This window comes from Copadichromis virginalis, linkage group LG5 (genome assembly GCF_057382275.1).
Source record: "Copadichromis virginalis isolate Kocher_CV1m ecotype Utaka linkage group LG5, C_Virginalis_male_GT1.1, whole genome shotgun sequence".
Taxonomy (NCBI): domain Eukaryota; kingdom Metazoa; phylum Chordata; class Actinopteri; order Cichliformes; family Cichlidae; genus Copadichromis; species Copadichromis virginalis.
In genome coordinates, this window is record NC_140622.1 from 34,370,185 (window position 1) to 34,658,542 (window position 288,358).

General features: G+C 38.9%; 15 protein-coding genes across 31 annotated transcripts; 5 read left to right on the forward strand and 10 right to left on the reverse strand.

Annotated features, from left to right (window-relative positions):
• Positions 1–485: 485 nt before the first annotated feature.
• Positions 486–52,567, reverse strand: nav1b (neuron navigator 1b). Of its 5 annotated transcripts, none has more exons than XM_085457483.1 (30): positions 51,767–52,567; positions 51,368–51,456; positions 36,990–37,092; positions 34,918–35,277; positions 21,367–21,517; positions 19,690–19,990; positions 17,661–18,420; positions 15,629–16,039; positions 14,905–14,946; positions 14,659–14,819; positions 13,994–14,167; positions 13,365–13,417; positions 12,968–12,991; positions 12,359–12,436; positions 10,545–10,628; positions 9,999–10,110; positions 9,783–9,904; positions 8,585–8,763; positions 8,224–8,380; positions 7,813–8,011; positions 7,202–7,299; positions 7,007–7,102; positions 5,477–5,645; positions 3,976–4,211; positions 3,695–3,846; positions 3,538–3,609; positions 2,984–3,180; positions 2,764–2,882; positions 2,351–2,548; positions 486–2,250 (listed from the first exon to the last, which is right to left on the reverse strand). In XM_085457483.1, the coding sequence occupies exons 1-30, from the start codon at positions 52,546–52,548 to the stop codon at positions 2,167–2,169; spliced, it is 5,763 nt and encodes a 1,920-aa protein (XP_085313609.1). In that variant the 5' UTR covers positions 52,549–52,567; the 3' UTR covers positions 486–2,166. The 5 variants fall into 5 exon arrangements, with proteins under 5 accessions (XP_085313609.1, XP_085313607.1, XP_085313610.1 ...); XM_085457481.1 differs by having other exon boundaries at positions 7,202–7,302; XM_085457484.1 differs by lacking the exon at positions 14,905–14,946 and having other exon boundaries at positions 7,202–7,302.
• Positions 52,568–70,753: 18,186 nt separating this feature from the next.
• csrp1b (cysteine and glycine-rich protein 1b) lies at positions 70,754–75,416 on the forward strand. Its single transcript, XM_085457488.1, has 6 exons — positions 70,754–70,838; positions 71,697–71,806; positions 72,258–72,426; positions 72,700–72,829; positions 72,923–73,016; positions 73,846–75,416. The coding sequence occupies exons 2-6, from the start codon at positions 71,698–71,700 to the stop codon at positions 73,920–73,922; spliced, it is 579 nt and encodes a 192-aa protein (XP_085313614.1). The 5' UTR covers positions 70,754–70,838; position 71,697; the 3' UTR covers positions 73,923–75,416.
• A 4,126-nt stretch (positions 75,417–79,542) lies between these two features.
• tnni1b (troponin I type 1b (skeletal, slow)) lies at positions 79,543–81,042 on the forward strand. Its single transcript, XM_085458100.1, has 5 exons — positions 79,543–79,798; positions 79,889–80,020; positions 80,152–80,241; positions 80,409–80,585; positions 80,795–81,042. The coding sequence occupies exons 1-5, from the start codon at positions 79,790–79,792 to the stop codon at positions 80,897–80,899; spliced, it is 513 nt and encodes a 170-aa protein (XP_085314226.1). The 5' UTR covers positions 79,543–79,789; the 3' UTR covers positions 80,900–81,042.
• A 9,088-nt stretch (positions 81,043–90,130) lies between these two features.
• On the forward strand, positions 90,131–96,927 carry LOC146710174 (troponin T, cardiac muscle isoforms-like). The gene is made up of 10 exons (XM_085457489.1): positions 90,131–90,178; positions 90,303–90,324; positions 90,421–90,484; positions 90,586–90,702; positions 90,790–90,867; positions 91,046–91,147; positions 91,232–91,341; positions 91,474–91,564; positions 94,161–94,201; positions 96,535–96,927. The coding sequence occupies exons 4-10, from the start codon at positions 90,604–90,606 to the stop codon at positions 96,572–96,574; spliced, it is 561 nt and encodes a 186-aa protein (XP_085313615.1). The 5' UTR covers positions 90,131–90,178; positions 90,303–90,324; positions 90,421–90,484; positions 90,586–90,603; the 3' UTR covers positions 96,575–96,927.
• Positions 96,928–97,160: 233 nt separating this feature from the next.
• Positions 97,161–111,075, reverse strand: LOC146710175 (plakophilin-1-like). The gene is made up of 13 exons (XM_085457490.1): positions 110,598–111,075; positions 108,627–108,718; positions 107,344–107,759; positions 107,085–107,232; positions 106,031–106,238; positions 104,411–104,579; positions 102,634–102,751; positions 102,051–102,227; positions 100,645–100,815; positions 100,352–100,505; positions 99,949–100,135; positions 99,691–99,775; positions 97,161–99,339 (listed from the first exon to the last, which is right to left on the reverse strand). The coding sequence occupies exons 1-13, from the start codon at positions 110,968–110,970 to the stop codon at positions 99,265–99,267; spliced, it is 2,373 nt and encodes a 790-aa protein (XP_085313616.1). The 5' UTR covers positions 110,971–111,075; the 3' UTR covers positions 97,161–99,264.
• Positions 111,076–112,359: 1,284 nt separating this feature from the next.
• Positions 112,360–121,319, reverse strand: smpd2b (sphingomyelin phosphodiesterase 2b). Of its 2 annotated transcripts, none has more exons than XM_085457492.1 (11): positions 121,138–121,319; positions 118,327–118,440; positions 118,138–118,234; positions 116,924–117,000; positions 116,292–116,385; positions 115,598–115,687; positions 115,424–115,506; positions 115,139–115,271; positions 114,596–114,700; positions 114,335–114,512; positions 112,360–113,860 (listed from the first exon to the last, which is right to left on the reverse strand). In XM_085457492.1, the coding sequence occupies exons 2-11, from the start codon at positions 118,374–118,376 to the stop codon at positions 113,436–113,438; spliced, it is 1,332 nt and encodes a 443-aa protein (XP_085313618.1). In that variant the 5' UTR covers positions 118,377–118,440; positions 121,138–121,319; the 3' UTR covers positions 112,360–113,435. The 2 variants fall into 2 exon arrangements, with proteins under 2 accessions (XP_085313618.1, XP_085313617.1); XM_085457491.1 differs by lacking the exon at positions 121,138–121,319 and adding an exon at positions 120,715–120,962.
• Positions 121,320–126,584: 5,265 nt separating this feature from the next.
• On the reverse strand, positions 126,585–157,892 carry tead3b (TEA domain family member 3 b). 11 transcript variants are annotated; one of them, XM_085457493.1, is made up of 16 exons: positions 157,733–157,892; positions 157,238–157,383; positions 145,114–145,368; positions 134,938–135,002; positions 134,331–134,393; positions 134,134–134,196; positions 132,104–132,115; positions 131,103–131,228; positions 130,957–131,000; positions 130,715–130,771; positions 130,236–130,300; positions 130,003–130,139; positions 129,588–129,761; positions 129,146–129,289; positions 128,896–129,048; positions 126,585–128,728 (listed from the first exon to the last, which is right to left on the reverse strand). In XM_085457493.1, the coding sequence occupies exons 3-16, from the start codon at positions 145,235–145,237 to the stop codon at positions 128,615–128,617; spliced, it is 1,341 nt and encodes a 446-aa protein (XP_085313619.1). In that variant the 5' UTR covers positions 145,238–145,368; positions 157,238–157,383; positions 157,733–157,892; the 3' UTR covers positions 126,585–128,614. The 11 variants fall into 11 exon arrangements, with proteins under 11 accessions (XP_085313619.1, XP_085313624.1, XP_085313623.1 ...); XM_085457498.1 differs by lacking the exon at positions 134,331–134,393; XM_085457497.1 differs by lacking the exon at positions 134,134–134,196.
• A 2,252-nt stretch (positions 157,893–160,144) lies between these two features.
• LOC146710178 (tubby-related protein 3-like) lies at positions 160,145–171,489 on the reverse strand. The gene is made up of 13 exons (XM_085457984.1): positions 171,475–171,489; positions 168,815–168,947; positions 168,607–168,711; positions 168,345–168,473; positions 165,790–165,909; positions 165,514–165,648; positions 165,358–165,440; positions 165,074–165,238; positions 164,786–164,898; positions 164,574–164,682; positions 164,382–164,480; positions 162,557–162,728; positions 160,145–161,518 (listed from the first exon to the last, which is right to left on the reverse strand). The coding sequence occupies exons 1-13, from the start codon at positions 171,487–171,489 to the stop codon at positions 161,385–161,387; spliced, it is 1,512 nt and encodes a 503-aa protein (XP_085314110.1). The 3' UTR covers positions 160,145–161,384.
• Positions 171,490–185,104: 13,615 nt separating this feature from the next.
• LOC146710179 (adenosine receptor A1-like) lies at positions 185,105–187,045 on the reverse strand. Its single transcript, XM_085457505.1, has 2 exons — positions 186,701–187,045; positions 185,105–186,570 (listed from the first exon to the last, which is right to left on the reverse strand). Exons 1-2 carry the CDS (start codon positions 187,027–187,029, stop codon positions 185,940–185,942), a joined length of 960 nt encoding a protein of 319 aa, XP_085313631.1. The 5' UTR covers positions 187,030–187,045; the 3' UTR covers positions 185,105–185,939.
• Positions 187,046–193,945: 6,900 nt separating this feature from the next.
• Positions 193,946–200,272, forward strand: LOC146710180 (adenosine receptor A1-like). Its single transcript, XM_085457506.1, has 2 exons — positions 193,946–196,652; positions 197,440–200,272. The coding sequence occupies exons 1-2, from the start codon at positions 196,300–196,302 to the stop codon at positions 198,047–198,049; spliced, it is 963 nt and encodes a 320-aa protein (XP_085313632.1). The 5' UTR covers positions 193,946–196,299; the 3' UTR covers positions 198,050–200,272.
• Positions 200,273–201,247: 975 nt separating this feature from the next.
• Positions 201,248–203,179, forward strand: rplp2a (ribosomal protein, large P2a). Its single transcript, XM_085457509.1, has 5 exons — positions 201,248–201,332; positions 202,450–202,573; positions 202,643–202,691; positions 202,783–202,878; positions 203,047–203,179. Exons 2-5 carry the CDS (start codon positions 202,451–202,453, stop codon positions 203,121–203,123), a joined length of 345 nt encoding a protein of 114 aa, XP_085313635.1. The 5' UTR covers positions 201,248–201,332; position 202,450; the 3' UTR covers positions 203,124–203,179.
• A 1,957-nt stretch (positions 203,180–205,136) lies between these two features.
• On the reverse strand, positions 205,137–209,579 carry LOC146710182 (uncharacterized). 2 transcript variants are annotated; one of them, XM_085457508.1, is made up of 6 exons: positions 208,972–209,573; positions 207,824–208,420; positions 207,588–207,698; positions 207,279–207,340; positions 206,048–206,308; positions 205,137–205,786 (listed from the first exon to the last, which is right to left on the reverse strand). In XM_085457508.1, exons 2-6 carry the CDS (start codon positions 208,410–208,412, stop codon positions 205,748–205,750), a joined length of 1,062 nt encoding a protein of 353 aa, XP_085313634.1. In that variant the 5' UTR covers positions 208,413–208,420; positions 208,972–209,573; the 3' UTR covers positions 205,137–205,747. The 2 variants fall into 2 exon arrangements, with proteins under 2 accessions (XP_085313634.1, XP_085313633.1); XM_085457507.1 differs by having other exon boundaries at positions 207,824–209,579.
• Positions 209,580–215,685: 6,106 nt separating this feature from the next.
• Positions 215,686–219,480, reverse strand: LOC146710183 (potassium voltage-gated channel subfamily A member 10). The gene has a single exon (XM_085457510.1). It carries the CDS (start codon positions 219,203–219,205, stop codon positions 217,514–217,516), a length of 1,692 nt encoding a protein of 563 aa, XP_085313636.1. The 5' UTR covers positions 219,206–219,480; the 3' UTR covers positions 215,686–217,513.
• A 23,278-nt stretch (positions 219,481–242,758) lies between these two features.
• LOC146710184 (potassium voltage-gated channel subfamily A member 2) lies at positions 242,759–248,696 on the reverse strand. The gene is made up of 2 exons (XM_085457512.1): positions 247,933–248,696; positions 242,759–246,969 (listed from the first exon to the last, which is right to left on the reverse strand). The coding sequence occupies exon 2, from the start codon at positions 246,830–246,832 to the stop codon at positions 245,336–245,338; it is 1,497 nt and encodes a 498-aa protein (XP_085313638.1). The 5' UTR covers positions 246,833–246,969; positions 247,933–248,696; the 3' UTR covers positions 242,759–245,335.
• An 11,003-nt stretch (positions 248,697–259,699) lies between these two features.
• Positions 259,700–262,318, reverse strand: kcna3a (potassium voltage-gated channel, shaker-related subfamily, member 3a). Its single transcript, XM_085457511.1, has one exon. The coding sequence runs from the start codon at positions 261,952–261,954 to the stop codon at positions 260,404–260,406; it is 1,551 nt and encodes a 516-aa protein (XP_085313637.1). The 5' UTR covers positions 261,955–262,318; the 3' UTR covers positions 259,700–260,403.
• Between the last annotated feature and the right edge of the window lie 26,040 nt (positions 262,319–288,358).

Sequence of the window (288,358 nt, forward strand, 5' to 3'; positions counted from 1 at the left end):
CTTGTGACCAGTAAGAGCTGCAGATTAGCTTGAAGATTTAAAACCAGCCTTATACAAACAGTGCAATAAAGCAAATAAGCATGAAGCATCTCAGACATAAGTTTTTAGACTTTCTTATTGAGCTGTCTTTAAGTGGTCCAACATTCATTTACAGGTTTTACTTCAGGTGAAGTTTAGTCTGAGCACCAAAATGTTGGGGATAAAGAATTATTTCAACACCACTTGCACAACAATCTGTCATTTACTCCATAGGGGGCGTGTTTACACACATCTACACCAAATTCTTCATAAAGCATTTTAAATCTTTTTAACTCTTGCCTTAGAATAAGCACTCTACTACTTGATTCTGCATCTTAATTTCGTTGTTCTCATGACAATGACAATAAAGTTTCTGATTCTGATTCTCTGATGTGCCCAAAATCCTCTCAAACATAAATACTGCAGGACATCAACTCGGGTATATACCGTATAAGATCTCACATGACTTCAGCCACTACAGAATGTCTTTAATAACATCTCCTATGAACTGTCACACATTTTCTTCCAAATATATTTCATATTTCTTTTGTGGTTGACAGAAATTACAGACAACTTTTTGCTAACCTACCCAGAACATCTACACAGCTTTTATCCAACACTAAAACAGTTTGGGACATTTTTAAGGAGCACCATGAGTACCGTACCTAAATGAAATTAAACATGAGTGGGGAGAAAATGTTCTTTTTGTTTGTGAAGCGTGTAAAAAATGAAACAGAAACAGGCAGCTCTAAAGCCACCCTGCTCAGCCATTAATAAAAGTGTTTAGCAGTAGAACTTTGATAAGGCTTACTTTAAAAGCACCTCCTACATGACTGTTATACGGCTGCTGTATAGGTATTTTCTATACATTCATAGTTGAACTTAAAACCCTAACTTGACAGTCAATATGCATGATTAAAGTACAGTATTTGGTTCAGTATATTCGATATTTGCACCAACTAATGTAGATAAAGTAACTGCAATGCAATCTGACTGTATTTACAGAATATACACAGTAACTAGTCTGAATGTTTGGGGAAAGACTTGAAAGAGATGTGCCTTTTCCTACATAAATGTTCTAGAGAAACAATCTTGAATTGGATTTAAATAACATTTACTCGTTATGTCTTCATTAGAGGTTGTTTGTTAAGTTATATCATCCCTGTGTAGTAAGTATCTAATACCTGATACATATGGCGACATTGGTGGCACTACTTAAGTAGCGACTAAAACAAAATTAAGTGTGCAGCGACAAAGTGATGAACTTACATCACTGATAAATAAGTTCTGTTTTATGCAAAAGAGTATGACAGCAGATTTAACTCATAAACTATGAAAATGATAAAGAAGATGGGAAAAAGTAAAAATATATTTTGAAAATTCCACTTGGAGTGTTCAGACTTTTTTTTTTTTTGCTGTGAAACGTAACCATGATGAACTGTAATATATAATATAGAAAGCTGAAGAAACAGCTTAGGATGCGGCTGTCTTAGGATGTTATTGGTAAAAGCACCAGTATATTCTGCTTAAGTTGAGGTGACATTGATGTCTTTGTCTTAAGGCATATCATAAGTTTCACCTGCTCGGGCTGTAGAGTTCAGGATTGCATATATGTAAGATTTGGCCTTCAAAGACTGATACAGTAGATATGTGCCAAAGAACCTTGCAAGAAAGACTGGTATCTGTGATGCTGTCATACTCTTTTCCAATGGCTCTTTTTGACAAACACTTCAAGGTGCCCTTGAGCATAAAACAGGATTGACCGTGTGTTTTGTTGCAGAAGTCCCCTGAAGCTGAAGTGCTGAGCTGATGGACTTCTTAACAATCCACTAGCACCAATCTAAAAGTACTGAGGGCTACCATACTGGTAAAGATATCTGATTTATGTGAAGTGATTCTTAAATATATAATTAAGTAAGAGAACATAGCTTTTCATTTAACAGTTTTTTGAAAATACTGAATGGGTTAAATGATTTGGATTTAATAAGTCATATTTTCAAACTTCTCCTGCAGGAATGATGGTTTTTAATAGCCCCACAACCATTTCTGAGGGTCCATTTGTTCCTGAATATGCACTGCATACACTGCAGTACAGTAAGCAAAAACAAAAAAATTGGAGAGCTAAGTGTTTAGGTGTGAGCTTTGTATTCAAAGTTTAGGCAGGCTAGGGTCTTCTTTGTCTGGTGATTCAATGAAATTGGCAGCCTCTTGAAGTTTCAAAAGCATTGCCATCTATAAAAAAACAAAAGAGAGATTTGGGAAATTAGAACTTCTCTGGTTTGCAGATCAGTTTAAGAAATAATAGAAAGTATTGGGACACTGTCTCTATTACCAGAGGATCATTTTCCATGGAGCTGGGCGGAGTCTCTTTGTGAGGCCTCTCCTCACTTGGCTGGCAGGGGCTGCTGGAGCCGATGCTGGGAGGAGGTAGGTGGAACAATTTTGCCTGGTCCTGCTGGGCAGATGGCCAAGGCAGGGTGCCCCTCACCCACTCCACTGGGTCCTCCCATACTGCCTTTTGGCCATGGACCTGAGGAGTCACAACATAGCACCAAAGTAAAATTAGACTACAGCATTTCCTGTGAAAGGAAATACAATGGTGCTTTCAGAGAATAATCAAACTGCAAATTAATCTTGACCAAGTTTTATTTCAACAAGAATTACTTATTTTATTTGCTGTTATGGCTGCCCTAATCAATAAAAGCTGATTAAAAGTTTTCACTTTAAATGATTAAAGTGGTTCACCTTGATGCCATCCTTGGCCCCTTCTTGCAGGTATGGTATGATAGAGTGGTTCCAAAGATCAATGAACCATGATCGAAACTCATCCACTGTGACTGGACAGGATAAGAAAAAGCAAGGGCCTAAAGAGAAAAAAGCAGAAAGAAGAGTGAGAATGCAGCAACAACTATCACATCGAAACTAAACCTGTTTCTTCATTCCTAAAGTCTCAAGTGCTTCATACCTATGAGGAAATCCGATGTGCTGTGCTTCTCTAGGAAGGTGTGCAAATGATACCACAGTTTGGGAACCCAGTCTAACACCCTGATTAGATCCTCATTGGTCAAGTTCCTCTCATCTTCGGACTCCATCAACTTCCTGTGCAAGTATCGCACAAGGAAGCCATTGGCTGGCTCCACATTATTGGAGAAGGTCACCATCCTGAGACAATGAGAAGCATTGCATGTCACAACGCTAGACTTAATAGTTTGTTAACAACATATTTCATTATTTAAGAAGGTTTACCTTTAAGCTACACCAACATTAGATACATTGTAGTTTATAGTTAATGTTAAAATGATAGAAATGAGCTATTCTTTATAAACTACTATTAATGTTAATATTTATAAAGACGTCTTTTTATTTTGGTCTTTTGGCTTTTAGAAGCCTATCATTATCCTCTTACTTATAGTACTGGGACAGCATTATTGAATGAAGCATGCAAAAATTCTTCAACCAGCATTAATAGTTTCAACAGGTTATTGCTATATATTAGTTACATAGTCATTTATAACCAACCTGAAGCTGAGATGCAGGCCATGGTTTGCAATCATCTTCACTGGCTGATTGCTTGTTCCAACAATGTAAGGGCTAAACAATATTGCACAGTTAAGGCCACATTCAGCACCTACATAACTATGGTTTATCAAGTTGTATTCATGGAGACGAAGTTTACCATTTGTGATATTTGCAGGTTAGAGCACCATTGACAAGTTCACTGATGGAAGCAGGATCATGAATATCATCCAGAATAACCACCAATGGTATTTCCGTTGCGCTTTCCCGGTCTATTTGATTCGCTAAATTAGAAAGATAAAGCTGCAGATCCTACAAAGAAAGAGACAGAGATTGCAATACAAAATGATAAAAGTAAAATCATACAGGTGCAGACTGGACAAACTCAGTCTGTGGAAGAAGAATTGTGGGGATCTTTAAGGGCACATCAGTTTCTGTTACCTTGCATGACTGGCGGTGCATGTTGAAAGTGACCACAATGCCATCTGTGACTTCGCGAGCACTGCGGTCCACCAGGTACTCAGCCAGCCGGGAAGCGAGGTACGTCTTCCCAGTGCCACTCGGCCCAGACAAGATCAGACGACGATGTTTGAGTAGAAGACTTATGTAGTGCTGCATCATGGGTTTGGGAATGAGAGTTTCAAATACCAGGCTGTCCACACACTTCTCCTTCAAACCTGAGCATAGTGAAGGAAAGAAAGAATGACTTGCATGATCAACTGCTCTAATAAACAAAGTTGATGACTATCTGCTAATTACATTGGATGTATCAGCGATGGTGATAAAGTGCAGTTTGATACATAATATTTAAATGCTTGATTGGAATTCTGTTAATATCTATACCAGAAAAAATACACATTGCAAACTGGACTGGCTTCAGTCAGAAGATGTTGTGAAAACAGATTTATATTACTTTGCATGTCCTTCATAATCAGCACAGAGCTCAAGCATTTCACTCTAAAAATAGTTCTGCATCAAGTGTAGGAAGTCTTTGCACCCCCATCCCCCAGCCTGCAGAAGTGCAATCTTCCTTAACATCTATGGGGCCCATGTGTCTGACGCTGGTCAACCAGCTGGGCCTGACTGCCCTGAGATCATGTTACTCAGAGCCCTGTCTGGGCTGCCGCTGCTTTCCCAGCTCTCCGAGCACTTGGCTCCTCGCATTCCTGCATGCGAAGGTGGAGCGGGGTCAACCACCAAACCAGAACCATGACTGTTCCCACCAATCATCACTCTGGTTTAGAATCACTGATGGGCTCAACATGTGTGCAACTCAACAAAACAAAACAGTGCCAAAGGGTAAATGCTTATACCTCAAATATATAATCCTAGTGATAACGCTAAGTGAGCCTCTGACAGCAGGTCACGTTGTTGTTTACATCTATATCTGTTTAGACATGACCTTTGACCTTCTAGATATAAATCACATAATTTTATTGTATTGATATTTGTTGAACTTTGTTATAATATACATAGGAATGCATTTGAATTCTTGCATCAAGGCCAAAAATCATTTTTGTGGGGTAAAACAAACAAACACTTTTGACCATTAAATTCTAATTAGTTCTTCCTTAAATATAATTCAGTGTTTGAATCGGACAGACATATGGATAACATGAAGTGTAGTGTTTCAGGTCACAACTGTCAAAAATAATTATTTTAATAAAATAGCGTTTGGGGAGAAATAATGACCTCATCAGCTGCTTTGACCGAGGATCAGAACAGTGCAGTTCATTGGTTTTGACCACAAATGATTGTAGAGAAGTCGGCTCAAGCTAAAAAAAAAAAAGCCTCATACAAAAATCATTGTGAATTAGGAAATTTGAATGTTGAATTCCAAACTTTACGTTTCAATACTAATCTGAATGAATTTACTTCTAATTCTGTGAATAAAACATCTTAAATTTAGTAGCACTTTAGAAGTTATACATTTTCTGCAAACCTTTCAGTGCCACTGTGATGCTACTGGGGCCTCGTGACATGCAGCGAGAGGGTTGTGTCTCAGGAGCTTCTCCTCCCAGCACTCTCTTAATGTGGCCCATACTGTAACTGTAGATGGAATCTGTAGACAGTCCCAGACTGGAGGTAGGGTCCACCTTGGCTATATATACCTGGAAGAAAAAGTAAAGAAAAGCAGAACTGAGTAAAACTAAGTAAAGAAAACTCCTTACAAGAAGAAAAAGAAAAATATGTACAGTATAACAAAAAAATAGTTTTAGAGCTATTCCTCCACACAACACATTTGGTTTTATTACCACCACACAAATAAAATGAATGATCTTTCAAGCCCATTACCCTCGTAACAAAATCAGAAAGTTATTTTAAGTTTACAGATGCAGCTCAAAAACTAGAATTATGAAAAAGTTTGTAATTTCCATTTAGTTTATCATATATTAAATTTTCAATATTCGTTTTGATAGTTAAACCCTAAAGTTCCTTCCATAAAAAAATAACTCAAAATATTCGAATATTTCAATTTAAGTTTAAGTAAAGTACTATTAAAATGGTATGAATACTGTGTACCTGTCAGTTCAGTATATGCAATCACAATCATGCAGAAGACTACCGACTTGACAGTTGTCCAGACGATGATCACTGACATTTCCCACAAGGAGAGTAACCTAGCGAAAGTTATTGCTAAAAGGCTGACTGTCTTCAGAGGCTGTACTGAAGCATACTAATGGAAAGTTGACTGGAAGGGAAAAGGGTGGTAGGAAAGGGTGTGCAACCATCAAGGATGTCCTCAGTCTTGAGAGGACTGTTGAAAAAGTCAATTCAAGAACTTGGAAGAGATTCACAAGGAGTGAAGTGAGGTTAGTTTAAGATACAGATATCTTCAGCAAAGTGCTAGAACTACAGCTGGACCTGACTGTTGCTCAATGGTACAAAGTCTCATTTTTTTAGATGACTGTAAACTTTACATTTCAAAGATTTACTGTCTACTGTTTACATTTTAAAAATCAAGTCCCAAGAGACTGCAGGAAGAGTAGAGAGGTAGAGAATCCAAGAAGTTTGAAGTCCAGTTCGAAATTTCCACAGTCTATAATGATTAGGGGTGCCATATCATCTGCTGGTTTTAATGGTGGTTGCTGGTCCATGATGAGGATACTACAGATGTTGAACGTTTCTCTACTATAAACTCTTTTTGATTGATCTTGGGAAAATCATAATAACTTAAGACACTGGATTTCTAATTTTAATGAGCTCTAAGCCAGAGTCATCAAAATTAAAAGAGAAATGGCTTTAAATATTTCACTTTATGTGAATGTAGAAGATATGAGTTTTTGAATTAAATACCATTTTCAGAAGCACTGGTATGTATGTTTTCTGTGTCTTACTTTACACCTCTGAACAGCGCTCCTGATGCTCCTCTTGATGCTAAAGTTAATGTGACAGCTGAATTGTAATTGTAAGCATGCTTCAAATTTGCATTCAGCTTTTTAACAGGTTGCAGTGAGTGAGGATTTCTCACCTTAAAAGCCTGGCTGACAGCTGAGTCAAGCATCACCCAATCCATCCTGCCATTCACTCTGACAGTGCCGACAAAGAAATCCTGCTGTTTAACCTCCTGTTGACACAAAGTGAAGTTAATAGGTGATTCACAGGTGGCAGAGGCAATTTAAGAGGAAAGGAAGGATTTAGAAAAAGCAAATTTACGAAAACATACATCTTTAAAGACACGTAGATCCGCAACACAAACCACGACCCTGACACGATGGTCATCTCTCTGTGAGGAAAGGCTGAGAGAATCTGCAGTGTGGATGTCTGCTAAGCAGTAAATCAAAGAGTGTATAAACAGAAAAAAGAAAGCTAATGAGGCACAAGTTGAAAGTTGAAAACAAGCAGTGTTAATTGTGCATTATATTCTGTATCTACTGAACTGTAATTTTAAAAGATCATATTTTATAGACTTCAGAACAAAAGCATGGATTTTTACATCACCATGTATTAAATGACCAAGGAAACAAGTAATGGATTTTGACTTCCTTGAGACTGTAACTTTAATTTTTATTGTTATCAGACATTAAATCTCTGGGCATATAGATTCTAAATAATGGCATGAGGCAATTATAGGGATTCTAGAAAATCCAATGATTTCAGTGATACTGAATTACATTAAATTATTTTTTCTTCAAATAAATTCGGTTGAGAAGTTCTTTTTATCATTCAGATAAACATGCTTATTTTCACTGTTCTGTTTTGTTTTTTTACCCAGTTATGGGACTCATTGTTGCATTCTTACTCCTATAAATATAAATGTCAAAGACGGAGCTGTACCTGAGCTGCTCCCCTCACTCAGCCCTCTGCTGTAGCTTTTAGGCACGTGCATGGCTACTGACTGTCGGGGTGATGAGCTTCCCAGAGCAGTGAGACCTGAGGACTGGGAAACAGAGCTGGAGGGTCCAGGAGATGGACAGGGAGACAAAGTACCTGTCTTCAGATGGTCGTTCTCAGCCTTCAGGTTTTCGATTGTCCTCTATTTAAAAATAAATAAATAAATAAAAAATTACCGATCACTGCACTGTTTACCAATTGCAAAATACAAAACACTAAAGGGTAAGATTTTTACAAAAGCAAATCAACTGGTCTAGACAAAAATCTTCATAAAATAAACATCCGGCTGGAAAATGAAATGCACTTTGAGGCCAACCTTTTTATGAAACAAACAAAAGACAAAATTATATATACCTGCATGTTGTTCATGGCCTCCTGCAGGTGCTCCAGCTGATGGGCTGAACTCAGAGCCTCGAGGCGGATGTCTGTCAGTTTACGCTCCTTCTCCCACAGTTCTGTGCGCAGGTCTGTTACAACCTTATCATCACCTGCCTCACTCCCTTCAGAGAGTCTGGTGACAATGAAATTATGGGAAAATTATCATTATGGTACTGTAGCAGGGATCAGAGGAATGACAGGAAAATAACAATTTTACATAGTTCTGTGATATTCTGTTTTCACATCTACGAGAAGTTTGTATTTATTTATATTGTGATTCAATTCCTTATTTGATATGCATATAAATAGAACAATGATAAAGATCCTTGTATGGTACCTTGAAGATGATGCTGAGGCTGAGGATTTCATTGACACCGGAGGGTTATCTCCATCATGGTGGATTTTGGGGGAGGAAGGTGCTGAGGATTCTGGGGTGGCAATCTCTTCAATGTCAGCATATGGCCCAGTTGGCTTTGAGCCCTTCTTACTAAAAGCCTTGTTGAATGAGCTGCGTAACTGTTGGGAGAATACATGAAATTGAGATGTAATAAATAACAAGCCTGGGAAAAAAACAAGAATAAAAGCAAAAGACAGCTGAAAAGAAATTCTTAAAAAGTGATTGTGATGACCTGAGAGTTCACAGAATGTGGCTTTTTTTAAACAAAAAGTAGGCAAATATAAATTTCCAAACAAAAAAAGTTGGTGAAATGTTAGATTTACAGCAAACTAGTTTAATAAAACTCATTTAGTATGTTGGGGTTTTCAGTTCCTGAAAATTGTAACAGCAGTTTGAAGTCCACAAGACAATAAATTTAATAATAAACATTTAATAATAAAGCATGATTAAATCATACAGTAACTGTGTATGTTTGAAAAACAGACAAACAAAAAAAGGGATGACAGAACATTTCCCAACATTTAGGAAGTATGACTCAAAGCACATGCAGGCTGGAGTGGAAAAGGTTTGAGTTTTATTTACTGTAGCAACATCACTCACCTCAAAGACCTAAAATAAAAAAGCGGGGCAGCATGAGGGAGAGACCAGAGTCATATTTAATACGAAAGATGGAACAAGACAGGAGGCGAATCACACACACACAAGCAGGAGCGTAAAGTAGGACAACAACTGACTTTTTCAAGACACAACAAGAAAAGGAAGCAAGACATGTTCATTCATTTAAAATATTCATCCATTTAACCATTGAGCTGTATTGTTATAATCACAATTAAAAGCAATTATAATTCTATAGCTCCACCATACATTTCAGATGTTATATGTAAGACAAAAAGAACAAAACGACCCAGTTTTATCAACACAGTCACTGAATGTGGTCAGTCTGATCAATTTGGAATCACTAAATTGATACCAATATTGTTACTTTCATCTCGTTTCCTGATGATTTGTATGAAACGATGAAATGTATTTGTTTTTCCTGCCATATATTGTCCTGCACAGATGCCATACAGGATGGTACATTAAGACTCCTGGTGAACTTCTTAGGCACAAATTTAGTCAGTGACCAGTGTTTCCTCACCCAGCTCTTCTTCTTCTTCTTCTTGGCCTCCTGCTCCTTGAGGCTGCCCATGCTCGAGTGGCTGGTGGTGCTGGTAAGACTGGAGAGGCTTTCTGAGGAGTTCTGGCGGTTGATCTGCAGCTCTGAATACCCAAAAGAAAATAGAAGAGTTGAACAAGGAGACAGAAGTATATGACAGTCAAAATCCTACTGTATATCATAAAGCGCAGTCTGTACCTTTGGGTGTGACATCAGGATTACTGAGGGCCCCCTGAATGATTTCCTGGGCTTCAGTATTTTTGGCCTTCAGAATGTCAATGGTGTCCTTCAATTCAGTAAGCTCAGAGTCCTTAAGGAAACATCAGTATGTAGTCATGTTAGTTGATGGGTTAGTAACTGAGCCAAGATTTTTCTGTACCGACGACTGTGGAATGCCTCTTCACTTTCACTAAGGATGTCAGGTTGTGTTGAGTGACAACATCGAAATCCTATCATGACTCGCATCTCATTTTCATGACAACTATGCAACTTGGTCTCTTTTTCACTCACAAAACTAACCTAATGAGCAGAGTGCATAGTTTATGATTAACATCACTGGAATTTATTTGCTGATTATGTAGTAATTTCTGTCTGCTTTTAGCTGTCATGTAAGAGATTGTTTATGGCGTGTTTCTAGTGTTACCTACTTTTCTCATCAAATTTCCTCATGTAAATAAATGGAGACTGGCACAGACTTTGCTACCGTTATAGTATTCAATCATCGATGTAATATCGCCAAAATACCTTTTGATCTGAGGAGACAGACAGTGTCTGCAGGCGTGCTGTCATCAGGGCCAGACTTTGTTCAAATGCTGCGACCAGATTAGCCTATGAGAGAAAGACACAGAGTTAAAAGGCTACAAAGAGAGAGTGTGTGTCTGTGTGTGAAGGATGGTGAGGCAGCAGACAGGTATGAGTCACCAGCTGAAACAAATCGATTTGCAGCCTCACACACTCACACCACGTCGAACAAATAGCTTTCTTCATCTGCTGGGAGAGGATAGAAGGGATGGAAGAGTCAACAGCTGCGGATGATGTCAGAGGTAAAAAAGGACATTATGGTAATGGTGGTAATGTTCAAGGGGATGTTGCACTATGGGACAAAGGTTGTTAACCTCAAAAGCCATGGATAACAAAATCACATTTAATTAGTTAACAGGTACATGTGAGTTTTTCTTTGTTTTACAATAAATAGTTTCTACAAGGATCTTTTTGCAGACTTATTTTTTCAGTTGTTTTAGAATATCTTCCATGTCCAAAAGTCCACTTGTTACTACCCTCTGGTATACATTTAGAGCTACCTAAAATACATTTTTTGTCTCATACTGCTTGACTCATCATTAGGTTTGCTGCTGACCTCCTCAGAAGCTTTTAAAGCTATCCTAACCACCTAAATAAAGAGCAGTCAGCTACTGAATTGTCACTAAGAGCAGCAGACCTTCAGCAAACCTAATATGTTACACTACCGGAAAGACGTTCCAGTAAAACTCATGTCAGCCACAAAACTAAAACCTAAAAGTAAAAAATAAGTCAAAGTTAAACTATACAAAGAGACGCCTCAGAAAACTGTGCTGCAACATTTTTTTAGATCAGCTGTTTTATATTAAATAATGAATGTAACTGTTAGTCGTAGCTCTATTTAAAATGAAAATTAGCATTCAAATCGGAAGGCTTACGCCACACCACAACACAATTCCACCATGTCAGATGTCACAAGAGAGTGAGACAGGGTGCTCTGAAAGTAACTAACAAACCTGGCCTAGCTGCTACACACAGCATCCAGAGGTACAGGACAGTGGGAGGCAGGCAGAGGGCAGCAGTGAGTCCAGCAGTCAATGCAGCCCAGGTTGTAAAAAAGAGGGATAATGGTGTTAGGAGAGCGAAAACCTCTTACAAAAACATACGGACAGACCAACAAACACACTTAGTTCCCCATACATACATCAAAACATCCAGATTAGTCAACAGCAAAGCCTGTTAGTGCATGTGCAAAAGAAGAATGTTGTCTACTGCATCAGAAACTGCAGATTAAAGGGTCACAAGCTGTACAATAAGATAATTAAAAGTAGCTGGGATGGGAAAGCTGGTAGAAACAAAGTTACAAGCGAGTAGCCGGGTGTAGGGTTACATGATTTTGTTTAAGAGGATACAGATTTTAATAAATGCGGGGGGAAAGTAGTTATAGAGAGAGAAGACGTAATTCGGCCTAAGTGCAATTAGAGGGGTAAATCTTAGGTTCTGTGTCCAGCATGCTGTTTAAGTAGATGCCAGGGTTACAGTTAGACTACATTAAAGTTAACTAATGTAGTTTTTTTTATTTTCTTAGATTAGCAAAGATTTACACACCCAGATAAGCCTCACAAAACTGCGGGTACACCTGCTTTTAGTTGGTTATGGGACAAAAGTTCAATGACTTAAATCAAGTGGAATTTACATTTGTGGTTGAGCACTTTGAGAGAATACCTGTTATGTAGCCAAGTTATTATCAGATTAACTTTGGAAAACAGACAGAAGACGAGGGTGGAGAGATACAGGAGGTAGGGGTAAGGCTTACGTACATTGGCAGAAAGCTGCACGGTTAAGTTGGCAACCTTTTCCTGGGAGGATTCCAGCTCCCGTCTCAACTTGCGGATTTGCTGTAGACAAATAGTAAATCAAGTTTGAACAGTATGACCACAGCACCATACACAATACCTCAGACATAAAACCAGAGCTGATGAAAATGTTAACACAAACTTTGATAATGATAATGCAGTAATGGAATGTGTTAAATGCATAGCTTTGTTTGGTTAAATCAAAGAATGTATAAACAATGTAACATGAAGGTTAATGCTCCACCACAGCAATCAAAATAATCCAGAAATATACTCTAAACCAACAGAAATTGGATGAAAGTCTCTTTTCAACTTATTTCTCATGCACTCAGAATTTAATGAGAACTGGCTGTCTTTATGAAATGTTAGAATGTATTGTTAAAGAACACAAAATATTAAAGATAAAACTAAATGAACTGAATGAACTGAGTTATGAGCTTCTGAGATATAATCTCAGACTTTCTGAAGCACCAGTGACACCATCTGATGACAGAACCCATTTCAACAGGAAATGACAGACGGCGAGTACAAATGCAAAATGGGATCTGAAGACGTATGGCATGTTTGCCTTACCTCCCCTTGTATCCTCTCCTCATTCTTAAGAAAGCATGGCGAAAGTAAGAGGGATAGTGTAGAGGATTCAGTTCACGGGCAGTCATTAAAACTAGTCATCAAAACAAATATAACTCAGAATAGTTATCACTACCCCGATACAAGCTCATGAAGAGGCTTAGGAATCAGCTGGACGGTTTCATAAATGCATACAAGAACTTTCCCATGTCAAACCAGTTGATAACTTGTAGTTATGGAAGCTGGTCTCCTAATGAGAAATTCATCCTTATCCTACACAGGAAATACTTTTAAAAAACAGCCTCCTGGATGATTTGTAGACATAAAGAGGAAGTACAATGCTACAAGATTAAAAGTAAAACATTTCCTATGCTACAAAAAAGAGACTGTAAATACTCACTGAGGAATGGTTGGATGAAGCATTAGATGCCAAAGACAGCACAGAGCCATGCACTGAAAACACAAGGTAGAGTTGTAAGCTTAATATTAAAATTTAGTTTCACAGAAGGCAGCTTTAATTTGCAAAGTAACAAAGAAATGTTGAAATAATCATAGACCAAAATGATAAATAAATGACTAAAGAATCTAGAAATTAAATATTTTTTAATATACCAAAGGCTCCCTCAAATCCTATTCAATATTCTATAACATTATAAAACAGTATGTGACTTAGCTGACTTCATACAGTTAAAAATAAAGCATATCCTGTTTAAAATTCATTCAGATTTCTGTAATTAAAAAAATACTTAAATGTGTAAAAACAAACCAATTCATTAAGAAACTGAAGTTAGGGGTATCCTAATGTTGGACTCTGTATTAAAATGTCTGTAAATTATCAAAGAGTTGTAGCAGGATTAAAATGTTGCTGTTTTGTATATATTTTCACCACAGATTATGCCCTTAAACGAGTCTAACATTCTGCTTAGATTGCAGATAGACAGATTGTGTGCAGTATGAGTAGACAGCTTTGTTTCATTTGAGGTCATATTGGAAAGCTCCCCTGCAGGGAAGTGAGTCAAACAGACTCACCATCCTCTCCTGGTTCACGGAAAGACCCAGACCGCATCATGCTTTTTGGACGGTCAACCAGGGACATACTGCTGCCCAGAGGGGAGGATCCATAGAGATCGCAGGCAGAATCACTTGGGGGGCCTATGCTGTTGGACCGCGATATCCTTGGGGTGCCACTGGAAATTGGGGCAACTATCATAACAGATAGTTGGTATGGTTCAGTGCTCCACACAGATACATATATGCATACAAAACACTCCTACACCTTGGTACAGTATAGCACTCTCATTCTGATGACTAAGTGTAAAGCAACACTGACACAACAGCAATATATATAGCCTCACTCGACCCCTGTTGCATTCATCTCCAGCATATTTTGAACCTAAACTCAAGTTTAAGTAGTTGTTCATATGGCATAATTCAATTCAGATTTTCAAAAAATCTATTTTAAAACATCTGGCCAATACTTTTTCACTCACAATACAGAATGCATTACTGACAACTTGTGCAAACCCTGCTCAACTGTAAAAGTTTTTCTCTCAGCACGAGCTCCATAGCCCTGTCCTCTCAAAGCTCAACAAAAAGAAGCATCGCTAATCAAAGATTAGCCCTTAATGTTAAAGCTCAAAAAGTGAGGGCTTTTAAAACTTGTTAGCCAGCCAAAATGGAACACATAAACTCACCCACATTGGTGAGAGGAATCTTATTGGATAATGGGTGCAGGGTGCGGGTAGGAGAAGGCCACTGAGGGGGGCTATCACTCTCTGTCATGCTGACTATGTTGTGGGAGTGCCGTCTTCCTGGCTTACTTTCTTCACTCTCTGATAGGTTTGAGCCATAGCGTCTGCAAAAGAAAGGTTATTTACTTGAAGATGCAGCATAGTGCATGATTTTAAATAGACAATTTGACAATAAGTGTTTTGACATACTCTAAGCCTTTCTTTGGCAAGGTATTCCGATCTGTTTGCAAGCTGTAAAGAAAAGAGTAAAAACACAATTTTCAGAAAACATGGCCTGGGTCTGCCTAAACATACATTCCTTTGGCAGGAAAGTATCTGGACTATCTCCATCTCAATAAAGAGAAATTTTGTGATAGATGCAGCTCTTCATCTTCAAAATGAGACCGTGGACTCTCCTTTCCCAGAAAAAGGCACATATAATATGAGTGAAATGAGTGTCAGCTGCCCAGAAATGTATAGCCAAACCATCACACAGAAACTTCATCTTAGCTGGGCTTCATCCTTAGCTGCTCGTAGGATAAATGCAAAGTCTTGTGATTGTTCTAATGAAAAGACATGTGGACATTTTTATGACTGAATTCTTGTGCAATGAGCATTTCTTGTATTGCCAATTGAATTAGGAATCCCTGAATGATAGCAAAATGAAAAATAAAAAAGTTTTTTGGTCCAAGGTTTTGCTTCAATTTTTTGAGGGTTTGTTTTTTAAACTTTGATGCTTTTTCAAATTAGTTGCAGAAGTATTAAGGATTTTTTTTCTCCTCTAAGGAGACAAAACCAATTGTCTGTTCAGAGTTACTCTTTAGCAGAAACTCTCTAACAACATACACTGATGACATTAAAACTGCATAACCCCTTTTTTCCCCCAAACATATCAGTTTTGACACAGTTTACATTACATATTTCAGACACTTGCCTGTCTGAGAGGGTGAGGGACGTCCTACTCCCAGCCCCCCAGGTTCCTGTACTCCTCTCTTCTTTATCACGGGTGTTTGTTGTAACAAACCTTGCACTTGCAGGAACACTCATCTGGAGGGGCAGGGACTCCAAGCTGCGGTGCATGCCTGACAGTTTGGGGTAGAGTATCGGCGATCCACTCAGGCTTTCACTTGCGTAAGGGCTGGGTGAATCAATATGAAGGACTGGCGCTGGGCTAGGGGTTAGGCGGGTGGCCGTGTGGGAACTAGCCAAGTCTTGGAGCTTGGAGTATGGGGGCACTTTGGGTGGAAGGTCCTGTATTGTCACACAGGAGTCAAGACTGTTTGAGTTGACCTTGTCCAGGTGAGCCAAGCTAGGAGGACGACCTAGAGACTTAGTGTTCAGCATCCTAGGATTGAAGCATGAAAGACATGATGATGAAAAAGGAAACTGAACATTTTAAAACCTGTTAAGTATTGAATGCAGTTTATTTTAAAGCCTTTTGCCCAAATTTTTTTTTTTTAAATTCAATGTTGCCTTTTTTTTCCCTAGCTCTATTCACTCCCCCTTCCATGTGCTTGTCCTGCTAGACCTCAGTGCAGATTTTGATACTACTGACCATAAACATTTTATTACAGCAATTAGAGCATGCTGTAGGTATTAAAGGTAGTGGGATGAAGTGGTCTGAATTGTATCTACCTAACAGACTCCAATTTGTTCATGTAAATAGAGAGTTTTATTCACAAACTAAGGCTAATTATGGACTTAGCATACATTTTCACTACTATGCAGACGACACACAACTTTATCTATCCATGAACCCAGATAACACACACCAATTAGTTAAACTGCAGGGATGTCTTAAAGACATAAATTCAGATAAAACTGAGGTTATTGTACTTGGCCCTAAAAGTCTTAGAAATCTGATTTCTAGCCAGATGCTTACTCTAGATGCCATTACCCTGGCCTCCAGTAACACTGTGAGGAATCTCTGAGTCATTTTTGACCAGGATATGTCCTTCGATGCACATATTAAACTAATATTTAGGGCTGTTTTCTTCCACTTGCGTAATATCTCTAATATTAGAAACATTCTTTCACAGAGTGATGCTGAAAAACTAGTTCATGCATTTATTACTTCGAGGCTGGACTACTCCAATTAGTTATTACCAGGATGTTGAAAAAACTCCCTGTAAAGCCTTCAGCAGATCCAAAATGCTGCAGTAAGAATACTGACAGGGACTAGAAAGAGAGAGCAGATTTCTCCTGTATTGGCTTCCCTTCATTGGCTCCCTGTTAAATCCAGAATTGAATTCAAAATCCTGCTCCTCACATACAAGGTCTTGAATAATCAGCTCCCATCTTATCTTAATGACTTTGTAGTACCATATCACCCTATTAGAGCACTTCACTCTCAGAGTGCAGGCTTACTTGTTCCTAGAGTATTTAAAAGTAGAATGGGAGGCAGAGTATTCAGCCTTCGGGCCCCTCTTCTGTGGAACCAGCTTACAGTTTGGGTTGGCGCGACAGACACCCTTCTCTACTTTTAAGATTAGATTTGAAATTTTCCTTTTTGATAAAGCATATTGTTAGAGCTGGACCAGGTGACACTGAAGCCCCCCTTAGTTACCCTGCAATAGTTGTAGGCTGCTGGGGGATTCCCTTGATGCACTGAGTATTTCTTCTTCAGTCACCTTTTTCGCTCATGTGTTTATACACCTCTCTGCATTGAATTATTCGTTATTATTAATCGTTGGCTCTCTTCTACTGCATGTCTCTGTATGGTTCTGCTGGAGGTTTCTTCCTGTGAAAAGGGAGTTTCACCTTCCACTGTCACCACAGTTCTTGCTCACTGGGTGTTATATGATTGTTGGGGTTTTCTCAGTTTTCTTTGTATTTCTGTAGGGTCTTTACCTTACGGTATAAAGTGCATTGAAGCATCTGTTGTTGCGATTTGCCACTATATAAATAAAACTGAATTGAACTAAAATGAAAATAAAAACCCTCAGAACATCAATAAAATGACAAACCTTGGTATGGTGGGTGATGACAGTTCGGGGTATTTGCTGCTGCTAGTTCGTCTCAGGCCATGCAGTTTCACGGAAGACTCTCCTGTTGATTCGGATGGTGCGTGTTCTCCTTTTAGCGAAGCACAGTCGATGTCTGCAACCACAGCCTTAGCTTTGGCCCTTTCCTTTTCTTTCTCTCGGTCTGTCTGGTTTACTGGGCCAGTACTTGTTCGATTAGTTATTTTAATGCTGGAGCTACTTGGTTCTTTAACCCTGGGGCCTGAAGAAGTTATGGGTACAGGTTTCAAGGACAGCAGACTAGAGTCAATTGTACTGCTGACAGGGCGAGTTGTGGGGCGCCCAATCACACTAAGTGTGCTTGATTTGGCCGGTCGGGGCAGGCTGCGGTACTGAATGCTGTTTCGGGCGTTTGGCCCCAGGAAGCTCTGCTCACTGCTGGCATCAAAACTGTTCTTTCTACCCGAGGGTATTCCTCCTCCTACAGGTTTCACAGGGATGCCAGATGACTTGGGGGTTTTTCCCACAGTAGCAGAGCCACTAGAGATGGTGGCACCCCCTGCTGTCATGACAGTTGCTGTACCAGTTGCTGTTGGTGGTTTCTTGTAGCCAAAGGAGGTTCCAGCAGTGGGTTTAACTAGACCTGAAGGGGGCTTGCGGTGCTCTCCATGATGATCTCTGCCAGCATCTGAACGGGAACGCTGCAGACCAGCAGTTCTGATGGAAATCTTGGATTTGTCCAGTGGCTTCTCACTTTTTGGTGCTAGTTAGACAGACAGAAAGAAAAAAACATATTACATTGACATTAAAAACTTAAATAACTTAAATACTTATAAAAGCAGCAGGAATTTGGGGGAATGTGATTAGTTCTATTTATCTTTCAGCCACAGTGACCATAGCCTTCCTCTTAATATAATCACACCCTGTCAGAAGAAAGTATTCAAATAAATAAATGGGTGGTTATTTGTTGAGGGATATTTATGGGCTAGCAAACCACATGAGAGTAGAAATGCATGCCATTTTTGCTATTACTGATGAGATAAAACAAAACACATCTGTCTGCACTAAAAGAACCTTTATGTGTTCCTTGATGTTTAGAGTGACTCACAAAAAAACTTTTATTTAAAACGACGGAAAGTAAAGTTTTAACAATATTTTAAAGCCTATAGTAGTGAATTAACCAACTAAATTTATTTGTTCATCTAAGACAAATGGAAGTAAATCATTTTTAAGAGGGTATATTGGACAAAAAAAGAGTCAAACCCCGATATTTTTTTCTACTTACTTTTTTTTTTTTTTTAACTTTAGCTACTTTAGCATTAAAGTAGCTAAAGTTCAGGTTACAGTACATTCATGAAAGCAGATAGAAAAACAGCTAACTTATGGAGTCAGTGTCAAATATAGTATACGGTTTAAAATACAACAGCCAAGAGAACTTTTTTCCACCTTCAACCTGCAGCCAAATTACACAGAACTGGATATAATTTTAACGACTTACTATTTTTAAAGCTAAAATTAGGTTGAGGAAATTAAAATGAAAAGCAGGCCAGCCAAATGTTCTTACTGGAACTCAAATCTAAGCTATTATTTAATCATGGCTTGTTTTGTTAGGGATTAGAGGACACTTAAAAAGCTGCTGCAGACGGAAGGCAGTGCCTCTGCAGACATGTAGAGTAACACACTTTGCTTTAAGATAATAGAAGGTCTGGAACTGAAACTGCAATACTTTCTTTATTTAAGTGAAATGAATTTAAACGTATGTATGAATCATAGCCTAGCTTACATTTAGGAGTAAACTTCTGTATTTATTTTGTTACCAAACTCACATCAACTGTTCTATAAACTGCTATGGACTGCTGGACTCCACATAAAAGTGAGATAATAGACTGTATAAGTGTTAAAGCTATAAACATTTAAGAACATTGGCCACACACCAAGTTACTACATGAGACGAGCAGAAGAAATAATGGTTAGGGATAAAATACACGCAGATGCAAAGTAAAAAAAAAAGTTTTTAAAAAGAAAATGTCACCTGCGACTTTGAGCATACTCTGGGAGGTATGGGTGATGGGGGAGGTCACACCCACAGGAGGATTTCTGCTTTTCTTGAAACTTCCTGGTTGACCCAAACTTTGAGGCTTCTTCAGTTCCCCTTTACCGCCAAAATCTTCACTAAGACTTGGAGGCTTCTTTCTCCACTTGCTTGGTGCCTCTGTCTTGAGACTTCCTGAGTCAAAGCTGGAGCTACCAAGCTTATGGGTGCTTTTGCCATCCTCACTGTACCAAGAAAGTCCACTTTCCACCAGAGAGCGCTTCTCTGCATCAGTGCGGAGCTGTAGAGAGAGGAAGGACACAATGTGGGCAACCATCAGACATGGTTTGTGTTATCTATGGAATTGACTGTTCTCTGTAATCTTTATCCCATCTGAGCTGCATTCCAGTGGGAAGGAGGGAGAGATAAACTGATACGTCCCAAGGGGATAAAAAAAAAAAAAAAAACCCACAGAGACAAAAGAAAGAACAAAAACATGTCCAAGGATTTAACACTTTAAGAGTTAGATCAACACATTAAACAGTAAAAAAGAAAATATTACAGCAGAGGACAGCTAGAGCATTATTTTTGTAATTTAGGGCTATATAGTAGATAAAAAACTGCTACACAACAATAGAAAAATCATGTGGTGCACCGAGGAGGTAGCACGGAGGGCAAAATTGGGCATGCTGTTTTTTGGCACCATATTATCCTGTTATAGAGCGACAGATGGCACATTGAGTAGCTCTAGTGTTTATTTCTTCCAAGAGACCAATTTCTAAGTAAGTAAAAGCACAACATTTACCTATGAAAAAGGTAGAATGTGCGGCCACTTAACCAAATCAAATTTGATGCTCATTTCTTTTCAAATTTAACAGAACATATTTTAGGAATGGAATACTTACATGGCACCTAATAGGTTTTTCTTCACAAACATCAATAAAAGAGCTGATAAAAATTTCATAACTTAATATTTTGCATTCATTTTGCACAGTGTTATGTGGAGAGACAACTATCTCCCAGGCCTTCAGATATGAAGGCAAGTATACAAGTAAATAAGCAGTCCTGGACTAACTACAGGTTGCTCTTTGGCAGGGCATAGGATCAACACAGCCGCCTTCCTTTGGGAAAAGCATTATAAGTAAAGCCTTGGGAAGCAGTAAGGTGGAAGTGCAGTAATAGTGGAAGAACTGGAATTCCTTCGATGGTGACAGTCACAATTACACTAGGTACTCAAATTCTGGTTCTTCAGCCAGGGTCACCTAATTCAGCTAGTGAACTTCTGCTGTGTGATAGATGCAGTGAATCCTTAACTAGACGCATTTGAAAACTCTAGCAACTCTGCAAGATGATGATGATGATGATGATTGCACAGTGAAGCCCCAAAATATTCATGAGTGGAGGAACGCTCCCGCCACATGCATTTTTTCTGACTAGCAGGAGAGAGCTGTGTGTACCGTGACAAGGTAAGCTCTGTAGTGGCTTTTGTGGCCTCTGCCAAAGCAAAGGATTGCCTTTAACACACAACAAACTAAATCACATGGTGTGGCTTTGGAAATGGTTTCAGTAAAGAACTAAGCTGCAATCTTTAGCAATCTTTTGCTACAAACAAAATAAGCTGTGGGAAAGAACACATGCCACATGCTGTATTACAGGCCGGTACAGTATTTCACTAACCATAACAGAGGAGTTGCGCCTTGATCCCAAGGGTGTGTTTGGGAGGGAGTTGAGAGACGAGCTGGCATTGAATTCCTCTGAACTGAGATTCTCCGAGCCATCGCCATCACCATCGCTGAGTCCACTGCTAATGGAGCTGCTCTCGTCCCAACTGAAACCAGACAGAGTAACCACTTAGCAAAAATGTGCCACTGAAAGTGTGAATGTAAAGCACGAAAAGCTGCAGAACTCTGTGTTTGAGGAGAAGATAAGTCTTGCAGCAACATTAATTTGTCCATCTGCCTTCAGCAGGCTGTCTCTGGAAGAGGCCACATGCTTAAACAAACAGGTAATTCCAACTTGGCTATTTTGCTTTGACTTAACAAACACATCAGAGCTCAAGACCATATGGTGAACAACTCGTCAGGCGTATATCCAGAAGATTTCTTTACTTTATGGTATACATACATCAACACTGTCTTTCGGAACTTCAGAAATAAGATTTAAAGCCATACCTACTTGTTAAGTCCCATATATTTTAATAAAAGTGCAAATTACAATTTATTCATTTTAACAAATCCAGAATCTGTGGCAGTTCAAATTTATCAAACGAGCTGTGTATCATAACACTGTGTTTTACCACAAAGTGCCAAATTATAAGACGAGACGTCATCAAATAGTTGTTTCCCTGGGTTTCTTGACTTCATAAAATTTATGCCCGTTTGAAACTTTCATCAATCCACAAACCCCACCATTCACAATCTTCACAGCAGCTAATAAACCTTTTTAAACACACTGCACCACAACTCATGTGGGGAAACTCCAGTCTAGCAATCATAATAAAATGGTCAGCTTGGGCAGTAAATTTTAAGTCAGAAAAATGTAATAAATCGTAATGACAGCACAGCTAGGACAGCACTCTTTGTAGTTTTTCAGCACAGCTTCAAAACATGCTGATGAATCGTGGTAAATAAAAAGTACTGCGACTGATAGTTCAGTGTTTAGAAAACAGTCTGTTATGCTCAAAAGAAGCAGGATGACAGAAATCAGAGTGACAGGCTCCTGAACCTTGCATGACCCTTCCCAACAGCCTTCAATGAAGTCCTGTCTCGCCTTGAAACAGATGCTGCCACATTGGCCCTTCTCCTGAGGCCAGAAGGGACGGGCAGTCCCTGCACACCCCAGAGAAACTGGTCACTGGGCATCAGGTCTCTGGGTGCATTCATATTTGAAAATACAGTTCAAGAAAAAGCTTCTCAGTCAACCAAAACATCACAGGATAAAACAGTTCAATCTGAGTGGGAAGTTTAAAAGAAGTGCTTTAGAAGAGCAATGATGCCATGGTGAACTTAAAAATGGTATCTCCAGAGAGCTAAATGCAAGTCCAGCTCATATTTGGTATAATTATGTTCCCCATCATTACCACTGGCAGCCACAGGTGGTAATCAAATTTGTGTTGGCGCTCAAAAATGTTGCACAGTGGAAAAGGTAAATTAATATGCCTCTTAAAAGCAGAGTAACTGCTTGAGCTGAATCAGTTCTTTTCCCTTTCTTTGGTTTCCCTACTGAGCTCAAAATGCTCTTTGTGGGTCTGCAGTCTGCAATTAGCAGAGCCATGGAACATGGAATTGCACAGGAAAATAGAGGGAGACAAAAATGGCTTATACACACATTCAGAATGGATTTAAACACATGGCATGAGTTGAGTTATAGATACAGCTGTAAAACAGGGAAGAAGCTTTTCTTGACACTGTGTGCTGGTTTTAAGGCTTTTTGATGTATAAAAGCAGCGTTTTAGTAAAGTGATTTGTGGCCACAGATATGTGACCTCTTGACAACAAGAGTGTAACATAAAATAAATGTTGGATTTTAGAAAAAGTTCTTACATACCAGTAAGAATAACAGTGAGAAAAGTTTCATGATTTACATTAGGCACAGATGTTAGTGGTATGTTTGAACAATACCTCCTCTGTCAGGGGCGACAGAGGGGCCATGAATAACCCCACAGGGATGTCAGCCTAGGAAGAGGCAGGAGGGCCTGTGGGCTGTTGATATTACAAGTCAAGCTGTCTGCTCTCAGAGGTAAAATCCAGACAGGGAGAGGGTGGGAGTAGGCTAGGGTAGTGCATACTTCATACATTGGGTGGCAATTAACATTTTGTTTTCTCTGGCACAACTCCTACGCATATCTGATTTGAGCCCATTTGTGATTTGTGAGCTGCAATAGTGTGAATATTTCTTCTGTTTTAATAAGATTGAGAGGTGGTTGGTGGGGCAGAGCACGATGTGGACATTAGTCACTGTCTGGAGCTGGAAGTAGATTTAACAACCTATGGTGGATTGGATGAACAAGAAAAACAAAAAATACATCAATTTTTTTAGGATTAAAAAGCTATCCAGGCTTCTCAGGGACCGTCCTTTGATAATATTGTAAATATCATATCAGATTAAATAGCACACGGGAGGGAGGAAGCATCTTGTAGGTCAATTTGGCAATGTGTCTGCAAAGTTTCGGCTTAAAAAAAGAATAATGATGTGGCTCCTGGGAGCGCATGACTGTAGCTGAATGAGTGGTGAAGACATCCTTCATTATACAGATAGCTGTGGTAGCAGCGCTCCCGTGTCCTCCAAGAATAAAACTGTTTTTCCACAGATGCTATAACTTCAACTGCAAAAACAATGTCTGATCGTGACATTTAACTTCATGGCGCAAAATGTTACAGGTGAACGGCACGGCAAAGTCAAATAATTAAAAATAATATATTAATTAGATTTCATCGATTACACTGTTATGATATTACACTGATGATCGAAAATAAAGTCATATTTAGAAGAATTTAAATCCATTGAAGAGCTTCATTTCTTCGCGAAGAAACAGAATATTAGCGTTGGGGGCAAATAAAGGCAGATAATGTGCCAACGGCGATTAAATATTAATGATACATTACCTTGGAGTTAAAAGGAAAGTCCTCCTTGCTCGTGTCGCCGGCTGCAGCGGTGGCACTTTACCGACCAAAACACGCCCGCTCATTTGTGACTTGTACGGCTTTAGAGTGAGCGCAGAGTCACTCCGCAAGCAAAGACCCCTGTTCCCTCATTCAGCGAGAGGAAAAGTAGTGTGTCTCTCAGCATTCAAGCAACACCCCCTCCCATAAAGGCAAAAAAAAGAAAACGAACGAGGAGATCATAGAGACCCCGATAGCTGCTCAGTCCTCAGCTAGACAACGACCAATTGCCGTGGAGCGGAGTGGTAGTCATGGCAACTCCAATTACTCCCTGTGGTGTAATCCTTTACTTCGCCCCATGTAATCCGAATACTTTGATTTATGTTTCTGCTTCACCTGAAGCGCTAATTACCATAAAAAAAAGATTATCCCAATGAGTCTAAGTACCGTTATCATTTTTTTCTTCTAAACTATGAATTTTAGTTTTCATGTCTATAATAAAGAACATCTTAAAAGTCAGGTATGCATAGCAAAACCTGAGAGGGTTTATAGAAGATGGAAACAGCTGCAAGGTCTGAAGAGTGGAGCCCAGTTCACGATTGCTTTGAACTTTAATAACCAGCAGGGGCGACGCTTCTGGTTGTAAAAAATCCGATTTTACAAGTCTGTGGGAAAACCACCACCAATGTCCATTGACCTATGGCCTCTCTAAACCCTTCACTGATGTGCAGATGAGTTTATGTTAGTTTCAAACATAATGAATATATCAATATGTTCATTTTGTTAGTTAGGATCCCCATTAGAGTCATAAAGGCAGATAATGCAGGCTATACTTAAGCAGAGCCTACTGTGAGCATTTTTGTTTGGTTGGTTGTTTGGTTTTGTTTTTTAATAAACGCTGGATGGATGCACGGGTTCTTTTTAAAAACAGTTTTCACTTTGTTGTATCATTATCAGAAGCAGTGAATGTGTTAATAATAGCAATAATAATAATAGCAATATTGATTTTCACCAATTGTACAACAACTAAATACCAGACTCAAAACATTTCTTGTCTTTTGCATAAGCCAAAAAAGTATGTTTTTTTAAAATACATTAAATATGCATGAATCCCAACTGCATAGAGTAATAAATGATTCACCTTTTTTGCATTCCATTGTGCTCCCCCCTTCCAAATGCAGTAAAATGAATAGACACCAACTATAATTGGCAGTAAGGCTGAGAGCAGACTTTCTTAATTCTCTGATGGATGCCATGAACCTTACCCATTATGGCAGCATAAACAATATCGCGTAGCATTAATACTAATGAGCTTAGCTACATATTATAGATACACTGCCACTAGGCCTACAACAAGAAGGGAGATTTGAGAGGTTGCTTTTAGCAACATGGGGTGCTGTAAATAATGCAATAGTGTAAGCTCCTTGTATAATTTTGATTGATTGCGTCGAAAAAAAATTGGTTTAATTTACAAGGACGTGTTCCAATGGAAATTTTCCACTTTAGTCATGAGATCAGGGTGATCTTGATGTATATTAAGTGTGTCTTGGTGTAAATTTGTTTTGGAGTCCCTCTTTTCTCTAGTATCCAACAACTGCTGAATGGTGCTTATTGTTCATATAAAACTTCAGAATCACTCATATCCACTGACTTCAGTGCTAACAAAGTCAATCGTAGAGCTGAAATAAATCTTTTAAACATGCTTACAAAAGGACTAAGAATTTAAAAAGACTATGTAAACAGATATTTCTATACTTTGACTTCTTTTTACATTAAGGAGAAGATTATCATGATGAATTTCCTTAAAGATGTTTAACTTCTAAGGCCTAGTTGGAAAAAAGTCATTCCAAGGTAAGGCTTGAATCACTGTGAGTGCAACCGCAAGCCCACAATGACACAAGGACCTCCACTGAGGCATGGGTAGCCTTGAAAAGCCTCCCTCCCCCTTTCATTGGCAGAGGTGATGATCTCACCAGATCTCAGCTCTGTAAACCTCTCCAGGAGGTAACAGTTCTATAGACCAAGAAAGCCCCACACACCCTGTCCACATCATCAGTTACAAATCAGTTCAGTGTGTGCCTAACAAAAATCATTTACATTTGAAATGCAGTAGCAATACACTTTATATGCAACATGGCAATAAATCATTGCTAATTTCAAAAAGTGGAAAAAACAAATATACAGGACATGCAGAAAAAAAAAGATTTTCCACATTGGGGAATATTTCAGAGCCAGCTTGAATGGGATTTTAAAGGACAGTGGGGGTTTTTTTTGTGAAAAATAAACAGCTATACTGATGTCAGCCTGACTCCCAGACATAAAGGCATCCCTTAAAATATCTTTAGCAGAATGAGATTCAAACCTGAGAAAATCTTGTCTTGTCTGTCTCCTTCTTTTCATATCCGTGACTCTATCTACTGAAAAGAAGCTTTTCAGTAGATAGAGAAGCTTCTCAGACTGTGGCCCTTTGCGTTTTGCTTACAAACAACATGAAACATTTTGTTTAAATACCTGTTGGTTACTTCTAAACTTTCCTTTCAAATAGCTAAACACTGATGATTATTTTGTTGCTTAAAATAGTGAAATGATCTGAACTGTTTACGGTGCAAGAAAGACGTGTGTTACTCACATCTCCTGTTTATCTCAGCCAGGCCACAGTGGTAATAAACAAGATGACATCCAAAAAGCCTTGAAGTCATGTTTGTGCTGTAGAGTAACAGCTGTCCGGCACTGATAACCACATGGCATGTGTAAGAAACATCCTTTGTACATTTGCTTACATGGAAAGTTATTGAGTAATTATGCCACCATAAGTATTTACAGACTCATAAAGTGCAGATTAAACCCATCTGAGAGAAACGCAGCACCTTGTTTTTTTACTGAGGCAGAAAACCATTTTCAGGATTCGACCTCTACTGTTGTGATATTTGATCTAAATCATTTGTTCCATATTTCTCTGGTGCAGTAAAGTGTGTTGCATTGTGCAAGACTAAAAACTGATGAGAAATGAACAGGTTCTATCTCTGTCAGTGGCGAGAGGTCTCTTCAGTTTGAATTCATCAGTAAAGACTGGCATCCAAATTAGTAGCAAACTGAATAATGTGGATGTCATAATAAGAGTTCATGTAAGTATTTTCCCCCTGAGGGAAAAGAATATGTAATAAACCATCAGCAGCATAAAGTATGCGGACAGGTAAACAACTGACAATTTAAATCTATAACAGATCCAAAGTCTTTTCGAAGGGTTCTCATTCTCAACTAGTTTGGTCCCATTCAGTCAAAACAACATTACTAATGCCAAAGTTTGTTTGCTCTTGGCCACAAAGCCATTTCGAAGTCAGCATTATGGTAGCTTTTCATTATAAGTCTGCACTGTATCCAAGTAGGTGAACTCAGTAATGGTCAAAGAGACTGATAGAAATAGAGCTGAATGAAAGCTGTGAGTCCAGCAATGTGGTGCAATGACATTTGATTTCCAGCAGGAGGCACAATGATTTCAAGCTGTGCCTGCTATGGCTACAGTTTAATGTACATGCTCTGCAGCTGTGTTTTAAAATGAGGCACCACTTGGCATTTAGAAAAAAGCAGGACTTTGATTTTGAGACCTTTGATGGCGAGAAAGAGCCGACATTCCTCTGTTGTGTGCGTTCAGCTCAGAAGTACAATGTGGGAAACTGCTTTAGAAAGACAGCTCTGTGTTCAGTGATTTATGTCTGCTTAAATATCATTAATTCAGAGAGACTGCAGATGAAAAAGCTATGCATCTCAGATCTTCACAGCCCCCAATTCTGATCTGTATTGAGGTTGACCATAACTACGCAAATAGGACTGGGCAGCCTTCGGCACAGAGCAGTGGCACATCAGTAAAGCAAATGGGCCTGGGATGCATCACTGACCGTCTCAGAGACTGCAGCTGACCTATCTCTTCAGATCCCCAGAAAATGTATTTGTCATCGGATTATTGGACTGGAAAATTAATGTACCATTTCCATCGACCTCATAGGAGACTTCCACCTCAAAGACACGGCAAACAATATAGACGCCACACCTAATTCTGAGGTTTTCAGTCCTCTTGGTGCCACATTTACAGCCTGATAGTGTGGAAATCTGTGCTGTGCTGGTATTATGACATTGTATTGTTTCATTGTGTTGTCCTGCACTCTGTTTTTAGTTTCTTATTAATATGGCACTTAACTCTGATCTTGAACTGCTTACTGTCTGAGTAATGCAACTTGTGTACCAGGAGAGTTGAACTCTTCAACAGTCATATTCAAAAGCGGATAATCTGACAACTCCCACTCTGAAAAAATATATATAGTGGGGAATCACAGATTAACAAATGCCATAAGATTCCCGTTTTTAAACATACCGTTGTGGGGGGAAAAACGTTGATGTATCACATTTTCCACTTGGGGCTGAGTTTAAACACCGTCTGAATCCAAACTGTGCACCCAGACGACCACACGCAGACATGATACACGGATGAGTCATTGTCCCCGGGTGTTGCAATAATCGTCCATTATTCACATGGCTGAGGACGATGGTGAAGGTGGAAGTACACTGGTGTTGGGGGAGTCAGTATGTTAGTGACCAAACGAGCTCCATATTGACCCCAGATGCGTTCGAGCTGCTGACTTTGGAAGAATGAGTGCACTATTTATCTGTCCTACTCATCAGTAACACAAAAGACAGTATAATGGAGATTGCTTTTTTCCATTATTGCCTCCCTGTTAACCATTTTGAAACAAATTCAAATTAACTTAGCTTAAAAATGTGTGTAGTAGACAGAATCAAGAAAATCAAATCCCTTTTTATTGAGCTCTAGCCCATAAATGACAAACTCCAAGTGCTAGCTCACTAAACTGTAATACCAGCAATGCCTGTGGGGAACCAGAATAGAAAAGCCAAAGACCAACTCTTGAGCAAATGTGTTTAAGTGGGTTTTAAAAAACGTGTTAGGCCTCAACTGTCGAGGAAGCACTTGGTGACAATAGAAAGGTCCAGCCCAGTCGGGAAAGTGAAATTGAATGCAGACTAGCATGGGCATCTATCCAGGATCAGAGGACTGCAGCAAACCCTGTGCGCATTAGAGAATGTACTTGCCGACACACATAGTTTCCATAAAGCCGTGAAATGTTTTAAAAATTAGAAAACTGGACTCACTTTCACACACGCCAAGCCTTTAACCATGGAAATGGTGTTTTTATCCCACAATATATAGCAAGGCAAAGATAGCAATGACATATATTCAGTATTTAAAAGGGCCCAAAGGTCCGAAAGAGGGGGGAAAAAAGCTAAAAATATTGTTCCCCACATTTATTTTCATAGTAAATCACGGTTATCATCCAATAATGCAAACAGAAATACAAACAATGCCCTTTCATACAAGCACCTGTCCCCCAAAAACGCCAGATATAAAACAATCTGGTGGTTACATCAGCTTCTCGTTGCCTATCGATTATTCTCTCATTTTTTCTTTGCATATTTCGTTCACCCTTTCTTGCCATATCTCAAACAAACCAGCACAGAATGCACATACACATCCTCCACACATACATCAAATCAGCAGCTATCACACTGACACACAAGGCAGTCCCATCACTGGGTCAGTGGAAGACGGTTGCCATGGCAGCACATCCAGAGCCATGTTGCCGCATGATCAGAAGGGTGATGCTGCTGAACCAGCCCCCTTTCTCTGCTCTGCTCCAGCAGTAATAAAGAAAGACATTATCACAGGACAACGGAAAGAGATAAACTATTATGTTACTCTTGTTTTCAGGACGCCGTATATGAAGCAACTCTAATGATATTGTGTTATTTATGAGGTTACAACATTCGATAGATTTGCCCATTTGCTAATAAAACCATTTATGTACTATTTATTCAAGTCTTATGATAATGTTAACAGCAATGGCTTAAAGCAGGGAAAATAAATTAATCACAGAAATAACAGTGTCCTGAGTCTGTTACAGCTTTAAAGCATTGAATACTCAAGAGCTTAAAGCAGTTACTAAACCAAAGCAGTAAGTGAAAAGGCTTTGATAAATTAACTGTACATGCCCAGCATCAAGCAGCAGACAGATCAAAATGAATCTGGTTGACTGAGTTATGATTCCAAATGATGGCTGTGTCTGCTGGATGATGTATTTTCCGCATTGCATTTGATGTATTGATTTTATTTTAATGTGTTTACAGCCTCCTTATCTATTCCTGAAAAAAACAAAGCTAATATAGAAAACTGTATGTGTAAGAGCAACAAATAACAACTGGCACTTAATATTTTTTTTTCAAAAGTTCAAAATGAGTCTCCTGTTATGTTATGGTTATGTTTTATTAGAGGTGAGGTATCTCACATTTTCTATTTCTTATATTAAGAGACTGAGGAAAGGCATAAAAAGCTTTCCTTGTCAAGAAAAAAAAAAAGACAGAAAAAAGAAAACTGACCTCAGATTCTTGTGGTTATCAGTAGCTCATTATTGAATTTAAGTGCCCTTTGCTCTACTGTAAGAAAAAAAATAATTTGAAAGCAGTCGAAAGGTTAAAACCTATTTGCTTTTCTCCTCTTCCAGTTTAAGGTTTTCAAACTGTTTATCTTCTGACAAAATACAAAAATGAGGCTTTATTTATCCCATTACGTAATTTCTTTAATGAGCATCTGTATTCGACATGAAAAGCTTGCTTACATGAATGCTTACATACACTACAGCTGAATGTCTGTAAAACATCAACCATAACTAACTCAACACCACTAAAAATCAGACTGAATGCTGAACAGGAGTCATAATGTAAATACCAGATACGGAAACAACCGCCATCAATATAATGTGATTACTGGTCCACTCATAAACCAGCCTCTCAAAATATGGCTTTTAACGGGATGATAGCATATAAGTGATGGTTAAAAACTGGCAATATGGTGTGAAGAAGGCAGCCGCAGGAAACATTTATGATTCCTGACGTGGTCAAGCCTAAATAAGAAGCCAGCTCAACACACTAATGTAAGCTGAAACACAGCAACTCACTTCCTGAGTAGTGCTAGTGAAATGAGAAAAACTCTTGTTAGCTTCACTGCCAGCCAACATTTTAAGCAGACATGGAGTCTACTGAGGACAAAATGGAAAATGATGTACAATTTTGTTATTACACTGTATGTAATTATGGCAATTTTAGTTGTAACTGAATGTAAACATCCTTTTAGGAGAGAACAGTCAAGAAGAAAACTTGCAGAAATGGGAAATGGACTGGTACTTCTTTACCTCTACTAAATTTTGAGCACTCAAAAGTCTCATTTGCGCAATCACACACACATTCATACAGTGCTTTTATCTATACCTAATGGAGAAGAGGAGGTGAAGACAAGATCTAAGTGCTTTCAGGATTGCCATCTTGGTGTTCTGAAACCAGATGCGTCGAGTGAGGGTGGATTTGGCTAAGAAACACAGAGAGCATGCGTGTCCATATGGTAGTAACTTCAAAATCACAAGGTAGGGCCTCTTTAAAGCTCAGCCTGCTTGATCATTCTTTTTGACCGCAATTTATAAAATTACCTCATGTTTTAAACAGCACCTGAAACTATTAACTGAGATGACAAAGCAAGGAAGCTGAGGATGATTAGAAGATATGCTTCACTTTTCCAGGATACTCTGAGTGTCTCTTCTTCACTCACATTTTTTCAAGTGTTTATACACCATTCTGCATTTAATCATTAGTTATTATTAGTTTCTTGCTCTCTTCTTCTACTGTCTTTTTTTTCCTGTCTTCATGGCAGGTGGGTGCCCCTCCCTGAGCATGGTTTTGCTGGAGGTTTCTTCCTGTTAAAAGGGAGTTTTTCTTTCCCACTGTCACCAACTGCTAGGGAGTCATCTGACTGTTTGTATTTTCCTCTGTATTCGTTTAGGGTCTTTAAGTTACAGTAAAAAGAACTTTGAGGTGAATGTTGTTGCAATTTGGTGTTATTTAAATTAATTAAATTGAAGTAAACTGGATTGCTGAGCTAGAGATGCTAGACTTCATTGTTCCTATAGGGCTCAGAAATCCAATAATGCCATTCCATCTCCTTTGTATTAGTGATTTGACAAAAACGATGGATTAGATCACAGCAAAGTCTGCCAGATTGTCTTTGTTCCACAGAGTGTAAAATATCAGTGTACAAACATTGATTATGAAGTGTTAAGTCATTAATATTTCATTAACTGTAGGTGAACACTGCACTGTTGGATGGCTTAAGATTAGAATGGTGACAAATAGAAGCAGCAGAACTGTACCTGTATATCCCCAGATCGTCTTGTTTGTCTTTAGAGAGGGTATGTATCCTTTCTTTGTAATTAAATTAGGACAAACCAGCTTATGATTAGGTTACATGTTGCAGCTTTCTCTCAGACTTCTCCTGTCTGAAGAAGGCTGGAGCTGATGAGGAGACTGACTTATGTATCAGGTTATTGATGATGAAGACACACCGTAGCAGTGATAACGGTCTTTGTGAACATCTTATGTAAGCAGTGCTCCCTGGTGTCGATTAATCAATATCCATTACACCTTGACCAATGTGCTGCAGTACCATTAGACTAGTTAGTCTTAACAACATGCCTTTTGTTTTATAATTTTTACAGTTGACTCAGTTTTCCATTTCTAGCCCATTTCTCTTGAGCCTTCAGGATTTTCTTTACATGATCTAAGTATTACATACTACAACTGCATTAGTGATTTGACATTCTCAATGTGCCATTCATATTTAGCTGATTATATGGGTGCTCATTTCAGATCAATACGTTTTATGAAAATGTAAAACTGGGGCCTTACTGAAAGGGGAGCAGAAATGGCACCTCTCCTTACAGTCGATTTTCAGTGGGTTTCCATGGTTACGCGGGAGGAGCCTGATCTATTTTCAAGAGCTGGTAGCTTCTCAATGAGCTGAACTGTAAGTGTGTGACAGGGGATGTGGAGTAAATGCAAATGCATCACAGAATACTGTAAAAAAAATAAATAAATAAATAAATTAGAGCATGTGCTGCAGCGCCTGCTTCAGAAACTGGATTAGCTTGTTATCTACACCAAAGGGTGTTGGTATGTTTATGTGGCACAATTCATTCTTGGTATAGAGCACTAGCACCCTATTATTTCTGCAGTCACGTCCAAGCCAACAAACCAGAAGGATTTCAACCTTCCAACTACAGTATAAGCACGAAAGTTAGTCACGTTAGAGAGAAAACAGCGCAAAATATTTCTGTTTCCTGGTATGTTTTGTAGACTGAGTGACCTGTTATTACACATAACAGGAGGCATATCCATAGCATGCTTTGGGTATAAATGGTAAAAATGCTCTATGGGGACCCGTTTTTCCCATCAAGAGTTCTTCCAGTCACCTTGAAAGCATGTCTAGGGATTGCTGACTTTGGTGGCCTAAAACAGAGAGCATGATGAGGCATTCTAAAACTAGTGTTACATAAAATGATTAGCATCTTTGCTGCCTGCGGTGTCAAAAAGCAGAGGTGACGCTCTCCGCTCACCTCTCTAATGAATTTGAAACACCCCAGCAGAGCTACTGCAGCGAGAAACAAGGAGAAATACAGGGCAGATTTAAATGGACTTTTTAGTGCATGGATGTTACTGTGAGGAATGGACCCATTTGACATAATCCCCGTTTAATCTTGGCCTTATCAACTTTATGCTGTTTGATCATTTTTCACCTCTCTCCTTCAAATTAACCATCTATCTTTACTTGTGAAGCCAGTTCTCCATGTTAATTTCATTTAGCCCTGTTCTAGTTTGCATTTTCTTCTTCTATGCTCCAATTTCTACTCATCTAAACTGTGCCTCACTTCCTCTCGTCTCCTTAGTGCACATAGTAAGAACGTGACCTGGCATGCAGGGCCTTTGGAGTGCTCCAGAGAGCTTAAGTCCCACTGCATGTGCAACCGTGATAAAGCTGCTACACTGGAGAAGTGTCCTGGATTCTTCCCCTCTCTCTCACGCTCACTGTCAGCTGTCAAGTTGTGAGTGGGAATTAGATAAAGAATGTAAGATGAGGGAATCACGGAAGATGGAAAGTGAGTGAGAAGATGAGCAAAAAAACTGCACAGGTGCAGCTTTCTACATATGTCATCGGAGCTATTTAGTGCACTTGTTTATACTGTTTACACAGAAATGAGGGAGTGTTTACTGTGTGACTGAGAAAGCCCCAGATAACTTCTCTCCTCAGTGATAAAGTTAAAAGAAGCTTTCCACACGGTCAGCAAAAACAGGCTCAGACAATGTCTCGGGCAGTTTGAGAAGTCCTTAAAGTGCAAGAAATACCAAACATGTCTATAGAGATTGCTGATGAAAGCTCTCTGATAAGCCTGCCAAGCAACATCAGGCTCCAGCAACAAAGAGAAATTCATGATGTCGACGTGAAAAGTTTCCTTCATGAAGGTTTTTTTTTTTTTTTGACCAGCAAAATATGCACACATTTGCAAATGAGGACTGATAGTATCAGGTAATGTCCAGCATTTCAAGAAGAGTGCCTACTTATTAAAATGCAGCTGAGCTTCTCATTGACCTTCCTTAAGTCAAAAGATGGAGGACAAACCAGTATGCACCATTTGCAGCAAACTATTGCTTCATGTTCTCATTTTTTAAGTGCTCTTACCCGTTAGCCAGGTTGTCATCATCATCATCTGGCAGGCTCTTCCCTAGAAGGTCAGTGTCACTCAGGTAACCAGACTTGAGATCGGGATCATCAACATCAAGGCTTTCTATGAGCTCAATACGAGACGTGCTGTTGAGTCGACTGGAGCAGCGAGCAGGCATTGTATGGGCTGTGTACTGGGAACCACTCTTACTTCCCTGGTATCCGCCACCTGTGGAGGATGGGGCATCGCCAGCTTGAAGACGAGGGCTGGCCTGGCCGTGGCGCCAGGAAAGAGGTGATGAGCGGTTGGATAGGCTGGATATGCTGCGAGCATTGGTTTCATCGCTGTCATAGCCCACATTACTGCTGTCCAGACAGCTAGAGGGACACACAGGGAGAGGGTCAGGGTGGTTTACAAACATGTTCAAAGCAATTGGTTAAGAGTCTTGTCCCGAAAGAAACATAAAAGAAAGACTCCAGATGTGCACAGCACACCCAGAAAACTTCTCTCTTTTTTCTTCTGAGTTTCTCTTCAAAGAAACCAACAGTGGCATTCAGTCGCTCTTGACCTAGATACACCAGTTGTGTTGTATCAAGTTCAGGGAGTAAAACTAGAAAAGATGCTGCTTAGGAGAAGACTAAAAGACGGATAAATTGCTATCTCTGTGTTGCATTGCATATAGCATTTCTCTCTCTTCTCTCTGTTTCTTCAATATACTGCTTTTGTGTACCAGGAAGTATTCCAGGATAGCAAGGACTCTGCTTTTCAGGACCACACACAGGAAATATTAATAAAATTTTTCTCTGTTGTAAGTGGGTCAGAATTAGAAACGTCCTCCAAATGGCTAGGAGCGTCTACTGTGTCTGTCGATTACATAACGAGATGAACCGAGTCACCCAAATAAATATTGCAGTGCCCACGACCATGCAAGTATTTTTATCCATTCTTCGTGGATAATTCATCAACCTGAAGGCTGAGAATTTCTGCATTTGTCAGTGACTTTAAAATACTATGATGATGAAAATTACAGGACAGTCCTGCAAGCAGCCATTAAGTCTCAGGTCAGTCATTGATTAACTGAAGCCCTTTTGATAGCTGCCTAAGAAAAATTTAGCGTGCAATCGCACAAATGATTATTTACTATAATCACAACTCTTTGTTTAACAATATGTTTCAAAGAGGTTGAGCAGAGTAATTACATTAAAACTAAAAAGCTTTAAAGCAGCACTTCTCAACTTTCTGGTATAATAACAGCCATCACTAAACAAGATTAAGTTTATGAGCCAAACAGCCTCTTTAAACATCTAAGACAGAATAGTATCGCCCTGTGATAGTTGGGATAGACTCTGGATGGATAGAACTGAAAGCATTAGTGCTAAACTTTTCCATATCTGATCAGATGCTTTCCAGATGATATTGGATCAAAATCTGGTATTTTATAAGACCAACACCTTTGGGTGAAATGCAGCACTAAACCATGACACAAATGCAATTATCTGTACAGTTATCTGTAGACACTGACTGTTTTATTTCTCCCCTGACCTCCTCCGTACATACTGACAATGATTTGATTGTCATCAAATTGCCATTTGTTTTCATCACTCAATGTGACCTGTTGCCACTGATTTTCAGTCTAGTATTTGTGTAATTTGTTATCCCTCAGCCCTTTCTCATTGTTTCCCTTGCTGAAAAATAACTTGAGAAGATTTTTGGTAACACTTTAGCAAACACTCGCTGGATCAACTGAAGGTCAGTCTAATCTCTCTAAATCTTATCTCAGGTTTTTTTTTTTTGTTTTTCTGCTGTAGATAGTTTTTTAGGCCTGCCACTTCTTCTTTTGTCCTCAAAACTGCACACCATGCAGATATATGCCACCAAGGATAACCTTCTTGGTGCAATAAACCAATTTTCTGTTATCTTGTTACCAAGTGGCAACACTGTAAGCAGCCACAATACAACTGCTTACACGTGATTATGTTATGTATCAATCCAGCAGGGTCTAAGTGTGTTTTTTTCACTTTAAACTGACTTTAATAAATGGATTTATCTCATAATTTTATCAATACATGTATATATATACTTTACTTACCTATGGCTCATCTGGGAGCCCCGCAGACTTGTCATTGTATCTTCTAAATTCTGGCGTAGGTCAAGGACATTCTGCACAGTCCGCTTCCTCTGGGACTCGGGGTCTGTGGGTGAATGATGCAGAAGCAAAGGTTATAAAACATTTAGACGATCACAATAAAAACCAGACACACGGTGTTCTGAGCTTAGTTTTTAATGTTGAGTCATCTCTATATGCATGTTCTTCCTTTTATTATTTGTATTTGGACTACTGTGACCTGCATCCTCTGTGTAAGAACATCTCCCATGCTTGTTCGCATCATTAAGCAGACAAATGTTACTCCATAGGCAGCTTCACCATGGCAACCCCTGCTCTACCCCCCACTGAACTGATGTGGTACAGCCTAAAAATGCACCATTGGAAGGCTGCCATTGACTTCGACCTGCCGCCAGGGGGATTCATGCCACACCAGGATCGCTTTTACTTTCTTTCTAGAGATTTTCTGATCTGCTGAGCATTACCTCAGAGTCACTCGGTTCAAGTAATACAGCTAACTATAAGCTGAACTGCAGCCAGAACAGTTTCAGTGAAGGTCAGCTTATTTGGACTATACTCTGTGCACTGCAAAATATAGAGTCAGTGGGTTGTGACCGTGTCAAATCAATATTACAGTACAATTAGGAGCGCTGTTGTGGTAGCTGTAACAAACGAGAGAAACCCCCTGTCACACAAATGCAGGAAGTTGGGATTTTCCCCAGCAATGTTGAGGCAAAAACCCTCAGGCAGAAAGAAATTAATATTCACTGTATTAGCTGCAAAAGCTGAAGCAGTGTAAAAGTGTGTAAAGTGTGCGTGCTAGTCCCCATAGGGAAATAGTTCCTCTGCATTTAACCCATTCACCCAGTGAAGCAGTGGGCAGCCGCCAGTGCAGCGCCCGGGGAGCAGTGTGTAGGGACGGTACCTTGCTCAGGGGTACCTCAGGGTAGCGGTTCAGTGGAGTCGAACCCCCGACCTTCCGATCATGGGGCCACCACTCTACCTACTGAGCTATCCCTGCCCCTCGCAGAGGCGAGGATGTCAGGGGACCAAAAGACAAATCATATGCTCGTCTCATAAGTAGATATTGAACTAAATCAGCAGAGCACACAGAGAGTGAATTCTAAGCCTTAATTTGAGTTTACAAATTGAAATGCACTATTGTGATTTTTGCAAGTCAAACTAAAGCCTTGTTTACTTTGCCACTCTGAAAAAACACTGAGCTTTCTGAATGGTGTGTTCTTCGGGGTTCTATAATATACAGTAGCTACATATGTTATCTGCAAAAAAGGACAACAACTAATTTATAAGCACACAAGAGCTGGTCCAGAATGTCCAGAATGAAATATTGATTTCATCTTTAGTGCTATTCTGACAGAAAACTGTCTGGCTCTGGTAGCATTTTTTGAGTAAAGATTGCAGTGCAGCTGGAATGCTACAGTACAAACTGCAGCTAAAGTCAGCCAAGAATTCACTCCATTGTTCCCCATATAAAAGATACTCAGCAGTTCTTGCTATTGCCAAAAGAAAATAAAAACATTTTGGACACTTTTGAACACTCATTATTTTTCATTTTATTACATACATGTAATCATCTTCTTGCACAATTGCTAATCATTGAGTGTTTATAATCTAAAACATTGCTTTGAGAGATTCCTAGCAGATTAGACATGGATTTCAAATAAAAATGCTATATAGTCAACATGCTGTTCTTTATCTGTTTGTAGTCTAGTGGCCTTCTTCTAAACACTATACTCTGGGAAAAGCATAGGTTTCACGTGACCCCAAATAGTTTTAATATATTTGATATTATCAGAAAGAAGATTAATATCTTGAAATTGCAATGCTAACACAAATATGTCCTTAATATGAGATCAGCAGAGGTGTCCACTGAGCAATGAATCTTTTTGTCATATTGCATTCTTATTCAATCTTCTCATTTCCTTTGCGATTAATTCTGGGGGAAACACTTCAGCAGGAATGCTAGACACAAAGTGCCCATGTGAATCACATCTGCTGTGAGTATTAGATTTATGTGTTGTGTTCTTGTTTAGTAGTGGTGTGGTACCCTGCATTGCAGTTGGATGGAAAAAGGGAAACTCAGACAGAATACTGAAGCAGATCTGAAATGGGAAAGTCCTATGAATGATGCAACATCTCAGGAGATACTCCATATACTCACAATGTAGGAAAAGATAAAAGTTTGGAAAGACTCATTCTAAAATAGCTAGAGGTCCTCAGTAATTAACCTTACAAACACTGGTAGATTAACAATAAAGGAACCGCATGTTGCACCAAGTCACCAAGAAATACAACAGCAGGGTCTTGCAGTCTTCTTCAACCTCCACATTTCACTTTTATGCCTGTTCAGGGGGTTAAATTTCACATGGAAATATAAGAACTGGACAGAAAGAGGAAAAAAAGGTTTTTGCTTTAGGGCAAAAAGGAAGGGCAGAATCTTTTTGCAGCTCACATGAACCTTCTTATTTCAAAGGCAGATGTAGTAGATGACAACTGGAAAATATTTATCTTTCTAAGAAAACATGAACTGTGACTAATGGTGCAAAAAAAAAAAAAAAAAAGGTTACCAGTCATTGTTAAACAATCTATCTTTGTGGAGTGGTGAAAATACATATAACCATTTAATCTCTAGTTCCTACCTTTTCAAAATATTGTGTAAGAGGAAAAGTGCCTTTGCTTCTTCATTTAAAAAAAATTAAAAATGTATAAAACACAGGTATGTGCAACAGAATATTGGGGCTACATTAAGAAAAAAATGTTAATCTTTTTGAGATTAAAGTAGAAGTTTTGAGAAAAGTCCAAAGTCAAAAATATATTTTGAGAAAAAAGTCTAAATCCTATTTTGTGAAAGTCAAAATTTTGAGATTACAGTTGTTGTTTCAAGACAAAGTCCCACGGCTCCTACACCCTCTACATGCCTTGTGTAGAGTTTGTGAAATCGTACTTCAGAATCAGTTTTAGTGGTGGTGATAAGTATAAGGGCACTGATAATATGGTGCAGAAAGCTGCATCTGGTCAGATGGAGAAACCACACAAACATGAAGAGTTGGCAGTTTGGTACAAAATGAAATAGCTGGCAATGGACAGATGCAAGGATACCAACACTTACACCCTCATGCAATAAATAGGATGGACGTTGTATCACATGACAGCTGATCAATTTGTCTACACACAGCATTTTTTAGAGGCTATAGCAGCCGTGGCATTTTGTCTTGAAACAGCAACTTTGATCTCAAAATTTCTACTTTATTCTCAAAATGATCAATACAATTTTTGTTTTTCTTACTGTGGCCCTAATACTCCTTTCTAAGTATGAGATAACAAGTGTTTCCCACTATTACACTAGAAATACCACCTTAAAAGAAGTAAAATGAGAATGATAATGTGGCCTTTAAAAAGTTACCCTCATGATAACCTGTGTAAAAGTGAACTTCTCTGACACTTGCGTGCCTCTGTAGCTTCAACAAAAAAGGCAAACATAACCATAATCTCTAGATCCGCTGTGATAGATATAGACCACTGCTTCATTTCTGAAGATCTGGCATGACAGATTCCAATTATGACAAAATGAGATTTGTTCATCCCCATGTTGTCTAGGGTAGATGGGTTTTATCAGATGTATTTCTGTCTGTACTACTCTACTATTTTGTGGACTTCTTGTATGTGCTTTACTTTGAAAATAATGTAATGCAACTGATTTTTTAATTTATTCCTGCTCTATTCCAAATTCTGCTGCTCTGTGAAGCTATTCTAGATCTGAGGAGGGAGTTTTTTATGTATCCATGTGCATGAAACCTTGCCTTGTGATGAGGAAGTGGTATGTACAGTAATGCTCCAGTGTCCTGCACAAACATAAATGGTTAAATTAATAAATTACCCTATTAACTAAGATGACCATTCTTGCCCTATTGGAAAACAAAGAGACCCACTATACTCATAAATAAATGCATCCTTTCAAGGAGCTCATAACGAGAGATGCTGCTGATGCAGAGCACATTAACCAGGCCTTGAATGTACTGCAGACATGAAAAGAAATATTTTTAGTAACAGGCATGTTCACTGTAAAAGTTCTGTAAACTGGTAAAACATAACATTCTGTTATAACTCTGACACTGCTGTCTTCAACCCAAAACAATGACATTACTACTGTAACATGAAAATATTTTTTCTCAGTTTCTTGCTTATTAATTCTTCTTCGATGCTAAAACTTAAATGTCTTTCCGTGTTTCCATGTATCCTTTTTCTGGAAGGCTATTTTTCTTTTCACAGTTCATTACAATGATAAAACAACTTTTTCAAAAATGCCTTCCATTTGAGCCAGAGGAATACAGAAATATCAGCCTCAAGCACTGAGCTGCAAATTTAAGCTAATAAAGCAGATATGGGTGTGGTGCCGAACCTCCAGAACTCTTAGCAATTTTGGTTGTGGCTCCACAGTTAATTACACAAAAGGGATTCAAGCAGCTGACATGTATAATATCCAGCACAGTATAAAGTTCCCACTGGTCTCTGCAGTATGTAAGTGTAACCAGTATGAATGATAAATGTCCACATACTAATGAAGCATGGATAACAGATCGAATCATTACAGATGTGTTCATTAAGACGCAACAGCAAACATGATGATGCTGAGTTGAATGGAAGAAGACATTCTTGCTTGTCTGTCAATGTATATAAGAGCAAAGATTAGCAGTTGTGAAATACACACACTCCAACATGCCATTTTATACATCTCACGATTAGATTTGGTGTTCAGTGCATCCAAATTAGATTATAATTAGATACACAACACACCTGCAATTAAATACAAAGCTATCTATTTAGAAAATAAACAAATACAACATCTAATCAGCAGAATTATAATCACCGCTATATTATAATCAACACCTGTATTAATCATAAAAGCTTTCCCAATACAAAACCTGACCTACAACCTCCACAGACAAAGACATTTTCTTTGCCATTTGCAGTGTAGTAGTACACTGGGTGGAAGCCGTCTGTCAGTGCTCTGCAGATGAATGAAGCTGGGAGGAGGCTAAATGTGTGTCTCTGTGCCTAAAAGGAACTTAATATGGCATGCTGTTATTCCCATTTCTGGTTTTTGGAAGCATATGTGGAGAAGCTGATGGACCCTCGAGTGCATCTGCACATGTTGCCATAAATGAGTATCTTTCGGAAGGAGATCAGCCTGTTGGTAATAATCCACAACTCCCCCAGGCCTAATGCAATCAGGCAGCAATGTTATGACTACAAGCGAAAATATTTCACACGCCCAAAACCAAAGCACATAAACCTGAGTAGCATGCTAGAGGAATAAGAATCATTTCAGCTTCATGTTAAAATGCTAAACAGTGCCTGTATTCAATAAAATAAGAGTAGCATGCTTTGCAAGCATGAAGATGTCTTTGTGCTTCCCCCCCCCCCCCCGTTGGTGAGCTGTGTAAAATCCGTTCAGGGGAAATGTGGATCGGGAGCAGCAAGCAGGTGCCGTGTGGTGGCTGTTTCAAAGGGGGGCGTGTTGCAGATTTGGTTCATAGCACATCGTATTTGAGAAGCCCAGTGGTGGCAAAAGCATTAGGGCTTCTTGGCTGTACTCACCTAACATCTGACTGAAGAGCAGCTGCTCCAGGTCACCCAGCACTGTCACCACCAGCTCTGGGTCCACTTTCAGGAAAGGTTTGTCTGCTCCTTCTTCTCCTTGACCCTTGGCACTGCATTCCCCTCCAGCTCCAGCTCCAGGTTTCTTTCCATTGGCCTTTGCCTTACTGGACAGGATCTCATCATCTGATTTTCCATCCTCAGGTGCTTTGCTCAAAGGCTTCACTTCAGCGTAAGGACCACGAGGTATGCGGCTCTGCTTGTTCAGGGCAGAGGGAGCAGCCAGAGGGCTAAAGGGCTTGGGTTTGCCTTGGAACAGTGAGTGTTCAGATTTGGATAGGTTTCGGGAGAGAGGGGCACCCCCTCCAGCACTGCTGCCACCCCCTGCTGTCTTTGGCTTGCCCGTTTTGATCTGCCCTGTTCCAGGCTTGGCCATGTCATCACACCACTTTGGCTCATAAAGGTGTAACTTCTTCTCGGCGTCAGTGAGCACAGCCAGGTTTGTCATAGACCTCTGTTTGCGGAGATTAGAGGGCACTGGTATCCTGCCCTCAGAGCTACCTGCCCGGTAAACCTTTAGTTCTCCCCTCTGTGTGCTCTGGGGCACTCCAGACTTGGCCCTCTTAGCTGCCATACCAACTCCTTTGCCATCTGCTTGGCCGTATGCCTTTGTGCTATCCGTCCTTTCCATCTTTAAATCTCCTTCTCTGTCTTTCACACTATTTCCAAGCATTCCTCCTGCATGAGACCATATCAAAAAGCATCAGGAGGAAGAAAACAGGCTTCTACACTTCCTTCTCTTTGTGCAAAATTATATATAGAAATGGTCCATTTAAAGCAATCCTGCAGCCTTTCCTTCCTCTGTCTCCCTCTGTCTCCTTTTCTTCCTGACAGGCTGCTGCAGCTGCAGCTGTTGCAGTGCTGCCCAGGCGCTCCCTTTCTCTCCTTCCTTTCAGTCCTCCTTTCCTCTTTTTTCCACAGTCCTCCCTTCAGCACACCCTCATGCCGCTGAACCGCGCAGCAGCAGAATGACAGCGGCGGAAGACGCAACAGTGCACCCTCCTCCCCTTGCTCTCTGCTGCCTCTCCCTCGCCTCCGCCTTCCCTCCCATCCTCCCTCCTCCTTCCCTCATTTTTCCTTCATTTAAAGATGCTTCGCTGTGTCTCAGCAGAATATGTAAAATACAACAGAATGAGGAAAATAGATCATGTGCGGCTTTTTTTAAACCGGCACAATTTTCCTCTAACACAGCACGTTATCGCACCATCTCCTCTGGTTCCTTTGTTCTTCCCCTCCCCCTTCTTCACTCACTGTTAACGTGGTGCATGAATTGTTCTAGTGGAGGTGTTATTAATGTGTTAAGTGATACCCATTTACATATGTAATTACATCCTATAGCATAAATTAGGATGGCTGCCAGATTGCAACAAAAGGAGGAACCTCTTCATTATCTACAGGATTTCTATTTCTTTAAGATATCTATTCTTGATTTATGCCAAAAAAAGATTAGTGGACCTTTAGTCATACTATATCAACAATAAGCACAAAAGCATTTAAACTTAATGTCAACAGACGAAATAAGGAAATGTAACTGAATAGTTTTGTTCACTGCTTGAAAAAAAAAAAAAAAAAAAAAAAAGAGGAAATATGACTTAAAATGTAGTGTATCTGCCAAAAGAGTGACTTCACTTTTGCAGACTGGGAAAGCAACAAGATGTGCCAGTGTAAGCAAGTAACACACCCAAAACCACACTTTGGAAATATCTTTACGTCACCAAAAGATGCATTTAAACACACACACACACACACACACACACACACACACGCGCGCAAACATGCATGCACGCACACACTTCAAATTGCAACTCCAGTCACATCATTTTGTGCAGGGCTTATTTGCTGACATACGAGTATAATCGTCATTCAGTATTAGACACAGCAGTCTCTGAAGAAGATTCAGGAGGCTCAGGCTCTGCAGAACTCTCATGCAGGCTGCTCTATGGAAATACTCTTTCGAAAATGCTGCATGTCATCCACGCCAGATATGCACAACCACAGCTGCCAAAAACCCCCACAAACACTTAACTGTGACAATGAGAACATGTTGATATGTAATCATTCTATGAAATAAAAAAAAATCCTTTAAAGTACACAATTCACTTAACCAGCATGACTAAAAAAAAATGCTACATGGTGCAAATCCACCGGATATGTTTGACCTGCTTGCTTAAGTGTGGAGAGGGTTCAACTCCAACTCTCACAATAGGCTGGCAACACACTCCAACGCCTTTTTTATTAGGCTTTCAGAGCACCTGGGGTGGCTCATGGACTAGCAACCCTGTTTGATCTGGCAATTAGCTTCTGGAACAATGTCAACTCTTGTTCTTCCTCATCACGAGATCCAAGCCTCCCTGCCTGACTTGCGATCACTGCCGGTGACCTCACTCTTGCGATGCAGTGAATAACTGGTTTGTTTAGGGAGTAGGGATTTCATAATGAATCATAGGATCACAAGCCCCCTATGCATAAAGATTGCATCAGACATTGACAAACTGAATACTTTCTACCAAATGATGTTGAAAGTCCCTTAAGTGGGCCAACTAATTAATTTGGACCAGAGAGGAATAATTCAACATCAACTTTAGAACAAACAAAAAACATTTAGAGTATAAATCCCATTAACTTTATTTAAAAATTTTGTCCAGATATGGTCATTCCCTCTCAGAATTAACGGTTCTTTTCAATTTTATCTAGTAAGTTTCTGGTTTACGACATTGTTAACCCTTTTACACATAGTGGTCAATACAGTGGACCTCTATTCAAAGGCTGTTTTCTTGTATTTGTGTCAGTGTTGATGGTATACTTGCACATAAACCACTACATTGGACACTGATGTGTCACTCCATACCCTGCCACCCACTGGTCGTTTAATGTTACTATAGATGTGTGACGTGTTTCATTGTAATTATTGTTATTTAACCCTGTCATGAATGAATTATGACAACCTCAATCAGGATTTTTTCTTAAGTATTTTTATTCATCTTTTCATGCCTAAAAATGAATAAAAATACTTTAGGAAAAAAAATCCTGATTGAGGTTGTCATAATTCATGCATGACAGGGTTAATTATGTTAGCATGCTGAAACTAACATAGAAACAAACTTAACATCTAAATAAAGTTTTGACTGGGTTTATATGCAAAAACCCTTTTTGCCTGATGCAGGATTTATGGCACGTCATATGTTCATTTGCTTAGCTCTTTGGCAAAACAGCGGGAAAGATTCCGGGAATGCAAGCCGCACAGATGCTGTGAAGACATATTTGTGTGCAAGCCTCCAAAAAGCCAAGAGAGGCCCGATGGTGCTAAATAAGATAAGATAGAACTTTATTAATCCCTCGGGTGGGTTCCTCTGGGAAATTCGACTTCCAAAAAGCACAGCAACGACCGAAGTTACAGTTACAGAATTGCTATATATATATATATATATATATATATATATATACACACACACACACACATATAAATACAGAGACAAATATAAATAAAATATACAAAGGGGATAAATAGAATAAATAGGAATAAAAAATAAAAAAAATGCTTGTGCAGGTAGATTGCAGAGACATTTGCCATAACAATTCATAACAAAGATAAAATGTACAGATACCAAACACTGGTTGTAATGTACAGATTTCATTGTTTTTAATTAATAGTTTTGTTATAGATTTCCTTGGTGGTAGCTAGGATAAACGTTGAATTAATACCAGAATTACAAACATGAATAAGTCCGATTACTGGAAGTTACAGTTTTTTTACAGCCGCTAGGACACATTTCACAATACTTAGGTCACTTTTGCAAAACTCTTCACACAATTCTCCTAACTGACCTTCAGCTTGGCAAAGCAGGTCATTTCACATTCAAAATGCACTACAACTACCAAAACACTTTATTCAGGTCTCAAATAAACTCATTCTTCCAGAACACTAGCAAAGGTTGACAGCCGACAAACACACTTTGTCACCCACAAAACAATGACCTAAAAAACACTAACAACATGTAGCATTACACAGTGTTTTCTTGTGTAAAACAAGGACACATCTCTGTTTATAATTTCAATATATGTTACTGGAATGAATCAGACATCATGCAGAATTCGTTAATATTTGTTTATGTATTTTTATTTTTTTGCACTAAGTAATCCCAAGATACAAGAATTTGTATACACACCATCCACTGATACACATACAATAGTAATGCTAATCTACTCGGTCTTCTCCATTTGGCCACAGGTTCTCATCCACATCACATCTTATGTCATCTAGGGCAATACACCTAGGAAATAATCTTCTGGCTGCCAGAATTGAAGGAGTTGAAAAATTGAAGGAGTAACACCTGTGTAGATGTTCATCTACAATGAGAATCAGCTGTGGCTGGTTAAACTGCATTTTTAGATTTAAAATATGTTTCAATAAAATATTGTTGTTGGATTTTGCTGTCTTTTTAGTTTTTGCATTGTGTTATTGTTTTGGCCATAAGTTTAACAGTTTTGAAAACAGTATGTAAGCACATGCAAAATGTCCTGTACGTACAAAGATTTTTGGCAGTTGTTGTGTCTGAGTGAGAAGATAATTCATGAAATTTGAGAGATGTAGTCATTGAATGCATTTTGTGCCAAAACAATGATAACTGATCCTCAGTTTAGCCCACATAGACTTCTGTTGTGCTCACTGTGTGAGGAGTTTTGCAAAAGTGACCTAAGTATACTTCTATGGCAGGACAGCTACACAGGTGTCTGTGGTGCATTTCCCTTTTTCAGCACGTGTAATCATTTTTGGGGTGCTCAGCTGCTATGATGCAATGCACTGAGGAACATCAGGCAGACCAACACATGTGCATGAAGGGGAAAACCACAAAGAGTCACATGGACATTACTGGGCTTTCAGACAGAATGTGAAAAAGGCCTATTGCATTCTGAAAGTGTTTATTTGTAATGGTTTGTGCCATGCTGAGTTTGGAGAATATATTGAAATTTTTTAAGCAGCACCCATCACTCCATCAACTAGTGATTTACTACATATTCCACTTACTCGTGCCAATGCCATTTCCAGTTAATGAAACACAAATGTGTGTGCCTAAAAAGAACACAACATGTCTGATTTGTGAAAAAAAATCAATGTTGCAAATGATCTAAACAACAACTGCTTTCCCGCTTCATATGTAAACAAATAGGTGGGATAACATATATTATACTGAAATTGATATTGATATTGAAACGTATTGATCACAAAATATTGTCAAGAATCATATCCAAGCAATCAAACAACAACCATACAGCCAAAGTCATTAGAAACCATCTGTCCAAGATGATTTGAACAGCCTCTTTGCCATGTGACTTGACATAATGTGTGCAAGTGTACCTTTTGCAGAGAGCTGTAGGTCGAAGCATAGAATTAAAAGCACATGTAAAAATTGTGTTGAAGTCATATGGTAACTAATGCGATGCAAGAGTCTCTAAATACAGATGTAATGGAATCATTGTGTTAGCTGGAATGTGAGAAGCCTTAAGGGCTTCTCACATTATGATTTTTTTCCTGAATGAAAGTCTACTGATGAGCTCAAGCTGCAAGACACAATAGCAAAGGTTAAATGGTCTTGTCTACTACTTGCTGTTTGTAAAGTAGTGAGTCTTCCTATCCGGAAACTTTTCTAACTGAACAGTTATTTCTGCCGAATGGAACCATCAGTATTACACATGTACTTCATCTTCCAGCTATGTAGCTGAAGACATATGACAGGTTACAAAGACACATCTCTATGAATTTAAGCGTTCCCTAAGTCTTTCCACTGGGGAGAAGAGAAACTCCCAGACAGGAGGTGAAAGCTGATCCTCCCATCAAACCACTCAGTCTCTCAGTCATGCATCTGTCCACCCTCGGCAGAGGACCACTCAGTTGCTGGTCTGGTCTCTCCCAGAGGAGGCTGGCTGAAGGCTCTCAACCCTCAAAGTGATTAAGATAATTAAGAAGTCAGTTAAAGGGTTTTCAAATAGCCCGTGGCATTCATGTGAGGCCATTTTCAAAGTCTGTGTGATTTGGGTGATCCAGAAATAAACAACATAACTAATTCAAAATACTTGAATGCATCCCTGTAAATTCAGTTTTACTGGGATGAATTTTGCTAACTCAATCATTAAAGAGGGCATCACTGTCTGTTCATTTGAGTCAATATCACTTGCTGTTAGCTAGTTGCCCAACCAAGACTAAATCTAGTCCAGTTGTAGTTATTGATTTCTGTATTCAACTCATGCCAGTAATACTCATACATGTCCAAGCCCATGTCCTGATATACTATATAAATATAATTTTGGTTCATTGCTAGTTGGCTGCAATGCGATGGGCTCATTATATGTCCTATATAGCACACTATAATATTCATGTTTTTTGGCTATAAATGATGGGATTTTAACATGCTGAAAATAAGGCCACACCCAGACAAAAAAGGAAAAATGATATGATGCTTTCATAAGCTGTTACAGGTGCAAAGATGCTAAAAATTGGCTCTTTTAGTCCATTGGTAGGCGGTTGCTGAGCAACATAATGGTCACAATATCTACTAAAAATAAGACCATAATATCATTTAGTGGATCTAAAAATTAGACATTACTGTCATGAAATTGAAATTAAGCAATGCCTTTATAAAGTGTTACAGGTTCATAAATGCCGCCATCTTAGCCCATTAATATGTGGTTGCTAGGCAACATGATGACATCATGCTATTTCATGCAGAATTCAAATATTTTGCAGATATAAATTAGTTGCTGTTATGAAATTAAGTATGATGCCTTTATAAGTTATTATAAATGCCTAAACATTACAAATAGGTCACCTCAGTCTTTTGATAAGTGGTTGCTAGGCAACATGATAACATATTTGATAAAAATAAGAACCTTTAGGGGTCTAAAATGTACCGAAGTGCCAAGTTTTGATGTTCAGCTTTTGATTGTGTAGGAGTTCACAGACAGACAGAGACTCCATGCATGTAAGATACACAAATAAACTGGTATCTGCAGCCATGCGATTCAACACTATAGTGTATGTATGCCACTTACTGCCCAAACAAGTTAAATTTGCTGATGCTCTTCATACTCTTTTCTAAACATCATTGACACTGGGTCAAAACTAAATAACCACAATATTACAATCAAGAATTCAAGAGTTCAGATACAATCGATTACATCATGGTGGGGTCCACGTTTTAAATGCTCCACACTCTGTTGCTCACACTTTGAGTTTTAGTTGTTTGTGTGTTGTTGTCTGAAAAGATTAGTGGTTTTTCATTTTTGACCAGTTTATTACTGTTAATCATTGTGACAGTTCTAAAAGAAGTTGGTCCATCTCCAACAATGGTTAAAAACAATGTTTAATATTAAAATATAAAATATAGAAGCTTCTGTGTAACAGTTTTACAACATGCGGGTTTAAATAATAATTTTGTTCTGTGATGTCTGTTTATTTCTCTTAATTAATATTACTTACTTACAGTAGAGCTTTAATAAAATAGTCTCTCTAATTTGATTTAACAGATCTGCCATGCTGGTAACTGCTTCAATCTTCATTTGGAAAAGTGTATCCCTTAAAACAATGAAATAGTGACCATACAAAACATTTTAAGACACTGTGCCTGTTTATGTTCACACGTCATGTTTGTATTACAGTGTCCAAGCAACAGGATGTGTGAGGAACAGGGCTGAGGCAAAAATAACTCAACTTTTTATGTTTTACACAGCAGTGATGCAAAAAAATGGAAATTTGATTGTAATGGCACATCAGAGATGTCAAAAACATTGATAAACAGTGCTGCATTAACAGTGGTGTGCGATTTGAGAGAAGTACTCTCTGCCAGCAATCTGTTTTCCCACATGCACACAAAGAAAAAGTGAAGTGCTTCAGGAAATCCTGATGAACATAACAGGTGGTACAAGCAGTATAAAGATTTTGTTGCGAGTTGGCGGCAGTTTGGTGAGAACAACTGTCAAGCTGAACTGAGTTCAGTGTCAACAGTCAGCCATATAAAAACTTGAGTGTTACACGATGCATATAATACAAATGGAAAAACAGGGGTTTTTTCTTGTTTTCCTTCTTTTTTTGCATAAACTGCCTGACCCTTTCAGTTTTAAGTGAAAAAAAGTTCATTTTTGTAATGAATTAAGTAGGTCCTTTGGGGATAACAATACTAGAAAAGACTTAAAGAGTGAAAAGAAGAAGAGTGAATTGATTTAAAGTCAAAGACTGATGGAAATCCATCATAATTTTTAGCATCCTGAATTAACCCTTTTTATCATTAAGCATCAATTTTACTGGGTTTATATTGGCACCCATTTAAAAGCACATGTGAGTGTTTCATGTATTTGGAGGTGATTTGTTTGCCTTAACTGAATATCAAAGAGCAAAGAATAAACCATAAGAGAGAAATGGAATACCAGATAAAAGATTAATGAGTTTTACCTTAAATTTGATGCCACTTCCACAAAAGAGTTGTTGATTTTTCGTATATTTATTTACTCATATGAATGAGAATAATTAAACATTTCATATGACAACAGCAAAGATCACAGAAATTCCAAAGTCTATGACCCTCCAAAGTTATTTGGTAACTCCTTAGAGGTGCAAGATCCCACATTAAGAACAACTGCTTTATAACAACAGATGTGTCCAGTAGAAAGATTAAGATTTCAAAAAGACTCACCTAGATCATCACAACAGACCTCCATGGAGTCAGAGGAGCAGTCACTGAGATCATCCAGGGAGGTATCTGTATCCTCGTGAATCTTAAACCTACAAAAAACAAACGAACAAAGAAACAAACGGGTCAACCAAACAAACGGTGGTTTAAATCCATGTCTGTTTAGACATAACTTCTGACCACTGAATACTGCATTCAAGAGAGTGAGGCTATATGTATAAACAGACACCAGGGAGCGGGGGGGGGGGGGGGGGGGGGGGGGGTGTCTTTCTTTTAATAAGACCATGAATAATAAAAAAAGTATGAGACATTATGAGTGTGCATTATTTTCTCTGTGTCCTAGAAATAAACTGCAATCTATTGTATATCTTCCTATCTTAAAAGGTGAAACACTGCCCTCACCTGAATCTAAATGGAGCAACAGCAGCCATGTTGACCTTTCCTGGCTCACTCCCTCTGCGTGGCAGGTTGAATGTTTGATGGGAAGACTTTGATTTGTTGAAAAGCTCCCTGTCAGAAGCTTCCAGCTCATAGTTGGAGATGTTCCTCACTTCTTTTTGGAAGTTCTCTATTCCTGCTGAAGATACTCCTGGTATCTCATTTCCATTTGCATTTTTACTATAAAGAAGACGTCCTCTTCCGTAGCCTACCTGAGGATTTGGTGGGCGGTGTCGCAAAGTGTTACCCTCTTGCGCATTGTCCACACTCCTCTGACGATACTTTCCAAAGGTCCAGTTCTTGTTAGTGTTTCTTCTTAACTGAAGGTCTCTCAAAGCTTTCTGGGTTATCGTGTCGCTGCGGATGTCTGATGTGTCTTTCGAGCGTGGAACTTCCCTCTTTGGTATCTGAGGGCTGCTGTAAGCTGAGCAGGTTCCATCAGCTCGCCCTGCAGCTGCTGAGCTTCTATGTGAATACATGCTAGTCTTTTGGTGCAGCAGGTTGTTCTTTAAAGCGGCACCTCTCAGCAACTCTGCAGCTCCTGAAGAACCAGAGAATGAAGAATATGTAGGCCGTCGTTTTGCGCTGTGCTGATACTGCATTGTGGGATTTGGGAGCCCACTATATTGCTCTTTGGGCTCTGCCTTTGAGACCGACATTGTGCTTCGAGGTGACGGCAGACTGGAGCTGACACCTGCGTCACTCTGCCTCCGAGATATGACTTTGATATTCACTCCGCTGCTCATGGTTGTTGATAGTCACTGCTCTGAGATCTGGAAAAGAATTCAGGAAAGACAAATACAGTACAGCAGTTACAACAAGTACAAGATAAAAATATATTTTCACAACAGCAGCAGCAATAGTAGTACATGTTTGTAGCAGTATTATGTGTAATAATAAATATTCAAATGTTTCAATATTGCCTTCTGTTATTTTGGTTTATTTCTGATTAGTTCAGTTCCAGTGTCAAGGTTGAATCTTGATTATTAAGAGGTGGGGGGTGTGGGTTGGTGTGGGATGGGGTGAGCACTTCTACTGATAAATGGCTGATATGGCAGGGCCATCAGCTAATGCATTCATCTGGGCCTCACAGGCTAAATAAGCTGGCTCAGATAAACTGTTCAGTCTCACTTCCAATTCACCTTGCATTAACCCTCTTTAATGTCTGTGGCTTGATTAGTTTATGTTTATTCAATTATCTTCAATTAAACATCTTGTGTGGACTCCTTGCCACCTACTTTTAGCCAGTTTGTGATAAACATTCTGCAGATTTTAATAATGCCACCAAACAATGACAGAGTTGGTTTTGTGTGGGGAAAAGAAGTGTTAGAAACAGAAAAATCAGTGAGCATTTATTTAATGGATGCAGACCTTTAAACATTAACATAAGGGCTAAGTCACACTATAGTACATAGGATCACAACGTCTTTGCCCGGTGACTGGACTGAATTGTTTTTGCCGTAAGCAACCAATTGCAAGTAGCTGGAGTGACCAACTAGTTGGCCAGAGATTAAGAGTGTGACTGCTTTGACTGCAAGGTCACGTGGCTGAAGGCAAACTGTCTCTAGATAATTGTGATCTTACTTTGACTAACTACAGTTAAGGTTTTCAAATAATTACTATTTAAGTAATAAATGCAACCAGACTGCCAGCACTTTGGAATCAATCTGCACCAGAGAGCAAAAACTCATTTCTGATGCCTTTTTTTGTTACAGGCTACTAAACTTAACTGGTTTCCAACTGGTTTTATTTCAGTTATATTCCTGTATGAACCAGAGTCAAATTCTTTGTTTGTGTGTACAAACATAGCCAAATTACATTTTCCACAAAATACTCTTTCAAAATCCTACTCAATAAGAGAATAGCAAATCAGTTGACACTGGAAAATCTATAGCTCTAAGTGACCTTCTTACTGTTATATACTGAAAAAATAACATATTTTTAAACCTTTCTGTGCACATCAAAATATACAAATGTTTATGTGTAGACATTGATCTTTGCTACATTGTGGATGATGGATAACGAGTGAGATTTTTATCTTACTAAATACTGTAAAACAGCTGCACATTCCAGGCTGTCTGCTTCAGAGACAGTTTCTAACCACATGACTTACTGAGTGAATACAAACATGAGCGAGTGGGAAGGAAGAAAGAGGAGAAGATGGTTTGAGGGGAAGGAGCATTATACCATTATGTATCGATTACAGCATCAAAGTAGCTTGAAGGTCTAAAAAACAGACCAGTCACCAGTTCAAATTCCTGTTTGGGGAGAAACACTAAGATCAGAAACGTCTCATGATGTTTGTGTGCCCTTGATTGCACCTCGACATGAAGCAGTGAAGCAAGAAAAAAAAAATCCGGGGTTAATAATAATGAAAGGAAAACAACACTTTTTAAAAAAGATACAATAGATTAAATTGAATTGTGATCAAAATAAGAAGAAAACAATTAAACTGCCTAATTTCTAATTAATCAAAGCACCATGTGCATTTCAAAATGTGCCATATGCTTCAACAGCTTTGCCTAATGTATTCTTGGTCCTTTACCCACAACCTCCAGTGTGAAACGTGCTGTGAAAGCCAGTGGCAGACTGACACCATTTGGCACATGCGGTAGGAGGATGGCTCCTTTCAGGCCATGCCAACACCGTCTGTCCCTGTCATGGCCAGCAGACAGCACCTCTCCTCCACAGATACAATGTAGTGATTCAACAATATATACCACTTCAATGAACTCAGTGAGGATGACTTTCCTGAATGGATTGTATAGTAGGTGTTGCAGATTCACATTTTCTTTCCTAGAAAAACTTTCTGTCATTAAAGCCCTCAGTCAAAACTGGAATCCGTTTTAAGCTCGGCAACTTTAATTCTCTATATTTTTAACTATTGTCTGTGTAACAATGATGGAAATCAAAATGCCCAACCACTGAATCAGACATAGTGATGTTTCTGAACCCCTTTCAACATTGCATAAGGCTACATTCAACACCAAAACAGATAAAATTGATGGAATAATCACACATTTATAGTTCATTTAACAACTACAACAAATATTGTGCAAGTATTTGGCTATTTACATTATTGTAAATTAAAATCTAGATGGTTATCTGTTTTGGACATTTCACTTAGGGGATGATGCGCCTTGTCGCAGTTTTCTGACACAGTTTCATAGATCAAAATATAAAATTTATGGTTCGTAGATAATACAAAGAATTGGTTTCAGCCCTACGATCAGATAATTATAAAGACTATAATGGATTCTGATTAAATATACACAGAAAGGAAAATAATGAGCATGCCCTGTTAACCCTGTCAAGGCAGACGTTGCCGATTTGCAACAGTTAAAAACTAACAACCTGATTATCCACATACATATTTTATGAGTTTTTTTACTCAGAAGTACCACTGCAGGACTTGGTTGTGCATTAGCAACAAAAAACTTAATTTGAGCCTGAGAGGGTTAATCTTTCTGAATATGTACATACAAAACCTCATTTAAGCAAATGTAAATAAATAAATAAATTAAAAAAAACACCACACACACACACACACACACACACACACACACACACAAAAACCTCCTTTGTTCACATGACTCTAGTATCTGGGTTTTTTTTTTATGATTAGCAGTGGGAATGCTGCAATATACATTGGTGTAGTAGTAGTGTAGACATTCCATTAGCTACACAATGCTCATAAAAAAGTTCCTGAAATGTTTTCAAGCGCTTCATGTTTGTCTTTTAATATAGAAATCATTCATTTTACTGCTGAGTTTTACTGAGTTTGTTGCACTAGTTGTTTCAGTATGTAACAATTAGTTTTTGCATTTTTCTTTTCCCAAAGCAAGGTACTTTTTGGCATTTCAAAAACACTTATTTTGTGTTTACTGTATTAATATAAAGTACATGCTTCCCAATAGTTTGCCGAGATTCCGTTTTGCAAGTGCTCATTCCATTAATTTAGTCTAAAGTGATTAAACATGTGATTTTAGTCTAAATAAATAACTGTTACTAGTAGTAGTTTTAATGATAGTTTTAAATAATATTTGGTAATAAAATCTGCACAATACTTCCATGTGTTTTATTGGGTTTTTTATGTTTTACTTGAGTGATGCCTTGAAACCCTTATACGTACACTGAAAATAAGGAAAGTTTAACCTGTCAAGGACAAAAACGTACAGAAAATTCTACATCAAGACTTGTAATCATAGCTTTCCTACTTTTGTTAAGCCTCGATTTACAGGTTGTTGGCGTGGTGGTTAGTGCTGTTGCCTCATAACAAGAGAGTCATGGGTCCAAAACCACAATCTGGCTAGTTTGCAGTGGGGTCCCTCTGAGTACTCTGGTTTCCTCCCACAGTTAAAAGTCATGCAGTTATTAGAGTTAAAATAAGAGTTAATTGGTGATTCCAAATTACCCATAAGTGTGAGTGCAAATAGTTGTTTGTCTCTTTGTGATAGACTGACGAGCTGCCCCAGTCCCCCTGCAACCCGGATAAAGATAGGAGGATGGAAGTTGTTGTAAATCCATTCAGTTTTTATGTTAACCAGACTCTAGACTTTGTTGAACATTATGTAATATGAAGACAACATTTAATTATTTAAGTATTTAAGTGACCGAGCAGTATTGGGGTAAAAGTTATTGAATAGTGTTGGAATAAAGTGACAAAACCGTGAAGGACTAAAATATTCCAAGAGCTCAACTTATTTCATTTAAACATGTTTCAATCATGTTTTATCAACACAAAATGCACAGGTTTATTGAATATGAATAAGTTGTGTTGATTTATCTCAGTTGTTTAAGTTTCTGCCAAAGCAAAACAACTGTGTGCAACCAATGTCCACTATTGAATTAAGTAAATCCAACATGTTCTTTTTTCAGTGTATGAGAAATACTGCTTATATGCATATGGATATGCACACACAAACACAATGGTTTTCATGTCATATTGAAATTAAAGCCACAACACACAAATACAAACAATTTAACACTGATAATTTAAAAGATTGCAAAGATAACTTATATTAGTTCCATTTTTTTATTTTTTATTTTAAGTTTTCTAAATAAATAACATGGTAGTATCCTCATTGAAAAAAGTTACATTTTTACCTATATCTCAAATAAATATTCTGTTTTAAATCTACACTGGCATAGCCAAAAGAAAATTTTTCATCTTACCTGAATAAAGAAGTGTCCAAACTTTGTGTTCCACAAAGAGACAATAAGCAGTGTGATGTGCAGGCTAACTGGCTCTCATAGTAGAGCTACACCTAATAGGGAGATCCAACTTAAGTAAGAGTGCTGTTTTGCAGAGAGCTTTGGCAAATGAGAAGTCAGTGAGAAAACTAGAGGGAAACCTTCATCTCCAACAGCTCAACAATCTCTAGTTTCTCTTCTCTTCCCCGAGGCCACATATACACACACCCACTTCACCTATTATGACCAGAGATTAGTGAGTCATACTTAAGTCTTTTGCCATTGGAATCATGTGTCACAATTTAAATGTGACTGTAAGCTTTTTATTTATTTATTTTTAAACATGCCAGTCTTTCAGCAAGCCATCATCAAAGCACCTTGCCAACTCTATGAGGAGCTAAAATTGCTAAAATTGTTCTCCAAACCTATCATCAAGCAAGAAGGCCAGACTAAAGATACTTAAACAGACCAACATCATGTCTGCAGAGGATCAGTTTACTCTACTCTAAAGTGTCCAGACTGCTCAGGAGCCCTGTACAGCTGATAATGTCAGGCCTGATAATGTACTCATAACACATCAGCAGATTAAATTTCAGGAAACGCCATTAATCCATTTTGGAAAATGTCTGAAATAAGGATAAAAAAAAAATAAAAATCTAGAAATAATCAACATTCAGTGAACCTTTTAAATGCTTATCAAGCCACATGTAACCATTTTATTTCACTTGCAAGGCCTAATTTTGGTGCCGGAGAAATACACAGTCCCAATCTCTTTGCTGCTCATGTTTCTCCCCATGTAGCCCAGCTCCAATAGATAAGCGCTGAATGAGTATATCATTACATTATCTACATAATTCAATTTTCTCAAGACTGTCATATTATCTACTTTTACAAGTTGCCTGATCTAATTGTTATATATAGCACCAAGGCCCAGATTCCTGATTTTCACCATTTCTTTCTGTGACCTAGCTTTCCCAAGGAGAAACTCTGCTGGGGGAAAAATGAACTGAGGTCAGCTCAGAATGATCAGCAGCACACAGATGCACACATCCAAATTTAATATATGCATATGAACTATGAAAATATGTAACTAATGGAAGTTTCTTCTTATATTTGGTGTAAGGCACAGTGTAAGTGATCCAGTTTCCAGAAGATAATTTAATCCAGTTAACAAAAAAATGTTAAATGAAAGTTGCAAATAAAAAAAGAAAAGAATAAATAAATAATAAATAAATAAATAAAATTTTATTTATATATCACCTTTCTAGACAGAGTCAAAAAGTGCTGCACAAAAGATAACAAATAATAAAAAGGTAAAACAGACAATATAAAACAGGCAAAAATTAACCAAAAACAGTTTTAAAAAGGTGAGTTCACAGTTCTTAATGTATGAGGGAGAGAGTTCCGGAGTCTCGGGGCCACAGTGGTAAAAGCTCTGTCACCCTTAGTCTGTTTTATAGCAAGTAAGCCCTGATCAGATGACCTCAGGGACCTGCTAGGGACATAGGGCTGTAGCAGATCGGAGATGTAGGCTGGTGCCAGTCCATGCAAGCCTCTGAATGTCAAGACCAGGATCTTAACACGTACTCTAAATTCAACAGGAAGCCAGTGTAGTTGAAATAGCAATGGTGTCACATGTGAATACTTGGAGGATTTTGTCAACAGCCTAGCGGCAGCATTTTGCACAGCCTGCAGATGATCCAGAGAACCTTTGCTTAGACACATAAACAAAGAGTTACAATAGTCCAAGTGTGAGGAAATAAATGCATGTATAGCAATCTCCAGTTCAGGGTGAGATAAAATAGGGCTTAACTTAGCCACACTTCTTAAATGATAAAAACAAGACCGAACCAGAGATTTCACATGCCCATCCAATGTGAGAGTCGAGTCAAAAGTCACACCTAAATTCCTGATAGAGGATTTAACATACACTGAAAGAGGACCAAGGGTTCTCACTATCTGGGATAAAAAATCTGTCCGCATATGAGGACTTCAGTTTTCCCCTCGTTGAGTTGGAGGAAATTTGCAGCCATTCAATGTTTGATGGAAATATCGTGATGCATGCTCAATCATCCAGGCAAGGACATCCCAAAAAGTTGGTTCTGTTTATCTAAATAAAAAGAATCAGCTTTTTGAAATAAGAGTAGCATTTGACTTATCTTGTTGCTTAATAATCAGTGTTTTGTGTTTAGCCACATTAGTGCTGTGTGACTGGAGCTCACAAAGTTAGTCAATTTACTAACTTTACACTTTCACATTTGGGTAAACTGAGTGAACTTTGATTAGCACAATGTATTCACTCATTCATATTCAATGTGAGAAGAGACACTCAGATCTGCTTTTACCCAGCCACCTCCTCCAGCTTTTCTTGGAGTGGTGGAAGAGTGGTTGTGGGGGACCAAAGCATTCCCAGACCAGGCGAGAGCCATAATCTCTACAAGTCCACGGGGCCTCTGAACCTCCTCCCATTTTGACAATCATAAAACACATTACCTAGGAGGCATTCAGGTCAAAGGCTACCTAAAACTGGGTACTTGCAATGTGTAAATGTGTAGTGGTGCTACTGTAAGCTATCTAGTAAGTGCAGAGACCCTTCAAAAGGAGATTGTTTCTGCAGTTTGCATCCATGAGCTTATCCTTTTGTTGACTACCCACAGCTTTTGGTCATAGATAAAATGGGGAAGGCAGACTGTTTGGTGAACTGACAGCTTTGCTTTCACTCACAGCTCTCTTTACACTACAATAAAGCTGTATGGCACAAGCACCATGGCAGACATGGCGTCAGTCCTTTAAATTAAATTTCCTTCTCCATCCCCCCTTACTTGTGAACAACATCCTGATAAAGTGCAGCCCTGGTGAAGCTGAACTCCCATTGGGAACTGAGTCTGACTTTTAATGCAAACCAAACACTCTATGGTTGTACCTGGACCAAATAGCCTGCAATCATGTGTCTAATACCCAATATTACACTTATAAATAATAACCAATACTACACATCTTTATGTTGGAACACTGTAGCAAAACTGCAGCAGAGTTCCAATAACCAAAGAGCCACTCAGGTTTGAATCAAGCAGGTCTTTCCTACCAACCATATCCCTCAAGGTTTCAGTGCCACTGCCACAAAGAGTCTATAAATTGGGCATGATTCAGCACCTTGCTGATAGATACCAAGATGGCCGGTGCATAAAAATAAACAAAAGCAAGGAAGTACCCCTGATGTTCACCTGTGAAAAACTGAATAGTGGACACAAGTATACCCACCCATGATTATTGCCTCTCATCTGCAACTTCTGCCCTTCTCCAGTACACTGGATCCTGATCTGTGTTGTCAGGTACACATTACTTTATCTGCACCGTTGTTTGTTTAAGTAATATGGAAGATGTAAATTTTAACAAATGACGAGTACTAGATGTTGTGGTTCTATGCATCTATCATATAAAAAACAAATCACATTTTATTCCTGTGTGTTTGATGACAAATTAATTTTAAGAACAAATTATAATTTGTTTTCAAACACGTTTTTGTGAACATCTAATATATTTACAGCAACTGTTTAAGTGCCCAACTGAAAAACTCGCCGTATTTCTATTTTGGGAATTACTGCAAGTTTTTCAGCGATCACATCACCTCCCTAATTTCAACACAATAGTTAAGTAATCCCTCCTCAATCCATCACACTGACTAACACATTTATAGCACTCTGCAGGAGCACTCATCAGCCGTGTGTCTGCTTACATAGAAAGGCATGTACATTGTTATGTAAAGTGAGTTTTGTGATCTCCAACTTCTCATCACTTCATTTAGTCTTGTAGATATTTGTTGTTCTTCAATTAGTGAAATGTTACCATGAAACTATTAACTACTGACATATTGTCTTTTTTTATTAAAGCTGTACTTTGTTTTGATGTTGAGATTAGAGGGGACATTTAGGCAAGTGCATTAATCCAGGGATTTACCCTTATTAGTCACTTTATGTAATTAACCATGGTCAGTAATGCTATGGCAGGATCAACAGCATTAAAAAGTTACATATTAAGTCCATATTATCGGCCACTGGTGATGTATTGATCTATATGTTTTAAAGCTTGAGTGGAGCACTTGTCCTTATAAATGAGCATCAAATACATTCATGTTCTTGCCAAATAGGCGAAATAAATGCTTACTAATCCTATTAGAATGAAGTAAAACTCCCAGTACTGAACAGTATTTCATAGTTGCATCCCAGCATATTTTCCCTGCACTGATTTTTATGCATTTCTTGTCAACGACCAATGCGTGGCTTGCAGAGATGAAGAGGGGAGGAACTGTAATGGATATGTATTGGGGAGATGTTAACTGCATATAATAGTAGTTTATTTATGCATGGGTCTGCTTGTAGTTTATCACCTTACGTTTAGTGATTATCTTGCTAGCTTTAATGATTTGTGCAGTTCATTGATGTCAAATTCTGAGCCATTATGCAATGCCTTCATGAGGCAGAAACATATGTTGCCAAGTGCTCAAAAACCCTATGATTTCATGATAAGGAATAATCGCCACAACCAGCAAGTATATAATGATTCCTTCTACCAAAAAATGTCAATTCAGAGATTTTTTTTTGGATAAAATGTGACTATCTTGTTATACTTTCAAGTGTAAACTATTCATTTTTTTGTTCATTTATTTCTTTATAAATGAGTTTGAACTAAATTCATTTCAGTGTACTGGATCCTATAGTGGAATTACCTAGGGGGCATCCAGGAAAACTTTCTGATGCTACAAATAAGGGATCAGAGGACTGATTACAAGCTTAAGATGAAAGTGATTGTTGGATGCAACTGTCAGCAGCAGTTCTTACAGATACTGCAAGTGCCATGTATAAAATAGGGCTCTAATTTCTGTAATTTTCTGCGCACTTGAGCTATTATGAGCTGATTTCGGTTCCTGCGCATGGAGGAGGACAAAAAAGGGGGAACAGGCGCATGATGGTAAAGTGCAAGCTGCATCCAGAATAGAAACAGCTACATTACATTGCAGATGCTGAGAAAGAGCATCGGCTCCAAATATCCACACAGACAGCATGCTAACACAAAGCAAGCCAATAACCCGGAGTGATGACAAAGCTGAGTCTATGTTGACTTCAACCCAGCAGCCTGACCCCGAACTTGAACAAATCACAAAGGCAGTAAGTTCGGTTTGCAGCATTGTGGCCTGCATTTCTACCTGTACATCTTTCTATAGTAGAATTACAGTGACAATCACTTTGTAATTGTGTTGAACTGGTTTTCAGCTTTGCAGTGTTCATACATACACTAAAAGAAAGAATGGATGTGTGCCCTCATTAGGATAGAGATTTGTGTAGCATGTGGGACTGCAGCCTACGGTTTATATTGTTAACTGGCAATTATGTGGCATCTTATGAAGTAAACTGAAAGTAATGTAACGGGTAGTGTAGCAAATTACTTTCTCCAAGAAGTAATTAAGTAACATACTGTATTATTTAGTAATTAGTTGTCGTTTAAAAAAAGTGAGTGAGGTCATTTCATGTAGACATGCCACATCATGTTGCCTCTTTGACATAAATGATTTAATTTATCTGAATTACAACAAACAAAAGTATACACAGCCCTGAAGGATTATGAGCAGTGCGGTATGTTCAGCTGTGAAATCCCTTAAGCGCACTAAAACAACCTGCTGCTGTAGTTATGCAGCTGTTATGCAACTGACACGGTTGTTTGAGGTGAACAGAAACTCCTATAGAAAAATGAAAACGTTTGCCCTGCATGCTGCAGCACCGTGATGAGTCTAAGTGTGGGCAGTTGTCTGTGATGGTTCAACAGCCTTGTGAACTGGGTTATTAGAACAGGTAGGAGGGGAAATGTGGATCAAAAATATACTTTAATCATGGACCAAAATCCAGCAACACCCAAAATAGAAACAGTGATTCAGATCATGCATAAGAAAGTAAGACATGATTTGTTACTTTCATCTTCCAGGCTGCCTGAGGTTAAAAGATTTACAAGTTTCTTTTCTTTATCCACATTCTGCTGAAACTATATGATTGATGACTGACTGACTACACTGAACTAACTTACACCATACCATGTACAATAAAGCAGATAGTTTGCCAGTGACAGTCTTTAGTTTGCAGACATTTATTTTACATGGTCAAACTCAGAATCACCAAAGTCCTTCTTTCACTTGCCACAGTCAAAGTCACATCTGATATGACCGACTGAGCATCTGCTCATGCCATTCCCGAAAGCTGTCACCACAATCAGCTTGTCACAATAGCCAGCAGTAAAATGAAAGGCAGAGTAAAGCCAGGGCTTTCTTTTCCTTTCTCTTGACACAAACTTGAAAATTGTACCGTACGACAAGGTGCTTCACTATGATACATGTATGGCAGTTGTCATTCATTTAAGAATTCGCTTAACTACAACACACCTTTAGCCAGAAAGGAATAAACTGCTTACAACAGTTTACAAAGTTGCAGTGAAAACTGTGTACATTAACACTGGTGAACAAAAACTCATGGAAATTTTAACCCTCTTAATCTTGCAGTGTTATCAGTCCAGATTAAAACAAGGCTGAGCTTTCCTCCTAGTAGGGTCTTAACATAATCCTAGCTGAAGCCTGTCAAGTCAGCAAACTGACCTTTTCCACAAACAGCTAAGGTTTCCACGTGAAACACAAAAAAATAGTGAAACAGTCGTGCTTTTGTTATACAGTTCTCTCTTATAATGCATTGTCCCAGTGCTACTGCACATGTGGGGTTCAGAGTTTGTGTTCTTTTCCCAGAAACTGGTGATACTGTTTAACTTAAAACACTTCAGCCACATACCTGCCAGCAAGAGACCTCCACAGCTGCCAGATGTTCAACACAGTTCACACATCCAGCAATGTGGCGTCCTGTGAATGCTTAATAAAGAATTTGAACCTCCCTAGGTTAATATGCATACTGTTTTCACTAACAGTACACCAAAAATGCTCTTCCATCAGAATCTGCTCAGCTGAGCAGATTCTGATGGAAGAATAGGGGAAGAATGGGGGGCAACTGCGCTGAAATGTCAGCGTGCCTGCAACATGTCACTCAGCAGCTGACAACAGCGACATAAATTGTAACCAGAAGACTTAAAACTGAGGCGCTGCTCTTCCTGGAGGTTTTCTTAGTCAAAACAATCATTTGTTTATTTTTATATGTGTACACTTTAACAAAAAGCAATTAGAATGAGTCATGACATGCATTAATCTTTCCGCCACGCCATTTACATAAAAATGATCCAGAAAAACCGTATGTGAGTGCACAGCTCAGCCTGACATTGTCACTCAGAAGCAGCCCACGATTGCCATCTTTGACATGCTTCCCCTGGCAGCCATCACTGACCCTGCATAAACAACATAAAGCTAGAACATGCACAAAATGGGAGAAGTCACCCCTTGTCATGTCTGAGCTCTGACAAAGGTTTATTCTGAACACCCATTATTATATAACAGCTTTATAGGGAACACATAAAATATGTATCAAGTTTTCCAAAGCCGGCATACATGTCATTTTCGGTTAGCCAAGGTGGAACATGTCTGCTACTGGAGCGTGTCTGCGGACGAGATTTTCCAAACCCCCCACACACACACACACACACACACACACACACAGGATTCAGGACGCTCTGAGACGTGGCATTTACAAGAAGGGAAAATAAATAAATAAATCTCCCTTTGAACATCATGGTCTCCAGCATTTGAAAACATCCCATCATAACGTCATTGTGCATGCGTGTGTTGTTACACCACAACTGTCGTTGTTATTGATGGTATTTGTAACTCAAAATGAGCTATTTTAGTGTTCAGTAGCTCACTGACCAGAATGCCTACACTGCTACTTCTTTTGACAGGATGATGAAAAGGAAACTACAAGGCATCTGCAAATGCAGCAGGTCTGAAAGTCTTGTACATGATGGGTACTCCCGGGAAGAGGCTAAAATATGCCCTTAGCTACATTTTATAAAAATCACCATAATAAATGTCTCACCAGAGACGACTGTTTCTGTGTTGTGTCATGATAATCCAGCAACTCTGAAATTAGTTAAGTTCACGTTGCATACATGTTAGATCTGTTTTATTTAGAATGACATCACCCACCATTAGTGTTATAGTGTTATGCCAAGCCCCATGTATGGACTCCCTTTGTAGAATTGAATTACTTTATGGTTTGCACTGTATGCATTAGTGCATGCTCACGTTGAATGGCACTTCAGTTCTGTTTAGTACAGACCAGCATGTGTCTGCGGAAAAGCACTACCAAGTACCAAATTGAAAGAAAAAAAAAAAGTGCTGATAGAGCATGCTTTTTTCTTGGTTTTTTTATCCCTCTAAACATCACATTGATGTTACACAGATAGGCACATTCTTACCAGACAGCAGTTTGACTCCCAGTAATTTCAGGATTCATAATCCTCATCGTATTCTTGCCCAACTAATGTTATTCCCATAATGTTAGCAATCTAACACTTTACACTAAGATACTGAAGCTTACCTTCTAAACATCAGCATAGTGGAAGTGCCAGCATGCACACAGTACGTTAGCATGATGAGTGCAGCATGTAGCTTACACAACCACCTCACAGAGTCTCCAGGAATTTCTTTGTTTTCCACTGCATTGTGGAGGAGTTTTTCTATATCATTTGGGAAACCATTAAACATCTGAGAAGTTGTTTGTTTGCTTGTTTTTGTTTTAATCTGCCATTGAAACTGTAGCTGAGTTTTGGCCATTTGGAGATGAAAAGCTGTAAACAGTTATAAAGATATTTTCTTTCAGTTGGATTACTGGTCAATGAAAAGAACTCAATGAGCTCAGTGCAATAAACCCAATATTTGAATTTATATCAGCCTCTCAAAGAAATATCTTGAATTTTGGGCTGCTAAATACTCTGCTGAATCTAGGCCTATTGGCATTGAAGCAGCCATTAAAAATCACACAACATATTAGCACACGGACTTGATAAAATGATATATTTCATTATTTTTCCCTCCTTAAAACTAAAACTCTTTAAATTTCAAAGGAAGTCTTGTCTTCCAGCACTGAAACAAGAGCTCATATTGATTCAGTCTTTGATGAGGACATCAAAAACCAAATCACGAATAATCACAGGCTACTGGAGCTCAGTGTAAACTTAGTAGATTAGCAGTGATATGGATGAGCCTGACGCAGAAGTAGCCTCCAGCACAAACAGTTATGAGTCAGCAGTATATCCCAGACATTTGCTAGGCATATGACTCCCTGTACAAGGCACGGACAATAAAAATCTTTGCAGGAATTAGTTGAGCTGTTTGACTGTGTCCTATTCCCCTCAGGCTCTTTTTCTTTTTTGTCATACACATGATAGAAATCTCTCCACAGGACACTGCTGTTAAAGGACTGTGTGTGCCGATTCCTCGCATGCTCAACAAATACTACATCAAAATGCACTTATGGTAGTAGAATCATTCAACTGAGATGTTTAGAGAGAACAGGAAATAAAAAGCTAGTATTAACGAAATGATTTCAAGTCCAGTTTAATTCAAAATAATTTATTTCTTGCTAGTCTATTTTTATTATAACGGATTATTAAACGGACATTGTTTTCTCTATTTATTAAGCAAGAAACCCAAACTTACCTATAATTGACGCTGACAAAACTTAATGAAATGCTAACAAGCTCAGAACATGTGGATGCTGAGTGATGAGCAATATCTCCAGACCTCCATCAGTCCATCCTCGTTGCAGCCCATGTGCTCAAAGTCCTGTGGAAGTCTACTGTCCGGTATGCAAATACCCAGAACACCAAAGAAGCAGCTTCCAGCTCTGAAGCATCTCAGCCTCTGTCCGATGCCTGGATCAAAGTGGGACTGCTCTCTTCCCGCTTGCATAACAATACTCTAGACACATCCTCAGCTGCTGCTGGTGCCTGTGGATGGGACTACTTAGCTACCAGGCGATCTCTCTCTCTGACTTGCAAATGGACCTGGCACCGTTCCAGTCCAAGTCTTTCTGAACAAAAGTGCTGAGCTTAAACTGGGTCATATACCTGGTGAAACACTCATAAAACAGCCTCATATTCTGCACTTAGTAATCTCTGGCGCTTTCTGTCACTGCATAGCTTGGCGGATTGCGTATGCATCTTTTCTGCCTGGCGCTCAATGTCCTGAGTCACAGCTAGAGCCAGTGAACTGGACTAATTTGAATTGTCAATGCATGTTTGTAGTTGGCTGCCTACGGGGCACAGGCAGCACGACCCCTACTGAGAATCTGGGCCAAAGGAAGCCGGCTCAGAGGTGTCAGCTCAGGAAAAAAAAAAAGAATGACAGGAGGAGCGATGATATGGTGACAGCATGGGTTCACACATTTTTTTCCTCATAATATTTAAGGCTGGGATTACAAACTGTGACTAAGACACCCCTCTCTGTGTGGTACAACCAAATATTAGAAAGCGAGTCATATGATCAGCTTACAAGGTTGAATATGTGCAGGCTAAGGACATGTAGTGGAATATAACTAAAATTAACCTGTGCTGAAAGCAATGAAACTACACACTTCAAACGGGTGTGAAGACAGAGGGCAATGAGTGATTTGATGGTGGGGTACGCCATAATTCTCGCACATTTGAGAAAATTGCCTGCCCTTGAAGTTAAATCGCTCTGCAGGATGACTTAAGTTCACAAGGGGAGATTATAGACTGTGGCAGTTTAGAAATTAGACCCCTATGTCCTCTGTGTCTGAGTCTTAAACAGGAGATAAGTGAGGATTACAGTCAAAGATGTGCACTGGCTGGACGCAGAAATTTTCAGAAAACTGTAATTAATCCTCACGCTGCACAGATACTCCACACGTTTGCTGTCTGACCTTGAGAGATGCAAATTACTATCTACATTATAAGATCCCTCGCACAGGGCTGAACATAGTCACAGCTTAATTAAAGGTGGCAAGATAAACAATCAGTAGTATTACAAGCAGGTACAAACATCTCAAGTGAACTGCAATGATAAAAAAAAGTCCTTCATCGTCTTATTAACTGTGCACTTCACACTCTGATGCTTGCATATGCTGCGTCAGATAATAAGCCTTGTCACCTTTTGCATCAGCACACAGCACATATAACACAGACAGAAAAACGGGTGTGTCTCAAACATAAGCTCTGCCCATATGTGACCTCTGCTGGCTAATTCGTGTAGCTACGTCTCTACGCCTCTCATTATGGCCACAGTGCGTGCTGCAAAGCAGGACTTTGCAATGGATTCAGTAAAACATCAAACTGCTGCTCCCTGAATCAGAGAGAATTGTTCAGTGCTGAAATCCTGCCAAAAATCCCTCTAAACACAATTATCTCATTCCCACCCCACCCTAAATGCATCCAAGGTTTTTGCTGAACAAATCACGGTTATATTTTTCCATCCTAATCTGCTCTAATGACATTAGACAAAACATTGCAAACACTTTTGGCTACTTGTGTTTGAAAAGCTATTTTTGCTTTCTCACACAAAATAATAGAGATTCAGAATGGAGGGAGAACAGGTTTACTGCTAAAAAGTTCAAATTCAATACACTTTTCAATGTGCCGAAAAGGGCGCCTAGTGCAACCAATGACTTGTGCATCAGTCTGATCCTTAAATGCAATATTTAAGGAAGTTAATCAGAAAATTACTAAACAATATTGTTTATTATTTCCTTTTCTTTTTTTAATGTCTTTTTCCTTTTTCTCTGTTTGATTAAATGGTGTGGAAAAGGTCAGCAAGAAGTAAAAACTTGCCATAAAAATTTATAAAGGTGAAGGTAACATATTAAAGCGCTTGTTTAAACTAAAGATATAAGGTGAAATAAAACCAGAAAGTACTCTCATTAGAGAAGCTCAGCTGTGTAAATTTGGGGCATTTTGCTTCTAAAATGACAGATTACTTTTATAGATTCCTCAACTAAACAGTTTAATCTTAAGTAGTGAAATGAAAACAAACACAAAAACAACCAGTGAAAAATTGGAAAAAATTAGGCTACATGAGGTTGTTTTGGCAGAAGTAACACATGACAACATGAACCAAACTATGAATATCAATCAGTTGAATACGAAACACTGCTGTGTATCCAGCCAAACACACCAACACAACACAAACACATTCTCAGTGTGAAGTCAGCTCACCTCTTCCTCCTCACCTGATAACTGGCAAAGCTTCTCCAAGAAATGTTGCCAAAAGCAAGATCATTAGCAAAGAAGTGCTGGATTTAAGTCAGGTGTTTTGTTTTGTTTTTAAAATAGGACCAAATTCCTCCATGAGACTTCAAGAGCAATCACTGCTCCTCCACACACTGATGGATGGACCACAGCCCAGCTCCGTCACTGCCTCTTATCATGCTTTCCCTCTCAGTCTGTGCTCTTCCTCTGGATTAATCCATTGAGTAGCTGTCACTCCACCCCTCTCTTCCTCTTGTTTCCCTCTCTGTCATGAGCCTAATCACATGTACACATACTCTACAACTAGCCAAGGCGGATGTCCACAGAGCAGAAACAGAGGGCTAGTGTTAGCCAATGGCAGGCTATAAATAGGCTTCTTGAGTTCATCATTGTCTCTTCGTATGATGGTGAAGAGCCTGGAGGGCTTAGAAGGAGGGAGAAAGGCACAGCATCACTATCTGCTGGCTTTTACTTCTCTCCTTGCATCGGCTGTAATCTCCATATCGGTTCCCATTTAAACAAACACAAATGACTTTCTCCCTGAAGAATAATAGTAATGCTCTCATCTAAAGTCAGAACCAAAACAATTAAAGCTGCTCTCAGCTACAACATGGCAGACAAATGGATTTCATTTTTTTTATTTTTTTTTTTAAAAAAAAAGGTTCATAAATATTTCTAATGGGTTTCTTTATTCCTGCCAAATCACACAGCTAAATGAAAAGTTCTGCTGCTCTTTTGTGCCATTTAATTGTTGGTTTCTCTAGTGCAATCTTACTTCTATGGTTACAAAGAAGGTAAACCTAAAACATATATTTTTTGTCACTGGGACTTGTGGAGGATGTACTTTATATCTTGCTTAGTTTTCTCAGAATTTTATTCAGTCTTTTTATATTCTAATGATTTTCTTTGCTTATGTAACGTACTTCGAAATACATTGTTTGAAAAATAAAAGCATTTCCATTGCCCTGCCTTTCTTCCTCTTGTTCTTCTTTCAGGTGCTCCCTTTAGGGGTCAACAACAGCTCATCTGCTTCCATCTCACTCTATCCTCAGGACCATCTTCTGTCACACCACCCCTCTGCATTTCCTCCATCACCACATTCATCCTTCTATGAGGTCTTAATCATTCTCTCTTGCCTGGCAGCTCCATATTCAACATCCTTTACCCATAATACCTACTATTCCTCCTCTGCACATGTGCAAACAATATAAGCCCTGTCTCTCTGTTGCTTTGACCATGTGTGTGTGTGTTTAAAAATAAGTCATTAAATGATGTTTATCTAATATTTACATCAGTTTTCAATTCTCAAAGCTCTCAAAATTCAACCTTTTACCTCTTCTTACCACTTGGGACAACGAGTGTGCAAACTTACAAGTTGCAGACATTTAGCAATTTGATTCAAGAACACAATATAAAACACATGCCACGACAGTGAATCTTCATTCCTTCTCTCTCCCATCTCTCGATAACTACTCATTATCTTCCTCCTCCTCTTCCTCCCTGCATCTCTCTCCCTCCGTGTCTTTTTGTCACAGCTCCTCCCTCACTTCAACATGGGCCTCCCTCTGTTTCTCTGCTAACAAGTGTCTCTTCTCAGCTCAGCTGTCTCACTGTTTCATCAAACACCCACTGAGAGGAGCGTCGCTTTGACTTGTTACGGGTAAGATAAATCTGAATAATTTTTTATATCTCAGCACTTAATCATACAATTTCACGCTGCAGCACAAATTTGTCTTTACTTTGTGCAAGCAATAAATGCACGATGGAAGTTTTACTTGAAATTGAAATGTTTGGGGTTTTTTTGTTTTTGTTTTTTTAAATTGGGAGTAAATATAATAACGTAAAAGAAGCACTGATAGACATACAATTTAGAAATAGTCAAGAGGCTTTTCCTGAGCATCAGTAGCACTGGCATCCAATAAGAAATAACTGCTGTTTAATATCTAAAAATACCTTCAAACAAACTTTCATTTTTTGAGACAATTTTATGTGTGATTAGAAATAATTAACTATACATAAAAAAACAAAACAATGTTGGATCATCAAAAGTTGTTAACAATGCTGTTGTGACTACAAAACAAATTAAAAGTAGATTATTTGATTTCTCTGTGTATGATAGCACGAGCCAGGCATATCTGAAATGTCACATAGTGTGTTTGCCATTAAAATGCTTTGAATTTTTGAAACCCAGAGCGATATTGATGTGGTGTTTATACAGAGCCTCACGTCATTTTATCTGAGTAAGCTGGTTTAGTGCTATCTAAAAAATGCAAGATACTTTGCATTTTACAATAAGGTCTGAACAGCCCTTCTGTTATCCACTCAACCCAGCAGGCTTAAACTGGAAAACAGAAGAAAGAGCAATATATCAGAGAAAACTGGTGCTTCTCCTTTTATAGGAATTGTTGTATCTAGCCTCAAGTGCTGCAGAAGGCCTCTGTCTGACCAAGAATGATCTGAACATTATATATACAATGGATGAGAAATATACATAAGCAGCTCTCCTGTGTGTTTGCAGAATGCCTTTAGGGGGAGGAAATAAGTGTGGCTGCTGCCAGAAACCTGTCTACTTTGCTGAGGAAGTGCAGTGTGAGGGAAAGAGCTGGCATAAATCCTGTTTTCTGTGCAGTAAGTATTGAGAACTTAAGGTAATCCGAATCATTTGATCAACAACTTCTTTAAATCATAAGAAGTGCCCGGCGGGAATGCAGAGTATTTGGCATCACAGGAGTAAAGTGAGCATCCACAGCTTTTCACTAAGACATCTCAGTCCTTATTTGGATCCACTGCAAACATGTGACAAATACTTGGGCTTCCTTTTATGGCGAAGGAAGGTACACACACTCAGTCTCAAACACTGAGCAGTATTTATCTGAGACTGCCACTGTGGTGTACACCATTCCCTTCTGTCACACAGACTTTGTGGGTATGCCACAGCTAAACATCTGTTTTTTAAAAAAAATGGCGGCTTGTGGTGGGTGACTGCTTTTGAAAGATAAGCTCGTGCTGTAGATGCTTGAGAACTAACGAAAGAAAACTATGTGTATATTTGTTTTTCTCCCTTTATCTCTGTTTTAAGTGGTGTGTAAGAAAAACTTGGACAGCACAACTGTGGCTGTTCATGTGGATGAGATCTACTGCAAATCCTGCTATGGCAAGAAATATGGGCCAAAAGGCTATGGCTACGGAGGTGGAGCTGGCACGCTGAGTATGGATACAGGAGAGGGTCTTGGAATCAAGCCTGAAGTGTGAGAAAAACAACTTCCTCCTTTCTTTAACTGCTGAAACATTCAGATATATAACAAAGAACTCTATAATCAAAACAAAGACTAATATTTTATGTATGTTTGATTTACCACATGATATAATAAAACACACCAAACCTCTTCAGGTTCTGTATTTAAAGCTTAAATGACAGATGAGTACGAGGAAAGAAATACATTGATTTTTTTTTTTTCTTAATTCCATATGAAAAGCTTTTTTTTTCCCCCCCCCCCCCCCTCTTTCTCTTCTAATGGCAGGCAAGCTCCTCATCGCCCCACAAATAACCCCAACTCCTCCAAGTTTGCCCAGAAAGCAGGAGGCTCAGATGTGTGTCCACGCTGTGGGAAAACAGTGTATGCAGCAGAGAAGGTTATTGGGGGAGGCAATGTAAGAAAGAGAAAAGCTGCAGTCTCAATGTGCAGTCTTGTTTCAAAATAAAAGTAGATGACGATTTAAAACATTTCTTCCATGTCTCTTCAGTCATGGCATAAGAGCTGTTTTCGCTGTGCCAAATGTGGAAAAGGACTGGAGTCCACAACCCTTGCTGATAGAGATGGGGAGATCTACTGTAAAGGTTTGTGTATAAAAGTATTATCTAAAAGACAAAAATATCCCCGGGTTCAAACTGATTAAATATAGAAAATGCCATTTTTTCTTGTGTAATAAGTGTATAGTACATTTATATTATATTACCATATTTTAATTACCAAATAAAGACATAAACTGACATGTCAGTTTATAACTGACAAAATAATAAAGCATATTAAACACTTCCCATCTGTCTGTTCAAAGTCACTCAACTGAGTAAAAAGACAAAATAACATTGAAAATCACTATGATATCTCTGGTATGTTTGAGTTGAACTGCATGTCCACTGCCAAATTACTTGAGACAGATGCTCAAATGGCAGCAGCTCTGACACATTGACCAAGATTTCATTAAATTTATGCATTCATTTTTTTTAATTTTTTTTTTAATTAACACCAATTCTAATGACAGGCCTAATTGATTTTACGACTGTAAGGCCAATCCAATATTCAATGATCAATGAGGCCAATCCAACACTTTGTGCGATATTCATTAATAACAGGAACATTTCAGTAGACAATTAAGAATATGTTTTCCCACACATTCCTTCCGTCTTCCATCAGAAAGCACTAACACGTTTATGCATTGCAAAATGGTCCACTATAGGCCTTTCTCAGTTCTAAAAAAAACTTCTAAGTGCATTCGTAGTAAACCCTTGACAAACAGCAATAAAATTATAATTTCCCAGTATATAGTTAATATTTTATATGCTTAAATGTTGATATCCTTATCAAGCTCATAATTCCAGCATTAGTTCTATATTCTATATACAAATTATGCACAGGATTTCTCATTCATTTTAATTTCCTTTACAGGTTGCTATGCAAAGAACTTTGGTCCAAAGGGTTTTGGCTTTGGTCAGGGTGCAGGCGCTCTTGCTCATTCCCAGTAAAGCCTGAAGCCTTAGCTCACCTGGGACTGACATCTGGTGGGCTCCGATATCACAGCTTCTGGGATCTCTCAGTCAACATGAAGCTTATTTCACTTTGCCCTTTCACTTTAGCTACAGGCAATGAAAAATGAAAGAAGCACACATCAGCAGCTCTTTGAAAATATTCACCAAGCAAAGTCTGTTCCTTACTTGATGTTGCATTAGACTCCAGTGTATACAACCCCAAGTCCAAAAAAAGTTGGGATGTGTACGTGTTATAAATAAAGATGGACAGAAGTGATTTGCAAATCTCATAAATCTATATTTTATTCACAATGGAACACAGAAAAGGCATTACATGCTTAAAATGAGGTATTTTACTTTTTCATTTTGAATTTGCTGGCAGCAGCATCGTTCAAATAATTTGGGATCACGACAGCAAAGGAAGTGCAAACGTAAGACTAAAAAACACAAAGCAGTAGGAACAGAAATTCAACAATCTGGAAAACACTGCATCCACAAATTGATGATCAGCATTCTGAAATTTTACCAGAAAGTAATATACCATCATCAAAAGATTGAGAGAATCTGAAGAAATCTGTGTCCAAGGGACAAAAATGAAAATCAGTACTGGAATCATGTGATCATCAGTAAACTCATCGGGACGACATTAAAAACATAACGGTCATAGATATTGCCTGCATGTACTCAGGAACACCTCTAGAAACCATCGTCTCTCAACACAGTTCACTGTGTCATCCACAAATGCAGGTTAAACCTCTATTATCCAAAGAAGTGCAAATACAGAGGTTACAGAAACAAGTTCCAGACTTGTATGGACCGTTAAAGGAAGACGAGTTGGTACACCGTGGTAAACACGGCCCTGTCACAACTTGCTTGGGACAAGGCTGTGACATGTTTTTGCTGTCAGATTCAAAATGACCACATTTTATTTTAAATTTGTACATTTTCTCAGTTTACACATTTGCTATGTTTTTTATTTTCTGTTGTGAATAAAATGTGAGTTTGAGATTTGCAAATCATTGCATTCTATTTACCTGATTACATTTGCTACATTGACATAAGTGTAGCAAACACATCTACAAATGTTACACTGACATCTAATTCGTGTGCACTCACTGAGTAGTTAACAATTTGGCTTAAACAGCACTAGAACATGTACACAAAAGCAACTTGGCTTATCGAGTGCTAAATTTAAATAACATCTAAAAATAATAGACAACAAGAACAAAAGAAGAAATTATACACTGACAACTGTGAGAAAACAGTCTTAACATGCCTCAGTTACATTGGTGCTGAAGCTTTTCTTACTGCCGAATGTTATAATTAATATCTTAAGAAATGCATTTCTTGCTCTAACACAAAATAAATTTAATGGCAAAAGCAAACAGTAAGTTTGAAAGTTTTCCTTACTTGTCGTAGTGCAAAGTTTTTCATTGTTGTTTTTTTATCTGCTACTCAGATCTGATTAAATCAGCATGCATGTTTATGTGATCTCAAGTGTGCTTGACAATCTTTCTAAATGATTATCTAACTTAACAACATGCCAGTTGTTGTGGTGAACAACAGAGCCATAGTATTCAGCCCCATCTCTGGCTGCACCGAGGAGTTGGCACACTGGCCAAAGCGCTATGCAGCTGTGGTGGTGGTATTTGTACCACCACCACAGATGTGTGAGTCACATCGGCAACAAAACTACAGCAGAAAGTCACGCAAACATCAAGTGTTACAGGGAAAAGCGCAACTCTTTCATTTTGTTGATATGCTTACATAAATATGCACTAGTCACCAGAATGTTATGGCTAATATTGTGTAGGCGATCCAGTTGCAGCTGAGGGTTTCCTGTGGTGTCTGCTATGGACTGAACTTATTCTCTCCTTCATTCTTTCTTGGCAGTCTGGTGGCAGTTGCAGTCCTGTTTCTTAAAACCAGTGTTTTGTTATGTGTTGTTTGGGAGTGCCATTGCCGTAGGGATTTGTGCCATTTTGGAACAATGTTTATGTGGGTGGTAACATACAGATAAGAGTCAGTACTCAAGCTTTTTGAATCGACAGCATTATCAATCACACATCCCTCGTCTGTGATTTTAATGGTGCAGCAGTTTGTGTTAAATAGGAAAACCCCACAGATCCCCTTAAGCCAGTTTCTGTAGAAAGCAACAGAGTAGCACTCCATCACAATAAGATGCATTTTTCAATTATCAATAGGTCTGTCTTTAAATTTCTCCATATATTGACGTAATGTTGGTGTACTTGTTATACACTACCATATCACATTAAAAATCCAAGAGCAAAGAAGGGAATATGCCATCATGTGACCACTCAGTGACAGGGCACTCAGTTCTATGTCATATCAGACTTTACAGAACAAGTACTGGCAGTTTATCCACATACACAGTAATAAAACCTGAATCATTCGGTTGACATTTTAAAGTTTTTTGTCTTAGAAAAAAAACAAACAAAAACAAACAAAAACAAAACCCAGAAAACACCCAGAGACTAGTGCAATGTACACCACATAATCCCTTTTCATCTGTATTTATCCTTCCTGCTTCCTGGAAACTGTGCTACAAACACTCACAGGACTGCCGATTCTGCCATATATGCTGTGGAATCAGAATCAGCTGCCATGAGCTAGGAGGGCAACTCAAATCAGATGCAGGGATTGAGTCCTGACTTAGTGAGAGCAAAAGATTATTTCCTGCATAGTCCATTTCACATCCTTGCTTCAAAAATAATAAATAAATAATAATAAGACACAGCTTGAATTATAACTGAAAGAGTACAAACACATTGTACTCTTGCTATAGTTTTGAAAAACTAAATGTTTTCCCAGCTTTCAGTCATCACTGGGTGACAGGCCTGGGCTGTCCCAAGTCCCAGTCTTGCCTTTTGATCTGCCCCTTTATAAAAGCAACACATCAAACAAATACAACCATCAATTTAAGAGTCTTCTGATTAAAGATGACTGTTTGTGTCCCATACTTGACAGAGCTTCAACATAGTTACTTTGTCAAATAACTGTTTGTGTTCCAGCAGTCAGGATGTCCACTGGACAGGCGCGTAGCCATTTGACTGACTATACTGCAAACTCATGGCAACCACCCTCTATCCTTTCTGGCTGCTGCAGTTTCTGATATTGACAGCATATATGGAAACAATATAGTGCCCCACTTCTGGTCACATGCGACCAACAGGTGGTGCCCGTTATCCAGCAGATCTAGGCTTTAGCAAATTTACAGCCACATGTTTTAGGCTCTGTGGATGGTTATATCCGGCTCTCTGTGTGAACTCTAGATCAAAGCTGCTGTATCAAATTAGGACTTTGTTAGGCTATTATGTACATGACTGACTTTCAAACTGGACTTTCATGTTTGTTGTACTAAGTGGAGAGTATGTCGGTAACACAAACATCGCCCAGACACAAATAATTTCATGGATTACTTTAAGGACTTACTGTCCTTGTGAGTGTGAACTGAGCACACAAATGTGTGTTCACAAAGACAGCCATATTCATCTGTGTTTTTATTTTGCTTGGAGCACACAAACCCCCAAATGCAAAGCATGCACACAATTGCAGACCGAGACCCAGTATCAAAGAGTGGCAGCATCACACGGTGTTGCAATTTGTCTATGTTTAGTTGTGAGGCCGTGGCCAAATGAACACTGGAAACTGCATTCCTGTCTTAAAACCAAGGGCTTAATGTTGTCTGCAGCCATTACCCTAATCAGACCAATGGGGCCCTTCAGTCTCAAAGGGGACATGGCAAGTCTCCAGTATCTCTTTCAACAGCCACAGAAAACCTCAGAAAATCATCTGTACTAACAAGACAGACTGTAGGCTGGTTTATAGTTGATTTAACTGAGGTGATGAGGAGGTATACACAAAACTCTGACCAAATGTCAGAAGAAAACAATAACTGATCCCGCCTAGAATTTTAAATAATTTACTTTTGTAAAAACAGACTAAAGATGAAAAATGTATTCAGAATGATGTTGTTTATGCCACTTTGCCACACATTAAAGTTCACACATATTATTATGAAGAATAGAAAAGCGGTGATCTGTCAACACAACACAAGCAGCACAGGCACGATTATCTTGAGACCACCCCCTCTTATGGTGTGTGTGTGTTTTTCTATTTAAGTCTTATTGTGATAGAGAGGAGGGCCAAAAGGGAGCTGGAGATAAATGTTTCACTGTTCTTCTCTCCATCACTTCGTCTTTGTCTGCATCCACAACATCAGCAAAGAAAGGTAATGGCATAGTCTTCCTGCTACACAGAATACTAGCCAGTGTAGTTTTCCCTGTTCCCTTTGTAATATATTAATTTTCAATATATAATTTTATTACCAATATATAAACTGCTGGTATTTAAGAAAAGATCAAATAATATTTTTTTTCCAGATAATACTTTGGTCTATTTCAGCAAATAGCAAAAAGTAATAATAATTTAAAAAAACAAAAACAAAAAACAAAACGACATGTATTACAGGTTACCTGAACCGAAGGTGACAACTCCTTTTTTTGGTTGAGTTTGATCAGTAGTCTGACATTCAAAGATTTAAAGTTCAATTACCTACAGGAAGAAAAGCAAATCATGATAGTTCTTTTCTTGTGCAAGAATTTAAAATTGTTTTTCATAAACCATAAAAATAACAAATATGTCAAACAGTAAATAACCTGAATAGCAGGAAATGTATTGCTCTTTTTAAAGCATTACAACAAAGCACTCCCAGTTGTTGATCTGCTAACACTGTTCAGTAGCTCAATAGAAACCTGTAATCCGCAACTAGATTCAGTTCACTCCCTTAAGCAAGAAAAGGCCAAACTGCTTACTTCAAGACAATAAATTATGAAGGGTGTCTGCTTGTTTTGTCTAATGTGGCTATAAGCTAAATATCTGCATGGCTATAAATTAAAACAACAAAGTACTGTAACACAATATGTTACACCATCGATGGAGAAAAAAGAATATATGTGTCATATAACTTGGTGAACATCAGTCATGCAGTTTAAGTCTGGGGTGTTCTAAGATTTATAGAGCCAGTCTATATTTGTGTCTTGATGCTACAAAGCAGTGAGGGGGAAAGTGGAAAATAAATGCTATCAGGAGTGGCTGCCATGTCGAGGGCCTGGCATGCTTTTCCATGTCTGCCATCACTTCCCTTTCATTGTTATCAGCACTGAGAGGCAACTAGATGATTTTATCCAGGAGGCTCAATGAGCACAAAGTAACAATGTCTGATAAATTTAATAAAATAAAAAAAACATTGCTAGATAAAGTAAAGTTTTGTCATCCGTTATCAATTTCATGAATAACCGACCTCACTTGTCGTAAAGAATCTGGTATAACAGGCCTTGGGATATCTCTAATGTATACTTTACCGGTAAGTCTTTTAACACTATACCATTGACTCACCCATTGTGTCTTTCAGTGGTTCCCACTGTCAAGCACTTCAAAAACAAAAGGTTTTATTTTTGTCTTCCAGGGGGAATTGAATAGTCAAGATGCCTGAGAAAGCGTAAGTATATTGAGTTTCTATTATTATTTTAATTGCCGATTGAGAGGATCATTTACAAACAGTAAATAGAATTTCCGTAGAAATATAATTTAAACATGGCAGGAGCAGTCAAGAATTACAATGAATTGAATTTCCTGTCATCAATAATAAAGCACTAATGTTGGCCTTCTGTTTCAACCAACAGACCAGAGGTAAGACTGAACTAAATATATTTACACTTATTAATGCTTCAAAAACAGCCACTTCAATCAGCATTACTGTAGACTAATAAAATGCCACAATATGATTAAAGAAACTGTGCTTTTTGCAGAGGAAATCTAAAATCTCAGCCTCTCGCAAGCTCATGCTGAAGGTGAGTAATCTGCAGCATTTGGCACACAATAATATCTCACTCAGAAGGATCGATCAAATAATTACATTTACTTGGTGTATCGTGTTTCAGAGCTTGATGGTAGCCAAGGCCAAGGAGGAACTGGAGCAGGAGATTGTAGAAAAAGACGAGCAAAAGGCAAAGTTTCTGGAGGAAAAAGCTCCTCCAATACGGACCGGTGGCCTCTCCTTAGCAGAGCTACGGGTACCATTTAACATTCATCATCATTTTGTTGCCACCCACAGACTAAAGTTACGTGTGGTTACAGAAATTACACTGTCAAGAACTCAGCTATTCATCTCAGGACATTACGGGGAAATGATCTAACTTTGCAGATATTATGTGAGGAGCTGCATACCAGAATAGATGTGGTGGACGAGGAGCGCTATGATATTGAAGCCAAGGTCTTGCATAACACCAGAGAGGTAAAAAACACAACTGTAGCAAAACTAAAAAAAAAAAAAAAAAAAAACTAAAATAAATGTATATATCAACATCAAATAGATACATATATATCTGTATGTCACTTTATAATATCTTATTTTGGCTTCAGATAAAAGGTAAGGGGTTTATGTCAAATTATCACCTCTAGATCAAAGACCTGAACATCAAGGTATTGGACTTGCGAGGGAAGTTCAAGAGACCTAACCTGAGAAGGGTGAGGGTCTCTGCTGATGCCATCCTGCGCTCCCTACTGGGCTCTAAACACAAGGTCTCTTTGGATCTGCGAGCTAACCTAAAATCCGTCAAAAAGGAGGACACAGAAAAGGTGAAGTCATGAGAAAGAAAAGTAAAATATACAGACACAGCTACTGACAGGAGATGCTTTGGGCAAAAAAAAGAAATTAATACAGATAATCATTTACTCCCCTTGTGCACAAGATGTGCACATCAGGTCTTCTGCTGATGTTCTCGCCAAGTATGAGTGGCAAACTGTGAAAAATCATATCTCTCATATGTATTCTGTGTGTGCTGCAGGAGAAGACAGTGGAGGTGAGTGACTGGAGGAAGAATGTGGAGGCCATGTCAGGCATGGAGGGCCGCAAGAAAATGTTTGATGCTGCAAAAGGCCAAAACCAGTAAAACAGCTGGCTAACAAACAGCTGGCTAACAAACAGCTGGCTTTCATCTAATCACCATCACTTGCATACCTTGGTGACTTCACATATTCAAGTCGTTTAAATACTCAGTATCTTTCCTCAACACTGAAATAAACAGCATCTCTATTCTCATCGTCCCTGAGTCATCTTGTTTCGAAGAAGTGTTCAGTGATTTCTCTGTTTCTTGTTTATTTGTGTAAGACACAGAAGCATATCCTTTGTAATAAAATAGCTTAAATGAAACTTTACTTCAAAAGCACACAGATTCAGTTCTGTACAGCTGCACACGCGAAACAAAATTACCTGCCAAGAGATAAACGTGCTCAACAGTACAGCAACTGGAAATTTGCAGGCTAAGGAAGCATACAAAGTGCACATACTTACTGTAAGTTTGGTAAGTGAACCAGCAAAGACTAAAACCCTGCGGGAAGAATCAGTCTGCCATGAAGACTCCAGGACAGGAAACTCCAGTTTTAGCTCACTCGAGGATGAGAAACAGAGAAGAATCACAGAAGCAATGGAAAAACACCACTGTCTTAAAAACGCATCTGTCCAACATGACTGGACTTTTTGTGGACGATGAAAACGCCACACGAACCTGGTACTGGAGCTAAACACTGGGCTGGGGACCAGTAGTTTAAATAGACCGCGTCATTGCAGCCTGCGCATGCTCCGTGTAGCCAAAAAAAAGAAGAAAAAAAGAAAACCACCGCCGTTTATTGAGCAGTGAATTTTGCACATGTCCCTGCATAGGTCAATAGACTAGACACCACGTTGTCATTTGCCGACACTAGCCAAGTGTGCTTGTAAGTTCTGGGACCACACCCATCTCTGAAAATATGTTTATCGACTCGATGTGAAATATATGACGACGTGGATGACTGAGAACCTTCACAGACGAAATACCTTTTTCACGGTATTGCAAATTTCCGTTTAGTCTTGGACAACTTCTAACTAAAATGCCCACCAAGCAAGTTTTCACAAGTCAGAAGAATATAGTCTCCTTTCAGTCTCACTTCTCTCAGAAAGAAGGAATATGTTTCCAAAATGAAAAGCAGAGAAAATTGTTTTCCCCTGCATGCATCAGGAAAAGAAAAGGGGGGTTCATGTGGGTTGTAACCCTCAGGTAATAGGCCTACTTAAAACAGCTGAAGTTGTTGTTGACCCAACCTGTGCACGGAACCTTTCACCTGTAACCTCTTAACCATCATTTTCATGTGAGCTGGTGCACTGAGTGGTGACCAGTGTGTGACAGTCACTTTTCTTTCTTTATATTTCCGACATATAAAGAAACATAATAAACGGTAGTTTCTGCTGTTGGATTGGATCTAATAAGGGGGGAAGTTTGGTATTTTGCTAAATTGCCCCCCATTAGTTACTGATGACCAAGGATGCTCAAAATAATTCCTAAAGATTGCAAACTGGTGCTCTGGTCCATATCAGCAAATGTTGGTTTTACCACACGGTGGCAGTATTTGCTTATGACTTCACTTCAAACAACGAGAATAATTGTGGGTTCGGTAATGAATGCATCGAGTAAACGTTCAGATGAAAAAGCTATCAATTAAGTGAAAGTTGCAGTGATAGCCGGTGGTACAGTAAGAAAAACAAAACGTGCTGGAGTTAAGAGTCTGTGTGTCGTGGAATTAAAGGGAATTTTATAAGTGGAATTACGAGGAATAAACCTAAAGGCTTATCTGTGTTGTTTTAATCGTCGACTCAGGTGCCAGAAAGGCGGGGTTTTTCAGCAATAAAGTCAAGAAGAGAAGGTGTGACTTGACGGCTTTTGATCCATTCCGCTAAACAAATATTTAGAAAGTAATATGACGTCTAAAAGGAGGAAAAACAAGTTTGATTTCAAAAACGAATAAAGCCTAACATGGCTTACGAACATCTGTTTTACATACTATACAGAGGCGATTCTAGGTTCAAACGTAGAGGGGCTCAGCTCTCGATCAGAATGACAGCAGTGCCTTGCAATTAATATTAATGGCATATGCTGTTTGCATATGCAATTACAGTTTTTTTTTATTGGTTTGGCGCAGTTTTCACAAGCAATTGGTACATTTTCAAAACTCTTAGTACTTATGTCACAACAGATCATCAAAAGTGCACGTTTTTCAAACATTTCAGCATATTTCCAATTGTGTCAGTATAATACACATAATGACAAAATATCCTTTTCACTACACAAAATAAGTGTTTCATCTAAATAAATGTTTTGTTCACAGTTACTGCCTTTCATAATGTTATCACTATCAAATTTTTGATTTGCACCTCTTATTATTCAGTTTAATACATTTGTCTATCATTTAATTCAACTGATCTTAATGTTTAATCAATGAATCCTTCATTATGTCCATGGATTTTCAACTTGACTGATTGTTGTCTGGTCATTTGTAAGTTACACATTGCTGCAAGAGCAAGAGGTGGTGGTGCTCCTCGACAGAGAGGTGGTCTTCAGAGAAATGTAGGCAGAAGACAACGCACCATCATCTCTAATGAAGTCCGGGCCATCATTGTTGACCATGTGGTTAACAGAGGCTTTACCATGGCTGAGGCTGCCAGGTTGGTACAGCCTAATTTACAAAGGTCAACTTTCAGCTCTATCATCAGAACGTTTCGCCAAGAAAACTGGTATGTCTGCTATAGCAACTTCACTTCTAAAATATAGTACTCTATTGTATAGATGAACAACATGTAATTGTCAGTTTACAGTAATGTAATTTGTAATACTTCAATATTGACAGTATATGATTGTCCTCAGAATTAACAGGAGACAACCTGGTGGTGGTCGCCCACGTGTTTTGACTGACCAGCAGGAGTTGGCTGTGGTGGAAATGGTCAGGGCAAGGAATGACATACGGCTGTCTGAAATCAAACAGGCTATTGAGAACAACAATGACACCTTTGCCAATGTGCCATCAATTAGCCTTCCAACGATTACCCGGCTTTTGAAGAAGCACCAGGTTTCCATGAAACAAATTTACTTGGTTCCTTTTGAGAGGAACAATGTCTGGGTGAAACAACTGTGTTCAGAATATATTCAGGTACAACACTAAACTGGCATGCAATTACTGTAACAGTACTGACAACTATTATTTGTAAAAAAAACTAACTAAATTATCATTTTAGAGGGTGATGGAGCTGGACACTGCTGTGAATCATCACAAGTATATTTTTGTTGATGAGGCCGGTTTCAATCTGGCAAAAACTAGACGCAGAGGACGTAACCTTATTGGACAAAGGGCTACCATCCAAGTCCCTGGACAACGTGGAGGAAACATCTCAATGGGTGCAGCTATATCTGAAGATGGTGTGGTAGGCTGTAGACCAGTTCTAGGGTCATACAACACTGAACACCTGATAGTTTTTTTTTTAAAAATGAACTGGAGCAGGCCTGTCAGGGAGAAGACATTGTCTATGTTGTTGTGTGGGACAATGTCAGCTTCCACCATGCACAGCTGGTTCAGGAATGGTTTCAAACACATCCTCGCTTCATGACACTCTATCTTCCACCATATTCCCCTTTCCTCAACCCAATTGAGGAATTCTTCTCTACATGGAGGTGGAAGGTGTATGATCGCCATCCCCATGAGCATGTCTCCCTTCTTCAAGCCATGTGTGAAGCTTGTGGTGATATAACTGCTGAGCAATGTCAAGCCTGGATTCGTCATGCCAGGAGATTTTTCCCACGGTGCCTGAACAACGAAGACATGCATTGTGATGTTGATGATGGCCCAATGTTAATAACCGGCTTGATTAATTGTGTAAAAGTGATAAAAATAAAATAAAAAATATATTGTGCTTATGTAAATGACTTGTTGTTTTTTCTCCCTTTTTCGTGTGTGTATATGTGTATATGTGTGTGTATATATGTATATATTATATATATATATATATGTATATATTATATATATATGTATGTGTTGTTGTTTTTTTTTTTTGGTTATGCCTGAACATAAGTGTAATATTTGCTGTGTAAAGTTTTACAGTTCAGTTACACTCATTCATCACCAAGGACAATTTGAAACGCTTACCTTGTATTATTTGCTCCTGAATGAAATGATTGGTAAAAGTACTACGTTGAAAAAAGATCTTACTGTTTTGTTTGGGTGAGTAAAGCAAATGTTCTCAGAATATATCACAATGATCATATGTTCTGCAACAATGATTAAGTGGAATGAAAATTTGTGCAAATACAATGAACTCATGACATCAGATTTGAAAGAATGACTAGTGGTGTTACAAATGTGATCAAATGTGAGTTTTGTACTGAGAGATTTGAAAATGCACACTTTAGTTGTGAAAATAGTACCAAACCAATTAAAAAAAACTGTAACCCTTTTCACATTCCCAAACCTCAGTTCAGTTGGATACACATTACAACGCTGGATGAGCGATTGTAGTGTCTAGGAAGGATTCAGAGTGAATAATCACAGATTACAATCTAATCTTCCAGTTTTCTCTCATTTCTCATCCTTCTTCTTCTTCTTTGGTGCAACCCTATAAATACGCGGTACCCCTTTGGCCTTTCCCCTTTTCTACAATTCCCCTGTGGGAGAAATTGGTGTCATTTCTTTCCCAATATTGTACAACACACATATACTGTATATTTAGCCACCCTGATGTTTCTGATTGTGTTTTTAGTTCAGATATTGCCATCATTGTGCCTCTCTTTGGTAGATACTGTAAATGTGTGGTACGTGTGTGCCACATATGTGTTATAGACACAGTTAATAGCATGAACAGATAATTCTTGCTAGCTTGGAAGTTGTGGTGACTTGAATAACCCTCTTCCCTACTGTTTCCATTTGGTTGCAGGGGCTGGGGTGGGCAAGTTAATGACTTGGAGGTCTTTGTTTCTTTTACCTTTCATTGTCAGACATAACGCAGGAACACACCGGTTACACAGACACTTCACAAGTCACAGCGTTGTCCCTGCATTATCAGAACAGTTTGAACTTTACAGTTTGAACATCTTCTTTCTGCCACAGGAACAAACGTCTTACTTAGTCTATTAATGACAAAGCAACAACGTCTCTGTGTGAGTGCACTATAACATCATGACATCAACAACACTGGACATAAAACTTGTTTTCAACCTGATGTAAACATACACGTTTGGAAAATATAACACTGAAGATAATTCCAGAAAATAATTCTAAAATATGCTATTATTAGTGCTATTAATATAGCTATTTTTAGGGGTGCTCTGATGAAATTTGGGGGTGGTTGAGAACCTATGTACTATAACAATGTTAGAGATCTCTCCACAGAACATATCTTTATTAACATGATAGTGTTGTAACCTGTGGTTTGCATCACGGTTGTATTACATGGAAAGCAGAGGAATAGATGCCTTTACTTTGTAAAAAGAAAACTTTCAAAAAAGAAAAATGAATGATAAAAAAAAAAGGTCAACATCCACCTTTATATTTGTGAGCTTTAGCCTCGTTCTTTATGCGTATGGCAAAATAGTTTTTGAATCAAAGAAAATCAAAATAATGATATGACACGTACAAAATGTGAAAATGTGACCAGCTTTTTTTTGTATGCTTATTTTTTTAGTGGACAAATCCTTAACAAACGTTCATCTCAAATGAGACTGAAACAAGACAGCATGTTATTTACCCTGGTCCACACAGTGCTTATGGGTACACAGGGTTACATCATTGAGCCTGTTAGGAAATCACATTGACAGTAAATTCCTCGACTAAACTGATTCTGACTCTGTGAATGAGTAACACAAACACAATAATGTGCATGCACACAAAAATACAAAAAAAGTAAAACATAAATATAAAATTATCTGATCTATGATGTCACTCTGTGTAAATAGTTCACATAAAAAAGCAATAAAGAAAGAAAAAGAAAATTATGATAAAATGCCATAATTCATCGGGCATCAGTTTCATATTAGAAACATGTCAAGAGGTTCACTCGGTGCTGTAAAGGAATAGTTTTTACAATTTCCTGTAAAGAGCAATGTTCTTTTTCAGTGGTCCTATATAAGCTCATAGTACTTTTTTTTGACAAGTAAACTATGTGAAGTTATTAATAAATAATGATACATATAGATGAATAGAATATTTGCAAAAAATGTAACTGACTGTACTTTTGACAAGACGTGACTGACATGTGAGAAAACACAGCCAACCTGAAAAGAGTTACGGTGGAGGAGGAACTCCCATTGAATAACCTTTGCAAAGAAAGTTTTGGCTTCAGCTGTCAAGACTAATCTCCTGATTGTGGGGTTAAATACATTACCAAAAACACCGGGAGTATCAAAAGACTTGGCACGGTCATAAATGATGTTGTTGGTAGCATGTTTTTGCATGTAAGGACTGAGGGCAGAGTTTATGATCAAAGACAATAAACACAGGCTGGAGTCTGAAAAAGGGTGTGAATTTTATGTGAGTATTGTTTTTGGTATTCTGCTGTGGGAAAAATGCAGTTACTTCACTGTATAACAAAACTGCAGGCAAACCTTGTAGAAATGTCATACCCATCTTCAGAATCCTAATAGGAAGTGAAAGCAAATATCAGAAGAGCTTGAGCCATGCAAGAATGTATTTGTGTGCAGACAGAAATATTTTTATAAGTATTATAGGTAACCTAACTCATGAGAAACTGAAACCTTCAGAGAGCAATAATCCTGTGCTGTTTGGCGGAGGTTTTACAGAGTAAAAATAGTCAAGGCAAGTCCATAGAGAATACATGTTTTCCCATTCTAGTAGATGTTATCTGCCATCTGTTTGCAGGTATGTGCCCACCCATTGTAGACATGGGCAGCTTGCCGCCATGTGATCCACTACTGGGTTTAAAAGCTTATAGCCCACAGTGAAGGACACAGTATACAATTCTCCATTGAGCCACATTGCACGAGCTGGGTAAGTCTGCATGCTTCTGTTCTGTCTTTTTAAACAATCTAACAAAATCTGTAACTATTTTATACTTTTTTGTTAGATTTTGGGTTTCTCTCAGTCTGTAGAAGCCAAGTTAATAACTTGGCTTCTATGTATATTCGCATTTACAGGAACTGCATCCTAAACATGTCAGACACAGAGGATGCCGAATACGAGTAAGTACTGAATTATTTTCTGTAGAAACAAGATTGACGTTCGCAAAGTTATGCCAGCGCAAATGGAATTAAAAAGTGAAACAAAATAAAATTTTGGTCTGTTTTTTTATTTTTTCAGAGGACAACGTGAGTCATTTTGTCAGTTCTCCTAACCCATGCATGGGCTAGATAAGTTTTTGACTGTTTCTGTTTGCACTCTAGTTTACAAGCTGCAGATTCATGCAGCTGCATGTCTGCATGCATTACATAAATCCAGCTACAGTAGAAATGCCTCACCCATATTTAATTTGCCAAAGTTCATTGCTTTTCGCTGACCTTTGCTCTTTACATTGTGAAAGAGATGAATATATTATTGTTTGTTTATACAAACAATATCTATGACAACAATGCAAAATTTTGCTTTTTTTCTTTTGTCTGCCACTTTGTTGCTTTCCACTCTTCCATTTAAACATTCATCATTACTTAACACAGTGCATCTGCTAAGCTGCTGGCTTCACTGCACAGCCCACTGTATTTTTGGCATCTTGTCGCCACTTTAGAGATGGCTGCTATTCTGTAGCTTTTATGCCAGATTGACCTTTGTCCTCTGAGTCAGTCCTCTCGGTCTGAGATGTGAGATAGTTCACCTTTTATAAACATCCCAGTGGATCTGTCCTTTCCAGTCAAATGGTGCAGTGGGTCACCATTGCAGAGACAAAGGATCATACCTCTATTTCTGTCTCCTTTGTGGGGCTGTCCAACCAAGCCCATGTGAAGATTGGCTGAAACCAAGCAGCACCTGTCTCCCTCTATGGAGATAACAGTAGCTGTTAGTGAGTAATGTAGGTCAGGCTATGTTCTCAGTAGAAGCCCTTGGGGAAGGTAGCAGCAGGAGCACAATACACACGTTCGGTTTTATTCCTGTTAGAGGACCTCCCGAATGCTGGTTTGACTTACCTTCTTTTCAGGAGGCTGAGTTTCCATTTGTGCCCACAAATGTTTGATGGAATGGTTCTCCCTACAGACGTGCGGTGAGGATAGGGGGAAAAAAATCCCCAAAAACAAAACAAAACAAAAAAGCAGAATTTAAAGTACTCTGAAAACAGGGAAGCTGGTCGAAAAAGCCAAAAAGTGATTTCCCTACTTTATTGATACTTTTTGTCTTTGGTTTAAAAGGAATTTTTAAATACAGGAGTGTTATGACTAAAGCCACTTGTATTGTCTGGAACACTATCCAAAAAAGCTAGTATTTTAATTTTAATATTAACATAATAAAGTCAAGCAAAAATAAAAATATAACACAACTATAAGACAAAAGACAGCATCATAAAAAGAACTTTAACTCTATTAAAAAATGAAGTGATTTAAAATAATCAGATTTTCTTCTTACATTTTCAGGTAAGGTATTACAAAGCCATGGGACCATTATTGCAAAGTCGTGTCAAGCCTAGACTTGACAGAAGGGCTCCATCTAAGGAAAAAAGTCTGCAAACTAGCTTATAGCATTTCTGTTATGTAGCTTGGAGGGGTTATCCAGATGGGCTCTAAATAACAAACTTTTCATCTATGATGGAAAAGAAGGAATTCCAAAAGTCAGGTAAAAGGAAAATAATGTGTAAAAACATTAAATGTTATTATTTTTTACAATTTTCACTAAACTAAAGTTTTATAGTTGAGAATGCACCTGAACCACAGAAAATATGTTTCTTTTCTTTAGGTGTATATTTTATAAGCGCAAGTAGTTTGTAAGTAAAGTTATACATTTTAAGTGTTAACTCAAAATGTTGCATCGATAGATAAACATTCTTTGTATGGACAGAGACTAGTAGAGACATGAAGTTGTCTTTCAAGATAATCTAAAGTAGCATGTTCTAAACTGGACAAGAAACGCTTGTATGACTGCATGGCCCTTTATATCTATCATCTCTTTGGGAGACGTTCCTCTTAACGGACTCATATACTAAGTGCTTTACGAGCCTTAGGGTCATTCCAACGCCATCATCACTGACAGCCACTTAGTGACTAAAGTGACAGTGACTAATGTTTTTGTTGCATGAAGATTTTGTGTAGGTTGCGTCTCATTATTAGGATTTCAACTTTCATAGCTTTATGCTTTAAGCTGTGAGCTTTTTGTTTCTTTAATCAGTATTGACATTGCATATCATCTTTCAGAAGATGCCACAGAGGAAAATGAAGGAGGTACGGAAGGGTTATTTACAAAACACAGGAACTACTGTGTGTCAAAGGATAAGTGTTCTAATATTTCTCAGTGCTTTAATTTAATTTACTAAATGCTTTGATTTTTTTTATTGTGGATACACAGATGATGCAAAGCCCAAGCAAAGGTAAGAAAAGTTTTAAAATATTTTTATAAGTCAAACACAATACAATTTCCAATAAAATACATACTTAGGTACATTTTTTATTCTTGTTTTCCTTAGGCCAAATTTTGTGCCTGGCTTGGCAGCTCCCAAGATCCCAGATGGAGAAAAAGTGGACTTTGACGTAAGTTAATTTTAGGGCCAACTAAAATGAACAAATAATCCAAACACTCGTAAACTATAGTCCTTTGTTGTTTAAATAAAATATGAGCTTGATGTTTTCAGGACATTCAAAGGAAACGAATGGAAAAAGACCTGACTGAGCTCCAGACTTTGATTGAAGCTCACTTTGAGAAGCGTAAGAAGGAGGAAGAAGAGCTTATTGGCCTCACGCAGCGTATTGTATGTTATTTTTTTCTTTTGATAGTTTCAACAACCATTTGATTGTGTTACGTTTCAACTAAAAATGTCCTTCCGTTTCAATATCAGGAGAAACGCAGGTCTGAGAGAGCAGAGGAGATGAAGATCAGAGCAGAGAGAGAAAGAGAACGGCAGAACAAACTAGCAGTAAGTGTAGTTACTACAGAGTAACATTTTCAGAACATAACAGATATTTCCTACATGTTTAAGTTGTCTAAGAATCCACAGTTGTACCTAGGAATTGTATTCAATTTGTGCAAATTCAGACACTGCCAGCAGTCAAAATAGTGTGAAAAATCAAAGGTACTCTACATCATTTCAACAGGAAGAGAAAGCCAGAAAAGAAGAAGAAGAAGCCAAGAAGAGAGCACATGACGATGCAAGGAAGAAGATGATTCTGTCCAACCTGACTTTCACTGGATACAGGGTAACAATCTAGTTTACCATTAAAGCATCTTACTATAAAGTACATGTAAAAGTGCATTTCCGCTTGTGCTTGTTTCCTTTCCAGCAAACACAGAGTGGGACAAAAAAACCAACAGAAAGAGAAAAGAAGAGAAAGATCCTGAATGATCGACGCAAAGAATTAAATATTGATCATTTGAAAGAGGACAAACTCAGGTAAAAGGACACTGTTACTAAAACACTTTACTTTCTCTTGATTTATTCAAAATATCTGTCATGTACATAAAAATTATCTTTATTCATTATCTGATCATTATACAGTAAACTGTCATAACATTTTCTCTACAGAGAAAAGGCTAAGGATCTTTGGGACTGGTTGCGCCAACTAGAGGCCGAGAAATTTGAACTTCAGCAAAAATGCACAAAGCAGAAGTACGAGGTAAAATGTCAACAGATTCTTGCTGTTGCAGCCAAAGATTTCCTCTGAGTGGACAGATTCAGGCCAAGGTGAAAACAAAACATGAAAGTGTGGTGCCTGGGAACACCCATTGCAATGAGTCACAACTGTTTTCTTATATATAATGAGTGGAACTCAGCCAAAGATCCAAAATAGAAGGGATATAGTACTCAACTAACCAAGGTTTTGGTGATTGTGACCCACACCTGTTTTCACAGCTTGGCTCGTGGATTAGGCAGAGGAACAATAGGAGGGTCCACGACCCTCTTTGGGACACTCCCAATAAGACTTAAAAATTTGAGATTCTCCACCAATTGCTCTTAGAACTGAAGAAGCTTCTCAGATGAGAGGTGAAACGTCTTCAATAAACTTAAAGAAGTCCAGATGTTTTAATGCTTGTCTGTCTTTCTGTGTTAGCCCTGCAAGAGATTCCCGGGGTATATCTGCCCTCTAGTAGCTGAGACAGGCTTTAGCCCTCGCCCCATGATGCTGATAAGCGTTAGTGAATAGATGGATGGAGATGACTGGGTCAGAGCAAGTGGTCCAAACAAGGAACAGTGGTGAACCAGTAGCATGGATGGCCAAGGCTCATTGATGCACATAGGGAAAGAAGGCTGACCCTTGTGTTGAGGTCCAACAGATGTGCTACTGTTTACATTATTGTATTTTGCACAACTCTGTTGCTTGTGAAGCTCGCACACAAGAATTTCACTCACATGTGCTGTACCAATGTACCTGCACATGTGATGTGACAATAAAAGTGATTTGATTTGATTTGATTTACTGTAACTCAAATTGCCAACAAAGCTAATGGTAATTCTTATTGCCCCTACTGGTGCCTTTGCACCACTGAAAGTGTAACGGCGGGATGCGCAGAAGAGGTAGACCCAAGAGCAGACACGGTGGAGACAGAACTAGGTTTCCAAAAATAAAGCGAACCTTTATTGCGGCTGATGGCATGACAAAAACTATAAACACAGAGTAACTAAGCGGGCTATGAAACCAGTGTTGCCAACTTAGCGACTTTGTCGCTATATTTAGCGAGTTTTCAGACCCCTTAGCGACTTTTTTTTTAAAAAAGACGTGAAAGCGCGTATCTCTTTTACTCTGAACAAGCAGCGGGTGCTGTAATGCAGTCAGTTCTTCTTTTACTCTTTTACTCTTATGCTGTTTTGTGGATCACAAGGTTTAAAACTACTTATAAACACACACACACAAAGTAACTCCACCAGAGTGCCTATTTCGGGTCACTTGCCGGTCCAAGCCCGGGTAAAGGAGCAGGGTTGGAATTGTGACATTAAGAAAAAACAATAATTGCTAAAAGAAATTTAATTTGTAGTTCTAAATAAACTCTAAATGCATTTAGGACGTTTTTTACTCACTTTATGTCTCTTCCACGATGTTATTTCTCTCTCCAACAACATAGGTTACAATTAGATTAGCATGACCATATATGCAAATTAGGCGATGACGTCATTTAGCAACTTCTAGCGACTTTTAGGACAGCCAATAGCGATTTTTCTTACTGAGGAGTTGGCAACACTGTATGAAACACAGTGTCACAATAAGGGAAACTACAAAAATATGAGATGAGGATAACAGATGATCTGACACTGATTGAGCGGAAACACACAGACTAAGTACACATAAGGAATGATCAAGGGAAGAGGAATCACATGGGGAAAACAACTGACAACAATTAACACAATGACAGGACAGGGGGCGTGAAACTAAATACAATGAACAAAAAACACAAGGCTCTTTCAAAATAAAACGGGAAACATAACAAGACCCAGACATGACTCGAATTTGACAAACAAAGAAAACTTGGACATGAAACATGACAGATAAACACACGAAGACTTAACCTGACAATCTGACACAGAAAACTTCACACAGGGATGAGACAAATGGGGAGCTTGATAAATCATGAACTAAAACTGTAAACTAGGCATGACAGAATGTAAATAGATAAATGAAAATAACAACAAAAACATCAAGAACCTCAGAATACTGGGTCACATGACCCAGGACCATGACAGAAAGTGCTAAAAATGGGCACATGAGGATCAGAACTGGACCACGGAGCAATGGAAGAATGTGGCCTGGTCGGATGGATCATGTTTCCTTTTACAACTGGCAGCAAGACACCAGTGATACCTGCTTGGAATCCTTGGGTCCTGCTGGATAAACAAGTACAATCCATGGAGGCCCTGCCTTGCCGCTTACAGGGCTTAAAGGATCTGTTTTTAACATCTTGGTGTCAGATACCATAGCACACCTTCAAGGGTCTAGTAGATACCATGCCTCCATGGTTCAGGGCTGTTTTGCCAGCAAAAGGGGGATCTGCAAAACATCAGCTAGGTGGTCATAATGTTATGTCTGACTGGTTTAAATTTAACCTCCACAGTTACTCTTGAAAAAAAATTGTAGTTTGATTTTCTTTCATGTTTTCCTAGTTGCACGGTTTTTATGAAGATGTGATGATTTTTATATAGTAAAGCAAATGCTAAGAAGTCAACATGTTGGTTTTTCACAGTATAGATATCAATGAACTGTTAAACTACTGTTTTCTCAGGTCACGGTGCTGAGAAATCGTGTCAGTGATCATCAGAAAATGTAAGTCTATTCTGCTGTGGTTTCTGTTGACATTGAGTAGCAAAGGTAATGTACAAAAATTAGGATTTTATTTGCTTTCTAACATATAGCATGGACTAAAGACTGCAAAGCTGGGTAGAAATGTAGAACTACAGCAAAGTAAGAGGAGAAAGTAGTAATGAAACTTATCAATAAAAGGTTTCCACCTCCTCTCATTTCACCTTCTCCCCCCCCCCCCCCGCTTTCTAACAACAATGATCTCCATTCTTTTGAAACAGTAGAAGAAGTAACCGTTTGTCTTGGCAACCCCTATAGTAGGGCTAAAATTTCCTGAAACAGGACTGGGAAAAGTGTATGCTGGCATGTCTGAAGGACACATACACACCCAAATTAAGACCATGCATATTTTTCCAGCTGACGCCATGTAGGCTTTACAATAAATATAGTGAAGGGCTGAATAAAAACTAAAAAGTTCTAATACTGGTTTTCATTCAGAATATGCAAAGCAGGAACACACCTGAGTCAATAAGAGAAAAACTTTATCAGACTGAAATAAATCTGAATTTATAAAAACCTCCATAGGTTATAAAGGTACAGGGGACACGGACTTGTGTAGCAACAACAGATAAACATAGTAGGCAGTTATTGGTTAGCACATCCCATTATACAGCTATTAAAAAGCTTTGAGTCACTCCAGTATCTGAGGGCTGCTTTTGTAGTGTGTTCTCCAACACAAATGAGTAGAGTCATGGTAATTCTATATTCAGATCATATGCACAAAAATACGCACACTGTTTATTTTTTATTCAAAAATTTTAATCACTAAAAACCTTTCACTAAAGTATTTTAACTCACCATATTCTGAAAATAATTCAAATGATAATGAAAACATAACCCTTGTAAGCTACTGAAATGCACCCAGTGTGGCATCAAGTTTGTGGAAGCCACAGGCACAAACATTTGACATGGGTCTGTAAGTATTTTGACCTTTTTTTTTTTTTAGTAATTTTGCAATTTTATCTATGTACATTGAGATTTAACAAAATATTGCACTGCATTGCAAAAATGACTTTTTCTACAGTCACCCATTTCTAAAGGCTCAAAAGTAATTTTCTGATAAATGGTTTCATGGCTAGATAAGGCCTCTTCCCTTGTTTTTCTTGACATCTTAAACATATAAAAGAGTTTATTCCTAATGTAAAATTTGCATTTAGTATCTATTCACTTTTTATTTAAAATTAGTTCCAAAGACATGTTCATGCAAGTGAGCGAGGCCATTATTAATCTGAGAGACAGCATCAAAACCCTTTGGAATGGCCTCATTAACAATCTGGTTCTTAAAAAGAAGGAATGCACTGGCCAGCTCACCAACACTAAAAAGTCTCAATGACCACACAAGACAACTAAAGAGCATGATGACAGAATTATTTCCATGGTTAAGAGAAAAAATATTTTTCAACATCAGACCCAGTCAAGAAAACTCTCTAAGAGGTTGTAGTATAATTGTCAAGATATACTTTCAAGAGACAGTCATAAATGGCCATAAAAAGGATTTAAGGTGCAAACCACTGATTACAATCAAGAGCAGGAACAGCAGCCACACAATAGGTATGAGTTCCTAGCTTGGCCAGAAAACATCTAAAAGAGTCTGAACAGTTCTGGAAAAAATCTTTAGACAGATAAAACCAGGAGTAACTTCTACCAGTATGATGGAGAGGAAAAGTAAGTAGAAGCTCTGTTCTGAAGTATATCGCATCGTCTATTAAACACGGAGGAGGCAAAGTTATGGCACAAGTGTGTATGCCTGTTACTGGAACTAGGTCACTAGCTGCAATTGATGTTTTAACTGCTGATAAAGGTAGAAGAATGAATCCTGAAGTGCACAGGGCTACACTCTCTATTCAGATTCAGTGAAATGCTGCAAAACTGATCTTAATGCAATTACTGCTTAACAGTGCAAATGGATATTGACTCGAGTTACTTCAGAAAAAGCAACCCAAGATTTTAGCAAGACAAAGAAATGTGATGTAAAAAGTCAGTGACATGAAGTTCAAATGTTAGAAAAGACACAGGTAAGCCCTAAGACAGAAAATTTACCTAAAATAATTTAAATTTCAAATGCAGCCGCAGTGACTTATTTGCATCAGTAGAATGAAATACATTTCTAAAGATCAATTCAAGGGTCAGCTCACAAGGAATGCAGCCACTCAGCCTTGCATTCAGGTTTTCACAAACAGATATACGACCAGTGGGAGTGAATACAAGGTTCAACAAGCACTACAGATGACCACCAAAAAGCTAGCCTGTGTGCTCGCTGATGTGATGATTCTCTGCTGACTTTTATTTATTCTCAGTTCAAAGGGTGGCAGGAGCAAGCGTGGCCTGAGGAAGTAACGTCTGACATCAGCTGGAGAAAAACCAGCAACATCAGCCATCCGTAAACGACTGAGAATAAGAAGCTGGATAATAATATTTTCTTAATACTTGAAAATGCAAGAACAATAAAAAAAGTACGCTCTTTTAGATGTTGTTAGTGGAATAAAGTGCATGTTAAGTTACTGATAGCAGACAGATCAGATGATGTGGTTTAACTTGTGTTCATCTGACCATGTGTAACACATAAAGATTTTTTTTTTTAAACTGAATCCAAAAGTTTAGAAAACTGACTGAAAGAAATAAGAGCAACTGAACCTATTCTGGTGTGTAGGATTTTGTGATTGCAAGAAATTTAAATAAACTTGTATCTAACAAAATGGATGTAGCATTTGTATCTGTGGCTCCAGCACTCGTGGGAACTTACAGATGAATACCAACTCTATGATAGTTATAAAAGCCACACCTGCTTTAATGAAGCCAGATTGTCGTTTTTGGCAAACTGGACTTAATAGTTTTATGTGACAGATTCCAGTTAGTTTACTTTTACTTTGCCATCCTGTTTTATTTGTGGCTTTTGACATATGACATCCACATAAGGTTGATGCATTCTCACAGTAATACAAGCTTTTTATTAATGAACACATTCAGACACAAATCTCCAGTGTACAATGAAGTGATTATTTAAAAAAAGGTCAGCTGTGCCAGAAGTCTAAATCTAAATAACACCCACGGACCCAAAATCCCCTCATGGCTGTTCAGTGGATTATGTGGTTTGAAATGTGGACGACCAAAGTTCAAATCTGGTCAACAGTTATATAATAGAGTGAGCGCAACAACAGCTGCAGTGCCTGGATTAATAAAATAAATCATAGGGGTGGAGTAAACAGAATGCGAGAGATGAGTTGCTAATCTGTCCTGAAGCATTTCAAACTGCAGTCAAGGGGTGTGACAAGACATGAATGAGATTGGAAACTTCTTCATGCTGAACCAGTGACCGTGAAAAAGGACTCAGAATTACTCAAAATTCTTGGATTACCTTTGCAGCCAAAAGAATATATTTATTTCAGCTTTATTACCAGTACTGTGTTCAATACAGCTAGCTAATTTCAAAATGGCAATCATACATATGAAATAGATGGACATCCCAACAGCAAAAGTTGTATTTACAAATAGAGATACACATCAAATGTCCTACAGCAGCAATGCTAACAGAATATCATTTATTTTTATTTGGTTATGTTATGCATTGTCAAAATTTTTTACATGTGCATTACATGCTATGACACACATTTTAGTGCAAGATGAAAGCCGAGGCATTGTGTCACTATATATTTATGCAAGCTCACGGTTCCAAAGTGAAGGCTTGGACACAAACTGTATATAAAAACATGACATGACAGCATTAAAAATGGGAAAAGCAAATAAAAGGCAAGGCAAGGCAAGTTTATTTGTATAGCACAATTCAACAACAAGGTGATTCAAAGTGCTTTACAGAGACATTAGAAACAAGAACAAATAAAAAGCATGATTTAAAATTGATTAAAACAAACAAATAAACTAACTAACTAATAAACAAACAAACAAACAAACAAAACAGTATATAAAATCAAAACAGATAAAATCAGAACAGTAGATAAAATCAGTAGTTAAATGTAAGTTTTGAAATTTAAGCTTAAAGTGTGGATTTGGTGCTTTATTCAAATGCAGCTGAGAACAGGTGAGTCTTCAACCTGGATTTAAATAAACTGAGTGTTTCAGCTGATCTGAGGCTTTCTGGGAGTTTGTTCCAGATATAAGGAGCATAAAAGCTGAATGCAGCTTCTCCGTGTCTGGTTCTGACTCTGGGAACTGATAAAAGACCGGATCCAGATGACCTGAGGGATCTGGATGGTTCATACTGGGTCAGGAGGTCATTGATGTATTTTGGTCCTAAACCATTCAGAGCTTTATAGGCCAGCATCAGAACTTTAAAGTCTATCCTCTGACGGACAGGCAGCCAGTGTAAAGACCTCAGAGCTGGACTGATGTGGTCCACTTTTTTGGTCTTAGTGAGGACTCGAGCAGCAGCGTTCTGAATGAGCTGTAGTTGTCTGACTGATTTTTTAGGTAGACCTGTAAAGATGCTGTTACAGTAATCAAGCCTACTAAAGATGAATGCATGGACTAGTTTTTCCAGGTCCTGTTGAGACATCAGATCTTTTATCCTTGATATATTCTTGAGGTGATAGTAAGCTGACTTTGTTATTGTCTTAATGTGTTTTTCTAAGTTTAGGTCTGCATCCATCACTACACCCAAATTTCTCGCCTGGTTTGTGGTTTTTAGATGTATAGATTGAAGTTCTCTGGTGACCTGTAATCGTTTTTCTTTGGCGCCAAAGACTATTACCTCAGTTTTGTTTTTGTTTAGCTGGAGAAAATTGTGGCACAACCAGTCATTGATTTCCTCAATGCATTTACCAAGAGCCTGTGCACTTTCTGCATTTTCGCTCTTATTGTACTAGACTTTCACCCATATTCCAACAAGGAAACAGAAATTTACATCATATAAAAGATCATGTAGTGATTTGTTCATGGATGCACTATGTGGAGTTTATGGATGAAATGGGAAATGTTGCAACTCTGCTTCTGTGATTTTATGTCCTGTGGGTGTGTAGACACATTGCAGGTGAGTTACTTCACTGAACAACTTTCAGAGGTCTGATAAGCTGTTAATCAACAACCTGAAGTGACCGCTGTACCGCCATGGTGATGTCATTCACAAATAAGGACTTGCTCATCCCTTGCTGCAGGATAAATAGTTAAATATAAATGAGTGTTCTGCATCGGTCAATACACTCGTCTAACAGTAAGTGGTGCATTCAACTCAAACATTTACCTCATTTGCTTTAATGGCAAAGGTAAAAAATGGTTTATCTTGATAACAAAGATGTGCAAACAAAGTCCCCCAAGTGATTTATAAAACCTGAGCTGCGGGATTCCTCAGCTACATCACTCATGTCTCAGTCGTTTTTAAGCTGGCATTTTAATCCTTCAATCTTTCTACATGTGATTCTCACAAATACCTGAGGGAGGTGTGGAGTCTAAGGTAAGATAATCGGAGGACACACCCAAACATGACAGATCTTAGCACTCACCCGTTTCAGGAAGCTTTGTAAATCTTTGTCTGACCAAAGTTTGCAGAGAAACAGGGCTGACGCTTTGCTGGATTTAGGGAAGTATCTATGAGAGAGGGGAAGGAAGTGTTTAAACTGGATTGAAAGCATGTACATTTTACAAAAACAAATTCCAAACAAATCATAGATATTCCTCACAGCTTAAATAAACCTGTTTGTTTATTTATTTAAGTCATATACAAACCACCAACTTCTCTGCAGTTAAACAAAGAATCTTACATGTTTTTGCTGAGATCGTTCAGGGAGCTTATCAGCTTGTTGTTTAATAAGTTCTTGTTCATCTCGGGATTCCTCATAAACAGGCAGCTGGCAGCCTGGCAGGCCATGGCAAGAGTATCATCAGATTCATTCCCTCCCGTGGTGCCATTGCTGAGGATCACCAGCAGCTCTGGAAGCCCTTTACGACCTTTAATGATAAGATAAACAAAATCCCCTCACTGTTTAACACAAACTAACTTTTGTAAAGCTGCAAAGAATTTTTCAGGATGATAAATTTCACAGTAAAGACTATTCTATTGTTTTAGGATGATAAAATTAAGAGTAAAATGCCTTTTGTTTAGATTTAAAATAAAGTACACAATAAAGGCAAATACAAAGATTTTGAATTAAAACCAATTCTTACTGATGGCACTGTGCAGGACAGGGTTCTTTGTCAAGTTGGCTATTAAATCCACTGTGCTCCTCTGCAGGTTGACTTTTTTTGAATTCAAGAGGGGACTGATAACCTGAAGCCCATTCAGTTTCTGTACAATGGTTTGACCAATTGCCCTGGAAACCTGTGAATACAAGAGCCCATATCAGCCTCTGAACTCAGCAAATGACATGACAGTTGTAGATGCAACCAAAATTAAGTTTAAAAGACAAGTGAAAATTTTATCAGTGTTAGACAGCTATTTGTAACATATTTCTCCTTACGAGGCCTTCCTGTGCAGTGAGACTCTGCAATATTCCACAACAGGCTTCCCGTGTTTCTTCTCGCTGGCTAGAGCCAAGCAAAAACAGGTAACTCTCCAGGGTTTTGGAATGAAACAGCCAGCTTGCCCCAGCAGGTTGTGACTCTTCAATAACTGGGAAGTCAAAATGATACTGGACAAGAAAGAGAGCAAGATCTTTATCTATCTCTGGCCTACTAAATTGTCCTCCATAAATGAGTTGAAAAAGCATTTTTTAATCTCTAAATGCAGGTGATTCTTTTTAAGTAGTGGAGACTCACAGTGTGCATAACAATTTTTGCAGGAACATGAAGTAAATCTGGGCAATTCAGAAAAAAGTGATGGTATTGAATGCAATACGGCAGCGGTCCCCAACCCCCGGGCCTCGGACCGGTACCGGTCCGTGAGTCGTTTGGTACCGGGCTGCAAGAGTTGAGGCTCAGGTGTGAAATGTATGGTTTTCAGGGTTTTTATCGGTTTTCAGCGTTATTTTGTTATCGTTTTTATCGTTAACTCGGTTTTCCTGGGTCTTTTCAAGTGTGTTATGAATAAATCGTCTTTTTTTCGGTACCGGTACTAGTTTTATTTTGTTGTATTTATCTGCGACACCTTAAAGGCCGGTCCGTGAAAATATTGACGGGCATAAACCGGTCCGTGGCGCAAAAAAGGTTGGAGACCGCTGCAATACGGTACTACATGTTGAAACCCATCCTGCGTGCTCTCCTTATTAATGTGCCTATTTGGATTTTTTTTTATACAGCACATTTTATCACAGATGATGTCAATGTACTTTAAGTTAAAGGAAAAATCATGAGTAAAAATGCAGAAAAAAAGCCATTTCATCACAGGGTCAAGTACACCACACAACAATTCATCCCTCCACCCCCAAAAATCATGTAGCAACTCTACAAAACGTTTAATACAATTTTGTTTATTGGTAAAAGATTTACTTTAGAGGTCTGTTTGGGTTATAAGCCAACCGTGAAAGAGAAAGTTAGAGATGTACCAAGGGGACACGCCTTTACGAGATTTGAAGACTATTAAAAGATTTCTCAGTCTCTGTTGTGACTATTGGATTAGTCATTTCCGTGCATGTCTAAGAACTGTGGTTTTTTGCTTTTTGAGTAAACATTTTTTTAATAACTCCTAAAAGGAGCCAGATCGGAAAGTTTCCCACTGTCACTGTCAATTTCAAACACTGGAATTATTAATGACTTCTATAATGTTGGCGCAAGTGATAAATCATTTGTCACCCTTCCAGCAGAGGGGAAAGGTAGGAACAACAGGTTCTGTCTAGACTGACAGGTACTTGCAGGCACTTTTTAAACTACTTCTGATAGTTCAAAAGTACTACTTAGGACTTTATTCATTCTAATATGTCTTTCTCACCTCACGTTCTAGTGATTTGCTCCGAGTGCTGAAACAACCGATGGGACTGATATTGTCCTGGCTGTTGCTCCTGTATATGTTTTTACCCAAAGCATTGATCCTGATGAACAGCTCAGGAGCCTCGGCCTCCAGCTGGAATGTCAGATTGTGCAGGATGCACACACAGTTTTCGGCTGACTGATTTCAACAGGGGAAAACATAGAGACGATAACAGTCATACACATGTGCAATGTAAACTAATAAAAAAGATGAATTCAAATGAATTTTTATTGACATAGCACCTAATCAAAACATTTGCGTCAAGGCGCTTTATACTGTAACCCTACAATAATAAACATAGAATAATGGAGACAGATTTTCAATAATTATAATAATTACATCATGAGTTATTATGGAAAATTACTGTAAAATGACAGATGGTTCTTTAAGATCATTTGATTACATAACAAAACAAAAAATAGCACTTTTTGAGAACTTTCTAGGTTCTAAAAACATATGTACAAGCTGAACACAGCAGTTACCCTGCTTTCTCTATAGTATGTTATGCAAAACTTACATATACAATGCTTTTCACACAGTTTACCTCATCATCTTCTTTTCCTGTTTGCACACACTCTTTGATATAAGCGACCAAACAGTCGATCAGACTCCGACATTTTCTCATTGTCTGTCTGTAGCTTTGCTTAGAACTGCTGAGGTTTCTGTTGAAATTAAAACACAAGATACATGCTAATTAGACACCCCAGAGTAAGAAATACTGTTGGCAAACCCATCTACTTTTTAATATTGGTAAAAATTTGAAAGTACAAGCAAAGTATATAAATACTTTACTCAGTCATTGTATGTACTCCACTGTGTTTATCTGTCAGACTAAAGCAGTTACACAAGGCCTCAGAAAAGGTATCAAGAATTCCCTTGAAAGAAATCACATCTAAGAACAATCGAACCTTACCTTAAAAGTAAACAATGTTAATCCTGTACAGTCATTATTAAAACAGAAAATAAACAGCTGCAATGTAGAATAATACAGGAAGTCAGGCAGGTGCTTTAGATTGGAGTCATGTTTTTAGCTGATACCCTATCATACTCTACGTTATTAGATTACAATGTATTACCAACAATTACAACAGACCTCTGAAGACAATCCTTCAAAAGCAGCAACCCCAATGAGTCATTGAGCAACCCTGATAAAGAAGCTAGCTTACCTTAAAAAAACCTCATACATATTTTTTAAACACATGTTCAAATTGACTCAAACAGATTTTTGAGTTAATAAACTACCTTGTGTGCATCCATTATAACAATGGAACAGCAATACTCAAGAAGGCTGTAGTGTTTAAATAATGTTCAGTTGTTACTAAGGGGCCAAAGGCGTGCAAAGATGATATCCCAGAAACCCTCAGCAGCCAGAACTGTTCATGCAAGGCAGGCTGGATCTACGTTTTTATGCTGTTTACAGCAAATTCTGACACTACCATTTAAGTGTTGCAGTAGGGATCAAGACAGACCAGAAAACATTTTTTCCAATGTTCTTTTATCCAATTTCAGTGAGTTTGTCTACACAGTAGCCTCAGTTTCTTATCCAACAGGAGTGGAACCTGGTGTGGACTTCTGCTGTTATAGCCCATGTGCTTTAACATTCGATGTACTACGGTTTCAGAGGTGATGTTCTTCAGGCCATGGTTGTATCAAGTGGTTATTTGAGTTTCTGTTGCTTCATTAGCTGAAAGAAGCCAGGGCATTCAACTCTGTTCTGAGCCATCAAGAAGGCTCACTGGATATTTACCCTTTCTTGGACCATTCTCTGTAAATCCTAGAGATGGTTGTGTGAGAAAATTCCAGTAGATCAACAGTTTATGAAATACTCAGACCGGCCCATCTGCCCACAACCATGCCACACTTGAAGTCATTTTTCCTCTCCATTCTGATGCTCAGTTTGAGCTTCAGCAGATCCTGTTAATTGTGTCTACAAACCTGAATGCACTTAGTCGCTGCATGTAACTGGCTGATAGGATATTTATGTTAAGTAGTGGAATAGGTGTACTTAAAAAGGTGCCTGGTCAGTGTATAATCTGTAAATCTCACCTCCATAATGATTATTTAAGACCTCTCACATGTGAAGGAAGCCAACTCTTACACAGTTTTATGCTGCCTTTGGTTTATCACCAACCTTCTCTATCTCATATCATTATAACCCAGTAAAATAAATCAGTAATTAAGGAAAACAATTATAAAAGATTGTTACATAATGCAAACTTTACTGGTTGTTTGATATGTATTCACTGCTCAGAAACACCAAACAGTAAAGGAAAAGCAATGAATTCATTGGTGATGCTCCGCTAGAACACGCTTCTTCTTACCTAAGACATCCTGTGGTGTGAAAAAAGATGTCAGCATCTTTACTGTTCCCATTGAGCTGGTTGGGACCTGTTGTGTAAGGAAGAATTACACGCTCCATTAAAACGGGCAGTGCACTCTTCAACAGCTCTGGCTTCAGATGGTCTACAGAAGACAGATTCCACAGAAGACCTGGAAAGATAAGGAAACATGACCGTTTAGATCAAAATGTCAATCAACACTCAAAAAAAATGAAATTGGGTGGTTGTTACATTTACAAAATTCAAACTTGTAATGTGAACAAAATAATTTCGTGTTTCTGTGGTGAATGTAATTAAATCATGTAGGATCTGCATGAAATCCAGCAACTTAATTTATTCTTGTTGAGATGACATGATACAATCTAGTAAGAGTGGTTAGTTGCCTGTATTCACAAAATTCACAAGCTCACACAAGAGTTCAAACCACAGGAAAATCACTAGGGTTAGAAGAGACAGACAACAATACACACACTACGTATATGCCTTAGCTATTTATTGCGGTTTAACCTGGACAAGGACAAAAACGTAAAGAAAATTCTATATAAAGCCTCGTAATCATAGTTTCCCTATTTTTTTAAGTCTAGATTGACAGCTCGGTGGCACAGTGGTTAGCACTGTTGCCTCGCAGCAAGAAGGTCTTGCAGTGGGTTCTCTCTGGGTACTCTGGTTTCCTGCCACAGTTAAAGTCATGCATAAGTTAGGTTAATTGAAGTTTCTAAAATATCTGTGAACATGAGTGCAAATGGCTGTCTGTATCTCTGTGATAGACTGGCGACCTGTCCAGTACTCTGACTGCCACCCTATCACATCTGGGATAGGCCCCAGCATCACTGTAACCCTGGTAAAGATAAGAGGAGTGCAAGTTATTATAAATCCATTAACATTTTATGTTAACCAGACTCTAGACTTTGTTACACTTTGTTGAACACTCCAAAAAAACAACTCTTTAAATGAACGTAAAATGATTTCCACATTAATAAATGGCTTTCTATCACGATTAAGCATTTTTGTTGCACTAACGTAATTTGCATGGGTTGGATCAACTCAATTAAATTAAGTTGGACTCAACTGTAGTAAAACAGTTGAATCATCATTAATTAATCAAGTTAGTCCAACTCAAGTACATCAAGTTGCAATAACAGAATTGCATAATGCTAAAATAAAGCAATTTAAATACGTGGAAATTCTTTCCATGATTTTTTTATGTTCATTCAAAGAGTTATTTTTTTGAGTGAAATAGTCAATCACTGCCTGTCGCAAAAATATAAAAGAATTCATGCTGATTTTATAGGTTTAGGTTTATATATGTATTTGGCTGTTTTCTCAACTGTTTTACTATTTTACGTGTTATTCAGATGCAATCATAGAGTTAACTGTTCCTTCTTCAACACATTTACAGAATCCTTGTTTAACTGCACCTAAATGAAAGCCGTTTGGGTAGTTTCCTCTGAAAAACAGTAAACATATATAATGTGCCAGAACTTGATGAGTATGTAAACACTGTTATGTAATACTACACACCAGTGGCTCCCTGTCAGACTTGTTTGGTTAGGTGTGTGTCCGTTTGTATAGAGGTGCATATTTCAGTGTGATAATATTTACCTGTCAGTTGTTTCTGTAGCTCTAAAGAGTTTGCATCTTTGAGCAGAGCAGCAGCCTGCGTGATGCCACCGCAGCGCTGTATCTCCTCTTTGTTTTTCTCGTTTTTGAAGGACAAGTTACGAAGAGCAGCTGAGACTGTAGAGGTGACTTGCAAACTGGGACTGTGCAGCAGATTCACCAACGGAGGAATGCCATTAAGCTTTAAGACCTGTGGGAACACATGACTTCAGGTTAAGTGCAGCTTGGAATCATTTTTTTGTTAGAAAGAAAATGATTTTTGTTCAAGGTTCAAGGTTCAAGGTTCTTTATTTGTCACATGCATAGTTATCCTCTCCTCATCACTGGCTAGATAGTCCACATGTGCAAAAATGGGGGGGGGGGGGGGGTGTAGAGGAAGAACATTATATATATATATACATACATACAGTATATACACTGGGTGAATGTGCAGTAGTAGCAGCAAGCAGGTGAATTCTGTACATTAATATGAATAGACATCTGACTATTTTACAGGATAGACAATATAAACATATTTAAAATTAAAGGAATTGAAATGTACATTGTGCCTTGGTGATCATTTAGTATTGAATCCATGTGAAGCTTAATATAAAATGATTGCATTATTAAAGACCATAAAGTACATTTTAACAATGGTATAATTTAACGGCTACTCAGCATTTGCTGTAATTGGAAATTGCATTCACTGCTACTACAAATCCAATAAAGCGTCACTGAATAAATTACGACTGAAATCTGAAGGATTTTAAGTTTAACTGGTTTTGGTAATATGCCAGTTGCAATTTTTTAGAGTATCAAATAAAAGATTATTTATATAGCACCACATCACAAAAGTCAGCTGAAGGTGCTTTTTACTGTAACACAAGTGATTCATATTCCATGTATTTCCTTCACCTTTGTCATTTGCCATGTCTCATAAAAGCAATACTGATCCAGGTTACACTTAGGAGGAAATGATAAGCATTCCAACACCACAGCAAGATAAGATAAAAACATATGAACATATTAAGAACATATTAAGAATGAGGTAAGCTACCTCCTCTTTAGCTTTGTCGTCAATGAAAGTGTTGTGCTGGATGTAGGAAGCTCCACAGTGCTGATACGTCTCCTCATCACTGGCTAGATAGTCCACAGCCTCCTTCATAGTAATATCAACTTTATCAATTTTGGCATTTCCATCGGAGCTGTGAAAAAAATATTTAGATATTTGTTTTTTTATTAGCAATTTTGTTTAATCATAACATAAAATTTAAATGTGAAATTCAGGAAATGATAAACTGTATTTTCCGACTCACCCAGAATCCATTTTGCTTTTGAATGAAGGCTCGGTAACGATCAGCTTTGGGGCTTTAACTGTGTCTATTCGGCTGTATATGAACTGATTGTTTGCTTTAGTCTGACCATTTGCAGCATACTGTGGTGGGGGTACCGTGGTCCTCGTTATAAACTGGCTGGTGGCTCTTTGTGACCTGCTGGCACCAGTCTTCATGGTTTGGATTCTCTTTGATGGGCCCGAACGCGATGGTACAGTGCACTGATGTAATACCATATTGGGCTCGCTGCGGCTGCTGTTGCTCTGACCGGCTCCCATAGGCCCAACAGGGGCATAGTGACTCTTATATTGATAGGCAGAAGATACTGTGTATCTGTTCGCACTGGATCCCTGGGAGATGTTGGCTTTTTGCTGGGTACTGTTTTTCTCATAGCTGAGCTGCAGAGCCACAAAAAAGATACATGTGTTTGCAATCAAATATATCACTGTGTCACGAAGACTTATTTTACCAGCACTGAGACTCGCATGGAGCAAATCAAACTGTGAAAGAACATTTTGGTTTGCAACCCTGTGGTGTAATGCCTGGCAAGCTGTTAAATAGATTTTTGTGGGAAGAGCCTCTGGAAGGATCTGAAAACAATTTTTGTGTCTTCACATTTTCTATTCAAACCTTATATTTACAAAGATAGATAGCTACATCTATACATATACATAAAAGAAATAAAATAATAAAATAATGATAAATCAGTACTTCCCAAAGATAGCAATGCAGGTAAGATTTTAGAAGGTTTGGGTGTTGAGCAAAAATTACCCCACAAGACTTGTCTCTAAAAATATTCTGACTCTGGAATGATTCCAAAAATACACGTAAACAAAAATAAGGAAACAAGATTAAACTTGATGTGCGATTTTGAATCCAACCCTCAAAGGGTTAATGATTGACCATTGTTACACAATTTCGTTCTCAGCAAGTCCCACAATGTGTCTCAGTGGAATATTTCATTCACCCACTATCTGATGGTTGATTTAAGAATTCCTTTATTTTTTTAAAATATAAATAAATTTTTGATAATAGTGCCACTAATTAAACAACGAAAACAATAATAATAATACTAATAAAAGAAGATGATATAATGTATGTGGTATTTTTTTTAAATTTAATACAGTCTAAAATAAGGCTCTAATATAAATAATGTCTTTTGGTAGTTTTTTGCCACAATTCCGAAAATGTCAGGAAGCATTCCTAAATGTCACAAAATATTTGTGTTTACAAATAGTGAAAAAAAAAGATATTCATAATCTTACACTTCTAGAGTAGCCATTCTTGAGAAGCATAATTCCATTTGTGCTCTGCGGTGATTTCGGAATTTCTTCAAACACAGAGTCATACGAAGGGCCTGAGGAGAAATGTAGACATTCTTAAGCTGTAAAACAGTACAATAATCACCTGATTTATGATCACTAATTTACAGCATTTGCCTTTAGCAAAAAAAGTTAAACTTCTTGTTTCCTGTCAGCATATCTGATGTAGTGTTTATGCATAAATTTACCGTGCTGATAGAAAAAAGAAGGAAATGAAATAAAAGTTAGACAACACTTCAGCCTAGTAGAAAGCAGTGGCCTTAAGTGGGAGCATAAATATATCAGCGTCTATAAGGGTTCTTGTCTTTAAACATGTAACGGTCACACTGGAACTCTCATTTTATGAATCCATTAAATTCTGTGAGAAAGTAACACTACACATGTGACATCCACTAACTTTTGGTTTCTTCCTGAAAGAAAGCTTCACCGCGCGCTCTCTTTTAACTCTATTACGCCTTTCCTCATAACACCCACATAACTGATTGCACTCTGTTAGTTAGTTAGGCTGCTGAACAAGTGTCCATTTGTTTACTGACCTTTATGTGCACACTCTGCAGACTGTGTTGTGCTGGACTTGCTTGCTGACATTACTCAAATTATTTCTGAAGTGCATCCTATTGTAGCTCTGTAAGGTCAGTTTTGCAGTATTTGCGGTTCATAACAATCTTACGTTTGTCTTTAAAGCTATACAGGCTTCTATTGTCATTTCTATTGCACCGATACTCTGAATCCCCAGTTTGTGAATTGTATTTAGGTTATGTAGCGTCTCTTATAGAAATCCAATCTTTGTTAAATGTTATATTGTGAATAAATATTATTTCCTCCCCACACTTTTTATAGTAAATGAACATTTGTCATACTTCCTGTGGTATAGTAAAGCTGAGCTATGTCAAAAACAACATCTATAATAACTTAAATAATTTGCACCTATCTTTCTTATTTCAAAATATTTCTTATATTTCAAACACAGGTATGTGATTTGCTTGTGTTGTTTCTTTTTTTGTAGTAGCAGTAGATATGATTTAAAAGTACACAGATCAGAGGTGACATTAATATTTCTTTGCAGTTTATGCTGTACATTCAGTTGCACAACCAGTACATTTTGTTAACAAAAAAGCCTAAATTATGTTTAAATGCCTTCTCAGTACTACTGGGGGGAAAACAGGATGAAAACAAGAATACTGAAGCCTTTAAGCAATTTATCAGTTATTAAAAAAAAAATTATATCCTGATGCAAGGGGTCTCCTCTCCTGACCTGACGATGCACCCATGGAACACAAGGGCTCAATGATCAGATGAATAAGCATGAATATGCAACAAATCAAATGCTATCTTAATTCAAAGCTGACGTTGAGCTGATGTCGAGTACTCTCCAGCACAATCAAACACTATGCATCAGGTAATCTTTCAGAAAAATATTAGAATCCAGAGACTTGGAGAACCAATAGCAAGGCATTCTAAGACTGATTCTCTTGTTATAACCATAACAAAAAGTCCTTTTTTTCATTTTGCTTTGATGCATTGTATTATTCAGCTTGAGCTACAGTTTCTCTGTAATTAAAAACAGAATATTATCAACAAAAACATCTACAAATGATTATCATATTAATATGAAGTTTTGGTTTATGTTGGCTTCATATTCGAACATAAAAAGTTATGAATTTCGTCTTGAGGGACTAAGGAGAGATGGTTTTGTGTTCTGTATAGACCTTAAACGGCGAAACCCAAACGAGGGAAACACGTTTCTTGAATGGCTTTCTATACGCTAGCCTTTGAGTCCTGAAGAAGACGACAGGGTCAACGTTTTTAACTGCTTTCTTTCACTTTCAGGCTCACAATCTCCAAGATCTCCTCCTTGATACTCCTAACCGTCCAAAGCTGTATCTGTGCTCTGGGTGTCGTGGCTGATCTTACTTGTTGGAGACAAAGAAGTAGATCCACTCCTGCTGCTGGTGCTGGACTTCGACTTTGTCCGCTTCATACTTTGAACTTGCTCCAGGACACGTTGCTGTGCGCTTCGGTTCTGGTTAACCGACGGCATCGCAAGTGACGTGTCGTCCACATTCCCGATGGAAATGACAGATTTTAACGGGTTTCCTTTCGACATTTTTCTAAATGTCCCGACGGCTCCGCGGGAGATAAGTGAAATTCGACAGCCGCCGAACGTGCAGTCTGAAGAAAGCGCACCTTGCCCTGCCCTGCGCAATAAACCGCGCCCATACGGACACAATAGGACAACAGGACCGCCGTAGCGTGACACTTTTACTTTTTTCTGTTGTTTTAACATATACCTATAAGAAACAGTCTGGCAAAGAACATAACATAGGCGCGTTTAAAGTACTGGAAAATAATAACAGTGAAGCAGTCTATTTGTCATCGAATATTTCTACTTTATGTAACTTCGTTGTAGTTGCAGTTATGCTGCAAGTAATTATTCACCTAGAAATGAATGCCAGGTTTAGTTTTTGTTTAACCAAAGCCTATGACAACGAGAGAAAATACTAGATTTAAAGCACACATTTCAGCAAAGTGAACTTGTATACACACACACACACACTGTTTGAACTGAAAAGGTCAATAGACACTCACTCAAAAGATATCTGCTTAAAAACAATCACAGGAGTAAAAACTGAGTGATTAAATGTTGTGTTGTTTGTGTCATGGAAACAAGACTTTTGTTGCCAACTAAAGTCAAGCAAATAAGGAGAAGGAAAAAGAAAGTGTTGAGTGAGGTTAACCCATGTTTAGACCTGTTCACACGCTCTTTTTCCTCCTCCTTGAGCACAGAGAAAGCCGGAAAAGGCTGCAATTTCTACAGCATGCTGCAAAAGAAATAAAAGTATTAAACAAAACAGTTGACTTTGTTGACTTATATTGTGTGCAATATGTCCCATAACAGGATAATATAACTTGACTAATAATAACTCACAAGAAAAAAGCACAACTGGTAAGGTGCTACTTACTTGTTTGCTAAAATTTACAATACAAGTTCCTTTTGCACAACAAAAGTCTGTAAATAGCCTTTTCAGACTATCATTTACATTACCAGTATCCTTTTTCCATTTTACAAACGCCAGGCTATCACTTTGTTGGAGCGAAAATTTCAAACCAGTTCTGATGAGTTGTATACCTATATCATTTATGGAAGGTTATTAATTAGATTTTGGAAAGTGCAACAGAATAACTTCCAAACATAGTTTTAATCAAAGTTGCACAGGTGTACAACACCTTACATGTCAGCGCGTCTTAAACATTTGCCATATTTGTGTTTCGAGTTTGAAACTTCTACCTTGTGTGCAGTTAATGTATTATTCATATTTGCAGGGGGGGGGAGAGAGAGCATTTGAATGCACCACACCCATGTCTGAGCTTGTCTTCTGTGCATGCTAAAGGTGTGAGCTGGCATCTAATCTATCATGTTAGGTTGTCGGCTTCTTATGTTCTCACTGGCTTTGTTGTTTTCACAGCCGTTGTCTGATATATTTATTATTGTGAAAGCTGTTTTTTTTTTAAATCAATGACATACTTAGAGAAAGACCTGTTCTGATACTGTACTGTACTTTGACTGCTCTCTAGTGGTGAATATGTGAATCTCAGGGAATACAAACTACAGTTTGAAATGTCAGACGCCATCTCCTGACGACTTGACAGGTCTACATAGAGCCACAGCAGTTCATAAGCATGTGCATAAAGTCTTTATTATTGCTTTCATGATCATGCCCATCACAGTTTCCAGTTGGAATGAACATCAAGTATCTGAAATTCTATAAATCATAATGAACTTAAGAACTGTGAAGTGCTTCTTCTTCACTGAGGTGAAAGTAAACGTTCAAACTCTTGAGTTACAACATGGTATTTTAGCAATATAACATATTAAGCAATCTCCTAGCAAAACTATAGGGAAGTGGTTCACCAGGTTAATCAACAAAGTGCACTGCACACTAACTGATGTATTCTGTTTTTATTTTCTACGGTATATTGTGCTTTGTAAAAATGTGACCAAAAGAGGTCAAGGTCAAGAGCAGAACATTTTCAGTATTTTCAATCTATACTTGAACATATGAGAGGAGTGTAGATTGTCTTTAAGATTAAGACACTATAAACAGAGAGCATGACAAATGATACATGCATACAGACTTGGTTCCTTTATCTACAGTACAAAGGATCCTGACGAGTGCTGTTGTAGAGGAAAAATATTACTGACTGAAACGTAAACCTCCTACATGTGGAGTGTCTGTGTCTTCTATTGCAATGGAAACCACAGAGCTACTTTCTTCATGTATTTAACACATTAAAGACCCGGTCAAACTCAACCTGGAACCATAATCTCTGTGCAGTTGATTATTAAACTCAAAAAAGGGAAGCATTAAATTAAAAACAGAAAAAAATGGTCCCGGTGAATCTACTGGTGGGTGGAATGCAAATCGGACCTGAGGCTAAAAAACACAAATGGTCAGACTTAATGACCTTCAGCATAACAGCACAGAAGCATTACAGTACATTTGTATATTCTAGGTACATCAAGTGAAATCTAGGTGTAATAAAAGCCTACAGATCTCTATATAAAAGTATATAATGTCAATGCATGTGCCCTGCACTACTTTCAGAGAAGCATTTCAATTATGATTGATTCTGCAATATGAATATAAATCTCCAAAACTAAAATATTCAGGGGAGCAAAGCTCCTCACATGTTCACTATAAAAGTGACTTCAAAGTCGCCTTTACCACTTTGACATTCTTGGCCTCTGCATTACTCCTCTGGCTCAAAGGCACCGGGCTCCTGAACCTCTGGGGGCCTTCCTGAGGGATTATGAAGTTGAGCTAGACAAAAGCCCTTAAGCTTCTCTTGCAGACTACCTATACCCAGCCTCATCTGGTCTTCAGCCCCCTGAAGTGATTTCAGCTCCATTGTGTAAAAGATGTACAACATGGAGGTGGTCAGCAGAATGGCAAAGCACAGCACAGCCAGCAGGTAGAAGGAGGTACGAGGGAAAGGCTGTTCTGCTCCCAGAGCTAAGTAGGGCACCGCGGCGATGACCAGCTCCAGGAACAGCAGAGCCAGCCCCATCACTCCAGTGCGTGCTGCTGTGTAGCGCATCCTCTCAGCACAGTGCAAGCCCACTTTGACTTCAGTGCGGGCCTCAGTCACAATGTCAACCAGTTCAGCCAGTTTCCCTAAGTCCATGAAAGAGAGACAAGAGAAAGAGTGGAGCCTTTATACCAGTACAAAGCTGGAGAGCAAAGCACTGCAGAAAGTGTTGAAGAGTCAAGCTCTATACTGGACAGGATTATTGTTACAACAGAACATTAAATATTCACTGTGCTCCATGTTATTTAACCCACTGTTCCTGGCACAATTTAACCATGGATGAAATTACAACATGTGGCCTGGAATAGTCCTTTTGGAAGAGCAGCCAGAAAACAAAACAAAACACCAGCATATACTTAAAGCTGGCAATACAGCCTGGCTACAGAGCTTCACTAGGGCTGTTATTTCTTTTTCTTTCTTGTCTGACAGATTAAAATTGCTCTGATAGGTAAAAGTGGAGGAATCAAAATGGATTTTCCATTGAATAATTTATACCAAAGTAATTCGACAATCAATCACCTTTACACGAAACAACCTGCTGGCATGGAGTGTGCAGATACCTGTAGTAGAGTCCTTATTCTTCAATTTTCTGTCACTTCCTGTTTCAGCCGGAGTGTGCGGCTCCAGCCTCAGTTCAGCAGTGAGAGCTTCATGGTCGGAGTATGGGAAAGGATGGTTGGGAACGGAGCCTTTGGTAGTGGACATGGAATCACAATGGACGTCGGCTTTTGAAGAACCCTGGGAATAACAAGAGGGCAATCATGCTTTAGCAGTTACATGGCTTTATAAAAATCATCAGATGACATGCTGCTTTCACTCACCTTAAATAGTATGTAGTCGATTCGAATCCCCTTCTCAAAAGGTACAAGCTCCTTTTTACTAATAAAAGGGTTGTCTGCTATAAGAGTCATACCATTCTCACATCCCTGCAAGAAAAAAAAAAAACTTGCTTAAATTCAATTTACATAAAACCAAAGTGTAACAGAAAGCTGCTTCTACTTTTACAACCCTGGCATTTCTTGAATAATACCATTTTACTTTGCAGCTCAGACCTTAAGATATGAGACCACAATGACACAGTAGCAAAGCTACTTTTGAGCCAATCTGTTGTGTGCAGCTCTAAGAACCACAATGAATAGCCAAGACTTTATGGTCCAACTTCCTATTGCATCAAAATAAATGTGTTAGAGCCTGCATAACTGCATGCATGGCAACTCTATGACTGCCACTGTGCCTCGTATTTCAACTTGAAGTGATGTAAATTTAAATGCACTAAAATCTGCAAGGATCTACATAAATAAAAACAGGTACTTGATTTCATTACTGCACTCACTGTTTGAATACAGATTAATACTTCTACATACATCAAATTTAGCTGTTTCTAAATAAGAGTCTTGCAGTCCAGTGTAAGCCCTCAGTAGTCTGTTCCCAAGGTCCTGAGGGTGCATGTTGAGGTCACCACCAACAATGACCACATCTGCACCAGCAGAGGTGTGGCTAAGAAGCACAGGAAAAAAAACAAACAAACAAACAAACAAACATGTTAGTCATTGTATTCTACAAACTAGATAAATGTTACTTGTAATATTACTTCAAACATTTTAGTAAATATGTAAACAAATATAAAGAAACAAGCAAAGGCACACTACCGAATGAACTGCTGCAGCTCCCAGGCCTGAACCACTCTGTGAGGTAGATAAGAGTCCTTCTCTCGGGAGTACTCTGCATGCAGCTAAAATCAGTACACAAGGACAACAGCACATTGATCAATAATAGAAAATCATGTACAGTTAGGGCTGAAAACTGCTGTTATGAAACCTTACATGAGTGACATAGACATTTGCAGTCAGGCTGCCGAGGTTTAGGATAGCCATGCCAACAGCTTTACCACCAAACCAGTCTCCATGGTGAGCCTAATTAACAAGGAAAATTACAACTGCGAATAAACAGTGAAAACGAAGGGTGATATGAGGAGTACAGATAATTTTGCATGAAGCCAATGCAGGGGAAAAAAAGTTGACACTAATACTGTCGTGCTATTAGGGTTTTGCCAAAAAATTGAATTCTTTGTTACATATACTTAACTACAATCCTAAAAAAAACCCAGCTATTTTTAGTTTGGTATTTACCTAAAATTTGTTGCTCCTGGTTCTGCCGCATGTTTTATTTATTTATTAAAGTTGTGCATTCTCACATAGAGTAATAGCAAAAGAAAAACAACTAAAATTACTGCTAAAAAAAACTATTTTCGAAGTATGTGAATACAGTAATTAAAATGAGCTACTCCCCTAATGTCTACTCAAAAAGTCTGTTCACAAATTTATACATCAATGACAATTTCACAATATATTTAATACAGTTAAAGCCTTTTAGCATAAACAAGTAATTTTACTATTGTTGACGCAGTGTTTTACTTTGGTGAATTTTAAAGGTGCAACTCTTACAGAAGATTTTTTATTTGTTGATAAACACGAGTACAAGATACTGTTTTCTCCATCTCCAGCTCTCCAGACTTACCATGTAAGGATAACCATTCAGTGAGTAGCGATAAAGAAATGTGTCGCGGATTCTGTGTTTGGAGAAAATGGCCAGTCCACTGCCTATGACGCCACTGCAAAAGAAACATGTGACAAAAAGTTATAAATAATGACTCATATACTTGGTTTCCATGTAGTTCGACAGTAGCTTAGTCTAAGTACAAATCGGTAGTATCTGCAACAGATGTGAGAACTTATCTATTAGAGTTGACATTTTTGTGAGCTACAGAGGGGATTAGAAAGGTAGAACCTTAGCTTAATCACGGTCTTGTTCTTTGGTATGGAGGTCAAGGAAGAATTAAGGAGAAAAAGTTAACCCTTGATAGTTTCAGTGAACCACACACACACACACACACACACACACACACACACACACACACACACACACACACACACACACACACACACACACACACACACACACACACACACACACACACACACACACACACACACACACACACACACACTTACTTTACAGAGATAAAGACATTATGGCCTTTTGAAGATATGACCAATCACGACCTTTAGTCTCAGACTGAGATGTTCAAGGTTAAAAATTAGGGAAACTATTTCACAGTGAGCTTTTGTGTGAGACGGCAGAAACATTACCTTCTGAAGTAATGAGAGTGAGGGTGACAAGAAGCAAGTTTCTTTTTCAAGAAGAGATAGTCTTTCTCACTCCACACCTGTAAAAACATTTGCATGTCACTCAGAAAGTTGAATACCACACATTATTACGAGTATTTACCCATGTCTAATTTTAATTTATAACTTATGGTCAAATTACTTTCATTGCACTGCAGCCTACAATTTGTTAGGGACTGTTTGTAATTTTAAATCAGTCCAGATGAGACTGAAGTGTAGACTTTAACCATGGCAAGTTGAGGCATGTTCCCTTTTTGATTCACAACAAATTAAGCAGGAATTGAGTCCAAGCATTGAAATTTAAATCTTGTATGTTTTCATTGGCCTCTTGTATGTTGTTAATGCAAGTGAAGGAGGGTGAAACCAAAACAAACCAATGGGTGGGACAGCAAAACATACAGGTGTAGCAAAATCAACAATATGATATCATTTTAAAAAGAAAGAATACACTGGCCAGCTCAGCAGTACCAAAACAAGTCTTGAGGAGGCAGAGGTATCATTATCAAGGTCATGAATAGAAACTAGCTGTACAACGAGCTATTGTTGATTACACAAGATTAGAGAAAGACCAGATTAGACTTTGTCAGAAAATGTCTACAGGAGCCGGCATAATTCTGGAAAAGATTCTTTGGACAGATGAACCCAAGAGTAACTTGTGCCATGATGACTGGAAGTCAAAAGTATGGAGAAGGAAAGGAACAGCTCATGATCCAAAACATAGAATATCTTCTGTCAAACAAGGTGGAGGCAATGCTGTGGCATTTATGGCTGCCAGTGTTTGATAACGTGACTGCTAAAAGAATTAGCACTCTGAATTCTAAGGTTTATAGGGTTGTATTCTGCTCAGATTCAGACAAAAGCTGTTAAACTGATCACAAATGATGCTGCAAAAGCAAACAAGAGTTTCTGAGGCAAAGAAATGAGATATTCTTCAACAGCCCAGTCAGTCCGAGGCGGTGCCTCTGAAAATGGGAGACTATGTATAAAAATAGGTGTAATTCCTGTACATCAATCACATATTGAATATTTTATTTAAAATCCACTGTGGCGGTGTACAGATGAGAAATTTTTTAAAAAAAACATGTAGTTTCCCAACACATGTATGGCCTGCAGAGTCTCTGTTTTTATCAGAACAGTGAGTCTGCAATCAACCGTTTTGTAAGCTGGCTTCCACCTACCTCTTGCAGTAACACAATATCATGCTGTTCCTTATACAACATTTCACCAATCATGGCATAGCGCTGTGGACAGTATTTGCTTAGATATCGGATCCCCCTGCAAAAATAAAGCGCATGGAGCATGACTTATTTTTTAATGGGTGTATCACAGCAATGCATTAAGAATCTCCACAAACCACAGCCACTGACCAGCAGTTCAGAGAGAAGACCCGCACTCTGACAGAGTCCATGTTAGACATGTTGGCGTATCAGTGAAGCTTCAAATCAGGAATGTCGGCTCACGTGAGGTGACTAGGATGGATCCTAAAGTGTCACATAAGAACAGTTGTTAGATACTGCCTGAGCTTCACTGCCAATGTAGTTAGCTGAACATCTGGGTGTGCTAATACACCCTATAAATACACAGGCAATAAGGAAAAAAATCTGGATAAGAAGGGGATATGCACATATCCAAATAACACAGAAATAAAGGTTGAAGTGACAAAAATTAAAATTAATAAAAAAACCTGCTTGGTAAGCACAAAATGTGAAAACGCAGCACACTGCAGCCTGACTGGCAGCTGACACGTTCAGCAAAATTGTTACTGACAACAGTGTAAACAGTTTGAACAGTTCATGTGAAATGCTCAACTGGCTGTGTAATATTACATATTGATAAAATGTGCAGATGTGTTTTTGCAGCTGTGTATTATTTATTTTTTTATATTGTAGATACATATTCTTTCTTCCTGCACTATCATCCATCTGTAGGCTAAAGACAAATTTATAATATAGGGCAAAACACATGATTAAAAGCTGACCTAGGCAGAACTTACTATGTCACATGTTAGGCAAATTTTGCAGTTTATTTTCCTTTTTCTTTTTAAAGGAGACAAAGTTGGAGTACAACTTGCCTGCCGATTGCTGACATAGCTAGAGAGAAAAGGGGAAAGCAGCAACGCAGTGAAAGAATCAAAGGGTCAGAAGCATCATTGCTTTAGCCCACACAAAACATGATAGTAGAAGCTTATAAACTGCCTGGCCAAAAAAAAGTCGCCACCTGGATTTAACTAAGCAAATAGGTAAGAGCCTCCAATTGGACAATTACAGCATGGGCGATTAACTTTCAGCTGGCAACAAGTTATTTAACCCCAACTGGTGCAAGGAGTTGCTTCTTATTTCATAAACAACCATGTCGAAAGACATCTCGTGGTCGTGGAAAAGACGTTAGTGTGTTTGAGAAGGGTCAAATCATTTGCATGCATCAAGCAGAGTAAACGTCTAAGAAGATCGCAGAAACTACTAAAATTGGGTTAAGAACTGTCCAATGCATTATTAAAAAGTGGAAGGATAGTGGGAACCTATCATCTTCGAGGAAGAAATGTGGTCGGAAAAAAATCCTGAATGATCGTAATTGGTGATCACTTAAATATCTGGTGAATTCAAATGGAAGAAAAACTATAGTAGAACTCAGGGCTAGGTTTAATAGTGAAAGCAAGATCATTTTCACACGCACTTCAATTTTCTAGGAAACATAAAGATTCTGACTCTGGAGCAATGGAAGAAGGTCATGTGGTCTGATGAGTCCAGATTTACCCTGTTCCGGAGCGAGGGGCGTATCAGGGTAAGAAGAGAGGTAGATGAAGTGATGCACTTATCATGCCTAGTGCCTACTGTACAAGCGTATGGGGGCAGTGCTATGATCTGGGGTTGCTGCAGTTGGTCAGGTCTAGGTTCAGCGAAAGTATATGCTCCACGAATGAGGCCAGCTGAGTACCTTGCTATACTGAATAACCAGGTTATTCCATCAATGGGTTTTTTTCTTCCCTGATGAAGCGGGCATATTCCAGGATTCATCAGGCTCAAATTGTGAAAAAATGGTTCTGGGAGCATGAGACATCATTTTGACAAAAGGATTCGCCACCACAGAATCCTGACCTTAACCCCACTGAGAATTAATGAAAAAAAAAAAATGCAACACTGGATGGAAATAAATATTTTGACATTGCAGAAGCTTATCAAAACAATGCCACAGGGTGCCTAATCAAAGCTAAAGGCGGTCCAACGAAATATTAGACTGTGACCTTTTTTTTGGTGGCCAAGCAGTGTAGCATAAATAAAATATACAATGTCCTTGATATTTAAAGACTAGCATTAGAAAAAAGGTTGAACAAGGAAGAGGGCAGGGGGTTCTACACCAACCACAACAGCTTAAGTGTTTCTATTAAAACTCAAATGTGCCCAAATCATTCAAAGTCTGTTTAATGCAGAATCAGTGAAGAAATGCAGGTTGTTCTCAGTGTTATGGCAGGAAAAGCAGATAATATTCCCGGAACACTCAAGAAGATAACATTTTAGATACCTCGGTACTTCCACTGCTACACTAGGAATGCTTCATTAGTGGAAATTTGATACTATGTAGTATAAAAGTCAAAGTGTTAATCGCTGGTAGGTAAGCGTAGTTAACTAGTGAGTGTAAATAACTGCTAGTAAGTTCCAGATATCCGTTTAGCTAGTCTGTAGAAGTGAAGTTGGGTCTAGTTTCCGTTAGCCTGTTGCCGGTTTTTATATTATGATTTATTAATTGGTTTAACTCACCTCGAGTCTGTTGACGTTAGCTGAAGTTAACTGGGCCGTTCATGCAGAGATGCGTCGTAAATTTATACAAAACACTTCCTGCTGCCGTACTAGCTCACTATCACTGTTACCCTAAGTAATAATAATGAAGACAGCACATTGTCTGTCGGTCGGCATCTCACGAAGTGAACAGACTTTAATGGCATTCAACGTTTTACATTGCTGCGTGGGTTTCCTGTCTATGTAAAGTCAGAAGGAAATAAATAATGGTTATGACCTCCGGTTTTATTTTTTACCACAAAATAAAACCAGAACATCAGTATTACTATTTTTAGCGAGAGGAAATATCTCATGTGTATTTAAAATAAAATAATTGCTGGTATAAATGCTTTGTTACACGGATTTCATTTTAAATATCCCAAAAATTACATTTTGTAAAAGTACCTTTATTTTGAAAACCTTGTTTCCGGACTTAGGCTTCCTTGGCCGCGCTCAATTGTGGGACGTGAAGTTCTTTAAGACAAAAACCATGGAATCAGTTGAAAAGGCGCTCAGACTAAATTAAACCAGTAAAATGAATATATTTCAACCATTTAAAAACTGCTACAGCAAAAATGTGTAAGTATTATGACACAAACAAAAAATCTAAGGAGTAAATGCAATGGCACAGCTAGGGGTGTGCTTGTGCAATATGACCAAAATCTCATATCCCGATATAAGAATTCTATCGTCCCGATAACGATATATATCACAAAAATGTAGCATTTTCTCTAAATTCTGTGAATCTCGGGCAGCTTGACTTGCGTGAAGTGTTTCCAGCTGGGCGTCGTGTACCTGGAGTCGAGTGTTTTAACCGATGCATGAAACTATACATTTTTAGACATAAGTTGTAACGGCTGCCGTTTTCTTTGTGAGTAATGAGTATTTATTACACGGCGTGCTGCGGGGAAAAGCCTGTTCTGACGTTTGAGTCTAAGGTTTATTTTTTAGCACCCGGCGGCTCTTTTTTACTTCTCATCCGTAAATAATCTGCTCTTTCACGTGATTCAGTTTATTTTTGAAAAGTCTCAACAGGATCTTGAGCTTTATTGTGAAAGGTTTATGTGGAACATAAACAAGTGGACACGCGATGCTGTTACCGTCGTTGTTGCTAACCACAACGCATAAAAAACGCGCTTGTCCGTCCATAGTGTGGTTATATAAAATATAAAAGAATAAGAGAACTTTAAGAAATTAATATAGCCACTAGAGTGACCATCAAAACGATGAAAAAATATTGCCGTAAAGAGTTTATTTTGCGACACCACGAAACAAACGATAGCGTAAAATGAAACGATAGATGTTTTTATATTGTCATCCGATATATATCGTTATATTGAACAGCCCTAGGCACAGCAATAAGTCAGGTGGTAAATAAGTCAAGTGAAACAGAATCTGGAAAAATGGGTGCGCTAATGCTCTATAAATACTCGGGCAATAAGGACAAAATATGGAGAAAGTAAGGGAAATACACATATCCGAATATCACAGAAATAAAGGTTAAAATGACAAAAATTTAAATAAATAAAAACTGCATGGTAACACAAAATGTGAAAGCCACAGCAGGCAGCACTCTGCAGCCTGACTGGCAGCTGATAGGTGCAGCAAAATTGTTACTCACAACAATGTGAACAGTTCATGTGAAATGCTTAATTGCCTGATTAATATTAGATATCAAGTCAAGTCAAAAAGACTTTGTCTATCCCCATGGGGGGACATGCGTATGTGTGTGTGTTCCGTGTTCAGCCGAGAGAAGGTGTCCCTTCACCCAGTTAGACAAAAGTAAACAATCTTCGGTCGACGCGGGTGGCCATGAATGAGGGGGGAGAGAGTCACAACAAACAGTCTTATTATCTAAGGAGAATTTGTGATTCCCGTCAGCTTTTGCCTTGAGCATCCAGCTGGTGCCAGGGGGGCCGCATGAGATGAAGATGGTAGTTGTTTTGGTTAGTCCGAACAAACTGCTTCCAGTTTTACAGTAGGTCTAATGTCCGTCACTGGTCACCAGGTCTCTCAATTCCCGTTGTTCTTCTTCAAGATCTTATCCATATAACAGAGCCATGAGCTTCTTCAAGATCGCATCCATATTGCGTAATAAAAAATACAGTGTGAGTGCTCACAGCACTGCCCATCGTCTATCATGTCAGCCAGCTTTGTGGGATTTTGAACAGCTGTAGCTGCTCCTTGTTCTTCAATAAGCCAGGTCCGAGCCAGCTCCATTCAGCCAGAACTCTGTTATCATAGTTCCGAACTGGTAGATGTCGTCGTTCAATGTCCTCCATCGAGAGTGTTGCCAGACACACGACGCAACCGACCATCGAGTATCTGGCAGCAAACGTCTCCGCAGGACAATTGGGCTCTCCCAAGCCCAGGAGGATGTCAATTCCGTTAAGGGACCAGTTGATCAAATCCATAATTCTTCTTTAGGTTTTTAGAGAACAAGTCTGGGAGACTCTCTTAGGATTAGAGAATAAGCGAGACTATACAAGACATGAGAAGCCAAGCAGGAAAGATAAGGGAGAGGGGGAAAGTGCGACCGCCTCCTTCAAGAGCCGAGAGAATGATAAAATTTGCAAATCTTTTATTGGAGCTGTGTATTATTTTTTTTCTATGTTGTAGATACACATTCTTTTTTTTTCTGCATTATCATCCATCTGTAGGCAAAAGACAAATTTATATTATAGGGCAAAACACATGGTTAAAAGCTGACCATTGTAGTTAAATCTGTTAACTGTCATAGGCAGCTCCATATTCCATACTGCATTTCGTTGCCCTGTACCTGTGCATGTGCAATGAAAATAAAGTTGAATTCTATTCTATTCTATATTCAATATTCTTTGTCTATTATATTCACTATCGCTACTCTGTACATGTCCAGTCCATCTCAGCCCTTCTTCTTTAACTTCCTCTCCAAATTGTTTAACCTGAACTGTCCCTCTGATGTAATTTTTAATCCTGTCCATTGTGGTCACTTCCAATGGAAATATGAGCTACCTTTAATTCCTCTTCTCTCCAAAGCATGCCTGCATTTCTTCAGGCTCTATTCCACCTGCTCCCACTCGCACTAAAGATCGCAGTGTCATACAATGGCTTCATACTTTCTCAGTATGAAGAAAGATCCATCCATCCATCTTCATCTGCTTTATCCGGGGCCAGCAGCTGAAGCAGAGAAGCCCAGACCTCTTTTTCCCCAGCCACCTCCTCCAGCTTATCCGGGGGAACACCAAGGCGTTCCCAGGCCAGCCGAGAGATATAATCTCTCCAACGTGTCCTGGGTCTTCCCCGGGGCCTCCTCTTGGTGGGACATGCCCGGAACACCTCACCCAGGAGGCATCCTTGTCAGATGCCCGAACCACTTCAGCTGGCTCCTTTCGATGTGGAGGAGCAGCGGCTCTACTCTGAGCCCCTCCCAGATGGCTGGACTTCTCACCCTATCTCTAAGCCACCCTTCGGAGGAAGCTCATTTCCGCCGCTTGTATCTGTGATCTCATTCTTTCGGTCACACAGCTCATGGCCATAGGTGAGGGTAGGGACGTAGATCGACCGGTAAATTGAGAGCTTCGTTTTTACACTCAGCTCCCTCTTCACCACAACGGACCGGTGCAGCGTCCGCATCACTGCAGCCGCAGCACCAATCCATCTGTTGATCTCCGGCTCCCTTCTCCCATCACTCGCGAACAGGACCCCGAGATACTTGAACTCTTCCACTTGGGGCAGGAACTCTTCCCCGACCTGGAGTGGGCACTCCACCCTTTTCCGGCTGAGAACCATGGCCTCAGATTTCGAGGTGCTGATCCTCAGTCCCGCTACTTCACACTCGGCTGCGAACCATTCCAGTGCGTGTGTTAAACAATCTGGTTAATAAGTCCACTGCTCTCTCTCGTAGACATCTCCCCCACATAGGTCATCTGGACTAACCATCTTTTTGGCTTCAATTCTCTTCATAGCAGCCTTCACTTCCTCCTTACTTACCCTTAGCAATCCCTGATTTTGTAACTGTCCACCATCTACCATCATCTCTCATTTTCTTCATTTATCAGTTCCTTAAAGTACTCCTTCCATGTTTGCAGCAAACTCTTTTCACTTATTAGCACATTTCCATGTCTATCTTCAATCACCTTGACCTGCTGCACATCATTTTCAGCTAGATCTCTCTGTTTAACCTGTCATTAGTCCTTTTCTCCTTCCTTAGTATCCAGTCTCACATACAACACACTGTAAGCCTTTTCTTTTGTTCTCCAGCTAGCCTTCAGTACTCCTACTGTCTTCATGTCTGACTATATGGAGAGAGGAGAACCTTCCAGATAGACAACCATTTCACCAATACAGCTGCTGTGTCGTACAGCAATGAGGCACCAAATTATGTTTATTGGAAAGTGAAAATTTTGACTCATCTGCATTCACGTTGAGAAGAGAGAAGATTGTCTTTAGTGCAGTTTGTGTGTTTCTTTTTGCCACATTTATTATCCAGTGAGAAAAGGAACATTTTCTCTAGACTGAGATTTTTGATCTCCTAGCACCAAATAAGGTAAATGTTTTTCCCTTTCCTTTTTCTACTTTTGCTCAATTGTCATCAGTTATTTGTGTTCCAGTTTTTTCCCCCCGAAGGACTCATTTAAATTTGTTATTAATTATTTTGACCAATTTAACTTTCTCATGCTTAATAGACATATGCAAACCCTGCCTTCACATACAAGTATACAAGCACTCCCACTATCACAAGCACTTAGATTTTCTAAACTTCTCTTTCTCACTTATAATTCCTTGCAAAAAAACCCAACAACAGCATTTGATATAGTGTATTAGTCAACCAATCATATTTGTTTGCTATAATAAATCAATCAATAATAATTGAAATATAAATACTTTTATCACACTTTTTGCACAGCATTTTATCATGAACTGGTTAAACAGGACCCTTCATCATTCATGTGATGTCTAGATGTCAGAATCAATTAACGTAGTTCAGTCTTTCTTTGTCCAGGTGGTCTGCAATGACTATTTAAATCCTGCAGATGTTGCTATTGAGCGAGACACCAACAGTGTCACACGTGTAGACACAATAAGGGCAATATGCAACACACCCCATGAGGTATCATCTACCCATCACTAACCACTACAGTGAAGCATGGTGGTAGCAGTATCATGCTGTGGTGATGTTTTGGGTGGGAAGAACTGGGAGTTTTGTCAGGCTTGAGGAAAAGACTAATGCAGCAATGTTCAGAAACATCTTTAATGATAACCTACTCCAGAGTGCTCTGGACCTTGGACTGGGGTGAAGGTTCATCTTCCAACAGGACAATGACCCCAAGCACACAGCCAAGATAACAAAGGAGTGGCTTCAGTACTATTCTGTGAATGTCCTTAAGTGGCCTGGCCAGAGCCCAGACTTGAACTCGATTGAGCATCTCTGGAAAGATCTGTTAGTAGCTGTACGTCCCCATACAACCTGATGGAGCTTGAGAAGTTCTGAAAATTAAAAGGGAGAAACTGCCCCAAAATAGGTGTAGCTCAAAAAGACTGAAGGCTGCAATTGTTACTTCAACAAAGTTTTGAGCAAAGGTTGTGAATACCTATGTAGATGTTACATTTTTGTATTTTATTTTTAATACATTTGCAAGAATTTCAAGCTAACTTTTGTTAAGGGTATTGTGTGTAAAAGTAAATAATGAATATAATCAATTTTGTAATAAAAATCTAACATGATAAAATGTGGAATAAGTGAAACATTGAATAGTCTATGGAAGGTTAAAAGACTGCAAAAAGCAACAAATTATAACACACATAACCTTATTGGAAGGCGACAGTGCTAACCACTGCACCCACTGTAAAATGAATCACTATAGACAAAACAAATTTACAAACAGGTTTAATGACTTTTCTGGGGGGGAGGGGGATGGCCCCAAAGGCACCATGCGTCATGTATTGTTAGATACATTTGTTGATTACATAGTCCAACTTCTACTCAAAGTATAAAATTGCAATGCACATTGGTAACAAAGACAATAGTAAACCATCTTAAACCAAAAAACAAAGAAGAAAACTGCCCACACCATTCAGAATATGATACATTAGATATCTCATTATTAATTATCAATATCAGCACAATCACACATTTTTTTTTCAGTGAAGCATATGGCAAACACTGAAAGTCAAGACAACTGAATCAAAACAAAATATTAATCTTTATAATGGCAAAAATGTCTGTATAAAAGATAGACTGAGATACCTACTAGAGGAGGAGTGTTATTGTATCTAGCTTGTGAAATATGACATTCAAAGCCAGGTGCAAGTATGCCACCATACAATATTTTAAATTTGAACTTGTCCAGTGAACCTCACAGAGTAGACACTCATCTAGCAGGACCCATGAGTTGGCAGTAAATTCTATCTCTAATATAAGTCCTACAATACTTTTAACATCTCCATCATGGTGGAAAATCATCACCAATACCCCACCCTTCCCTCCTGCTATTTCTTGTTCAGCCCTATAAATAACAATCAATGGTCATACTCCACAGCACAGAGACAATAGCTCTCTTTCAAGACAGTTATTCAGATTGATGTAACAATTATTTCATATGTAATGTCAGTAAAAAATGTCTTAAATATCAAAAAGTATTTTAATTAATGAATGCAGCTTCTCCACACATTACAGAGAGGAGTGAAGCCAATGTACCAACTTCACAGCATACAGTCTCTTTTTTAAACAAAAGAAACAGTGGTTAACTTCTCTCTGCTTTAACCATGGTCTCTGTGCTGAGTTTAGCTGATCACAAATATGAAGACCCCCCCACCCCCAAATACTCCTATGTAACACATATTCCTTTAGTATCCACTTACTCACAGTACAGAAACAATTCATTTTATTCAGTAACGCTACATACCTCAAGGCAGAAAATAAGCACTGTGTTGCTGCACTTCTTAATCTTTTAAGTGCAACTGAGCACACGTCTTCAAACAGAGAGAAATAACAGGGCATCTCATAAGTAAGGCAAAGCCCTGGGTTTATGTCAGGAAAGCAAAGGTTCAAGACATCCCTAGTGTCAAAATCAGTTATAGATAGATGCTTGTAAGACCTGATTTTTTTTTTAAAAATTGTGTAATAATATATGTATAAAAAAAAAGAACCTTAATAACATGGCGACACAATTAACCTTCTCCCTGTACACTTGGACTGTAAAACCTGGGATGTTGTTTTTGTTTTTTTGTAAAATAGACCTCATCAGAATTAGTTATCCCACTCCTCTGCGTGCCTGAATACAAGAACTGCCCCAAAAGATGTTGATCTGAGGTTTCTTTCCACATTTTTTTTCAAAATACCTGTATGAATATTTTCTTTTCATTTAAAAACAAGAGGTAGTAAAAATAAGGCAATCCGAAGTGGCAGGCAATCATAATCTTTGGAGAAAAAGGCACTTTGTTTCCTAAACACCTAAACACAACTTGACCCCACTTCCATGGTAATTTTCTCTCTAGTTTTTCAATGCTATTTACACTTCTCTTGTTGCTCAGAGTGTGTTCCCTTGGATACTTTAAGAGTCTTTTCAACCCTAAACACGTTCTCATCCCCTCGATAAAACATTTCAGGCTCCGTCGATTTTTGCAAAAGTGACCCACTTCATCTAAATCATGTTTAAACACATGGAAAATAACTTGTCTGCAATTCTTCAAAATTTCTTTGCGTGCTGGCATGTTGAGATTCGCTCTCTCTTTTTTTTTTTCCTTGGATACTTTTTTAAAGCATGTAATGTGTCCATGTTAGTTCGGTCTAGCATTGCTTTGAATGTTTTCATAATTTCTCCTGGATCGTTGAGCTGGTTAAAGAGAGACTGTGCCACACTTTATTGTGTGGCTTTTCCAAAACCTCCCTGAAGAGCTGTTAGTCTTTAACAAGTCTGTAGACGTGATACTGAGCCCCGTGTTCACTCGTGGAAACCTCAAAAACAAATGCTATACAGAGCAAGGTTTCCTGTGTGTCGCGATTCGTCACCACCTGAGGAGAAGAACAGTCCATTTAGAAATAAGCCCATAATGATCAGCTGATTTGTGAATAATTAGAAAATAGCAAATATCAACTGATAAACTGGTCTTAATGGGGACATTATGCGTAAATGTAAGGTTAAATGTTGAACTAAGCAGCCATAATTCACTGTATTTTACCTGTAGGATAGTGAAGTTTTCAAGAACACTGTTCATCATGTATTTTTCAGGTAAGTGTTTCAGTTTGTGGATAAAGTTGATCATGTACTCGCACATAGGAGAGCGGTGGATCCTGTAAACACACTTTCCTCCCTCTAGGCGGGCATACTCTGTCTGCAACACACACACAGGCGAGTCAAGAACAGACAACAATGTGCATATAATATTAAACATACTTCTCAGAAAAGACTCAGTTAAAGCACCGGCGTACCTCTACTTTTTCGACAACTTGCTTGCCAAATGAGCAGACTTTGGTTGAAACGGTGATCGTCATGTTCTCAATGCTACTGTATTGACTGCTGACACCATAGAATGAACCTGGACCGTCTGGCATACCACTGCTGTTCAGATCAGCCTGCAGAGTGCACACATGTCATCATGACAAAAGGCCCTCACATGACATCAACTTTAAATTGCATAAATAAATAAAGATGTGGATGTAAGTTATTCAAAAGAACATTTATTAACCAAAGACAAACGCAGTATAAATGAAGCAACATTCTATGAAATGCATTGCCTCTTATCTTGAAATCATGTAATTTATCACCACATGTAGCATGGTATTGTAAGAAAAAAAAGCAGTTTGCATAATTTCCAATTGTAGAAAACAGAGGCATGATAATATTAAGTGTCAGATTATAATAACAACATACCCAGAACTTTACAAGGAAGAAAGCATTTTGGGGCCCTTTCTCATAAAGCTCTTTGAGCCCACCCTTCTTCTCAGGGAACTTGTCGTAGATCTGCCGAATGTCCACAGCCTCAAGGAGCGGATCGCTGTAGGAGGGATTGGTTTGTCCGATGTGGACAAACAAGTGTTTGCTGTACTATATTGGACAGAGACAGAGCAGATGATAAACGTTGGCTATAGGACTTGATTTAGTACAGGGAGCACGAACAAAAAAAACAACTAAAACACAGCCCTCAAACATCAGCATTAGAGAGAGAGTGAACTATCAGGACAATGTAGATGGGCTTAAATGTATTAATGCCACTACACTTTTAAACAAGTTCTTATTACTCACAAGCTGTTTGGTTGGGATATGGTGCAGACCATATTTAACTCACATTGTCTGGGTCCCTCTGGACCTCCATGAAGGCTGAGTACTCCAGCAGCCTCAGCTTAGAGGAGGCAATGGTCCGATCCTGCCAGACTGGCACTGCAGTAGCGGCTGGTGCAGGAGGTGGCGCCAAGGGCTCATAATCTTCATGTATGCAAACACATATGCATAAGCATTAATATATCACACCCATTTTCCTTTTCTGGTTTCCATTTATTGATTTATTTTGTTCAAACTTACTTGGTATGGGTTGGTTTACAGAACCTGGTAGGCTCGAGTATGGGGGCTGTGCAAATGGTTTGATACTGAAAAGTAATGAATGAAAGTGAGAAAAAGACTCCAATACCAGATTTTTGTGACACATGGGTACCTCAGTTATGCAGAATTGTTAGTGTATCAGTGTAAGCATGTGTTGCTGCACCAGCTAGGCGTAAGTCCACCTGCTTCATTGCTTAATAGTGATGCAAAACAGCATCATTTAATTGTGCTTTTGCTGACAAATTCATAAAAATACATACAATTTTTTTGTGTGAACACAAATCATCAAACACTACAAGGATTCATCTACCACATTCCTCTTTTCTTAATAAAATCTGAAGCAGTCTATTGCCTGGTGGTGGTGATGGTGGTTTACATCAGTGCAGAAAACATACAATGCAGTGTAGAAGAGTTAGTACTGCTTTGTGCTCAATGTTGAACCTTGGCTAGGGGGAACTTACGCATGGCTGGTGCGGCCAAGCCCAGGAGTCCTTCCCGGGTTGAAATCTAGAAGCAGCCTGGTGTACAAAAACGTTATTCATTAAACATTCCCTGCAATACCCACCTGATATTAAACCTAACCTCATCAGTGATTCATTTACTTATTCATGCTTTTACTTATCTCTATCACCAATGTCTTACTTCAGAAAGAATACCATGATACCACAAAGTTCCTGTGCGTTCAGTGCAGGGGTTTACTTACTCCTGAGAAGGTCCAGGCTGTCCTGGGATTTGAGCAGGCCAGAACTACAGAGTAAAGAAGAAAATAAAAGTCAGTGCCCATTTGAATCACTTCAAACTGCAATGAAAAACATTAATGCCTTTTAATTGCCAAAAATTGAGTCTCACTCTGGCTGGTGGATACGGGGCCGGAGGCAGTGGTGGAAGATGTTTATTTATTATACTCGGAGAGACGATCTGTGCAGATGACAGCGCTGCCATGTTCTGCAGGGCTTTGTCCTTAGATGCTTGATCCTGCAGGTTGACAGAGAGAAACAAGAGGAGTCAGCCACAAGGTGGCAGCCTAACCTCGGCATAATCCAATGCAGTATGCTATCCTAATGATAATACAAAACAATGACACTGTTTGTGTATGTTTCATAAATGATTAATTAGTCTATTCTAAATAAAGTTAACATTAGCTTAGTTCAACATTCAATCTATTGTAAAGTATCAATACAACATTGTTTTGAAGATGTTTGTTTGAAAGAGCAGCTGTCAGAAGGAAGCAAAGAGAAGTACAGAAAAAAAATCAAGGTCAGTGTGTTATAAGGCTCACCACAGGAAAACAGAATGAAGAGATTCAAGTTGCAAGAGTACACATGGACAATTTAGATTAAAATTTACTATGAGAAACTTGAAACGTAGCATAAAAATGATCCAAATGCAGTCAATTGGTGTCTAAATTACCTGGAGTATTTTTTTTGTAAATTATCATTATTTTGAAAGTACACATTGTTTCTCAATTACAAACATGTCAATTCAGATTTTTGAAATGTACTATTTTCTTCTTTTTCTAATGGCAAAAAGCAATTTAGCCACCAAAATGTGACTTTGCAAGTTAAAGAAATACGCCTCAGAAGCGAGAACCCGAATCAAAGAACGACACCTTATGCCAAGCAAGCAGAACTCTGACTTTTGGCGGAGGTTGGAGGATATTAAACTATTGTAGCAGGATGTGGAGCAATACTGTGCTCAAAGCATGGCTGTTTTCGAAGCATTGCTTCATTGCGGGATTGCAATGGGTTGGGGCGCCATGCCAGCAGAGGGCCATAGCAAAGGGACAGTGCAGTGTTGCTGCCAAACAAAGGGGAGGAGGGAAGCATATTGCACAAGTCAAATTCACTTACCAAATTCATCGCCTGAATCAAAAAAGAGAGAAACCATTAGTACTGTTCAATTCTCAAAGCTATATTGAGGTTAATCTTTTTTTTTGGTGGGCATACGTATAAATCTGAGCGTTCAAATCCAGGCCCATATTTGATTTTGTTTGTATTGTGAAAATAATGAATAACTAACAATTTCAAGTTGTTGTAAATATGTGAGGAAACACAAAGCCAATTCATTATTTCATTGAGGAAAGAATGAATTTGATTTTTTAAAGAGGATATAAAAATCTGAGTGCAATTCAAAACATAGGATTATTTGTTTTATTTCGATAACTCAGCAGATATAAAATCTCAAGGAAGTTAAATCCTTATAACTTGTTACTTAATACTTATCGCTGTGCAATATATGAGATGTACAGCGGGTAGACATTTGCAACTGTTACACTTCAGATGTACACTTCACTTAAAGAGTGGCTCGGAAAACCTTTTTTTTCTTTTTTTGTTTCTAGAACTTTGAGTTGGATAAACTCAGAGTCCGTCATGGCTGCCCTCGACCTCTGGGTGTTAACGTTTCAAAACCAAGGCAAAAAGTAAAAATGACCTCATCAATCCTTGCACCGATCAAAAATGCACTCATGATGCATTATAAATCCAAACAACTGAACTAAATATATAATCAGTAGTTGATTTACAAGATAAGTAAATGTTTAATGGGCTTGGTGTAAAGTGTATTAAATCGATTATGATTTTCTTTCTTACATGGACACAGAAGGAAAGAGGGTATCTAATGCTTTCGTGTCAAAACAGAAGAAAATAATCTTTATTCTTATAAATTCTAATAAATTATTCCATGTTAACGTTTTCAAACAGAAAGTGGGCTCCTTGATCCTTTATGTCTTGTCCAAACAAGACAGTAATTTTAAAAGTGTATTATTTTTTCATTAAAATATTCATGTGAGATAATTAGAAGGACTAATAAAGTGACCTCTGTGATACCTGTACAGTTAGTGGAGAATTTGTAGACAAACAAGGGAGGAACAGGGTGAAGATTTCACCATGAAAAGTCTATGTAATCAGAAAAACACATCTCATTTTAAATGGGGTCTTTGTATTCAACATGACCTAGGAGTTTGTAGACAGCTCAGAAATAAAGTCAAAACTTATGAAAGGTGATGCTTGATGCATCTACTTCTTTTTAATTTAGAATACTAGCCACCGTTGGGTGCACTGCACTGAATATAGGATGTCACCACTGACAAAATGAGACTACACAGTTTTTTATTATGTTTTTTAAACAAAAAAAAAAAACCCTGCTATGAATGCCATTTCCCCCCAGATTAGTCTGTGTTAATTCAAGTTTTGGCTTAGGTTAGGATTCAAAAGATCACAGTATCTTTAGTATTAAGTAGTGTCTGGATATAGTTTTTTACTCATATGTGAAAATGCAAAAAACAACAAAAAGCATAAAGAGTTGAAAGAGGATTTACGAAGTTTGAGAAAAGTCAAAAGGAGGCACAAGATTACAATGGAGGATTATTTTTCTATGTTGACTTTTACAAAAGGCATTACAAAGAAGCACACTCTAGGAGCTCAGGATCTCAGAGACAGTTTTAGGGAAAGAAAAGGTCTCAGAAGAGTACAGTGTGATGCAGCAGCATGACTGGCACAAAGGAAAGATACATAGCGGGAGCAACATGCAGCTAAATGATCTTTCATTCAAATTTCATCAGCTTGTGCAGCATTCATTTCAAGTAGAGGCTAGAGGATGAGATAGAATAATTCAGAGGATGAGATTGAATGCATTCCTACAGCTCAAAATCGTAGTAAAAACTCTCTCTGTCGGTGCATTGTATGCATGGCACAGATGCAATATTATGATGATTTCTAAAGCTTAACTGTTAAACAATAATGCGCATGGCAAGCTTGCATCTACTTATGCAGCCAGAATAAACCTCATCTTAAAGCAAGGACTGATAAATATATTCACAAATTAGCAGGTTAGTGCCAAGCCAAGCATTTACCAGCCCCACAGGCCGCAGTGAAGCGCATACCTTTAGCTTTGACTGGATCTCGCGAGATTTTCTCCGGGCGAGAACCTGCAAGTGGCTAGAAACCTGCACAGAAAAATAGCCAAGAGGAGGAAAGAAGAAAGGAGACAGAGAGAGAAGAGAAGAAAGAGAGAAGCCGTAACCAAAGAGGAAAGAGACGCCCAGTCAGTGTTGCCGGGAGGCAGGTTGGCAGCACCTACCTTTATACCCGCCTGGTATTCACGAACTTTCTTCCGTGCTAACACCTGTATGTGACTAGACACCTAAAGGGGTGTGAAACATCATTTGAGCATAAAAATAACATGCATGCAGATCCATGCACACAGGCCACACATCTATACAAGTGCTGATCCACACACACACACACCTACACACACACCTACACACACACCTACACACACACACACCTTTTACAGGATCATGACACACACTAAGAAATCTACACATAAAATAAGAAAGTGGATTTAAAGGACAAAGCCGTTATTTTTTCATATTAAAGTCTAGACAGTTAATTGAATGAACTAATTAATAAAAAATGATAAGTTAAAGGTTTATTTATAAAGACAAAATGTATTTGTTTAATGTTTCAGTTTGATAATTTGTGGTCTATACTATTTTTGTCCAAAATCAAATCAATTGTTAATAATAATACAGTAAATTTTAAAACCAGACTTGTCCTCTGAAGTACTCATAATCCACTTTTTTTAAGGAAGCCACCAGACAAAGCTGTTTTGATGATGGATTTTTTTCTACGTCACCCAGTCAGCAGCTGGACCCAAACATTAAAGTCGTAAAAAACTTGATTACCTGTTTTCTTGTCCGGGTTTTGCCTGTTCTCAGCTTGATGTACCTCGCTATTAATTCATTGCGACCTGTAAAAGAGAGACAAAAAAAGTGGGGGCTTATCTTACAGGATGGTAATTGGATTACACTAAGCACAGACAGACAAACAGCAGGTGTCTCCAGAGTCACTTTTAATACAATGACACACAAACTGGCAGACAGATTGAAAAAAAAAAATATCATTCAACATTTGGAGATTACTTGCAATATCACAAACTGGACAGAAGGTGGCACTCTTCTCAAGTCTTGATCTCATGTCAAAAGAAAAGTAGTGTGGCATTTCTCAAAGCTCAGAACACTTGTCAGGAGCCACAGAAACACCTCTGTTTCCTATAGGGAGATTTTTTTTAAGCAAATTAGCAAAGAGTACATTTATTTGTTTTATCCCTGGGTTTTCACTAGATTGTTTCACACCTCCTTAAATTCAGCTCACATGGCCCTGAAGCCTAATTACAAAGAGTACTTAAAAACAGAACCGCGTTTTTTTTTTCCCCATGCCATAACATCTACACTCGACATTCTGCACAAACAGGTTGTGCAGAGAACAGGATTCTATTTCGGGCTTTCACTGTCCTCTATATCTACAGTGCAGCGCATGTGATTCATCAAGCCATACCTTTTCAACAAACTGCAGCTGTGGTCATGCAAAAATCATCTCTGGAGTATGAGAAGTGCAAAAAGTGTTATTATGTTGTCTCAGTGGAAAATCAGTCCATCAGTGCTTTCAGTTATCTTCTCTGCCAAGTCACGCTTATTGGGTTTCTGTGGCTGAAAATCGGGCCAGAGGGAGAGGCTGAACTGCCGTATTATTATGAATAATGGCCTTAACTCTGCTAAACTTGCTGACATAAATTTACACCAACAAAATTGGTCAAGATGCGCCTTCATGAACACACAAAAGACTATGTGTCTAGATGTTCAACAGCTTTCCAGACACATAATGGCAGCAGAAACAAGTCCTGTTTTTTTCACTTTAGCACTTGGCCTCCGGAAGGCCATGGTTAGTGCAATTACCATAAAAGTACTGCAGGCCATCTCCAGTAGGCTTGCAGTACTCACCGTACAAGCCAACCACTCAGTCCGGCAGTCGGCCAGCAGAGCAGAGCTGAACTGTCTGCCGATACTGAGGTAGTCCCTCCCCTTCTGCCCCGGGCCAAGGATGGACACACCCGCTTCAGCGCCTCCGCATTCCTAGCATTCCTCTAAGCCTGTCACATCTGTGCTAGCCAGTCTGATTGGCCTGGGCCCGTGAACACAGCCAGAACTCGGGTGAACACACATATGTTCATATGCACTCCCAGCCCTGGGAGAAGCAGGGGTTAGAGCTGGAGTGAAGGCCATCAGGATGGGGTAAGGGGCAAAAGGGCAGCTGAGAAGGGCAGTAACTCTTGCAGGAAACACAAAGCCATAACTGTCTCTGCCAGCAACTGCCACCTGGCAGTAAAGTAGCCCATTTCCCAAAACAACAGCACCCTGTGACCCCGCAGTCAGCAGACAGCCGCACCTGCTGCCGACCATCCCAACAGAGTGTGGCAAAGAAAGAACAATGACATCAACCCCCACCCAACTGTCACTCTCAATCGCTTCAGCTGGCGAAAAAGCAATGCAGCAACAACAACCCCACAGTTCTGATATGAATATAACCGATATCTCACTGTACATTACTGTGTACTGAAATTAACTTGGTGCTACAGGCTTGACCAAGAAAGATAAGAACTTGAAAGATGTGGATGAGGTGTAACTCGCACACTTTCCGGACTACAAAGAGGTTGAATAAAACTCAACTTTCTGTTATGGTGATGTCAAGATGTTAAGATTTTTGAAACTTCCCACAGTGATGAGCAAAGTAAAGGCTCTGAATTGTGTGGTAAATGATAACCTTTCACCTGTTGGACAGTGAAGTTCTTTAGTTGAGGTGCTGAGAACCAAGTCTTCATTTTGTGGACCTTGGAGGTGTAACTTATTTTGTAAAGAGTTTTTCCTTTTCTTTTTTTCAGATGCACAGCAGCTGAATCATACTGGTAAAGCTTGCAGGGGAAGGCCTGAACAACTAAATGTAGTACCAGGAATTATGTCAACCATCTGAAATGAAAAGCATGACATCCTTTAAAGATGTTACCTACAGCTCATAAGGAAGTGACTTGTTTTTTTTTTCTTTTTTGTTTGTTAGTTTTTTTATTTTAATTGTATATTGCCAATCTCCTTAAATGGGTACGAACTGCACAAGCCAACATTATAGCCCAGTTGTAACTAGATTACATCTAGACACAGGTAAGAAAAATTGGAATTCAAATTGTGGATAGTGATTTTAAGCAAAGGTGATCCTGCACCCTTATTTTAAGCAGGAATAAAAAGGTTCCTGACTATAAAAATATATGGAGGCAGTAGGTGTAATATACTCCGAAAATAAATTAACAAAATAATTCATTCATTAATTTCTTAAAAACATCAAAGCAGTAGCAACAGTGTATGCCAGTAGCTGTTTTGTGCTAATTAATACTTCAGCAAGTTCTTCTTTAGAAAGAATACCCAGAAAGACCGGTTAGATTAGTTGATACTTTTTAAGGATACTACTTCCTTAAAACTGTAAGACATTAAAAAAAAAAAAAAAAAAAAAGCAACAGAGAATCACTGCGTCTTCAATCCGCACCCGCAGTAGCAACATCTGCTCAGATTTGACACGGTCAGGGGGATCAGAGCGGGAGTAGCACGGACTGCAGGGGATCATGACAGGTGCTTACAAAAACACAGACACACTTGTACAGTGGTATGCAAAGTCTCATTGTCCTCTATTTTCTCTACATTTGGTCTTTCCATCTCTCTTTCCGCCTTTTGAACTGCTTATGACTTTTTTGTTGATTGCTCAACACCCCCTCAGATCGCTGCAGGCTGCCATTCTTAACCTCTTCATTGACAAGACACGCCTATCTTTTTCTTATACTACATTACTGCTGGAATTTTCCACTTACACACCAAGATAGTGAGCAAAAAGGTACTCTCTCTTCACTCACCATAACCCCCACCACCCAGAACCTTTTATACGCCCTTATTATCTTCTCTCCTCCCTTGCCATAACACTGAGGTAATCCAAAATTGCTAATATACTGCTCAGCCATGACTGAAAACATTCCTTACATCTCAGTGAGTAACTGACAGAGAAGCTACATGGCTGCTCAGTCATCATTACAAACCAAAGCTGCCCACCCCCTTTTCTTTTTCTTAAATATGTCCACATACATGCTGTGTTTTGTCAAAGTTGTGCACATGCACCGAACCTGCTGGCAATTCAACATCAGTCCACGAAGGTAGGAACAGACATAAACCCTTGTTTAGCACTCAAATCTTTCTCTACTTTTATTACCCAGAGTGCTCTTTAGTAGTGACAGCTGCAGGTCTAAAAGAGAAAAAGGTGTGTGCTTTGGGTTTGACACACCTGTTGAGGCCAGAAAACGTAGGTGAACAACATGTCAGCACAGCCCCAAGGCCAAACAAGACAGGCAACATTTTTTCCATCTTCTAACGACACTTCCTCTAAATTTACTGTGTGCCATGAGCCAACCATTTCATTTTACCAAGAATAAAGTGCCTGACTCTTGTTTAAATGTTTTATTTTTCATTAATCTGAAAAGATGCATACGATAATCTTTACCTGTAACAAATGAGTTCCTTTAATCTGAACAAATGATCTGAAAAAGCAACCAAAAGGTTTGACATTTTGGTAAATATTTACTTACGAATAAGATGAGATGACTGACTCCCCTCACCTGTCTGTTATAAGGTTATTAATATAACCTTATAAGCTTGCATTGTAGCATTATATGCATTATAGCTTGCATTGAATTTTGTAAACAGGTTGCTTGGTCCTATCCCCAAGTTTTTAAAAAAAATCCACAAACAAGCAGCTCTAAAACTTGTTAAAGACATTAAGTATATTTAAAAAGTTGGAGCATAAAAAATAAAAGTCAAGTATGGGGGTCATAAAACCATTAAAGTTTGCTTTTATAGGGGCATGAATTAGCTACTTGACTTTGAGACAGTGACCTCTGAGTCTAAAACATAACCAACCTCATTGGTGTTCAATTTTTCAATTGTAGTGTATTGCATTTTACTTCCTGCATTGAATGCAAGCAGAATCAAGCCAATTAATTAAATAATAGCAACTTAGGGTAATAAAACTTTAGTGGCAATGTGTCGTCTTTGAGCAATATTTTTTTCTCTCTTGGACACTGTACTTGGAGAATGACTTTTACGGCGCCCTACAGCTGCTAAAACACCAGTTTACACAGAAAACCTTAAATTTTAATCAGAACCATTTACCATTTACTCTTTTAATTTAAAGCTTTTAATTTCATGGTTGTGCAAGGGGCAAATTGTGTGTGCCACTTCTAAAAATGCCCCTATACATTCTGTTATTAGCATTAATTAATTTCTTTTTACCTCTTACAAAACTGCTACAATCACTTCTGTTGCACTACGTAAGATCAAAACCAACTTAACAACAATACAATACAATATAGTAAGAAGAGGCTATTTTGAACTGGACTCATGTCGGTTGACAATTCCGGAGCTGTGACAGAATGAATATATTAGGGGTGCAACAATACACAAAATTCACGGTTCGGTTAGATACTTTGATGTCAAGGTTCGATATTTTTTCGATACAAAAGAATGTTCATGCTTTTTTAATTTGTCATTTATTAAAATTATAAATATATATTTTAACTCAAAAGTAGTTTTTAAATTTAATGTTGCTGAAACAACAAAATAAAAATAAAAAAATCTATCTGATCGAGGAATCACTCATCTTTGGAAAAGAGAGTTTATTACAGAGAAATGGCTCTTTCCAAAATAAAAGCTATACTATGCGCTTCTTCTGGGCTATATTCTCAGCAGCATATTAAAATATCAGGTCCCCATAAGGAGAATCCTGTGCTAACGGCTGTCTAAATGGCTCAGGTAAAGTTTGTAGCATGGGTGCTTGTTGTTTTTGTCGGCTTCTACTTGTCTTTGCACTAGGATGATGTCGGCGTAAATGTGCAGTCATATTCATTGTGTTCCCACTAGTGCTGTCAGCGTTAATCTGAAATGACGTTAACGCAACAACACGGAAAATCTCCGTTAACGAGTAATAACTCATTATGGTTATTTTTCATTGCATTTTCACTGTGTAACAATTGATTGTTTGTATCTTCCTTTAAATGCTACTTTTAAGCAAACTGGGCTAACGCAGTAGTTCCCACCCATGTAGGGTTGCCAACTCCCTGAAAAATAAATAAGGGACACCTCGTGGCCAGGGCCGGGCGACCCAGTTGTCTTCACCCTTCCCAGTGTGGTGAATTTTGTAGCTCTTTTTTTGTGTGTGAAATTATTTTTTTAACCATTTGACTTGAAGTTGATTTAAGTAGATGCATATTCTATTCTTTGTGATATGAACACATGGGAAACAAATGATCATTTAGCCATTTATTTTTAGCTCAAAATGACAACATTAACACAGTAAAACAGGTCTCTTTCTTAAACAGAAGCCTGTCATGCTTAACTTTTGAGAATATAAGTAAATCTTTCTTTAAAAGCACTCTGTCCTGCTTAACTTAAAATAATAGAAAACAATAGAAAGAAAAATATTCTTGTAACAGTGCACATTTAGTGCATTTAGTACAATTGGCTTCAGTTGAGGTATTATTTCAGCTTTTCTAATGCTAATCAGCTGCTCCTGTTTGTAAACCCGCTTGTTCCCATGATTACGCATCATAACTCATCATCATTATTCATCTATGTATTACTTTTATGTATTAGTCATCAATTTGTTGTAATTATCTATCCTTGCAGTTGTTTATTACACAAAATAAATTATATTATCACACTTCTGGCCACATAGCGCTGATATTCATTGCACATGCCCATATTAACTTTTTCCAGCCAGGTGTTTTCCTTTTCCCATTCTTCCCTTTCTCTGAGGGGAACAAACATTGCTGCTCTAATGCTGGGCTCACACTGTGCGGTTTTAGGCCCATTTTGAGCCGATTTTTGAGTGATCGGACCGATTTTGGCCTTCATCGTGCGTCGTGTAGTATACGTGGGGTAACGAGAAGTGATTAACACCTCACGACCAGCTCCCGATCATCAATCGCTCGTGAGGGTGTCACCACAGGCGCTCACACTGCTCACGCGCAAACGTAAACGTTGGTGAAAAAGACGTTGCAGCACGGCTGTGCAGCGTGTGATCTGGACACAAGCGATGGAGGCACAACTTTGGAAAGCTCATCCGAGCCTTTTCGATGTGGCATCACAAAATTATCACGACCACAACAACTGTGAAAATAGTTGGATTTACACTGCTGCTCAATCACAGCTGCCTGATCAATGTTTTTCATTAGCAATTTAGCAAAGTTGATGGTAGTGGTGTGTCTGTGTGAGTGAAAGACAGAGAGAGCGAGCGACAGATTTTCTGTTATAACCTTCATGTTATGGAGGCACAGTGTGAGCACTCAGGTCGCATCAGAGCATCGGGCGGTATAGTGTGAGAGTACATCGTGGCATACGAACTTCTAACCCCTGCGAGTCAATCGTGCAGTTTGAGCAGGAGCTGAATAACGTGACTGAAAAAAAATCGCACAGTGTTTGCCCAGCTTTAGGTGTACTGTCATCCGAGACTTGCACCGCAGAGTCGGCGTTTGTTCCCCTGTTGGCCATGCTTCTTGTTGTGGTCATCTGTTGTCTTCCGGTATTTTCTCCGCAAGCGACTTTTCCTCGACCAATGAGATGAGCGGTAATCTGAATTGTCATACTCGAATTGTCATAAGTGTGCTGTCAGCTCATTGGTCACAAAGCAGGAGAGGGGCTGGGAATTATGTTTTCAAACAAAGTGTTAATTCCATAAACATTTATAGACTACTTTTGATTCTCACTGTATTACGGGACAAAGTGCGTCCCTTATTAGCTCAATACGGGACGTGTACTTTTGTTTCGAAATACGGGACGATTCCGTATTTTAAGGGACGGTTGGCAACCCTACACCCATGTAATTGAGCATTGCGTGACACATCCGACATACTGTTTTACTTTTGTCCATGACTCGCTTACCTTCAGGGTCATACTTCACATGAAGACCAAAATAGTTCCAAAGGCCAGATCTGAATGAGGGTGGGGGAGGTTCAATTTGCCAAGTTGCAACTAGCTTAGTTTCTGTCTTGCTAGCTTGAGCTGCGCTCAGTGGATCTGCACTCGACAGTGCAGCCTAGGCGGAGTAGTCGAACGCAGATCCACTGAGCTCTCAACACAGCGTTGTCAGAAGAAAAGTTGATAAAATAAATTTAAAATTTTGTATTGTTCGATATATATGCCTACCGAACTGAAAGCACTGTATCAAACGGTTCAATATCGATATGAGTATTGTTGCACCCCTAATAAATATATTATATATATATATATATATATATATATATATATATATATATATAGAGAGAGAGAGAGAGAGAGAGAGAGAGAGATTTACTTTTTAACATTATGAATCTGATTGTTAGCACATGATTTAATAAAACTTATTGTTGGGCTTATTTGAACTTTCTGTCACCCCTGAGCTATGTAAGTGACTGGAAATGGCACTGGGAAGTCTAGACAGGCTTGTGGAGCAGTGAACACATGAGTATAAAGTAGTCTTTTCTTGCGAATGGAAAGTTGCAAAGGTTTCCCAGCAAATAAAAATCCTGGAAGAAAAAATGGAATTCCCAATGGGAGGGATGACTTGCCTGCTTTTGGAGGCCATTGGAGTCTGAGACTGCGAGGTAGACAGTCTTACATACAGTGCAATCGTTAACATTCCCCTAACCTCACGTCAGGGCAGCTTTTAGATGTCTGAGGTAATCACCTTGTGAGAAGGCTTCTTCTGGGGGCATTCCTTGGCTCTCCCAGCAGAGCCTCAGATGACTTATTGTAAAAGGAGAGGGTGTTTAATGCTCTAGAAAAAAAAGGGCTTCTAAAAGGGGTCTTGACAGTTTGTTGCTGAAGGGGCAGGTTTGTGCAAAGCCTGCTTCTTTGTTGGTGTTCTCATGACAAATGTATGGAAGGGAAGACACAGCACTGCACAGCTAAAGTGGAATAAAAATTTACTTGGGTAAATTTGAAAATGCTTCAAAAGTTTATGTGTGTGCAAAAGTCAAAGCATGTTCTAAACTAGCTCTGGCACCTAGTAGAAATATGTCACAATATTTTTCCCATTATATCATATGTATATGTTTATGCATGATATTCAAATCTGCCAGAATAAAAAGTTGATAGATGTTATTTGATTTCATATAAAAATTAAAAATATAAATCGCATATAAAATTAAATCGCATTGGATAAAACCCAACCAATCTTGTTGTCAACCAGTACTAACCTGTCATAAGTGTATCAGCATAGGTGTATCCTGTGCGCTAGACACCTACATAAAAATTTAGATCTTTGGGATAATTTGTGCCACCACATAGTGAGAGCAAACTGAACTACATTATTTACACTATATGTATATGTCATTTATTTGTTAAATCCATGCTAAAATGTTCCTTTTTTCGGGCGGATTAATCTGTAACCGTATTTAGCGTATCAGCAAAACCATAAAATATTCAATTTAAAATGATCCAAAAGAAAAGCAGTATGTCAGAAATATTTGATAAACTAATTATTAGAAATTCATCTACGCAAACAAAAATTTTAATAAGTTTTGAGTAATCGTTTAATCCACCACGCGTTTCATGACTACTTTGTTCCTTAAGGCAGGTTGAGAGTAACAACAGAAGCTGCAGCAGTGGCTGAGTAATCTCAGGTATGTGCCTGTCCTTGAATATCCGAATCTGCTGAACAAATGAGGATAAGATTCCATCTTGGTTGAATCATGCCAAAAGAATCCCATCTGACGTCAAGCAAATAAAAGCCACACAAGAAACAAACACCGATGCTTCTAAGATACACAGTCCCTCTGACATTTTGATGGCCATGATTGATGGTTTTTATGGTTGCACTGAAGCTACAATAAGTTTAAACTTTTAGAGCCTTGATGGACATTAATTAAAGGGCAGGAAATTCTTACTAAGCACAAGGGGGCTGAGTTACAATGCTGAAAAAAATATCACTGCAACTTAGCAAAATCAAAAAGAGGGCACAGCAAGTACAAACGTAAAAAAACCAGCTTGATTTCTCGCATTCAACATTTATGGCTCTTCAGCTACATTTCCAAGATAAAATAATAAAATCTCATTAAGAAAACAGTCTCGACATTAGGAATGGGAGAGTACGATCAAAATAATCAAAGACAAGTGTGTTAAATTTCCCACACCTGCATGCGAGTGAGTCTACGGAAGGCCTTGCCAACATATCCATCTGGAGCGTTTCAGGACATTAGGGGCTCAACACCTGCAATTTAATGGACACGCTGGAGGAAACAGCGCAACTATTCCGAAACCATATGGATGTTTAAACTCTTCGGCAGAACAGCAGGCCAATGTGATGTTTTTGTTCTGAGTCTCGATTCATGCTGGGCTAATTATTGCTAATTTAACTGAGCCATCCTGCATCAAACGCAACAGTTCTCCTGAAAACCAGCTTTAACCGGTTACCTAAAGGCAAAATTCTCCCAGTGATACCAGTGTGTTTAAGAAAAAAAAAAAGTATATAAGATGTTGTTCAGAGATAAAAAGAAGACAAAGACGTTGTGTGTCTAACAACATAATGTCGAGAAGGACAGGTTGTGAAATAGTAGGAGGGGAAAAATAAAAACCAAAGCAATAAAAACACTCTGAAGAAAAAGACAGGTGTAAATCAATGGGAGAGCAGCCGATTTGCTCTCAGGACAGCAATAACCAGCTCTGAGAGTGCTGGTATGACTGGAAGAACCTGCCCCTGGGTCACAGCACAACAGGTACAGACTTGTTAAAGAGAGCTCTGAGTGGAAAGAAAACATTCTGTAGCAAAGTTTTGAGCGCAAAAAGAAGAAAAGTATTTTTCTCATTTCTTTTCAGGAAAGTATTACCAGTGTTTGTTTTCTTTTAGCCACAAGTCTCTGTGGAATGAATGTTTTTCTCATTTTCGTGCATTCATTATGGAGTGGATTTCCATGTAATTGTTGTTCTTTTGTTACTCTGGCAGTTATCCAGTGAACTCACCATACATCTTTCCCTCATCTGACAAGATGATTTTCCTCCTTCCACAGGGAGGGTAGATGGCGAGGGCCTCCTGGAAGCTCTGCTCAATGTCTGGGGACCACACACCCTCGGCATCCCCGTCCATGGTCTTGTCTTCATTGTCCCCGTCCAGCCCATCTTCTGGGCTACCGTTGGCACTCCACTCGTTGGACGCAATTGTGGCGGCTCCACCTGGGCCCAACCCTGAGCCCCGGTATCAAAGGATCTGTAGGTGATCTGTTGAATACAGTTGCATAAACATTTTTACAAGTCCCATACTGATCGCAATTTTTATGATCATCACCAGATCACAACCCAACAAACAGTGTTTTTCACCCAAACAGCAAGTTAAAGGGTCTGAGGAAATGTAGAAACAGTTTATCGTTAGTCCAGCGTTATTTGGAAACGCTCATTGAAAAAGTATTGTCTGTTTTGCCAAATCCATAATTTAACCCTTATTTGTTGCCAAAAAAGAATATAAAACAAATCAGTGAAGCACAATGTTTCACTTCAGTTCCTATTACTATTATAATTATTATTACTATTATATATTTTTTCTCCAGTAAAACCTCACCTAGTAGAATTTACAGATGTTGCCATAGTAGAAGTTTGATCTTCTACTAGATCAAAGCCATTGTTTACACAATGGCATCCATGCTGGTCCCAGCTTTACACTTAAATGTCCAAATTAAGCAAAGGTACAGGACATGTGGCATTATCTGGCAACACACATAAAATATCCAACATAAAATTGTCTTATTTTTGTGCGGAGGTCATGAATTTGATGGACTCGCTGTGATATGAGCTAAGCAGCAGGCAAATGGGTCAGGAGTGAACAACTGTCTTACATTGTTCTTAGAGTTTATGAAGCAACACTGCTGAGCTTCAAAAAAAATAAATTTTGACTTGATGCCTTCTATGAACAGACACCAGATAACCTTGAGGAGATATCTAGTAAAACTCAATCAATTCAGTTAAATCTAAGACAACTCAAATTTGACTCAAATCTCAAATTTGTCTTTTTTCTTTGAAATCCTCACAACTGGAAACATTTGACTTGAGCAAAGAAGATCTCCTTGAAAAAGGAATGTTGTTCATCTATACAGCCACTACCTTCTTTGACGTTTTTTTTTTTTATTGCAGTCATTAAATTTGCAAGAATAAACAATGCAACCCGTAATCATTATGATAATTTCCTTGATTTTATGTCTCTGAAATGGTCAAATGAATTCAAGATATTCCATAAAACGAAGTTTAAAGACCTCACTAATCAGCGCTGGCCTCAAAGAATTCTTGTGGTCTGGGAACTGTGTTCCAGTGTGGTTGGCTTATGGCTGACTGCAGGCATGGCTCTTAAGTATTTTTCAAGCTGCCTTTTCAGCATTGTATTGTTTCTAAAATGGAAGTCTATGAGGTAACCATTATCCTCCCAGGATGCTTATGTTTCTGCTTCAGCATTTCTGCAGATACTGACAAAAATAAAGTATAATGGATAAATACAGACCCCAGCCAATTCTTTTTTTCATTACTGACCATTATTTTACGAGGTTTAGAAATGCAGGATATCATAATAGCATAAAAATCAACCCATAACATTTCTATTCTCAGGTGAAAATATAAATGAGTAACAATAGTGAATAAAACCCCTGTTTGTAATGGCAGTTTTACAGCCAAGACATTTATAACATCCTCTCTATATTGCAAGGTAAAGAAACTACAACTTCACAAATGGAAACAACGGTACAACACACTACGAGGAACTTGATGAGACAAGAGAGAATAAACTCCCTTTTAACAAGAAGAAACTTAAATATAAATGTAAAAAAAAAAAATACTATACATACACTATAATGTATGAAATACATCATTCATGAGCACAGGAATCTCTCCTAGGCTTTCTTTTTCCATGCTTTTCATCAGTACGTAGAACAACACACACACACTTTACAATTACTGTAGCTATAACAAAATGCCTGATGGTGAAAAGCAGAGGCGAAGGATTAGTGATGCTTTCATTCCCTTCCCATCATCATTTAAAAGGAATTACAAAAGATCAAAGGTGAATAGAGTATGGCAATACTGTTCCTGCAGTGAAATTCTACCACAAGCAACATGCAACATTAATTTTGACACTGAACCAAAGCGAGAGTTTGAGAAATATCCACAAGTCAAGTTGCTAATTTTAGCTGAGAGGGTCCTGGTTACGGTGGACCCTTTGAGACAGGGTCACGGTGTTAAAACTCAACACTGAAACTGAGCACTCATCAACAGCTCAAATGATCTCAGTCCTCACGAATCACTGGGCTGGACTGCTCCCAGTGACTGCTAGAGTTGGGGTTAGTTTAATTATAATCTATCCAGCCAATTTGTTGGGGGGGGGGGGGGGGGGGGGAGCAAAATTGTGATACTTTACTGATAAATAGGAATCAAAAATGTGTGCAAGTAAACAATTAGAAAGCCCTGCACTGACTTGTGTAAAACCATTTCATAAACTATGAATTGCCATTTAATTACTTATGTAGAAAAGAAAAAAATCTGGTTTTAACTTCTAAAAAGTGATGATTTCTTACATTTTGCACTGCTAAAGAAACAAAACAAGAAGTGGAAAACAAACCAACAATAAAAAAAGTTTGGGCCTACAATGTCATGTGGGTAGATAAATTAAGACATAGGGAAATGCTCGTTATGGTTTCCAACAGCAAAATATGATGATTTCAAGTGCAATGTTTTATTTCACCAACATCTCAAAACCCTAAAATAATCAATCTACTATAATACATGGCATATTCTAGCATCACATCTTTACATTTTAGAAGCTAAAACCATAAAATGTGTAAGCAGACTGAAACAACCACAAGAGTTTCGCCAGTGCGATTTTTACTTTGTTGTCACGCTGTCCGCATTGGAACAAATTAAAAACTAAACCAGCACAAAAGGTACACTTCTACAAACAATAATGCAATCTTCAATACATGTCTATCTCAATCTCAAGTATAGCATATGGTGGTCATATAGCTTGGTGTGAAGATGTCTTTCAAAGTATGTCATTAATGTGTGCGCAGGTGCTGCGGGGTAACGGGCTCAGTAAAGCCGAGACCGTAATCATAGGCTGATGGCACAGTTAGGGAGGCGTGGAGGGAGAGGTGGCTGCTGTTGTTTATCTCCAATTATAGCAGAGAAAACACTGCGAACCTCCTCTGCACTGTGAGCAGTGAAGAGCCGCAAACAACGCTCAATGTAACATCAGATCCGACGACCTCAATGGAGCTCCAAGTGCTCACAAGAGCGTGTTCAAGTGAGGTGCTGCAAAAGAGAGGCTCTTCACTAAGAGAGGGGCCTGAATTCCAGACATGTCCTTATTAAGAAAGGGCTGCGAGTGCTCACTGTTTCTCCTCCTGCCTCCCTTGTGTCAACCCAGCACCCTCCCCTCCCTCCCCTCCAACGAGCACTCAGAACGTCTTTACCCAAATAAGGACAGGAGACCAGGGGATGCATGTATGGGAGGAGGAGTGGGTGGTGGGTGGGTGGTTTGGATGGTAGGTTTAGAGCAGAGGGGGAAAAGGGGTGTGTATGGGGGGTGGGGGGGGACTAGGGGGGGACTTTGGAGGGGGGAAGGGGGGTCCAATTTAGGCGTCCACTTTGGAGTCTGGAAAACAGTGGGATTGTTCCAGCTGGAATGCAACATCAGCAGTGAACACGCTCCCACTTTGTGACGCTCAGAGCTCAGACTAGAGGGAGGGCATTGTCAGTGGAGCAATTTTTCAATACATCTCCGAGTGGAGTCACGGGATTTAAGTCAGGACAATGGCCCTGACATCATGATAAATGTTGGACGGACAGTCTTATGGACTCAAACGCAACAGCTAGTTTCATACTTGTAGAGAGCTCCAATTAAATGAGTCAGCATGAGGAGGTTTGGGATTTAGTTGTCCAACATGATTTACTCCCAAAATACCAGTAAAGCAGTTGTAATTAACATACTGATTCAATTAGAAGATCTCTCACCAATGCACTGTAATGTCCCTTCGAGCCAGTTTGGGTGAGAAACTCCACAGCATAGTAACAACTTGCAATGATTAAAATACAAACAGTCCTCAGTGTTGATAGAAAAAATAAATCAGTTGACTGATGTTGAGTGGCATTAACTGAATGAGCATGTTCGATGAGCAATAAGTACTTGTGAAGCAAAGGTGATAGAAAATCCTCAGTTCCTCATTCTCTACTCGAATAATTTACAGTTCTTTTTCCTGTTACATGAGATTTAAAAAGGAATATCCTTAATGTTTTGGGCTTGAAATTAAATACAAATTAAAGTGAATGACATCATTCTGGTTTTGCACACCAAACACAGCCTTAACTGAAATGGCACTCCCAACAACAGCAGCCTCCTCTAGCAGGAGAACGCACCTTGCAGTGTGGCAGGAGCAGCTCAAGGAAAGCAATAAAGTGCTCATGCCTTTTACCAGGCCTCTAAATTCCCAGATCCCAATCCAGTAAGCATCTGCATGTTACACAAGCCCGATCCATGGAGGTACCACTTGCACCCCACATGTCCTAAAGGATCACCTACTTCTGTCCTAGTACCAGTAACTGCAGGACTATCATCAAAAGGTCCTACATCGATAATAGGTCAGAGCTATTTGGGTGGCAAGCTTGCCATTTTAATATCATGGCCTAATTAACATTTTACTTAAGAATGAATCAATTGTATTGTGTGAGACAAAAATGAGACAGTGGTCACTTTCATGAGTAAACCATAGTATGAAATATAAATCTTATAAGGGTGATTTCTGTTTCTTTTCCATTCAGCTTAGACAATTGTGACACACTTTGGCTCATTTTAATTTGCTGACATTTTATAGCACAATTGAGAAACTGTTATGGAACTGATACTGATAATAACCAGCAGCTCCCATGTACAAAACTGTGTGTAAGACTTTTAGATCTTTTGCCAGATGGAAACACTTTTTTTTTTAAATGTGCCCTGGTTGGATGACACACTGCTCTCACATTTTACATAAAAATCAGGGACACACCTCCCCTCCCTCTGTCTGGGAGTCAGGCCATGGGACTCTGAGACCAACATGCTACAGAATTCCAATGTGCAGCAGGAATGTAAATAACACTGCAAAGCTATGTGGCTCGCACAGTCACTGAAACAGCACCATTCATGCACCAGAATCCCTCTACCCATTTTCCCAGTCCTGTACCCAGCGATCACATTACATTCTGTTTTCAGCAATCGGCTTATCTCTGCTCCGGCTCCATCTACGAACTGACCGGAGTTTGTTGGCACTGCTTCTTCTGAGAGAGGGCTATGTGTGGTAAAATGTACCAATGAATTCCAGAAATTCTACTGAGTCACTCTCAGCTGGCTTGCTTGAGGAAAGTTGTCAACATAGCCTTAATCAGGAAAGGGAATCCATAAGTCACACAGAATGGAGGAAATCACTTACAAACACCTACAGGCCGGAAAACAGATTCTGTTTCTTTCAGTAAAAACGAAATAGGTGTCTTGGCATTCAGCAGTTGGTAGGATAACATTTAGTCAAACAGAAAAGGCAGAGCTGACACATTTTTATTTGTTGTCTGTTATTCCTCAAATTTATCTTCCACTGAACATGATATCATCTTGGGTCTCTCAAATGGACCAACCAGATGGGTTTCTACTTACGCAGCGGAATTCCAAGACTACAGTGAGGCAAGACCTTGAGTCAAACTTTCTCTGTCATGTCTGATTTTTATGGCCTGACGGCAACATCTCCTCTCGAGTCCAGCGGTGGGAAAAGAACATCTGTCGAACCTCGAAGACGTTTAAGACCAGACAGGATGGATCATAGTAATACATTTTAGCAGAGACTAAACATCCCACCGTGAGAGCCATGTGAGCCCACTGAGCTAGGACAGCAGTGTAAGTACCAGAAGGGCACAGTATGTGTCCAATAGCTTACAAGTGCAAAGTTAAGCTTGAAGCTTCTGCTGTATAGCAATAAGGGAAACTATTATTTCAACGCCCAGGTTACACGTGTCACAGAAAGGCCTCCCAAAAAACAAAACCACAACTTAAAAAAAATGAAGCCAACAGCTTCAGTTCTTCTAACGGCCACTTGAGGCTGGCTCCTAAAGATCATCAGACTCCATAGACCCCTATGCTAACATTCAGTCATGGAAATTACTTGTTTATAGCCATATACAAAAAAATATTTTGGTCTGACTAGCCAACCCTTCTTCACAGCAGTACAGGAGCCAAATCTTTTTTCTTCTTCTTTGTTTTCTGCTAAAGTTAGGGATGTGACAGAGGGCTATACGCATCTTTTCTAAACAGTCTACAGCATTGTGGGTCAGCCTAAGAGTCCTGGGCCCACCGACTTCAACAATGGACCCATCCTGACAGCCCATGATAAGTATTTTACTAGGTTTTATTTTCTATTTTCAAAATAATTATTTCAATAAAAATGAAACTAAATGCCCTCCCGACCAATTACAAGTGCCCATTTCACAATGACAGTACTTGTTAAATCCGAGGGAGCATGTCATGGTTTAGCAGAGCAGGAAGAAATTTTCCCTCAACTTTCTGCTGTCGATGTGACGAGCATAATGTTTGACTCCATTTGAATCCGTTTTGGTTCCACTGAACTTCTCTGTTTATGAGTTATTTGCACACTCCGTGAAAAAAAAAATTGTCATGAGAACTGTTGACAAATTCATCACTTTTAATTAATACATTTATTTTTCTTGCAGTTTCTGGCTGTGTAAAACGCCAGTAACAAGGCTTAGATGGAGAATGAAGTCAATGCAGCAAGTACATTTTCTGTTGAAAATTGAAAAAAAAAATGTTATAAAAATAAATTCTTAATTTCTTTACTGCTTTTTTTTTAAGCAGTAAAGACCAGACAGGATGGATCATAGTAATACACTAGAAGCTTTAATAATAAAACCATCAACTACTCTGGTTACTCCTACTCTGAATTTAAGGTAGAAAACACAATCTTGTAAATGTAACTCATTTAAAATTTTAAAAACACCTGAAGTAAATATAACATGAATTCTGTGATCTCTAATACGTTGGTACAGAAATCATCCTTTTTTTTTTTGCCATTGTGATATTTAAGCCTTTAACAGCAACTATTAAAAAGTTGAACCTGGTCCACAGGACTGAAACAGTAGAAGACACATTGGAGCCAAGGTTATAAACAAGATATCTGACACAGCCATTAGATATATTTGCAATATATCTTTACAGATGTTTTCCTTTTATTTTTTAAACAAAAAATTCTACATGCCCTATCAAAATGAAGGTGTATGTAATGCAACACGCGCATTTGCTTTAGGATTTTGTTTCAGTGTGTCAGCCATAATTTTTTATAGAATGAAGTTATTTATAAACCTCACTAGCTGAATACCAGGATGCAAAACGCTATTTTGGCTGTAATGTTAGTACATCTGATTCATTTGGCCACTTGGGGTAGTGCATATCGTTTGTATTATTTATTTATTTTTTCAGATAAAGCCCAAACAAAGCACCATGAAAGATCAGCTTCCTTCATCTGTTCACATCTCTGTACACCCCATGACTCAGTTCTACTGACTCATGTCCCAAAGCAGATTGTTAACAGATTTCCTTCAAATCTGTCTCTTCCACTGTTGATCCATCAAGCCTGTTGTGTTTGCATGTCTCTCTGTCATTGCTCACAGTCGGATTGTATATTCTTCCATCTGTACACTACAAGATTTGTTCCTGTCGTTATAAATGAAGTCTTTGTTTAGTTGCTGTAAGAGTTGGGACACTTGTTGGCAAAGAACAGGCCCCTACTGGCAGACATAAGCCCCCCCGCTTAGCTGGGAGTAAAACACACCTCCACTGAACTTAAAGTCTCGTGTATACACAGTTACAAATCACAGACCCAAACTCCTCCACATTAGAGAAGCACACATCTTGTTAAGGTTGAAGGGTGCTCACAGCTGTAGGGTCAGTGCTCTCGTTCAAAGTGAGACCCCCACCACACACACCAACAGTCTGACAAACACACACACACACACATTTAACAGGGGAAACAACAGGTCTTGGCGGCAGAAGGAGCAGCTGCTCTCTAAGGTCAGATTACAGATAAAGAAAACATTTTAGGTTCCGGGCCAGGAAAGCTGCTCTCTGACAAGAGCTAGAAACATGGCCTTATTCCTCCTTACACAGAACACACATATGCACATGTTTAACTGCAGCGCCTTCATTTAGGAGATAAATCTAAGGTGATGAGCTGGCACAAGTGTCAAGCTGTGTGCTCTCTGCGTTTGCTGAAGGCACCACTGCCTTTTTAAGACTCATGAAAGCACGAGCCCATCTTCCAAAAAAAAATGAAAAAAAAAAAAAAAATCAGTCACCACCTTCCCCTCTCCCTTCTGTGTCTGTGTTTGGCCCTAATAAATTCTCTCCAGCTCCTCCAATAACTTCCTCCTACTTCCTATCTGGCAAGGCACTCAGGAAACAATCAGAGCTGAGAGTGAGAGGAGGGCTGGACGGCCAACAGCTCACACGGCAAGAGACAGAAAGAAAGGCAGAGGGAAAAGCTAAGACAAACACATGAACACACACGTACCACATGCACACTCTGTCAAGTCAGACATTTGCAGTTTGATACCAGCTGCCTGCCCGAGGAAAAAAATAAGGCTCAGAATAACGTCTTGCACGCAGAAAAGAAAGCGATCTGAGCTGGAAGTGTCTGGCACACATTCCTCGATTATTTACACCATGAAAATGAAGAGAAATGACTATTATTTATTGCTTTCTTTTAATCATTTCACATAGCATGGAAACCGACTAACATGCTGCATGGAGGCAAAAAGAGGTGGCTGGTTTCCTATGAGTCACAGAGTCTAAGGCGGATAAATGAGTATCACACGTCAAGGCACAGCATGAACATAAGGCCCGATTCATTCATTTGTTGTTCTATTTTAACACTGGATGCTGCTGGCTATTTGGTCTACCTTGAACTGTGACACGTTCAGAGATTTAAGCCTAATCCAGCTGAAAAGGGAAAGACTAACACAAAGCAGGGCCAGAAAGCCAGAGAGCTTTTTTTTTTTTCTTCTTTACAGCCTGAATCAGCATTTTAATCGGAAATTTTCTGGGGAACGTAGCAGAGAAGCCATTCTAGCCTGAATTGGTCATTTTGTGGTGAGAGGAGCGGTTTAAAGCCATAATCTGTGAAACCTTTAAGACATGCATAACTTTGCAGCAGAATGCACCAGCCAATAATTCATGCAACCGTATAAATCGTGGCACAAGGCATTTAAAAGCAGCCACGGCTGTGATCAGAGCTGTATACGAGCTGTATCACAAGGGGAAAAAAAACTCCAATCTTACATAAAAAGCACACCCAAAGGTTAAACTTGTTCTTCTGTTGAAGACAAAAGTTTAATCAGCCTAAAAACGACTACACCTGTGATGTTTTATATTAGGAGCAACTAAAATGAACTGTGCTGCAGAGGGAGATCATCCCCCAACCCAAAACACTGAGCAGAGGGATTAAAGGAGTTTCACATGAGTGCCCTTGGGTCACTGGAGCACCAGTGCGACACAGGCCACACACACACACACACACACACACACACACACACACACACACACACACACACACACACACACACACACACACACACACACACACACACACACTTTATGAAGCAGTGCAGGAGTAAGCCTCCTGTTATTTATAATGGAGGCTGGAGAGGAGACAGACATTGTCACAAATAACATTTCTTTCTGAGTACTTCTTCTTTCGAGTAAAGAAATGTGGAACATTGCTAACTCTTGGTTGCCAGAGGAAGAACAACTAAAACCTTTAGCAACTTGGGGACATCTGACACAAAGAGTATTCTGTTCTCAGCCACTCCCCAGCTCCTCCCCTCAGTGGTCTGAAGAGGAGGCCAGAAAGCTTATCTGTTCAAACCTCATGGTTTGGAGGATATGTAAACATGTGCAGTGAATTAATGTGAATAAAATGTTGATAAATTGCATTACTGAGGACTTTCAAAGTGAATTCTATTTTGACACTTTCTTTTTTGGCTCTATGACGCCAACAAGTAGCTCAGTCCAGCCGTTACTAGCTGACAGTGTCAAACTGCATATTGTAATCCAGATCATCATTAATGCCTTTCTGCTGAGAGCTGCAGGCTTTTCTCTTTGCGTCCTCACCGCACAGACATAAGTGGTATTTGTTCAGGTCTGGGTTGACAGAGGCAAAAGTGTCCACCATTTGGACGAGAACTTCTGAAACTGGTGCTAAAAAGCGACCAATGTCTGCACAAATGGGCAAAAGCTCATTAGCTGGTCTTCTGTGGGTTTGACACAAACGGGTGAAGCTGCTACTGACAAACGGTCAACAGACCTGCATCCAAAGTAAACTCTCTGCAGCGCAAACACAGGATGCACTTCACCACTGGAATTAGCCCTACACCACAAATAATTTGAAATACCTATAGTAGCTACAGTTTCTGATTAAGCATATTTAAAAAGAAAAATCAAAAACATAAGGGGATTGATTTGTTACCCTAATGAAGAGAACACATGCTCATTAACTCTTCCCTCTAATAAACAGCCCGAAGGAACACAGCTGGGGATGAAAAAAGGAGAGAAAACAGCCACTTTTAGGGGATACTACCACAAGTAATCTAATTGACCTCCGTGACATGGTAAAGCTATAAAACTTTCCCTTAATTTAACTCCTACACAAGTACAAAGTGTAAATGCTGAATCCGCAATTGCTAAGAAATATAAAGTATGTTCAAGGAAAAAAAAAGACCACATTGTACAGTGGGAGGCCTGATGTATTCAGGCTGCATGAAAACAATGAAAGAGAATCTGACGGAACAGCAGAATGCTTAATCCTCTCCAGATTTACCCATCAGCATCAAAATCTATTATTAGGCATCTTGGCGTGTCTCATTTACCAAGGGCACATTGTTTGGTTCTTCATGTTGGTGTTTCATTTCAGAACATTTCCACATGTAGGTCTTAAGCAGGCCCCAAACTGGAGATCTGGCTTCTCAACCATGACCTAACGTGACAGCAAGAAAAGAGACACCCTATTTGATAGCCGATTATCCTTCTGCTTTAAAAGGCTTTAGAGCGGGCTTAAAGGGCTACACCAAATCAATGTCATACTTTAATTTACAACTGTGTTTATGAAAGACAATGATGTGAAAGAAAAAAAAAAGAGAAAGGCTTTCCTTCTGCCTTGAATTTTAGGAAATGTTGGAGAGGAAACAGTAACAGACGTTAACAGGTTATTCTGCTAACAGCGACCAACCTGACAGACCGCATTCTGCCGTTGAGTCAAACGTGTTGACTGTCAGTGATTTAACTGTGCAGTTCATATGACCGCGCAAACTTAGGATAAAGGAGGTGCCAACGTTTGGCTCTGTCAAAACGGACACATATTATTTTCGCCTAGGTCTCTACTAACCACACACAGTTGTATAGCAGGTGTAGCCTGAGGTGGCACTCATATAATTATACAATTAGCTCGCTACGTATCCATGCATCTCAAATCTTCACCTATGAATTATGTACTTAGAAGGACTTTGCAGTGTATCATCACATGCCACGTTTGAAAAAGTCAAGAACAAAGAACTACATAGATAGACAGATAGTTACTTTCTATAACAACTTTTATTCTGTGGTTTACACTGCATAGTCTTGTACACCTCAATATGCATGTACATAAATAAATTTAGATTTAAGGTGTAATTCCAGATGTGAGTGAAAAAAAAAGCTTTGGTTTTCTAATCTAAAACTTTGATTCATTGCAAACCATTTAAAAATCATTCATATTAATTTGTGAGTGTTTTGATGAAAAAAATGCTTGATTTAAATTTAGTCTTAAAAATGTATTAACATACTGCAATGTTGTTCACAGTCTGCCCGGCAAGAGCTAAAGCGAAAGCAGACGTAGCTGAGCTGACACACACACACTTTTATATGAGATAATCTTGGTTTGTTTAGGCGTTATCAAGAAAACTACTCTGTATTTGTAATTCCATGTAGGAAGCATCAACAAGACCTCCAGAATTTATTTAACCTCGCTTCCTAATCAAGAAGCTGTCTTACCTTAGTGATGCAGAGGTCCAAATCACGCTGATGTTGTGTATTCCTCTAAAACGTTTTCGTCCAAATCGTCTCTCTCCGTGCTTGTCTGTAAAACTGTTGGATTCTTCTTGAGGAGCAAGGCTGGAAGAGTTGGATCCAGGTATGAACTGTCCGGGACAGAAAACAAACATGTTTTTCCCATTTCCTTCTGTCAAACGAGAAAACCTTTTTCTTTTCTTTTTTTTTTCTTTTAGGTAAAAGTATGTGCCAATGAGCGGGCTACCGGTGGAAATATGATTGCACATAGGCTGTCAAAGATATCCATGCACACTGGGAAAGTCAAACACAATAGAGTATCAAACTGCAAATGTTTTCTTCCCTCCCAACGCAGGGAGCTCCGCGGAAAAATGTAAAAAATGACAATGATCTGAAAACTTCACCGAGACAAGCGGCATGAAAAAACTCCCCAGAAAAAAGGCTGTGGACAGAAAGAGGGAACATTTGTGGAAGACTTACCTTTTTATTCTTGCAGTCAGCTTATTCTCCTCAGTGGGGGAAACTGATCAATTCAGTAACTTTGTTATATTTTGGCGCGCTGTTGTTTTCCTTAATATTTCTCAGAGGTTTGACAGTATAAGTGGAATGTTAAGTATGACTTTGGTATGAAATCAACGCACTACACTGGAAAACGAAGGGGGAGGGAAAAAAAAGACTTTCAAGGAGGAGCCATTGGTGCGCGTCAATCAACAAGGTTTTGGAGGGGGGGGGGGGGGGGGGGGTAGTGACTTCACCGCAGGCCCCGCCCACAAAATCCCTGAACGCTGATTGGAAACTCTTGTCCGAAAAACCAGTCTGGCAGTACATACACTCGCAGAAATATGTCAAAGGTAGGAAATATATAAAGGGCATTTACATAAAAGACTCCGTGGCTTTATATAAAAACACTGGAACAGTCTTTAAATGAATCTTTCTAAAACATTATTATTATTATTATGTTTTATTACTGTAGATAACTTTAAAGAAACATGGAATATTTAATGTTTCAAAACCTTAATGCAATTTTTAAAATTTTCTAAATAATAATATATAGGGTTTAAAATGGAAAATTGTGCAGTTAGTTACATGTGGCAATATTATCCTATCCAAAATATTAGTGATAAAAAGATGAGATAATATGGTATAGTATATAAATATAAACAGAACAGAGAAGATCACAACAAATTACATCACTACTAATCACTACTGAATAAATTGGATTTATATGTTGGAGGTATTTTCACCTGCTGGCTCATCCCCAAGAGGCGACCACAAGCGATGGATATGCATATCTGATTTGGCACAGATTTCACATTGGATGCCCCTTCTGGCACATAAATGATTACCTGGGCTCGTGACCCCCTAAGGCTGGGTTTATGTCTTCTCTCATTCTAAAAGCAGGAATCTTTTGCATGTAAGGCGAATATGTTCACTACTAAATGATGGAGTCACCTTCATGTTGCCTCGGAACTTAATTTTAGTCTTAATTTTACAGTAAGACAGAGAAAAAGAAAATGTTATGGTCCCCTACACACTCAATAGAAAAATGATGCCATCTCAATGTCACACAGAACAAACAGCACACATTCAATGGTTTACTCTGTGCGTCTGGTTATGTTGATATTTAATTTTCTTCAAATCTAAAGAACAGAAACCTCAGCTTGATGTTTGGTACTTAATAATGGAGAAATACTACAAATATACAAATGATGTATTATGAAAAGCTTTAGTTAGAAATAGATAACAGACTCAGCTTTATTGTCATTCAACCATTTGACATCTTCCTCTTTCTTCTTATAATTTTCTTAGATTTTAGTATATGCAAAAAAAAAACCTACTATATTAAAAAAAGTACTAAAATATTGTCTAATATTATTTAGAATATGTCATCCAGTCTAAGGTTTTGATTATTCTCAACAGTTTAAATGCAAATCCTTCTCTTAGACAACTTTCATGTGAGGAAAACAGTTTTCTTTTCCCCCCTAGAATTTTGTTACTTTAATTTCCCCTAACAGATGTTGACATTAATGCAGCCAAACCTGCATAACTCACAGAGAGTAATTTAAAGCTCCCATAAATGAGAATGAGAATCAGAAGGAGCATTACTACTGCTTAAATGTTATTGACAGAGAGACACAAAAATGAAAGCTGGACCTTTACTAGTAATGGAATATTTTATATTGTATTAATATTATATTATATAGTATTTTCTTGGCATTTATTGTATAATTACCTCAAGTATATAGCCAATTAGTGAGTGTAATCTGTAACAGTCTTTGTTGTAGTTTTACTTTCACATTTTAGTCTATCTATACAAATAATAATACATTTGTCATGCAATTATACAAATATACGCTGTAAATGCTCATATTACACTAAATTCCCATAGAAACTATGAATATTGCTCTCCCTCGTATTATCGCTTATTTACTGGAAAGAGGGTTTAACTAGTAACCATGTGTGTATCACTGTAAATCTTATAAGCTTACACTCACACCTTTCCATCCAGCAACAGCTCCTTCTGTTGGTCAATAACATGGTTGCAACATTTTTAGATTATGAACGTTTATACACCACACACATATAAGACAGTAGTGTACAGCCATTTTCACACATTGTGTCTAAGAGTACAAATGTATCAGCATGACTACAATAATGTTGGCAGTTGTTTAACTATTGCTCACATTACAGAAAAAAACAATGGGGTAGGAAGAACTCACCTTACAGCATCTCTCCAGAGGAGCTGCCAGTTTTAGGCTTCATTTAATTTGCGAGTCTGGACAACTGCCTGAGCAGGTTCAGGCAGAATACACACCTCTCACTTACTCTGGAGGCCCTCGGTTCAAACAGGTTTTTCCATGCTGAGTGAAGCTCCTCTCAACATACAGGCAACTGAAGAAAATCGTGGGTGTTTGTAAAACTGGAAACTGGAATGTGACTAAATATCTGCCAAGCGCTCTCTCGCATGAGAAGATAGAACTATAAAACATATTTTATAAATATCTGTTCTAACAGATTTTTTTTATTTTAAAAACACCCATTAAAACACCATTTGTAGGGTTGGAAGAAGGATTGGGGTAACCTGCAAGTCTTGTAATTCTGTGGTGGTACTGAGTGGTACTGACCATCTGCAAACAGTCAGTAGCACTCTAAATTTACTATATTACTGTGAATCAGGGCGACAAGAAAAGATAAAAAATGACAACAACAAAAACATGACAAAAACATACATTTATACAAGCTGACTTCAAAGCGATTTAGTTAACAGTTAAGGAAATTTAATTCATTTGAATTATTCCCATAAGCCTGCAGCGAAGGCAATGTTTATGAATATAAAGAAATTAAAAAAGACAACATACAAAAACCTACAGGAGTTCACATTAGAGCCAGTTATCTAGAAACATATATATTTGGAGAAACGTAACGTACATGCCTAGAAAAAAGATTTTCACACCTATGTGTATATTAATGTATACAGATACACAAAACGGTTTCACAGTCACTAAATAAAATTGAATAAACTTAAAATAAAAGTGTGTCTTTTGTGCAGATGATTACTGTCACAAAGTATAATTTTCATTTTGCCCTAAAGAGAAACATTTTTATTGTAATTTGGTGTTTCTGCGGTCACATTTGACACAAAAAATTGGCGCTATACAGCAACACAATACCTCAAAGCACAACAAAGCAAAAAAATTACGGTAATTCACGGTTTAACATCCTTTAATGATGTTAGTAGTCTTCAAACACCTTCATAAATGAGGTGTACAATTATCTCCCTGAAACATAACTCTCCAGTCACTGGACTCCCAATGGTGTGTCTTTCTGTAGTTCCCAGAAGTTCAGATGATTGCAGTGAAATACTGAGAATCAAAAACAGAGGATTCTTCTGCACCATGTCATGCAAGATCAGACGATAACATGACAACAATTTTGTGTCTTACACTTGGGGGCACTCACACGGATAACAGCAGCACAACAGCAGGTATTGTCACATTTGAGGAACCATTGCTGTTATCGACACCTATCACAGGAAGTGTAGGCGAGTCCAAAGACGCTGGGTTGATCTGATGTGAATGTGGGTTTGTTGCATGCTGGTTTAAGTGTGAGTCCACAACTGAAGACTTGTGTGTTATTCACAAGCGATTTTGCCATCAAAGCTGGAAAGTGCGATGGCAAAGGCCTGCACAGCGCACAGCGGGTAGTTGTAATCCAGTGTGAAAATGTCATCAGCTATTCGTCCAAATTGCATCACAATGTAGTCCACTGGAAAAAGAAAAAGAATTCATTAATGGAGCAATTATCTTAATAAATAAATAGGTAGTGTTTCGGTAGGTAGGTACGTAAGTAGGCAGGCAGGGAGTTAATAAGATGGATCATGGCAATGTACATACTTAGAAGTAATAAAATATTCAAGCTGAATCCCCATATTCGTTTATTCTGCATAAACTGCTTGGTCAGTCTAAAGACTGTGAAGCAAGTTCAGCATATAAACTTCATAATTGACTTGGGATTTTAAAACAAACAAACAAACAAACAAAACATTTGGCATAAATAAGAAATTTCAAATATGAAAAACTGCAGTTCTAAATTTCAGAAGAAATCATTTTTTAAAATTGTATCTAAGGGTTGTACAGGCAGAAATAAAATAATCACTGACCAATGTCTGTCTTATGAGACATAATTTAACTGGCCACTTTATTAGGTACAGTTTGCTAGTACCAGGTTAGGCCTGCTGTTGGCTTAAAAACTGCCTAATTCCTTGTGGGGCAGCACAGCAATGCAGTGGTTAACAATATTGCCCCCAGTGCACACCTTAACATGTTCTCGCCGTGCGTGCATGGGTTCAATCCAGTTCCTCCAGCACCTTCCCACAGTCCAAACACATGCATGGGGTTAGGTTAACTACGATTTTATTTGAGAGATTTTATTTCATATTGACATAACATAATGCAGCCGGCTGCACATCCATGATGCAAATCTCATGTTCCACCACATCCCGAAGGTGCTCTGGTGGATTGAGATCTGGGGACTGTGCAGGCAATTTCAGTACACTGAACTCACTGTATTCTTCAGGGGATAATTTCTCAGATGATTTGAATTTTGTGGCATGGCACATTATTCTGCTGGTTGCAGGATATACTGTGGTTATTGGGAGATGGACATTGTCAGCAGTAATACCTAGATACTCATTTAGGTTGTGTAGATCTTTCTGTTGTTTTATGCATTGCCAGTAAACTGCTTTTCATTTCTTTGCCCAACTATTTAACATATAGTAGTTGTGGACAAGCAAAAGCCACTCACGATCTTTGTTGTGGACGATCTGGAAGTTCTTGATGGAGGCTTGGGTGACCCTGCCATTGAAGTTTAGCACATGAGATGCCGTCTCTTCGTTCCACACAGGCGTCTTGTTGTGAAGCTCGATCAGATTTTCCATCCTTCTGTTTTGGAATCTTATCAGCAAGCCATCGCATTCCTGCAAAGAATTAACAAAACATAAGTGGTAAACGTCAACATCAAATAGTTCATTCCCACTGGCCTTGTGTTGCTCTTAATGCTATAGACAAAGCTTAACAAGTCATTTGTGAATATTCAAATTAATTGTTTTTGCTTGAAAGCAGAAAAATAGTAAAGCACATTATTATTCTAATGATTAAGATGACAAATTACAGTTATTTATCTGCATTCTTTAGAAACAAAACTAATCTTAGTTGTTGGGTGTTACGCTTGACTGCACAAGAGTGCAGAGTTACAACACGTAGTAAGCTCTCTCTGTCTCATTCCTCTTCTCTCCGCAGCACACCTCCACCTCTCCAAACTCTCTTCTATCTGCTCCCTCACTACAAATCACAATGGCCTCTGTAAATATCATAGTCCACAGACACCTTGAATCCATCTGCACTACCCTCACATAATTCTCTACCACTTCTGCCTTCCTCATGCAATGTCACAGTTCTTCTCTTGTAGTGGTGCAATGGATCCAAAATCTCACGGTTCGGCTCGGATCACGGTTTTAAGTCACAGATCGGATCAATTTTTGGATCAGCAAAAAAAGAAAAAAAGACAAAATTGTTTGCCTATTAAAAACATTCAGCTCAAGACTCATTCCACGAAATTATATAAAAACAAATTAAGGTGCAGTATAGGGCAGTACAGGGCTTTCCGTTGACCTGGAGGTCCACCCATTTGTAGTTGGGCAACAGAAGATGCCTGGGACAGTTCAGCCATAACTTTAAACTTTTCCTGCTCATACATGCCTTGGTACAATCTTGTCACTGAAGTGGACACGCAACGAGATATCATAGCGTAGCTCAAGCACGTTCATCATAGTTTAAACCCCTTGTTTTGCACAAGGGAATACGACCTCCCGTCTGCAGCTAAACACCCCAGTAGCTTTTGGAATAGCTTTAGCCCGGTCGGATTGGGGAGCAAATGGCTGCTTAAATGCAGCAAACTCCTCTACTCCTCCACTTGGACCACCAGCGCTGGCCATAACTATCACTTGACAGACTGACTACGCGCACCATACACATACTTTTTTCCTTCTTTTTTGAATCTTCGGATCACGTGCGTCCCGAACCGTGGAGTGCGATCGGTTCGGATTACGGATCAACCGTGATCCGTTGCACCACTATTCTCTTGGCAACTTATCATATCTAGATCAACAAAAACACAGTAAAACTCCTGGACTTCACTTCACGATCAACACTCTCAAAGCAAATATTGCATCTGTTGTGCTCTTTCATAATATAAAACCATATTTGCTGCTCAGTTATTATCAACTCCCTACTTAATCTAGCTTGAACAACTCTTTCCCATATCCTCGTGGTATGGTTAATCAGCTTTATTCCTTCTGTACATACTGCAGCTTTGCACATCACCATAACTCTTAAAAATCAGTACCAGTACACTTTTCCATTCCTCAGGCCTCCACTTACTCTCCAGGATTGTGTGACTTAAGATTGTGTGACTATAATATCAGATTTAAGCAAGGAGTGAATTTACTTTTCATTTCAAAAACAAAACAAAAACTATGACTAGTCAATTCATATTGAATTTTCATATAGGCCTTTATCTTTTGCCCTCATTGAACTGGTGTTTTATATGATTGCATTTACAATGAATTTACATTTCTTGGTCGGAGGGGTACTCGCTCGTTGTCTTTGCTCATTCCTGGAATGATGACAGTCATCCTTCTGGGTCCTTTTATTCCCAAGACATTGGTTTCCTGTTGTCAGAAATAACCAAAACAAAATCAAATACAGTTCTTATTATTCATACAATGTACTGTAGTTAAACGTTCTGCAGTAAAATGACTTACATAGATGATGCCTGCTAACTCTTGCCGAGCATTAGACATGTCTGGAAGAGCTTTTTCAGGATTCACAGCGTTGTCAAACACAGTGAACTTAGTCCCCATTAAATTTGACCTGGGCAATGTATAAAACACATTCAGTTAAAATGCACCTAATTAATACTTTATACGTGACAGTTTGTTTACCTGCTTTGCAATTTAAACAAAAATCCTTTTACCTCAGCTTTCCCACAAAATTCTCGCCTCCTCTTGATAAATCTGTGGCATCGATGGAGATGAGGTAATTTGAAGTTGTACTTTTCTTTCTCTTCCGTCCAGCCAGTAGAAACGTCTACAAAGAAAGAAAGAAAAAAAGGGGGGGGGGGGACAAGACACCGACAAATGACAACTGTCCATGATAACAGTAATTAAAATTAATAAATGAAAGGAGAACTACTGAACGTGCTGTTGTACTGTGTTTACAATTTTGGTCTGCATTTTACAACTTTTTAAAACATGATACTGACCTTTTTTTCATTGTCTAGATGAAGGTAATACAAAGGGTAGAGGCTCTTATCCATCCCTCTCTGATCCCGAGTCACTCTGCATTTCACAGTCACACCCTGCGGAGCTGGCTCCATTACAAACTTCTCCAAGTTGTCAAATTCAATTTCAGGTGAGGGAGAGCGCTCCTGATAAAGAAGAATAGATAAGAACATTTTAAAACATGGTCCACTCTGAGTGAAAGTTAAAGTGTAATATGACATTAAGTGACTAAAATGTTGTGGTTGATTTGTTTGAAGTCAGATACTTTTTTCTTCTTCCCTTTGCCCTTCTTCTTCTTTGTTTTTTCTTCTTTTTCTGATTCAGAATCATTGCTTTCGTCTGCCTTTGCTGAAAAAAACAACAGAGATGTTATACGCTTGTCTGTGAATACAACAGAGGAAAGCTTTAGTAATAAACTTGCCTTTTTTCTTTGTCTTCTTGTCTTTGTCCTTATCTGCTGATGTTTGAAACATCGATGCAGAGCCGGAGTTGGATTTTTTCTTTGATCTGGTTGACTTTGTTTCTTCTTCACTGTCATCACTTTCCGATTTGGCCGCTGTTCAGTAAACAAGTGTAAAGTGTCTCAATTTTTGTCATTTTAACATCAAGCATCAAGATGGATGCTATGCGGCAAAGCATTTGGTAAAGTAAACAAAGACAGAATTTTACAGTTCGTCAGTTTAAAAAATGCAATCACCTTTCTTTTTGCTTTTTGAGTTTTTGTCTTCATTTATCTGGAACATTGAAGCTGGTTCCTTCTTCTTGTCTTTTTCCTTTGACTTGGATTTTTTTTCTTTTCCATCAGAATCTTTGTCATCTAAGGAAAAAAAGTATATAGTTTAATAGAAATGTTGTCTATTCTTAAATGTGATAGCCTGAAGAATTGGAAGCACACACTGAGAAATGTAACAAAATGTAAATTCACTTGTAGAGTATAGAGAGTAATCTTAGTGAACACTATGGTGTGAGTTCCAAAAAATGCAAACTGTTATCAGTTAAGTCAACAAAGATTTATGTGTGAAACAGATGTGTAGCAACAGAACTAACTTGGAGCATGCCATCTTGACCCAGATTCGGACAGCATGCGAATGTGAGAGTGACTAGGGCTCAGCTTGGATCCACCCGAATTTAGATGTTAAGTTTCCATTATAGTAGTACCTTTTATTAATTTTCAGAGTTAAGGAAAAGCTGATGAAGCAAACTGGGACGCAGACGACATATTTTAGCCCTCAGTTTGTTTACCTTTTTAGGATTCAAGCTGCTAAAACAAGGAGTGTATAACTGGGAGGACATCAAAGTGAAGTGAAGGATCTGAACAAATTCCTTGCTCAAATCTGTGGAGCAAATTCTCAGAACCTCGATTACACTTGTAACACTCTCAGTGCTTCCTCTTAAAACGTTTTCCACAATGACGAATTTGTCCCAACATGCCCTCCCGTTTAGACTTACTCCCGTTTAGACTGCTAAAAGTTGTTAGTCCTCCCTGAATGTTTTTGGCAGTGTTGAACTTTGGGGATTAAAAAAACATAGTTAAACATCCGTGGTATGCACTGCTACACTGGTAAAAACCTTTCTAACTCCCTGCCAAGTAAATTACAGAGTAACATTAGCATTCATTTAAGAGTTAAGTTTACAGTTACCTAATATTTACTCTCTTTTAACGGTCTACTGTATCTTGAAGATAATATCTGGCTGTTTTTTTTTTCTTTTTAAATCTCCACTATTTTCACTGTTCCTGTTGTTTGTGACTGAGCAAGAGTGCACAGTGAGTTTTAGAGCTGTGAAGGAAAGCTGACAACAGGACAACCAGAACAAAACTATTAAAGCTGCAAGCAGAAAAAACAAAATGAGGTAGGTGAAAGGTGACAAAGAGCATTTTGAGATTGCTCACATAAGTAATTGTGTGGCCAATCTTCTATTATAAATACTGTATCTCATGCAGAGATTTGAGCCAATAGTTCATTTCTGCAATCAAAGAATGAGTCCTGCTAAAACCAGCTCACTGCAAAATTCTTGACAAACAGGTGAGTTAGAGCGCTTTGGGAATAATTATAGCAACATCATTTCCAAATATCTTATGCTCAGATTCACTGAGCAAATAAATGAAGGGAACAGAAGCAAAGACTGGTGGGAGAAGGTTATAAGCGCCCTGAGTAAAGTATTCATGTTTACACCTTAACATGTTCACAGTGTCAGCCTGCAGTGTCAGTTCTAAAATAACTGAGGAAGCCTACAAGAACAAAAACCTCACATTCTACCATACAACACCAACTATCAGCTCCAACGTAATCTTGTGATCCCTTCCCAGATGTTTCAAGCCCCACTTACACCTTGCCTCAAGAAACCACAAAAGCTCTCATGATGATGGGGTGAGACAATGTGGTGCAAGGTTTCACACCTTGACCCCGATGATGGCAATGACCCACGCCTTTTTTCACATCTTGGCTCACATCATGATGACTCACATGATTAACAGTGGGTCAGTCACCATTAGGATCACCTCCAAGAGGCCATCACTGGGGGTTAAATACCTGGGAGTTTTTTGAGAACTGAAGCGTCTTGAAGAGCTAAAACATCGCAATGAACTGAAAAGATGTCAAGCTGCCTTCTGTTCAAGCACTCAATACTATTGCAACAAGTGCAATTTTATATGGTGATGCCACAACATAAAACCACAAGAATGTCAAACTTAAGGTTCACTTGGACACATTATCTGGGAATCCACAGTAGATTAAGTAGTTTGTTCAATCTGGATAAAAGTTGTGGACAGACCTACTGAATGACTCACACTGCTAAAGCCATGCTGTTAGCAGGACTAAAAATATCCACATTCTAGCAACACCTGAAAGTGATGATGGGATGGAATAAAGAAAATATCTCTTAGAAAACATGGCTTCACATCAAAAATTCAGTTCTGTTTGGATTATTTCACTGATTCAGTTTTCCGATTAATTATTCTGTTTATTTATTCAGAATGTTTTATTCACTTACTTCAAAAACATGCTGGTGTGTAACATCATGCTGCAATAATTAATTACATTTTCCACAGTTAATTACTTAGAGGAAAACCACTTACTTCATTATTATGTGACAACACAGCCAAGTAAGGAAGTGTTTCCACTAAATGGCTCACACGCCATTACACAATAACATCATCTAATCCTCTTAATTACAATCTGGTCATATAACTTCTGTTTAGAGCACACCATTAACGCCCTTTAGACAACAGCTTTCTTCTCCTCATCGTCATACCTTTAGTTTTAGTTTTCTTCTCTCGGGTGGAACTTGCAGGTGGAGAACTATCCTTGGTTGTTTTTTTCTTAGTTTTCTTTTTCGGAGTATCTTCACCGTCCTCTTCATCGTCATCATCTGAGTCTGAATCTATAGTAATGGAAATCAGTGCACTCATGGCGTATTTTTGTGGGAGTTACTTAAAGTGTCATTGTATAGGAAACACACCCCAGCTTTAACACATCCCAGTGAAAACTCAATATTACAGTCATTGCTGACTTACCTTTTTTCTTTTTTGGAGCACTTTTTGCTTTCTTTTTAGTCTGTCTTTCCTTTTCTGGTTCCTCTTTGTCTTTTTCTAGCTTCTTTTTCTTCACTTTCTTCCCATCTATAATGTTGATAAGGAAAAAGATATGTAACTGCTTTCGTTAGACTACAATGGAGATGTAAAGAGAAAAATGAGAGAGTAAAAGTTGTTTTTATCTCCTCACTCTGAATGGCAGAACTGTCCTCTTTGGCTACATCTTCATGCTTCTTTGTCTTATCTTTTTTGGGCTTGGTCTCAATTCCATTCAGCTTGGCTTCTGTTGTACCATTGGCCTCTTCTTTCTTCTTTTTTGGTTTCTATAGATTTGCTTTAAGCACACAAAAAAGATTATTGGTAATACTCATAGAGCCCTTACTACAACTGAGCTAAATTAAAATGGTAAGACATAAAATGCAGTGAAAGATTTAGTCAAACTAGCAAGACTGTTATAAGTACCAACTCACCATCACAAATTCAGATGTGAGGAAAGCAGTGGGAAGAAAGACAATAAAAAGATGAACAGAAGTGGTATCATTATTTTTTCTATTCTAAATGATTCAAATGAAATGAAAGTTGTTTATTTTGCACTGGTAGCTCCTGTCAAATCTGCCTGATAAGTTTAGCTTTTGATTTGTAAATCAGCATAAAGACTGTTTAAAGGAAGTTAATGGAGAAACAGGGCATGAGGTAATAATGATGTGATGCATGTAAGGCTGTCTCGTCTAGAACTGAACAATCTGTTTCTATTCTTGATGAGACCGTTTCATAAGAAACACAAGAAAAGGAGAAACAGGTTTTGCAACAGTTTTATGAAACCTGCCAAGGCCTTCAAGCCCTGGAGAAAACACCCACTGCACTGCTTTGTGATGAAGTCATGCCTGCTGCGATTCCCTGATGAAAACGTGAGAGCTAAAATGGGATCGTAAATTACGAGAAAGTATTTTATACTCAATTCTGATTCTGAAATATAAAGTACATTTGTTTTGTGCATCTTAAATGCAGTTATTTATAACTCTTCTTCTTTGGCTTTTCCTTCTTTATCATCTATAACACAAACCTCTTCCTAAAGTGTATACAAGTTTAAGCCAAGGGGGCTCTACATAAACTACATAAATAAATAGTTTAAAAAGCAAACAAACAAAACAAAACAACAAAAAACAAAACAAAACAAAAAACAAAACAAAGGGAAGTTATCCTATTCTTTCTTCGCACACCAATCCCCACACCACCACTCTGTCATTACTCCTCTGTTCTTCAAGTTACAGAAAGCCAGCTTGTAAAGGGGGACCAAATACAATCATATTGATGCAATTTGTCTAATAAACCATAAGTCACTTTTTCGTAAGACGCCAACTTAGCCATTGTCTTTAGCCACTCTTCATATGGAGGGGGGTTCTTTTTCCGCCAATGTCTTAGCAGGACCTGTTTGGCCGTAGTAAGAGCCAAAATAATCCATCTTTTTGTATAACTGGAAAAATCTCCATCAGAAAAATCTGTGGTTATACCAAGTATGGACAGTTTTGGTGAGATACCAAATCTCCTTTTTAAAACACTGAAAATGACCTCCATTATATTTCCCCACCAATCCCGAAGTGCCGAACAGCTCCATAAGATATGTAAAATCGAAGCATTTTGACCATCACATCTCCAACATTCGTCCGTAGAGGCCAGGTTCCATTTATACAATTGTTGCGGTGTTCGATACCACCTATGGATTATCTTAAGTTGAATAAATCTACTGCCTGTTTCTTTATACATAGTATTAACATTTTGAAAACATGAATCCCATTCAACTGAAGATATGTCCAATGCCATAAATAGTCCTTTCTGAAATATCTATTTATTAAAAAAAAAAAAAAAATCATCTAAGCAATGAGATTAGCTTTGATATTTTTTCAGTAAAATACACACAGCCTACATCAGTGATATTAAATTAAAAGTGTTTTATTTTACCAAACATCTCATACATATTTTGAGTCTCAGGACTAAACTTTTGTGCTAAGTGACAGGAACAATATGTCACCATCTAAAGTCACAGACAACGAGGTCAGTGTGATCGCTACTACCGGAGACGGGAAAAGTAATCCTATTAAATGCAGGCCTATTTGCGTCCACAGGAAATCCGCATCTCAGCGTTATGGCAGCAGATTTGACATTTGCTGTATTGTGATGAATTGTTGCATTAAAGTTATCAAATGTCACTGGACACTTTAGCCACATTACCACATTTGTTTATTATATATGTCTATTGGTATAGCACTTATGATTATTGATGCTCATTTTGTAAGTTTAGACTTCACCAACAACAGTCACAAGTGTAGTTAATTTTGGTCAGTTGTACAACTACACAATATGCAACTGTATTGTTCTCAAATATAATGTTACTGAGTCAAATTAACAAATTTTACTGATGGTGCAAGATTTGCCAAAAAATCCAGGACAATACATAAATAAATGAATATAGAAATAAAAGTAAAGTAAGAATTAAGACAATGCTTTTGCAGTTGCATTTGGTTCAGACATCCACCATAGCAGCATTCCAGTTTGCTTGAACGTCTGGATTACTGACTGATTTCAATCCCTGAAGCATGCTTCCGAATATGTGTCCTCTCCACAACAAACAGAAATATGAGAAATTCACCTGTACAACTTTAAACTTTGCAATATATCGATAAATAACGTCATGTGAAGTGTTAAGTTACTCTTATAAAAGTAACTTGTGTGGTCCACTTCCCAAATATTGGCACATTTCATCCCTGAGAAGCTTAAAGTCCAGAGAAAAGTAATCTTATTTAAAATATTTTTTTAAAGAAAATCTACAAAAACCTAAGTTCAACCTTTTACCTTCTCTGCAGACATGACGTGGCCTCCAAATTCAGCTCTCCCACTGCTTCTTTTTATGGCTTAGAAAATAAAAAAGCAGACCTCTCAGGGGAGATGATGACAGAGAGAGAAAACCCTGTGCTCACTGCATCTCCATCAGCAGAAAGTTGTTAATAGGATTTATGTGTAAAGCCATCTGCTCTGCAGGAACACGTCAACGGGAGAAACCAAGAAAGGCTCGGGAGGAGGGAGAAGAGTTGTTTGTCACGCGTTTCAACCATTCAGAAAACTACATGAAAATTTTCTTTTCAAGGTTTTCATGCCAGTGGCTGCTCTATATGTTTTATCAGTCTGTTGTTGCGAGCACCACCTTCTTTGCTGTGGCGTGCTGGGGTGCAGGCATCAAAGCAAACAGACTAAACAAACGCATCAGGAAGGCCGAGTCTGTTGTTGGCATAAAGCTCGTCACCCTGGAGGAGATGATTAGTGACAGTATGCTGGCAAGACTGTTGGCAATCACGGACAATGAATCCCACCCCCTCCATAACACACTGGACAATCTGAAGAGCAGTTTCAGCAACAGGCTTCTTCAATCTCGCTATCTGAGGGAACATTACAGTAGGTCGTTCCTTCCCGTTGCTATCACACTCTTTAATTCATCCACTTGGGTCAGATCCACACATGTGGAACACAATTAATCACACATCAATGCACTCTGTCACTTTTGTACACCACTACATATTTGCACACATACTTGCCATTTTATATTTATATGTATATTCATATTTATGCCTATATCTCTATATTTATCTATCTATCTTAATATTTATCTGTCATAACTCGGTTTCTACTGTTTGTTGTATATTTGCTGCTATGACAACTCAATTACCCTCTGGGATTAATAAAGTTTCTCTGATTCGGATTTCGGAACCAATTACTTCTAAATATGTGAAATGTCAACAAAGCTGACAATTAGTGATGTTTTTATTTATTTATTTTTTTGATGAGTTAATTGTTAATCCCAATAAAAATCCAAAAGTCCAAGACCCAAAGATATTTTGTTTCATTTCAAGGAAGAAGCTTGAGAAGCATTAAGAAGAATCATTCAGTCCATGACAGTTTTACAAAAACAATTAATAAAGCAGTAAAGAAACAATTTATAAAGCAGTCAAACTCTTACTCTTGCTATAGCCTGCAAATGCAATGGTGGATATATTAGATTAACAGTAGGTCCACCCGATAGCAGCACATAAAGCTTTCCCTTCTTATTGGTTTAGCGCTACTTGGCCTGTATCATTGGAAACTGAGTGTGGTAGCGCAGTAATAACCATTCTTCATCCATAAACCTGATGGCATGAGGAGAAAAGGAAAAAAAAGATGAAAAATGCTTGCATGGTAAGGACTATCAAAAGCTCTAAAGTGCTGCATGGAATGTTTACATACTGTACTTGCCATTCGTCCAGGCCTCTTTCATGATGTGTTTGTGGCATGAATTGTAAGTCATCCAGCAAAAATCGTGTGATTTTAAACCTACTTGTACATATTTATATGTATTACAACCAAAATGTACTCATTTATAGACATACAATTCTTTAGTAGGTGTGTGGTTCTTAGGCAAGGGTGTCTCATCTACTCACAAGCCTCCATATAAACAGTGAAGCCCACAAAGTAGTCATGTGATACAAGTTGTAAGAGGATTTTCATCAAGCAACAGGTCCCCCCATGAACTTGCAGACAAACATGATGCCATGACTGTTCAACTGGGATTACTATAATCAGCTATTCACCATCTGTGCACATTTTGTTTTGATTTTTAGCATCAACTCTGTGGAGAAACATGGAAGATGGAAATTTAAAGAGATTCAGAACAAACAAAAATGTGCAGTCTTAATTCAGGTAGGTGTAGCCGCACAGTCACACTGCATTACAAAAAGACTACTGAATCTAGAGATCTGGTTATAACCACAAGCCCTGCGATTTCCTTCCTGCTTTCATTTAAAAATAGAGATTAAAAATTAGTGTCACTATCAAAAACAAAGTGTCATTTCCTCAGCTGACCACCAGATGCTGCTGTACCCCAAGAGACAGAAAACAATGCATGAAGCAGCTGGGAGACACCAGAGGGAACATGGAGAAACTGTAATTTGATTCATCTCGACATATTTTAAAAATGACGGCTTGAATCACAAGCTGTCACATTCACAGTTAAAAAGGAGGTTTTCTTCATCATCGTGTCCCATGCGGCTGTAGCCTGAGTGCTCACAGAGGGAATGGGAGGAAATAAATCAAAGCAGAAGTGAACAATAACAAGTAATAGGAAACAAAGCCGGGAAAGCACTGTGTTTTGTAGTTTTATATGGGCCAGACTCTTTGTTTTTCTGCATCACTGTGCAGCTCACACTGTCCAGACTGCTGACTGCTGAAAACGCTCTGGACTAATGGCCTTGCTGGCATTTCTGCAAATGCTTGACAGTAACATGGCAGCTGGCAGGCGGCCTAAGGAGGGCGAGTGACCTTAAGGGAGCAGCAGAGAAGCCATCACGATCTTAAAGAGACAGAAACCACGGCGTGTCTCTCACCATACAGTGTGTCTCTCACCATACAGTGTGTCTCCAGCCCATTTTATTTTTATTTTTATCACCACGAGGAAGATAGTAAACATCGTCAAAGCAATGAGAAGCAGTGTCACAGACTACACCAGAGCGGCTGTAAAAGCAGCTCTTACTATGCCAACAACTGTAACAACAAGCCTGAATGAAATGAAAACACATTAATCTTTGTTATGGTGAAATGGAGGCCATTCAAAGCAGTTGTGCAAACACTAAGCAAAGAAGATATATGTTGAAATACATATAGCTTGACCTTGGACCTGAGGAGGGGGCATGATCGTGGTATTTTAGTTCACCCATGGGTTTAGTGCTGAAACAGCATGCTGGTAAGGACGTGAACTAAAACCGAGTGAATCAACTCAGAGAAGGCCCATATTGCAGGAAGCACAAACAATGAAGACGAAACAGGGAAATCTGGTTTACATGAGTATATCCTCAAAGGGAAGACTGTCTGAGGAAGGTGGAAGGATAGCAAAGAAGACAATGGCAGGAGGTCTTTTCCATTCATTATAAATGGAAATATGTTATTCAGGAACAAAAATAGCAGCTTGGATTGTACAAAGATCAAACCTCTCAAGCATACAAGCACAATTCACGTACAGACATAACACAATAACTGCATTCATTTTAAGGTCTTTATGGTATCATATTTATATTCTGATTTACCGAGCTCTTCTTGCTTAGTTCTTCTTCTACTCCTCGCGTGTGGGAAAGTCCTCATCATTTCGTCACCTAAAAGTCAAGGAAAATCTCAACGAAACATTTAAACTGCTTCAGTGAATGTATACTTGCTGACATTGACTGTTACAATAGTACCCCATCTAAGCACTAATTTTAAGAACTGAGGCTGAAAAGTTAAATCATTTTAAAATGTTGCTTTTCTGTTTAGATTTTTATTTATAATGTTCAGAAATAATTTTTTAAAATGCATGGATTCCGGACAAATAATGAGACAGACTCATTGTTTTAGCTGTACACCATGATCACCCCACTGAAGGCCCATTTGATGCCAGGAAAAAACCCTGTAAACAGAGTTGTTAGTGGAAATCTTGACATATTGCTAATGCAAGAGAAAAAGCTAAACAATCCCAAACCTCTTTTAGGATTTGTAGTGAGTGTAGAGATGGCTGGGTACAAATCCATGGATACCATACTGTGTTCAGCTATAATACAGGCCACTTGAGTCCAACATGGACAAACAGACACACCTAAATGAACAAACCTCTTCATTTATGCCACTGATATATTGATTTTAGTAAAGGGTGAAACAATAAAATATCTTTCTATTTTCATAATTGAGCTTTTCCAAGGATTAAATTGATGGGAAGATTAAAAAACATGCTGAAAACCAAAGTTTGCTAAGGCACAAACATAAAAAATTGCCAAATCAATGAAGGAACAAATTAGAAACACTGGCTCTCTCAGAAGCCTCGCTAGTAGCTCATTCTTGTTTATAAAATCCTCCAAGCTGGATAATAGCAGGTCAACTAAAGGCTGTATAGCATTGAGTGTATTAACTGAAACTACCTAGCCATAACACTCTTGAAAAAGGTTAAAGGTTGACTTAGATTGTAGGTGACTAGGTGATGACAAATGTAAACAAGGGTAGAGTCCCAGTGAAGAGAGTCCTTACACATTGGCACCAACTAAACCTGTAAAAATATACAATAAACACAAAGATACACATATATGCATAGGTGAGTGTGCTTCTCATATGTGATACTTGTAAATAGCTGCGTGAAGGGTCATAGTGTTTCTTGAGTATAGATAGCAAAAGTAATACAATGTTGCAATATAGCAGGGAAGAATTCAGAATCTAGAAATTTGACACAAACTCGAGGTGTGGTCAAAAAGCAAAAAAACAGTTTATTCTTTATTTAGATTTTATAGCACAGTACTGCCCACTACTCAAAAAAGTATTAGAATAACAACTAAAACCCCTTGAGACCCAGAGCTTACTCTTAGACTATAAGAAAATCACTACTCAGGCTAAATTACTGCATCAGTAAAAACATAAACCAAATTTTTTTTGCACTTCCTGTCACTGAGTTCATTATTCTTTAATGCCAATCTGTGTAAAAGTTGCATAAAAAGCACAGTTGGAGTGCTATAAATTCTTAAGAAGGCAGCAACGTGGAGGGTCAGACGAGAATCCCGGGGCCACTTGGAGCAGAAAAGAAAAAAAGAAAAAGGCAGAGCAGCCAGGATCTTGTGCGAACTGTAACACAAGGAGTGCTGAGCCTCGTGAGAGCTTGACACACATCTGAAAAGTAGGACAAAGTATCCAGGAAAGAGTGCTGTAGCTTGCATTTCCTATTCTCTGGGTGTCTGTGATAGAGACCAGGCTTGCTTGAGCGATTCAAACCACCGTGGATCTCTAACAGATGTACTGCTGCCTTAAGGATTGAGCTGGCATGAGCTGACATTACCCTGAGAGCAGAGTAAAAGTCCTGAGAGCGGTCACTGCCCTGAGCCCCCAAGAGAGTGTGGGTGGTGGGAGAGAGTGCAAAAAGACAGCGCTCTCCTCACAGATTTGTCCTCGCTGTTCTTCTGAAACAGGCAGTGCTCTTTTGAAATGGTGCCAGCGGAGGCTGGCCCAAATCTTTGCAGCTGAAACTTTTACAAGCTCGTGAGCAGAACGGGAAAGACACAGAGTAAGATCTGTGCAAGGAGTTTGCAGCTCCTACGTCTTCCTCAGCCTGTCGAGATATAAAAAAAGCAAAGAGCCACGCTTTCTTTCTTTGACAATGTATATAGTCTTCAAGATTATCAACAGAAATGTTCTGGATCGAAGACTGCATTGGAAGAGAAAGGCTTCAAAGTATGTGTAAGAAATGAATAAAAGAAAAATGAAGACTCAGTGACGTCACTCAGGAAGCTGTCTTGGATGTTGCCTGAGGAAAGATGCATTGTCTGTGGCATTCTTGGCAGGGACACCCTCGAACATTAAACCTGTACGCTCTATTCAAGACTGGAATATGGGATTATCAAAGTGATTTTCATTTCTCGGTGAAGCTCCGTGTGCAACATTATTTTGAATCTGTTTATTTTCACAGATTGGCTGCACTGTTGCCTTTGTTTTTGCTTCATAGCTCGATGACACAGTTTGTTACTTCAGGTTGTATTGTGGTAAACACCCGAGGCCACTCATTTATTTCGCTATGTTGACAGTAAACAGGGCCTTCCACTCTCAGCTACAACAAAACTACACCAAAGTCTGAAAGGCGAACTCTGCCTTTGCTGCTTTGCTCAAAATCTGACTAAAGACACAGGCAGGTGCAGAACAACTAAAGACGTCCTGAGCGACGATGAAAATGGGAGGCATGTACTACCTGGGAATGATGCCAACTGCTGACAAAAGCCTTTAATGCTCAGCTCCAAGAGAAGCCTTTAACTCATTTGCTCTGAAATGCTACAGGAATACTGAAGTCTTTCCCAACTGTAGATAAATCTGTCAAACCTTTTGGCTTTGTTACAACACAGCATGTAAGTACTCACTTCTGATTTCTTTGCCCAAGCTTACATCTCTGTCTTTTTCTCTGCATTTCTTATCCCCTCCCAGCTGCAAATCCTACAGTAAAGTGAGATGTCTATTTGATGACACATAATCTTTGCTTCATATGGCTTTTCCCATTTAGTGTGGGGAACTTCAATTCTAAGCCACATGAAGTTTGTATATATTGTGGAACCATGTAAGTAAAATTTAGTGACTATGTGATTTGTTTGCCGAGCTCCCTTTCTCCTACTGTCTCTCTCTCTTGGCAGTAAGGCAAAAGTGGGCAGGGAGAGAGGAGGGCATGGCCCAAAAACTGCTCTCAAGCCCCAGCCCCTGTTCGAGTGGGGTTGCTTGCTGGTACACTACTCAGCCTTTCCCTAGTCTTGCAAGCAAAAGAGAGGGATGTGGAAATGTATTCTTGACTCTTTTCTAAGCCGCCTTTATTTTTCGTCTGCACCACCGCCTTATTGTTTGTTGGTGAACGCTATCCTGATCTTGACAAAAAAACAAAAACAAACCCTCAGGTATTTCTCATTTTTGATTATCTTTCTGTTTAGGCCTTGATGTTCCTCTTTGTATTCAAGCCTCCCTTTATTCATGTCTGCACTTTTACACTCCCTTTACTGTCACCTTCCACACTGTACACGTGTCTAATTCGCTTGCACCGAACACAAAGCCTAAATCTTAACCGCTACTGAGAAGGGATTTTGTTCCACATACTATTTGTTCTGCTAAATGCATTGCAAGCAAAGCTTTTGTATAAACTTACTGATGTGAGAAGTCTGTTTACGTAGCACTATTTGATAAAAACACATGCCACCAAGTAAAAAGAAATTTTAATACTGACATTACTGCCTCTTAAAGCACAAACCTGCAGCAGAAATAAAAATTCTGGCATATTTTACAGCAAGTCGTAGCCTAAAGACATTGTAACTGCAGTAGTTTGAACAAACTTTGCCCTTGGAAAAAAAAAAGTGATTATTAGCCCCACGTTTCAAACAGGAAATTCTCTGTAATAAAAAGGCAGTTGGTGCTTTTTTCTAAGAACTTTGGTGTTTGTGTTGCAGGACTGCTGCATAGATGCACGAATTCTGCAACATCAAAAAATCCCCCCGCTGCACTGTATCTGCTGTTAAACATCTATTACTGCGAAAATGAAAAAGCATCCTGTGGTTTCAATCATACAGTGAAACTAGATTATTAATGTAGTTTTCTTGAATACTGCTGTTTGACAGGCCTGTTTGAAAACCAGTATGAACCAGATCCATCTGTTGCAAGCACTGTACAATACATGAAGGGGCTTGTATTAAGGATTACAGCACTATGTTTCACATCAAGCCTCTCTGGTTTATTAGTGTTTGTTTTCAATCTTAAAAGCTATTGAAAGCAGCGTTAATAGTTTAAGTTAGTAAATCTACAGGAAAATTCATTTTTTAGACAAATTACACTCTTGCATGAATTAGACTTATGCGAATTGACTTTGTAAACATTTTGGCATGTGCTGCTTTGTTTGCATACAGTCGAGTCAGCTCTTAAGTTTGTGTTGAGTGTGTGCAACACTATTATTGCATACTGTACAGAAAGGCTGAATGAAGAAAAAAAGGAGTGGGAGGAACGCAGGGAGGATGGGCAGAAAGGGAGAGAGAGAGAACGAGAAAGAAAATGAACTTATTCCCTCCTCCCCCCAAGTTCTCCTCAAATGAACTTGCTTTGCTGCTTGATGACATGTTGTTTGGAAAGCCATATCCTCTGCTATTTGTGCTTCTCTCCTCCCCGTAATTGGAGTTACTTTGTAGTTACCAGGATCAAAGTCTCTCTTTTGGTGTTGCTTTTTTATCAAGTCGTGCCACATACACACTTCAGCTCTTCCTGTTAAAGAAAAAAATAATTTTGGGCTATAAACACCACGTCTCACTCTTTAGACATCAGCCGTTTTACACAGTCTTGAAATCAACAAAGTTACGAGCAAAAGCCATGAGAGATGGTTCACCACTATATTAGCAATTTTGTTAATATCTGTTGAATATTAAGTCAGAAAGAGGACAGATCATATAACAGTAGTTTCCTACTATTGCTAGTAAAAACTCTACTTTAAAAACACAGCCATGTGATCATTTACACTTGCAAACACTCACTGTACTGATACTAAGGAGCCAATGTTGACAAAAATATGACTTTAAAGAGTATTTGCTAAGATTTCTTTTTAACCCAGGTCTCATGAGAATGTCACTGTATGTGTATATAAAGATTCATATGTGAAGCTGTTCTTAACTCAGAAGTACGTATAGCATGACAGGAACATGGCCTGCAGTTATAGACCGAGGAAAACTTCCCAGCCTGTAACAAAATATGAACCACAGACAGAAGCCTTCGAGCCTCATCGCAGTAGTAAAATACCACAAAATAAACAAACCCACTCTTGCACTTTACTTCACATTAGATGAAAATATTTTAAAAGTGCAAGTTGTCAGCATTAGCCTTTTAGCAGTGATGTAAAATGTTATTTTAGTTTAGTCCATGGTTAATGCACAATTTTCCTCAGTGGAAGTGTTTAGAATTACAAAAATAAAATTATAGTAAGTTTTCAGTAGTATCTTAAAATATCTTTACACTGCACTTTCATTGGAAAACAAAAAAAAAGAAAAAACTGCAGCAATTCAGATACCATTGAGCTGAATGTATTAAAGAGGAAGCCGATATGTAACCACTGATAACAAACAGCAACAGCTCGTATGTTAAATAATTTTAAACACAGAATTTACTGCATTAACTGCAAATCAGCACAGCAACTCTGAACTATAGACCAACTGAAGTCCACACCAAATGTCCTTCAGATCTGGGCACATTTAATTTGTTATAGGGTCAGAGATTCAAAAACTAAAACCAGTCTAAGGGTATTCTAGCATGCTGTTGGGAGTTAGCCCTGTTCGAATCAGAAGCAGATATTTAATGGTGGTCCAGTGGGTCTACCTTGTCGCCACAAGAATGAACACCAGCGTGTGGGATTAGACCCAGAGACACTTGAACATCTCCACCTGGAGAAGAAACTCATTCCCACTCATGCATAGTGCCCTTTTCTGGCTGAGAACCATGGTTTCAAACTTGGACATGCTAATTTCTCATCCCAAGGCAGTGTAAGCAGAAGCCTAAAAAACCCACATGATCTGCAAAATGTAGAGATGGGATCCTGACCCCACCAAACCTAACACCCTCCACCTCTTGGCTGTGCCATGAAATGCTATTACTAAAAATTAACAGAATGCGAGTAAATAACACTGAATCCTCTTTCTAAAAGAATTGCTCAATCCTTTTAGCAAGTACTTCTTGTAAGAAATTGAAAAAAGTCAGCTATTTGATTTTCAGTTGACATGAAATATGTTTTAATATAAAGACATACTGCCCACAAGATGTATATTCACTCTTTTTACTTTAGTTTAAACAGGATCAGGATGGACTCACACAAAAAATAAATACCTGTTCAACATATGGACGAAGCATGCTTATGGAACAATGGACCTTTCTTTAGTAGTATACACCTAGCTCACATAGCCGGCAATGCACTGAGCATCTGGCAGCAGGCTACACCACCATACCTTACTGTGTGGCATCACAACCCTTGTCTGACATGGCATTCTCTGATTGCTTGGCTGCCAACACTCTCCTCCCCCCTCAGTTATGGGCTCTGCCATGCTGCATCCACGACATCACCCACTTTTGTCTCACTGAGATTCAGCTTGGAGGGCAGACAATGCCCATTTCTTGGCACAAAACATTGGAAGGAGCAGCATAGGAGAACCCAGATCAGTCCCCGACACTCATGCCCTGTATTCCGCAAATCATCACGGACCAGCGCCAGTTTGAAATGGGTATTTTTTATGCATTATTATTGCCTAAATACTCAGTTGTTTGCTATCTGAGCATTTGACAACACAGATTTCGTTAAGAAGTCGTAAGTTTGCTGCTGTGAAATGAGCTTCTCTGGGCATATATACATACCCGAGGCAAAAGAGAATAACTGTGTCAGTGATATACTGATTGGAATGCTAATTGTTCTGAGTATCAGATAAAAGTTATGGATGAACAACAGAGCAGCCATTTCCCCTTGATCTGCAGCTTGTGAATAAGACTATTTTAAAGTGTCACTTCCGGTTGTAAAAAGCGAAATTCTTCTAAGAAACATATGAGTCTAAACGGTCACATATCATGTTACATTATGCAGGTGGGGTGCTAGTTTATCATGCTGACTGAATGGAAGAAATGGTGCAAGTTATATTATTACTGTAAACAGATGTTAAACCTAGCTATAAATTATTAGTGAATCGTATAGTGATAGTTGGTCACAACACAAATTTGACAAATTTGTTCTTGCTTTCTCTCCATCCCCTCTGCATTGGCCAGCCAGTTAGAAGAATCTGGTACCATTAAGCATCTGATTAATTCATCATCTCAGTTAATGCCACTCACTCCCTCAAGCCCCAGTGAGCATGCCCTGTCACCACAGCCACACAGACTGCCAAAACATTTCAATCACTGTTGACATTAATTGGGCCAAAGAGGAATTCAGAATGTTAATGAGCAGCCAAGCAGCTTTTCAGTGACCACCGTTCACATGCAAATTTATGCAAAATGTTCCAGCCTTTGCACGGTCTGGTCATCTACCACAACACTGCCTGGGCTGAGCTGTTTCGACCAAAGCATGGTTCTGTCTGGACTTGGACAGCTCCACCCAGCTTGTGTCCCAGACTCCAGCTGGCACAGTAAAGAAACTTCTTTCTCAGTGGCTTTAAATTGGCTGACTGAGCAAAAAGGGCAATTTTGAGAAGTCAAACCTTCCGTTTCTCTACTAAAGACCCCCCCCCCCCCCCCCCCCCCCCCCCCCTCCACACACACACACACACAACAACCACCACCAAAAACACCCAAGAACAACCAATTTACATTGCTCTTTGTACATTCCCCAACATTGTTTGGAGAGGTCTATGTTTTCAAGAATTGCAAGGAGGAGACAGTCGCTCCACAGATGTTGAGGATGGGTGCCAAACAGCTCCCTAAAATGGCTGAGGTACAGCCATTTTTCTTCCTTCGTTATGCATTACTTTCTGGTTGTAGAGATGGAGGGAAGCAAACTATAAAAAAAAGACATGATTATAAAGAACTTGGTTTTTCTAGTTGTCTTGAATTATGGACAAATTATTATAAACTTTTGTCTTACTTTATGTGCTATTTTTTTTTATTAACTTTAATTACACAGGGTAACATGTCTGTCACATTTCAGTCTTTAACACTTGTCAAATATATTTCATATGTCAAGAGCCAGTAGTCAGATACAGGATATCACACAGCAGCTCTATAATGAACTAGGCCTTGATTTTAGAGCTTAGGTTACAGTGGAATGTGGAAATGAAGCTAGAAAGTAATTCTTGGTAAATCTGCTACCATACTACATCATTCTGTGGTATCAGTGTATTTAATCGATGTGGTCTATAGTGTGTAGTCAGTCGAAAAATGAAGAAACGACACTAAAATATTTCAGCAACTGTTTTTCCGAGGTGAATACTGACATCTAAAAACGTGTGTTTTTTCTCTTTGTCTCACAGTTTGACTGTCACATTTTCTACTGCTACGTGAAAAACTATCTGTCCTTAAGGTTGAGGTAGTAGATTGAATAGTTGTGGGGTTTACATCCTCCTTTTGAGATAACTATACAATCTACTGTCTTTCCTAAGGAAACAGGTTAATCTGCGGAGATGCCAAATCCTATGTGCACGAGAAGCTCCCTGGATAAAGGAACGCATCACTTATGAAAATACAAATAATCTACCCACACCTGTTTAAAGACAACTGCAGTCCAAAGAAAGACTGTCATTTAATTATGTAATCGAACAGTAGAACCTGTCTACCCTTTCTAATTGGTGTATACTGACCAAAGCCTTGTTATTAAGGCTTTTCATTTGGGTTTGAAGTTGAGCCTAGCAAGGTGAGGTAGTAGGTTGTATAGTTTGTGGGATGGACTCAATCCTATTCAGGTGATAACTATACAGCCTATTACCTTCCTTGAGAGGTACAATAAGTGCTTGAAGGAGCCACTCTGATGCCATCTTGTGGCAAAAAGACTATTATAGCTCCACAAATGATCTTAACTTTGGGACCTGTATTGTATTTTAACCTGCATTGTATATATCTGATATAGTAATAACAGATTTATAGAATAAAAAACAGGCATATTTTCACTTGACAAGTTGATTTTAAATGAGCTGCAATATAATTCAATGACAAAATGTATAGCTTAAAGAACGCATTTCAATGAGCAAATGTTAGCCATCTAATTTCCAGTATGACTTCAGATTTGTAAAACAATTTCTTTGACAGAATATGTAAATCCACAAGTATTTAATATCCAGTGTCACATTAGGGAATTTGTATTACGTTGATATTAATACTGTCAGAAAGATCACAGTAAAAGTTTTACATGAACAAAATTTTGCATTTTGCAACTTAGTGGAAGAACTATGCAACATTAGGTTAGCAGACGGGTAAACTGAAAAAGGAATTCTTGATAATATCGCAACTAACCACAAAGTAACAAAAGATACAAGACCTATACATAAAAAAGAAGAACTCGAAGCTCTGTTTCCCATGTTTGCCTTCTAAGCTATAATTTTTTTCAGGTTCTTTAAAATATGTTTGCAAAGATATAAGGAAAGTTTGTATAGAATAGATCTGTACTATAGACTCAAAGAGAAGAATACTGCCAAGAATATTGATACTGCCAGTTGAGTCTGATGAGTTTTAATGTACAGTAATTTACACAGTGATACATATAAAATAATCGCACTGATTGTCTGAAGTTGTTTTCATTACATTTATTATCCAAAATCAGTATCCGGGGTCTGCATCTGAGGGCTAAGGGGAAGGTAGTCTGAGTTATGTATGTATATACCCCTCTTTTTTTTAATCCCTGTCTTTACTGGCTTGCATTTTTTATAGAAACATGTAGATGTCAATGTAAATGCCCGCCTAAAGGAAACATTTCTAAATAAACATATCTGAAAACATTATCCAAAATCAGTTACTATAATAAAATTTATAATAAAATTAAAAGGTTGTACATTGAATTTTTTCCTTAAACCTAGCATAATCATTTCTTTATTAAGTCCTGATGGTTGAACTATATATACATATATATATATATATATATATATATATATATATATATATATATATATATATATATATATATATATATATATATATATATATATATATATAAAATGACGCATCAGTGGCTTAAGAATTTTATAAATGTTCCTCCATTTTCATTTCATTTTAATGAATTGAATATTTTACTGCCAAGCAGTGTTATTATCAAGGTCTGGAGATGTGGGTACTGAAGGTACTGAAGATGTGAGTGCTGACAGACATAACATGATGAATTGCACACTCTAAAAAAGCTATACTCTGCACAGCAAATTGCTGCAAAACTGATTGGACAGCGCTGCTGCATACTGCAAACGCAACCCAGGAGTTTCTGAAGGCAAAGAAATGTCATTCTTCAATTCTGAAGTCAATGATTTTTTAGTTTAATAAAAGTCAGAACTCAGGCATCAGTTACCCCTACACAATTCCATTTTATTTTACTTTAACTACCACTTCAAAGAACAGTGAATATAATTTTCGAACAGAATACACTGTCTGTTGATATTAATGGAGAGTCTTCATATCAACATATGACGAACTAGAACTTGAACAGAAACAGAGAAAGAGTGATATGAAACTTTATCTAAAAACTTAACTTTAAAAACAAGAGGAAGTTGGTCTTTTTTTCTGCACCAGTTTACACAATATAGACAGAAACATGTGCTTTACATCTGTACACACTAGGGCTATCTCTAAAACAACTCAGCAGTAAGCTACAGCAAATATTTAAAGCTTTGGCTAGATAGTGAAACTGCTATATTAAAAAAAAATGTTTAGTCCCCTAGTTGGCCTTAATGAAGTGAACTAAAGCGGCATCATTACTAGTTTAAATGACATGGACTCCAAGGATGTAAGCTGAGATGGATTAAATTTCCACATTTAAAAGAAACTAATATTTAGTGTGCCCAGTGACAGACTGGCAACCTGTCCAGGGGGTACTGCCACCCCTTTCCCTATAACAGCTGGGATCTTGTGACCCTGAATTGGATAAGAGAATAGATGGATGGATGAAAATTTAAAACTGAATACCTAGCAAACATATGAGTATCTAAATAATATAATATTTGGTTCTAGGCCTGACACACACCAAGGTAATCATCAACTCACTGGTTTTAATACATACATTTCAAAAGCCAATCAAATTTGATCCCTAATAAAATAGAATCAAACAAGGACGTCAGCCTTCATTCATTTTGGGCCAGACTATCATTGTTACTGCTGGACTTGTCTGTTGTCTGGCTTATCTGTGATTCCTGCTTTTCTGTTCCACATGAAATGCACTCTTTCCAGATCTTTAGATATGCTCTTTTGATTTTTTGTATTTTGAATGCATAGACAACTGGGTTGACAGCTGAGTTAGCATGAGAGAGCACAATCCCAACATTAAAAGCTTGTTTTGGTACCTCACTATTTCCAAAGTGCTGAATACAGTTCATTATGTGGAGAGGGAGCCAGCACAGGGCAAACAAGGCCAGTACCAGAAACAGAGATCCCGCCAGCTGTTTCTCTTTCCTTAAGTAATTGTAAGAATTTCGGGCATGGCTCCCTGGTTTGTCTCGAAGGCTTCTTCTGATTGTGCAAAACACATAGATGTATAAAGCAGTCATTACCAACAGAGGCGTCAATGTGCAGAGAAAAAAGTTGAAATAAACCAGGTATGACATTGGGATGACATCTGTAAACTTGCAAGTTGTATAATTTAAAGTTTCATTCTCGTGCCATCCAAACATAGGAGTAAAGCTGAGAGGAATTGCAGCAAGCCAACATGCTGCTACCACACAACAAGAGAGTCTGTGTGTTACAGTCCTTTTGTACCTATAAGTAAAAAAAATTCCTATTAGTTTCAAACTAATTGTAATTATTTTTAATTACATAAAGTTTTCATAAAGTTATTAGTATGGTGAATGCTTATAAATTAAAGATCTGGTTATGCAGGCCATCCTACCTGATAGGGATACACACCCGAAGGAAACGGTCTACAGCAATAGCTGCAAGGCACAGAACTGAAACAAAAGTCAGCAGGATGACCACACAGCTGATGAAGAGACAGGTCTTGAATGAAGTCTTCACTCGTTCATCCACCACTACAGCCAATGGTATTGCCACACAACCTACTAGAAAATCAGCCACAGCCAGCGAGACAATAAGGCAGAAGGTTGTCTGCTGAATGTTTCTACTGATCCAAAGGGCCAAAATTACCAGCATGTTACCCAGACAGCAAATAACAGCAATGAGCACTTCCACCACGGTATAAATAGTGTCTTCCTCCTTCATTGTGCGTCCAGTCTGGTTGGTGTGTGCAGGTTAATGGTGCAGCTGCATTATGTGCAAAAAGACTATTATCACCACATCTCCTTCCGGTGAAACATTTGAGGAAGTTTTTTTTCTTAACTTTCAATGACGCTTGTTTTTTTCTTGATGTTTGACCATACACTAAGGTTTTGCATGGTTTTCAATATGCATGTTTTAACGAATGTCTGGTTGCACTTTAATATTTTTCTGGCCTAACAAAAAAGAAAAAGAAACCAAACTGTAGGCATGTTGCATTATGTGGTTTAGAAAAACAGTTTAAAAAAAGAACCCTCATAGTCTTTCTGCTGAGAGGAAATGAGATATATCCTGATATCAACTTGGCCAGATTATACTAAAAACATCTGCTAATAATTATTATAAGTTTACAGAAGCAGCTTTATGTTATATTAGATAAATTACAGGTTTAGCAAAATATAGCAACATAAATATTTTGTCACTCTGTTAGGGAGTCCTTGTTTTGAAAATATCATTCTAGAGCCTGAATGGGTAAGGTGACCAACCCTTAAACAGACCATAAATAAGGTTAGACAAATATGTGATTTTACAACAACTCTCCCCTAAGCTGACAGGAGAGTTGCTGACTGGTATTGGCCAATATGCTTAAAAATGTCATAATGTGAAGTATCAGTACAAATTTTTAACAGTGAAACAGATCTGTACTAAAAACAATTTATTTAAATTACAAAAATGCAGTATAAGAAACTATGTATACTGTGAGCATGCATGGTGACAGTTAAAAAAAAACAAAAAAAAAACATGTTTTGGGAAGTGAGTGATTCTCTCTCTGCTGCAAGTATGTGGTTATAATATAACACATAAAGCCAGAGCACTGTAAAGTGCAGGAGGGGTTCTTTAATTTACCCTAAACCGCCATAACCAGTGTACCAGTCATCTAAATGTACCATGTTCATTGCACCAGTTATTAGGGTCATGCAATATCATACTGTCCATGAAAATACCAATATAAATGTTATGTAACATGCAAGTGCCATGTTGCTATAACAACACCATGCCTTTGTGCTCCCTAGTAAGTGTGCACGACGAGACAAGCCTAGTCGTCAGGGCTTGTCTGAAAGTAACAGCCACAAGGGAGTCTCCAATAATGATAAAAAGTGAGCTACTTCAACAACCCTCAGTTTTATTATGTGACGTTATCATGCACCTCCTGACAAGTGACCAGTTGAATCTATTTGCAAAACTAAAGCATTAAGCATTATGTTATACTTCTATTTAAAATGTCCAGGGAAAGCACTAGACCTAGGCTACCTTTGACTCATACCGTGTGTCTCTACTGTTGCACTATAATGCTGCTGCTTGCACATTGTTTCAATAAACACTACAGTAGCTAATTAAGAAATAAGGATGGAAAACATATTTCATTTACTTGTCTACAAGCTGCGAACACTGATAAAACATTGTTTAGTTTAACATGAGCATGCCAGAGAGGCTTAGACTAAATAAAAATGATCATGATTTCACATTGGAAAGACTAAATAGTTCCACAGTTTAATAATAAACGTTTAATTTTTTTTTAAAGCAAAGATTTTCAGGAGCTTAAAGATTTAATGAATCCAGAGAACTCGAAAAACCTTAAAATCATATTGAATGGCAATCATCGACTTGTGAAGCACTGCATTAGCAACAAAAAGGATTCTGGAGAAATCAATGCATGTGCTCTGAAACAGTTCTGAACACATTTCCATTATTGTTCATTTAACATAAATAATAATGCAAGTATTTAATGGCTGAGCACAAAACTGTCAGGATCTGTGTGCAGCAAGCAGGAAAGTAGGCCCCAAATGCAGACTCGTGAAAGTGAAACTTAAGCTAAAAACCCACAGCTTTATTTTTGGCATAGGTCAAAACAAAACCTGAACTGGGGCAGCTAGAAATTGAGTTAGAAACAGAGCACACAAGCCAGACTGAGGGTGTGAAAAATCAATGCAACAATGAATAGGAACACACGCAGACACTTCAAAATACTACTCTTCTTAATTTATTAAAATATTTAGATCCAAGTTTAATATTTAATATTACAGTTTGCCTTTTCTTAGAAGCTAAAATACTGCTTGACTGTCAATAACATTGTTTGTAATGCAATGAAGAACCAGCATATCAACCCTGAGTGATCAGTTGATCTGGGTTAAACTATACCTCAACTTTAAAAATATAAAAACAAAGCCCGCTCCAAGAAAACAATATTGTACATTCAAGGTAGGGTATAAAGCAGATTCTAGACCCATAGGCTGTCTCTTGTGTTCTGCATTAATTAGTATTTTTCAGAGTAGGAAATAAGTACAACTAGCATCTTGCTAATGCTATTAGCATAACATTAGCTATCTTATTTTCAAAATCAGACTTTTTCCAAATATCCAAAATACATAAAATTTAAATTGGCATTCTGGTCTACATATAAATACATAAAATGCGACAATATTTGCGAACAGTTAAGTAGTGTCACATCGAAACGTCAGGAGACGGATTAAACAAACGATATTGCTAATAGTTGCATGAAAGATTTAGGAGTCTTTCATAAATAAAAACTAACTTACCAGTTTGTGTTAGCGTGGAACAACAATCCAGAAAGCAAAATGAAATTTTCTTGAAATCAGTAACCAGATTAATCCTCCATTAATACTATTGTCATTGGTCTGTACCATTCCTTCAAGTCTCCCAATCAACCCCCCCCCACAAAGAAAAAATAGTGAGTGTATAAACAGGTTCTGCAGTGTATTTACCCTTTACAGGTTTCACTCAGGTGCAGATGTGTATCTTTGCGTGAGCACAAAGAGGATGAACAGTGCTCTGAAGAGTGAGAAACAGAAGCGACCTATGGGGACTTGTGTTTTTTTTTTGGCAGCCTTTACATAGAGCCTAAGGTGTACAATCAAACTAAGAGGTGAATAAATTATTGTTCCTCCCTTTGAAACAACAGTGGCCACAGTGATAACTGGTAACATAAGTGGTAACTACAGGACTTTTAACCTCTGACCAATTATTTGGAACATCTGTTCATTTTTGTGGCCATTTTTCTAGTTCAGGGTCATGGGGGATTGAAGTCTACCCCAGCTATAAGGCAGGGTACATCCTGGGCAGGTCACCAGTCTGTCAAAGGGCTAAATGGGAACACAGACTATGAGTTGCAAACAGTGTTAGGGAGTAACAGAAGACACGTACTGGAGCTACGTATTTAAAATACAAAATATGAGTAACTCTATTCCGTTACAGTTACCGTTTAAAAAGGTGGTATTCAGAATACAGTTACTTTGCTGAAATAAAAGGATTACACAGCAGTCTTTTCCTGTTTCATATGTTAGGCTATGCCCTCTCTATTTCTGGTAATTCCACGCTGGTGGAAACCCAAACAAAACACGCATTAAGAGGCTCTAATGCCTGGGTCTTAATCTCGCAGCCCATGTCACCTCTACTTGCGGCCCGCATAATGACGTGAGGAATATTTTTTTTAATTATTGTTATTGTTCAAAAAATTATTTAATATGAAGACAATAGGCAGAGTGTTACAGGCATATCCCCAAAGAATGTAGCCTCATGGGCAGTGTAGTCCAGTTGTAAGTAAGCTATTCAGACTCGACTGTATATTGTGTTTGTGTTTTTCTCTGAAACAATAAGTTCCGTTGGAGCAGCCTTTCAACGCCTCTCTCTGTCTAGTTTTCGGCTGCAAGCCCAACACAGAACCCGACATATTAGCCAGAGGTCCCTTTATATGTTTCGGAGCTGCGGACCTGTTTTATTTGAAAAGTAACCTTCCCAACACTGGTTGCAAACGCATAATCTCTGTACTAGTGTTGTGATGGTCGCGAACGAAACGGCTCTTAGAGGCCGGCTCTTTGAGGGAAGGAGGGGAGTGTTTTTCTTTCTTTCTCTCACCCTCTCACTTTTTTTTTGCTACACGAACCTTGTGTTTGCTGAGCAGGGGGGGGGGGGGTGGGGTGGTAGTTACACTCAGGGTAGCACAGGAACAGAGCGGGAGTTAAGAGAAAGAGAGCCAGGCGCAACAACAAGAGATAACATTGTCACATTAGAAAGGTATAGTAAAGAAAATGGGTGACACTAAGAAAAGAAGCAAAATCTGGAACCATTTAAATTTTATTGACAATACAAAGGCAGAGTGTAGAGTCTGCAAGAAAAGGATATCAGATAGAGCCGGCTCCACAAATAACCTGCACTGGCACCTGAAAACTGTCCACCCATCAGTGCAATGAGAAGATGAAACAGAGTCTGTTGAGTGTGATATTAATGAAGGTGCCAGTGTATCTACTGCAACTGTTGATGCTGCTGCTGCTGCATCTACAGCGTATTCCACCACAACCACTTAAATCAACCCAGAGCTCTATTACACAGTTTTTGCAGAAGTCTGTGACCCCAGCAAGACAGAACTCAATTGATAAGGACCAGCCAAAAGTGATCGCACTTGATTTCCAACTATTTTCAGTTGTGAATGATAAAGGATTTGGAAAGTTTATTCATGCACTGAATCCTATGTATGTAATTCCAAGCAGGAAAACACTCTCCCAAAAAAATCCCATCCCATCCCAGGCCTATATGAGAGAGAACGGGCATCTTCTTTTTGTTTTGCATATTTGAAATTCATTGTGTTGTGGTTTGCAGTGTTTTGTGTGGTTTCACTTTAAATTTGTTTAAAAGGAAAAAGATGAAAATTTAAATAGTTAAAAGTTGAATTGTAAATAGTTGGTTTTTGTATTTTATAATTTTTTTTTTTACATTTTATGTGGAGTGAATAAATAAATTTATTTATATAATAAATGTATGTAAATAAAAAACATATCGTTTTACATTAGTAATTTATTTTGTGCATAATTTTATATTATTGTTGATAATAAATTAATTAAAGCAACAAAACAACCCGAAGAGCCGGTTGGGAGTTGAAAGAGCCGGCTCTTTTTAGTGAGTCAAGCCAGAAGAGCTGGTTCTCTAAAAAGAGCCAGAATTCCAATCACTACTCAGCACAAAAAAGGCTGGACTGGTAATCTGGCATATGTTGTCTATTTTCATTACTGACACTGGATTGCACAATCAAATCTTTTAAGCCAACCGACCGTTGACGTACCTTGCCTGTGTATTCACGCACCCTGTAGAACAGAGTTTAGTGTGGAACAAGTGGTTGGGAAAGATGGGCAAACAAAATTTTTAAAAAGTGGCGCTAAAAAGCTAAAAAAACTAAAAACAACAACAAAAAAACAAACAAAACAGATGCAGCAAACTGTATCAAATTATGCAGCAAACTGTATCAAATTAGTAACAATAGTTACAGTACTATTAGCCACAACTGGTAATGAGTGAGTGCTTGCAGTCACAAGAGGCTGCTGTTGCTGGCACTTGCTTTGGAGCAGTGTAGGAGGAGGGACAGCAGTTCTAACATCCCCCCCCCCCCCCCCCCCCATCTACAGCATAATCCGACTTAGTGGTGTGTGTTTCACCTGAAAACTCAGCTAAATGATTATGCCAGAGTGAAATAAATTCTACATTGCACCGGGATGCTTGATGAGGATGTTGAGAATAATTTTGTTGATTGATACCGGTAATAGAAGTGTTACTGTCATGTAATCCCTGTGGCACATGTGGAAGCGGATCCCTGCAAGGCCATAATCAAATTTATTTTTTCTGTTTATAGGTAATGATGGTTTGTGCATAATGCAGGTTGTGGAGCAATCAGGTGGCTGATTTCATTGTACAGCCTGTGACAGATTGGGACAAAAATATTTTGTGTAAAGAAATTTAACAAGTCTTCACTATGTTTGATAAATGTATCGCCACTACAGAGGAATTTGTAGTATGTTCAATATGGGCTGTGCACTGTTATGTGTGTGACAGAATAACTGCCTTACTTACTGTGGTGCAATTCACAGATTAAAGGGGCTCTTTTTTATTTTCATAGTACCTCATGTGAGACAGCATAAATAATAGGGCAACATACTAATCAATCTTTTGGTGTGAGGTACACTTCAAGACCGCCTAAACCAAGACCAAGACAGACCGAGTCAAGACTAAGACAAAGTCGAGACGAGACCAAGACAGAGACCGAGACAAAAAAGTCTTTAAACTGCAGCCAGATGCTGCTTCGTTTACGGGTGTCAGGCATATTTATGTGTTTTTGCGATGCACTCGCACAGCCCTGCTCACCGCTGTCTACTGTCTCACTCACTTACTGAGAGGACAGACGGACTCTCCACTTGAGTGTCGCATCTCTCACCCTCTCTTTTTTTCACATAATGATAATATCCCATATCCTCACATGTGATTGGCCACAATATGGAGGGATTGAAGTATAGCTGAGCCACTGTGTGAGAGCTGAGCAGCAAAAGGAAATTGAGTGGGGCTTTTGCGTATGACACATTATCGAACATTACGTTGTGTGTCATGGATACTGTTTACTCCAAATCTCCCGACCACTATATCGATCTGAGACATCAAGACCGAGACAGCGAGACCAAGACAAGACCGAAGTCCGTCAAGACCAACACAAGACCAAGACCACATAAAAGTGGCCTTGAGACCGATCTCGAGACCACTTTTACGTGACTTTACAAGACCGGTCTCGAGACATCCAACTCTAGTGTGAGGCGAAGAAAGAAGCCTGTAAAACCAATGCGTGACAACTTGATGGGGATAGATAACCATGACTTATTTGTTTGATCTAGCATTTAAGGCAAATTAGGGTAATTTACATCTGGCTCTGTATTTAGATTTTGTAATTATCTTATATTTTATATATTTGTAAATTATATTTTATTGTGATTTTATTTGTACTGCGATTTTAATGGAAAGCACTTTGGTGTACTTCGGTCTTAAAAATGTGCTATATAAATAAATTTTGATTTGATTTGATTTGATGACTTTGAATAAATAAATAATGGAACCAAATACATGTTTCTTAGGCATGTTACATTAGCTTTTAATAACCACATTGCCACTAAGGAATATTTTAACTTTACTGGACTGTTTCACGAGAAAAAGAGGGAACAAGGAAACTGTCATAAGGATATGGATAAACAACAACAGGGTTCTATGTTACAGTACTCTGTATTCACAGTTATTTCCTCAGTACTGATAATGTGTATAGATTGATTATGGAGTGACAGAGGCCTGTAAGTCTGATTCAGTGTTTTCTCACAAATGTCCTAATGCATACACTCAGGCCTGAGATCTTAGGCAGCCGGCCAAAACAACATCCAGAGTCATCGCTTTCTTTAAAGTGAAGTGATCTTACTGAATATACTTATGGGCAGACATTCAATCTGCTTGCTTAAGCAACTAAAGACCATCTCAGTGATTGCTCGCTCAGTAATGCTGCCAAAGTCTTTGCATCCTTGGATGGACAATTAAATTAAGCTTTATAAGTAAATGAAGTTTTTTCTACTACCTGTGGGTAATTCATGTTATAGAAAAGCAGTTCAAAAGAAAGACCTGGGAAACAGTTTGTGTTTTAAACTTCAAACAGTCAAATGTTTATTAGTTTATTTCCACATAAATGTGCATTCTTACATTTAAGCTGCTCTAAACTTAAGAGGTATTTGCAGTGACTGATTGGAATTATATCTGTAAGTGAAACGAGCAATACAAGAGAACTTGACCTGTCAAATTGTCTTTGTTTATATAAATCTCTCTTTGGAAACAAATGATAAGCATTTCAGGTGTTTTCTTTATTAATTTATGCAGTATAATAAATATACTATTAACTTAGTTTTCCTGTTAGCCAAATTTTGGTTACTAATGTTGGCTAGTAATAATTTCTGCATTAGCAAACATTGTGACTAATGCTAACTGAATGCTCAGACCATGCCATTGGTCAGTTGCAATGTTGATCCTGGACCAATGATGATGTAGGAACAATACAAACACAGGGATATCAGATCATTCGTATGTATTTGTATGCTAGCAATAATTTCCACCTATACAGTCTATGAATGCCATTTGCTAAGCTGGCTAAAATAAGCTGGTAATGTAGCACTCCACACCCTGATCCAAAGTGGGTCAAAGGCATGCCAGGTAGGCTTTATGCCAGTGTGCCAACACATGAAAAGCCAGAACTACAGGCAAGACATTTCAGGCATTGCTGCAGTAGTATTTTCTTAGAGGATTTTTATTACATTCTAGAAAGCACTTCAACTTTGGTTGTAGGCTGATATATGTAAATCATTTTATAATACCATATTGTACCACTTCATTTATAAAGCACTTTTAGAAAACAACAAGAGGGCTGACCAAAAAGCAGAAAGGGTAAGAGATGCAGAAAAACAAAAGAGCTGTAGAAGTTAAACAATAAAATAGTACATAAAAAGTATCTCAGAATAACTGTTAATATCTCTCACTGGGTCAAAGGTCAGGGAGTAAAACTGTTTTTTTTAAACAAAAAAAAACCCCAAAAAGAGAGTGACAGAGTGAGAGTGATATATGGGTACAGCAGTTCAGACAGATAAAATGGAGCACAACTGTTAAGAGACTTTAAACAACTAAATGGATTTTAAAATGGATTTGTAAACAAACCGGATGCCAGTGAAGGAAAGCTAAAATTGGAGTGATGTGCTCTCGCTTGCACCAATACTTTGAGTGGCAGTTTTTTTTTGCACGAGCTCTAGGTGAGCAATACAAGGCTGGCTAATTCAGATAAAAATTGCACTGCAGTAATAGAGATTAGACATTTTGAAAGCATGCCTTAATGTTTCAAGGTGAGTTTCGACATAAGACCCTTAATTTTTGACAGGAGCCTCAACTGGAAAAAGCAGGATATTAGCACCATACAAGGTAAGATAAAATGAGTTCTAATGCAGAGCCATCTTGAGGTTAAAGCTCGCTATTATTAAGCCCTTTTGACAGTATTTCCTGCCAGTTATTACAGACCGCAGTTCCTCTCAAAAACCGCAAACACACACAAACTCTTGCTGCAGGATGCTGCAGGAATCAAAGTCCCTCCCCTTGATTTTATGACTTGTGAGAGAGTGAGTTGGTGAGAGCGAGAGAGTAGAGGACGTAGAAGAGTGGTGATGCAGGGTATCCAGTCCTGTCCAGAGCTTGAATGACATTCTGAGGTTCAGTTCTTCACCATGCCACCATGAACATAAGCTCCACTCACTGTGAAAATGGCACAAATAGGAAATTCCTCCAGTCAGGTAAGGAACATAAATAATGATAAATGGAAAGTCTGAACTAAATGTATTTCTTTAAGATAAGTGGGATCTGTGAAGTGTAATAATGACTTCCTGTCCTGTCCAACCTCACGAGCACATGGATATGGTGTACATCTCCATTGAGACCACTATTGCTCTGGCCTCTGTGGTGGGGAATGTACTGGTGGTGCTGGTGGTGTATGAAAACCGGGCTCTCCGCAACGCAACCTTCTGCTTCATTGTGTCTCTGGCCATGGCTGACATCGCTGTGGGACTTTTGGTCATCCCTCTAGCTATCGTTATCAGTGTGGGATATTACACTCAGTTCTACACATGCCTCTTCCTGTCTTGCCTGATTCTGATGATCACCCAGAGCTCCATCTTTTCCCTACTGGCAATAGCCATCGACAGATATCTGCGAGTCAAAATTCCTACCAGGTGAGGAACTGATTTAAAAGCAGTTGTTTGTGTGTTTGTTTTTTTATTGTTATTTGTTTTATCTGAAAAGGTAAAAATAAATTAATTGGAATAAAGTAGTGAAAGTTGAGAATTACAGTATCAATGTAGTAAATCATGATCTGTTTACATTAAGAAGAACTCAATATTCATAGCAGAACACCATAGGAAACTGATGTCAGCATCCTCCTTGACCGATAAAGACTGCCTGATCCAGTCCATTGCAGCTTTCCTGTCCAAAATTAATCATGCAAATTAGTCATCCACTGATCTAGGTTCTGTACAATATTCATCCTACTTATAAGCATAAATTTATTTCACAAACATTTTAATTGATATCACATTATATAGCATGTGTCTTTTGAACTTGAACTAGCAGAACATATGGTGTTAATCTCTTTTTAATTGTCTTTAGAGTCAGAGAGCCTAATATGTGCTCAATCGAGTGAATTAGGTTCTCCATCTTCATGACTGATATACAGCACCATATATCTTTGCAAGGTTTAATGCAAATAAAAACCTTTTAAGCAAATTAAAATGTTCCTGTCTATGTAAACAACTGACAGAGGTAGCATTTTTATGAAAGCTGGCGGTCTACCACACAACATTTTTATATATCAGTTGGATCCTGATGTCAAGTGTCAGTTGTGAAAACTTTGAAAAATCTCAAAGGCTGACATTGGACCAATGAAACACTATAACTATAGTACTCATATGCGCATTTAGGTGAATCGGAAACCTGTCTTTTCTTTTTCATCATACTGCGCAGGTACAGCATCATAGTGACTAATGGGCGAGCGTTCGTGGCAATTTGTCTCTGTTGGATTCTTTCCTTCCTCACTGGATTGGTTCCGATGATTGGCTGGAATAACCGGGATATCGCAAACCGCAGCAACGCCAGTGAAATATGCTGCCAGTTCACCGCTGTTATAAGGATGGACTATATGGTGTACTTTAATTTCTTTGTCTGTGTGGCACCACCACTGCTGATAATGATCACTCTGTATGTGGAGATCTTTAGGGTCATACGGAAGCAACTTAACCGCCGTGCTGAGGCCACCTGTGATGGAGACAAGTACTTCCGGAAGGAGCTGAAACTAGCCAAATCGTTGGCCTTGGTGGTGTTTCTCTTTGCTTTGTGCTGGCTCCCAATACATATCATGAACTGCGTGACTTTATTTTGCCCAAATTGTATCAATCCGATAGCCTCAAAGGTAGGGATTTTCATGTCCCATGTAAACTCGGCTCTTAACCCGCTGGTTTATGCATTCAAGATGAAGCATTTCCGTGCCACACTCATCCAAATCATTCGCCGCTGCATGTTATGTAAACCCTTAGAAGCGACCGCATACCCTACAAGCACAGTAGTCCTAAATTAGAGAGTGAATTTAAGTGTAAAAAAAGGACTGCGATATTTCTGTTCTTGGTTTCCAGTGATGGTGTATCAACAATACTAATGGGATTACATGATATATGGAACTGATAAGGAAAATAAACCCATTAGCTGGAATAACACAGCACTTCACTGAGTCTTGGGAAACACCCATATCTTATCCATTTACATTTCTGTGAGTTTCATTAGAATAAACCAAGGTTGCAGTGAGAAAAACTGAAAGAAAATTATATCTTCATCAGTCTGGCATTTGATTTGTTTTGTTTTTGTTATTAAGTTCTTTCCTTACTGATTCATATTGATTTTTTTAATCATTGTAATGTGCTGTAGATAAACATCATAAATGATGCATTCAATATTTCATGCTCAGAATGCTTCAAAGTGGAAACAAGAGATGTATTTCCCATTTTAACAAAATACATTCTACTCAGTGAGATGTTGCAGGTATGTCTTAGACATCGCCAAAGTTATTATATTTCAAGGACATTATCCATGTTTGTGTGAAAGCCAGTGGCATTCCATAGTGGGCGAAATATTGCAATATGTGCCAAAGTGGTCGACTGACTTATAAATGAGATTAGATTCATTGCAAAGATTGAATTTGGAAAACCACATACTAGATGCTTGATGAGTCACATGAACACAGTCAGAAGAGTGAAGAGATTTACTGGCATAATATCAATACAGAGTGCAGTTTGTTCTCTGGGTTTCACATAAACAGTTCAATATATGCTGAGATGAAAAGGCTCTACCTTGAATGCAAATTAATCAATTCAGGCACTACACCAAATGAGACAAAAACTCTGCCAATATCAAAGCCTTTCAGCCATAAGTCTTTATCATAGGATGCAGGGACTTCCTCAGCGAATTCACATAGTTGAGGCCATATTTCACAAGCTGTGGCAGAATGGTGAAAAGGCTCTGGCGCATTTAAAGAAATTAACAACAGAGCATTATGCTCAAGTGATTTATTCCAACTCCAAGGCTAAAGCTTCTGCTAAAGCCGCATCGGTTCTGCATCGTCATCAGTTTGACCTCAGGACTACATCCACTCAGTACTTAATACATAAAAGCGGTATAATCCTTTTAGAATATTAAATGATTTTCCATTTGATATGCTCAGAACACCAGGCTTTGTGTTAAAACAATGGGGTTCAAAAAGGTATTTAATTATCGCTCAACATGTCAATATGTACTATATATTACCATCTCTAACCTTCATCCTCGCTGAGGGATTTGAAACTGCTGAGTGTGGTCTAATCCCCAGCACTCATCTTAGAGAAGCAGGTGCCGCATAACCAACCTGGCATTTACTGCCTTTGCACCACACAGCCCTGTGAGCACTGGCCTAACAATATCTACAGTAGAGAGGTAAAAGCATGGTGTAAGTAGGAAGTGTCTATCGTGACTTCAGCACACAGAAACTGAAATCTTCGCAAGGTAAGACTATTTATATGTATATTTGGAGAAACATTTAAGGCTTCTACAAAACACTATCACTACATCAGTTTGCAAAATCATTTCTTACGTTTGCTTTTTTAACATTTTCAAGCAGCAACAGAATTTTGCATGCCCAACCAACTATAAGATGGCTGACACTCATAGAGAAGGAGAGGAACAAGGGGAAGAACAAGATCTAGAGGCTCCAGAAGAAGAGATGGATGACGAACATAATGCCTTGCTACACTTAAGCAAATACCGTGAAGCTCAGTTTGCAAAACCGTGGGAGCAGTGGACCTTCAGAGATAAAGCAAACTATTACATGGACCGCATCTTCCTTGGGCTTTTGGTCACTTTTTTGGTCATTTTTATTGGAGAATGTGGCTATAAAATCTGGTACTTGACAAACGTGAATGCGATTGTGGAGTTTGTTTCAGATTTGGTGGTCTTTTTGTTCGATTGGCTCTTCACGCAGGACAGACAGGAGCAGGTGGCTGAACTATAGGCTGCAATGAAAGGATTACTTGATTTTGTCTTTTTTTGTGTGTATTTTCTGCAATGTTTAAAACACAAAAGATCACTAGAGAATTTGTCTGCATCTTAGTAAGGAATTTTTGTAATATTACCAGTACCTGAGCACTATTTCTGATCATTTTTGATGGAAGTAAACATATTGAATGAGCTGTCTCACTGTCATGCACTTCAATGATTTGTACCATGTGGTTTTTCCCCCAAACCAACTATGTAATTAAAAAAATTATTAATTTCAGCTATGATTTATGAATGACAACTGCTATAACTATGTTAGTTTCTGTTACAGGCTAATTAATATGTTAATATATTTTAAAGTTGGAACATTGAAACATGCAGTGCAAATGCTTTGAAGAGTGCTGTAAAGCTGATTTAAAGGACTAATTTTTTAAGTGCCAATTCCTGTTTAATTCTCAATTTCCTTTACTCCTTAACATTTAGATGCATTTTATTAGATATCATGTTACATTTTTATTTATATATATTTAGAATTGATTTATATTTACTTATAAATATTAAATGTAGATATATGACTTAATTGTTACAAGCCAGTTAATTTACTATCCAATCTGTACAGGGAAAGTGAATAATAATAACAACAATAGAATGTTTTTACTGTATTTTTATGAAAGGTGTCATTCTGCTACAAAAATTTTCCACTAAATCATGTTATATATATATATATATATATATATATATATATATATATATATATATATATATATAAACTTATAATGGAGCGAATACAAATGTAACTTAATTGTTCGACTTCTTCACCAAAAATCAATAATAACATGGTTTCTTACTTGTAAAGTTACATTTATAGGTGTAAAATTTGGCAAATTATAAGAGTAAAGTTATAATAGCAACGACCCAGTGCACAAAAACGATTTTCTGTGTGCTGTTTTCCTGGAGATAAGCCACCTAAGTTGTTTGCACAATGGAAAATAATTTCACCAATATTTTCAACAATAAAAAGAAATTATTCTCAGTTGGGCACTTCCAGAATAAATGTACAGTGGTCTTTAAATCCGAAACTGCAGTTTAGACCAGCGTGTATTTAATATTGAAATTATAATAATTGTTACCGATTTATTTGGTCAGTGAGACGCTCGACTTCATTCTGTACCACATTACCCACAATCCAAGTCCAACAATGATTCTGACGTATACATCTGTCATCAAGCAGACCAATGAAATCGACGCACTCTATATCGCATACAACCTCCGGTACCGCCTCTCTTCCTCTTCCGGATTTTCTAGCGTGACCGACGTTTCGTGTCTATTTAGACTTAAAAGTAAGTCCAACTATCCGTCACATTATAAATGTTAGTTTGTATCTCCTTATGATTTTTTAAGGTGACCCGTGTTTGATGGTTGATTTTATTCGGCTACAAATGTGTCGTTGTTGCCTAAATTACTGTCAATAATGGAGGACTGCTACAGACAAACACTGGGCGCCATGCTGCCTCTGTCGGTCCCAACTGATGTATCCAGCTTACATGGTTCACACCAGCATAGAGGCTGTTACATCATGTGTTCTTGGCACTGAATACAAAGTCGAACAGCGACCTGCATATTTAGTATGGTGATTTTTGTCCGTGTGTAATGTTTAGTATTTTTATTTGTAAAACATCAGCTACACTACAGCTGAACTGCTAAACCTGGGTTCTCCGAACATATTTAAAGACTCAAAGTATAATCTTAAAAACACTAAAGAATCAAAATATTCTTATAGAACTACTAGTAGTTATACACTTCAGTTTTTTGCTTTATGAAAGTACTCATCGTTGTCCTTAAATAAATTCACCGAGGGTGCGTGCAGGCCCCCTAGTGGCAAACCTGGAGTATTTCTGAGTGTCAGACTACTCGATAAAAATACAATTTAGAAATCACCTTTTCCTGCTTTAAAAAAGAAAGGTGCTAATCTAACGTATTTTGGCCTTCCACTCAAAGGAATATTGCCAAGACTATGATTTATCATATTTTTAACCAGCTAGTACTGCACAAAATACACGTTTGCCGATCATACGGGCAGCAAAAAAACGACATTTCTGTTGAGACATGTAGAAAAGACTTGCTTTAACTATATATGGACTATTCATGTTTGCATGCGTGGTCACCCACTACAGGCCTATTTTGAGAGAAAAGAAATACAGCTAAACTTACACTTTCTGAAATTGTTACCTGTTTATCTTCTAGTAATATAATTAGCAGCATCAATGCTCATTATACTCAAGTTCTCTAATCTCATGATTTCCCCCTTTTAATTACTTAATGTAAAAAATCATCAGGCCATCAAGATTAACTGTAACACAAACCGGAATATTGAGATGCTTTTCGAAATGAAATTTTCCAATTTACATTCGTAACTTGGCACACAGATTCTTCACTTCTGTTTCGTTATCACTACAGAATGCGTTACGTGGCCGCTTACCTCCTGGCTGTTCTCGGTGGAAACGCCAATCCTTCTGCCAAGGACATCAAGTCCATCTTGGACAGCGTGGGAATTGAGGCCGATGATGAACGCTTAAATAAGGTTTGTTGCTAAAACATTGAGCCTTTTCCTCTGAAAATGTGCCGTGGCTGAGTTGTCTCTTCTCTGCAGGTCATTAGTGAGCTCAATGGTAAAGACATCAATGAAGTTGTGAACTCAGGTAAAGGCCCTTCTTTGAAAATAACTGCAGAGGTCAAGATGATATACACTGGAGCTGGCTAACAGTTGTGTATCACTTTTTTCTTCCACAGGCCTCTCTAAGTTAGCCTCCGTACCAGCAGGCGGTGCCGTGGCGGCACCTGCTGCAGCTGCCGCTGGTGGAGGTGCTGGGGCTGCGCCTGCTGCTGGTACGTATATATTTATATATCTGTCATTAAAGAAGAAAATTAAAGCTTCTGCAAGTTTGGATGATAAATTTGTACTAACGCTGTAAAAGTTTAGCTGTGTGGGATCTCAGCGCTGGTAACTACTCTCTGTACTTATCTTTTCATTAAACAACATCTTGTTGTTTGCAGTGGAAGAGAAAAAGGAAGAGAAGAAAGAAGAATCGGAAGAGTCCGACGAAGATATGGGTTTTGGTCTCTTTGATTAATCTGCCTTCTCTGTGTTTAAAAAGCAATAAAAATGTAAAAGGTTTACACAAAATCACCTTTTCTTACTGTCCTTTAATTGATATTTATTTTAAATAACCCTTACCTAATTGTGACTGGGCAAAAGTAATCATTCACAAAGATATTACAGTTTAAGTGTCTGGGGCTTGACGCTAAAGCTTTTGTCTCATGTTAAAAATAGACAAGACTAGGAAACCAGTCATCATTAGGCAAACCAGACCTTCCGTGTGGTCTGTCTGTCGTATTGTTGGTAAGATAATTGAAACCACATAATGGTATGAGCAGTGAGGGACAGTCCATGAACCAGACCAGACCAAAATAATAAAAAAACAAGATTGAAACTGGTGTGTTTAAGGTTTAGGAAACACATAAATGACCTGTAACAACAATTCAGTCACAAGGAGAAAAAAAAAAACAGTATAGAAATTTGTAAAACGGGTCTTTTGGAACATGGAAAAAAATACCAATAAAGTGTTGATAGTATAAATTGTATAATTATCAATGCAGCCATACAGACACAATGATTCTTAATTTTTAAAATTACTGCAAGACTCACGAGAACAGGATCAACGGGAAGGGGGGAAGAAGTCAATCAGTAGATTGGTAATGTGCTTCAAACAACAGCTAGCATAATGTTCAGTGCTCTCAATAGTTATTTCTCATGGTAAAGACGTTTGATTGCCCAACAAGTTGAATAGTAATGCAGCTGGCATGGATGGACACCTTAGTGACCTGTCATTGATTACCTGTGTGGTTTCCCTGTCACAAGCCAAAACCCTGCAAGGGCATAAATTAGAAGTGAGTCATTAGTCACATCACAATATATCTTTTGCAATTGATTTTTTAAATTGCATGACAGCATAAATAGTCACTCAGCTGTGACCTGGATTTTTCCACTACCTGCCATCTTCCACAAACTGCTTTTGCCTTACATAAGATACCCGAATTAAGGTCAACGAAGTAAGCAACTTAATCTCTTAATGCTGCCTTTGAAATGACTAACTACGGTACTCAAAGAATTAACGCTGATGTGTGGGCTTACTTTGCTTCAAGTTTCACTAAATCAGATCTCAGTGGTTCATGTCATACACAACACTCATAACTGTTGTGTTCATCATGCAGTTCCATTTGTCTTTTTCTCGTTTTTTTTGTAGAGCACAGCACAAAATCACACGTGTTCATTATTTTTAGTAGGATACTGAGGCAGTCATAGTACTTCATAATAATTATATTGACTGTTGATTTCCATTTAATATTTGCTTATTCCAAATATATTAAAGTCTATCAAATGTATACAGATTCTTTATACACTTTGAATTGTCAATGTAAAGCTTTTTTTATTTATTGCAAAGCTGATGAAAACATACTTTATTTATAATTGCAGTAGTTTTAACAAGTCTGTTTTATTGTCAGGGTTGTACAGCTTTTAAAATATGTTGTTATATGTTAGTTGTAAAACACAAAGGTGTGGCTGACCCAAGGTCTTTTTATTGCTTCAGCTTGCATTCATCTGTTAGAACAGAGTTTCTAAGTTTTTGCCAACCTGCAGCTGCATACATTGTATGGACAAAAGTAGCGAGCCACTTGCACATTATACCTACACGAGCAACTCCCGTTACAGTACTATGCTGGAATTCGGTGAGCTCTTATTTCCACAGAAGTTTGGAAAGGTCTACCACATGGCTAGGAGCCTGATTTTATATAGCCGTGGCAATGGGATTGAAAACACCTGAATTCAAAGGTTAAGAGGTGTGGCCCATGTATGTCAGAAGCTGATGGCTTTATTTCTTGAAGCCTGCTTCCTAACAGGTATAAACAGAGATCTCTAGCCTCTCCTAAACAGGTTTGAGCAGGTATGTAATAGCCTAAGGCTGATGTTTGATTTGTTCTATTAGCTTCATTTTTCTGTTTCTCAGGTGGTGGAAGGATAATGAATTTTTTTTAATACTCTTCACAATAATTATTTTTCCAACAAATTAAGGGAGATGCAAGTCTTAATTTTTGCTGTTTTTATTGTCAAGTTGATCTTAAATTAAGCCAGCCTTTAGATATACATCAATTCTCAATGGAAAAAAATATAAACATCTTTTTAGTATTTAATATGAATGCCAGCATTCATGAAAAACAAACATCAGTCACATTTTAGAATACCAAAATATTCAAGAACCTTGCACCAAGTTGTTTAGCTTATACATAAAAAATTGCACTGATCTTTCACATTTTTACAAATTCATATACACAACTCAACCTAGCAAAGTGTCACAGTTTTTTAGTTTTGTGAAACCAGCTGTGTTTGTTAGTAGTTTACTTATATCTCAGTTGAACCTTAATGTGAAAGACAACACTCATGCACTCAAACAACATCCAAACAGTTTTCTCAGCAGTCGTTCTGTTGCGAATTTATAGTTTAACACGCACTCAAAAACAATATTAAGAAAACATAACATAGATTACAGCATGTGTCTCTTTGCAGGCTTAAAGCATTTCTTAGCTAGCCCCTTTGTAAAAAGGAACTCAGGTGTGCAATGCATCCTTAACCACATCTACAGTGCTAAGAGGGGTTGTCAAAATTTAATGTGCAGCTATGTTTCTGCTTGGCTGCTTCTCAGTCATCACTGTCAGACCATGGATGATCTGTGCATGCCTGTAAGAGAACATAAGAGTTTAAATAAAACAAACTTTTTCAATGTCATTTTTAAAAATAAACAATATCGTACGCTATATTTAGCATCTTTTTTAGGGATATACATTCAAATATTGAAGCAAGGGAACATTTGCATTCCCATTTTAATCAATAATTAACTGATAACATCGTTTCATTATTATGAGAACAACACATGAAAGCTGTTTCTTTCTAATGTTTACTCTCTTTGCTTTATCCCTCTCCATTTCATCTGATCCTTACCTGTCTGTATTCAAATCGGTCCTGTAGATAACGGTTTCCCAGACCAGTAATGTGGCCTACATTCTGTTTGGAGAGTCCGGCTATCCTGGCCGTGAAGTCGAGTGTGAAAGCCAGTTTGACCAGCTCAGGTGCTGTTGGTAAGACAGTTGGAGGTTTTTGGGTCGATGAACCTTCTTTCTCAACATATGCATCAGCAAGCTTTTGGAAGGAAGAGTATGTCATCTGCTGAAAGAAGTAGCTCAGGGTGGGGTTATCTTTCATCTGTAAGACATAAGGAGAAGAGGAGGTCTGTTAATACAATCTGCTTTTGATTTACTAAAATAAACGTGAAGTCAACAGCTACTGAACAGTTATACAAAATGGGATAAAAAGCTAATTACAATTTAATAGAGTGCAAGGCTATCTTATCAGGAAGCCTAAATAATCATTAGCTGTAGCTGAGAGAACAGAAAGCTTTTAGTCTGATTCATGATGGGTCCAACTAATGATCATTTACATTATTGATTAGCAACCCATTTATTTTCTCTTTGTACTGATTGTTTGGTCTATAAAATGTCAGAAAATTAAAAATGCTCATAGCTCAAATGTGGATAATATCTCTAAAGGCCATATTTACATGTGCAAATGTTTTTGAAATATACCAAAAACAATTTATGATCCAATAATACAAAGAAAAGCAGCAAATCCTCAGACTTATGAAGCTGTCGTCATGAAATCTTTAGTATTTATGCCTGATCACATTTCTAAATAGTTTGTATTGCCAAATGCAGCCATACTTATTTAATGTGTGAACCTGTTGTATGAAAAAACAAAAAACTAACTGTAGTTTCAAAACACGCTGACATGCTGCTAAGTAGAACTTTGCATATTTAACTTTACACCTCTTCCTGTTCTCATGTAGGCCTCGTTTACTACTATTCTTATTGTAAAAACAGAAAACATGCAGGAGTAAATGCCCATGACAAATTCACAAAAACCCATTAAGTATTGCAGACAAACACAGGAACTTGAACATGAATTTGTGAAGGAGTTTGTACTTTTTCACTGGAGTTGGTAATGGTTATCTTTATAATAATTTGAGATTTATTAGTTAGCTTTTGTTTTCTGTTAAAACACATTTTATCTGTGTAATTAAAAACAATTTAAATTCAAGGCATTATATACAGGCCGACTATTTCACATAAAGTATTTCAATATTTGTAATTTTCCAAGACTGACAGTTAATACCAACCTTGACATCTATGGCATCACCCTGTTCCTTCATCAGAGCAATGATCCTGTTAATTACTTCCTCTGAGACCAAACAGAAAGATGAAGTGTAATTAATGCTCTGAGCAGTTCACAACATTGTTCACACCACAGTCTGCTACATGTAACAATGTGGGTTTAAGTGTATGGTATAGTTACATTTTTAGCACAAACCTTCCATTTGGTTTAGGAGTTGTTTTACTTTTCTTTCATCAAATTTGTTGCCAATACTGAAGTATTTTCAGACTGACATGTACATGACTTAAATTTAGAGAACTAAACAGTTTCTTACCATCTGAAAGTGGTGCAACCTCTTCTTTTTCTTTGACCTCATGGACAATTTTTTCCAGTTCCTCTGACACCTTCTCATAATAAGAGTATGTTGGTGTTACACTGACAACAGCTGCAAAATGAAGATTTGGTTATTTTTAAATGTGTATTTTTTTGTATTCCAGTGATTTGGCTTACTATAAAAATGTAAAAAATAACATTGATTATTAACTAAGGTCAGTTCTCCCACAGACATACCTTCAACTCCAGTGATGTCAGCAGGTTTGTTTGGTTTTGTCAGAGATGGCTGCCTTTTTGAGAATCTTCTTCTTAGGGACTTTTTTCTTGTTGACTTCTTTGGTAAAGTGACTGGTGTAATGGGCAAGCAGTTAGTTACTGTCTCAGAGGACTTGGACTTGTCTGGTGGACTGTCCTGCTCATCGTCTTTATCCTCATTGTCCTTCCGGGTGAAAAAGCCAATTATATTTTTCCAAAATGAGGTTTTCTTGATCTTCTTTGATTTTTTTGTCGGTTTCTCTGGTTCTTCGGGACATTTCTCGGTTTGGTTTGGTACATGTTCGACCGGAGAGAACGTATCAATTTCTTTGCCATCCACATTCTCAAGTGAAGGGGCCAAGTGAAGGGAGGGGTCGCTGGAATGATGTCTTTGTCTTTTTGGCACTGTCACCCATTTTTCTTTCCTCCCAGCCACTTTAAGCCCATGAGTGCCATCATTTAGGCTGAGGCTACGTTTTACGTATACCTCCAGGAGACGGACTGTATCCTTGGGAGGCACGGAAATCAACTGGCTGTGTGGAGGCCTTTGTTTTTCTTTCTCTGTTTCCATATTGGACTCTGAAAGGTGAAACACAACACCACATATACAACACATCCTTAACACTTTTGAAGGATACGATTTCAATCCAAATGACCTGACAATGGATGGTATCATCTTCTTAATTGTAACAAACAAAACAAAACTGAACAATACTGAGAAAAATGTAAACATTTGTAACAATTTTAGACCTTCAAATTAATAAATGTAGCAAGAAAGTAGTCGGCACAATAATCATTAATTTCAACTAAGATGGCAAATATTTTTTTTAGTCTGTTGTTAAATTGGAATAAATAATAGTAGGTAGCTCCATATAACCCGTATGGAGATATTTAACTTCCCTTATCTGAACAACAGCACAACCGAAAGCTAAACAGAAAAACAAATACGAATCTGGGACTTTCTGAAAACAGGTTGCTATTAAGTGTTCGTTAAATGTTTTACTTTAAACTACAAGCGGTAAAATTGTAGAGGCGGATTATACCATTAACAAGTTGGAGGAAGAAGAAAGACTGCAAAACAACAAGAAACGCATTAGTACCATTAGCAGTAGGCCAAAATGTAGACTCACCTTCACACACCGCAAATATCTTAAATCTGTGCAAGGATCTGTGCAAGTCTGGCTACCACCACTCACGGTTCTTTTTAAAAAGTTATATGCTCCAAAGTCCGGCTGCCTGCTCAAAAACCCTCCTCCTAACTCCTTCGCAGAGTGGGCGGGAAGCTGGGAAAACACCACCTGTCTTCCTGCTTGCATTCGTGTCCAAAGTAGACGTCAGACTCAACGCGTGTTTACAGTTTCACCCTCGCCCTCGGTTCTGCTGTAAAACAATATATCCACCGGGTGCTTTGGCCGATTTTTACAGGAAGACATTTTGCTTCCTTTCAGCGGCTGCATTTAGAGGAAGCAGTACAAAACACGACGTTTTTTAAAATGACGTAATCATAGTGCTTGTTTTTGGTTATATTTAGGTCATTCAACCACTCTTGCGCGTGTTTTTCTTGATTTGTGATAATATGTGGCTGTCTCTTTATGTATTCTAATACAGATGTCTTGGAAAAGTAATCACGAAACTACTTGTATTATAATAATGATATTATTATTATGATTAGCAATAGTAGTAGTAGTAGAGTAATAACATTGTTCTCATTTATTTTCCATTATGTCTTTAGTCCTGTGGTGGGATTCGTTTCCAAGGAAACTACTTAACTAACAATCTTAACTGTACTGTTTACTTTCCACTCACTTTTTAAAGAATATATTACAAATGTTCCAGAATTTATTTTTTGTTGTTATAGTTTAAAACCGAGCACCTCTAACATTTCACTTGGATTGCACCATTTGCTTTAATTTACTTTCATTAAAACCTTTATTCCCAAAAACTGACTGGATGCTCTTGTGACAACATATGATAACACAGTTCCCAGGATTTTGTAATCACAACTTTTCCCTTGCAGTTTTCCAAGCATAGAGCACTGTTATGCATTGCGGTGAAGTATTTCCAGGAAGTGGTTGTGATCAGACAAACTATTTTTGTTTAATTGTAAAACATGCCTATCCCTTATTTATGTGCTTACTTATCAACAGTCTTTCTGTCTGCAGCTGACTCTTATCAGTAGTCTGTTATCTGGCTGATTTACTGGAAGTCCATAGAAGGTGCAACGTTAAGGCATGTTAGTGGCAGATACACAACAGGAGACAGTAGTTTAATAATCTTTCAGTGATTAATTGCCCCATAGATTCCTTCATTTGATCTTATAATAGAAGAAAAGGTTTCAAACCACATAATATATCAATTTAATTTGTGCAAGTTTTTGAGTTTCTCTATACTGAAGCATAGTCCATTCTGTGTCCTACAACAATCACATACCTGTGCTTTACTGGTATGGTGGTCTAGGTTATAGAGCTCAGTTTCTGTTGAAAGTAATTTAGAGAGTTGTTATTTAACTTTATGGTAATTTTGCAGGCTGCTGATAACCTTACTGAATTTTCTCTTTGTATAGGCGGCTAAAGATTAACAGAATCCCAAACTGGAGCCTCTCATGCCGGTAAGCTACATCATGTTTTATGAGCCTTTAGTTCATCAGTGTGTTATTACATAATCTGAACAACAGGAAACAAATTCACACAAAAGTTATGGATACCATTGTGGTACATAGAGTCACCATGTGCATGAATGTCATGGCAATTTTGCAGGTTGTTCTTTGTCCAGGGTGGAATGATTGATACATTTATACAGTTTGTAGTACCAAAGTGAAGCCACTGGGTGTCCCTCTTAAAACATGTTCTGGAGGCTTTCACTGTCAAACAAGCATTTACATTATTTCCCTGCAGGCCATAAGCCATAGAGTAGTTTACTTTTCTTATAAGTATTTAATCTCAATACACATATGTAAGTATGTATTTTTGTATTCATACATTTCATGCTATTCCATGCTGCAGCACAAATTTAGTCACAAATAGTATGCTTGACTATACTATATTTATTTGATGCTGTTTTCACTTGTTACCTTTACAGATTAAGGTTTGTTTTTTGTTTTGTTTTCTTTAATGATAAATTTGACTATATTTTTGCATTCAAAAATATGGTAAGCCTACATAATTTGTTGTTCCACAGTATACAAAATAGTTTCACTTTTGGTATCCACATGTTTGCGTAACATTTTCAGTTCCACAGAACTGTGCCTTTATGATTGCATCATTTCCAGTAATTTTTCACAAACAGACTGCATCAGATCCCTAACCCGACTTTATGAAAAACCTTGGCTGTTGCAGATGTGCAAAGCACCTTGTGGTCTTCAAGGCAATGCATTACTGTCTGGCCCCACATGATACTTCAGGTCACCTTTTTCATTTTTCATGGGTCTTAAGCTGGACAAATGTGAGACTCACATTTCGTCCCACAAGATCTGGTCATTGACCTCCAGGGCTGACGCAGTGCAGCGGAGCAGCCACAGCGCGTTTACCTGCTGTAAATCTTTATCTGTTTGAATAATTACTCATCCTCTGTCTAGGGACTCTCCAGTCTTAAAATGATAGATGAGTATTACCCAGGTAATGCAGAGCTGTGCTAACAAAACACATATAAACAGATACTAGGGCATACAGTGATTACATTAATGTCTCTAGCCAATAATACTGCTGTACAATACACCCTAGAGGCTTTTTGATTAAATGGTGTAATAGCGTATATGATGCATTGAAAGCTAGCCACCAGAAAATGAAACTGAGTTATGTAAGTTCATCATCATGTCATTTAACAACTTAAGAGGTTTCTGAAACAAAGTCCTTATACTTTTAATGCTGAATCAGAAAGGAAATACAAGCAGGAATCTGTTAATGTGTAACATAGTTTCACATTTATTGTAGATGTTAAAGAGGAAGGAAATCCAGTTCACTTAAGACATAAATCTAAGCAGTGCATCCAATTTTACTGCAAAGCTCAGTGATCTTAACAGTTGGAGACTACAGATTTTAGTAAATAAGAATAAAATAGAAACAAATAATTTATTTGTTTTTATATATGTTATTCAGTAGAGCAGTATATTTTGCATAAACCGCCATGTTCATGAAAATGGCCACTTGAGGCTAACTGTCAGCCCAAAGCTAGCACATCTACAGGATGGCATAATAATAATGGATTGGATTTATATAGCGCTTTTCAAGGCACCCAAAGTGCTTTACAATGCCACTATTCATTCACTCTCGCATTCACACACTGATGGAGGCAAGCTACGGTTGTAGCCACAGCTGCCCTGGGGCAGACTGACAGAAGCAAGGCTGCCATATCGCGCCATTGGCCCCTCTGGCCAACACCAGTAGGCGGTAGGGTAAAGTATCTTGCCCAAGGACACAACGACCAGGACAGAGAGCCCGGGGATCGAACCGGCGACCTTCCGGTTACAGATACGCTACCCAACCCCCTGAGCCACGGTCAACTAACAACAATTTAGTTGCTATTGCTAATTTTCCTCATCCTTGAAATTGTTTTTAAAAACACATCTATTTAAATTAAAGTGGACCTAATCTGCCCATTTCTGCCTCAATATTTTTTTAATTCTTGGACTCCACTAAAGTAGTTTTTGCATAACTTAGAGGTCAAGCTAATTCTTAGTAATCTGCTTTTTATACTGTAAGATGCTTGAAACAGCTGTTTAAGCTCCTTTGCCTTTAGGACATTTTTCCTTGAAATCAGCTTTCTTTTGATTGGCTAACCCTTACAGACTGACAGTTTAAACACCAGGTGGTTGGGCTTAAGTCTAGGATTATTTTATTTTAAAAAGTGTAAACCGCATGTATGTGTAAACTTCACTCTATTCCTTTTGGAGAATGTGAAAAAATCCTTGGTATATAGAGATATCCACAACACCTTGTTGTGTTTTGCCTTGGTTTTTGTTTATAATTTATTGTAGTTATATAATGTAGTTATATTTATATTTTTGAAATGAACTAGTCAATTAATAAAAATGAATAATCAGCAGAGATCTGTGTCTACATGTTAAATCTATACAGTCTAAAGCTAGTTTTATACTTTCCGTGTCCCAGAGTCCAAGGGGGTCCACTTGGGTTCCAGTGACGTAAATTTCTTCAACGGACGGTGAATGGAAGGGTCCGTGGATAATTTACCTTACAATGCACCAACTACGCATGCACTGAGCTATCCGTGACTGTGTCCGCCACTAACTATAATCCAGGCTTAAAGTCCGTTGGGGTATGTTTTGTTTCTGGGTGTCTTAAAATTCTCATTTGCAAACATGTCTGTCTCTGATATTGTCTTGTGTCACAGACTTTAGACTTACATTAGTCACATTACAACGCCCCAGCTGGTGGACTTCAAAGAAGTATTGTAGGGATGACTACTTGGTTGCGGTGTTCCTAATTGCTATTTTTTAACATCAACATTAAACTTGCTAATGTTAACGTAAAAAATTAGTTAGCTCCAACTCACCTAAATATGGTCGCTTCATAACATGGTGTCATAAAACCCAGATGGTTTTCGCCAAATGCCAAACTTTGAGGATTCAGAAAGTACCAGAAATAACGTCACTTTTATATAAGAGAGGGTTGCTAAGTCTTGCTAAGAAGGAATTATTTGGGTTATGTTAAATGATATCTGATCTTTACCTTATGATATTAAGTAACATTTACTATGATCCTTTCATTGTTTTAATTTTTTAATGACATTTATTGACAATCAGAAACATAAAATATCATCAGCCTTATCCAAATAAGGAGGACTGAGATATGAGGTTCTTTAATTATTACCTAGAAGTTGATTCATGCGTGATGATTACATTTTAGATGTAACATAAATGATCTCCGGCATAGGTGAACAAACAAAACAACGGTTGAAAGGACTTCCCAACAAAACCCCATCTGTGGAGCATCGTGTTATCACATAGTGCCAGGATGCCTGATCCCCTCTCCACTGTAAAGAGGTGTACGTCGACCTTTCTGTTCTTCATCCTCGAGTGCTGAGAGAGCAGATGGAGTACCTTGCAAGATTGGTTTGTCCTGTGCCAAACAGCTACTGCTCATTTGTTATAAAGCGGCTCTTCTTTGGTTTTGTTTTTCTAAGGTCATCATATTAGTTCTTTAGTTAATAAAAAGGCTATAAGAGTAATGCAGAAGCCGTGTCTAAAAGTCCTCAGTCAGTAAACTCATGGCACAGAATCAATGATTCAAGTAATACCGTAGGTATTAATCAATATTAAAGCTGTGAGGATTGCATTGCCACTCATTGCAGCGCTGCCTTCACACTTTGATCAAAACTCTATAACAACAAGGTCATCAAGCATTGTTTTTACTGGGCTTGTTCCAGCATCCAAGTCACTGGAAGAAACTGGAGACTTTTTAGAGTTTTATTACAAACACAAGCTGCAGAGGTCCAAGTGACTTTGCCCTCAGGAGGGTGTGAACTACAGTACACAGGCTGCTGTCTGTGCAGCTTTGAAATTGGCTTAACGTGTCTGCTGACAAAACAGTAACCCAATCTACTGATATGAGACTCATTGTCTGAGCTTTCATGTGAGACCAGTCCATTGTTTTCTTTTAAAGCAACGAGACAGAGCTTGTCACTAACTTGGAGAGTAAAAGGATAAACAGAGTCATGCAACAGTGATATTTTTAAGGGGTGCAGTACAGTGTGCTGTGTCACAGTGACTGGACCATCTGCTTTGAATGGATTTCTTGGGGTGAATCTTTTTGTAAGGCAGGATAGATGTGATCTCTTCATTAAACACCCAATGAATTATAAATGATAGCCTCACATTAGCTTTGACCTTGCCAGAGCCACCTGTCTGTTAAATGCTAAAATGCTACCAGACCTTGTCTTTGGGCTATCACTGTACAATCAGTGATCAGTGGGGCAGAATGGTGGCCCGCTGACCTGAGTGTTAACTAGAGACACGGACAGGGCTCCAAACAGATGGTAATAAAACAGTCAGTATGTTTCAGCATGAAAACACTGCAACTACGTTTTTGATGGAGGAAAGACTTAGCACAAAAAATGCATTAGATATATAAAGTCTACACTCATAATACCTTGATATCGTTTACACATACCAACTGAAAATGTTTCCTTCCTGTGACTGTATGGGACAGTAAGACAAGTTAAATAGTCAGTGCCTAGCCTTAGAAGCCAAGATAGATAGTCTTATAAATGATTCATAAGGTCTGCATATTTAATTTGGTGCTTTTGCTTCAGAAACGATCCCAGTCAAAGGCATTGTTAGGCACACAGTATTAGAATTTCTCCATCCAGTGACGAGCTTTGCCAATAGAAAGGAAAAGCTAATCATGTTTCTATTTCACATTTTTGACTCAAAATCCCCCCATTTTTAGATTGCTCTATAATTTGATAATCCCTTTTTGATCTTCACACCTATTTCTGACAGAAATTCTATTCTTTATAGGCTTTTTTTTAGAGAACACACAATGACAAACATCTGCTCCTCCAGTCTTGATATACATCAATATTTAAAACAGCCTGACTTTTTCTGTCTCGTGATGTGACACAGTGTTAGGCATGAGTTTTTATAGAAACCTGAAGATACAGAGAGGGATGCCATCATGATATCAGCAGAGAACCAACAGCGAGTAGGCGTTAATAACAGCTAACATGAGGCGTTAATGAGTATTCATGCCTAAAGCTATACACTGAGACTTACACCTCCATTCATCACCATTATTATTAAACACAGGGGAGAAAAAGATGTTTTAAACATTTAAATTAAAACACAGGTGCATTTCATCCCAGAAAAGAAATTATCTAAGGAAACTTCACACTTTTAGAATACACGTTTAATGAAAGGCACTCTTTGCTGAATAAATAAAACAGCAAATTATGACTTGAACTGTACAATGTTGACACACACAGTAAGAGTCCTTAGATATTAAGTGCTTCATGACATTGTAAAGTGCTGAGTACCCAGGTGACGTTGATGTCACCTTATTGCATTTTAATTACAGGTATTGCTCTTTCCATGGGTGAAAAATACATTTTTTTTTCATCCGCACGTCACGTCATTATTGCATATTGTGAGGTTATTAGAAAGGTACCAACTGTTTTTCAACTATATCCATTTACACTTTAGTACAAGCTGTATTTATATGTTTCATAAACTTACATACAGTACATTTTCAAGGTCAAAATGTGGCATGCATATATAGTACCAATTCAAATAAACTGTGCACATTTATCATTTGTTCTCTTCTTTTCTCAAATCCACTTAAGGTATTGGCTTTTCCCATCACATGGAATACAATGCTCATTACTATAATGGTTAAAATACTACAATGCATTCAGCCACAGTAAATATTCAAAGGTTCATTTGCTGATAACAAGAAGTAAACCTCATTCCAGCACACTATGCCATGCAGTTAAAAATGAGAGAAAGAAGGCAAATGGAGATATGTTCAAATAAGAGTGCAAAGTCAATTTTTTTTTGCCTTTGTCCTTTCTCCAGCTCTCTCAGATACAAACTGAAGACACATGTTCTTTCACATTTTTTTTTACACATTTTTTTCCCCTGCCAACAGTGGATGGTGCAAAATTCCAAAAGTGCTTAAGAGATATGTGGAAAAAAGCATTAAGTGCATTGGATTGATGTGTTTTTTAAAGGGTAAATTCACATTACACTTTAGAAGGTGATCCATATATCTAATGTGCATAATTTGGAGCAAAATCCCAAATAATAAAAGAAAAGTTGATTTTAAAAGCTGAAACTTTTTCATGCAACTACTGCATGTACAACATTATACTCTATTATATTAGATTTATATTCTTCAGCCATCTAAAAGATTTATGGCGGACATGCTAATGTGCCAACTGTTTGTCACACAGATATTGTTATGCTGTGTCATATGGAGAAGCGCTGCTTCTCCACAAGAATAGATTTGCTGATAAGTCACTGCGTGTGCTGATGTCCTTTTGCCTGGATACATTCATCTGCCCTTGAAAATCATGCCAAGTCCTCTCAAGATTCTGCTGATTATGATGACATGGGACTGTGATGTAATATGAGTACTGAATATACTTCCAGTTCTACTGCTGCTCAAAATAATTTTTGATTTGTTTTCTTCCGTCACTTAGTCTGCTAATACAGCCCAGAGGGACATTATACAACTGCCTGTCCCGTCGTTACAGTATTTACTCTAACAATAACATTTTCCAAGATTAAGTATTTGCCTCAAGTACATAATTGCTATGACATTTTTCTTCAAAGTGCACTGAATGAAAGATAATATGTTATACCTTTCAGTCATTCTCATAAAGGTAACTGACAGTAGTTGTAGTAATTGCACTTTGACACATTCACATGCAGGCAGACAACTTCTGTGAAAACTGTATCGCCAAACATACATCCATAGATTTATCCATAACCCTTTATCTAAGTCAGAGTTGCAGGGTGGCTGGAGCCTATCCTGGTTGCCACAGGACCACACGGTTCTTATTAATACTGTAATTTATCTGCACAAATGCTGCCATGTTTGTTGTATAAAATAGAGAGAAAGATAAACTGATTAGCCAGTGTATCTTATTAATGGATATGTTTGTTTTGTCCATTTGTTTTTCATGCCCTTTATATAAATAAATACTTGAGTTTCTTTATCAGTGCATGCCATTCTTTTCATTCTGCCAGGTGCTGTTACTTTTGTTTAGTGAAAGTGTGCTTCCACACTTATTTGCAGCTGACATTTTCTGGGCAGCCTCTGCTGCTGCATCCATCACCTGTTTCTCCTCCTGCTCAGTCTCACGGTGGTAAAAATAGTTGAAGTTGGACACGATGACAGGGACGGGTAGGGCAATGGTCAGGACACCAGCAATGGCACAGAGAGTGCCGACCATTTTGCCTCCCATGGTGATGGGGCACATGTCGCCGTAACCCACAGTGGTCATCGTCACCACAGCCCACCAGAAGCCATCAGGGATGCTAACAAATTGTGTCTGGGGCTCATCCACTTCTGCAAAGTAGATGGCACTTGAGAATAGGATGACTCCTATAAATAGGAAGAAGATTAGCAGGCCCAGTTCCCTCATGCTGGCTTTCAGGGTCTGCCCCAAAATCTGAAGTCCCTTTGAGTGTCGGGAGAGCTTAAAAATTCTGAAGACTCTCACTAGTCGGATGATTCTTAAGATTGCTAAAGACATGTTCTGACTAGAGTTCATATCGTCATCAGGTGTTGTAGCCAGCTCTGTTCCCAGGGTTACAAAGTAAGGAATAATAGAGACGATGTCGATGATATTCATGATGTTATTGAAGAAATCACTTTTGCTTGGGCACACTACGAAGCGGACACCGAGTTCAAAGCAAAACCAAATTATGCAAATAGTCTCCACTATGAAAAAGGGATCAGTGAAATATGCTAGCAGGTTTTTAGTGGTCTGATGAAGGTTAGCATCTTCTCGGGTGCCATTGATAAATTGGGTTACACCCGGAATAAAGTCATTGTCCTCCCTGAACTCTGGCAGAGTCTCTAGGCAGAATATGAAGATAGAGATGACAATAACAAGGACAGAAACCAGAGCAACAGATTTGGCCGCACTGGAGCTCTCTGGGTATTCAAACAGTAGCCAAAACTGTCGCTGGAGTTCATTGGTGGGCAAAAGAACTTCTGGCTCTTTGATAAACCCTTCATCTTCACGGAACTGCTCCATTGCTTCATGACCCAATTCATAGAAAACAATTTCATTTGCAAATACATCTAAAGGTACATTGGCTGGTCTGCGGATTCTCCCTCCTGACTGATAGTAGTAGAGAATCCCATCAAAAGATGGACGGTTTCTGTCAAAAAAGTACTCGTTTCTCATTGGGTCAAAATAGCTTATCCTCTTCATAGGGTCTCCAAGCAGTGTCTCTGGAAACTTATTCAGGGTGCTGAGCTGGGTCTCAAACATCAGTCCTGAAATATTGATGACAACTTTCTCATCTTTTTCTTCCATGTAGTGCTTTTCAAACAAATCTTCACTCTCGTAATAATCCCTCGGCATCTTACTGAAGACACTGTTGGTGGGAGACTCACTGTTGATCAGGAGCTTTAGATTAGAGATCAAACTGCCACTGCTGGAGTTGGCTTTGGTGGTCAGTGTAAGAGGAGTGGAAGGTGAGAGCCCCTCTGCACCAGACTGATGGCTGTGTCGTCTTCTGTGTGGTGACTGTTGAGGAGAAGTCAAACGCTGGGTTAAAAGGTTCTGATCAGCGGCCTCTGATGTAGGTGAGGTTGGGTACCCAGAATCACTTGGGTCTCCCAGGTTGATGCCAACATCATCCATGTTCTCAAAATTAACTAGTGGCACCTCCATTGCCTGTCTTGTCACTAGCCACAGCTCTGTCTATCAACGTTTTTTTGTAGACAGAGGAGACACCACAGCCAGTGCCACACGGAAGATCCTGGCAGGGGCTCCCTCCTCCTGGTTATCATTCAGGCAGCTGTACACTACTTTTTGGGTTCAGACCTCTGTGTAATCTGTGAAATAGGGGTGGGAAAAAGGAATGTTGTGAAATTGGACAAATGCTGCAATACACTTCTGTCAGCTCCTGTTTAGATAAGCAGAGTGCCAGCCATCTGATACTTTGCTTGTGCAGTTATCCCCCCCCCCCAAAAAAAATTCTCTCCAATAGCCTGAATGAAAACACAAACTCGGCAAATTCGGCCCTAAAAATGCTTACATGGAGTATGGATGGTATTATTGCTGATATGTATGGCAAAGCTGTTTCATTATAGAAAAACATCTGAACTTTCATTTATGACTGAAAACAGAGATTCATCAAAACCAAAGCACATTTATTTTGTCTCAGTATCTAAATGTTTGTCTGTAAGTACTTAACTAGTGACTTGTTTAATCCATCCAGACGCTGTTCAGCCTCAGGATAGTCTATCAGCATCACATTTACCTTATCTCTAAGAGGCTGTTTATCATTCCGTTTGTCTGGTTCGGACAGGTAACCAAATCCTGACACACGCTCGAAGGCTGCAACCTCTGTGTCCACTAGACACCAAGGGCCCTGACAGACTTGGGACTCAGTTTCCACTTGCAATGTAGCAGATAATGTAACAGTCTGTTCTTATGTAAGAATATTATATAGAGGTTATGCAAACAACTGAAATGGTATATTGATATATGTTTGGAAAGGAGTTACTGAGCCCAATAAAAAAAATGGACAAAAAAGTGCATTTTGGACAGAATTCTTGGATCTCAGACATTTGAATCAATTATTATAATGATTTTTTTTGCTGCAGAAACCTTAAAATTGAGTTAACTCAGCATTATCTCACACCAAGATGATACTGAAAGACACAACAAATGATATTACCTTAACAAGGTCTGAACATCAAAGCGCTCCCAAATCACGTCCAAATTTTCAATTAAAAAGTTAAAAGTTTAAATCCAGCTGTGTGCAGATGCCTGTACCACTCACCCATGTCCCCGCTCTGCAGAAGTTATTGTGTCCTCTCTAATCCTGCCTGGCAGCTCCGCTCTGCTCCCCTTCACTCCCTTCACTCTCCCTTATCCAGACTCACAATCAAGAGTGTCTCAAGCTCTATTAAAGCTCCCACTGGGTAATTTAACACCGAATACGAAACCAGAGATGCCAGAGGTACCCACACATACTCACAAACGTACACAGTCGCACACACGCAAACACAGACAAACTAAAACACACGTAAAGCGAAGTCACTGTACTTTAAATGTGGGGGTCACCTGGCTTTGTTCTCCCTCCTCCCTCCTCCACCACTGGAGATAGGTAAGCTCTGTGATAGGAGATTTACTCCGCAGGAGCCAATCGCTGTTTGATGAGGCAAAGGGAGTGTGGGACCCCCTCTTTTCCGCCTTTCCTGCAGAGTAAGCACCCACATACAGGATCATCCAACCCACCCTCACCTTGGGATTTAACCATATTTTTTCCCTGTTACAATACTTGCCATTACCCTCATTACCCTAAGCAGAAGAACACATCATCCTAGGGGCTTCACCTCCCTTTTATTTACACATGTACACAGATGTGAACTGTTACTTCACCTGCCATTGACAAAACTGTCACAACTGTTTTCTAAATCTTAACAGAAATCTGCTTTTTACAATGGCTCTGCAAACATGTGATGCAAATCTATAACGTGCTAATTCTAGTGTGTGAAAAATATGAATTACAACACATATTTTAGTGAATTCTATTGATAAATGGTTGAACTTTTCACAGGGGTTTAGTATATTCTGATTGTGCTCTCCCCTTGAGGTGTGAAGACTTAAATACCTCTGCACCTTCTGCAACTGAGATTTTGTCAGATTAATAAAGCAGCTAAAGTCCAATTCAAATTGAAATACTTTAATTACAGAGATGCTATACTAGTTAGTATAGTTTAATTGAACATAACCTTGCACTTTCTCAGAATGTCATCCTATTTGGCAGCACAGTTTGATTAATATGTTACTGGATATAAAACCAGTTGATGGAAACCAGAAATCCTTCCTTCATCTCACTTTTGCTCTGCTGCAGCCAGGAATCGGCTGTCTCCTGAGCCCCTGTAATACTGAGCAGGACTACTTCACATGGCTTCAAGGTCACAGAAAACTATTAAGACTTTACAGTCTGTGCTTTCCCATTGATCATCAACACTCACCTCTTGACATGTCATTATGTGTTCTCACATGAACATCATGCTCATGTACATTCATAAATATTAACTTAGGGGAAATTCATGCACATAGAGCATGGCCACACAGAGACTTGCATGTGCAAACATCACCCAGCTAGGTCAACATTCTCAATATGTAGGGATCTTTTTCTTGTGTGATCCTGTTATATCCTGGACATGTCATTGAGAGTGCAGTCAGTCGAAGCATGACCTGTCACTTAAACACTTCATAATAGAATTTGTGACAGGCAAAGAAGGACAGGAAGATGGACAGCGAGGGGTGTTCATATACTACATGAGTCAGGCTGAGAGGGTAAATAATCGATGTATTCCTCTGCAAAACGATTTGTCACTGAAATGAGGAAAGGGGCGGTAAATGCCTGAGATATGAGCTCCAGGATGACGTGGACTGCAGCTGCTGCAGTGTTACTTGTCTCACGAGTACCGACAAGGTACCAGAGGGATAACGTCCCTCCCTCTGCCCTTTCATGCAGCCCTCAATCCATCATCCATAGCTCCTCCCTCCCAATATTCAGCCCTCTCCCCGATGACACTGTCACCTTACTGATAAACACAGTGTGTTGACAAAGCATTTTCTCCAACGTGAAGGCTTGTGTGAACCATACTGACGCTGCATGGGTACAAATCACCTCCTGCACACCTTTATGGAGCCTGACTTTGAGCCATGGACACCTGCTAGAAATAGTAACAACAGCTTATGAAAGCTTAAAATTTGCAATATTTGAAAGAAGTATCAAGTTTCTTTAGTAACCGTAGCAATGTCACACCCCGAAAACACTGACATAGGTAAAAATCCAGCATTTACTTTTTGATCTAATGAAGAGTAGTATTTACTTTAACTAGCACTAGGAAATACATTATTAGAATGCTTGATTCATCTCTCTTTTGCTCTGCAAAAAGTATACTTTTGCAGAGCAAATATGTATGTGACTACAGTGACTACATGCCAAAAAGATAGTTATACTTCCATAGAGATTAAGAGGCCGTGTAGTTGATTAATATAGTTGATTAACTGATTATCAGCAAATGTGAGCCCCTCTATAAAAGCAGACAATTTGGCAGTTTGCTGTCTAGAGCATTCAGCTGTGTGTTAACACATTGCAAAGAAGAAAAGACATTAACAGTGATCTTAGCAACTGTTGCTGCACACCAGTTTGTGAAGCAGTTTAAGGCCATTTTCAAGCATTTGCAGTCCATTATTTTACAGTGAGAAAGTTTATTCACGTGCGTAAAATATTCAAGACACTTTCCAAAATCTTCCTCGGAAATTTGGTCAGACTGTGGAATGCTGAAAGAAGCTGCACAAAACCCTAGTGCTTCATCTCATACTTTATTGGCCTCAGTTAAATGTTTGTTAAGTGTGATTTGGTATCTATCAGCATCAGCTGGGCAACTCCTCCGTATGCCAAAGTATTCTAGAGTCGATGTGAGACCATCTGTCCGACAGCTAAAGTTTGGCCCAATCTGGGTCATGCAACATGACAATGATCCCAAGTCTACAACAGAATGCCTGAATAAGGAGAGTCAAGGTATTGTAGTTGTCCAGGTAAAGTCCAGATCTCAACCTGATGGAAATGTTGTGATGGGACCTTAAGAAAGCTGTGAATAAACAAATGCCCATAAACATTACTGAATTAAATTAATATTATATAGAAGCTGCTGTTGAATCATGGGCTGTTTTGTTTCTAACAGACCGCAAAGAATCCTGGGAAAACACATTTTTTCCCCACATGACTATTTGTGAAATCTCACAGGTAAATTTACCTTCTGACTAATAGAATTTTGTGTCCAAACTATATTATAATTTATTGGGTAGTTTAAATACACTCAACAAAAATATAAACGCAACACCTTTGTTACTGCTCCCATTCCCCATGGGATGGACGTAGAGACCTAAAATTCATTCTAGATACACAATATAACCATCCCTCCCAAACAGTGGTCACAAATCAGTCCAAATGTGTGGTAGTGGGCACATCTGCTTTATTGAGATAATCCATCCCACCTCACAGGTGTGCCACATCAGGATGCTGATCTGACATCATGAGTAGTGCACAGGTGTACCTCAGACTGCCCACAACAAAAGGCCACCCTGGAATGTGCAGTTTTGTCTCACAGCAAAATGCCACAGATGCCACAAGCAATGAGGGAGCGTGCAATTGGCATGCTGACAGCAGGAATGTCAACCAGATCTGTCGCCCGTGCATTGAATGTTCATTTCTCAACCATAAGCCGTCTCCACAGGCGTTTCAGAGAATATGGCAGCACATCTAACCGGCCTCACAACCGCAGACCTCGTGTAACCACACCAGCCCAGGACCTCCACATCCAGCAGGTTCACCTCCAAGATCGTCTCAGACCAGCCACCCAGACAGCTGCTGGAACAATTGGTTTGCACAACCAAACAATTTCTGCACAAACTGTCAGAAACCGTCTCAGGGACGCTCAACTGCATGCCCGTCGTCCTCATCGGGGTCTTGACCTGACTCCAGCTCGTCGCCGTAACAGACTTGTGTGGGCAAATGCTCACATCCGATGGCGTCTGGCACGTTGGAGAGGTGTGCGCTTCACAGATGAATCATGGTTCACATTGTTCAGGGCAGATGGCAGCTGAGAATGTCCCAGTTCTTGCATGGCCAGCATACTCACCGGACATGTCACCCATTGAGCATGTTCGGGATGTGCTTGACCGGCGTATACGACAGCGTGTACCAGTTCCCACGAATATCCAACAACCTCGCACAGCCATTGAAGTGGAGTGGACCAACATTCCACAGGCCACAATTGACAATCTGATAGACTCCATGCGACGATGTGTTGCACTGCATGAGGCAAATGGTGGTCACACCAGATACTGACCGGTTCTGGGTCCCCAGACCCCCAATAGCGCAAAAAACTGCACATTCCAGGGTGGCCTTTTGTTGTGGGCAGTCTGAGGTACACCTGTGCACTACTCATGATGTCAGATCAGCATCCTGATGTGGCACACCTGTGAGGTGGGATGGATTATCTCAATATAGCAGATGTGCCCACTACCACACATTTGGACTGATTTGTGACCACTGTTTGGGAGGGATGGTTATATTGTGTATCTAGAATGAATTTTAGGTCTCTACGTCCATCCCATGGGGAATGGGAGCAGTAACAAAGGTGTTGCGTTTATATTTTTGTTGAGTGTATATTATAAGTGTAATTTCTCAACTCTTTTGTTCAACAGGGACAGCAGATATTTAAAAGGCAAAATGCCAGAAAGGAAGTATAGCTGAACACTGACAGACTGCATGGTCAGTGTCTTAAATCCTCCATCCACCAGGATGCCCCAAGGGTTTAAAATAATAATGCATGAACTTATAAAGCTGTCAAATAAACATTATGTTCTGGCAGGTTCAATGTTTTTGAAATGTATACTTGCTTTAACTTGAAACCACTGACTTCCCCCCCCCCAAATGCTCAACAGCAAACATCTTTACAGCGTTATACATAAAATAGTTTTCATCTCTACAGCAAATTCCCCTACTTATGACAGCTTGCTAGCAAAACTTTATAGCATTTGCTGATAACATTAATTGCTCTAACACCCATAACCTGCCACCAGAAGAATCTCTCAGTCTTTCTCTTTTGGCAGTTGCTCCACTATCTTCAACGACTACTCCTCAACTGCTTGCTGTTTGGAAATGTTTCTCCTTGCCTGCAGCAGCCTTAAAACAACACCACAAGGGGAGTAACAAACAAAGTAAAGTTGTGGGGGCAGAAGCTAAACAACGAGCTGAAAATTAATTAATGCTGAGCAGGACCACAGATTCAGTTGACAATCTGCTGTTCTATGGTGAACGAAATGTGCTTTTCACTGTAATTTGAAACACTGTTAATAAAAAAATTATTGATTTTAGCTTATTTAACTACTGTTTTCTAGTGAATGTTCTCAGTTGCATTCAACAGCTACACTATTTACTCACTGCTGAGAGACTAAATACACCGTTTGAAATGACAATGAACATAAGCTGGGAACTACTCATCTTGTGCACATGATCTAGGTAATACTATCTCAGAAGCCCATATGCTCAGAATGCATTGGCTTGCCCATTAAGGGTGACAGGATTTCAATGTGCATGTCAGGTAGCACGGATTAGACAGTCCAGCCTCGTAATCTTATAGTGAGGTAACGACATCTGGTCTAGTAATCCTATATATTGCAGTAGAGGTGTCTTCATTGCAGAGTACTATATATAAAACCCTTACACAAGTCAAAGTATAATGTTAGGGAAGCTAAAGTGACATGCTCATCCAGGAGGATTTAAGATGCAGATCAAATGACTGCTGTATCCCCCTATGTTGTATCTTTGTTTAACCATGGAAAAAAAGATTAAAAATCTAATTTTCCAAGATTCATTTTCTTGTGAATATAGGAAAGGATTATTAATCATCTACAAATAGCATAGATTTCAAAACACTGACAATTTGTGAAGTACTGGCCGCCCACACACATTCAGATCAACAGAGGGCCATTTGATGCAAAGACTCCAAAAAGATCAAAATTTAATTAATCACAGGCTCTGTAGGTAAGATTGAAACTGTTGCTGTCAAACTGCAATCAGAGAGCCTGCACAAATTCGACCTGCATGGGAGGCACACCAGCAACAAGAAAGCTTGGCAGTCAGCAAAATCCCTCAACACAAGGCCTTTTTGCCAACAAACACATTCGCAAATTCTAACATAGCTACTCTAGAAAGATGAATGAAGACAAGAATTTCTGGCCACAATAAAATTAGATATGTTTGGTGCAGACCAAGGATACCAGCTGTAAAGCCTTAAACTGGAAATATTGTCATTTGGGGTTTCTTCACAGCCTCAAGAATCAGGTAGCTTCAAGTTTTCGAAGTGTTGCAGATGAAGCAATGTACCTTGCAGTATGGGGCACCAAGTCAGTAAAAGACTGATAAAGAAGATCTTGTAAATAAAACAAGAACAGATTCATGCTGGGGTTATAATAGGCCAAAGGTCCTCAGTTTTTCCAATAGAAGAATGATAAATCTCTGTTGTTTTTTATTGAATGAAATGATTAAATAAGCCACTTTCTTTGTGATGCTTTCTTTGTGATGTCATCTACTACATATTCCCTTGTCTGTATGCACTTTAGTAATTGGTTGTCAGATGACTGTTTAACCTATTTTTTCACATAACTGTACATACAGGTCTTGAACTGAGGTTTTAGGTGACGAACATGCTAGTAATTAAGTCTTTATTCCACTGTACACACTTCCCTTCAGTAGACTAAGGATGTGGTCTGGATTGGATGATAGAGAGACTCCAGTGTTCATTCTGTGGACTGAGGACTCCACTAAGGAGATTATGTAATATAGAAGATCAGCCTGGAGAATCACCCTCACAGATAAACTGTGATGACTAAATACTACAGACTTAATTGAAATGTCTGGATTGTTTCCAGCCAGCCTCACTAATCAAACGACAAGTGCTAATCTTAACTGACTCTTTGGACCCATCATAGCAGGAGGAGGTTAACACTGACAACAAACCAGTCATGGTGCAGCCACGACTATTAACACCACAATCCTCTGTGGTGGCTTAAACTCACTGGTTAAAATATAATTTTCCTTTACCAACGCATCTTTCCTCTATTCCTTTTTTTGTTGTTGTTTTCAAGTACAAAAACCATCTTTTTTAATTTTTTGTATAACTAATGCATACTATCATTTCAAAACAAACAAGAAATTCCTTCAAAGCAACATAACACACTGTGGGAAGAATTGTTCTGAAATCATACAGCAATGATGAATGCCACACACCACCCACTGTTTTGATATCAGCATTGCTCACTGTTGGACAGGGAGGTTCCATAGCTGCAGGCGCTGTTTGCTCATCCAAAGCCTCCTGAGTTACACCAAGCCTCCTCCTCATGTTCCCATATGGCCTGTTGATGTGTGCAAAACATTAGAATGATGAGATTGATGAGTGAGATTCACGAGAGAGAATCCTAGCTGAGATTTTTTAGCATTTAAATATTTTTGTGATACAAAAACAAGTATTTTTATATTCACTAGTGAAATATTTCACAATCAAGACTCTCATCTGTGTAACTGTAATACTGTTCAGTATTATTCTTAGTAATAAAAAACTTCACTGCTAAACTGTAAAAATGCAAGCTAGCAAATATTGTTGCTAGGAAAGTTTTCAAATGTATTTTATTTGACGCAAAAATAAAGATTTGCTATTGGCAACAAGCAAAAACGTGTCAGTCCAAATATGTCGCCCTATAGTGGGGCCAGCGGGGGAGCTGGCCCCAGGGAGGGGTCACTTGCCCCTCCCTTCCTTCCCTCCCCATCTCCAGCTGCCTCCCTCTTCCCGCTCCACCACAACCACCCACACATGCAGGGCCTTGGAGTAGGGGTATGTCACCAGGGTGCAGAGGAGGCTACCCCCCCCCCCCCCTCTGTCCCCTTCTGGCTGCCTCTGCCTCAATTTTATCCCACCACTTAGACATTCACATTACTCACACTCTCATTACACATACATATAGGATCTTGGGGGTGGGCACGATACACGGAGTCCAAAGTACCATCAGGGTGTACACCCCACCCCTGGCATCGTTGCCCACCTCTCAATTTTAAATACACGTAGACATTGAGGGCTAGCAGGAGGGACCATGCGCTTACCTGCTGCTCTCTGGCAGGTAGCTCCATGCCCTCCTGGGTTTTAAATGCACCTTAGAACACACATGCATCAACATTACAATGAGCGGGTGGAGGGAGGTTCGGAGTCTTCTCTCACCCCCGTTCTCTGCGACCTGCTGGAGCAGGGGGGCTAGGACTAGGAGGAGGAGTTGGCCGTCCGACTGCGGTCTGGAGTGTGGAGCCTTCCTGCTGCTGCGGAGTCGGGGCGGTCTGCCTCCCCCCACCGCAGGGAAAAGGGAAACACCACCTGGGTCTGGGTGCAGTTCCCCCCTCCAGGGGCGAGGGCACCTAGACCCGGTTTGTAGAGTACGCTTGGGGAGTGTGATCATGTGTACAACGTCTCTTTATGTCTGTCTCCACGTTGGTTGAGTGTGGAGTAAGTGCATATGAGAGCATGAGGGTGGGAATGGATGTTTGTATCTGTGTGTGCCTGTATGTCTGTGTCTATATGTCAGGTTGGGTGTCAGGCGCCACCTCTCTGGGGACATCTCAGGCCCTCCAAGGTTTGGAGGCCTATCTCCCCCTACCACCACTTCCCCTGCCAGTGGCGGACCCCCTCAGACATCGGTGCGTTGGTGGTTCTTTGTGTCCGGGGATGGGCGTCCAGGTACACACCGGCTCACTCCTTGGCGGCCGCTTATCGGGGCCTGGAGCCTGGGGCTCGCTCGGGCCACTTCGGAGGTGGGGTGCCCCCGGCCTCTCGGCCTGGGGCTCGGTCACTCAGGCGCAGCTGGCTGCCGGCGGAGCTCACGGGCGCGTCACTGCAACTCCCCCTGGCTTCTGCTCCGCGGCTGCTGAGTGAGCCCTCATCTGGGACTCTCCTCAGCTCTTACTGGGACAGTGGCGCAGCTGCCCCTCTGTTGGTCTTCCTTGGTCTCTTGTGTTCTGGGGGCCTCTGGATGTCTGGAGTTTTGATCTCCTCCACACCTGCTTCACGCCCTGGAGGACAGGGCTGTGGCCCCCCCACACCCTCTAGCAGATTATTACATGAAGGAACCTTTTAAAAAAACAAAAAACAAGCGCGTCCATGCTCACAGGTGTACACACGGGTGATCACACCCACAAACTACACCCTTTTTGGCTCCTACCTCAAAGCACACTGTGTTCTGTTGATCTTATGTGCTGCACAATAATGTTTAACATTTAGTATTTACTGTCATATTCCCATATATCATTGTGATGTTGTTTATTCTATTACTCTTGTTCTCTTCTGCTTGCTTTCTTTTTTCTTTCTCAGCAGGTGATCCAGGTGATTGATATATGCATTTTTTTTTCTCTGCCTGTTCTGTTGGTTTTTGTCTTTTGCCCTTCTCCCCCGTCCCTCTTCTCAGCTGTTTCTCTTTCCCTCTTTCTTTCTCCCGTTCTTTCCCCCAGTCAAGTCTGTCCCGTATTCAGTAAGTGAAAATAAAATAAACAATAAAAGGTGAATCAAATGGACCATTACGGCAAGGCTGGGATGGTCAGTTTGGTAAAGTAAATCCGTTGGGCATCTTTCTTTGCCTTTAGACAACAATTCTGATGGCAAAAGAGCCAAATGGGACAGGCCAAAAAAAAAAAAAAAGTAATAAAAAACTTCACTGCTAAACTGTAAAAATGCAAGCTAGCAAATATTGTTGCTAGGAACGTTTTCAAATGTATTTTATTTGACGCAAAAATAAAGATTTGCTATTGGCAACAAGCAAAAACGTGTCAGTCCAAATATGTCGCCCTATAGTTGCCCTAATACATTTTTCTAAGCTATAAAACAAGAATTACTAAGTTACCCAGGAAACTAAGCTACAAAATAATCTTAGAATTATGTTTTTTGTGCTACTTCATTCCAAAAATAGTACAAAGTCTTCTTATATTAATAACTGTGTAATAGTAACGCACTTTTTCAGTGAAATGTAAAGCCTCTATTTAATTTACCTCTTCATCCAGCCGTGAAAGAAGCTTGTCTGCACTCCGTCACGCACAGAGTTTGATTAAATATCTGACCGGGCATTTGCAGAGTCTTAAGGAGCAGTTGTAAATCTCTCCAAAGCGTGAGGTTTCGACAGAAGGGAGGGCAGTTACAATTAAATATACAAGACAGATGTTTTGAACAACAACAAAATTCGAGTCATTTAGTCTTGTGCAGCATGCAAAAATAAACACAGTAAACGTTATCTCATGTTGATAACGTTCATTAAGCTTTTTGCACAGGAAATGCACAGTGTGTAGGGAGATATCAGTGAATGTAACACTGTAGTAATCAGCAATAGCAACAAAATTACTGCACACAGGGACAGTAGATGTCACTGTAAAACTTCTTTGTGAGTTCTTAGTGGAAGCTTCTTCTTTTCAGTCGTTTGTCTTGTCCATCTGTCCTCCCGTCGTCAGTATAACAAGCCTGAAAGGAAAGCACACCTGTGTTTATGCAGCACTGGGATCGTTTTTCTCATTGCTAGTAAAGTCCTGAACCTGTCTGTCTGCCTGCCAGGTGCTCTTGTGTGGCTCACTATCAAATTTCACACCCGTGCGTAGGATTCACTGGTCACATGCCAGTGTTTTTTCTCTGCGCGCTCACCTTTTTGCCCTCACTTTGGTCCATTTAATGGTTTTTTTGAAAGTCAGTTGGGGTTGATAGACTTAAGGGAGAAAAAGAAAATAAAACAAATGAAACTGAAATTTTATTTATTTATTTTTTGTTTTATTTTCATGTCTATCTGTGTGGGTTGAGCCACTACACAGACACAGGTTCATTTCGTATCATTTAATCTTGATTTTATATGACTAAAAATTGCTTTTAACTCTTAGCTGTGCTAACCTTTTTGCTCTAGTAATAGTAATTTTGTTTTATTAGTCATTTGCCCAGCCTAGGAACCCCATAGTGTAGTGGGTTACACATTTGCCTAATGAGCACCCTGGTTCAGTTCCACATGGTGACACAAAAGCCCTTGTGATTTGCGTCAGGAAGGGTATCCTGTGCAAAAAATCTGCCAAATCAAATACACAATGCTGCTTACTGTGCTTACAAAAGCATCTCTCTCTCTTTCTCATTTTGGATCAGGTCTGTGTTAACACAACTTTACAATGTTTCCAGGAGAGGACATCCTTGCAAATTTCCCCCAAGGTCAAGCTGTGTAATGCTCAGAGACACTGCAATAAAAACCCAAGTGCTTCATCACAGACTTTACAGGCCTCAATTATCATGTTCAGGGCTAAAGTTCATGACAGTACACTTAGAAAAGGACTGAACATGTATGGGTTGTTTGGACGTATTGCCAGCAAGACTGGAATGTACAACACCTCTTGCCATCTGTCAAGCATGGTGATGGAGGAGTGATGATTTTGCAGCCACATGATAGAACAGAGCATGACTTTCTCTGTATTAAGTCAAATGTGAGGCAATTTGTCTGACAGCTAAAGCCAAAACTGGGTCATGCAACTGAACAATGATCTCAAGCACAGCTGCAAATTAACAAGAGAATGGCTGAAAGAGAAAAGTATCAAAGTGTTGCAATAACCCAGTCAAAGTCCAGGCCTCAATCCAACGGAAATTCTGTTTGGCACACCACTGGGACAAAGTTACAATGATTTCATGGCCTGAGATATCATGCATTCATATTCAATATTCTAATAACTTGGGTTCAGTGATGGGGAGCAGTGAACTAGTAATTTAACTATATTTTGTCATAGCTTAGTAATTCAGATAATTGACACCAATGACTGAATTTCTTTCATTTTTTTATTTTTATATAGTTAAATGCAGAAAAAACATTTTTGTTGGAAAGGGGATGTTTTTTAATGTTAACCTGGTAAAAATAAGACACAATATCTAATAATATTATCAAAACTGAAGCTTAATAAAATAATTTCACCTAGTCTCAGATACTGCGTTTGGACACTTTAAAACAGCTTAACTTAATAATACAGACAAAACTGTACCATACGACTTTTTGCTTAGCGATTTATTCTTCTAGAATGTTTTTTTTTTAATAAATCCACTCTGATCATGCTCTGTTTTTCATCACATTTCAGTGTAAACATTGCAATGCAGTAAACTGTTCTATCCCTAATAAACGTGATTAACATTCAGCACCTGTCTTCCACATAATGCAGGTTCTTGTCTCTGAAGCCAACATAGGCCTTATCACCACAGTACAGCTCTAAAACTCACACAATATGCACGGTGCAATCCTCTGCTTCTAATTCACTCTCCTGGAATACCACTTCTGTTTGGCTTATAAAATATTTCTGTACCAAACTCTTGTCTTTAATCCTCGTGAGGTCTCTGGTTGCTTTGTTCAGCCTCCGTGTATTCGTATGTGTAGGAATTAGATACCTCAGCGTGTGTGACAGAGGTGCTGAAAAGCCCTGCTTGCGGCCATGTTGGTGGGGACAGATGGACAGGTATTCAACTCTAAACACTGGGTATCTTCTTATCCAGTGGAAAGCTGTTGGCCATTGTTGCCATGGTGTGGCTGCATGGGCTGCTGCTTCAGGAGAATAGAGAAGCTAGCCTATAAATCTTTCAGCCTGCAGAAGTCAAAGCGGTGGTTTTCACACACCACTGTGGTTCTAATAATGAAAAACTAGCTAATGGCAGTTTATTGAGAAGTGCTGTGTTTACACTTCTATACTTTCCTTTATAAATGACTGAAAAACATCCCAGTTTAACCTCTACGTATCAATGGTATTGAAGTACCAGCCATCATAAAACACAATTTCACCCTACTATTATGACTTTGCATTCCTCAGTGGTACTTGATCACTCTCTTTGATCAAACATGAATAATGAATGAAGGCAACCTTCTTGCACCTGACATGAATGCTCCACCCTGGAACTCAGCTCCAATTTCTCAAATGATAATAAGCCATTTAGGGTCAGAAGGCATAGAAAATACTTCTCTGCCTTATAGTTCACTGCATTAATTGCTTATTTTTCAGCAATCAGCAATCAAATCAGTTGATTGCTGATTGCTTCGGGGTTTTAACATATTTAGTCACTCTTACCTTTTACTACTAATTATTCTGCTGCCTCAAGTGGCAAATAGCTGGTACTGGCTTAAGGGATAATCCAGTTGTGTTGAGTATTTTCAAGTGTCGAACTGGACACCTTGGCAATATTTGACAGTCTATTGGTTATGTGCTCTGAAAGCATTATGCCTAGAAATCAGCAATGAGGTGAATTCATTTTTTATCCAGATTATCTGCACTATTAGATTTGGCACTATATCTGTGGCCTAATTGCACTGGAAGAGTGTACACATATAGCAACATACAATACAATGGGTTGAAAGATAGTGAAGAAGTTGGTTTATACATAGATAACACTGTGTGTTTACCACAGATAGTTATGTAACTGTTGTACCTTTAAACTTCATTTTCCCTACATTTTGTTTACAATAAGTGTAAATGTAGGCTGCCTTCTTCATTTGTAAGATAAAATGAACTTGATGATTAACATCTTTTACAAGCAGTGTAAAGCAGTAAAGGTTGTTATTAATCTGAGTTATCTTTTATAGAAAACCTATGAGTATTTTTAACTGCCACTGCTGTTGAAACCCCTCACATTTCATTAAACTCCATAAAAACAAGTAGTGTTGTCGGAGTGTTTCTGGGCAAAGAAGCACCAGCAGTGCCATCTGTACAATGAAGATGATGCTTTGTTTCAGGCCCCTTCATCAAGTGATCATTGCATACATAATGAATAAGCTCAGTGGATGCAGTGGGACACACTGAACCACACATGGAGCTGCCTTCATTCTGCTGCTCAGCTCGTTTTCTGTTTGCAACTCTAAATTAGATTGCCTATTAAGCACATTTGAATGCCCCCTTTTCATCAAGATTTAATTTCCTTCAAATGATTCCTCTCTGTTTGATTCGATGTGATAGAAATCGTATGTGCCGAGATAAGACAACCAACATTTTCTATAAGGGAAAGGTTTGCATTTGCAAACCCAATAGCAGGAAAATGCATTTTTGTTGAAAAATAGAAAGTGCACAAGCTGTGAGAATGTGAAGGGAAGACAATGAGAAAAAGCTGGTAGGTTTAACCTCCTAAGACCCAAACTCTTTCATGGCATGCATTTTTTATTTCTCTTTGCTATTTGGTTGATTGGGACCTGATGAATGTAAAAACAAAGAATTACCAGATTTTTTTTTTCCACATATGAGGACATTCGTTTTAAACTTTGATAGAAGTGATTTTGATAGTGTAATGTCCTCGTAAGTGGAATTTTGCCCTGTAGAGCAAAATTTAGCATATTGGTCTAGACAACCTAAAATGTGATGTCCACATATGTGGACGACAGGGCCTAGGCGTTTAAAACAAAAAGTATACCGTTCCTGCTTTGTAAATGGTAAATGGCCTGCATTTGTATAGCGCTTTTCTAGTCCCTAAGGACCCCAAAGCGCTTCACACTACATTCAGTCATTCACCCATTCACACACACATTCACACACTGGCGATGGCAAGCTACATTGTAGCCACAGCTGCCCTGGGGCGCACTGACAGAGGCGAGGCTGCCGGACACTGGCGCCACCGGGCCCTCTGACCACCACCAGTAGGCAAACATGGGGTTAGTATCTTGCCCAAGGATATTTGGCATGCAGCCAGGAGGCAGCCTGGGATCGAACCACCGACCTTCTGATTAGTGGCTGACCTGCTCTGCCACCTGAGCTACAGTCACCCTTTGTGCACAATCTCAGAGTTGGATGTGGGATGTAAAAGGGGAAAGAGGCCTAGGGACTGAGATGTTGATAAAATATTAACTCACACAGGATATTTAAAGCCTCTGACATTCTTTCATTGCTCAACATGTTAGAAATGGCCTCCACAAGATGTGTACACAGCCAGCAGTAGGGATGGACTTTTCCCCTTAGGTTAAGTAATCAAGAAAGATCAGCGATTGATCAGAGTGGACTGGACTGATTAACAAGGGGTGACAGCAAGTTTAATGAACCTACAGTTTAATGAAAACTGCTAATTTAGATCATTGATATCTGCCATTTTAATCACAATTAAGCAATGCTGAGCATACTGTGTTCACTTATTGCATTCAGTGAGTTTTATTTCTCAACTTCGATTAACATTCACTGAATTGCAGTGACTGCATAAATGTTTTATGGACACATTGTGTGGTGCATTTATAGCATTTATTGGTGCTCCATTCTTGATCATGGCTCACTCCAATGGCAACTGTAGTTCAGATACATCACACATATTTGTACATGAATTACTTTTTGTTTTTGCCATTTACAGAGAAATAATTTTGGTAACTAAATGGAAAATATATATATAAAAAAAAATATTAATCTAAACTCAGACTTGGTGAAAGTGATTGGACAGGGATTTGTGCCAGTCTGTTTTATACTGTTAAATATTAAGTAATTGCATGGATAGCTTTAAAAACAAACAAACAAGTAATTAAATTTTTTGAGAAACAAATCTATCACTAGATGTCACCCATTAGTCAGCGAGCTCCTGTTTTAAAGCCTTTGACATTAAACCCCAATGTGATGAGCAATGGGCAACTCCAAGAAACTGCAGGATCCCCATTCGGTAATCAGTTATAGTAGACCCTAAAACACAATCTTCTTTATTTTCACTATCAATTTGAACATTATTTGAAAAATAAACATTATTATGGAATAATCATTCGATTATGTCTTAAGATAGACTTTAAACTAGCAAATAACACAATAAACTCAGCAAAACTTCACTTTTCAGACTTTGAAGCTACACCCATCCTGTCTGTATAGTTCATGGGGGGTAACAACATTCCTAGCTCTGCCCAAAAGTTAGAAATATCCAAAAGAAAAACTGGAGTTTTAAATTTAACTACATGGAAGAAAGCGATTAACCATCTTCTCTTGAAAAGTGACTGATGGATTCCATTTAAAAAAAATTATTAGAGTTGCACAAACTCTTGATAAATGATTTTTTTTTTTAATTTAGATTATGTAACTGAAAAATATATAGATATAGTTAGTGAAAAAGCACACATTAAAGAGCCATTAGTTACAGTTTATAAGCTGTGACATATTTCTGGCACATTTACCTCCCTCTGTCTCTTACATTGTGCCTCTGCTCTTTCAATGATAACTTTGGCCTCTTCAGACCGTCTTCGGACAATCTAACAGTGTTGGGAAGGTTACTTTTAAAATGTATTCCATTACAGAATACAGAATACATGCCCCAAAATGTATTCTGTAACGGATTCCGTTACGTTACTCAATGACAGTAACGTATTCTGAATACTTTGGATTACTTAATATATTATCATGCTTTTTACAACAACGTGAATGTACTATTGCTGTGTGATTTATTACTATTACTGAAGGTCCGCGACTCCGAACTGTAGTAAAGGGACCTCTGGCTAATACGGCGGGGTCCCTGTCGGCTCGTAGCCGAAAAATAGCTTTACTTTGTTGTGTGGGTCAACTTTTCTTGCGAGAGACAGAGAGAGACGTTGAAAGACTGCTCCAACGGAACTTATTGTTTTCGGAGGAAAACACGAACACGGTGTACAGTCGAGTCTTAATAGCTTACTTACAACTGGGCTCGTCAGGCACTCTTCTCGGCTGCAGTGGTTATTATTATATTTACATGCTTCCAGCTCCCGTTTTTCCTCGATGACAACTCGTACCTTTCCACTCCCCTTTTTCTCCCTCCTCGCGCTCACAGACAGATAACGTGTATGGCAGTCCATTCTCCCTGCAACATGGACTACACTGCCCATGATGCTACATTCTTTAGAGCTATGCTTGTAGCATTCTGCCTGTTAGCTTAGCACAACAACAACAACAACAACAACAACGAAAAGGCGCTCTCTCACCCAGGAAACACACAGTCGCAGAGAGAGAGAGCGTCGCCCTGTAACCATGGCAACCGTAACAACAGAACGTAGCTGTCAAACAAACCCAAACAGTCCTGACCCACGACAAAATGAAACAGGAAAGTACCGCAGTGTAATCCATTTATTTCAACAAAGTAACTGTATTCTAAATACCACCTTTTTAAACGGTAACTGTAACGGAATACAGTTACTCATATTTTATATTTTAAATACGTAACAGCGGTACATGTATTCCGTTACTCCCCAACACTGCAATCTAACATTAAGATATAAACAGCTCAGAGCTCCTAAACATCAACTTCCTTTAGCTGTCACTGCCTCAAATGATAGACTGCAAAACCAACTTGTACAAAGATTAAACATACAGTAGTCTACTGTGTTTAACTGTTCTGGTGTATCTCAAGTTTGTGGGTTGTTGTGCATGCCCCCAGCACAATACACAACAAACTGAAATTTATCAAGGCCATTAATCACTGGTTTCTATGTGACCTACACCCCCGTTCTTCATTATGTAAAATCTTCTTTTTTTAATTGAACACAGGTTTGTTGAGTTTGTTTAAATCAGTTGACTTCAGAGTATCTGGCCATCAGTAGGATGTTTTTAACCCAGCCCATCTGTTATCCCAGATAAGTGGAGTGTGCGGTCTAGTGTATGAATGTATTGATTCTCCATTGACTATGAAGGAGAACGGTTAGACGGTCCTACTCCATCTAAACTCCCAGGGCTACATTATGTATCTCATTAGACTCAATTACTGATTAGACAATCAAGAGTGTTTATGCAGAGAACAGCCTAGTATTTTTTTTTCAAGCAGCTGTTTAAGCAAGCTCAAGTCTAATCTTGAGCTACTTAGATTTTACACTTTTTATTTCTCTATTTACCTTTTTTGTTATCTCTAGTTTCCAGATGTCAGATGTAGGGACGTGAAAGATTGCACATAAAACAAAACAATGTTTTATATTTTATTTTAATATAGAGTGTATATAAAAGCTTAATCAGGGCCTTCCAGCCTTTATCTCTCTTAAAATTTACAGAAAAGCATTTCCCACTGCTACTTCAGTTGTTCAAGGGCAAAACTAAATTTGAAAAGTTTGAAATATTTGGTATATGTGAGAAAACAATAAATTTTGATTTTTTTACTGGCTTTGATCATCTCATGATCCTTCAGAGGGAGGCTGACCCTTCAGAGGGAGCTGTGAACCACTAGTCCACTTTCCTTAACCCTGACACACTGTTTGTGCCCAATTTGACACATTTTGAGAATTGACAACAGTATAAATTACCTAAAATGTTACTTTTCAGTCAGAAATTTGATTACTTTTCCTAAAGTGACCCAAAATGTACAAAACGAAAAACATATTGAACCTGTTACAGATCAAATAGACCTTATATCTATTCAGATGGACTTTAGACCCACCATTGTGAGTCAAATGAAGGAAAATGGTAGTTTTAGGGAAATCCTGAAACTGTCAAAATATAAAAGGCATGTCTGTGTGTATTCCTATGGGGCAGTGGTGATAGAGTTAATATGGGACCTTCATATTGTCACAAGAGCTGTCTGTCTTTCCACCACATTTGCTCAGGTTCCTGCAGAAACAAGCACTTGCTGGTCTTTGGAACAGTGAAACAGTGAAGTACAGGAATGATCATATATGGGGCACAGAAGGAAGTCAGATTCAGAAGGTGTCTTGACAGAGACACGAGATCTGCACCTTGACCAAAGACCTATGATCTATGATAGACACGTGATATTGTTTGATATTACAAGTTTTTCCTTAAAAGCAAGTATCCTCCCTGCTCACTGGAACATTTTTTAAGACTTAATCATCCATTTATAAATGTCAGGCTATTTATGCATTTTGAGTTTAAAAATATAGCATAGAATTTAATGCATTCTTGCATTAAATTCTTCTTTGTATAGATTATACATGGAGTTAACTTTGTACAATGTATACAGTTAGGTCCATATGTTTTTGAACAAAGACACCATTTTTGCACACCACCACAGTGAGTTTTATATAAAGAAGGAATAAAATATTAAAATGAAATAAAAAAAAATTAAAAAAATGTGCTTGTAAGAATGGCTTCGGGCTTTAATTCAAGGAGTTTTACAAAAACATTGCTTTAACTGTTTAGGAATTAGATTAAACAGAGCTGCCATTCTCAGAGGCTTGAAATTTTCTAATATGATATAATCATATTTTACATCACTCACAGAGGTATTCATCTGCTAAATTAATATTTAACTTTTAAATCTTTGGAATTCAATCTCAATGCTTCTTCCACAAGGTGTTTTTAACAAATTGATTACAATTACAGACTTTGTGTAGTTTCAGCAATGCCACCCTAGAGGGCAGTAATCATTTCTTCCATCGCTAAATCGTTCTACAACTAAAACTGAATGCAAAAAACCCTTCATTAAAAAAAAAAAAGCTAAAATATAATAAAATGAAATAAAATAAGCATGTGTCTTGTACACTGCTCTAAACAGCTAAATTTAACAATTTCAAAACTCATGACACTATTTCCAGGACTGGATTTAATTAGAATAAAGCTTAACACCTTGTAATAACAGGGTGTGGTCTGATGCTGGGCAGCCCTGTTGGATTAGCTCCAAGTCCCACAGCACTCATCTCCTAATTACAAGCTGGTAAGCACAGTGCAAGCCTGTATGACTACTCATCCATGCTCCTGTGGGTATGCTACCATCCCTGACAAACAACACACAGTCTCACTCGTTGCTCCCTCACAACAGTTCTGTGGCAGTGGCAGCAACCTGCAGCAGGGCTTTGTTCCTGCTGCCTGTGTCCTTGCTCAGGCTGCTCTGTCCCATCTGCCTGTCACTGTTTGCCCCGGTTTCAGCAAAGAGGCTGCAGAGAGCTGCACTGCATCGCTGGATCAAAGCAAGACTAATGACTAAAGCAGAGCTGTAGCTACAGCACCAAGGCCCCAAGTGCTCCTGTTCACAATGCATTGCTGTAGTTAAAGCACAAGTGGACTAAAGATAGAAGAGCACAAGGCAGCAGCTTGCAAAACCACTCAGGTGTAGATGTGTCTGGTGAGAAGATAACACAAGATATCATAAGAACTCAAGAATAAAAGAGTACTTCATAGATATATAGGAAATTTCAACGGCACATTTTATGGATCTAAACGAAAAAAACCTCAAATAAATAAATAAAAAAACCTTTATTTAACTGCATACAAAACAAGCTGCTTTTATTAGTACATTTTTTTCCTAGTATGGATTTTTACATTTGGATGTCAAGACCAGAGATCCACAGAAAGTTCACTGAATGATTGAAGGATTTCTTTAAAATTCTTTCTTTCTCTTCACCTTTCTGTGTCTCTGCTCACATTCTCCTCCTTCTCCTATCTCTTCCACCAACAAAAAGCTATTAATAGAACACCCTGCTCTCTCTTTTAAACTGCAGGGAGCATATTCCGTGCACTTAAAGGGAGGCAGAAACTGAAGATACCAGGAGGCATCTGAAAATGTCCTCTACACTGCCCGTGGCTACAAAGATGCCGGCTGTCCTAAGAATAACAACAAAGAAGCTTTTGATCGATTTACGGCATTTTGTATCAGCACAGATGCTCTTCAGCTAAAATTAGCACCTCAAATCATTTTCAGACTAAATACCTTGTTAACATTGTGACGTGTGGGGAAAAAAAGGGTGGATAAACAGTTAAAAAACACCTCTGCTTGTACTGTGTTCATGCCAAAGTCAATAAAACACATGATTTTATGACCAAAAAGGGGCAGAAATGACACACAATAAACACACACAACACAATTTCAAATGAGTTATTATTGGCTTCATTATTGATATTACTTTTTCATGGTTATGATCATTTGGAAGGATTATATGCCTTTTTTAAAATTCTGCATGTTTTTCTTGTCCATAGATTGTCCTTTTTGTTGTAAAGTGATAGATAGATAGATTATTATCTATTATCTATTATCTATAGATAGATAGATTATTGCAGATAATACTATATTTTAAATTCAGACTTCACATACAGTATATAGTACATGGTTTTTACTCCATCATCCATTGGTTACTATTTACATTATTCTGTCATAGTTCATTTCATAGAAAGAAAATCCATTATCCACTGTATCAACATTGATGGATGTTTTCAGGCCTCTATGAAATGGGGAGGACAAGGGAAGGGGGGGGGGGGGGGGGTGAAGTGAACAACTGTACAAATTTCAGTGGATGCCACACTATCAGGCTCTGGGGTCAAAAGAAAAAAAAAGTCTTAAACACACACATGCATTAAGATTGCATATTGACTGTATTGTTTCCTGTATGTATGAGCCTTGTCACACAGAGCTGACATCGCGGTTCAAACAAACCCCAAAGATCAGAGAGCTCATATTCACATTCAGCTAACATGTGAGTGTTTGACATACAGCAGCAGAATATTGCAAAAGTGTTTCATTTTTGCTTTGAGGTTTCTTTCAAATGCTTTGTCAGCTCTTGGGATCGACATGGAATTTATGCCCGATAAAACAGAAAAAATGTACTGAACCTTCTTTCCCCCCCAAACTACCAGCTAATAACAAATCTCTGCATAGATTTCTCAGTGTATTCACTGTTGGGCACCCTTCTCATGGAGTGGATTTGCTGGTGGGTCCCTCAGCAGGTGAGAGATGAAACTCTTAGAGGCTGTGGTGCTCCCCATAAAACAACACAACTTCATGTATAATTGACTTTGTTTAGACTGAAAATTAAAAAAAACAAACAAACATTGTGCAGATTAAATCTGTAGGTTTACAGATAAGCATGATTCTACTTGTCTTTGTGCTTTAAGCAGAAATAATTGCTGATATACAACTACAACATTGTGAACTCCAGTAAATGAGTTGCTACAGTGAAGTTGGCTGAGGTACAATAGCATGCCTACTGTCAAACAAATAGTTAAATGCTAACGTGTAACATTTATGTTAAATTTCTGTCCAACAAAATGGTAAAAACAAAGAAATGACAATAGGATTTGACGCATTGGCATGCATAGACATATTTTTTGGTCAGACTGTGAGTGTTTTCTCTTTTCCCCACATACAAAGATATGCAAATGGCTGTTGCATAAATGCAGCTATACAACCAGGCTAATACACTGACATTCAGCAGTTCTCCTTCTCTCTCCCTCTCAGACTCACAGAGACACACTCACACACACACATGCACACAACTCAAACACCCAAACCAATACTCAACTATTGATCAATAAGCTCTTGGTTAAATTGTGGAGCTCCAAAGAGGTTAATTCTTTCTTTCTTTGCGTTTTTTTAAGAGATAGCGTGTATGCTTTTCACACCACCACCTCTACCATATGATCTTGAGAATGTTGCTAATCAGCTGGTTTTTGTTTTCGGTCCTACTTTGAGTTATGACCTTTTCAGGATCTCAGTCCACCTTCAAGCTACTCTTAAAAAAGCAACACATGCAGTTTACTTACTAAAATTCCCTAAAAATGTTTTGAAGATACAGAAAAACAGATTTGGACAAAGAGAGGATGTCAGAAGCCTCGGGTCAGGCAGTTGGACGAGCACATATTGGCAGCGATGTTGTTAAATCACTTTGCTCCTGCAGTTTGAAACTGCAGTGAGCAGAATGAAACCCTTAGAACAGGGCTGCCCAATCCTGGTCCTCGAGAGCTACCATCCTGCAGCTTTTAGATGCATCCCTACTCCAACACAACTGAATCAAATGAATGGCTTGTTATCAGGCCTTTGCCAAACACGATGGCATGCTGAAGAGGTAATCAAACCATTTGATTCAGCTGTGTTGGAGTAGGGATGCATCTAAAAGCTGCAGGACGGTAGCTCTCGAGGACTGGGATTGGGCACCCCTGCCTTAGAATAAAGATGTACATCCTGACATGACAGAATTCATCAAGACAGTTCTTGCTACAGACCTCCTCCTAATCCATCACCTTTCTAATTACAGAAGACATCCGTGAAAAGATGTAGAAAGGCAAGAGACTCGGATATGAAGTCCGAGGACCCTTGGGTTAGACAGTATCTGCTACACTACTGCTAATTATCACTTCCCATATTGATGTTACTGCCTTTGACTGTTACCTTGGCAGTGTTGAGCAAACAGTGGAAAATCTTACCTGAAAACAAGAATCAGAACCTAATTCACATTTGATGGTAACTTTTAAAGACAGATTGTGCTTCTGGCATCAGAGTGTTTTCAGTGGACAGCCAGACTCTATTTAGATTCTGGCCAATTTAATGTCAATAAAGGCTTTCTGAGAAAAGATTCTGGTTAGGGATGACACAGTTCAGTACCACACTGCGTCTTTCAACAACTACTTCACAAAAGGCAGTTTTGTATAAAGTGAAGCAAACGTCTAGTGTCTAAATCCAGGACGTGTATCAGGTTTGCTGAGAACTCACCAGCAAAGAAAATGGCTAGTGGAAGTGTGTCTTTGGCACTCCAGACAGGCTCCGACACAGGTGAACAACAGTGTTCATAATTATCATTTAAAAAAAAAAAAAAACATGGCAATGATCTGCACATTGTGGAAAGACTCTTGCTTTCTCTTAAAAGTTTGATATTTTAGGTTTTTTTTTAATTCTCATAAAAGTATATGAGCATTATATATGTGTGTGTTTTGTCTGTATACATTTACTGTTTTATACATAAGAAATAAATATGTCTATTGTAATAATTATACTCTTTTTGTCTTAGAGGCTTCTTCTTTGAGCTTAAACACATGCTAGGAATGTTTCTGAGGTCATGCAACACTAGGAGAGTAGCGTAAACCCAGATACAAGGCAGTTTGGGGGAAGCATTTTTCTATACACTAGTCCTTAAAAGTTAGTATTTTGATCGTGAGGACGTGATCATGTGACAAACCTGTGAGAAAAAACACCACTGCAAGTCTATCACATCTGCAATTGCGATAAATGTCCAAAACTAGGGTGTGAGTTAACGCTCAAAATCACAGCTCGTAGCTCAGTTTACAGCGACCTGGCAAAAGTTAATTGGTAATGACTTCTACGTGGAATGTTAATATTGACAAGGATACCATATCCTGTTACATGTAGGATTTGGCTTTATGATTATTTCTTAAGAAATCCTCTGACATAGAGTTTTAGGTTCTTGTAACAGCTACCTGCAGGCATCCTTTTAAAAGTGTGGATTTGTACAGAAGGCAGTGTGCAAACAAATATACAGTGGTGTGATGAAGCAAGTGGCAGTCGAGAAACAAGTGGAAATTTCTCAGTCAGATAAAAATGTCATGCAATTATCTACTGACTACGTTTACTAATAACAGCACCTACCTACTGGCTATCAGATAAGTCACAGTTAGTCTACCCATCTATATATGAATAAGTACTTTATGTGTGAAACTGTGGAAAACAAACAAAACAAGAAGAAACATTCAAGTTGTCCTCAAAGCTCTGCAGTAAGACCAGTTTGGGTGAATGGAGGGAGAAAGCTTGCATTGCAATACGTACAGTACATGTAAGACCAAAGCAGTGAAAATTCAAGGCCATTCTCAGTCATTCATCAGATACTGATGTCTACTGGGAACAAAGGTGTCAAACCATGAGCTTAGTGCTGATGGCTGTCATTCATCCTTGAAATTATGTGGTGTACTTAACCACCAACCTCGTCACAAGTCACCCACAGGCCGTGCCAGCGCTGGACTGGGCTTGCTTTATGCTCGCACGTCCTTTTTATCTCTAAATAGTGTAGCATAGGACAGTTTTGTTTCACTGGCTCCAGGAAGCAGCATATGTAGCGCACAAGTAGGGCTCTTCAGAAGCGCATGGCAGAGCAGTGTGCCTTGGGAAATGAGGGATCAAGGGACAGGGGACTTAAGCGGGACTTGTGTGACTTTTTTTTTTTTTTCATTTTGAAAGCGATTCTTTTCTCACTGTGTTTTCTCCACTTTCTTTTTGTGCACTACTACTGTGAGCGGGAAATTTGTAGGTCTTATCATTTACTTTTCAAAACAGTCACACAGAAAAAAGCCAACTCCATGCAGAAATGCTAAATTTTCAATTTCCACTCATTAATGAGGAGTTTTAAGGACAAGCTGTGACGAGTGAAGACAGGATGGGCGTAGAAGAAGTGAATGGTATTTGCAATATTTTTCAGTCAATCATCAACAGCATGAATTCTATTGCCTTGATATTTTCAGCACACATAAGATGGGAGGATGTATGCCTGTCCCACCCAGATGCTCAGCTCCACATTTCCCACTGTGACAGGGAGGAAAATATAAGATGACTACACATCTGTAAGCATTTTGGTGATGTTTACATAGTTTGTGTTGGCCAGCGTGCAGTTGGCTGTCTTTAGGTTCTCCTCCTGAAAGTCCTCGTTGCTGTTGTTCACAGCCTCCTGGATCTCCATATAGTCCGATTTACTGATGGTGGAGCCACTCCGACTCTTTTTCAGCTCCTCCGCTGAATCAGCTTTGGTCACGTTGACCTGCAGATACTGCGCCTGTTCTTCACCTTCAGTCTCACGGTGATAGAAGTAGTTAAAATTTGACACAATGACAGGCACGGGCAAGGCAATGGTCAGCACACCTGCAATGGCACAGAGGGAGCCCACAATCTTGCCACCAATCGTGGTTGGGACCATATCACCGTAGCCGACTGTTGTCATTGAGACCACAGCCCACCAAAACGCATCTGGGATGCTTTCAAACTGTGACTCTGGCTCATCTGCTTCAGCAAAGTAGACAGCGCTTGAGAATAGGATGACTCCTATGAAGAGGAAAAAAATGAGGAGGCCAAGCTCTCTCATGCTGGCTTTCAGGGTCTGACCCAAAATCTGAAGCCCCTTAGAGTGACGAGAGAGCTTAAATATTCTGAAGACTCGCACCAAGCGGATGACCCTGAGAATGGCTAAAGACATGGCTTGCTGACCTGCTTGACCATCCTCTGGTCTGTCTGCTAGCTCTGTGCCAAGAGTGATGAAGTAAGGGATGATGGCAACAATATCAATAATGTTCATTATATTACCAAAAAATCCTGCTTTGCTGGGGCAGGCAAAGAAGCGCACTAGAAACTCAAAGGAGAACCATATAATGCAAAGAGTCTCTAGGATAAAGAAGGGGTCAGTGAAGTAAGTGGCTGTGTAGCTGATGATTGTGGTGTTGGTCTCAGGCGAAAAGACTTCTGCTTGAGACTTATGCATTTCCTCTTCATCATTACGGAAAATGGGCAGTGTCTCCAAGCAGAAGCTGACTATAGATATGAGGATGACCATGACAGAGATTATGGCAATAATCCTTGCAGGACCTGAGCTCTCTGGGTACTCAAACAGTAGCCATACTTGTCTCTGAAACTCGTTGTCAGGAAGAGGGCGCTCCTCCTCCTTGATAAAACCCTCGTCTTCTCTGAACATCTCAATTGCCTCCTCACCCAGCTCATAAAAGCGAATCTCCTCTGAGAAAATATCTACGGTGACATTGACTGGCCTTCTTAGTCGGCCTCCTGATTGGTAATAATACAATATGGCATCAAAGCTGGGTCGATTTCTGTCGAAAAAGTATTCGTTCCTTAGTGGGTCAAAGTACCGCATCCTTTTTTTGGGGTCCCCCAGCAGAGTCTCTGGAAATTGGGAGAGCGTTTTAAGTTGTGTCTCAAAGCGCAGCCCTGAGATGTTGATGACCACCCTCTCACAACACTCATGGTCAGCCTCTGGGTCGTAGTCCTGCGGGTGACCCGGGTGCGCCGCCGCCTCGTCAGAGGGGTCGGCTGTGGCAACAGTCATTCTGCGGGGGGAGGAGGCCTGCACTTTTCAGTGAGTCTGGGTCCTGCAGCCTGAAGAACTGCAGGCGGAGGCCAGGAGAGGGAGGGGGCTCAACACTGTAAAGACCTGACGGCCACAGGATGTCACCTAGGATCTGACTGCATATAGAACAGAGAAAGCAAAGACAGACAGCAAGGTCAGGTAAACCTGAGACATGATTCAGCACTCAATACTTTTTACGTTTAGTGCAGAGATGTAAGGAGTTTGCGTAAGCCTGAAGATCAAACAACTCAAAATAGAAGAAAATGAAGCCACCCTCTAAAAACTGTCATAAGATCCGATATGAAATTATGTAAAGTTAGACTGTCATGAGAAAACTGTCAGAGCTAAAATGAACAAGTGGAAACTTGAGGATGTCACTCCTGCTCTTGACTTTGGAAAATTAATATGTAAATAAGCAACCCGCCTTGCATATAAATTACTTCAATGCAGGTAAATGCAGGGGCTAAGGGGCAAATAACACTTACAGGAGCTCATAAATTAGGACACTAATCTGCTGCAATGAACAATATGTGTTGAAATGAATGGGAATACCTTTTCTAGTGAAGCCAAGCATGAATATGGCAATGCAGCAGACACCAAATTCATACAGACAGCTTCCTGTCTAGAATATCATCGAAAACCACTGCAGTCTAAACACCAATGTATGTGACATGCTTAAGATTCGCTGTTGTGCCAAACAAATGCAATACACAGCTGCAACATAGACATGACTTCAGTCTAGTTTTGATGGAGCATTTTAGTCTTGAAATGGTGCCTGTTACTGAAATATTCAAAAACATCTATAAATAATTTATCCATAGAAGGAAAAAGGTTCCAAGAGAAAAAACTGTATCTCTCCTCTGCATCATCTCCACTCACAAAGTAGGAGCACAGTTTTATAAAATAAAATAATAACGCTTATGACACACACAGCAAATACATAACTACAGGTTTACTGGTCACTATACATTCTTCTGCTGCAGCGCAAATCATTCCGCCAACTACAAAATGCTACGACTCGTGTTCACATTTAATGGAAATGGAAATGATAGGTAAAGCTGCTTTAATTTCATACATACGTGCAGACATCTTTTTTCCCATCTGGATGTGATTTGATGCTCCTGCTGGACGCTGGTATTAGGGAAGTGAATAACCAGCTGCGCTCACCGGGCGATCTGATTCCAGTGCAGGTATAAAATGAATTTCCAATTTGGGACAGTCGATGATATTCACCTCATGTTGTCTGCGGCATCCTTGCCGTGTACACCGGGTACAGTATGTGCGGGTGTGTCCTCGCTTTCCCCTCCCCGACTCCTTTCCTCCGGGTACGCTGTCGTGGGATGGCGATTGGCAAAAAAAAAAAGAAAAAGAAAAAAGAAAGGAAGAAAAAAAAGGAGGAGGGAACCGATCAAGGAGGTGCTGGTGCTTCCCTTAATAACCAAAGGTGCTGGGATCAGCAGAAAAAATCTTCCACCACTGTTCTCCTCCAAGCATGTATGACTGTGTGACGAGCTGATGGCTGCAGACAGCCTCAAAGGTAAATAGTCCCCATAAGGTGCTCAGAAAGGCAACATCTGCAAAGGGGGGGACAAGGCGAGGCGCGGGGGAGGAAGGGAGCTTAAAAATATAATCTTATTACCACGATTTAATAATTTGAAGGCGTGTGAAAATAATTTGGTTGCTCAGAAGAATTAATCTATGCATGCGTCAGACAGTCAATTTACATTTTTATTTATAATTTAGGCATAAATTAGCATCTCCACCAGATTCCAGACTGAGATGCAGACATGCTCAGGCAGTGCATCCCAGTATCTAATGCAGAGACAGTTCTGAGAATCTCCCAATAGCCTACATGGTGAGCAGAGCAGCCTCCTCAGACACTGACTTGAAACGACATGCGTGAAAGAACCGCCCTACGTAGTGGGCTAGAAGATTATGCAATTTCACTGAGCAGGAGACCCACGCACACACGTGAACACACATGTAAAGTGGCCTTTATGGCCCCTGCATGGTGTCAGCACGGTGGGAGGCGAGAGATTTTTACATGAAGAAAAAAAAACTTTCTGGGCAAAATATCTCTGTTGTCAGCTTCGGCCGCAGGACTGGTATATAAAGCTTAGTCAAACCTGCAGTCAGGCATTGCTATGCATACCAAGAGACGGGCTGGTGATGGAGAAAGGCAAGGGCGGAAAAACGCGCTCCCCATCTGCACTATAGCTTAGCGCTCACCTTATCTGCAGTATGGGCAATTTAAAGGGGTACGCAGCTCCACCACTATTCAGCTGATGGTTAAAAGATGCGATCTTCTCAAATTGCAATGGCAAAATTAAGAGTAAAAAAAAAAAAATTTCATTTCTGCATATTTAGTTTATCTTCGAGAAGTTTTCAGGCATTTGATAAAAAGCTGATATATCAACCTGTGGCTACTGTTTTAGGAAATATGTGAGCATGTTCATGCATGACTGTTATTGCAGAAACAACATAAATGCTTGTGGGAGGAGCTTTTTTGATAATCTTTGTTCTCTTGTGCGTTATTAGTATAGTGGAAGTAATAACAGCTTTACTTCTTTTTTAATGCCTGTTCATGGCAGTTACACTCGCAGTCTTTCCTGGCAACACAATTCATGAATAATAGATAGAACAGAGGGACTAAAATAGAGCAAATCCTCCATCATTGCCCCTTGCTATATTCAGAATAAAGAACAAACTCTGTCCTTTCATCACTATTGATGATCACTACCCTCACGGCCCCCCTCCTGGACCCCCTGCAGTTTGCATATAGAGCCAACAGGTCTGTAGACGACGCCATCAACATGGCCCTACACTTGATCCTGCAGCATCTGGACTCCCCAGGAACCTACGCCAGGATCCTGTTTGTGGACTTCAGCTCTGCCTTCAACACCATCCTTCCAGACCATCTCCGAGACAAGCTTTCCCAGATGAATGTGCCTGATCCCATCTGCCAGTGGATCACTGACTTCCTGACGGACAGGAAGCAGCATGTGAGGCTGGGAAAGAATGTCTCGGACTCCCGGACCATCAGCACCGGCTCCCCTCAGGGCTGTGTTCTTTCTCCTCTGCTCTTCTCCCTGTACACCAACTGCTGCACCTCCACCCACCAGTCTGTCAAGCTAATCAAGTTTGCAGATGACACCACCGTTATTGGACTCATCTCGGACGGGGATGAGTCTGCCTACAGGAGGGAGGTTGAACGTCTGGTGTCTTGGTGCAGCCACAACAACCTGGTGCTGAATGCCCAGAAGACAGTGGAGATTATTGTGGACTTCAGGAAGCACACAGCCCCACTCCCCCCCATCATCCTGACTGACACCCCCATCACCTCTGTGGACTCATTCCGCTTCCTGGGTACCACCATCACCCAGGACCTGAAGTGGGAGCCCACCATCACCTCCGTCATTAAGAAAGCCCAGCAGAGGATGTACTTCCTGAGGCAGCTGAAGAAATTCAACCTGCCAACACGGACGATGATGCAGTTCTACACTGCAATCATCGAGTCCATCCTCACCTCCTCCATCACCGTGTGGTACGCTGGAGCCACTATCAGGGACAAACAGAGACTGCAGCGTGTTGTGCGCTCTGCTGAGAAGGTGATTGGCTGCAGACTCCCATCTTTGCAGGACCTGTACACCTCCAGGACATTGCGGCGTGCAGCTCGGATCTCAGCTGACCCTTCTCACCCTGGACACAGTCTGTTTGACCTGCTCCCCTCAGGCAGGAGGCTCCGGTCCATTCGCACCAGAACCTCTCGCCATAAGAACAGTTTCTTCCCCTCTGCTGTTGGACACATGAACAATAACCACATGACTGTTCCCGCTACTAACACATGACCCTACGCTGTGTTCACTGCATCATTCCATGATTGGCACTGATCACCACCTGCACTCATGTATATATCTTTCAACGTAGCACTCTTAATTCTTATTCTCATGTATATATCTCATGTATAGCTCATGCACATATCTTTCTACGTAGCACTTTTAATTCTTATCCCTTCTTTTATTTTTTCATGTCTATTTAAGTGCTATTTATGACACTATGTTTGCACTGAAGCACCGCAGCAATTTCCTAATGTTGTAAACCTGCTCAACATTTGGCAATAAACCCCTTTCTGATTCTGATTCTGATTCTGATACCTGAGCTGGGAATCAATACTGGAGCTGGGAATGAAAGCGCCGTGGCCAGAAGTGACCTCCTCAGAAGCCAAAGGTCAGTGGGATTCCCTTGGATGAGCAAGGGAGGGAGGTGATTCAGGAGAAACAGGCAGTGGGGCAGACAGCAGGATGATTTGTGTGAGACCTGACTCTGCCAAGGCTTGTCCTGCCAGACCCCGAGACCATCATGGCTCCCAGCCTCTTCCCTGCTGTCTGTCTGCATGCCTTCCTGCTGCCACACAAGCTGATACCTCTCTGTATCTCATAATGGCTTTCCCAGGTTAGTTATGACAGCATGGTCATTATTTATGAGCTGGGGGCCTGTTAGAAAGACTGCAAATGCTGTCTTTGAAACTCATTTTCTTACTATTAGGTGTTTTTCTTAAATTAAAAAGTGAAGGTTGTCTACACTCTAAATGCTCTGTGTGCCTTAATCATATGGGGATGTTCAAATGGCTGGCTGGTTGTATAAGTTGGCAGGCGAGGGTGTCAAGAATGAATTTGTTACCAAGAGGTATTGATTTCAGCATCTCCATCAGATGTTTTTTTTGGCTCACTGACATGCAGAAGAGAAAATAAACCTGAGAACTGAGAGACTGAAGGGTCATTCTCACTGATGGATTAGAGGACCAATATGTATATATACATTTGTATACAAAAAATGTTTTTTAATGTTTGTAATGTTTTTTTAAGAAAGGTAGGTAGCTTCAGAAATACTGGAAAATCACTGGAGGATTAGCTGTATTTAGTGTTTCCAGGTGACACAAAAGTGAGCTTACAGTGTAGCAATTGGTACTGCCATTTAGCCGGTACAGTCCCTGGAGTGCAGTGGTCTTTTTATTGATGCTGGAGGTCTGTGATGCCGCCTTACTCCTTCATACTGCATTGCAGCAGCCACAGGTTTCCAGCACACACACAGACACACACAGGAACAAGGTTTTAAACATAGGGTCCACCATGGATCTCTTCAAAACCCTGGCCTGCCTATTACAAGCTCCATAATAACCAACATAATGTGATAAGATAGAAAACAGGAGAACAGACGAGATCGGGCGTGTTCAGGGTGGTATGGCCGTAAGCCGTAAAAAAAAAAGATAGAAAACAGGAGGCTGCATATCGCATTCATGTTTGGATTTTCTGCTGCATTAATACAGATTTTCTGCTTCCAGATATGATGATGCAACACTCTCCTGTGTAATTCCTCATTAACAAATTCTGTCATGCAAAATCATCAACAAGACTCCTAGAACAAGAACCTTGCACTAAATCTTATCCTATATATTTTGTGAATTTTCTCCTGATTCTTTTCACTCCTTGGGCTATAGAGCAGTCCAACAATTTTGCTGCTAAAGACATTTTTCCAGTGCATCTTCAGTGAGACTCAATTTATTTGGCCCTCTGGGAGATGAGTCATTTCAGCATTGCTGCTCAGGAACTGAGTTGCCCTGCAAAAGAGGCAGGTTACACATACAAATATGGGACCAGGAATGTGGACACAATAAATAAGTGGCTATGGTACATGGCTATAAAGCAATATAGCCCCTTTTGTCCTTAGTGTCCCCTGGAGCTAACAGTACATCTGAGGTAGAAATGGAGAAAGGGAGGATAGGGAGGACGGAGGACTCTGTAAAGAGAGGGAGGAGAAGAAAAAGGGAGGGAAGGAGAGAGTCATGCTCGTCAGATTGAGGCCCAGCAGGAAGAGGGCAGATGCTGGAAAAGAGCCAGACAACAGGAGAGAGACAAGGACACTGGCCCACTGCGGTATACTGCCAAGCTCCAGCACTCTTAGCCAGATCTCAGAAATATGCACATACGGCCACTACACAAGTTAATTTCTCAAAACTTACAGGCTTGTAGATTACCTGTAGAAGTTTGTAACGTAACAAAGCATGTATACTGCATGAGTTATGTTTCTGTCATGCAAGACAAAAGTTAGTACATGCATCATTTTGCATACACAAGAACACCTGCAGAAATGACAGCAGTACGGTCCTGATGCCGTAGGCCCCGGTCTGTATGGGCCTGGGCTCCCTTGCCTTGGTGGGTGCCGAAGGACAGGCGTGCCTACTGGGGTCAGCGGGGGAGTTGGCCCCAGGTAGGGGCATCTTGCTCCTCCCTTCTTTTCCTCCACATCCCCGGCTGCCTCCCTCTTCCCGTTCCAATACACCCACCCACACAAGTAGGGCCTTGGGGTGCGGGTGTGTCACCAGGGTGCAGGGGAGGCATCCCCCCCCCTCTGGCCCCTTCTGGCCACCTGTCCCTCAATTTTATTCCACAACTTAGACATTCACATTACTGACACTCTCATAACACATACATATAGGGCCTTGAGGGTGGGCACGTTAACGGTGTCCAGTGGACGGTCTGTGTATTTAACCCCACCTCTAGCACCAGTGCCCACCTCTCAATTTTAAATCCATGTAGACATTGAGGATTCTCGGGAGGGGCCGTGCTAACACCTTCTGCTCTCTGGCAGCAGCACCATGCTCTCCCGTGTTTTAAATGCACCTTAGAACAACACGACACAACACTACACATGAGCGAGAGGAGGGAGGTTGGGGTCTTCACACACCCCTGTTCTCTGCTGGCCATTGGGGCGGGGGGGCTGGGAGGAGGTGTTGGCCATCCGATTGGGATCTGGGATTCGGGGCCTCCCTGCTGCTGCGGAGCCTGGGGTGGTCTGCTTGCCTCCACCCCGGGGGAAAGGGTAACATCTCCTGGGTCTAGGTGCCGTTTCCCCCTCCAGCGGCAAGGGTACCTGGACCCGGGGTATAGAGTTTGTTTGGGGAGTGTGATTGTGTGTAGAGTGTCCATGTATGTCTATCCCTACATTGGGTGAGTGCTGAGTATTTGTATATGTGTGCATGAGGGTGGGAATGCATGATTGTGTCTGTGTGTGTTTTTCTCTTCTTTCTCTTTTTAAGTGCGCTTTCTCACTGTCCCTCTTCCCTTCTGTTTTTCTTTTCCTTCATCTTTCTTTCTCCCCTTCCCATCCCTCAGTCATGTCTGTCCCGTCTGTAACAACTGAAAATAAAATAAAATAAATAATAACAACAAAGGTCGATCAAATGGACCAATACGGCAAGGCCGTGATGATCCATTTGGCAAAGTAAATCCACTGGGTATCCTTGTTGGTCTCCAGACAACAATTCTGACGGCTAAAGAACCAAATGGGACAGGCAAAAAAAAAAAGAAAGAAAAAAAAAAGAAATGACAGCAGTAAACTGCCCAAAACATTTTGACTCCATTCAGTTCTGTAAGCCACCCTGCTGCTGAAAGGAAGGTCTATGAGTCAGTAAATGAGTGAGTCAGTGTCACTGTTGCAGGATACTCTGATGTTGCATTATACAATGCTTCTGTATGACAAAGTGAAATTTAAGTCAAGGTAAGAGCTTGCAGGAGCACTAGGTTATATTACACCAAGGTCAGAGAAGAAATAAGATACTCTGTGTATCGGGGTAAGAGGGTAAAAATAAAACTTTATGTCAGTAAATGTAAGCTTTCTTTTACATGCACAGGAAGGCTCTGTAAATCAAAGTCATTACTTTGTTATCCACCCTTGAATATTTTGCTAAAGTGAGGTTTTGCATCCTTTTTGTAAAAGTTGAAACGGTGCATGAAAGAATTTGCTTTTTAAAAAACATGTGTATTAATGTCTGACTTCCAGTGCTTGACAAAAAGTGCAGCACAGGTGACCATTATCAGATGTGTGGGATTTACAGTGACAGCTACTATGTCACTGATGATGCAATGCCCTGGTTTTTGTTTGCAAGTGAACCAAAACATGTGCCCCTGCCTTAAGCAGGAGTCTGGTCTGCAGTCGACAATGCTGCTGAGGGATGCAGCAGCCACTCTGAGTCACAGGACACCTGAGCGGTGAGTCAGGGCTGCACAGTTTCCAGGGTCACAGTGCTTCAAACTTCGAACCTCACTCAGACGTGACTATTCTTTGTTGATCTAATTCATCATAGATATGTTGAGATAAGGACAATCCTAGAAATAGTATCAATACCAGAAGAAATTGTCCCAAGTCAGCATTGTCGCTGTAGCTGGGTGAATCGTTTGCACAGCCTCCTACGGTTGCTACAGAAACCATTTCTAGGGGCAGCAGAGGGAGGATTTGGACTGTGACATCACTACAGCATTTTTGGTGCCAACAAGATATTTCAGGTAAAGTTACAGCATGATGACAAAGCACATTTTATCCGCTTGCAGTCAGGTGGATTAGTTAAATATAAATGTGTTTAGGAAAAGTGTGAAGTCTGTATTTTCCATCTTTCCTGTTTCACACTTTCACATCTGGTGCATGTTTTACAGCATATGGTGCAGTACCCTACATTACACTACAGTACTTTGACTCCTAGCTTTCTGTGTGGCCTGTGGGGGGATGGATATACGTATGCTTTCTCTAATATGCTTTCTGGGCTTTTCCTTGTCTCACTGAAAGCTCTGAACACTGAGTCTTGATGCAGAAGAGTGAACTTTATGAATAGCCCCCAGAGTGCCATTATGTGTTCTCAAAAGAGCAGATGGATGAATGGCACCGAGAGAAACAATGGCAATATGTCTCATAGTTTCTATTTTTGGCAACACTGAGTTACAGTTTTAGGGCAAATACCGTACTATAAAAAACATATCATCAGCGCAGGAAGGAAAATGTCCAGTGCTATGAGTAATTGTACCGGACACCGCCATTTCTCATCTGGGTGCTTCTATAAAGTTCAAGGATGACATGAGGCAGCTCTCCTGGCAGACACTCCCCATGTTGGCATGCTGGGTATCATCAGAGGTAGCACGCTGCTGTGAGGCATGACTCCTCTCATGTGGAGAATGTTGGCATGATGAGGGCAGCAAAGAGATGAGAGAAAAGGGAAAGCTCCAAACAGGTCTCCTCCAAACCCCCCACCCAGAACTGAACACAATCCTGGATTTACATCTTTGAATCCGCCTGCAGCAGCAGAGTCGGAGAGAACCAGCCGTGGAGCTGTCTGCGATTTTCTGTCTGTGTGTGTTTGTGTACTATGCATGTAAGCTCAAGTGTATGCACCTTCCCCTCCCCAGTGCTTTCTTTTTTTCTAATGACCAAGATCCCACTACTGAGTGCAGTGAGGTATACCAGCTCTCACTGTCTTACAGCTGTGGAGTACTCCAGCATGCTCATTCCAACCACATGGACATCCACAGAGGAGAAGTGACACAACTTGGCACATATATCAAAGCCATAAGTGTACATTAAGGATGAGTAATTATTTGGATTTTAATTCTTGGTCTGCAGTGAATAGAAAAAGAAGATACAACGATACAGAACAAGATTTTGTGTTTGCATATTTGGCTTTTTTTTTTTTTACATTTACATTTCATTTAAGTAAAAAGTACAAAAGTACGACATGTATTGAAAAAGGTCCTGAATTGTAAATAAATAGGTTGACATGTTAATCTTTATGTATTTGTTGTCATGTTGCTATATTCTTAGCTCTAAATGCAGAAATGAACAATCCAGTGTTTTATCAATTTAGAGCATAACAACACCGATCTCCTAATAAGATAATCTCTAATGTCGTTCTTACCTTTCACAAAACCAAAAAATTAATAGAAGATATGTTGTACTGGAGATGTATCTTGCAAGCACAGCTGTCGAGCTTTGTAGATGATTAATGGTAGTGGGTAAATCACAAGCATCGTTTCATTTTCTCCTGGTTAAAAATACATTAAAGAAGGGGGAAAGAGAAAGTACAAAACCACTCAGCAGTTCTGAGGCAATGCACCTGGAGCTGCAGGACACATGGTGTCTTGTCTGCAGAACTGAGAAAACAGAAAACTCAGCAAAGAAGTGTCTAATGGTTAAACCAAGCCACCTTACTTTAAAGTATGTTTAAGGTGACTTTAAGTCATCTGTAGGTTTCTGTACCTTTTCAGATGTTAGGTTCACCTTTGTTACACATTTGTGCTTGTGTTTCTGTGAAATCTCTAACAACAGCTTTGAAGAGAAATTAACTTGTTAACATGGATCAAATTTTATGATACCCAGGCGGTCTCAGTCAATTCTGTGATAACACCATTACAAAGAAATACTTTTGTAGATCCCTTTAGAAAACATTACAAGCAGGAATATATCAATTTCATGATATAATCATAGCAACCTTTCTGAAAGGCATTTCACAAGGCTATTGTTACATCCCTTTGCTTTTTCTTGGTTAATGTTTCATCATTTTGTTTATTTGTTTCAATGCTGCACTGGGAACACAAGATATGGCTTTAAAAGCAACAGTCCGGAAACAGGATAGCATACTGCAAAGTCAATTTCAAGCAACCTTGGTGTCCTTTTTAGTGCTTGTGCAAAGTTTTTTCCTTTTTTTCCCTAGCTCTAGCTTGCAAACTGTAATTCTCTTTGTCTCATGGGAAACATGAGAATTATGGGTCACACTAGACGCCTCTGGATTTTAAAGTAGTTTCCTGACCTGCACGACAAATCCTAGATAGTCACATTTGCTGGTTCTAGGACAAGACACTGTATCTTCCTCAGCGGTGCACGTGTAACAATAGTAAAAATAACAATAATCATTGCTAGATTCACAATTTTGTCTTCAGGAAAAATAATATTTTTATCTTCCACAGATTGAATATAATCCATAGATGCACATACAAAGTACTTATAAGTGGTTCTTCCTCACTTTACCACAAAAAGAGTTTGCAGATAACATGAAGGCAATAAATTTCTTCAATGACAATAAATTATTGTTCTTACCATAAAGTCTAATTTTATAAGGCCTATCATTTTCAATGTCTGTTGACAAGATGATGTGAATATAGCCTTGAGGTCTTAGTGTTGACTTTATACAAAAGATGATTAAACCTTTAAATTTATTATGTTATGCTAGTGTATGAAAAAATGGAAATAACACCCCTGTAATCAGTCATAAATATATATAACTGAATATTAATGTTTCTAAAAATGTTAGCAAAAACATTTAATCTTCTTAAAATAGTGGCTCTGCATTTAAATTCCAGATACGTGCTGTCAGCCACCTAATAAAGTGATTTTTTACTGCTTCTTATTTCATTCACAGAGGAAAAAGGCACCATAAATTTAAACCTTTAATGAAGTTACTTCTTTTTTGGGATCGGTTCTTCATCTGATAGATCAAAGTCTCTTATGACAAACTTCCATAAGTCTCCAGTAAACATAAACATAAATAGACTCGTTTAAGATTTTGTAAGGGTACTGGGGCTTAAAACCCACAATCAAAACCAGTCACAGATACAAAACGTTCAAAAGGTTTTTTGGATTTTTTTAAAATTGTTAAAAATGCTGTGAGAGGACAATATTACATACAAGTTGGTCAAAAGAACACACTGACTATTTGACAAATCTTTAAATGTGTATAAAGGCACCATATACCACATATTCACCCCTCAAGACTCTATCTTCCAAGTTCAATGTTTAAGCCCTGCCTGAAAGCAACAATTGTACTGAGCCACTAGAGGGCAGTACTGAGCTATTTACAGGTCTATTTCGTCTATCAAGGTTCCACACCACGCATCAATTTTGAAATCAAGCATGACTCCACAGACTGTTCAGAGGCCTTAAAAACAAGTGAAGTACTTAATGATACATGACGCACTTGATGAAAATGGTGACTTTTAGTGTGATGTCCCAGTACTTAAAGATGCCAATTACATGATACTGAGAGAGCTCCAGATCCTCCAAATAAAAATAATTAGATGTTAAATTTTTATGAGAAGATTGTTTAGCCAATCTATATATTTTTCATACCTTTGCTAAAAAAAATCGGCCTTTAAATGTTAAGGTGTCACATTTTAGTTATGCTATTCTAAAGATTAAATCATTAATCATTTAATATAGAAAATGATCAACAAGTGAATCTATATGAAAAGAACTACAACTCAGCTCTAAAATTAACAGAAGCAAAGTCATAATTGAACTTTTGTAACTGAACTTTTGTAAACTTCTCATTTATGATGCAAACACTCATGTATTATTAGAGAAAATGCTACTCTGTAACGAATTGTTGGACTGACTGGAGTTTTGCTTTCTGTTTAGCTACACTGTACCAAAAAGCTCACGTGCACAGTTCTGCAGGTGGGAGATGAAAGGCAGCTGACATCCGTTGGTGTGCCAGCTCACATAATGGCGCTTTTACATCTGAAAAAGAGAGCAGCATTCAGTAATACAGTGAGACTGTAGCCTTTCATTGTGTTCATGTAATCTGAAGCTGTGGGCTTCATTTTCCCTAAATAGTTACAGTAATACTGCTGCTTGGTTGATTCTGCCTTAACCATCTTTAAGGGAAGCGATGAATCGCCAAACCCAACCCAAAATAATATGCACCATTTTCCCCTCCAAGGACAAGAAAGCAAAACAACAGTTTGTGAAGATGCAACACAATGCCACGGAAGTATGAGAGGGGGTTACCCAGGAAACCACCGTAGCCATGGAGACTGCATCACAAGGCGGTTCAACAAGCGGAAGGCGGCGATGCGCCGCGCGTTCTACCTCCCTTTATCCATTCTGTCATCACTGCGCACATGACCTCAATCACACAATTATTCACAGTTTTCTTGTTTTCATGCTCCTCCTGCTCGCTTTGGACAAAGTTTGCTAAGATGCAGCACATTTATTCTAAAGAATATACGAGTGACAGGTGGGACCTGAGTCAGTTCATTTGAGTTTTATTCAATATAGGCTATATAGGCAGTTCTGGATTAAAATACACTGTACGAAAAGCTCAACTCATATTTTATGATAAGCGTTTCCATTAACAGCACTCTGCGTTTTTATTACCTGAATAATAATCCGAACAACATGTGGACAGGTTATGATATTAAATATAACCGAAACAGGCATTGGGCTATATAAATTACCATAGTCTATTGATTTCCACGAAGCACAAGACGTCGTTTTTGGACTGGTGGGTAGATTCAGTAGAAGACTATATGCTACACGTCTATCCCAGTCATGAACACCAACAACGGTCGCATTATAACATCAAGATATGTAGGCATCGTGTGGCTTTATACGCTGAAAAATGTCTGTTTTAACAAGCTTTTTTTTTATTGTTATTATTTCCTCTGATTTGAAGCAAACACTTTTCTGTGCGTGGTTTTTTTTCCTTTTTTTGCTCAGGTTAATACTTGTTGATCACGGAGAAACACTGAAAACAGAAAAATCTTCACTGAAGTATTTTTGTATCGTTTCCATTTGCTTTGGTGCAAATAAAATAAAGATTAATACCTTGTTAAAACAGAAGTTTACAGCTTTCATCCACAGATATGGACTGACACGTTACGAGTGGCTATATAAAAATATTATAGGTACTGTCTCATCATGCTTCATAAATGATCCATGGCGGGGTTCATTTACACGTCCGTGAAGATCTTTTTGATGTTCACGCAGTTCTGGTTGTTTTCGGTGGTGAAGTTGGGTTGTTTGAACGCACTGTTGATGCCCTCCTCTATCACCATGTACTCTGACTTGCTGAGAGATGAGGAGCTGCACGACCTCCTCAGCTCCTCTGAGGGGAGGTGCTCACAGCTACCTGTAGTGTGATACTGTGGGTACTCCTCTCCATCAGTCTCTCTGTGGTAAAAGTAGTTGAAGTTGGACACAATCACTGGCACGGGTAAGGCAATGGTTAGCACGCCTGCTATTGCGCACAGAGAGCCCACTATTTTACCACCAATAGTGACCGGATGCATGTCCCCATAACCAACTGTGGTCATGGTGACAACTGCCCACCAAAACGCATCTGGTATGCTGGAGAAACTTGAAGTGGGGTCGTCTGCTTCTGCAAAGTAAACTGCACTGGAGAAGAGAATAACTCCGATAAAAAGAAAAAATATGAGCAAGCCAAGCTCCCTCATGCTGGCCTTGAGGGTCTGTCCCAAAATCTGAAGTCCTTTTGAGTGTCGGGAGAGCTTAAAAATACGAAAGACCCTCACCAATCTTATCACCCTCAGGATGGCGAGGGACATCGCCTGCTGACCGCCGTTGGTTTGCCTCTCGGCCAGCTCTGTCCCCAGAGTGATAAAGTAGGGGATTATGGCGACGATATCAATGATATTCATTATGTTTTTGGAAAAGGTAGTTTTGCTGGGACAGGCAAAAAACCTGACCAGCAACTCGAAAGAAAACCATATAATGCACAACGTTTCGATGACAAAGAAAGGGTCTGTGAATGGACTTGACGTGAAGGGAGCAGTGCCATTAACTGCGGGTGCCACTGTGGCTTGGTCTCTGTCATCCCGGAATTCCGGCAGAGTCTCCATACAGAAAATAACAATTGAAATTAAAATAACAAGCACTGAAACGATGGCTATCCCTCTTGCTGGCCCAGAGCTTTCAGGGTACTCAAACAAAAGCCAAACCTGCTTCTGGAAATCATTTTTGGGGAGGATGCGCTCCTCTTCTTTTATAAACCCTTCATCCTCGCGGAATTTCTCCATGGCCTCCTCACCGAGTTGGTAAAACCTGATCTCCTCTGAGAAAATATCAATGGGAACGTTAACAGGTCTCCGTATGCGCCCTCCTGACTGGTAGTAGTAGAGGATGGCATCAAAGCTTGGTCTGTTCCTGTCGAAAAAGTACTCGTTTCTCAGTGGGTCAAAGTAGCGCATCCTTTTCCTCGGGTCCCCCAATAGCGTGTCTGGGAACTGGCTGAAAGTTTTCAGTTGCGTCTCGAAACGTAAACCAGAAATGTTGATGACCACCCTCTCGCAGCATCCCTGGCGACTGCGCTCATATCTGTCCACCGACAGGTGAGGCGCTGAGAGCACGGCGGACTCCTCCAGCATGTTTTCCACCGTCATGACGCCCTTCTCCTCGGCATAACCCCGGTTGTCAGACTCGTTGCGTCCCCTGTGTCCCGCTGACGCGTGCGGAAGGATCACGCTGGAGGTCTGGTCATCCATACAGGTGGTTTTCAGTCTGGAGGAGCAGGGTGCGCCACGCCACTCCCAGCCAAAGCTTACAGCTTTGGAGAGTTGAGGCCGACGCCAGTTACAGCTCCTCCAACCATCACCTATCTCTGCCTATCCACACGCTGAAGCGCTGCACTCCCCTCTGGCTTTTTTTTCCAAACACGCCGACACCCACCCACAGCGCGCATATGTCTGACATACGTCCACCACCCGCCCAATCGGAAATTAACTTGACACTTAATGTCGAGCACCCACCCTTGTGTGGCGAGCCGAAAACACTTGATGAAATCAGATCCACACCTGTTAGATCCAAGTTTTATTCTTACGCTGTGAGCTCGTGCGAACCCGTTATTATCTTTATCACGTGGGAATGACAACAAATCAGCACGCCTGCCAGTTCCCTTTTAGCAAAAATAACATAAAGGGCACGAATCCAAAATGTATGCGATTCACCTCCAACACAAATGCAAAAAAAGAAAATCATAGAGGAAAGCAAAGTCCTCGTTCTAATCTTCAATTGAATCTTATTTGTCCTCTTTTCCAACAAAAACAAAACAAAACAAGTGTTGTTAGATACAGCTTCACTTTTCCAACAGAAATGACATCATAAGGATTTCGATAATCAACCGAAACAGAGGGATGTACCGGGGCAACTAGATACGTGCCGTTTTCAAGCAGCGCAGAAAATGAAATTCTTGCATTTCTGCCATGTGTCTTCTTTCTTGTTGAGGAGGTGTTGCTCTCCATGGTGCTGAAAACAAGCGCGCCCCAGTTGGTAAATCTATGCGCGCGCTCTTTATCAGCACTCAGCTGAGTTTATTACGTGCTCAATTTGTGTGTATTCGTTTATAGATGCTCTCCTGGATATTGCCAACATAGCACATAAGCTCCAGGATCAGTCACCTCATTTCCACTCGAAACGAGTGCCCTCACACACACACACACACACACACACACACACACACACACACACACACACACACACACACACACACACACACACACACACACACACACACACAGAGAGAGAGAGAGAGAGAGACTTGCCATGTGTGCCATGTGTTGATAGAATCGCCTCAAAGAAGAGTCTGAGTGTCAGTCTTTGTTACGGCTGCGATTAATGACGAAAATGCAAAATCAGTGTTGTTTCTAATTCATCCTGACAGGCTTCATCAAAGGAGTCTGTCACCGTCTGTGGTTTAGGATGACAAGCAGGGTTAATGAGGTCAAATGGGATTCAAGGCTAATGCACAATGCACCCTTTTGTTGTTCTGCCATTCTAGGTTTTCATTTCAACATGTGAACACCAAAGGAAAAGCTGAGCCTCTCTTCTCCCCAAATGCGGCAACATCTAGTACTCTACTACGAACATACTTTAGAAAATCCTCTTAAAGCGGATGACACTGATCCAAAAAACCTACTGACCACCACTGCTTGGGAGGTGGGGGAGTGGGGGGACATCATAATATAAAAAAGACAAGTGGTATAGTTCTGTAGTAATGAATTTATCAAGTTTTAGAAAAAAAATCAGCTTATTTATCTTTTTAAGTACATGTCTAAGAACAACAGTACCATTAATTCTCTTTTGTGAGGACCTGGAAGTAACACATTTCCCGAAGAAGGGCCTTTTCTTTTCTCCAAAGAAAATCTTGACTTGCCATGAAATATCCATTCTGCGTAATAGATCTAACAGTGTCTAACTGTTTTTTTCAAAGACCCACCTACCCCATAGATCAAGGCTTAATAAGATTTTTTTAAGAACCCAATTGGCACAACAGTCATGATACTTGTCTGTTTGTATTAATGGTAGTATGTATAAGCTAAGAAATAAATTACACCAAGGTGCAAAAATATTAATAACACAAAGGTATAACATTTTTGCCCCCAAAGTGTGGAAGCAAACAGAACAGCCTTAATGATGGTGCACATACACATTTTGTTCATTCTTAAAACACACACTGTCATGCCCAAAGTGATCAATAAAAAAGCAGAGTTACTTAACTTATTGACACTTGGCTGGTGTGTTTGTGACCATGTGATCATGCAGGTCACAAACAGCACCGCCATTTCTCCAAGTCAGTATCTCAGTTCTGGACACCCTCCTTTGTCCTTATGACTTTACATCATCCTCAGTCCAATATCAATCTTATCTCCTCTTCTTTGCAGGTCAGAATAAAATGACCCCCCTTTGACCCTTCTTGATCAAATATCATGATCCAGCTTTGTACTACTTTCCACACTGACAGAAACCCTACTTCTTACTAATCTCTCATATTCTACAGCAACAGACTGCAACATCTGAAGAGCATTTCATTTTAAAAATCATAGTTCAATACAGCAATTATGCTGTAGAACAGCGGTCCCCAACCTTTTTTGCGCCACAGACTGGTTTATGCCCGACAATATTTTCATGGACCGGCCTTTAAGGTGTCGCGGATAAATACAACAAAATAAAACTAGTACCGGTACCGAAAAAAAGAAAATTTATTCATAACACACGTGAAAAGACCAAGGAAAACCGAGTAAACGATAAAAACGATAACAAAATAACGCTGAAAACCGATAAAAACCCAGAAAACCATACATTTCACACCTGAGCCTCAACTCTCGCGGCCCGGTACCAAACGACTTATGGACCGGTACCGGTCCGAGGCCCGGGGGTTGGGGACCGCTGCTGTAGAACACACAGTTATACACAGTTATTTCATTTAAATAGCTTTAACGTTACTAACATTTATTGTGAAAATGAAATAATAAAGTGACTCACTTTACCATTTCATGCTCTAGTTCTGATTGCAGACATTTAATAAATGTCAATACAAGTCAGCAAACACAGAGTCCTGATGTAGAATTTAGACAGTCAAAGATAACAACAAACAAACAAACAAACAAATAAAAAGAACAATAAATCTTTTAGCTGATTTTCCTTGGCCACTTTACATGGAGCCCAATAATGAACCATTGATTTAATTTATAGTGAAAACAATGCGTGTCTGTGGTTCCCATTACCTAGAAGAATTATCTGACAGGGCCTCAAATAAAAAAATGTTTGATAGCATATGAAACATTTTGATATGTGAAAAAACAATGCATAACAGAGAAGATATCAGTCCAACCTGATGTCAATGTAATGACAGGACCCCTAACCTGATCCAGATTTCACATTAGCGCTGATTCCAGCTTCCCAAATCTGAGGATTTATAGCTTTTTATATCTATTTTACTGTCTTTGACTTTTAGACAGGTAGTTGGAGAAAGTCGGAAATCTGAAAACACATACTTGGAGTGTGGGAAAAATTGACAGGCTAAAGAAAATGAAAGAAAAATAATTAATAAATGTATCAAGAAAGTGTTTAGTAAGTTGATAAGCAGTGGCTATAATCATCTACTTACAACAAAAATTATACTATGCTAATAAGAGGGAACATACTAAGAAGACTTTCCACAACCTGCTATACCACTACTATATATATATATACAGTGATGAGGATGATTATTGTGGGAATGCTCATCTAGGGCTTAAAGATAGAGTCATGAATAGACGTTGTTTTGCTTCTTCATTTAATTTAAAAAGAATAAAAGTGGAGTGCTGTGGGGCGGAACTTCACGTGGCTTTATTTTATATAACTGAATTTCTCGAAGTCTGGTCATGTTTAAGTAATTTTAGTGTAATCTCTAGTTACACCAATTCACTCCCACTCTACTGTTAATAACGTGCACATAAATTTGATTTAAAAAAATTATCCTTTCCAGCAAGAATATCATGCTGCTATTAAAAGTCTCCCAGTGGTTGCAAATCAGTGCGCATGGGAAGTTTTGTCTGGGTCTTTGTCTCCATGGCAACAAAACATCAAGTGTTTTGTAAAAAGACAAGGAGTTAAGTTGAAGAAGTTACATAACTTCCGGTCCGACTCGTGCAGGAGCGGGTGGACCGAGAGTTTTTTGGTTTTTTTTCTACATTCCCACTGAGGGATGAACACATTACATATCAGAACTGAAAGGAGCCGGTCTGTTTGCATGTAACGCAAGTGCATTTTTTAACTGCAAGGCCACTTATTAAATGCAAATGAACCAGTTTAACATGAAAACACAGACATAAAGTTTCAACCCAGGACAGGAGAATCACTTGGACTTAAAAATAAATGCCCATTAAACCAGCTTTTGGCTTTTGACCCTGTGAGAAAAAAACAAAACACGTTATGGTGGGAGTAGCAAAGTTGGTTGTTTATATACAGGAAAAGTCATTTCCTGATTGCATTGTTTACGAAAGACAAAGAAAAATTAATAAAAATAAACTTTAATTAATAAATTCACCTTCAGATGCCATCACTAAAATAGCCAAGCTGTCAGACAATTTTTAAAACTGTCAACACTGCAGGAGGTTTGTCGTCTTTAACTTAAAGCCAAGAATTCTTGGTAGATTTTAGATATGTTCTGCACATGCTTATTTCCAATATCACATGCATTTATAAACGCTTAATAGCATTTCTATTCCACAAAGTCACTCGCTTAATTTTCCAAGCCCTCTATCTATTGGCTGCCTGCTGAGAATAAAACAGACCTATTATGTATCCAAACCTCTGGAGCTGAAATCCGCTAAAGATAGCCTTTTATCAGTCTGGGAAGTTAGAAAATGACTTATTAACTCTGGTGGAAGCTGGAATTTTAAGTGACAATACAAATGATATTTTGTGTCTGGTCTGAAGGAGAATTTAATATAATAATCCCTTCCCAGAGATCATAACTGCATTTTTCATTCTTCAACATTGTCGACGGTGTCAGAGGAAAAGGAGGATGGTTTTCATCAGAAGTGACAGTGCTTGGACTGCTCTTTGAGTAATGAGGACCGAGGCTTTTTTCTAACTGTTCAGTCTGGTTCACAGGCTCACACTGGTAGATCAATAGAGGCAGGGAGAGAGAGAGACCAGCATCTATCGATCAGTGGTGCATTGGCTGCGATCCCGCACAGAATCATCGAGCATTCACACTGTCCATTGACACAGCTATCATAAGTCACAGTGAAGGTCGAGGTCATAAATAATGCAACAATGCTTTTCTTACCACAGTTTTGAGCAGCCACACAAGGGGTTAAATGCGGACTGGAACTGCTTGTTCCCCTGTCAGTCCATATCAAAAAAGCACTACGACAAATTCAATCTGATCAACTTCAGGCAGTTAATATGTCATAATCATAATATTTCTATCAAATACTAAAATGGCAAACCTGTTTACTGATAAGCAAAAATATTGTGTCCACCGTGTCTATGTTTCTGCTTATGCTGCCTTCATAGCTACCAACATCTTTATCTAAACCATTCCTTTGACCTTGCATAGTATGAAATGGACCAAGTCCATGCAACAGTACATGAATGCTGGTGAAGAGTTAACATTGTTGCTAGAAATATCTACCATCTGTTGTTCCTGAGGTGGCCCATTAGCTCTCCTACAGGGGACTCTTTGCCTTATGTGCTGGGCTACTGAAGGAAAAAACCCTCACTGGCTCTCTGTCATTCAGTGTTTGTCCTCTGCCTCCGTGTGTTTTAAAGTGATTGTAAACAAGGATGAAGTATGTGATGACATCTCTTGGACAGAGCATGTCGGGTGTCGCAGATTAAGAAGTGGCGATGCTCTCCTCAGTCGTCCTCCCACTCTCATTATATCATCTTTGAAGATTAGGTCAAGCTGGTACATTTGCTGGCTACGAGGCAGCTTACCAGATTTCTGGCTGAGTTTGTGCAACTTTTCTTTAAAGGTATCTTGCTGTGAAAGCTTGATGAGAATAAGTGTGCTCTTCTTTTCCTGCTTATTTAAAGGTTCTGTCATCCTAATACACTTTACGAGTTGTTGAATCTGATCAATGACGTTCACAGTTCGTATCGAGAACCATTCACCATCCATTCTGAAAACCTTGGGTGTGAAAAACTATTTACTTTGGAGTCTTGACTCAGTACTTGGATTGCCATATTTACAACTGTTCCTACCAATCGCTCTTAACCTCCTAGGACCTGGTGTCCACATATGTGGGGATCACATTTTGGGTTGTCTAGACCAAAATACTACATTTTGCTCTACAAGGGCCTGATATCCACTTACGAGGACATTATACTGCCACTGTTCTATTCAAATTTTAAACAAATATCCTCATATGAGAATCTCATTTTTCTCAGAAACAAAAATTAGGTAAAAAAAAAAAAAATCTGGTAATTCTTTGTTTTTACATTCATCAGGTGCCAATCAGCCCAGATATCAAAGAGAACTTTAAAATGCATACCATGGAAGAGTTCGGGTCTTAGGAAGTTAAGCTGTTTTGCTTTTTAACTGTTTCTCTCTTGCATAGGATCTCAGGTCGATTGAGCCAGTTTTAGTTAATCAGCTCTGCTGCCATGAGGCCAATTATGACTTGATCAGTTTTGACCACGATCTGGTGCCAAGCTCAGGGGTCAAAGGTTTCTCTAATTCTCTACAGTTTGGGATAAAGAGACGAAACCTTTTAGCTAAGTTAATGATGTAGTCTGGTACTATTTGTGAATCTTTCCAAAAATGCTTTCTGTTAGCCCCGAGGCTTATAATTTCTTTAGTTTATTGCTCACAATAACAGAGCTTGGTGCAGGCACAGTGAACTCACTTACCTATGAATACACAATAAGGTTTTCTAAGTCATTCACATAACTCTCTTGCACTGGGTCCAGAGTGATGGACAATGGTTCATCCCAAACAACACCTTCTGACATATTGTTTATAGTACTGTCTCTTCAGGTCTAAGGCCACCATCTAGAAAAAAAGACTAGACTCTAATTAAGTTGGATAATAAAAAACTTTTTTTTATTAAAGCAATATTAGTCATGTCAGCCTGGAGATTATACCTCACATCAGTAAACGTTTTTAATGATACTCTTTGTTTTTTATCTCCATTTTGTTCTTGTCACTGCATTTTTATCTTTACTAGCATGGAAGTTATCACAAATCCGATCAAATGCAATCTTATCTGTTTGTCAAAAGTTAGAAACCCATTGTGGGCTGTTGTGTGCTGATCTCAATTCTGTGAGTGCCACTGAAAAAGCTGCAAATACAAAAATTTTGGAATCTGAAATTCGAGTGACCATCATCAATTCCTATATTTATACTAAACATGCTTTTCCTTCCTGAAACTTCGAATAGATAAAGTGAACTAGGATCCTTTATTGTACACAGGACTGCATCTCTCACTCTTTCCTTTTAACTCATCCATATTATAGAGTCCGCACTTTGCTTCGATGACCTTGAGGTTTCTTTGGTTTTCAAGCTTTTTCAGTTGCTGATGTGCGTCAGTGGCTGCCTCCGTTTCAATTTCAACTCTCTTTGGAGGTAACTGTGCAGCTGTCTGTGGTCTCTTAGCTGAAACACTTGAGGACACTGAGGGATGGTCTCAGCCATGGCCGAGTGCGGTGGCTTTGGGGCTGTGGATCTTTATATGGATCTAGCATATTCAGTGAAACGCCATGTGTTCTTTCGCTTTAGCATCAAATTCCTTTGAGTTCATAGTCAGGATTCTCACAGTCACTTTAGAGAAGCCATGTTTTTATGTCCCAGTGGTCATTACCATTAACATGTTATGGCTTTCTCTACCGATTTATTGTGATATTTTTTGTCTTTTCCAAGCTTTGATCAAAATTCGGTGTCCTATGATTTGTAGTAATGCTTGCTAATTATTGTGAATATAACAAAGACACTTAAAGAAAGACCAATCTCACAAATCACACCAAAAACTATAGAAATTAAGCAACTTAAAAAAACAACAAAATCAATTTTAGAATACAATTTTATTTATTATTTATAATACTATTAATTTAGAACAATATGGAAAATTGATGTACACTTCTTCTGTTGCCATGGCAACACATATAAGTAAGTCTTACTCTTGTAAATTGGTCTAAAGATGCCAGTCCATGACATGGCAGACAGATGGATAATCACACTATTACAGCCCACCCACAGCTTATTTAATACCCCCAGTTAACCTAGCATATACAGGGAGTGCAGAATTATTAGGCAAATTAGTATTTTGTCCACATCATCCTCTTCATGCATGTTGTCTTACTCCAAGCTGTATAGGCTCGAAAGCCTGCTACCAATTAAGCATATTAGGTGATGTGCATCTCTGTAATGAGAAGGGGTGTGGTCTAATGACATCAACACCCTATATCAGGTGTGCATAATTATTAGGCAACGTCCTTTCCTTTGGCAAAATGGGTCAAAAGAAGGACTTGACAGGCTCAGAAAAGTCAAAAATAGTGAGATATCTTGCAGAGGGATGCAGCAGTCTCAAAATTGCAAAGCTTCTGAAGCGTGATCATCGAACAATCAAGCGTTTCATTCAAAATAGTCAACAGGGTCGCAAGAAGCGTGTGGAAAAACCAAGGCGCAAAATAACTGCCCATGAACTGAGAAAAGTCAAGCGTGCAGCTGCCAAGATGCCACTTGCCACCAGTTTGGCCATATTTCAGAACTGCAACATCACTGGAGTGCCCAAAAGCACAAGGTGTGCAATACTCAGAGGCATGGCCAAGGTAAGAAAGGCTGAAAGACGACCACCACTGAACAAGACACACAAGCTGAAACGTCAAGACTGGGCCAAGAAATATCTCAAGACTGGTTTTTCTAAGGTTTTATGGACTGATGAAATGAGAGTGAGTCTAGATGGGCCAGATGGATGGGCCCGTGGCTGGATTGGTAAAGGGCAGAGAGCTCCAGTCTGACTCAGACGCCAGCAAGGTGGAGGTGGAGTACTGGTTTGGGCTGGTATCATCAAAGATGAGCTTGTGGGGCCTTTTCGGGTTGAGGATGGAGTCAAGCTCAACTCCCAGTCCTACTGCCAGTTTCTGGAAGACACCTTCTTCAAGCAGTGGTACAGGAAGAAGTCTGCATCCTTCAAGAAAAACATGATTTTCATGCAGGACAATGCTCCATCACACGCATCCAAGTACTCCACAGCGTGGCTGGCAAGAAAGGGTATAAAAGAAGAAAAACTAATGACATGGCCACCTTGTTCACCTGATCTGAACCCCATTGAGAACCTGTGGTCCATCATCAAATGTGAGATTTACAAGGAGGGAAAACAGTACACCTCTCTGAACAGTGTCTGGGAGGCTGTGGTTGCTGCTGCACGCAATGTTGATGGTGAACAGATCAAAACACTGACAGAATCCATGGATGGCAGGCTTTTGAGTGTCCTTGCAAAGAAAGGTGGCTATATTGGTCGCTGATTTGTTTTTGTTTTGTTTTTGAATGTCAGAAATGTATATTTGTGAATGTGGAGATGTTATATTGGTTTCACTGGTAAAAATAAATAATTGAAATGGGTATATATTTGTTTTTTGTTAAGTTGCCTAATAATTATGCACAGTAATAGTCACCTGCACACACAGATATCCCCCTAAAATAGCTAAAACTAAAAACAAACTAAAAACTACTTCCAAAAACATTCAGCTTTGATATTAATGAGTTTTTTGGGTTCATTGAGAACATGGTTGTTGTTCAATAATAAGATTATTCCTCAAAAATACAACTTGCCTAATAATTCTGCACTCCCTGTATTGTAGGTTTGAACTTAGAACCTTCTTTCTGTGATGTGATAGTGCTAACCACAGCAACTAATCCATGTTGAACATACTGTAGTTTCAAGTAGATAAGGTCGTAATAGTGGAAACAATAGTGGCAATACATGTCAACTGTACTTTGAGAACCTTGATGCTAAGAATTTTGCATTATACATGCTGTATGCTTCTGTAAGTCTGCCTCACTGGCAAGGAATTGCGAGCAGCTACCATTTCAGCAATGCATAAAACAAGTGTGACACATACGGAGGACAACAAGTGAACTCGGCTTCACATTAATTCATGTGCCTTAATGTCATGGTGTTGCACTTTGAAAACAAACACTGAACGCATAAACATTACCAGTGCATACATATATAGGACTTAATTTTGCTTTGATGTGGATTACACACATGCATGCAAACAAAAGCAGACAGAGACCAGTAAACTCAGCCTTTCCCAAATAAAATTAAAGGTTTGTACAGAAACGCAAATCCCATAACTCAACTGATGAATGACAAATACTTGTGATTAGCATCATCTGACCTTTAACACAGACAGCACCAAATATGAATTTCTATCAGGCTCCAAGGCACAGTTGCAAGCAGCAGCCATGCTGTCCACAGGGATATGACTTAATGTCATCCAAATATAAAAGATTACAGCGGTAGTCATGGATGTGAAACAATCCATGTTCTGTTGCTATTCCAAACTTCATCCCTGCAGTGACGTGTGAACGTCTTGGGTAAGAAAGAAGTCACATTCTGGAGAAAAATATCCAGCCCGCTTGATTAGAGGTCCCTGCTGAGAAACTCTGCCCGTCTATGACACCCTCCACCGTAATGGATTGATAGGGCTACAGAGAATGACCCCCCTGAGCACTGGCCTATTGCTTTATGCCTACCTCACACAAGTTAGTTCTCAATAACAAAGAGACCACAGGCATGGCTTGGATGCTAATAAAGTCACTTTGATTGATTGTTGACTGAGTTTGGTCGTATATTTTGCGAACAGGTTGTTTAAGGTGGAGCTATGACTAACAGAATTAACAGTGATGGGTCTCGGATTAACTGCCATACACATGTGTTGTGTTTAATAGCTGTTTTATACATGAAACATCATCATAACTATTATTACTTTCTATGTATGCTTTGTTTGGCTTAAGACTATGATTATGTCTGACTTTAAAGATTCAATCCACTATAATGCAAAGCAGGCAATTCTAATATTTGAGAAGATGAAATTACTGATTATTGCTGCATTAAATGGAGCAATACAGGAGCACAAAAATTCTGTACCTACAATTCCAACAGGTACGATTCAGGATTTGATCAACAAGTCATCACTATCATGCCGACATACTTGTAATTCTTTTTTATTTGTATTTGATAATTTCTTAATATTAGGCTGTGCGATTACTGCACATTATCAAGCTTGCATCTCCCTGAAAGAAGTCGGCGTGAGAGACATCTTTGAAGTGAGAACCACAGTTTGTAAGGAGCAGATGGGCTGACTAATGTAACTCCTGACTGGTGCTGTGTGTCTCACTGCCAAATCACACTGAGAGATGGCAGAACGGCTCATTTGGGAATGTAGCAGGCTGCAGCAGGAATCACCAGGAAAGAGGGGAGCAAGAGCTCAATTAAAATGGTTATCACAATAAACAACACCCAGCATATGCTTATTTAATCGCTGTCTTTTTGGCTGCAGACTCACTTCTCTTGTTTATGTGACAATTTGATATTGTTTCTGAATGCCAGAAGATGTGGAAATCTCCATGTACCTCTGCACAAGAACACTGATGCAAAACATCCTTAAGAGGAAGCATTTCATTGAAAGTGTGGGTGGCTTTACACATGAACTGAAATGTATATTTCAATATATTAGCTTCAGGCTTGAAGTAACCCAGAATTCACACTAGGTTTCTACTATCCAGACTTTCAATATGAAATCTGCCTTCATAATTACATTTCAGCTTTTTAAACATTTTAATTTTCACACTAGAGATGTATACACAGATTTAAGCACCACTAAAACAATTACTGCTGGTGCTATTGTTGCGACATAGCTAAATTCATCCACCATTTACTCTGTGATGTAGAGAGTAATTAAGCAGTTAACACTGGCTTACAAAATGTTTCCTCTAGTTTTACAAATAAACAGATATAAAGGTAATCACCAATGTCACTGCTTAAGGGCAATTTAGAAAATACATGTAAAATTTTATATTCCAAAATGAATGTGCTGTAAAACAATGCTATTTGTCAGTAGGATAAATAGTTATATGAAGAGATAAAGATATGTACTGATGTCTACAGTCTATAGCCATGTTTCAGGCCACTCTTAGATTTTTTTTTTTGCCAGACTAGTTGCCAGAGTTAAAATTAGCATGCTTAGACTCAACAAACCACCACTGTAATAGGCTACATTGCGTGACCATACATTGTCTGCATGCAAATTTCAGTATACATCATTAAATATCCAACACTACCATTACCAATTTACAAAATGCCCATAATAGCATAATGCTACTGGCAATATTACAGGGAAAACAAAGTATTCACGGGGTTTTAATTAGTCCTGTAAAAATCTAAGCACAAATGTATTGCTTTGAGGTGATCATGTAGTGCCAATCAAATACACTTGATTAACTGATCATTACCAAGCATAAACATCTCTGTAAAACAACAACAAAAACAAACAAACCAAAAAAAAAAGAAATAAAACAAACAAAAAAATCCTAAAGGCTATATGTCAGACTCAAATCACCTCTGTTAGCATGTTAATGTTAAAGTTCATAACATCCAAATAATCTTTTCCCTGAAAGAAACAAAATAGCATGGATTGGAAAGTTGCATTTGAACCAACCACTGCTTCTTAGAGAGCCCTGCAAGGGATATTGGAGAAAAGAAAAGATGAACTTTTGCGAGATCTCCGCTACTTTTTGATAGTTCTGTTTCTGTCCGTACAGAAGGGCCCACGGAGTAGATATGGAGGAGGATTTAAAGCGTTTCCCGCAGTCAAGAGAGGTCTCACAAGAGGACATCATGCACATGCAACAAGACAAAGCTACGGAGGCCCGCAAGGGACACGGTAGAAAAAAAAATGAAGATGAACTTTTGCGAGATCTTGCAAAAGTTCATCTTTAGTTTTTCTTCTCCAACTGTCAAGCACGGTCTTGGAGGGATGACGATTTAGGCTTGTTCGGTAGCCTTTTGAGTCAAATGTGCCCACAAACCTAAATGAAAGATTGGCTGAAATTCCTGCACAATGATGTGAGAGGCTGACAACGTCTCACTTCATAGTGAGAGACAAGTAAAAAAATTACTTTACGCAATTGCTGCCATAGGTGGTTTTATAAGCCACTCAGTTATGGGGATTTACTTAATTTCTCTGCATAGACTCCTGTGAAAACTTTCTACATCGCAGGAATGTATATCAGCGACAATTTTATATTCTGTCAGTATTTTTGTGGCCAGTTTTAACATAGATTGCTCACTTTTCTGGATAGTTTTTGTAAAAATGTAAGACAATTAGACTGGTGCTACATCTAGGGCTGTCATCAGGAGAATTAGACTCCAACCTCAATATGTTAGACATTTTGGACCAAACTGCTGTGTTTTCTTGTCATTTGTGATTTTTCCATTTATTTACAGGAGAAGAAAATAGGAAACGGGCCAAAAATAGAAAATACATGTGCTGGATCTGGCCAAGTCAAGCTAATATCATTGTGCAGACAGGTGGTGGCATAGCTTTGATGGTATTTAGGTTTTCCTTGTAGTAACCATGGTAACCACTGTAAAAATAAAAAAGGGGAGGGGGGGGGGATCCCAGTGCTTCAATGATGCAATGGGATTTTGCCAGCCCAGTATTCCAGGCTGTGAAATTAACACACTGAGATTAAATTTCACAGCCTGCTGCCCACTACACACTGTTCTCCAAGCAGCTGAATCCCCACATGTACACACACACACACACAATGCTTTTGTTTACACATAGGTAGGAAGATATGTAAAGCAGGATTAGCGATATCCTACATATTTGACTGCGTGATTTACAATCCATATATATATATATATATATATATATACTGTATGGGACGCTTCCATAAATGCAAACAAAGATCACCCACATAGTGTCATGAATGAAAACAGAAACACACATACTGTCACCATGCTGAAGTATCACCGAAATAACAACCCCACGACTGCAGTTAATGATGTGGCTGTCTGCTATAGATGTTTTCCAATCAAATTCTCCTCTGGAGCCCTAGGTGGAGAAGATTCTTATTATGTACCTGCCACTTGTGATTCACTGTCTCAGCATTGGTACATTGACAGGAACATCATTTATACTCCAGTTATTCCACGCTGACACGTGCCGCCGATTGAGAAAGGGCTGTATAGATTAGAGTTGTCTGAAGAAAAAAAAAAAAATCATCTTTTAGTGTAATTCTGTTTTACTAGATACTGGCTTCAGTAAAAAAAAGTCAAAGAACACATGTAGGCAAATAATGACAGGTTTTAAAAACAACCTCAGATTAGCTGAACTAATTTAGAAGAGAAAACCAAACCAACTGTAAAATTATTACCCCAAGCAAGTGTCATCTTTCACAGTTTATACTTCAGTTCTTCTGTACTGGTTTTGCAGTGGCATTCAAAGTGCTCTAAAAGCAGACAGAAGTCTCTAGAAAGGGATTTAAAAACAAATGGGAAACAAACAAAAGATAAAACAAAAGCAAAACACAAACGAAAAGCAGAAACACTGACACAGAAGCACACCTGTAGTGCTGTTGTAATGTAGTAATAAACTGGAAGTGGTCCCAAAAGTAAAAATATGCAATACAGGCACCAACACATTACAAAGTTTTTCATTTAGCGAGTACAGTTTGACTGTCATTGTAACTAAATGGGCCCAAAGGCTTAATAAAAATGAGGGAAGAGGGAAAAGGCTTTCAGACATGTGGGGTATGATGATATGCACAAGTCAGGCTAGGCTGGGGACAAGCATTGCAATTTAGTTTAGGCTATAAATGCTGTGAAACCAAGACTAGTTTAATTTTTGTTCACCTCCAAAGGCTTAGAAGAGTTCTTGCAATGCACTACTGAACAGTAAGCCTCATGCTCTTAAACCTCATCTTTGTGTTTTGAATCCTTGGAATAGCCCCTTAATATATCTGGTCCTATTGTGCCATTGTACACAATATGAGTAAAGATTACTGGCAATTTATGAGATTGTAGCACTTACAGGATTACAGGATTTTTGCATTATTGTGGTGAACTAATACACTGTCCTTAATCTGTACATTCCATCAATACATATTTCCAATAGCATTTCCAGAAAATCCATTATGTTATGACCTTGATTTACAATATCAGATATTACCATAAAGACTTAATAATTCAATTACTGTACATCAGATTGCATACCCTATAGATTAATACTGGATATACAGTAATGTGGGTCAAGATTTACAAAAAGATCAGAGATAATGATCCAAGTTGCAAAAGTTGCACATCTACATTTATTTTCACCTTTAAATTAGGTGACAAAAGGAAATTAATATTTAAGAATGTGAAATGAAATATATACTGAAATACATTCCCTGGAAAACTGTCCAAAACATCAGAATTTACTTAAAAAATAATTAAAATTACATTCAAGTCCAATAATCTTTATTTAGACTGACTGCTTCCCTATGTCAGTAACCACTGACTACTTCAACAGCTTCACATAGGTCCAAGGATGTGAGACTGAAGCCGCATATCGGTGATGACAGCGACAGCATCCCCGCATGACTCTAGGTTGCAGGACCATTTACCTTCCCCGGCATCAGTTTGCATTGAAATATTTGCTGATAGTGCTGTAAGAGGATGGCTGAGGCAATGATCCAGGTCAGTGGAGATGATGACAGTGCCTGGGCACAGCTGTGGGAAAAGACCCAGTGAACGACCCATCCAGTGTTATTTAAAAAGAAATGCACAATATATTATTTAAAAAAACAGAGTGTAACGAAGTACAAATTCAATTAGCATATTTATAAGTATTTATTTCTACCAGTGATGTAAAGGTGAAAAATGTACAAAGTTTACAACACAGTTCAGAGGACAGATCACCTAAGTGTTTGATCTTATTTTGCACACTGAGCGGAAAGGTGTGAACCATCCCTCTGAACCACACTGTAATTTTCAGGGGTTATTACTGTTAACAAACCATAACAATCAAATCCAATCATCCCACATTCAGAGTAGGCTCCCCTTCATTTCTTTTTAATGGTAATGGATGAGCAATTCATCCTTTCTAAAAATCCAAACAAAAGCAAACAAAGCAGAAAGCTTTATGAGGACAGACTTCAAAGCGTGAGTTCTCATTAGACATGTTATGCCTTTGAAGATCCAGCAATCCTCAGTGCAAAATCACAGATGGATATCTCTAAAAGCTCTGTTTTTGCCTCCCACTGGGGTTCCTGTAATTATAAACACATGAGCTGAAAGTGTTGTTTTTGCCTTTAAAAATGTAGCATATTTAGAACAAAGTGTTGTTCTGTGTGTCGGTATACTATCAATGACCTGTAGAATCAATTCCTGTACTGACACTTTGCTACTGAAAGCCAAAGTGTAGCTATAAATCCTGTTGAACTCTATTTATTTGCTCCATTAAGGGGTTCTGTACTTGTACTAAATCATGTTGCAATGATTTAATGTGAGAAAAATAGGGCAGTTTGGTGAAACTACTTATAAGAATGGTTTCCAGTTACCATCAGCATCATAACTCATTGAAAAATATTACACTGTGACTCAATATCAAATTCAACCCTGTAATATCCAGTTTTTAGTTTTATTGTCACTCCTTTCTTGGATTCTCTCTAAGTTCTGTTTTTGTCTCCACCAACTCCTGATGTATTTGAAGCATGAGTGCATTCTATGATCTCTAGTTTGGTGTCTTACTGCCTGTATGTGTGTAGTTATCAAGATCAACTGAAATCAGATTAAAACATACCGAGTTTTATATTTTAATATCTTTATTCTAGATTCTATACAATACTTTAGTTATTATTCTATGTTCCATTTAATATCTTATGTCCTATGTTTCAACATAGAGTAGTGTCTCAATTCCATTGTATTTAAGGTGACAATAAATTCAGTTCAATTCAGTGTATTTAGTGTGGTTACTTCGTGGTTCTTCCACAGCTATATACTCCATATGTTCACTATGTAGATACTGACTTTTACTGGCTGCTGTGATCATGGCTGAACATAGATGTGGAATTCAAAAAAAGCTCAGTTAAGCTGAGTGAAGCTCCAGATTTGGTGTTATTGTGCATATCTGTAGGTCCATCATTGCAAGCGATCCCTTTCACGTTATTGTTACAATGAAATTTTGACTTCAGCTAAATTATAAGGTTGGGCAAATTATCCATCACCCTCCCAGTTGTACTGCATCAACTGAGTAATTGGTCATTATATACGCCCAGACACACCAAAATACAGCATTGAAAGGGAAAAAAAAACATCTGTGAAGAAAGAATTGTTTCACATTTCAGAGAAAAAATTTTCATCCTCCTTTCTTAACTTGCTATCAATATGGAGACTTATTACACTTTCTTACTTACATTTCTTAGAGAAACAGGCTGCATTTAACCTGGACTGGTCATCTAGCTCAGTATCAACACTGATCTCATTCTCTAAGGAAATACTTCTTTCATATCCAACTAAAAACTTAAGAAATAACAAACAAAGGCAAGACTCTCAAATGATCACAGAATTAGCAGTTCCAGATTAGAGAGACATTCCTAAGTCAATGTGTGCTGTTTTGGTACAGACTAGCCAACCTAATTATTTACATAATGTTGTCTGTATAATTCTGTGAGTTTAATTAGGACCTCCATTAAAGCAAATTGCTTAAGTTTAATTTGTGCAATGCCCCAGGCAGCATGAAATCAAATTAAAAATATTATAGATGCTTTTTGAATTATTTTGTACACATCTGCACAAAGTTAAGCCTGTAGTGTTTGGTACTTTTAGAAATGGAATCTTTATTACAGTTTTAAATATTGGATTTAACAATCAATTTAAAAAAAAAAAATACAGTCATACATCATAAAAACAGATTTTTTTTTAATGAAAAATTTTATGGGACTCTTTACAGGACTCCCATGATTCATTATTCCACTGCTTGTAGAGCCACCTTTAGCAGCAATAACTGAGCTTAACTAAGGTGAACTCTGAACACTGTAACTGAGTTTTGCTAGCATTTTGTTAGCATCCTACCACAGTATTTCCATGGGTTGAATTCTGGATGTGCAACTGCAACACCTCGACTCTTCTTTTTCAGCCATTCTGTTGCAGATGTATTGGTGTGCTTGGAATATTTTTCCTGTTGCATGGCCCAATTTGGCCTAAACCTTAGCTGCCACACAGATGATCTAGGAATTGATTCTCAAATACTTTGATATGCCGAGGATTGTTTTGTGATTGCAAAACAATCCCAAAGTTCTTGCAAGTTCTTGGGGTAAATTTACTAGAATGTAAATTCCTGGGAAGGGAGTGTTGTGTTAGCACACACACACCTCTGCTTTTATAGAGGTGGTCACACTTGCTGATGCCCAATTACTTGTAAATGCCTCTGAGTGCTACTTGTCCTAATTCCTATGGAAGCAGTAAGGGTGTACTTGATTTTTCGCAGTACTTCACATAATCATGTGAAAATTTTATTTTTCACACTGGTGTAAGTATTTTCAGGATAATTCCAAGTTGCTGTGGTGTTAAAGATGAGATGTGTATTTTGGTTTTTGGTAAACAAACAGCTAAGATGTAATATTATAATTCCCATAGCCTCCACTTTGTTATTTTCAATGAAATATACAGTATTTGTCCAGATATGATCAAACATGAGAAGTGTCGGGCTCATTTACTGGAGCGAGCAGAGCTTGCAGTTTTCACACAGATACAGTAATTCATGCACACAATGAAGACAGCAAAAAGTGACATATTTATTCAAAAACATCCGCTCCGACTTTATATGTGTCACATTTGATACCGCTCACATTTGTTCTCTCAGCACATCTCACTAAACAAACAAGTAAGAGATATTGGACACAGTGGCTGCTCATGCCACACCAAAGGGAGGTCTCACTCCTTCCTGCCTGTGCAATTGCCTTAGCTCAATGATTTATGAAAAGGAGAACAATCTGCACACAGATGGGACATAGATATAAATATTCTGACCAGTCAGAAGAAGGCCAGAGTACACTTGTATTAGCTCAGGTGATCTATAACTCAAAGGGAATTTGAACTATGCTGGATTCAAGTACAAAGAAAACTCCACCAGTAAATGGTTGAAAAATAAAGGGAAAATGCAAAAAAACAAAAAAGTTCTGAACCATCAAGTTAATCAGTCATACTTAAGATGTAATTTTTAATATATCCTCAATCAAAACTGAGAAATAATTCTTAAGATTTTATTATGATTTTTCTTTATTTTCTTCAGGCTATTTGATTGTATGTGGTGGAAGTTGGGACAGTTTGTTTGTCATGGCAGTTGTTTACTACCAACACCTGATCCAGCCGGCAGATTGCTGGGCCAAAACGGCAGCAGATTATTTTCCCCCTGATGTTTCCCTGGCGAATTAGAGCCAATTTTATGTGATGAAAAACCCTTCGAAAGCAAGATGCTCATTACACTGTTTTATTGATTTTAACAGTAAAGTCAAGTAAGCTTAAACTGTAAATCAGCTAGCAAGACTTTACTGGACGATGCTGTCAGAAATCGATGGATCTATTGAATGTCTGATACAATCAGCTGAATCTGTTTGCATTTAGCACCAGTGAACTCAAACTGACACTAAGCTGTGACAGTGGTCAAAAGTATGCCTGGTACAGTCTCAAGGGAGGCAAAAGGAAAAGCTTTGGATTCTCATTAGAACAATGTTGACATTTTTATACTATATATATATATATATATATACATATATATATTCATAATTTGTCATGTGGATTCAAACTGAATTTTATTTGTGAATCACTGTCCTTTGATTAGTGGAGAGAGACTGACAGTGTGCTATGCCATCCATTGATTTTTACTTCCACCACACTGTGTCCTACATACTACATCCCACATTACATTGCACTCCTCTGAGACTGGGTGCAGCACGAAAAGCATGCAGCTGTCTATATATAGTCATCATTATTATGCAGCAATACCTGAGTATGAATAAAGCCTTTGTTCAAAGGTAAGTAACCTATAAAGCTGTCAATTTCTGAACACTCAACTGCATCATCTGACGCGCTCCTCTGCATATCTAGATCTGGTCAGATCATAATAAATTCTAGCCTAGGACTGCCACAAAGATGAAGTCAGTCATGTCTTCAGGGCTTCATTCTGCATGCCATACTACTGCTGCTGATTCTGCTGTTGCTGCTGCTGCTGACATTTTCTTTTCTACCAAAATTCCTTGTAATATGATCTTGGCAAAACTCCTTAACAAACAAAACGTAATTAACAAATTTTGAGTTCTCCAATAGCAATATAGTGTTACGCTATACATTTACTCTCACGTATATTGACAGGCTTAGAAACAGATGACATAATCAAAAGGAATGTTATCGGCATGAAAATCTAAGTGTCAAAAGGTTTTATTGGCATCTTATATAAATTACTAAAAACTATTTCAAAAGGACTTAAAGAAATCCCTATGATTCAGTAGAGTGTGACATACTCCTCTGCAATTAACATCAAAACCTGTAACATCCTAATTCAAATTAAAGACTAAATAAAAGTAGAATAACTGCAGAAAACCATCAAGTTATAACTATACATACTAAACAATGACACCATGAATCCACAGGAGGGCAGCAGATAGGTTTTACTAACTCAACAGTCCCTCACACTCCTGGAAGACTGATGATGTATTCTTGCCATCTTGTTCCCAGAAGCAGCGCTGCTGGACTGAAACAGACATGAGAAAGATCATTTCAAAATGACATCAAAAGCTTGGAAATGCTTTTAATCATAACCCTTTCCCATGTGGAAAAGTGACCCACCAACCTCAGCGTATATTAGGAATATTTAAACTGAGAGTCTGCTCACTGCAGCCTTAGAGCTCAGGATGTTTAAAAGCAAGGACACAAATGTAACGCTGAGCATGCTACACAAAGGTGCAGTGGAATTTATGCAATGTGAACTGACTGAGTAATAACACCTGTTTGGATATCCTTTATGTTCCAGAAGGTTACAGTGTACATTCAGGACCACTGAGACACCAACAACTGACCAGAGATAATGAGAACTCATAAATCATCTACGTTACATCTAGTTTTTAAGAACATACATTTCTCCAACTGGGTCTGCAGCCATGTTGACTATCATGTAATACAGAATGGACACATCTGGTGTCCAGATTGCCAAATATTTGGGAGCTATCTTGTGTATTTATTTTTCATGGTACACGTGAGCCTAATTAAGTTTAGTTGCATGACATCAAGTACAAAAAGTAAAAATGGATTCAGTGCCATATGTTTAGGAAAGAACCCCCAATAATAAAGTTAAATAACGTGCTTAACAGATTTCAGGTTTTTTTTTAGCTACTTTTGAGTTTCACAGTTTGTGTCATGAGACATAAATATGAATAAATATATGTATTTTCATAGTGAATCTTATTTGTGTGCATGGTAGTGATTTTTCTGTTTGTAATACAACAGTTTTCACATATACTGACAACTAATAATGTTATTTTCTTATTACTATGAACTGAAATTGATTTAGCTTGACTAAAGCTTTACCTTAGGTATGACATTTGTTAGAAGGAGCTGTCCTAGCTGAAAGTTTTCTGGTGATCAACACACATTTCAGAACTCCCTCGGGTATTTTATTGAAGTATATATTTTTATTTAGAATTATAGACCTGGCAGTGTTCAGAAGTACAACCCAGTTTTCCCAAAACGTTGGATGTTTTCAGAAATCTGAATAAAAACAGAATGCAAACATTTGAAAACCATTTAAGCATCTTAACTAATTAAAGATGGCAAAAACAGATTGCATCTAAGTTATATTTAATGGCAGCAAGTTGTTTCATGTTTACAACTGAGTTGCATCACTTCTTCTAAGAACACCCTGGAGACTGAGGAGAACAATTGTTGTCATGCTAAAAGTAAAATGTTTGCTATTGTTGCTTGATATAGGGTTTCAGCAGCTAAACAGTCCATGGCCTTTTTCTGTTGTGTTTTATAATGTGCCAAATGCCAAAAAGGTCAAGATTGCAGGCAGGTCATTTTAACTTCAAGGCTCTTTAACTATGAACCAATTGTGTTGTAATACGTGCAGCATGTGTTTTGGCTTTGAGTTAAATGAGCAGCATCTTCCTTTGCCTGAATGAGCTTGCAGTAGTGGTACCAGTTCACAGGTTGCTGCAGGCTGGAGTGGCACTTCAGCTCAGTCGATCTCTCAAGGAGCAGAGGAAGGACTGCTATCACCTGCTACAACAGTTCACTGGACAGGAAACTGAACAGGACTATGAAACACCACCTCAGTGAACTGGCCAGTCTAGTGATACGGAGGTGACAGAGGCTGCTGCTCAAGCTATCTTTCAAAACAGCAGCAAGGGGACTGTCCATTACCAAACTCCAGAGAGGATAGCATTGTTCTCTTACAGGGATGAAAAAATTAAATTAAAAAATGCTTAAATGATTGTGTAAATATACTTTGGCAGCTGTTACTGGGATTGCCTGCCTAAGTAAAGTCTTTATGTGGGAAACAATGTAAAATGAGCTTGGGCCTCAGTAAGGAAGATCTGCTGGGAAACTGCGTTCAGAAACAAAGGTTTTACTAAACCAGCGTTGTCATTTCTACCACATAAATGTATTTTTGTAATGAGGGAATGTCTGAGATCCCAAAAGTTGAAAGTCTTCTTCAACACGGGCTTTCAGCATTTTGCCTTGGTTAAGATGTTTCTCTGGCCATCCTTTTTTTTTAAAACAAAAAAACAAAAAACAAAACATATTGTTGGCATGAAACTGAAATAGGCATTTATTAACACTTTTCTACCATTCTAGAAATCTAGAAGCCCCATCGGAAATTAAACTGCATACCCCCACTGTTCATGTACTTTGGTTCCTTTTGAATTTAGTACAAACCTTAACATGACACTCACTGCTTTGAAAAATAACCACATTTGCTCTACTATATGCCATTTCATGCCAAAAGCAATCCCTATTCTGAAATCACTCTTTTTAAAAATAATCCCCAATGATTTCCATCTAATGTGTTATACACTTAGAATTTGTGTGTGTGTGTGTGTGTGGGGGGGGGGGGGGGGGGGGGGGGGGTGAGCAGTACCCATAGTTACTACAGTGCTGAGGTACCAGGAAATGCAGAGGTTACTTTGAATCTGTATATACTTGATGCCTTTCTCCTGCCTCCATCAGGATGTGGATATGTATGTGTAAGTTTAGGGAAAGACAGTGTTATATCAAATAAACTACAGTTAACATGTGTTAGGGAATGAAAACTAACACTAGAAAAAAGTGTTGTAGGGCCAATATGACAATAAATTCCTTGGATACTGAGCAGGCATGAAAAGCAGACCAAGACCAACTTCTGAAACACAATATCCAAAACTGTCACTTGAGAATTGTTCACTAACATGGAACATGAAGCTTTCCCCAGTAGTCCAAAACATACTACAACATGATTATAGCTAACAGATTGAAAGATAATTACAGAGAGACTCTCCAAATAACCGCAAAGGCACAGAGCTGCTATGAGGGAAAGTCTAGTTTTACATTTTAAGAAATCATTTCCAAGTTGGCCTCATACATTGTTGCTGCTGACAAAATGTTATCTTCTTTCTTTCTTTCTTTCTTTCTTTCTTTCTGTGAGGGGCTCTTTGGTGGGGAAAGAGAAAAAAATGACATTTTGTTGGCCATAAGTGTACAGCATTTAGTTCGTGTTTCTGCAACTGCAAGATGATAGTATAGAGAATTTCCTATAAAAAAGACACAGGCCTGCATTTTACTCACTTGGCAAAGGCGGAAGGTTTGATCGCATACAACATTTCAAAGACTAGAGTGTCACCTGATCCTCTGTGTGTGAATGTGTGTGCATGTGTGTGTGTGTGTGTGAGTGTGTGTGTGATGCATGCATGTTCGCATGGTAGTGGGAGGTCCTTAATGCCTTGGGGCAATAGTATAATAGGCACTAACCCACACCAGGGGCTAAAACCTTGCCAGCCCTTGCACAAACTGACCTGCATCAGCCATATTTGATTTCAAGGCTAATCTTTGAATTGATTAGCTGAAGACAGATATGAAAATAGGCCTGGTGAGAGGGCTGGGCTCTTCTGACATGCTTTAAACTTCTTGTCAGGCTTTTATGATGGCTGTAAAGGTCTTCATTGTTCAATATAAAAGTAATGCAAAAGGCAAACCCAAGGACTTGTTGGATCAAATATAGAGAGCTAAAATAGAGGAAAGGAAAACGGAGTTTGTAAAATGTTTTTTTGTGATTTTTTTTTCTGATTAATTTAGTCAACCAATAAAAGCAATTACATATGCTAATATGTTTTTGTAAAGTTAATTAATGCAATGAAAATGCAATTCCAATATGATTGAGTGAGCAGAGCTTATGGTCTTTGTAGAGCAGAGTGAAGAAGTGCAAAAATTGGAAAAAATGGAAATTGCATCTATTGTTGTTTACAAAGAAGTCTGTATCTATGACTGAGGAAATTGTGCTGAATTAAACAGTCAATTTACAACAAGTACATTTAATGTTGGGAAACATTCCAAGTCCATGACAGCAAATATTCGTAGAAAAATCGTGGTATATATCACAGCAGACTCCTCTGTCAAACTGTGACTGAGTCAGTGTACCATCCTTCAGCACTAAACTGTTGGACAGTGGCCACTGAATCAGTGCCGGAGGGCATCAGTGGTGGGAGTTGAGCCAGCTCAGAGATATAGTGCCTTGTAGAGAGTAGCAGACAATATCACAAACCCCTATTGTAGCTTAGTATTACTTTGACTGACGTATATCTTCTGGCACTGAGATCTTTTAGAAATCAATGACCATCTTGACTAAATTCCACTGTGAAAGACAATCTATATACTGTGTGCTTATGCTTCATTGCATCATTTAGTTCATTTGTCTTTCTGCAGTCATTTCTTTGCTAAACAGACAAAAACATTTGAGTCATGGTCGCAAATTATTAATGCATAGTAATATGTCTAAGATTGTGGGTCAAGAGATTAAAAAAGAGGATAAGGAAATGATTAATGAAAGTTTGGTGACAAATATGCCATTTGAAATTGTCCAGATTTTCTTGGTTGTATTTTAAATCAGTTTCATATTTGTACCTTGATGGTGGCAAAAAAGTAAAAAAAAAAAAAAAAAAATCATATAACATGTTAGTAACATCCATCCATCCATGTTTACTCAATTCAAGGTTGTGATATGGCTGGAGGAGCTGAAGTAGAAGAAAGCAGTTCAAACCAGTGGGAAATGAGAAGGATATCAATTAAAAAATGTATTTGTAAGAAAAATATTCAGAAGTACCCGACTCACTGGACCCTCTACAGTTCGCATACCGCCACAACAGGTCCACCGATGATGCCATAGCCCTGACACTACATACTGCCCTGTCACACCTGGAGAAGAGAGACACGTATGTGAGAATGCTGTTTGTAGATTACAGCTCAGCATTCAACACCATCGTTCCCTCGAAGCTGGACAGGAAACTGCAGGATCTAGGACTGAGCAGCTCCCTCTGCAGCTGGATCCTTAGCTTCCTGTCTGACAGACGCCAAGTGGTCAGACTGGGCAGCATCACCTCATCCCCCATCACACTGAACACTGGTGCTCCACAGGGGTGTGTACTGAGCCCTCTCCTGTACTCACTCTACACCTACGACTGCACAGCCACTAACAGCTCCAACATCATTGTGAAGTTTGCGGACAACACTACAGTGGTGGGTCTTATCACCAATGGTGATGAGACGGCCTATAGGGAGGAGGTCAGCACCCTGACCCACTGGTGTCAAGACAACCATCTCACCCTCAACGTCGCAAAGACAAAGGAGTTGATAGTGGACTTCCGGAGGTGCAGAGAAGTACACACCCCCATCACCATCAATGGCGCTGCTGTGGAGAGAGTGAGCAGCTTCCAGTTCCTTGGGGTACATCTGGCTGAGGATCTTACGTGGTCAGTACACACAAACAAAACAGTGAAGAAGGCGCAGCAGCGCCTCTTCTTTCTCAGGAGACTGAAAAGATTCGGCATGAGCCCCCGCATCCTCAGGACCTTCTATCACTGTGCCATTGAGAGCATCCTCACTGGATGCATCACCACCTGGTATGGCAACAGCACCGCCTACAACTGCAAAGCTCTCCAGCGAGTAGTGCGGTGCTCTGAACGGATAATTGGAGGTGAGCTTCCCTCCAAGACATCTACAGGAAGTGGTGCCTGAGGAAAGCGGGGAGGATCATCAAGGACTCCAGTCACCCCAGCCATAAACTGTTCAGACTACTTCCATCAGGAAGGAGGTTCTGCAGCATCCGGTCCCGAACCAGCAGACTGAGAGACAGCTTCTTCCACCAGGCCATCAGACTGCTGAACACGTCATAGACACCTCAGCTTCACTACTGGAACTTTAACATTATGCACTCCATACTGTACAGTAATGCCACTGTTTTGCACATGTGTCAACTCTGTATATTTTTATATATTTTATTTTATTGTTTACTCTATTTAATTTGTAAAATATGTGTATACACACACACACACACACACACACACACACACACACACACACACACACACACACACACACGTAG

Excerpts from the sequence above, each read along its gene's own strand:
- nav1b (XM_085457481.1), bottom strand. The coding sequence starts at position 52,548 with ATGAGCAGCGGAGTGAATATCAAAGTCATATCTCGGAGGCAGAGTGAC. Across the intron at positions 12,437-12,967 it reads AGGAGAGGATACAAGGGGAG|CAAATCCGCAAGTTGAGACG; the intron begins GTAAGGCAAACA and ends ATTTGTCTACAG. Across the intron at positions 2,251-2,350 it reads CCATGGAAAATGATCCTCTG|ATGGCAATGCTTTTGAAACT; the intron begins GTAATAGAGACA and ends GTTTTTTTATAG.
- csrp1b (XM_085457488.1), top strand. The coding sequence starts at position 71,698 with ATGCCTTTAGGGGGAGGAAATAAGTGTGGCTGCTGCCAGAAACCTGTC. Across the intron at positions 72,427-72,699 it reads CTTGGAATCAAGCCTGAAGT|GCAAGCTCCTCATCGCCCCA; the intron begins GTGAGAAAAACA and ends TTCTAATGGCAG. Across the intron at positions 73,017-73,845 it reads TGGGGAGATCTACTGTAAAG|GTTGCTATGCAAAGAACTTT; the intron begins GTTTGTGTATAA and ends TTTCCTTTACAG.
- tnni1b (XM_085458100.1), top strand. Across the intron at positions 80,021-80,151 it reads TCTCCTTAGCAGAGCTACGG|ATATTATGTGAGGAGCTGCA; the intron begins GTACCATTTAAC and ends CTAACTTTGCAG. Across the intron at positions 80,242-80,408 it reads TCTTGCATAACACCAGAGAG|ATCAAAGACCTGAACATCAA; the intron begins GTAAAAAACACA and ends TATCACCTCTAG.
- LOC146710174 (XM_085457489.1), top strand. The coding sequence starts at position 90,604 with ATGGAAAAAGACCTGACTGAGCTCCAGACTTTGATTGAAGCTCACTTT. Across the intron at positions 91,148-91,231 it reads TGACTTTCACTGGATACAGG|CAAACACAGAGTGGGACAAA; the intron begins GTAACAATCTAG and ends TTTCCTTTCCAG. Across the intron at positions 94,202-96,534 it reads GTCAGTGATCATCAGAAAAT|TTCAAAGGGTGGCAGGAGCA; the intron begins GTAAGTCTATTC and ends ATTTATTCTCAG.
- LOC146710175 (XM_085457490.1), bottom strand. The coding sequence starts at position 110,970 with ATGTTAAAACAACAGAAAAAAGTAAAAGTGTCACGCTACGGCGGTCCT. Across the intron at positions 108,719-110,597 it reads TACTTCTTTGTCTCCAACAA|GCCCTTCGTATGACTCTGTG; the intron begins GTAAGATCAGCC and ends ATTTCTCCTCAG. Across the intron at positions 102,752-104,410 it reads CACACCACAGGATGTCTTAG|AAACCTCAGCAGTTCTAAGC; the intron begins GTAAGAAGAAGC and ends TAATTTCAACAG.
- smpd2b (XM_085457492.1), bottom strand. The coding sequence starts at position 118,376 with ATGTCTAACATGGACTCTGTCAGAGTGCGGGTCTTCTCTCTGAACTGC. Across the intron at positions 114,701-115,138 it reads TAGAAACAGCTAAATTTGAT|GGATGTGAGAATGGTATGAC; the intron begins GTATGTAGAAGT and ends TTTTTCTTGCAG. Across the intron at positions 114,513-114,595 it reads TCGACTACATACTATTTAAG|GGTTCTTCAAAAGCCGACGT; the intron begins GTGAGTGAAAGC and ends TGTTATTCCCAG.
- tead3b (XM_085457493.1), bottom strand. The coding sequence starts at position 145,237 with ATGGACGGGGATGCCGAGGGTGTGTGGTCCCCAGACATTGAGCAGAGC. Across the intron at positions 131,001-131,102 it reads CCCCGTATCCACCAGCCAGA|TTCTGGCCTGCTCAAATCCC; the intron begins GTGAGACTCAAT and ends TTTACTCTGTAG. Across the intron at positions 129,762-130,002 it reads TCCAGAGGGACCCAGACAAT|TACAGCAAACACTTGTTTGT; the intron begins GTGAGTTAAATA and ends TGTCCAATATAG.
- LOC146710178 (XM_085457984.1), bottom strand. Across the intron at positions 168,712-168,814 it reads GGACAGTTCTGCCATTCAGA|ATGGGAAGAAAGTGAAGAAA; the intron begins GTGAGGAGATAA and ends TCAACATTATAG. Across the intron at positions 168,474-168,606 it reads TGCTCCAAAAAAGAAAAAAG|ATTCAGACTCAGATGATGAC; the intron begins GTAAGTCAGCAA and ends CCATTACTATAG.
- LOC146710179 (XM_085457505.1), bottom strand. The coding sequence starts at position 187,029 with ATGAAGGAGGAAGACACTATTTATACCGTGGTGGAAGTGCTCATTGCT. Across the intron at positions 186,571-186,700 it reads CGGGTGTGTATCCCTATCAG|GTACAAAAGGACTGTAACAC; the intron begins GTAGGATGGCCT and ends TTTTACTTATAG.
- LOC146710180 (XM_085457506.1), top strand. The coding sequence starts at position 196,300 with ATGACTTCCTGTCCTGTCCAACCTCACGAGCACATGGATATGGTGTAC. Across the intron at positions 196,653-197,439 it reads CGAGTCAAAATTCCTACCAG|GTACAGCATCATAGTGACTA; the intron begins GTGAGGAACTGA and ends CATACTGCGCAG.
- rplp2a (XM_085457509.1), top strand. The coding sequence starts at position 202,451 with ATGCGTTACGTGGCCGCTTACCTCCTGGCTGTTCTCGGTGGAAACGCC. Across the intron at positions 202,574-202,642 it reads ATGATGAACGCTTAAATAAG|GTCATTAGTGAGCTCAATGG; the intron begins GTTTGTTGCTAA and ends TCTTCTCTGCAG. Across the intron at positions 202,879-203,046 it reads TGGGGCTGCGCCTGCTGCTG|TGGAAGAGAAAAAGGAAGAG; the intron begins GTACGTATATAT and ends TGTTGTTTGCAG.
- LOC146710182 (XM_085457507.1), bottom strand. The coding sequence starts at position 208,574 with ATGTTTACATTTTTCTCAGTATTGTTCAGTTTTGTTTTGTTTGTTACA. Across the intron at positions 207,699-207,823 it reads TGACATCACTGGAGTTGAAG|CTGTTGTCAGTGTAACACCA; the intron begins GTATGTCTGTGG and ends TTCATTTTGCAG. Across the intron at positions 206,309-207,278 it reads GTGATGCCATAGATGTCAAG|ATGAAAGATAACCCCACCCT; the intron begins GTTGGTATTAAC and ends TATGTCTTACAG.
- LOC146710183 (XM_085457510.1), bottom strand. The coding sequence starts at position 219,205 with ATGGAGGTGCCACTAGTTAATTTTGAGAACATGGATGATGTTGGCATC.
- LOC146710184 (XM_085457512.1), bottom strand. The coding sequence starts at position 246,832 with ATGACTGTTGCCACAGCCGACCCCTCTGACGAGGCGGCGGCGCACCCG.
- kcna3a (XM_085457511.1), bottom strand. The coding sequence starts at position 261,954 with ATGGATGACCAGACCTCCAGCGTGATCCTTCCGCACGCGTCAGCGGGA.